The sequence below is a fragment of the Chionomys nivalis genome, chromosome X (assembly GCF_950005125.1).
Source record: "Chionomys nivalis chromosome X, mChiNiv1.1, whole genome shotgun sequence".
NCBI lineage: Eukaryota > Metazoa > Chordata > Mammalia > Rodentia > Cricetidae > Chionomys > Chionomys nivalis.
The window spans coordinates 14,221,003-14,509,360 of record NC_080112.1 but is presented as its reverse complement, the minus strand read 5'-3'; the positions used below and the strand labels follow the sequence as shown (position 1 = coordinate 14,509,360).

General features: G+C 38.3%; 1 protein-coding gene across 5 annotated transcripts; it reads right to left on the bottom strand.

The window, feature by feature from the left end:
- Nucleotides 1–57,608: 57,608 nt before the first annotated feature.
- On the bottom strand, nt 57,609–270,591 carry Atp11c (ATPase phospholipid transporting 11C). Of its 5 annotated transcripts, none has more exons than XM_057759651.1 (30): nt 270,423–270,591; nt 184,191–184,310; nt 174,902–174,991; nt 172,096–172,176; nt 169,793–169,900; nt 162,240–162,368; nt 158,836–158,939; nt 156,435–156,485; nt 155,107–155,171; nt 154,720–154,801; nt 153,478–153,628; nt 152,626–152,823; nt 127,311–127,472; nt 124,799–124,950; nt 124,003–124,074; nt 122,463–122,536; nt 120,878–120,981; nt 120,026–120,207; nt 109,653–109,916; nt 106,177–106,351; nt 101,522–101,624; nt 100,259–100,404; nt 84,918–84,977; nt 82,040–82,167; nt 79,674–79,809; nt 77,574–77,639; nt 74,316–74,419; nt 70,939–71,092; nt 63,293–63,397; nt 57,609–60,139 (listed from the first exon to the last, which is right to left on the bottom strand). In XM_057759651.1, exons 1-29 carry the CDS (start codon nt 270,447–270,449, stop codon nt 63,296–63,298), a joined length of 3,390 nt encoding a protein of 1,129 aa, XP_057615634.1. In that variant the 5' UTR covers nt 270,450–270,591; the 3' UTR covers nt 57,609–60,139; nt 63,293–63,295. The 5 variants fall into 5 exon arrangements, with proteins under 5 accessions (XP_057615634.1, XP_057615637.1, XP_057615636.1 ...); XM_057759653.1 differs by lacking the exon at nt 63,293–63,397 and adding an exon at nt 64,071–64,161 and having other exon boundaries at nt 60,107–60,139; XM_057759652.1 differs by lacking the exon at nt 57,609–60,139 and adding an exon at nt 64,071–64,161 and having other exon boundaries at nt 63,314–63,397.
- Nucleotides 270,592–288,358: the final 17,767 nt, after the last annotated feature.

Genomic DNA, 288,358 nt, shown 5'->3' with positions numbered 1-288,358 from the left:
AAGGAAGGAAGGAAGGAAGGAAGGAAGGAAGATTGGCTTGGAAGGAAGGAAGGAAGATTGGCCTGGCTTGACTACAGGGGCTTATGGGCTGGAGAAATGGCTCAGCAGTTAAAAGTGTCTCTCTCTCTTTCTCTCTCTCTCTCCCTCTCCCTCTGTGCCAGTTACTCTTTTTCCACTTGACACAAACAAGAGATACCTGGAAAGAGGGACTCTTAGTTAAGAAACTGCCTCCATGAGATTGGCCTATGGGCACATCTGTGGTGCATTTTTTGATTAATGATTGATTGATGTGGGAGGTTCCAGCCCTAATGTGGGCAGTGCCACCCTAGCCAGGTGGTTCAGGTTGTTAAAGAAAGCAATATGAGCAAGTTTTGGAGAGCAAGCTAGTAAACAGTTTCCCCTATGGTTACTGGCTCTTCTCCTGCTTGAATGACTGCCATGACTTCTCTTAATGATGAACCTGAGATTAAGTCTTGTAAGCCAAATAAATTTCATGTACCAGTCAGGGTTCTCTATAGGAAAAGAACTGAACCAAGAATAGTCATCATATCTCCCCAGTTGCTTTTAGTCATGGTGTTTATCACAGCAATAGAAAGCAAATTAGGAGCCAGGCAGCGGTGGTGCACACCTTTAATCCCAGCACTTGGGAGGCAGAGGCAGGCAGATCTCTGTGAGTTCGAGGCCAGCCTGGTCTACAAGAGCTAGTGCCAGGACAGGCTCCAAAGCCACAGAGAAACCTTGTCTCGAATAACGACAAAAAAAGGAAAGCAAACTAGGACATCCCCTATCTTTCCTCCCCTAACCTCTCTTCCCTTCTCTCTTTCTCAACAAGCTTGAGGGGGTGGGGCACTCGTACGATTTAAGCAAACATCACTTATCAATGGAAATGATACATGGGTCCTCTAAGGATCAATTATCACTAATTTACTAATCTACTAAATTTTAATCTATTAAACTTATTACCATTGAGCAACTTCATGTACTATATGATAGTACATCTGTAATTAAAAAAGGATTTTTAGATTCTAAATTGGAGGGTGTTAATCATGTTTGTCCATTGGAAGCATTTCCTTCAAAACAAAGTGTAAGCAAAAGCATTTCTTTAAACACTCACAAAAATGCTGAGCATGCAGGAAAAGTGAGATGGGTGTGGATGGGGGCAACAAGCACCAAGGATGGTTCCATGCAGAACATAATTTAAGCAACACAGAGGACTGGAAGTGTGGCTCAATGATAGAACACTTGAGTAAAGCAAAAGTACCTGAGGCGTGAGAATTCTGCCACTGACTGGGAAACATTGACAATCATAATAGCAAATCTAACACACAGCTAAATTTACTATGATAGAGTAGTAGTTTCCTATATCCAGCCAGAAACTACTAAACTGCTAAATCCAATGTGTGTGTGTGTGTCTCCCAGGGCACTCCAGGATTGCACACAGTAACAGAGTTACTTTGTCTTCCCCTGTTTTATGTTTTGAAGCCTAAATTGCATTACTCTTACATTTGTAAGGACTGAATACAGTCTCGGCCTCTGTATCACCCTATGCCTTATGTTTTAGGTTTGGGCACCATTACTAAGAAAAAAGAATTAGGGTCTAGAAAGATTATGGTTCAGTAGTTAGGAGCACTGGCAGCTCTTCCAGAGGACCCCGGGCTACTACTCAGAACCCATGTGGCAGCTCAAAACTATCTGTAGGTCCAGTTCCAGGAGATCTGATGCCTTCTTCTGCAGGCACCTCATGTATGTGGTACACAGACATCCATATAGAGAAAACACCCAAACACACAAAAATAGTAAGTAGAAAATGACAAAGGGATGAGTGTGCTGGCATGAACCTTTAATCCCAGAAACTGAGAAGCAGAGGCAGATTATTCTCTATGAGCTTAAGGCCAGCCTCATTTACAGAGCGAGTTCCAGGCCAGCCAACACTACATAATGAGACTCCGCCTCTAGGAAGGTAGGTAGCTAACTAGCTAGCTAGATCTTGATCACACCCTTCTAAGACACATGCATTCTCCCATTATGGGTATCTAAAGAATTAGTCTAAAAGTTAAAAGTACAGGAGTGGTAAGATTGATCTTAATGACATATTTAAAACTGTTGAAAAGTCCTTAATTAATCTGAGTGTCCACTTGTTTAGTAACTAGATGCCCAACATATGATTATTAAAATACTTTCAATTACGTATGTACATTTGTATATGTGTATATATGGACATGGATAACAAGTTATTTATATAAGTCTCAAATGAATGCTGTTGACCAGTTCATACATTTATCTGCCCTTAAATAAATGATAGCTTGCTTACCAGACAGGAAGGCAATGTCTTGCATTAAGAAATGATTGATGTCCTTTAACTGGAGGAGGAGCCCAGTTTCTATGACAAACAAGAGATCAAACAACACCACTGTTAAAATGTAGCTAGAAGCATACAGATATCCTCATTGTGCCCAAAAGAACACTGAAGCCCTTAGAGATGTATACAGATGGATCAGCTGTTGTCTCCTCTTTCCTCGCTCTCAGCTACAGGGAAAGAGAGCCATGTTCTTTATGCCATCACAAAGTATATAGAACCAATGGCCCACTTTTCAGGATCTAAGCCTGGAACAAAAACTACTCTCACTCATCAGCAAACTAAGAACAAGGTAAAAAACAGCCCGGCTTCTTTAAAGAGGAGCCATGCACACACTGCAGCAGACTGCCTTCCATATGGTGAGGTTTCATTCCATAGAACTTTGTAATTACAACACATACTTGGGGTTCTTATAAAAATCATGTGGAAGGTGGCTTGAGAGATGACTCAGTGGTTAAGAGCACTGGCTGCTCTTCCAGAGGCCCTGAGTTCAATTCCCAGCAACCACATGGTGGCTCATAACCACCTGTAATGAGATCTGGCACCCTCCTCTGGCTTGCAGGCATACATGGAGGCAGAATGTTGTGTACATAATAAAAAAAATCTTCAAAAAATAAAAATCATTTGGATCCTTAAAATATCCCAAGATAAGTATTATTAACCCTAATTTAGGAAGATTAATAGTACAGTGTTCCTGAATGAGAAAGACCTGGATTCAAACCCCATTTACTGCACGTAGTAGCTATACAAAACTTAGACAGGCAGGTCATTGAGTCTCAGTTTCCTCTACTGTAACCTGGGCATCATAATACCTACCTAACAAGGGGTAGTGAACTGTAACTTGAAACAGCTCACATAACAGTAGGCTCCTAATTAACAGTGGCATTTTTTCATTCCATTTTCCCCTGCATTATTTCATATAGTCATTTTAGTTGCCCTACATCTTAAATGCTAGCTCACAATGTCCAAATCTACCAAACACTACAGGGATCAAAACTAAAAGTCCATTATCTGCCTACAGTCCATGAACAAGGATAACTTTTTAAAAGAAAATAGGTCATTGAACTAGGGTATTTTGGACTGCTGATTTAATGCCTGTGGTTTCACATCTCTTACTGAAGCCATATTTTCCACTTGCTTTCTGATATAAAGGACCTTCAAAGTGCTCACACATGGTGGTGTCAGGCTGTTCATACAGCCTTCCTAGTTTTCCTGAAATCATTGCATACAGAGGTACTTTATCAAGAACAAGACTCCTCAAAAGAATTGACAAAGCTGCAGAACATCCTATCTTACAGAATGACCTACACAATTGGAAACACAGAGCAATTAATTGGTATATTTATTTTCATAAAATACAACTCATTAAAAACATATGATTGAGGGTCCACAAAATGGCCACGCAGGTAGCCTGACAACCTGAGTTTGGTCCCTGGGACCCATACGGTAGCAGGAGAGAAGCTGCTCCTATAAGCTGCAAGTTGTCTTCTGACCTCTACATACACATGCACTGTGCAAAGTAAATACATAAATATGTGTTAACCTTTCTTTAAAAATGTGATTTGTCAGAACATAAAATTTAATTCTTAAAATTGTCTTGTAATTAATATATTATGTATATACATATAGATTTATACAGCTTTAGATTCCTGGTATATCCCAAGCCAAAGCATACACATTAGCATATGAAATAATTCTTTCAACACTGTGGTGGCCCCAATAAAATAATGTTTATAACAGTCACACACTGACATCTTTAGACATGGAGATGTGGTAGAAGAACTATATCTTCTGGAATAGACTAGATTTTCCTCTGTCCTCACATGCTTCCGAAGTAGTAATGGTGTGAATAAAAGAACACTAGAAGTGTGGTGGCACATGGTAATAATCCCTGCACTGGGAGGTATAGGCAGGTGACTAGTCTCTGAGTTCAAAGCCAACCTGGTCTTCACAGTGAGTTCTAGGCCAGTCAATGCTACATAAGGAGACTGACCTCCTCTCACAACAAACAAACAGCATTAGAACATAGAAGCATCCCTACAAAAGAAACCCAGATTTCTCTTCCTATTTGAATAGCAAGAATATCTATTAAAATAAATTGATGAATTTCATATCAGATGGCAAACTGGAAATAATACATATGCATATGCTGCCTGATTATTCCTGTACCATTCAGAATCTTGAAGAACTATAAAATTTATTACTCCACAGTTTAGATATACACATTAAAAATTGGTCTTGGGGGCTGGAGAGATGGCTCAGAGGTTAAGAGCATTGCCTGCTCTTCCAAAGGTCCTGAGTTCAATTCCCAGCAACCATATGGTGGCTCACAACCATCTGTAATGGGGTCTGGTGCCCTCTTGTGACCTGCAGGCATACACACAGACAAAACATTGTATACATAATAAATAAATAAATAAATAAATAAATAAATAAATATTTAAAAAAAATAAATAAATAAAAATAAAAATTGGTCTTGGCCATAAAACAAAAGGCTACAGGCTAATAACAGGAAGACCATGGTTTCATTTTATCTCTGCCACTGAGATGCTCTGTAGCCTTGAGCAAGTGACTCATGTATCCTTCCCTTCATGTCCTCCATTTTAGGGCCATATAGCAGATACTTCCCAATGTACCCCATATTCTAGGAGAGCCAACACTGTCGAAAATCACATACACAATGAAAATACACTCTTATTTTTGACACCTAAAATGCCATCCTATAAAATAGCATTTTCATACTAATGAAAAGGGATGGGTTGAGGTTTAAAAGAGATGCTACCACTTTAAAAAATAGTCTAGATTAGCAATCGACTAAAGGGAGAAGAACTAACAATGGAAAAGTAAGAGAAGACAGATGGCTGACCCTGAGAATCCACAGTGGACAAGGTAAGACTGTTGCTAAAAACAAGGAAGTGGAGAACACTAGATTCTTTAGATTCTAAAATTTAAGATTCTAAAATCTAAAAGAGAAAGTCATGATGCTGAGGTGCACCCTGTTTGGACCTGAGGCTCTTATGTTTCTTTGCAGATTTCCTTCCATGATACAAAAGTGAAAAAGAGTATGATTCATAATGCCTCTCTCGCAGACCCCTTAAACTCTTTCATTTCAAAGCATAGGAAATATTGGAGACATGGTTCAGTTGATAGCATGCTTGCGTACGCATGAAGCCCTGAGACCCATGCCCAGCAACACATACACCAGGCGTCTTGACACACATTTGTAATCCCGTTCAGCACTCACTCAGGAGGAAGGAGTATAGGAAAATGCATGCCATCTTTGAGTCCATCATGTTTGAGGCCACTCTCGGCTTGTTTCAAAAAAAAAAAAAAATTTTTTTTTTTTTTAAATTCTTGATCACAGTGCTGGACGAAATTCACATTACAACATCTTCCATGCTGAGTAAAATCACCTTTGACATGAAGCTGGTCAAGTGCTTCATTACAGACAAACAAAAACCATGCAGTCTTCTTACATGAACCATATGGTAAAACCTAAAAGGGCTGCTCGTGCTCTAGCAGATGACTCAAATTTGTTCCCTGCTCCCAACTGCCTGCAACTCCAGCTCCAAGGGATCCAAAGTCTCTGAATCCATGTGGGTACTGCACTCGTCCGCACATACTCACACAATGATACATATAATTACACATACAAATAATTAAAAATAATAACTCTCTCTAAAAAACCTTGTTTGTGTGTAAACAATCAGGCACAAACTGAAAATCAAAGTTGAGGAAATCTCTTGCAGTTCAGTAACATATAAGAAGTGTCAAGCTCAGCCGGGCGATGGTGGCGCATGCCTTTAATCCCAGCACTCGGGAGGCAGAGGCAGGTGGATCTCTGTGAGTTCGAGACCAGCCTGGTCTACAGAGCTAGTTCCAGGACAGGCTCCAAAGCCACAGAGAAACCCTATCTCAAAAACAAAAAAAAAAAAGTGTCAAGCTCTTAGGCTTTTTTTTTAATGTACATAAGTAATTTTTGCCTGCGTGTTTGTACATGCACGTAGTGCCTGAAGATGCTGAAGAGGACATCAGATCCCCTATAGCTAGAGTTCTAGATGGTTATGAACCACCATATGCATACTAGGAACTGAACCCAGTCCTCTGCAAGAGCAGCATTAACCACTGAGCCATACCTCCAACCCCTGCTATCTTGATCATAAAGTTGTACACAACCACTAATTTTTTGTCTCAAATGAGAGAATGAGGTTAGAATTCAAAGATTCAAAGATTTTTTTTAAGTGCTATGAAGTACAGAAATGAATCTATTTGGAATGACATGCAAGAGGAGGGGACATCCATCTAGTCAGATACTCTTGTTTTCGTTGTGTAACTTGCAGAAATTCAGAGCACCTACCAGCTTTTTACATGGTAGGTGTTGAAAGCCCATAAAGATGTCTTTTATATTCATTTTAATCTAGGACAGTGTCTTCTGTAGCCCAGGCTGACCTTGAATGTCTTATCTTCCTGCTTCTACCTCCCAAATGTTAGAAGGACAGGTTTGTGCCACCATATTGGGCTTTCTTTATTCTTTTCATTGTTATTGTTTGGGACAAGGTTTCTCTGTATATCCCTGGCTGTCCTGGAGCACACTCTGTAGACTATGTTAGCATTGACCTGAGAGATCTGCCTGCCTCTGCCTCCTGAGAGCTGGCTGTGCCACCACACCTGACTACTATGGGCCAAATGCCATCCAAAAGCATTTTGGATAAATGTTCTAGGAAAAAGTAAAGAATCGAATAAATTTATGAAACTTTGCCTTTTTGCCTGTAGATTTCTTTGACAAACTTTGAAGATTAAACACATTGCTATATTTCATAACAAACACACATAACTCCTTGGTTACAAGCCATATGTGCAATCTTCTCCATAGTTATCTGATCAAGAATTCCTTTGATTGTTTGGTTGGTGGTTGGGTTTTCCTCTCCAAAGAAAAAATATTGTGCAGAGGTACTTAGTTCAAAATGTCAAAGCAATCTACAGGTAAAAAGGCAAGGTAGAAGATCATTCCCATATTCTCCTTATTTGCAGTTTTCAAAGACCAAGCAGCTCTATGGTGAGTTGCTACAGAGGAGACTCAATGCTCTTGTGGGTCTTATTTCAATGATAGGAGTACAGATTACCATTCCAGAAATTTCAGTTCTACTGAGCTGAGGTTCCATAAAGAAAATCATCATTGAAATAAATAATTGGTATGTACAAGCTTTCTCATTTTATAGGACACATTTTTATTTTAGATCACAAAATGTAATAGCAATAATTTCCAGCCCAGGGGCTTTTATTTTATGCTGATACTCTTTTGTATCCATTTGTGATCTGTCTAGGATTCCCGTTCATATATGATAGACGAAAACTGGTTCTGAACCCTCTGCACATACATGCCACTGAGCCCACACTAAAGGGTAATGACAAAGGAACTTCTGGAAAGAGCACATGCTCCCATTCTCATGCTCTCCTAACAATAAACAGGAGAAAAAGCAAAACACATGTGAAAACAGAAAAAACCCTAGCAGCCCACCCGACCACCAAGAGGCCAGAACTAGGAAACAAATGGAACGAATGGGTTACTGATAACTATCATCTTGAAACTCTTACCATTAGCTAAGCACTGCTCAAGACATTTAAATGCAAGTTTCTGGTCTTCAAAACAAACCTCCAAAGTAGATATTAAAGGCCTCATTTTTAAAATATTTTATTAACTTATTCCTTTTTATGTGTAAGGGTATTTTCCTGTATATATGTCTATATGCCTCAAGTGTGCCTGGTACACATGAAGTACAGAAGAGGGCATCAGATCACCAGGGACTAGAAATACAGATGTTTGTGAGCTGCCATGTGAGGGCTGGGAATTGAACCAGGGCCTCTGTCAGAGTAGTCAGTGCTCTTAACTGCTGAGCCATCTCTCCAGAACCCAAAGTCTTATTTTAAGATAAAGAAACAGGCTCAAGGAAACAAGCAGGCATGTGAGTATTCATTTAAGAATCTCCTATTAAATAACCACCTGGTACCAATCACTGCCTCAACCTGAAGCAGAATCTTGCATAGATTCAAATAAGGTTTCAGAGCATCACTTATCTGGTCTGCAAGATTCTGTACACCTGTACTAAGAAAAACTCACCCAAATAGCTCTCATGCAATTATCAACTGCATAAACTTGATGCTCCACTTCTTCCCAAAGCACAGCAAGAATATTCACAATCTTTTGAAAGAAAATTCATTATGTTTACAGTCTGAAATTCTTTTATTTAACATTTATTTTATATGTATCTGTGTGCCTAAGTGTACGTATATGCACCACATGCTTGCAGGAGCCCACAGAGGCCAGAAGTGGTGTCGTGGTTCCTAGGCCTGGAGTTAAAAATGGTTTTGAGGCCTGTGGTGTGGGTGCTGGAACCAAACCCAGACCATCAGCAAGAGCAGCCAGGGCTCTTAACCACTGAGCCATCTGTCTAGCCCCTACAGACTGAAGCTAACAGCAATGCTTTTTAGCCATCATCTTTTTGACAGTTCCCTATGGCTGTGACAAAAATTACACTTTCTTTGTGAGTCCGAGGTCCTGCTACAAGATGGATGGGATTCTGTGAGTGTAATTTTCCTTTTCAGTCTAAACAACAGATATGCCATACCATCTGTAAATAGAAATGACTTAGCACATGCAAATGATTGATGTGCTCCCTTGAAAATGTTATGATTCAAAAGATCGAACAAATAAGAGGGTAATTCTGAAACCATCAAAAACAGATCGCTATTAGACTAGCAAAACAATATAGTATGTTGTTCTTCAATAAAGGTACAGTATGAAAAACTCATATAACTATCAAGATTCATGCTAAATCCCTCTTTTGCTAACATGTATTGGAGCCTCTTTGCCAATCCACTGCAACTCAGCAAACATCTAGTGAATTCCTATTTGGATTCTCTCTGCATGCAAACACATATCTCCTTACTTTACAACTAAAAAAAAAAAAAACAGTAACAGAAAAGCTGTATGTTATTATAATCACAGCAAAGGAAGGCTAAGGCCAGAGGATCCCAAGTTCCAGGTCAGCCTTAGCTACACTGAGAGACCTGGCCTTTGAAAATAAAATAGGCCTTGAATGGTGGTCATACCTTTAGCTCCGGCACTCAAGAGACAGTGACAGGCCTGTGTCTATATGAATTAAAGGCCATACTGGTCTACATATTGCATTTCAAGCCAGTCAGAACTAAATAAGGAAACTCTTTAAAAAAGTAAGAAAGAAAAAGGAGAGGGGGAGGGAAGAAGGAAGATTATGCTTAATGAAAGAGGCAAGACTTACAAAAGCCATATAGTCTAAGTTTCCATTGATAAGATATCTTCAAGCTAGCTATATTTAGTGGCAAAAAGTAGATCAGAGGTTGATTAGGAATTGATGGAATTGGAGGGCTGATAACTAAAGAGTAATTGATGCTTTCTAGAAGTGATAAAATAATTGTAAAATTGATTACAGTGATAGGTTACAGAATTTGATCAACATGGGAAATGCACTAACTTTAAGTGGGTAAGTTGTATAGTAAATTACATCTCAGTAAATCTATTATGAAAAATACAAAGAAAAGTTAGTACTTGTAAGAATATAATTCTTTTTAACAATGGATGCATTTTGTGCACCACTCCTTTCAAAGAAACTGTCATAAAAATAGATTTTAATTGAGGAAATGGCATCAAAAACACAAGAAGAAATTAGAGTTCATGGATGATTAAATTAAGAAATAAAAAGCTGGACAATGGACACACCTTTAATCCCAGCACTCAGGAGGCAGAGGAGGGCCAGGCAGATCTCTGAATTCATGGCTAAACTGCTCTACAGAGAAAGATCTAGGAAAGCCAGGGCTATAGAAAGAAACCCTGTCTCAAAAACAAAAAGCAAAAACAAACAAACAAAAAATGTAAACATATGAATGGGGGGGAGTAGGGAGGTGGGAGTGAATCTGGGAGGACTTAAGAAAGGAGTTGGGGACAAATATGGTCAAAATGCCCTGAAAGAAATTTTCAAAAAGCTAATAAAAATATTTAGTTTTAAAAAGCAACCTTTGGTGGCACACGCCTTTAATCCCAGCACTCTCAGGAGGCAGAGACAGGTGGATCTCTGAGTTGGAGGCCAGCCTGGTCTACAAAGCATGTTCCAGGGCAGCCAGAGGTATACAGAGAAACCCGTCTTGAAAAACCAAAAAAAGCTACAAAGAAACTCTGTCTCGAAAAATCCAAAAAAAAAAAAAAAAAAAAAAAAAGAAAACAAAAACAACCTTTGGAAATATATGTAAAGGAAAGGTAATATATGTAAATATGTTTTGAAAATATCTGAAACACATGCAAATATATTTTTAATAATGTCATAGGAGCAGCATTACCACAGAATTATGTATGTGTCTTGTACTCTTGGGTGAAACACATGACATTAAATTCGGAGGGTTTGCTTGTTTGTTCTTGCATATTCTAGAGAAGCATGGTCCCACTGAGCTGTATGTCTAGACAAAATTTGGAATTTTTCAAACAAAGAAGTATTTCTCACATAAGCCATACCACATATTACTTATGAATATACACTCTAGGATTGCCTGGGTTCCAATTCCAGCTCTTTCTTGCTAGTGAGGTGACCTTCCGCAAGGTGCTTAATCTCACTCTGGAAAATGAAGTTCAGGGGTAGAGAATTTATTTGCCTTGCAAGCCTGAGCTCCTGGGTTCCACCCTCATTAGTCCTACTAAGAATTTTGAAAAGGGGTTGGGTGGGCTCTGAGACTGTGAGGTGTGAAAACCATGAAAGAGCTCACCTCATTGGTCATGGGAAGAACAAATCTGCCTGCTGCAAAACGCAAGGTGGGGGAAAAAATCAAATCCTTTCTAATGCACACCTGAGTTGGTAGGGAACACTAAGAAAATCCTTGGAGGCTAAAACTGCAGTGGGCAAGTACACAGTGGGATCAGCCAATCAAGCACAGCCCTTGCCAATCTGTCAATTCCCAGGCCACTAGGAGCTTGTGAGGCTACTTGTGTTTACAGTGCTGTAGCACAAACCCAGGTGAAGCTCTGTACCACTGAGCTACACCTGCATTCCAAAAGCGTGGCTTTAATGGACACACACACCCAAGGATTTAAATCATTTAGCTTTGGGATCTAGAGCAGAGAAAATACAGGGTACCACCTGTATAACCTATGGGAAAATATTTTTTTTTCTTATAGAACGTAAAGCACACACCATATAAAAGAAATTTCTTTCACCAAAAGACCTGACTTAAAAAGGCAATGGTAGAGCACAGGATCCTGGGTTCGATCCCCAGCATCAACATAAAGAAAGGCAATGAGGCAAATCACAAAGTGAATGAAGATTGAAAACGAACAGAAAATTATATGTAAAGGAGTATAAATCACTAAGAAAAAAGACAAACCCGATAAACAGGAAAAAACAGCAATCAGCAGCCATTAAACAAGAGATGGAATAATCAAATAAATACTTGAAAAGACGCTGCACTGTATCTGTAAAGTCCAATAACCATTTTATCATAACTTTTCTCAAGACAGGCCCCATGCCCAGCAACACAATGGTGTTTTTTTTTTTTGTTTTGTTTTGGTTTTTGGTTTTTGTTGTCTCATTTTGCTTGGTTTGGGGACTTTTTTGTATTAATGGTTTTTTATTCTTTATTTTTTTTATTTTTTTTAAATTTATTTCTGTTTTTGGGTTTTGTGGAGGGTTTTTGTATATGTTCCTTATGTTTATGTTTTTCTTTGTTTTTAGGGCATGGAAAAAGAATATCAAGTTGGGTAGGGAGGATTGGACGAGAGTAAATTACGTACATGATGAAAATATATTCTAAGAAAACAATTTTTTTCAAAAATAAACTTTAATTAAAAATCAAGACAGTATCTCATGTAGTTCAGGTTTGCTTGAACTTACTCTGTATCTGAGGGTGGACTTGAACAACTGACCATGCTGCTTCCATTTTCAGTCCAGTTTATGTGGTGCTGAGGAGTGAACAGAGGACTTTGTACTAGCACTCTACCAACTGAGCCATGGGATGATTTAAACTGCTTTAAAATTTCATTTTACTCAAGTGTGTGTGTGTGTATTATGTATGTGGGTGTGTGTATTGTGTATGTGTGTCTGTGTGTCTGTGTGTATGAATGTGTATTTCATGTGTGGGGCTGCCCCTGGAAGCCAGAAGAGACCATAAGATGCCCTGGAGGTGTAGTTGGAGGTGGTTATAAGCTGCAGATGTGGGTGGGGGAAATTGAACTCAGGTTCTCTAGAAGAACAACAAGCCCTCTCAACCACTGAGCCATCTCCCTAGCCCTAGACACTACATATATTTTTATATCTGGCATTAGCAAGTGTCTGTATATGCTATATGATCATCACAGGTATTTCAGAGTTGGGTTTGGTTCTTACCACAGAATTTCTTTGCATTTTTCACAAAGCATGAATTTTGAAAAACAAAATTATCTCAGCAATTATAAAGTCGAGCTTAACAGTGATCAAAATTAAGAATTGATAAAAGCTCACATAATATAAACATCATAAACAGGGAGGAAATCATTCATGTGACAACTAAAAGATCAAAGAAATTCTGACGCGACCTTCAAGTGAAGCATCCCCTAATTCAGTATAGTTGTATGTTCCTTTAATTTCAGCAGCACTTGAGAGGAGGCAGGCTGAAGCAGAAGGATTGTCACAAGTCTGAGGTCAGTCTGGGCTACAGTGAGTTCGAGGCCAGCCTGAGATACAGCATATCAAAGTGTTGCTTGAGTACCTGCTATGTAAGCACCATCACTGTACCAGCCCTTATGGGTTCTGTGTAAGCCTTGGGAAGGAGGGCTACAAGGCCTTCAGATGTTCAGCCTGCATTTATGCTTTGAAGGAGAGAATCAAGAGAACCAATGGAATTCTAGAGGAAGTTGAACAATGGAAGGAACGAGTGAGAGGATGGCAGTGTTCCATCTTTCAACACCATTTTGTTGTTACTTGATGTGTCTATCAGATACTCTGATAATTCATGGGTTCAAAGCTGAAAACCAGCTCCCCTTAATGTCAGGCTACAGAAGCCAGTTAGGCATCAACCCAAATCGGGGGCACTCTTTCTCTAGAAGCAGGACGCAGTTCTGGCCCAGAGTGGTGAATATTACAATTATACCGGTTGGTGGGTGCGGTGAGCACGGAGTAAAAGGGTGTCCAGAACTGCACTGATGAGACGCGCCTGCGCAGAAGAGATGAGAAGCAAACAGGTTTTCCAGCCTAGTGCTTGAGGACCACCTCCCAGAGAGAGCCTTCCAGCAGCTCAGGATTTAAAGGATTTGAAGGTGGTCCAAACAGCTTTCCCTCTGTCCTGGGTTAGAAACATTTGCATGCTCTGCAAGTGAAAAGTGGTCTTTGCACGCACTGATATTCACATGTATATGCGTGTGCATATAGTGCAATGACATGCAAATATGAAGCATTGTGATTCAAATAAAAGGCCTTTAAAACCTAGGAAAGGATAAAACCTGCCTGCACCGCCTCCAAATCTTTTATACTCCTTCAGTTCTAAAGCCCTTTGGCGACTTGACCAAATCTTGAAAATTTATAGATAAAAATCTTTGATAAATGCAAAATCGATGTTAAAGAAGCATTTTTCAGAAATGTGTTTGCATTGTCTTCCAAATGATTGTCAGGAGAAAGTGTTTTATTGAAAAGAATTCGCTTCCTTGGATAATTCTGAAAGCTCTCCTTAAAAACAAACAAGTTAGACAAGGTGGCTCCACCTGCAGCGCTCTGGAAGGCTGAGGTGGGAGGATTTCTCTACGATCAAGGCTAGTCCGCACTAGAAAGTGATTTCCAAGGCAGCCTGGGCTGAAGTAAGACCCTGCGGGGAGGGGGGGGCAAAGCCAAACCAAAGAAAAGAAAGAAAGAAAGAAAGAAAGAAAGAAAGAAAGAAAGAAAGAAAGAAAGAAAGAAAGACAGAAAGACAGAAAGACGACAGAAAGAAAGACAGAAAGAAAGACAGAAAGAAAGACAGAAAGACAGAAAGAAAGACAGAAAGAAAGAAAACTATATTGAGCACACAATTTTATTTTACCTATTTATTTTTGTTTGTTTGTTTGTTTTTAAGACAGGGTCTCTCTACATAGCCCTGGCTGTCATAGAACTCACTATTGTTGACCAGGCTGGTCTCCAACTCAGAGATCCACACACTTTTGCCTCTTTAGCATGAGCCACCACACCTGGCCAGCATGCAATTCTAAATATGAGACTATTCTTAGCAACATAAATTGAGAATGAAAAGAAAAGCCTTTTGGAATCAGCAAGATGATCCAGCAGGTCAACACTGACCTGCAAGCTGGAAAACCTGACCTGAGTTTCTTCCCTGGAAAACAACAGAAAGGAAAAAGGAGAAATCTAAGAATGCCATAAAGCTGTCCTCTGATCTCCATCAGTATGTGCCCTATATCCACACATAACACACAAGAATAGTGTCTTAAAGAGAAAATTTTCTTTATTTTTAATTACTTTATGCATATGAATATTTTGCCTGCATGTATGTCTGTGAACCATGTGCATGCTATGCTTAAGGTCTCTGGAAACCAGAAGAGGTTATTAGATCCCCTAGAAATGAAGTTATTAGATCCCCTAGAAATGAAGTTATAACCCTCTGTGAGCAGTCACATGGGTGCTGGGAATTAAACCTGGTTCCTCTGGAAGAGCAAGTGTTGTTAACCACTGACTAGTTGCTCAAGCACAGGAATCCTTCTCTCTCTCTTTCTCTCTCTCTCTCTCTCTCTCTCTCTCTCTCTCTCTCTCTCTCTCTTTCTCTCTCTCTCTGTTTTTTGAGACAGGGTTTCTCTGTGTTGCTCTGACTGTCCCAGAACTAGTTCTGTAGACCAGGCTGGCCTCAAACTCACAGGGATTTGCCCGTCTCTGCCTCCCAAGTACTGGAATTAAAGGCGTGTGCCACCACTACCTGGCTATGGAATTCCTTTCCTTATCTATCTGAATCATCATGTTCAAGCAGGGGTAGACTGACAGTGTAAACGAGTCTACCCCTGCTTGAACATGATCTTAAAGATGCAATAATAATCACAAACATGATGGTCACAGCCATGAAATAAATGTCCTAAGTGTATTAAGAATTTGCATTCACCTTTTTTAAACTTTTTATTATAACATCTGACCTTTTGAGGGCAGCTATTTAAAGCACAGGCTATAAAAGTATACAAGATGGCCCACTAAAGTCAAAACCCACAATATCCATGCAGATATATAATCAAATGCCAGCTCTCTTACTCCGTGGCTATTCATCACTTCTGGGTTTAGGAAATCTAATTTTGAAATGCACAGCCTCTGCAATAGTAAATCCAATTAAAATGGTTTACTTTGGTTTATAATGCATGCAGGATAACACACAATATCTGTTAGTGGTCCTTCCAAGGTTACAACAAAGGAAGCAGAACTGACCCTCTTTTGTAAACTAACAGTGCAAAATGATAGATCAAATGATGGGACACGCAAATGCAAATTCAAGAACGTTCCAGCATATATGCATACTCCTTCTAAGTGCCATCAAGAAAACTAAGAATACCTCACCACACTGGTTCATTTTTAATGGAGGAAAAATTTTTAAATAACTCTAAGATTTTCCTTGTCAACACACTGGATACTCAATAGTTAAGGTGTCAGCTAATTAACCAACAGGCACAAGACTGCAAATACTCTAAGGAGCAGAGAACTTGCAGTTCCCCTGAATGTTAGCACAGGACTTGATGCTGACCTGGCAGAAATATATTTTGAAGTGACAGGCAGCTCAACGTCTAGCAGAATCTCCAACCACAAAGATATTCAAAATTTGTATTCCAGTAGCACGTGAACGTATTCTTTCACCCAGAAACTTTATAAAAAGTCAGCAACAACTTATTAAAAAATAAACTCGGAGCCAGGAAGAGGCACAAAGCTGGGGTCCTAGAATTCAGGGAGGCTGTTAAGAACATCATGAGTTTGAGGGCAGCTACTTCTTAAGCCCCTTCCTCAAAACTGAGGAATATAATCTATGAAGCCCATGTTACAAACAGCATAACTTAGTGGTAGACCACAAGTTTGGCATGCCCTAGGCTCTGATCCACTCCACAGCATGTAATAAATAAAAGATATTGATGTTCATAAAGAAAATCACAGAAAAATATTCATTGCTTGGACCACAAAACAAGCTTCAGGTCAGCCTAGGCTATAGTGTGAGACTTTATCCCAAATAAGTAAGCAAACGAATTCACTAAATTGACCTATAGATTCTAAGCAATTACTAACATATCCTAACTAGATTTTTTTATATACAAATTGATAAGCTAATGATAAAAAATAAAGTTCTAAAGATTGGCAAAGGACCTAGAAGAGCCAAAATAATCTTTTTATTGCTTTTATTTTTATTTGAGTAGAGTTAGAGAGATGGGTCAGCAGTTAAGAGTACTTCCTGTACATGGGCCAGACCTGGTGGCACCTTCAATCCTAGCAGAGGCAGAGGCAGGCAAATCTCAGTGAGCTCCAGAGCAGCCTGATGGAGACTAGCTGAATCCATGGGCTCTTGGTTCAAGAGTTCAGAGAGACCCTGTCTCAAAAATCAAGGTGGAGAACTACTGAGAAAGATAGCCAGAGTCAACATCTGGCCTCCATCTGCATACACATTTGCACCCATACAAACACACAAAGCTCATATGTATTAATAAAGGAAGACTTCCCAGACTAATTATTTATTTATAGTTTTCAGATAGTTCTATGGATTTGGGTTACAATGTTCCTTAGCTTACAGCACATCAAAATGAACAGTGGAGGATGGAGCCAGGAGCCAGAGCCAGTAGAAAGAACTGACAGTAGCAAGCAATGACAGGTAACAGAGAAGGGATATATGGAAAGATTAGACAAAGCAGACATTATAAATTAAAAGGCAGAAAGATCTGTAGCCATTTGCCATAGAGACAAAGAGCCTCCACTGGAACCTCTGAGCACTGTATACATCATATTAAAGTAACTGATGCTGTCCTAAGGACAGTCTTGAGTCATCAGAAAAGGATGCAATTATTTTCAGGTTCAGGAGTCTGGAAGGTAAGCAATCTTTTTGAAAACCTTTCCATCCGAAATGGTTAGAATGCTGAGAAGAAAAATAAACCAGTCACTAAAAGTGCTGGTGCTCAATTTCCCAGAGAATGCTTGGGTTCCCAGGGAAGTTTGCCATGGAAAATAGTCAATATAATATGGTCTAGGGCTGGGGAAGTAGTTCCATTGGTAAAGTGTTTGCCTAACATGCATGAAACCCTGGGTTAGATCCACAGAAAAAACATTTTTAAAAATCTGGAATGGTGGCTTATACATGCAATACCAGTACTGGGGAGGTAGAGGTAGGAGGATCATGAATTCAGGATCATCCTCAAGTATACAGAGCTTTCACATGAGACCTTGTTTCAAAAGGAAAGTTTAGACTCATGAAAGATCCATTATCTTTGGAATACATTTTACAACACTGTGCAATGTTCAGCAAATAAGTGTTGCCATCGATACTCTATTTGAGCTAAAACTTGATGCCAAGTTGCATTTGAAACCAAATTTATACATGAATAGGTTTTTATAGTACCTTAACTTCTCAATTGGGTGAGGTTCTCTTAGATGAATAAAGTTTACATTCTTCATGGAGTGTAGAATATTTTTCCCTACTTATCATTAGGTAAAATAGCATTCAAGAAGGGAAAACTGTAAAAGCAAGGTCAACAGAAAATAATATAGCAAACACGTGGCTGTTTATTATTCAGGCTGTGCTATCAAGAGAGCCCAAAGGGAAATAGACTTAAGAACTTCAGCTAAGAGGAAAGAAGAAACAAGGTTTACTTCTCACTACTTCTTCCCAGCTCTGACCTTCTTGGTCAGCTAAACCTGAATGTTCCACAAAAATCACATACTCAATACTGAATCCTAGGGTTGGGAATGCTATCTCAATGGTGGAGCATGTGTTTAGCATGTGTGAGACTGTTGGCTCCACTCTGAACACTAAAATAAAATAAAATAAACTGAACCCAAATTTATTCTTCCTCTTCCATTCCCAGTGTTTTGTTTATTTAGTTGGTTTTTGTTTGAGACAGGACCTCACTATGTAGCCCCACCTGGCAAGAGAGAGCACCTGCTTCTCCTTTCCCAGTACTGGGATTAAAGGTATGCACCACCACACCTGGCTTCCATTCCCAGACTTCTTTTCCCTTGGCTTCTCAAGACAGGGTTTTTCTGTGTAAACATGGCTGTCCTGGAACTCTGTAGACCAGACTGGCCTCAGAGGTTTACCTGCCTCTGATTCCCTAGCGCTGGGATTAAAGGCGGGTGCCACCATGTCTACCTACTCTAATTATTTTTAAAATCATATCCAATTCTGTAAACTATGTTCTTCCTTTCTGCTTTGTCTTTGCCCATATTATTTCCTATGTCTGGAATACCTTCTCTGCCTCTACCACATCCATTCCAATCCTTTGTTCACCTGGAAAATTTTTAATTCCTCATGCTTTGTGCACCCCTAGCCACGTGAGACCTTCCGTCTCCAGAAGCAAAAGTCTAGCAGTCATTTCTGGGCTGCCTCAGAAGAAAACCTGTGTACATGCATGTAACTATATAGTAAGTCATCTTTCAAAGGGTTCTTTGTGTCAATAGAAAGCTTCTTAAGCACATTTGTAGATATTTTACTATTCTAAGTATATGAAATACAGCTGGCTTTGGTGGCATATGCCTTTAATCCCAACAGAGGCAGGAGGATCTCTGTGAGTTCCAGGCCAGTCTGGTCTACAAAGCGAGTTCCAGGATAGGCTCCAAAGCTACACAGATAAATCCTGTCTCGGAAAGAAAAAAAAAACAGTTTTAAATAAAAAGTATATGAAACCTTTTTTTGCATTTGAAGTTATAAACTAGGCACAGTGGCACACGCTTCTAATCCCAACACTTGGGGAGTGAAATCAGTGGGGTCCAGAAGCTGAGAACAAGCAAGACTGTCAAAAAGCCAAAAGTGGCTGTTGAGATGGCTCAGCAAGTAAGAACGCATGCTGGCAAGCCTAGCTATCTGAGCAGACACATGGTGGAAGGAAAGATTCTTTCAAGCTGTCCTTTGACATCTACATATGTGCTAGGGCACATGCTTCCACACACATACACACAGAAAAGACAAAATAAGTAAGAGTAATTTTGAAAAGTTCGAAATAAAGTTACAGAAGAAGCCGTACACGGCGTTATAAGCCTGTAGCCCCATTTACTCCAGGGGTTGAGGCAGGAGACCATTTAAGCCAGGCATTCAAAAACACCCCGGGGAATTAAAAAATGCCCATCTGAAAAACACTAACAAATATATATCCTATAGTGTGTGCCCCAGCCACAGGAATACTTATCCTCACAGGCAGATTAACTGCTGCAAATACTGAAAGACAAATGTGAGTCCCTCCATCCCTTACTGCACCCCTGCTCCCATCCCCACTAAAGCACAGCACAGTGACCAGTATCATTTAAATGGTAGGATGTGACTGGGGAATGGCAGCATGATAGAAACTTCCAAGGATCAAGAAAATGACCCTAGAATGAAGAGAAACACTTAGCAATGGAAATATCCACTTGAATAACATTCTTGTGATTCAGCTAGAATTGCAGCTTTGAGGTAAAGCATTTCCCTAGCATCCATCCACAGGTCTTGGGGTTCAACCCCAGAACCTCTTTCTGTCACATGCAAAAGCCGTGTGTGTGTGTGTGTGTGTGTGTGTGTGAGAGAGAGAGAGAGAGAGAGAGAGAGAGAGAGACTGAGACAGAGAGAGAAAGAAAGAGAGAGGGAGGGAGAGAGAGAGGGAGGGAGAGAGAGAGAGAGAGAGGTATGTGCACGCCTGTGGGTAGTGATACACATGGGGGTGTACTAATGCCAGTACAAGATTATTTTGAAGCCATCCTGAGCTACATAGTGAGACTCTGTTTCATTTTAAAGTGATTTTTCCTATGAAGTTGGTTTTTAGCTTTCTCTGAACACTGCACGTGCACAAAAAGTTTCCACTGGTTTCTTTTGTAGCCTCCCAAATCCATTTAAACTGCCCTTAAGCCCTGAAGGAGTTTGTACCCCATCGCCACACTTCCCTTAATGATTTATTATTACATACAGAAAATAACATTGACCACTTCCAAACAAAATACTCAAGACCAAAAGGTTCTTTGTTACAAAGAAGCTTTAGACAGAGCCCTGAGTTTCCTGAGGTTTAACCGAAGACGTTGGTGTGACCAATTCGCGGACAGCTTCGAACAAGAAGTGGAATGTGGAACACAGGCTGTGGCTACCTGACTTGAGGAAAGAAAAAAAAACTACACCAAGTCAAGTTTTTAATTCCCAACTTTCCATTACAAGAAACATCATAGGGTAAGCACCACCGAGGCACAGAAGACATGGCCAGCAGCTGCGGCACCTGGCAGATATTCCTGGACTCCCAATGGTCCTATCGGAACTTTAAGTCTTGGAGCCTCCGCATGCTCCATAACACATCAAGCCCACAGCCAAGCAACTCTTACTTGTTCAACATGTGTACATCAAACTCTGCTTTGCAGCACTCTCAAGCCTTTACCAAAATAGAGTGGCAGCAATAAGGGATTTGTTAGCTTTGGTTTTGTCCCTCCAAGGCAAGTAAGAAAGAGCTTCTGCCTTTGTGGTAGGAGCCCCAGAGAGGCAGGAAGCTCGTGGGACCAAGCTGGAAAGATGTGGTGGTCCTGGCGGATAAGCTCAAATCCTTGGCAGCAGTTTGCCTGCAAACTCCTCCTCCAACTTCAGGCCCGCGGCTTTCAGAATCCGAGCGCCTTTTTGACTTGGCTCTAGCACGTGTTAATGAAACAAACAACAACCACCCACATGCGTAAATAAACCTAGCTTTTTTAACTACAGGGAGAGTTACAAGGAAGTGCATCCTCAGGAAGGCTTGGCTCTGGGGTGCGGGAATGCAGAGTGGGACGAGCCCTTGTGTTCCCAACTCCACCAGGAGGCATCTAGATGGGTGGAAAGTGGGTAGGAGACATGGGATGGTCTTACCTTGCCTGGCGGGCTTCTGGAGGTCCACCCCTGGGGCTTGAGCGGAGTTGAAAGCCACACACACCCTCAGCGAGGCAGCTGGCCTGAGGAACTGAGGACCACAGTAGGGGTGGCTGCAAGCTAGGAGGACCACAGCAGTGGGCAGTGGGAGGGGGGTTATAGAGTGAAGCGGGGGAGGGAAAGAGGGGAAAGAAGAGAGAGAGAGAGAGAGAGAGAGAGAGAGAGAGAGAGAGAGAGAGAGAGAGAGAGAGAGAGAGAGAGAGAGAGAGAGAGAGAGAGCAGGAGAGCGTAGGGAAGACAAAGTGCACCCGCCCTCCCCAACAGGCTGGGGAGGGAGCCGAGAAGAAGGGAGAGCTCGGCGTTCTCGGCCGCCTCTGGGTGGGAGTGCATCGGGAAATAAAACTCACCTGCAAGAAAGACTGCCTGCAACAAGCAGAGGTAGTTCTTCCCGTACTTCTCTGCAATCCTAACACGATGCAGGGCCATGGCCATGTCCACCTGCACGGGGACTGCCTGCGTGAACCGCAGGGAACTGCAGCCGCCCGGGTTCAGCCGGAGATTCCTCGTACTGAGCTCAGGAGCGACAGCTCCATGCAATTGCCTGAACCCTAGCCTACGCGAGGCCCGAGCGGGAACAAGAGGGGGCCCTGCTGGAGGGAGCCCTGCTTCCGCCATCCTCCAGCCGGACTCGCCGGTCTGGGACCCCAACCTCTACTCGCAGCTGCCGGACTCTGGCCGGCGAGTAGCCCGCCTGTGTGCCGCCCGCCGGAAGGGTCCCAGCCTGAGCAGATCTGAGGCTCAGAAGACTGGAGCCCCCTAGCTGGGACCAACTAGCCCCAGGACAGAGAGCGCTCAGCGTCCGGAGCCCAGAAACTCGCTGAGCCTTCGGAACTTTGGCAGCAGAGTGCTTCTGGCCTCAGCCACTGAGGGTTGAGAACAACTCCGCTCCCCGTGGGTGTGCACCCACATCCCCGCCTAGTTTCCAGCGGGATGAATAGGGGCGGGACGTCAGGAACCAGAGGGGACAGCCCCCATAGAGACGCCCACGGAGGAATTGGGAAGGCTGGCGCACGTGGTGGGAGGGGATGGCCTGACCTTGCACTCTGGGCAGTGGGAGCTGGAACTGGAGGTTCCTTGTGTCCTGCTTCCCGGGGCGGGGCGGGGGTGGAGTAAGGATGCACAGTGTGGGCACCTGCAGATAACACCGTTGTGCTTTACTGGTGCCAAGAGAGCAGCTATGAATAGTAGGAAAAGGGTGGGTGCTGAAGCCAAAATGTGCCTTCTCCCTCCTTGCCCCTTGGCCTGCAAGGACTCAAAGCACACTCCACCCTTGCTTCTCTGGGGCTAGGGTCCTGGGATGCCCTGTATAATACACGGGGTTGCCATCTTTTACGGGTTTGGAATCATGGCTTGCTTTTAAAAAGACAAGAGAAAATAAATGGGCCAGTAAGATGGCTCTGAGGGCGAAGGCATTTGCTAGGCAAAGCTAGTGATCTGGGCTAATGGAACCCATGTAAGTTAAGGCAAAAGAAGAGAACTGACTCCACAAAGCGTCCTCTGACCGCCACATGCCCCGTGGCACATACATTATGCACTAAGAGAAGTAACAGAGGTAGGAGCTAGAGATATGGGTCATTGGTAGAGGACATCCCTAATATGTACAAGACGCTAGGTTGCATCTCTCAGATGAACTCTGGAGGACCAAGGTTATCCCCAGCTCCGTAGCCCATTTCAGGCCATCCTAGGCTACAAGAGATCATGTCTCAAAAAACCACACACACACAAAAAAAAAAACCCACATACTAAATTCCAAAAACAACACAAAAATTAAAGGGGGGTGGGCATCAAAAGAAGTCAACCTCTTGAAAAACCAAGTGAGAAAGCATAGGAGGTCCCAGGCCTTTCCTCCTCCTGAGCTTATTAGAAAGAGTGAGGAGGATCAGGATGCTCATCAAAAAGCTATTGCAGCTGGGCGGTAGCGGCATACACCTTTAATCCCAGCACTCAACACTCTGGAGGGAGACAGAGGCAGGCGGATCTCTGTGAGTTTAAGGCCAGCCTGGTCTACAAGAGCTAGTTCCAGGACAGGCTCCAAAACTAAAGAGAAACCCTGTCTTGAAAAACCAAATCAAAAACCAAAAAGCTATTGCACCATGATTTTGAAGGCCAGCAGGAAGGAGTGTATGGGAGGGCTTGGTGGGAGCAAAGAGAAGAGAAAAATGTTGTAATTAAATTATAATCTCGAAAATAAAAAGCAATAAGAGCTATAGCAACTGAGGAGAGGCCAGGGGTGTCAAGGTAGAAACTATGGAATTGTGATCCAGTGTCCAAGCCCTAGGATTTACCCCAATTTTGCTCTAATACTAGAAGCCTTTACAGAAATTGCAAGCACCACTCTTTTCTGTAGACACTATCCTTTTCAAAATTTTCCGACAAGAGAGTACTGTTATAGAGGCCAACCAGTGTAAGTGGGCTTGTTTGTTGTTTTGTTTGTTTGTTTGTTTGTTTGAGAGGTTTTATTTTGGCTTTTCAAGATGGTTTCTCTGTAGCTTTGGAACTGTCCTGGAACTAGCTCTTGTAGAGCAGGCTCACCTCGAACTCACGGAGATTCGCCTGCCTCTGCCTCCAGAGTCCCGGGATTAAAGGCATGCACCACCACTGCTCAGCGCAATATTTTTTAGACACTTTATATATGAGGTACCTGAGGAGAACCAATGCAGGCAAGTATAAAATTTGGATCATAATCCCTGCCTCTTTCATGTTAGCCTAGGACTAGTCATGGAGAGTTTGAGTTTAACTGGTGAAGTTGGAGTATGCATCATTCATTCTAAATATCACTTCTTTTAGGTAGGATAGAAGAAATTAGAATAAAGGAATATTATTGCATTGTAGTAAGTTAGATACAGGTTTTGAGAAAACAGAACTCTAGCAACATGCTGAACTTAAAGGTAGGCGATAAAATGAAAAGCCATCCTTACTACTTGGACTTTGGAGAGGTTCTACAGAACTCAGGAAGTCTCACAACAAATGAGAGTGTTACCAAATGAGAACTCATTTTAGAACAGGGATAAGGGAAACTTAAAAATTTGTGTAATTAAAATTGATTAACCTAAAGCCACATCAAATTCTTGGGCTGGTTTTTCTGCTAAAGATGTAGGGGACATCATTCACTTTTGTTTGTTTAGTATCTGTGTACTGCAATATTCGTATAGGGAACCCATTTGTACCACTTTAGGTCCTTGTGATGCAGCCAAGACTGTTAGCAAATCCTAGATTCAAGACTGTGGCCAAGTCTTAGTAGAACATTGTAGTCTGTCTCCTTGGTCATTGAATAGTTTTACGCCAAAGAACTTTTACACCCAGAACTTTCTGGAACTAATAGTAGAACTTTTTCTTCAATGGATGGTTATAAAGTAAGCCTGAGGCTGCAAAGATATCGTACCTAAGAATTAAATCTAAAGATGAAAGCTGAGCTGAGATGGAGAAAGAAATTGATTCCTAATGAAATTATTTAAACGTTTAGAGTCAGCCATGTCTGAAGAAATTATTCACCTTTCCTAGAGTTTTCAGTTATATTGATTGCTGCATTTTTTTTTGTGTTTGAACCCATTTGCATTTGGAATTCTATCATTAGCGACCAAAAGATGTTCAACTAGTACATTATGACTAACACAACATTATAACTTCATTTAATTCTACACTAGAAAAACCTTGGTAAGGGACAGTTGTTAACTGAAGGGAAGTCACCTTGACACAATGTGCTAAGCTTGCCCAAAGAAGTGAAAGAACCAAGCGATCAAATAGACATAATGTTTCTTCTTTCTCAGGAAGAACCTCAGAAAACATATTCTCACTTGTTCTCATTTTCTTTCAGTTCCATCTTTTGTAACTTTAAAAGCCAAAATTTTGCTTTTTGTAGAAAGTACTGCTTCATGGGTGAGTTTTTTTCCTGAGGTTCATTAAAAGAAATGGGTTCTTCAAACTTTGCTTTTCTGATGATCACTGGCTTCAAGGACATTTCCAGTTACACTATACTTGTAGGAAACAAGTCTCTTCCACAAATGTCAGCAGTTTTTTCATGAAATGCTTTGAGTATGATGAGGATATATTTGAAGTGGGAATTTTACTGCTTGAGGAAAAGTCAACTCTAGAGTAGCATTTGAAATCATAGCTCCTTAAGTTTTAGCTACAATTAGTGATGAGGTATTTAGGTGTAAACAGTGAAGTGAAAGTACAGGGTTGATTGCTGAATTTCTGTGCTGCCCAACTAATTATTTACTAAAGTGAATTAGTACTGGCATTTGTTAAATAGCATCATCTGAGAAAACCAGTGTCACCACACTGGCTATGTAAGTTGGGTGACAATCAAAAACTATACACTTCATAAATCTAAAGAAAGTGCTATCGTTGTACATACTACACATATGGTTGAGTATGGTGATTCATGCTTTTAATTCTAGCACTGGGAAAACAGAGGCAGGCTGATGTCTGTGAGTGCAAGGACATGTTGGCCGACATAGGGAGTTTTAGGCCAGGCAGGGGTACATACAGAGAGTATGTTTATGTGTGTGTGTGTGTGTGTGGTGGGGTGTATTCTAGCATACATGTAGTCAGGCAGCTCATAAATATCATGAATCAAGGGATCCAATATTTCTGACCTGCATGGGTACCTACATGTACCATGTCCATACACACACACACACACACACACACACACGGATATGACACTTAAGCTGGTTCCATTCCTTTATAATTGCGAGGTGAAAATAGCAGTAATAATTATGGCTATGTAAGCATCTCTCTTAGTAGAATAGAGTCCTTTGAATGCATATCCAGAAATAGTGTAATATAATCTCTCTCTCTCTCTCTCTCTCTCTCTCTCTCTCTCTCTCTCTCTCCCCGTCTCTCTCTCTCCTCTCTCTCTCCAGAGTCTTACACTATAGTTCAAGATGTTCTGAAACACATTATGCAGACCAGGCTATCCTCAAACTTCCTGTTATTTTTCTACCTCGTTTGTCTGAATGCTGGGATGACAAGGGTAAGCCACCCTACCAAGCTCAGATTCCTTTACTTAGGAGCCTACTCCTCTTCTGCTATGATAACTTTTTCAACCCAGAACCTTGTTTTTCATTCATCCTATCTATCTAAAGACGATCCAGCCTGGACAGACAGCTTCACCCAAGCCTCCTACTGCCGGGGCTGTGCACTCTCTTATCTGGAAAATGATAACAGTATCTTAGTTTTAATAGAACACTGATTTGGCACAACTTGAAATAACCTTGTAGCTGAATGAGAATCTTGCCACAGCTACCAGAATTGAGAACAAGCCTGGAGCCAGAAGCCTTGTGTGCTCACCTCATGTCTGCAGCACTGGGTTTGATGTCTGCCTCAATTGCACATTCTTCCCAGTTCCTTGTGGATCTCCAGAGTGCAAAGAAAGACATGCTTTCCCTCTTTCCCCCAGTGTTTAACTCAAGTCTTTTTCTGTAGAAAACTTAGCCTAGGTGCTATGAATAGCAAAAGTAACACATATCATTTCCATTGTCTTCTTTTGAAAGGTATAAACCTAGGGCTGGAAAGATAGCTCAGCACGCACTGCTCTTGCAGAGAACTGGGGTTTGGTTCTCATCATCCAAGCTGAATAGCTCGAAACCACCTGTAACTCCAGCCTTCATGTGGCCTGCACTTAGTTGCACCCGTAGATGGACACACATACATCTGATTTTTAAAGGACATACATTTATAAACTTACACGAGTAAGTTTTGGAAAGTCACAAGTGAATAAAGCCCACCTTGGGAGGCTCCAGCTTAGGTAGAAAGGGTGAAAGCCTCAAAAAAAGGCACATGGAGCAAAGGGAGCAGGTGTGAGCCTATGCAACCCTAGACATGCAGAAGACTGGGCGATGCTGTGTACTGTCGAAGGGCTAGAAGGAGGCATGTGCCTAAAGACAGCGACATTCAGTGACTAGCACAGAGGAAGCCTTTGGCCTCGCCGGTCACACTTCTTACAGATGAACAACAAGCACGTTTCCCTAGCAAGAGAGCAGAGACCAGCAGGGATTGGGGGTGGGGTGACTGAAGAGCTCCCAGGGGAGATTTCTCTTCCCATCATGGATTTCCCCTCATCAGCTTTTTAACACTAAAGCAAAGGCTGGCAGTCAAGAAGTCCCTTCTGTGAATTTTCCAATCAGCAGTTCTGGGCCTCGATTTTAAATATGAACAGACTGGCAAATCACCGAAGGATAGAGGCAAGTCACTCTGGGGTTACTTTTCAGTTTCTCTGGCCTCCCCCCAGCTAGGCCATAGTTATTCAAACACTTAATCTTACTGCTGCCTTGAGCTGTGGTTAACATCTGCAAATCAGTTGACTTTAAGCAAAGGAGATAATCCTCCCAAGCCTGGGTGGCCACATTCAATCAGCTGTAAGGTCTTAATGGCAAAACTGAAGGTTCCCCGAGGAAGAAGTTCTGAGGCAAGTCTCTAAGAACCTTTCTGCCTGAGAGTTTGCCGCCCATCCGCCAGCTCTCTAACTGAGGCAAATCCTTGAGATAATTCCTTTCTCCCCCACTCCTGCCTGCTCTGGTTTGGAGAGTACCAAACTATCTCAAATACTTTGTCTCTCTCTCTCTCTCTCTCTCTCTCTCTCTCTCTCTCTCTCTCTCTCCCTTTCTCTCATCAATAAATAATAGGGGTGTGGGGGGGGGAGTGTGCGTGCATGCACGCACGTGTGTGTGTTTAAACAGGCACAACACAGATTCACACAATTAAGATTCTTGTTTGCTAGAACTACGCCTGACACAAGGCACCAAAGGCAGAGCTGATCCCTTTCCTACCTTGCTACACATCTCTCCCGCACAGTCTTTGTGCATTTTTCTCCAGCCACATTTGTGGCCTTAGTAGGCCTGCAGCCTAATCCACTTGCTCTCTTCTCAGAAGCACAGCCCTTGCTGTTCTCAGCGCTCTGATCGCATTTGCCCACTCTTTTGTGGTCAGCTTCCTCTTGAAATGCTACTTCCTCAGCTACCTTCCTTGGTCACCCTATTGAAAATGTACTACTACCTACTCTCACACGCTCCACCCCATTCCAATGAATTGTATTCACGCCAATCAAGGATGACCTCCTTATACTTGATTATTTGTTGGTGCATTTACTAGTTTATTATCTGAGAGTTTTTCTTTTTCTTTTTTTTTTTTTGAGTCTTTTGAGATTGTTTTGGTTTGGTTTTTTTGAGACAGGGTTTCAGTGTGTAGACCAGGCTGGCCTCAAACTCAGATCTGCCTGTCTCTGCCTCCTGAATTATGAGCCTTGTTCACTGTTAGATTATCATCTAAAGCAGTGTCTTGTCCTTTAAGAGTTGATATATAGGTGGATAAATAAGTGGAGTGGGGGAGACTTGGAAGAAACAAACATAATTCAGGAACAGGAGGGTTTGGAAAACAAAACAAGACAAAAATCTAATGGCTATATACTAAAATAATCAAGTCATTATCATAATCTATATATAATAATGGACTGTGATAACCAAAAATCAATTGCAAAACAAAAAAGAAAGATCCTATACCTGGGGACATGATTGTTAACATTAAAAAAAATCCCACGGTGTTGAGAGTGTAGCTGAGTTGGAAGAGTGTTTGCCTAGTATGCAGGGAACCCTGTCTTTAATACCCATCCTTGAATAAAACTGGGTGTGGCTCATGCCTGTAATCCCAGGAGGAGAATCAGTTCAAAGTCATCCTCAGCAACCAAGAGAGTGTGAGGCCAGCCTGGCTTAAGTAAGAGGTTAAGAGCATTGCCTGCTCTTCCAAAGGTCCTGAGTTCAACTCCCAGCAACCATATGGTGGCTCACAACCATTTGTAATGGTGTCTGGTGCCCTCTTCGGGCCTGCAGGCATACATGGAAGGAATGCTGTATACATAATAAATAACTAAATATTTTTTTTAAAAATGCTGGGTTTTAGAAACTAATGGTAGGGTGGGATTGAGCTGAGTGAGCAGAGTGCTCCATCAGTATGCAGGAGCCTGTAATTCTTAATTGTGGTTACATTAGGTGGTTACACTCCTGTAATCTGAGTGCTTGAGGAACAGAGGCAGAAGGATAGGGTTCAAGGTCATCATTGGCTATATAGTGAGTTCAAAGCAAACTTGGGCTAGCTACATGTCTGCCTCAAAAATAAATATTAATTTATAAATGGCCTAATGAAAAAGTGAAGTTGCCAGGCATAGTTGATACATACCTTTACTCTCAGCACTAGAGAGGCAGAGGCAGGTAGATGTCTGTGAGTTCGAGGTCAACCAGGACTACATATTAAGACCCTGTCTCAAACAAACATCTCTCCCACTGCAAAGAAAAAGAAAGTATAGTCAAAATCATGGGGAAACCAAGGCTATACAGTAAGTCCCTATCTCAAATAAATAAATAAATAAATAGGAAGACAAAAACTGGGGAAAGTTTTTTCATCTTAGGATTATTTATTTTCTTTTTTTTTTAATTGGGGGGGTGACTTTTCAAGACAGGGTTGCTCTGTGTATCCCTGGCTGTGCTTTGTCCTTTAAGAATGAGTGGCCTCAATCTCACAGAGATCTGCCTGCCTCTGTCTTCTATGTACTGGGATTATAGGCATTCACCTCACACCAAGCTCACAGAATTTCTTCTGGGTCTGCTTAGAATTCTATACTGAGCTAACCTGTTAAGCAAAAATAATGACAGTCAAAAGATATTTTTAAAAAACAAAACAGAGGGGCTGGAGAGATGGCTCAGAGGTTTAAGAGCATTGCCTGCTCTTCCAAAGGTCCTGAGTTCAATTCCCAGCAACCACATGGTGGCTCATAACCATCTGTAAAGGGGTCTGGTGCCCTCTTCTGGCCAGCAGGCATACACACAGACAGAATATTGTATACATAATAAATAAATATTTAAAAAACAACAACAGAGAAATCGTTTTTGTGGGAGAATGCCCTGGTTTGCTTTTTTGCTGCTGTGATACCCCATGACAGAAAGGAAAGCAACGTGGGCAGGAAGGGGTTATCTGGCCTCCGTTTCTGTTCTCAGTCAGTCTACCAGCCAGGGGAGCGAGCTCAGAACCTCACAATGGGAACCTGGAGGCATGAACTGAAGCAGAGACCACGGAGGAAACCTGATTAATGATTCATTCTCCATTTGCTTTCTTATACAATCCAGGACCACCTGCCTGGAGTGGCACTGCCCACCGTGGCCTAGGGTCTCCCACATCAATCATCTGTCAAGGAAGCGTTCTGTAGAAGTGCCAACAAGCCAAACTAATGGAGGCATTTTCTCATTTCTCTCATATACAAGATCAGCGCCAAAAATCCTAAGCTGCACAGAGATGTGAACACTCAGAAAGCTTGGTCTGAAGTTACTAAAGAAAGTCATCTCCTTCAAAGGAAGCATTAAGTTAACAAGAGCTACAGATTCTAGGGGAAGAACAATGGGAACACAGACAAAGGCAATTCTAGAAAGGGATGTTCCTGGAGAAAAGCCAGTTCAGGTCTAAGTAAGACAGAAAGCTGACTTTGAGAGGGCCTGCTCTAGTTCCTTTCTATAGCTTTCTAAACAATGGGCCTTTCAGTCCTTATCTTCCCTCTTCTAGAATGTTGCAGATCAGAGAAGGAAACAGTGGAAGTTCGTACCTTCCTCATTTTTAGAAACTTCTAGGCTTCTTATAAAACTTTCCCATTCTTTCTCTGAGAAGTTTTCTGCCTCTTCAAACCCATACTTTGGAAGATTTGTCTCCAAAGATACCCTGTCCAAATCTATGAGGGATGAGCTGGGTGTGAAAGCTCTAGGTCTACTTGAGAGGCTGAGGTAGAAGAGTGATGCGTGTTTGAGTCTAGTCTGAAGTAAAACAGAATGAAAACAAAAGTGAGAAGCTTGTCCTCAAGATAACCTACTTTTGTTTGCTCCTTGGGCCTGCTTCCCAGTCACCTTCTGAGGACGAAAGATAATAGAATGCTTCCCCCCCAAAAAAAATTTAGCATAAGTACTAGAAAAGTTTTTCCTTCACTAAGGATATATATATATATATATATATATATATATATATATATATATACTCTAGCATCTAAAGGTACAATTAGTCCTATGCAAATTCAGATAACATAGAGCACTTTCTCATGCCATGATCGTGACAAAGCTCAGAGACAGACATTTGGACTCCATGGGGTCCTCAGAAAGGTGAAGGCATCCATATGTATGTGTATCTGTGTGTATGTGTGTGTGTGTGTGTGTGTGTGTGTGTGTGAGAGAGAGAGAGAGAGAGAGAGAGAGAGAGAGAGATGTGTGATGTGCATGCGGATGTCTGCATGCTATAGCACGCTTGTGGGGATCAGGGGACAACTTTCAGGACTATATTCTTTCCTTCCATTATGTGGATCCCGGGATCAACTCAGGTCAAGAGCAACAAGTGCCTCTTTACTGACTTGAGTCATCTCACCAGCCTGGAAAAGGAGGAGTCAATCGTGGAGATGGAACTGAGCAAGTATGGAGGATGCTGTTTTAAATAGGAGTATCCTGATACAGGAATATTCTAGTCATGCCTCCATGCTTTCCTTCCATTCATCTGTGATAAAGACACTCTTACCACAAATGCCTGTCCTTGAAACAGTTGTGGCTCATTTTGTGACCTCAGCCAAAAGAAGTCACCGGCCACCACATCCTGTCCCAATCAGCTTCACTAGAGACACATTCTTGCTCTTACCTCCCAATATCAGACAGAAAGTTTCCAAACCACACAGAGAAACCTTGAACTGCACTACACTCAGAAACAAATTGGACAGAATCATACACTGTATCACAGTAGAGGAAGCAGACCTGAAATTGTTTTTTATTTACAAGGCCAAATGGGGAAGAAACCAACTAGCTCTGAAAGTATCTATGCACTGAATACAAAAAGGAGTTTGAGAGTTTAAAAGAAAACCCCCAGGCCGGGCAAGCTATGAATCTCAGCAACTGTCTGGAAGCTAGAAAAGAGAAAGAGAAAAAGTCATGTCTGCCTGGCCACCAGGCACTTGCCAGATAAGGAACCCCTGGGGAAGGGAGAGAAGGGGAGGGGAGGGGAGTGTTAGAGAAAGTGAAAAAGCCCAAAGTACCAGAGAAAGTACGCTTATGTACTGGCCAGGAAGAAAGGAGAGAAGAAAAGGGGAATGTTACACTTTTCAGGGAAGGTGCAGTAATGGTTAAGACTCAGAAAGGTAGGGTGACCCAAACAGAATCTCAGCTGGAAAACTGCCAGATACGTTTCATAGCGTTTAAAAAGATTATAGCTAGGAGTGGTGGCTATCTTTAATCTCAGGATTTCAGAGGCAGAAGCAGGTGGATTTCTCTGAGTTTGAGGTCAACCTAGTGTGATCGTTCCTTGCCAGACAAGGCTACAGAGACCCTATTTCAAAAGGATATGTGTGTGTGTATATAACATATAATATATAATGTATATATACATATTAAATATGACTTTTTTTTTTCCAAGACAGGGTTTCTCTGTGGTTTGGGAGCCTGTCCTGGAACTAGCTCTTATAGACCAGGCTGGTCTCGAACTCACAGAGATCCGCCTGCCTCTGCCTCCCGAGTGCTGGGATTAAAGGCATGCGCCACCATCGCCCGGCTAAATATGACCATTTTATATATGCATACCTAGCAGAATGGCTAATTCAAGCTACTACCTATAAACATAGACACTTATATACATATATATGTTTGTGTGTATTTTAACAATGTGAGGGACTCATGGTTGCAAGGCACTATATCCCACTCCACTTTTTTTCTTTACTTTTTTTTGAGTTTTAGGAAGGGTCTATCTATTTAGTCCTGGATGGACTGGAACATGCTTCTGTCTCCAGAGTGCTGGGATTAAAGGCATGCCTTTGCTCTTGTTGTTGTTGTTTGTTTGTTTTTGTTTTTGGTGATCTCTTGTGTACCAGGCTTTCCTAGAACTTCCTAGGTAGCTAGAGATGGCCTTGATCTTTCTGACTCTACTTCCTGTGTGCTACAATCGCTAGCTTGAACCACCGCGTTTGGTTTATACTGTGCTAAGGACTGAACCCAGGACTGCATGTACACTAGGCAAGCACTCTACCACCTGAGCTTACAATGACATCCCCAGCTTACAGTTAATCTATTCTTTACCTTTTTCTTACCTTAAGTTTTGCACTATGGGAATATGTCAAATCTACTCCCAGCAATTTCACCTGTACAACATATTGTTATCAACTGTGATCAAAACCATGTGCACCAGAGTTCTTGAACTTGTTCCTCCCCACTTACTGGAAGTTTCTACCACTGACCAACATTTTCTCACCTCTCTTCCACTTCCAGACCACGAGAACCATGATTCTCCTCCTCACTCTAAAATTTTTCTTTCTTTCTTTATTTATTTTTGAGACAATATCTTACTATGTAGACCAGGCTGGCTCCAAACTTCCAGACATCACCTGCTGCCTTCAGAGTGCTGGGTTTAAAGTTGTTTGCCTCATCCTCAGCTCACAGAACTTCTTTCACTACCACATCTAAGCTAGCACCCACTCTCACTCTTTGAAGGCTTGTATTGACTGCAGGGACACTAAAGTGTTCCAAAATTATATAAAATGATAGCATCCTTAATGGTAAATGGACAAAGAGAAAAACAGTTGAAAAAAATGACAAAACAGACATTAGCATAGGACAATGGACAAAATAAATTATTTGTTCATTATTTTTTATGAATTTTTAGACATAAAGAAAAAGAAAAGCAAATACTGCTGCTATGGTTTGAATATTAAATGGCCCTCCTAGGAGCCTTTGTTGCTAAAGGAGGGGTAGACAATGGTAGTACTATTTATGAGAGGTTCTGAACTTTTCTGGAATTAGGGGTTGGGGCTTAGCTAGAGTAAACAAGTCACTGAGAATGGTTTCTTGGGGGCAGTTATCTTTTCTTTAACAAGTTATTTGTTTTATTTCTCGTGTGTGTTTTGTCTGCATAGATGTACAAGTGCTATGTACATTCCTGGTGATTGTGGAAATCAGAAGAATGTGCTGGATCCCCAGGAGCTGAACCATCTATCCAATCCCAGGGGAAGCTATATTGTCCCTGCTCACTACCTGTGTTTTCTATCTTTTAAACTGTTCTCAAAAATATTTTGATCAGAGTAATACAAAAGTTATTAATACAACTAACACGAATAATACATCACATTTCCTATAATGCTTTGTCTGTAATAGCTAGTTAGATAAGTTCAGTTTTGTTGGCTATTTATCTTGTCATCTATTATTTATTGCCTTTTATTCCCCACAATCCTTTACAAATCAAATATGGCAGTCAATGGGTAGAATAATTTAGCAGTTCAAGGCTCTTGCTGTGCAGGACTGGCAACCTGAGTTCAATCCCTGGAAGGAAATTCCTGTTAGAAGACAAGCTGGTCCTCTAACCTGCATATATGTACAGTGGCACACGCATGCCCCCTTCTACCATATACACACAATAATAATAATAATAATAATAATAATAATGACAATTTTTAGGCTTTTATTAAGCAAAGATGATAGTTGGACTTGGCCTTTGGCTAATAGTCTTGCTGACCTCATCTTTTTGGGAACAGTTAGTGCTGCCATTTGTTGTGGTACAGGTTAATAATGTTTTCTGAGGGGCTAGTTGTCCATTGCTATCATTTTTTAATGTTAGTTGTTTTACATGCATGAATGCTTTGCTAGCATGTATATATGTATACAACATGTATACTTGGTGCCCACAGAAGCTAGGAAAGAACATTAGATCCCCTGGAGCTAGAATTACAGAAAGCAGATGATGATCCATCATTTAGATACTGGGAACTAAGTTAGGGTTCTCTGCAAATGTAGAAAATGCTTTTAACCATTGAACCATCTCACTAGCCCTACATATCAGATTAAAAAATATTTATTTATTATCTATTTATTCCTTCCTTCCTTCTTTCGTTCCTTCCTTCCTTCCTTTCTTTAGTGTGTGTGTGTGTGTGTATCTGTCTGTGTGTATGTGCGCGCACTCTGTGGATGTCAGAAGACCACCTGTGAACTTTATTCTTTTACCTGCTAACCCATCTCAATGGCCCTTGGAGGTTTTGTGTTTGTTTTGTTTGTTTGTTTGTTTTACACGAGGTCTCAGATATCCTAGACTGGGCCTTGAACTCACTCAGTAGCTGAAGATGACTGAATTTCTGATATTTTTGCATCCACCTCCTGGGTTATGAGATTATAGGTATGTATCACCAAACATGGTGAATACAGTGTTGGAGATTGAAACCAGGACTTTGTGTTATTATAAACTATTATTATATAATATCATTATAAGCTATTATACATTCCCAGCTTTTATATATGAGAATTTTTATGACCTGTATACATTATTCCAGGAATTCTTTGATTTTGAACCAAGAAAACTGTGGCAAGAATACAAATATTTATTTTTTTTTGGTTTTTTGATACAGGGTTTCTCTGTGGTTTTGGAGCCTGTCCTGGAACTAGCTCTTGTAGACCAGGCTGGTCTCGAACTGACAGAGATCCGCCTGCCTCTGCCTCCCGAGTGCTGGGATTAAAGGCGTGCGCCACCACTGCCCAGCTGAATACAAATATTTCTGATATTTTTCATAACAGCAAGCTGATATAGAGATGAATGTTTTGCATTGGTATGGGATCTTGGCATATTGATACAAATTTAAGGTCAATTTTGTTATATTTCTGCTCTTGATTAAGGTATTGTGTAGAAGGAGTTGCGGGCTGCATTCCTGCCACCCAGCTCCCGGCCGCCTGGCTAGCTTATGCCCCAAAATAACAACACACAAACTGTATTCATATAAACACTGATTGGCCCATTACTATTAATGTGTGAAGCACCAGAAGGTGGTGACTTACCAGGGAGATTCTAGCCTACGTCCATCTTGGGTCGGAGCTTCATCACATCTGCTCTGGAGAGGAGCAACATGGCATCTCCCTAACTTCCCTTCTTCCCAGCATTCTGTTCTGTTTACTCCACCCACCTATGTTCTAACCTATCAGGCCAAGCAGTTTCTTTATTAATTAACCAATGAAAGCAACAGATTGATATGACACTCCCACATCAGTATTGTGTTTGTGCAGTTCATTTCAAAATGTAATGTATAATTAAGACATATAGGTTAATAGTTATCCATAATAGTTAAGCTTGTAGTCATGTTAGTTTTCTAGATATATAGAGATAAATTGCAGTTAAATAGGTATTCTTCAAATCTTTCAGAGACCTTCCAATATGGCATTTTAAATGTTTTAAGAGCTTAAGACATTTCATGGCAATGAGACACGTCTGCTCCTGGTAGCACCAATCTATTTCAAGAGGAAGATGGGCATCGAAGAGGCTCCTTATGGAGTTTATTAGCCATTTGGACAAGAAACTGCTCTTGCCTGGACTGCTTGGTAAATTGGACATGCAGGACCCACAGATAAATGACTGCTGAACTTGCCTAAAAGTAAGATGATCCTTCGGGGTTCCTGCTTCAGGAAAGAATCTGCCAAACATTCTGCAGGACACAGAAGAAAGTGATTGACAAACTGCCAATATGGGCGGAACTGTCTTTAAAATTTCCTGCTTCATAGAAAAGTCTTCCGGATACGATGGGCCAGTAGGCTGAAGATGGGTGCCTGCAATGTTGCAGAAGAACTTTGGATGACTGTCCAGGCAGCAAGATGTCTCTGTCAATTCTAGAGTTTTGGAAGTTGCTTACAATGTACTTCCTGTTTACTTAGGTAATATTATATCCTTCTGGAGTGTTCGATGGAGCTGAAGAATAGATAGATAGTTATAGTTTTCTTTAGTTATGATAAAGATAAAATAGATGTAAATATTGTAACTGTAATTCTTACTTGATAACTGTTTTGTTATATGTAATTTCGCTATGTTAAACTTAAAGCCTTCCTTTTTTGTTTAAACAGAAAAAGGGGAAATGATAGAGGAAGGTCATTGGTTAAATAATAAAGAAACTGCTTGGCCCTCATAGGTTAGAACATAGGTGGGTGGAGTAAACAGAACAGAATGCTGGGAGGAAGAGGAAGTGAGCTCAGATGCCATTTCCTCTCCTCTTTGGGGCGATGCCATGCCGCTGTGCTCCAGAGCAGATGCGATGAAGCTCCCACCCAGGATGGACTTAGGCTAGAATCTTCCCGGTAAGCGCACCTTGGGGTGCTACACACCTTATTAGAAATGGGCTAGTCCAGGTGTGAGAGTTAGCCGAGAAGAGGCTAGATATAATGGGCCAGGCAGTGTTTAAAAGAATACAGTTTGTGTGTTGTTATTTTGGGGCATAAGCTAGCCAGGCAACCAGGAGCTGGGGCGGCAGGAACACAGCCTGCAGCTCCCTCATCAATAGCCTAGATATTCAACAACTGTTGAGTGAATAATGAAGATGTAGTACATATACACAATAGAACATTATCCAGCTAAAGAAAAATAATGAGATTTGCAGAAAAAATGGATAGAGTTAGAAAAAATCATATTAAGGTAACCCATATACAAGAGGACCAATGCCATCTTTTCTCTCATATGAAGGATTTTTCAAATCTTTAGTATTGTGTGTGTACGTGCAATGGAGTACCTGTGCAAGCTAGTAAATAAGTTGGGGGAATGTCACCTTAAGTAAGTGGATATTATATAAAATAGGCTAAAAAAGGAAAGAGTCAGAATAATGTGAGTGGTAATGTTTAGACAGAAAAAGAATCGTGCATTTGGAGTGTAAAGAAACCAATTGGTAAAGATTTAAAAATATTTGACAAGCATTTGAATAAGGTGAGGAATAAAACTTAACTGTTAGACTTGGCAAGATGAATATTTGGTCTCCTTAGCAAGAATTGTTTAAGTAAAAATATGGAAAAAATACTGAATTAATGGACTAAAAAGACAGAGATTGTAAATATAGAAAGCAAATTTAAAAGATTTTCCTCTAAACAAGAATAAAGTTTAAAAGGGGTAATATAGTAAAAAATGTAATGAAAGAGTTAGAGTTGAATGCAAGGGGATGATAGGACTGACAATGAATAGAGGGCTGTAAAAGAGTTCCTTTTTTATTTTTCGAAACAGGGTTTCTCTATAACTTTGGAGCCTGTCCTGGAACTAACTCTTGTAAACCAGGCTGGCCTTGAACTCACAGAAATCCACTTGCCTCTGCCTCCCAAGTGCATGGATTAAAGGCATTGCCACCTCCACCCTGCTTGGCAAAGGGTTCTTTGTGCCAGTGTTAGTATATAGTTAAATTTTCAGGGCACTAGAGGGAGTAAGTACAGGAGAAAGTGGTAGATAAACTTGGAATTTTGGTAAGAACAAAAATTCAGATCAAGACCATGTTTCAGGAACAAATATAGGCACACATCACTGACAAAATATCTGAGTTGAAGAAATCAGAAATAATATTTTTGTAGGAATTACCTAAGATATGTATACTGAAGTGATGAATGATTAGTCTGTGACTGGGTTTATGGTGGAAATTTCAAGGTATAATGAATGAACATTTATATGTGTTTTGCAATGTTTTCTAAAAGTTCTTTGTGTCTCATGATGTTTTGACATTGCAGTACCTCAGAATCAAGGAAAAAATATATATACATAGACAACACTAAGCAGATTCAACAGGTCGTAGTTATATATTTACTCATATTTATATGTATTCATACATGCATATATGGAAGAAAAAGAGGCTATTAATTTGGGGTGAAAGGCATGTGGGAGCAAGTGGAGAGAGAAGACAGAGTGGAGAAAATGTTGTAAATAAACATATATGTAATTAAAAATAAATGTATTAAGAAAAGAATAGAAATTATCATCCATGGCTAAGTATGGAAGAACAAACCTTTAATTCCATCATTTGAAAAGCAAGGGCAAGGGGCTGGAGGGATGGCTCAGTGGTTAAGAGCATTGCCTGTTCTTCCAAAGGTCCTGAGTTCAATTCCCAGCAACCACATGGTGGCTCACAACCATCTGTAAAGAGGTCTGGCACCCTCTTCTGGCCGTCAGGCATACAGACAGAATATTGTATACATAATAAATAAATATTGTTTTTTTTTAAAAAAAAAAGAAAGCAGGGGCAAGTGGATCTTAATCTGAGACCAGCCTGACCTATATAGTGAGTTCTATGTCATCTAAGAGCTTCATAGTGAGACTCTATCTCAAAAAAATAAAAGGTTTTACTAGAATACAACATCTACTAAATTCCTTTATATGTATTGGCTTTGCTATATTGACAGAGGTCCTATGGCCATGAACATTAAGTATCTGGCCCTATGGAGGCAAAGATTAGCAGTTTCTGGTCCAGACCTATGTCTGTTACACTTTACCGGAAGAGAATTTTCTTTAATAATATGTATCTACCCCTCCCAGAGACTCATTCAGTTAGTCTGCTGTGCATGCTAGTTCTCAAAATGATTCAAAATTGCTCTAGGTGATTCTCACACAGAGCTCTCAAGCACCAAATGTGCTAGTACTTTGGTATGAGTCAGGGGTGTTCAGCTTTCCTTTCAAGTGTAAATATTCCAAGGTATATTTGATAGGATATATATATATATATATAATATATCTTAGAAAATATATTCTTAGGTATATAATACACATAGAATGTATATACAGAATATATATAAACCTTAGAATGTATTATATATATTTTATAGATTCATTATCTGGAGATCAGTTCAGTCAGTTGTGGGCCTGACAGTGTGTTTCTTTGATAACCAGTGAGAAGAGAAGAGAATTTGGCAAGGTAATTGTGGAAATGTGATCAAAGTACATTTTACACACACACACACGTATATATAGAGAGATATATAATTTTACATGGATATTATTGTAAAAGAGTAAATGAGTTAATGAGTCTCTGACCATTGGTTCATTCAACAAGCATAATACCTCCTTTTAAGTATATAACAGTTAATGGGACAAGAGGGAGTATATTATGTTAAAAAATAATTTCATGAAAGAACCACTATGCATCAATTAAAATAGAAAATAATAGTAATAGGGGTAAATGAATGATTGGGGGATGGTGTGATGAAGGAAGGTCATTGGTTAAATAATAAAGAAACTGCTTGGCCCTCATAGGTTAGAACATAGGTGGGTGGAGTAAACAGAACAGAATGCTGGGAGGAAGAGGAAGTGAGCTTAGACGGCATGCCTGTTCCAGTCCAGGGCAGATGTGATGAAGCTCCGACCCAGGATGGACATAGGCTAGAATCTTCCCGGTAAGTGCACCTTGGGGTGCTACACACATTAATAGAAATGGGCTAGTCCAGGTGCGAGAGTTAGCCGAGAAGAGGCTAGATATAATGGGCCAAGCAGTGTTTAAAAGAATACAGTTTGTGTGTTGTTATTTCGGGGCATAAGCTAGCCAGGCGACCAGGAGCTGGGGTGGCAGGAACACAGTCCGCAGCTCCCTACTACATATTTTAACCTTAAAGACTATAATAACAATAAATAAAAACAGTTCTGAATCTTTCTACAAAGCACAATTGTACAGTTATTATATATGCTCAGAGTGAAAAAGTAGCTCCCGTGTTACAGTTTAACTATGAAACGTTTCTCACAAGTCCAAGCTCTAAATGTCTGTTCCACAGCTAATGCTAGTAGTTTGGGAAGTTGCTGAAATTTTGGGAGGCGGGGTATAGCTGAAGGAAGTAGGCCACTGGAAGCATAACCATAAAAGTCATGCCTGGTTCTAGTGCTATCCCTTATCTCTGCTGTCTGTCTACCATGACATGAAGTGCTTCTACAACAGGCCCAGAAATACAGAGCCAAGTGACCTGGGAGCCAAAATACGAACCTAAAATACATCTTTCCTCTCTTAAATTATTTCTCTCAGGCATTTTGTCACAGGAACTATGAAACTAATTACTACACTCCTCATATACATATATATATATATATATATACACACACATATAAATCTGGATGTATAAATGTATGTATTATATATAATATGTATATATAAATGTATATATACCACAACTCAAAGAACTTGTGGATATGATCTAATTTGGTAAAAGGGTCTTTTTAGGTACAATTTATGACCAAGATGAGATCATCCTGTATTATCCCAGTGGTTCCTAAATTAAATAAAAGTCATCCTCGTGAGAGATGCACAGAGAATAAGAAGAGAAGAGCATGTGAAAATGGAGGCAGACATTGAAGTTATGCTACCACCAGTCTGAAATGGCTCAACCTACTGGGAACTGAAAGAGCATGGAAGGATTCTCACAGGCTCATCATAGAAAACATGGCACCGCCAACACCTTGATTTGAAGTTCTGCTTCCGAGAATTGAGAGAGAATGTTTTTGTTGAGTTAAGCCTTGAAGTCTGAAGTAGTTTGTCACATGAGCCAAGGGAAAGTAATACAAGAACTCGTGGCTTGGCAATAATGTATGTGGAAATTATCTGGGCAGGCAGTATGCTGTAAGTGATAAAGAAAATAAAGGGCAGGACATAAGAGATAGCTTAGTAATTAAGAATGGTTATTGCTGGCTCAGTGGTGGTGGCATATGCCTCTAAGCTCAGTATTTGGGAGGTGGATCGAGGCCAGTATGGTTTACAAGAGCTAGTTCCAGGATAGCAAAGGCTGTTACACAGAGAAATCCTGTCTCGAAAAACAAAACAAAACAAAACAAAAAGAATGGTTGTCACTCTGGCAGAGTACCACTTTCAATTTCCAGTACCCACACTGAAAGGCTTAAAACTGTCTGTAGTCGGTAACTCCAGCTCCAGGGGGATCAAACACCTGCTTCTGGCCACTGTGGGCACACAATTGCATGTACACATACCCAAGCACAAGCACTTACATGGACACAAATTAAGAAATATAAAGGGTTTTTTTTGTTGTTGTTGTTGTTGTTTTGAGAAATGATTTCTCTGTAATTTTGGAGCCTGTCCTGCAACTAGCTCTTGTAGACCAGGCTGGCCTCAAACTCACAGAGTTAGCCTCTGCCTCCCGAGTGCTGGGATCAAAAACATGTGCCACCACTGCCTGGCATCAAGGCATTTTTTAAAGTAACACAGAAAAGCAGTTTTCAGTTGCAGCAATGGAGACAGATAAGAGAGGAAGGTAATTGTTCTACTACATAACTCCAATATTATGCTCTATTCTTATAATTTATTTATTTATTTATTTATTTATTTATTTATTTATTTATTTATTTTGTGTGTGTGTCCCAAGGATGGAACCCAGGTTTTTAGGCTAGTCACTAGGTGCCTTTACTGGATGAGACATCTTAGTGGCTCTCTTAGCACCAGGTTTTATGAATATTTATTAGTTACTTTTCTTGTTGCTGGGACAAAATATCCAGCAAAAGCAAGAAGGAAGAGCTTATTTTGTCTTCTAGTTCAAAGGTATAGTCAAACATGGCAGGGCAAGGCAGCTGCTCACACTGCAACAATAAGAAGCAGAGAGGCATGCACAGTGGTGCTCAGCTGAGTTAGCTTTCTCCTTCTATTGCAGTAGAGGACCTCGGCCCATAGGATGTTGATGCCCATATTTAGAGCAGATCTCTACACCTCAATTATCCTCATCTAGAAAATCCCTCATAGACATGACCAGAGGCTTGCTTCCTCATGATTCTAGATTATGTCAGTTTGATAATCAATATTAACCATCACAGAATGACACTGATGAAGGGTAGCTTAGCCAGAAACAGGTGATCAAGATGGAACTGGCTCTAAAAAGCTTGTGCAAAACTCAAGTTGGTAGCATTTGAAATTGGAACCCTGCAAAAGGAATGTGATATTATGGTTTGACTATAAAATATTGCCCACATGTTTGTTGCCAGCCAATGGGATTTGGGGATGTGACTGGATCCTGTGGGACTTGTAAGGAGGCCGCTTGTTCATTTACTGGCTACCAAGACTCCTGAAACAATCACACAGAAGCTATATTATTTAAATCACTGCTTGGACCATTAGTTCTAGCTTCTTATTTGCTAACTCTTACATCTTAATTTAACCCATCTCCATTAATCTGTGCATCACCACGAGGCCGTGGCCTACCAGCAAAGTTTTAGCATGTCTGTCTTTAGCAGCGGTTATATGGTTTCTCTCTGACTCTGCCTTCCTTCTCCCAGCATTCAGTTTAGTTTTCCCTGGCTTGCTCTATACTATCCCCTCAGGCCAAGCCAGTTCATTAACCAATCATATTCACAGAATACAGAGGGGAATCCCACATCAGGGACCTGATATTATAAACAGAGTAATCCATTGATGAACTCATAATTTGATGACCTTATTGGGAGATGATGGAAAGATTATGATGTAGGGCCTGATTGCAGGTGGATTTTTCTGCCCCACCTATCAGCTCCCAAATATCCATACAGAGACTTATTTGTTATAAAAGCTTGGCCATATCTTAGGCTTGTTACTAACTAGCTCTGACAAATTAACTCACTTCTTTTTTTAAATTTATTATGTAGAATGCATTCCTTCCATGTGTGCCCGCACACCACAATAGGACACTGGATCTCATTATAGATGACTGTGAGCCACCATGTGGTTGCTGGGAATTGGACTCAGTACCTCTGGAGGACCAGTCAGTGCTCTTAACCACTGAGCCATCTCTCCAGCCCATAAATCACTTCTTTTAATCTGTGTTCTTTTACGTGGCTATCTTTACTTTGTAATGCACATGCTTTTTCCTTTGAGTCTTACTGGCAACTCCTCACGACTCCATCCTTTTCCTTCCCGGTGTTCCATCTGCCTGGCTGATCCACTTATAACTCCTGCCTAGCTAATGGCTGTTAAACCAATAAGAAGGCACCTTGGAAAAGACACATCTTCACAGTGTACAAAAATATTATTCCACAACACCTGATAGCATGGAGTAGGTCCCTGGATGCATGGTTTTGAAGGACTTATTTTGTCCCCTGTCTCTTTGTCTGTGACTCTCTGATTTTGTATGCTATGAAGTCAGCAACTTTGCTCCATCATATGCTCATTATGGCCCAGAAACAATGGAACCAGCCAACCATGACTGGAAACCTCTAAACCGATGAGCCAAAAGAAATCCTTCTTTCTTGAAACCATTTTTTCAGGTATTCATTACAGCAGTGGACAGTCTAATATACCTTGAATACATGAATGTGCCTTGTCAGTGAGAAAAAGTCATCTTGCTTCAGATTATTATAGGAGACAAAATTGAATCCAAGAGATAGATAATTAAAGAGGATATCTTACAATTGCATTTGTGTGAAAGCTTGATAGTGCCATGCAGGTGCATGTGTGTATACAAGCATTTGGAGACAAGAGGACTATCTTTTTAAAAAATATTTATTTATTTATTTATTTATATTATGTATACAATATTCTGTTTGTGTGTATGCCTGCAGGCCAGAAGAGGGCACCAGATCCCATTACAGATGGTTGTGAGCCACCATGTGGTTGCTGGGAATTGAACTCAGGACCTTTGGAAGAGCAGGCAATGCTCTTAACCTCTGAGCCATCTCTTCAGCCCCCACAAGAGGATTATCTTGAGTGTCATCCTTAGATACAACAGTTCATTGCATGCAGGGTCTCCCACAAAGTAGGCTAGGCTGGCTACTAACACCAGGGATCTGTCTCCATCTTCCCAGAGCAAGTATTATAAACCTTCAGTACCATGCCTGGACTTTTATATGTGGGTTCTGAGACTGAAAGTCAGACCCTTCCGAGCTGTGGCTGGGGACCATGTCTGAGTCTGTGGCCCTATTGCAGCCAGGATCTGTGTTGATATCATGGCTCCTGTTATCATCGAAAGCCATGTGAGTGCCTGGGGTCTGGGCTGCTACCAGGGGCCATGTTGGAGTCTAGCAACCATGCTGCTGCTTGGCCTATGCCAATCTGAAAGGCTCAAACTGCTACTGCTGGCCATGTCTGAGTCTATGGTCCTGCTGAAGCTGGTTTTTGTGTTGATGTCTGTTGTCTGTATTACCACAGGGTCCCATGTGAACCATGTGTTGAACCATGAGGGCTTTGCCAAACTGGCCCTGCTCCCCCTGGCCCAGGGCTTTGAATTGGCACTCCCCAACATCTACCCCATCTATGGTCCGCTGGAGCACGTGAAGGGACTGGTCCTGTAAAAATAGAGATACAGGATCTCTGGGGCAACAGTATGATATTTGGGAGGAGTTTCTGTGAGGGTCCAGTATTGATGGGGTATCAGAAGCCAGAGGCCTTGACCAACAATACATTATACAATGAACATCTGCAAGCGAAGCTGTTTGGGAAAAAAGAGTATACTGTATGATATTATTTTCATTAGTTTTTTATTTACTTATTTATTCATTAAAAATTTCCACCTCCTCCCATTTCCTTCCCACTCCATCCACTCCCCCTTCCTCTCCTGTTCTAAAAGAAGTCAGGGTGCCCTGGCCTGTGGGAAGTCCAAGGCCCTCCCCCTTCCATCCAGGTCTAGGAAGGTATGCATCCAAACAGACTAGGCTCCCAAAAAGCCAGTACATGCAGTAGAATCAAAATCCAGTGCCTTTATCATTGGCTTCTGTCAGCCCTCCTGGGCAAAAGTTGGGAACATGGGGGTGGGGTGCTTGGGGGGAAGGGGAGATAGGGAGAGAGAAGGGAAAGGGGGAGGATTGGGGAGAACTTGGGGGAATGGGATGGTTGAGATAAAGGAAGGGTGGATATGGGAGCAGGGAAGAAGATATCTTAATTAAGGGAGCCATTTTAGGGTTGACAAGAGACTTGGCTCTAGAGGGGTTCCCAGGTATCCAAAGAGATGTCTCCAGCTAGGTTCTTGGGCAGCGGAGGAGAGGGGGCCTGAACTGGCCTTATCCCATAGCCACACTGATGAATATCTTGCATATCACCATAGAACCTTAATCCGGCGATGGATGGATGGATGGAGATAGAGACAGAGACCCACATTGGAGCACTGGACTGAGCTCCCATGGTCCAGATGAAGAGCAGAAGGAGGGAGAACATGAGCAAGGAAGTCAGGACAGCGAGTGGTGCGTCCACCCACTGAGATGGTGGGAGCTCACCAAGGCCAGCTGGACTGGGACTGAATGAGCATGTTATCAGACCGGACTCTCTGAATGTGGCTGACATTAGTTTGTTTTTAATTAATATTCTTATTTGTTTTAAATTTATTTTTTATTTAAGTTTTCTTTAGGGGGTGTTCTATAAGGGTGAAGGGTGGGTATGGAGGGACTGGGAAATGAGTGGGGTTGGGGTGCATAATGTGAAATCCCCAAAGAATCAATAAAAATTATGTTTAAAAAAAGAAAAAGAAATTCAAGCTCTCATGCCTGAGTTCTTCATTGTAGAAACTCAAGCATTAGAAATAAGACAGGAAATGTGTTTGCTCTCTAAGTTCAGTAATAGCATCTGACCCTTTACAGTTAGATGGTTATTACCTGGACATATCTTTGTAGTTTTTTTTTATTCCATCCATCCATCCATCCATCCATCCATCCATCCATCCATCCACATGTCTATTGATTTATCTATTGATCTATCTACTTATTGATCTATCTGTCTGTCTGTCTATTTGTGTGCACATGCTTTGGTGCTTAGTGATTAGAGGACAACTTAGAGAAGATTCTCTCTTGCCACTATATGGACCCCAGGGACTGAACTATGGTTGTCTGGCTTTGTAACAGTGCCTTTAACCCACTGATTCATTTTGCCAGTCAAGGACATAACATTTCTTTCCACCTGATTTTGGTTCTCATTTTTCTTTTGTGTAAAATTAAGGAGTTGAATTGGATGCTTTCAGAAGGCATACTTTAAATTTTTTTCGCCCTTGGTTGCTTACCATTCTATTGTTTAATTATAGAAATAGGAAGACGACTTACAATTTCTGAATATCTGGTATATGCTGAAGTTTGCGTCTCTTATGTTTTTAGTTTGTTTGCCTGTCTGCTTTTCCTTTTCTTTTTGAGACAATTTCTTGATCCCTAAGCAACCGAGGGTGACTCTCACCTCCACTACCCAAGTGTTGGGATTATAGGTGTTTACACCCAGTTTATGTGATAATGGGTCTCAAACACAGGATCTTGTGCATGCTAAGCAAGCACAGTACCAATTGAGCATCATCTTTAGTCAGTTTGGTTTTTCATAAGGGGTCTTATTATACTGCACCACCTGGCTTAGAACTTGCTACACATCCTAGTTTGAGGCAGACTCACAATTTTCCTGCCTTTGTTTATCAAATCCTGGGATTATGGGCTTGTGCCACCATGCCCAGTTTTATTAGGTGATTTGTATATACGTGTCTATGTTTGGGGGTTATGCATGCTGCAGCATGTGAATGATCAGAGACCAACTTCAGGTGTAGGTCCTCACCTTGCACGTGTTTGGGACAGGATCTCCTTCCTTGTTCACTGTTGTACATGCCATGCTTACTGCCTGAGAGATTCCAGTGATTCTCCTGTTTCAGGTCCCTGTGTCTTCGTAGGGATTCATTGAGATTATGGATGTATACACTACTGTGTCTAGCTTTTTATGTGGGTTCTGGGGATCCAAAATCAGGTTGTCAGACTTGCGGGACAATCACTTTACCCACTGAGCCATCACCCCAGTCCTTGTATTTTAATAAGTATGATCTCATATAAGCATCTTCACATTGCTGAATAGGTTTGCTACCTCTCATTTTACAGATTAGGACACTAAAGTCCATAGAGATTGCAATTTACCAATCAATATTTTACAACCTGTACTTGGCTAAATCTGAACTCTTCTCTGCTTCTGGAACTCTGCATTAATACAACGTATCATCTGCCATATACCAAGTAAATTTTTGTCATATTTGAATGTTGTAAACTGTAAATATTAATGTGAAAGTTCTTAGAAATTTTATACCAGCAGGGCATGGTAATGCACACCTTTAATCCCAACAGTTGGGAGTCAGAGGCAGGTGGATCTGTGAGTTTGAGGCCTGCCTGGTCTACAAAGTGACTTCTAGTACAGCCAGGGTTCTAGTACAGCCAGGGCTACATAGAGAGACCACGTCCCCTGGCCCCCATACCATCAAGAAAAAAAAACCTGTATATCAGCAGGACATGGTGGCACACACCTTTAATCCTAGCACTCTGTGGGCAGAGACAGGCAGATCTTTGTGGGTTTGAGGGCAGCCTGTTTTATATAGGAGAGTTTCAGGACAGCTAGGGCTACATAGAGAGATTCTGTCTCAACAAAATGAAACAAACAAAATTAACTCAAATGAACCCATGCAAACAAAGTCTTCAGGATGTCTTTATTCAGAACCTTTCTCTTAGTACTTCATGTGCAGTGTGGAACATGTAACTTGAGAAGGAAAAGTCTGGGGACTAGAAACCAGCATGCTGGTAGCCAGAGACAGTAGCCTAGGGTGGGCAGGTTGTACTACTGTAAAGTATGTAGGTGCAGACAGACAGAAGGGCAAGTGTACAAAGAAGTTTGCACTAATGGGAAAATAGATAGGAAGGCAAGTTACCATGTGAGGCTCAACTCAAGAAGCAGTGAAAGAGGTGAAGCACAGTTGTAGTGAGGAGCTGCGGGCTGTGTTCCTGCTGCCCCAGTTCCTGATAGCCTGGCTAGCTTATGCCCCAAAATAATGACACACAAACTGTATTCTTTTAAACACTGCTTGGCCCATTAGCTCTAGCACTTACTGGCTAATTCTCATATCCTGATCAACCCATCTCTAATAATCTGTGTAGCACTAGTCTTACCGGGAAAGATTCAGCATGTCTGACCTGGTGGCTGGCTGCATCGCATCTGCTCTGGAGAGGAGTGGCATCGCGTCTGCCCCAGAGAGGAGAGGAAATGGCATCTAAGCTCACTTCCTCTTCCTCCCAGCATTCTGTTCTGTTTACTCCACCCACCTATGTTCTAACCTATGAGGGCCAAGCAGTTTCTTTATTATTTAACCAATGACCTTCCTCCATCATTTCCCCTTTTTCTGTTTAAAAAAAGGCTTTAACTTTAACATAGCAAAATTACATATAACAAAACAGTTATCAAGTAAAAATTACAATATTTACATCTATTTTATCTTTATCATAACTAAGAAAAGCTATAACTATTCTTCAGCTCCATTAAAGACTCCAGAACGATATAATATTACCTAAGTAAATGAGAAGTAAGCAACTTACAAAACTCTAGAAATCACAGAGACATCTCGCTGCCTGGACAGTCACCCAAAGTTCTCTGTACCGTTGGGGCATCCATCTTCGGCCTACAGGTCCATAGTATCCAGAGACATTTCCATGAAGCAGGAAATTTCAAAGGCATTTCAGTCACTATCTGCTGTATCCTGCAGAATGTCTCTCAGACTCTTTCATGAATCAGGAACCCCAAAAGATCATCTCACCTTTAGGCAAGTTCAGTAGTCCTCTCTCTGCGGGTTCTCTGTGTCCAGTTTATGCAATAGTCCAGGCAAGAGCAGTTTCTTGCCCAAATGGCTATCAAACTCCATAAGGATCCTCTTCGATGCCCATCTTCTTCTTGAAGTAGATTGGTGCTGCCAGGAGCAGATGTGTCTCATTGTCATGAAAAACCCTAAGTTATTAAAACATTTAAAATGCCATATTCTATAATCTTTAAAAGATATGAAGAATGCCTATCTAAAATATATCTATGCACATCTAGAAAATCTTAACATGACTACAAACTTAACTATTATGATTATCTATTAAACCTATATACATTACATTTTTAAATGAACTACACAATCACAATACCTTAATCAAGATCAGAAATACACACACACACACACACACACATATATACATATAACAACTTGCCTGAATAAGCATTTCCATTTCAATTGCGGTCCACTCTCAAGTACCGCAGAGCTCAGCTGGAGCCAGTCCAAGGGGGTTGCTCTGCTTGTCGTGGCCCAAGATTTTAGCATCTCTTTAACAAAAGAGGTGTGTATCCCAAAAGTCATGACAGCCTGTTTAATTTCTTTGAGATTATTCATACGGACAGGCTCCTATGTATCTTCCTTGATGACCCTAGGATTTCTGGAACCAATTACCTTCTCTGTTGTTATTACTGGAAATGCAGGTATAGCTGTAGGTAGAGCTTTGTGGAAATTGTCCCGGAAAGATTGACCCACAGATGTAGTTAAAATTTGCCTTTCTACCCTTTGCTCTTCTTCATCAGAATTTAGAAATTCCTCAGTCTTTTCAATTCTATTCACCATTGCCTTCTGCAATGTCTGAATCTCCTGTCCAGAATTATGTTCCAAAGCCTTCATTGAGGATTCTAAAGTATGAAGTTTGTCCATTAGAGATAACATCTCATCTTTGGACATAATTATTTATGGCATAAACCGTGCCTTCTTGTATTGACAATCTTTCCGCCAATCTGTCATAAGCTTTAGACAAAATCCGATTGTCACATTCAGCAGTTTTGATTCTCTCAGTTAATGTTTCAGTTCCTACAGAAAGGGACTGAAGCTTACGATCCAAATTAGCTGTTCCCTCTTCCATAGTAATGAACTTCTCCTTAACATCAGCCTGTACCTTTTTAAAATTTTGCTCGGTTGATCAAGTCATATTAAACAAAGATCTGTTCTCTTCCTGGAGAACTTCAAACTGATTCTTGAGAAGATTGTTGTCATTCTCAATTGTTTTTAAGTGTTCAATCTCTGCCTTAAGAATCCTGGATTCGTCTCGTAAAGACTTTATCATATTTCTGTTATCAAACCATTTAGTGCCAATGAAAACTACGAATCCCAGAAGGATCCATAGATGTGGGGTGATAGACACCTCTTGTAAAATCTCCCACATGGTACAATTAAAAAAACTGTTAAATTCTTGAATGGTAATGTGTTCAGACATTTTGTTTATAAAAGAATTATTTTTTTACCTGCAATGACTGGTTCCTGCCAGTGGTGGTCTCTGTGGTTTTGGAGCCTGTCCTGGAACTAGCTCTTGTAGACCAGGCTGGTCTTGAACTCACAGAGATCCGCCTGTCTCTGCCTCCCGAGTGCTGGGATTAAAGGCGTGCGCCACCACAACCGGCGAGCAGGCAGGGCAGAATCGGCCTGTTTGGCCGAGTGTATCTTGGACTGGGCACTAGGGCCCGAGTCACGAACTAAAAAACGGCACCCGGGAGCATGCTGTGTTAGCTAGTGGGCTACGTGCTTGAGTGGGGGCGGGGAATAGCCCGACGTTGGATGCCAAAATGTAACGGCGTAAACGAATGCAGACAGATTGTAAAAATATATACAGCTTTAATGGGGAAATAGACTTTTGAACCACTGTTCTGCAGAGACCAGGAAAGCTGAAGCAACCACTACAATCACGCTTGCCAGATGTATAGGTAAACATTAGCCTGAGGTGAACACGCCCCCTAAGGGGCGGGACTTATCCCTACACACAGTGCCTTGTGGCAAGGAGTTCCAGATGTCAGCTGAGGGCACTTTACAGTTTCCAGTCAAAATGATGGTTTTGAGTGCAAGTTAAAGCTGTGCTGAAGAGACCTTCCTGGGATCCCAAAACTTGGAACCAGTGGGAAGAGTCAGATACGTAAGAGGAGGAAAACCAAGGAAAAATGCTAGTTCATTTTTTAAAAAGCACATCTGATAAAGCTTGTCACTGGGTCAGATAGAACTCTGTTCACTAGTTGAAAAAGATGTTGACTCATCGGGGACTTCAGGACTGGGATGGAATAGTAGTGGCTTTGGTGAGTTATATGGTGGAATGTGATTTTTGTTTTTTTTTAAATATTTATTATGTATACAATGTTACTGTCTGTGTATATACCTGAAGGTTAGAAGAGGGCACCAAACCTCATTACAGATGGTTGTGAGGCACCATGTGGTTGCTGGGAATTGAACTCAGGACCTTTGGAAGAGCAGATAATCCTCTTAACCACTGAGCCATCTCTCCAGCCCGGAATGTGATTTTTGTGAGGAGACTTTGGTGGATCTGAACAACCTATATAAAGATGTGAATAAAATTAATGTGATAAAGCACCAGGGAGATGAAGAGAAAAAAACAACAAACAATGTGGAATTGGAGTTTTAGAAGAATTTAAAGCCTGGCCAACAAGTTTACCAAAGGGTTAAAAGCATGGAAGACAGGAAGGTACAGATAGTCCCCGATGTACCCCTGATGTGGAGAAAGATGTTCTAGGGTGGGAACCACTTTAGCTGCTCCTCTGAAAGGATGGCTAAAGCTGTCTGGAGTGAGGGCCGTACACAGCAAGCAGAGGCCTTATGGTAAATTATAAATTCGTTGGTCCCTCTACCAATATACAAAATATTTGGGCTTTGGTAGATACTGAAGTTGAGTGCACCTTAATTCATGACAACACCTAAAACCACCAGGGGCAATGCACAGCGGTTGATGATTATGAGGATAAAAGTATACAAACTAAAAGAACCAGGCTTATCCTAGGGGCGGGCAATACATAAACTGTGCACATTTCTCTCCTGGAAAAAAAAGCTTGAAAAACAAGCATGCTTAGGATGAAAAATGTTTGCCTAGCTGGGGTACTCACAGAAACTTAATGTGGCTAGGGAGTGACAACTGAAGCGGCTTAGCCACAATTCAAGGTTCTATCACATCCTGGCTCAAGAAAGTGGGGGGAGAGGCGGGCACAGGAAGCTTGGCAAGTGCCTACCACACCACAGCTAGGGTCAAGCTAACAAGTGAGCACAACCATTCCCTCATGGCACTGGGATAAACCAAACATCTCGAGCCAGGCCCAAAACCATAGTGGGTGGAAAAATGTAAGGTCCCATGAAAGTTCCTCAGGATGGCAAAGTCAAACAGACAGAAGTGATGTGTTTATTACTAATCTCTTTGCTGCTGGATCCCAAGACTAATTTACATTCCCTGGAATGGCCAACAATGAATCTTAAAATTACTTCCCCAAGGATACCTTCATACTTCCACTATTTGTCAAAAGGATGGTGGCCTAGCACCTTGCTTTGTTATCCTGTCCCATCCTTTCTAATAGGGTTTTATTACACAGATAACATTATGCTAACTTCTGAGTATTTTTACAGATTTAGAAAAACATTGAAAAGACACACTGGTGTATCTAAAAGAATAAGATTTCAACCCATACAAGGTCCAAGGAGCCAGGTAAAACTGCAAAATTCCTGGCGGCATCCTGGTCCAATAATATTGGTATGATGAGAAAATCCTACAACAGTCAGTGCTTGTAAATGTATAAAAGTTACAGATTTGTAAAATAAATGAAAAAAATAAAAAAGAGCTAGATATTCTTGGGGCTTCTTAGACACTGGCAGAGTTTCACAAACCACCTTGCCCAATTATTTACCCATCCTCTATATAACTATTTGATAAAGATGGGTGGCATGCAGAATTGGAACAGGAAGGCTAAAGAGGTTGTTGAGCAAGCTAAGATCTTTGTAGGACAGGCTAAACAGCTGTGTGTCCAATTATCCCAGTGCTCTTTTGTGTTAGAAGTCACCACAAGCTCAGACGGCTACAGCTGAGGGCTAAGGCAAAAACAAGCTGAACAAATGATTATAATATGGTTTTGGAAAGGGGTAGATGCTCCGTACACAGTGCTGTAACAGTTGATGGCTGCAAAGAAACCATTACAACAGGCAGAATTTATCACCAGTCACACTTTGGTAGCCACAAAAATACCTTATACAATTAAGAAAGGATTGAGCCACCTTCCAGTCAAGTCTCTTTCTAGAGTGGCATAAAATTAAACTCTACAAAGGTGGTATGCATATTTACAGGAATATGATGTAGTGTTTGCAAGCCATGTTATCAGTGTTATACAGGCTTCCTTGGGTTAGCGTCCTTCCAAGTCTCTGAGACCCCCTCTAATAACTGAACCAACAGAAAACCCAAATTAAGTGTTAAAAGGGACACCATCCATCCCTATGTATGCCTGGTATTCCCGGTATAAAGAATGGGAGCAAGAAACAGGAATGGGTAGTTGTACTAAACAAATAAACATAGAAACCATGTGACTGAAAGAAAAGAAAGAAAATGTAGCCAATGGGCCTAGTGAAGAGCAATGTGGATAGTAGTCCCTCATGAGACTGATTGCCTAAGACAAGATACTGTCAAGTGGGCTACACTCACGAGGCTTCATTTTATGGGTTTCCCAATGAGAAAAGGAAAACTGGAAGGTGTTGGGTCAGCCATGGTAGGAGAAACAGATGTGAAGACAAATACATAATAGGAATCATAACCCCTGATAGTTTTCCATGTAGCAGCCTGCAGCCCATTGAGTCCTCCTGGAAATCAGGAAGCAGATGTCTTTACAAAAGTATGGGTCATCTATCCTCAGTTACTACTAGAGACTGATCATTGGGTTCATGTAAAGTCTGCAGTCAACACCATTTGGCAAATGGCTAAAGTCACTGACATTCCTGCAAAATGTTCAGAATATCCTACATGCTGTCCAGTCATATGAGTTCTGGTCTAGACTGTGGCCTTGACAGATGAATTTTATGACAGGACATATAGTTAAGTCCATGTAAAGGAAAGGCCAACAGAATACATAGGGTCTACACCTGTCAGGGCAGGGTGCAAGCATGCCCTCACTACAAGGTATACAGATCAGAAGAGACATGAGTTATACTTGAGTTCTGTGCTGAGGGACCAAAGAAAAGATAATGATTTTTACTTTGGCTTTGACTTGTAAGAATCTGGAGTTTAATAGTCTCTACACAGAGAAATTGTGAAGATAAAATGAATTAGGTAAATATACATGTACTCTTCTGTCTTCCACTTGTTTTTTCCATTGACATTTTATAATTCATTATTTTTATTTAACCTATGTTTAAATAATCCCAGATTTGTTGAAAAATAGTGCAAAGGAGTTCTACATATCATTTGCCTAGATTCCTCAAAATGAAAGTTTATATGATCAATCTAACTTCAAATACCAGAAAATTAACATTGATGTGGGGCTGGGGATGTAGCTCAGTGGTAGAATAATTGCCAAGCACACAAAGCCCTGAGTTGTAGCTCCAGTACCACCTAAAACTAGGCATGGTGGTGCAAGCCTGTAATGTCAATACTAGGGAGTTGAATGCAGAAAGAGTAAGAAGTTCAAGGTCATAGCCAACAAGACAGCTCAGCAGTTAAAGGCGCTTGCAAACAAGTCTGACAATTTGAGTTCAATTCCAAGAACTCACAAGAGGGAACTGACTCCCATAAGCTTTCTTCTCACTTCCACACATGCATCATGTTATGCATATTCACATGATTATATGCAAAAATTTAAAAAGGTTCAAGGTCAGCCTGTGCTACATGATACCACCTATATATTTTATTCTATTAAAAAGTATATATGTAATATATATATATAATATATAGTCCAAGATTATATGCTGCATGATGGCTGGTCTCCTTTATCTGAGAGTTTCTCAGTCTTGGTCTTTCATGATCTTTATAATGTTGAACATGCCCATTATTATACACAAACCCTCTAGTTTGGGTTTGTCTGATGTTTTCTCGTGATTAATTTTGGGTGGCCTGTTAATTAATGTCATCACTGGACGGCATAATGGAGATAATATAGTGTCCCAGTTATACAGACATTTGCCAAAAACCTGGATCTAAATTTTGACTCTAATAGACAATGTGACCTTGGTTTTTGTTTCCTCATTGGGCATATGGGAAATATCAGTGTGTATCTCCTCAGCCTGTTGGGATTAGTAAACATGTAAAAACATATACTGTGGTTAGAACATTGTTACCTAAAATGAGGAGCTAGACATTTGGTGATTTTACTAATAGAAAGCACGTTCTTGGCAGTTCACATACACAAAAACCTAAAGGAGCAGCAGGTGATTTAGCAACGTATATCCTTTTTCCCTACCCAAAGGACAAGGGCCAAAGACTTATTGTCAGCAGGACTTCTGGCCTACAAAGAGGTACACTGTTCATTTTAGCTACCAACCTGCTTCTTTCTAAAACCCCTGAGATCAGGTCTTGCTTAACCCATAGAGGAACATTTCTTTAGAACCAAGGATGAATGAACTAGGCACTGAGCTCTGGTTTCTTGCTCATTCAATGAATGAGAAAATGTGAATGAAAAAATATCAAACTAATGCCATCTTTTTTTTTTCTGATAACTATTCCCAGAACTCAAGCCTTCAGACTTCATTAGCATGCATCCAGCATTTTACCCATAGATGCATTCACTGAATAACCATAGTGATAACCTCAGCCCCCAACCTTTGCACGTGTTTCTTGCTGAAGAGGTCAAATCACTCAGACCTCACAACAGCCACTGTATTCGTGAATCGAACGAAGGCAAAGCAGGGAGACAGAGAGTGACCCATTGGAGGGGGGAAGGGAAGGAATCCTGAAAAGACTGATTTCAGTAAGTTAGAAAGCATGTATTACACATATGTGAAATGTTGGTAAATGACAAGTGTTCATTAACTAGTGTCAGAGCAATAAGCAAGTCTTTAATATAAAAATAACTATGCTTCCACCTGAGTAGCAAATGACATTTTACAAAACAAGTCTGATCCCTTAACTCATTTGAGTTCTATCACATGGAGTAATAGTATTTGAAATTTTAACTCAGATTTTGTCTCTGAATACAGCATACTTCTTACAATAATAAAAGCAAGAACTATAGACTAACTGAAGTACTAACTGAATTGAAAGGTTACCAAAATGAAGTGACTGAAGTGTAAAATGCAACACAATCAGATTTAGGTGGAGCAACTGATTTGACAGCTAAGCACTTTTCCAGAAAAGAGTCTTCTTTCTCAAGGCCTGAGTGTAGCCTGAAGCATGAAGGGAGATGTGAATACGCACATCTTTGAACTAACTTTCAAGCTACAGTAAAACTTCATCTCTGGTCACTTAATTATCAAATAGTTTCAATGGGTCGAAAATGCAGATCACACAGAATGTACATTATACTCCCTCCAGTGTGTGGGCAGCAGTAAAAGTCTACCATGAACATTTAATATGAATTTATTGAGCTGGTTGGGTTTTATACTTTTTTGTGTGCTAAGGATCAAACCCAAGACCTTGTGCATGCCTAATACACACTGTTTCATAGCTATATCCTGGCTGGGTCTTTATTTGTACAATTATAAAACATGATTTTTTGTTACAAATTTTCACAAGTTTTTTACCCACCTCAAATTAAGTACTGCCATAAAAACATCAGTTGAATTCATGGAGATGTAGCAACTATATATGCAAATAGAAAATTAGAAACTTACTTTCTATTACTAAATTGCACCCATAAAACTTTAATATCAATTGATACTTTAAAAAAGAGGCTCAACTATTAATCATATCATACCAAAGTTTATTGATTACATGAGACGAAAATTTCTGTAATGAAAAAGGCAAGTTGCATTCATAAAAGATGGCATTCACGTTCATTTTAGAAAGCAACAAAGTAGATGTAAAAAATTGAAAAATGTAATATTGCAGTTCCATTTTACAAGCTGAAAAATGATTTTATCAACATCTGCATAAAATCTGCACATTTATATACTGCATATTATTAAAAAATTCCATCACTAAATTATGACTTTTGCAAATTTAGGCTTACATTTATACTGTTGCTGGTGTATATGTAGTAGATATGGAATGAATATTTTCTGTTTAATAGGCAACACCCTCAAACAAAAGACAACAGTTTGGAAAATTACATGGACATTTTGATCATTCAAAAATCATTCTATTTATGGTAATATGGTCCTACTGGTTTTCTTTCTTTCTTTTTTTAAAAACTGATTTCTTGCCCTCTTCTGATATAGGAGTGGTTAGACTGCAGTGCTAGGAATACTGGATGGCTCATTTCAAGTCACTTCATCTGCTAATCCCATGTTAGCCATGTTTTAGATCTTTAGTAAAAATCTTTCAAAAAGCAAACCCAGGTTCCTCTGATTTGAGCTGCAGTGTACAATGTAATTTGTCTGAGACATGACTCTAAATACCCCTCACTTGCTTATCCAGATTTCCCTCCACTGCAACATGTCACATATATTCAGTTTTATTATCTACTATCCTGGATATCCAGATATATATTAACTCCTCAGTCGTTCTTCATTAACTAGGCCTCTCTATTTGGCTCTTACAGCTATTCACAGTCCTTATAGTTCTGATGTAAAATAATAATACAGCAGCAACAACAATGACGACAACAATAACAAAGTAGCAAAGCTTTCCTGGGTTAGATGTTTTAGCTCTTTGGAATAGGCAAAGAATAGAAAGACTTTGCTTTCAGCAGACCACCTCAAATACAGGCTACAAGAGCACACAGCACATTTAAGCTGTGAATGACACCTAACAAAACACTCAAAAATAATACTGATAGATGAAAACAAATTAAGTAATTATGGAATGGTTTCTGATAATTGAAATTATGACTTTTTTAGAATTCAAGAAAAATTACATCTAAATATCAACACAATATAGATGGAAGAATCAAATGTGCCGTATGGACTATATAAATATACTGGAATAGAAAGAATGCAATACTTTGCTAAATCAAGGTACAATATAAACATCAAACAGTACAAGAATGTCAGAAGACAAAAGAAGTTGGAAACTGATAGAAAAATATTTTTTTAAATATTATTTTAGTCTCGCTTTCAAATGTAGTCTTTCTATCAAATAAAGACTTCATGTTTTAAGTGAACTATTAGGGGTTAAAACCTCTTTGTTGTCCAGAAGTTTGAGAATCTTACCAAGCCCATCTCACAGTTCAGAATTAGACCACTCGCCTGTCCCAGTTAGCTATAGGAGACAACATTCATGTCCAAAGAGCCATGCCTCTACAAGCTACTGAATAGTTTTGGAATGAATCTCTCCCCTACCAAATTGGTAACTTAAAAAAAGTGCTGTATATATGCACAAATACAACCTCTTTCAAATAAAAACCGTTAGTAGTTTAAAATAAGCTATGCTTCACCTCTTTGCCACACAGAATTATAAAATGCCGATGTTAAGAATGGCATTTATTTTTATATATTTAACCCTTCTTACCTCATTACCCAGCAAAATTGACACTGGAAATACCTTTTATTGCTTAACTTTTGAGGGGCTATTACCCAAGTGACCAAAGTATTTTATTTTCAAGTTTAGTCATCTTAAATACATAAGTGGTGTGTAATTCAGAAGAAAACACACCAAATAACCTTTTCCAACCCCTTTTCTACAATAATACCTGGAATTAACAGTATCGCACAATATTTTCAAGGTATTTTTTGGAAAGGATATTAGACCAAGACAATTAGCCTATGATTGAATAGAAGATGAATTATTTTGTCTGATGCAGTAATATCATTTAGTCCTTCTGTATTTTCAAGTATTCCTTTTGTATGTGGAAAAAAATAAGATAAGCATTCAGCAGGAACAAGAAATGTGATACCAACAGCCTATGTCTTTTGCCAGGCAAAAAAGTAACACTGTATTAGCAAAATCTGTTCATTCCCATTGCATGACTTCTACTTTATACTACTATGTTTAAATCCATTCACAAAGTCAATGGGTTAAAAGAGCACCCATTTCATAGTTACATTATTCTATCTAAATCCAGAATTCTAAGTATGCTTACTTTAAACTTTCATATAATTCTTAACTTTGGCCATAATGGCTACTTACAATAACTGTAAATGGTTAGGAGAGTTATTTGGTATTTTAATGGACATTTATTCTGAACCCTACACATGAGAGTGGTTTTTGTTGCATATTGAGTATCCTGAGTTAATATCTTTTGTAGTTGTTCCTTCATGCTTTCTTTCTTTAGCTGCAACCACAGTCAATATGCTTGTAGGACAACAACATGGGCAGTTCAAGATTCGGATTCTGAAAAGGTTAAAATATAGAGTTACAAAATTTATTTTGGTAACAATATATAACCATTTGTATAACATTTAAAAATGCACCAAGTAGTAAATTTTGTTATGATAGTAAAGCAACTGTTTTACCAGAAGTGCCAAGTTTTATTCACATGCAGGAGGGGAAAAAAAGAGTGACACCACAACCAGATTTCTAAACTTTTCCTCATCTGTCAGCTGAATAGTTCAGGCTTGCTCTTTGCTTTTGGATTGCTCCAGGGTTCTCCTAGTAGGTTTTCACACTGGGACTGCCTATTAAGCCGGGAGCTGTTGGAATACAGGAACATGATGGTTTTATTTCTAGCATCTAGTAAAATGCTTAGCACATAGCAGATGCTCAGAAATTGCAAAGAATAAATTGCTTATTTTTTTTTGATGTGTGAATTACCTTTGGGTATGTATGTATATATGTATGCATGTGAGTATATATGCATGTGTGTGCAAAGGCATGTAGAGGGCAAAGATTAACCTCTGGTGTCATGCTTAGGTGCCATTCACCTTTTTTTTTTTTTTTTTTTTTTACTATTTTGAGACAGGAATTCATTATATAGCCCCGACTAGCCTTGAGCTCACAGAGATTCACCTACTTTTGCCTCCCAAGTGCTGAGATTAAATATATGCAGCATTACACTCGGCCCTCACCTTGTTTTTCTTGATAGGGTCTTTCAATGGGACCTGGGACTTGCCCATAGATTTTGCTGACTAGCCAGGAAGCCCCACAAATTTTCTTGCTTTGTCTTCCAAGGAATCCTCTCCTCTCTCTCTTCCCAGCATTAGGATTACAAGTGTACGAGCATACCTGGGTTTTTATGTGGCTGCTGGGACTTGAATTCAGGTCCCTAGGCCTGTACAGCCAGCACTTTATTGCCCCAGCCCCTAGATTTGTGAAGTTTGAGATGTTTAGTTTTGGAAAATTTCTGTGAAAATACTCCTTTACTTAAAAAAAAAAAAACACCATCCATAATATCAAAGTCAATTTTTCTTTTTGGTAGATGATTTACTATGATTCAAACCTTTTAATATTCATCATATGTTTAAAAAACCAGAGAAACTTCTTTACTAAATCTGCATATTCTTCTTTCTCCTTTAAACATCATTGCATGCTGTGATTGGGATGGGGTATAATAGACGACCTGACCACTGAATATAAACACTGAAGTTATGTATCAAGAAGAGGGGGAATACCTTTTGATTCTCCATGCTAAACTCAAGCTTTAAAGTTTTTTTTAAAATGTATTTATTTAGCATGTATATGTGTGTACACATGCCATAGTGCATGTGTGAGGGTCAGAGATCAGCCTTTAGCAGTCGTTCTCTCCTTCCATCATATGGGGTTAACTCAGGTGGTCAGCCTTGGCAGCAAGCACCTTTATCTGATGAACCATCTTGATGGTCTAAAACTCAACACTTTTGAAATACAGTAATGGAAGAAGATCTTAAAGAGAGTACTATTTTGTTCCCAACCTAAGACGCGCTTCTTATGGACTATAAATTGACTATAATACCTTCGGTTTCTATTCATGTTCCCCAGTCTTCAGGTCATAGTGACTTTAACCAAAATAAGGTTGCCACTCACCCTGAGAATATGTGAAAGAAATCAGGTTGTCCCATTATCTACCAAGGAATAAACTCAGTGGCTGAATTGCCAAATATTTTCCTTGGAGAAGAAATAATGCTACACAGAAATCAATTCCTGGAAGAAATGACTACATTAAAAATGAAACAGTTTTTTTTAAACCTCCTAAGTTCTAGATATGGTAGGAGTTGAGGCCCTGGAGAGGCCAAAAGCAGTCGCAGTGTCTGCTACTCAGCAGAGCCCCCCAACCACAGACCAAGCTAAAGAAAGCAATCCAGGGGGATACAAAATTAAATGCAAATAATATAGCTGAGATGCATCTCATGGTTTACTTAGGACAAAGCAATCTGGAACAAAATGGTCAAAGCCTTTGAAGGCTACTAAGAAGTAAACTCATTACAGAGGAGAAACACATGCAGGTAAGTCATTAAAAATATATAACACGCTGAGTGTAGCACAAGAAGTCTGCTTCCAAAATAGCACTGCAGACACAGAATGTGGTGAACGATGGGAGGTAAAAGAACCAACAGATTTAATCTACTAAAATAGGCTAAGGTGGAATAACAGATTCAAAGTAAATTGTTCCACAATTTTATTCATATATCACAATTTTTATGTGCACATAAAGATCATCTGCGCTATAAACTGTATTGACTTGCTTGTAAGTAGACAAGTTTATGAGTAAATTACTTAGGAATTCATCTAAATTATCTTCAGTGAATAAAATACCTTCCAGAACCTGGAGTGTCAGAGTCTTCTGAAGTAGAAAATATAGATTGCACATGAAAGAAATCATTCTGAGTTCTAAGGTCCCTCTCATGGTATATTAATTCTTCTAAAATATTTTTGAGGTAAATAAAAACAATGCTATCAAATAAATGTGGTTTGGAAACATGAACTAGGAAACAGTTTGTCATTAAGCATGCATCCCCCTGAATGGCTAGGAAAGATTTTACCTCTGAGAGTTGAAACATTTAGCTTGAATAAAACTTGACATTAAAAATGTTATAATTAGAGGACTAGATCATTAACATATATTTGGGGATTAGACATTTACAAGGACATTAAAAGTGTATACCTACAAACACACAGACACAGCACATGAAGGTACAAACACATTTGATTATCTTCACATAGTTCCCAGAAAAACATGCAATGCTAAACTGACTTGGTACTATACAGATGCAATTTTGGAATATCTATTTTGAATTTTCAAAATTAACCTTATAAGTCAAAATTATAATATTTCTAGATAAGTATCAAGTATTTTCACATGATGGCAATGCCATGACAATTTGTTCTTCACAAATTAAATATATTGTATTAACATTCAGCTCTGAAAATGTCAAAAAATTTATTAGTTTTAGCAAATTTAAAGTATAAATTTCCCCATATTCCAAGCAATGCATCTTTATATTTTTGCAAAGAATAGTATAAAGTTCACCACACCAACAGCAGAGAAAATTTAAAGAGTGATATTTTCATTTTTTTATAATGCTGTTAATCTGTTTTTTAAAGCCAGCCCACTTGTTTAACACTAGGTACCTGTTACAATATATTAGACTCGTCTGAGAATGTTCGTAAAAGAAGAGGTCTGACAGAAGGTCTGGCGGATAATGAGTCAGATGCCCTTCTACAGCTCAGATTGCTCTGTAATAGTGAGGCAAAGATACTTAAAGCATTTGAAGATAGGTTAACCTACCTGGTGACAAAAATGTAGGAGAAAAAAAGAAATCATTTCCTACAGACTACTTTCCTGGCCCCATAGTACAAATTACTAATTTTACTATACAGCAAACGCATAACATTCAATTGAATACATTTAAAGGACCAAGAAAGTCTCCAATTCAAACTGGTTTTTGTGGTAGAAGTAAATATACATTAGCAGTATGTGGCAAACTTGGGTTTCTGGGATGGCAGTGGTAGGTTATATGGTAAGATGAGTCAATATGGCTTGATTAGTGAACCTTACCATCCTTTTGGTGAACACCTCTGAAAGTTGTGCTGGTGCTGAGTGTGTCAAAAAAAGAAAAATCTGTGCAAAATACTCTTGTACTGATGAACGGGCTAGTTCTAACATCATGGTTACTATACTGCATATCCCATATTACAAAGTTATAGTTTAAGTTTTTGAAAATTACTCTCTCTCCAGTTAAGACAATTTAGAAGGTGACTAAATGGTTAAAAGAAAAATGGTAAAATGTTTTAAGTATCAATAGAAAATGTAAAAATGAATCATGAGAAGTAACTGTCTATGAAGAATCAGAAATGGTGTCAGGCAATGAGGATGCAAGCAAGTTGGTACATTAAGAAAGGAAATCACCTTATTCACTCCAAGAGAAACTGTGATTGCTGGAAGTTTGAGAAAGCATGAAGATAGTAGATGTTCCTGAGGAAGGGAGACGTTTCGTTACCTTGTTCACAATTGCACAAAAGGTGGAAAATTGCAGTAGAAAAGAGAGAAATGCAGAAACCATAAAAAATAGAAGAAAAGAAGAAAGAAAAAAAAGAAAAAGTAAATATTCTCTTAGATGTAAAACATTTAAAAAGAAACCTTGAGAACTAGAAGTAGAAATGACATGTTAGTTTTGAAGACGTTACTTACTAAAGTAAAAGTAGAGTTAGTTAAAAATAATCTATTATATGTTCCAGCTGTTATTTTCCTGTATATCAACTTAAAATTATTATTGTTATTACTATTATTATTATTATTTGGTTTTTCAAGAGAGGGTTTCTCTGTGTAGCTTTGGTGCCTTCCTGGAACTAGCTCTTGTAGACCAGGCTGGCCTCGAACTCACTGAGATCCACCTGCCTTTGCCTCCCAATTTCTGGGATTAAAGGCGTGCGCCACCACCGTCTGGCTCGAACTTAAAATTGTTTTAATGGGGATGTACTATTTTAAATAAAATAATTCTAATATGCCTCTCATTAAAAAATGTTAATCTCTAATCACTAATTCACTACCTTATGTTTGTTCAAAATCCATTGGTCAGAGAGTTAAAATCAAGTTCCATCACAAATCACTAATGTACCTGAAGTAACTATCTTTCCTACTCAATTTTACAGACATTATAAAAGGACCAACTGCTTCTTGGGCAGCTACATGTTAAAAATCTAATCAAAACCAATATAATGAGAAAACATTTGGTGGTACAACCATCCTACCATTTGCCCCTGGATTAGCGGTTAATTTTTTTTATACTGGCAGAATTCAGTTTCATTATTTTTCTTGCATAAAAGACCTCTTTACAAAGGTAGGCTAAATTTTTCCTATGTAAAGCACATATTTTTCAAACTAAAAATATTCAAGGCTATATTAGATAATTAGAAAATCTGAGAGATTCTTTTTTCATGTCTATAATCATGACATAATTTGCAGAGTTGGCTTTGGCACTGCCCATGCAAGAAAGAAGATGAGAGGTCAACTATGGATGGAGATGAACTCAAAATCTCCGCTAATCAAGATTATCCATTAGCCAAGTGTGGTGGTACACACTGTAGTCCAGGTACTCAGGAGGCTGAGGCAGGAGGATCACTACGTATATGACTCTGTCTCAAAAACCCCCAAACAACTAAACACCCACCCAAACAATAAGAAGACTACTCTTAACTTTTTATTCATTAAATAGACTTAGGAAAAGAAAATAGCTCACATGATGTACATATCCAAGAGTTCAATAACAAACCTTTAAATACAAATACTTGCATTTATTTGTGTTTTAATATAACTATACTTCTTCCCATTTATATTTTACTTTAAATGCAGAAGTTGGGGACATACTGGCAATATGAAAATTACCAATTGATAAAACTAGAGAAATATTTCAGATTCTGAAAGAAAAATTTCCCTCTTCTGTTTTGTGGGCAAAACCCTTGCAACAAGATTAACATGATACCATGTCCCCATTCCTAAGTTTAATGTACAAGCCTATCTATTTAGAGACTGCAACTATAAGCACATTTTGTTGTGTTCAAAACTTGTATCCAACCACCAGATAAAAGTAATACAGGAAGCAAAAATTTTAAGGGCCAATAGATTAAGTGTTTAGAGACTTTATAAAGAAAGAAAAGAAAATATGAGCATACAGAAAGCAGTAGAAAGCATGACATGAAAGAAAGAACTCAAAACAATAAAAAACAGAACTAGCAACTGGTAGTGGTAGATAGGGCAGGTGATGATGAGCTAAACCAGTGTAAAATATCCACACTCTTTTGCAGTTACCTACAGAGCTTTGAGAGCAGCTTAAGTAGCAGTATGCCAAAGAGGCCAAGGATAAAGGCACATCCCAAGAACCATGACAGTAGAAGTTTTCCTTACAATATGATTACAATTTCATTTTATTTTCATTAATACATTTTTTTCAGCAGTACTGTCCTCTTGAAAACATGATTGTATATGACACTGTAAGTATTGCAACATGACATCATTTTTAGCATTTATTATTAAAATGATATTATATTTTTCAAAATGCATTCTCTGGGAACTTTAGTCACATAGCTGACATATTTTCTTTCCCTGCGTTGTCCTCTTAAACAGCTTCATATCTATATTGGAATATTCCTTCATCTTTTGTGTAAACATCACTCACACTAGGCATAAGGATGTTACTGGGTCATTTCCTAGTAATTAGACAACTCTTCTCATGTCTAGCAGGCAGTGAAACCTCCTTTTAGATTGAGGTAGATTATAAGGAAATAGATACATATAAGGAGGTAGATACATAAGGAAAGTTGGAAATCTCCATGCAGGAAATATAAAATAGAGTAGTATTTACTACTTGTCTAGAGGGTACAGAGGTACCAGGGGTATATCAATGATTTACACATAGGCTATTGTGTTTATATGAGATACAGCTTTCTGAAATACCTCAAACTCATTTTTAGTTGTTATCTTGCTCTTTCACTGTTCAACATTCAATGGTAGCTCCACCAAACACCGCCAATGGTATGGTTTGCAGCTTTGTCATTTCATAAATTGGAAAAGCTTTGCTGTTTTTTTTGTTTTGTTTTGTTTTGTTGTTGTTTTTTTTGAGACAGGGTTTCTCTGTGTAGTCTTGGCTGTCCTGGAACTCACTCTGTAGACCAGGTTGACCTCAAACTCACAGAGATCTGCTGCCTTTTCCTCCCAAGTGCTAGAATTTAAGGTATGTGCCACCACTGCCTGGTGTAAATTTTACCATCTTTAAAGATGAGGCTTTAAGCACAAAAAAAAAAAACCCACCCCTTGTTACATGAACGAACTGCAACCCAACTATAACTCAAGTGACTTGAGTCAGCTTATTTTCAAAGATATATTTTTAAAAATTCAAGTTAGAAAATTGTCATTTATAATCATTTATAGTTTACTGAGACTTTTTCATTGATGTTTCTCTTTCTTTAATATTTGATTTATTCATGTATATGAGTTCTCTGTCTTCACGTACAGCAGAAGAGGGCATCAGATTCCATTATAGATGATTGTAGGCCACCATGTGGGTGCTGGGAATTGAACTCAGGACCTCTGGAAGCCAAGTGTTTTTAACTGTTGAGCCATCTCTCCAGCCCCCCCCCCCCTTTTTTTTTGAGACAGGGTTTCTCTGTGTAGCCTTGGCTGTTCTGGAACTTAACTCTGTAGATCAGGCTGGCCTTGAACTCACAGAGACCTGCTGCCTTTGCCACTTGAGTGCTGGGATTAAAGGTGTACACCACCACCACCTGGCAAATACTATGCTTTTCTTCCTAATTTTCTCTTGAGATTCATAAATATTCCAAAGGGCTATTTTTATCCTCAGCCTATTGCAAGTGTATTTATTCTTTGGCAATTTTATATACGAGTATAAGCTATTTCGATCACATTCATCTCCCCTTCCAATTCTTCCCACTGTGCATTCTTTATTTATATTGTTTTTGAGATTTATTTTATGTGTAAGAGTATTTCCCTGCATTTTTGTCTGTAAACCATGACCATGCATAACAGCTGTGTAGGTCATAAGGCATCAGATCCCCTAGAACTGTAGTTACAGACGGTTGTGTACTACTAGGAGAACCTGGGTCCTCTGCAAGAACATGTGTTCTTAACTGCTGAGCCATCTTTCCATCACCGTGAGCATTATTTATAATGTAAACATCATAACAGATTTCAGCAGTGCTGGGGGCTGCCATTATTAGCTTTTTTTACTGGAGATTTTTAGGAGGAAATGATTCTAATCTTGTTATGCTACCAAAAACCATATAATTGATTTTATCATTGTTTTATATTTGTTCAGAAGGGTTCAGAATGGACATACTTTATAATGTAACTAGAAGGAAAGTTCCAATGAGCTGGGGCCATGTTTGACTCATCCCTGAATTATGACCACCATAGTAGTTAATGAACGCATCATGAATCCTCAGACAATATAAACTGAATTGAGAGGAATCCAAAATAAAGACGTTTTTATAATTATTAAATATATAAGCTTCCTTTTTAAATATCATAGAGGCATGCTCACTACCTAATGTGAAGTCTCCTTTTATAAACAGCTGCAGACAATTCTGGAGTATGCAGAGAATGTGTAGTATGAATACTGAAGTTAGGGGCCCCTTCTACTCTAGATAGGGACACACATTTCAATTTCACCCCAGTACATAATCTGCTAGGCTCTGAGCATGACCCATTGTAAAGTAATCTGCTTCACTTTAAAGTAAGCCTACCTTATTGTTTAACAAGGAATGCTGAGCAAAACAGGAAATCATTCATGCTGTCACAGTATTAGACATTAAACATAAAGACTAATATATTTATGGAAAATAAGATACTCATCTGCTTTGTTTAAAAGTTGGCTTCTGCTTGTTTATCAATGGCCTAATGAACTCTGATGTGACCTATGGTTGTCATGATTCTGTTGGCCTATATGCATTCATATATATTGTACTCCCCCCTCTCACACACACACACACACACACACACACACACACACACACACACACACACACATAGTGTAGTTTAGTGTTCATAACTGTTCTGACACATTTGTAACTCTAAAAATCCTATAGAGTCTGAAAAACAATTTAGCCTTTCAGACACTGGTTATGTAGAGAGATGTTCATCAGCAGGTGGTTCAACAAATGTTTACTGGTTCAAAAAGGGATAGGAATAAATGAATGAATGACTAAATGAATGAAAATGATTATGGAAAATTTCCTGTTTGTTCTAGCATATTTTCACGCCAAACTATAGCACAGACATTAGAATTCCTTCTGTCACGGATATAAACCACAAAAAAATTTCATGCTGACCCACTGGCAACATTCTATGCTTTCAGTTGAAATTTGGAATCTCTTGTCTACATGGAATAAAAATGCTCTGAGACGATGTATCTATTGCTTCCCAGCAACATCCTTCCACTTAATGGTCTATACAAACATCACTGGGCATTCCAGCTGGAGTCTCATTTTTAGAGAGGGCCTAAGAGATATTGGGATGATACATTTGAAGATTTTGAATTCTGGGCATTTTTTACCGTTAAGAGCATGAAGCTTAAATGTGAGCCATTTTGCAACATGAGCTTCATTATCCCAAAAAGAAACATTAGAAGCAGCCCAAAATGTACTCTTCAGATTAAAAAAAAAAAATTAGAAGAGTTATGCAAGAGAACCTCCTTTGTAAATTTTGTATTGAGAAAGGATCTTTCCTTCCCTTCCTCCCTCCCACAGGGTCTCAGGGTTTAGCCAAGGATGACTTTGAGCTGTGATCCTTTTGCATGTTACAGGTATAGGCCACTATATTGATTTTAGGTAATGCTGAGGATGGGACCCAGGGCTTCGTGTATACTAGGAACATATTCTACCAACTGACATATATTTGCAGTCCCTGAGCCATTTTTCTTCTTTCTCTTTTCCTTTGTCTTACTTGATCATTTTTATTTGGCTACATGAAAATTGCCATTTGAGCCAGTCTGGAAGAAAACGGTTCCATCAATACTACTTTCCATCCTAAAACTAAAAACCATGCTCAATGGAGCTAGTCAAAGGCCACTGGAAGAATTAAAAGAGTAAATAAATACAGTTTATCTATACTAAATTATGATCATCCTACCCCATAAGCCACATAAAAATAGGAAGCTCAGAGCAATTCTGGCCACCTAGCTATATACTGCTCCCCCCCGCCCCCAGTACTGAGGATTAAACCTAGAGTCGCATGAATGTTTTTAAAGCTGTATTCCTAGGCCCTCTTTAAAATACTTTTGAAGACTTAATAATTTCATATCTTCATGTCTACATAATGTCAAAAAACTTGGTTTTGTAATTCAATATGCAGGAAAACCCCTATGATATACCAGCTTTGTAGTTCAATTGGTTGATAATTTGATTAACTACATCAGGTGGTCATGACCAGATTATTTCCCAAAAATACTGCCTTAGTGGTGTTATAAGAGCTAGTTGATAATCAATATGAAGAAGACAGGACTTTATTTTAACAAAGTGAGCAAGTGTTGGCAGGAATAGGATATACTTAATTAATCTGCTGGTAAAAATTTGCCAGTGGTTTTTCAGGCAATTCTAACCCTTTCACTTAAAAGTTTTTAAAGAAATGTCCAAAAGGTATCAGGCAATGTGCCAGAGGGAAATAACTTCTCTTCGCAGAAATATAATTTAGTAGTTAACAATACAAACACACTTAGAAACTATCATAAATTTTCACAAGTGTGTCCTGAAGAGTAAGGAATTCTCTTTTGGTTGAAATATACTGCTAGGAGACAGGGCTAGAAGCAACACAGAGATTAAGCAGCACTATAATCAAAGGAAGGGGACAGGTTTGAAAGGCAAATTAGGATTATCAACTGAAAAAAAATCGGCAAGCAATCCACAGGGAAATTTCTAAGGTCAAAGCTGAAATGTTGGTGTGGAAATTCCTGATATGAAAATTAATTCTGAGATAAATACAAAATAAAGTCTTTTTCCCTTTAAAAATTCCATATGGAGCATATGAGATACTCCATATGGATTACTAAGGATCACATAGAACACTATTAAGGAATCTACTTACCACCTGCATTGGATAACGAAGTTTTTACTATACTTTTTATGCAGAAGAGGAAATTAAGTGATGAACCTGCAAGGAGGGGTTTAACATGCTGTAACTAATGCAATTCTCTAAATAAGGTTTTCAGTTCACGGTGACAGTGAAGCCGCTTCCAAATATTAGACTAGAACATAAATGTAGTTCTTACCCTGGCACTTCTTCTTCGTACATTCTTTACTACTATTAGGAGAATCTCAGGGAAAAGGCTGATAAATATTAGGAGAATTATGGCCAACCATGTGGATACAGAAGACAGCATTTGAGCAAACACAAAATACATTCTCTGTTGTTTCAGAAAAGGCCTGGGATAGAAAGAAAACACAGAAAACCAAATTAGTTCCTCTCTTTTGCATTTAAAAGGAATCTTCCTCACACACATTAAAAAAAATATTTTCTCTAGAATATCCTCAAAACAGTATACAAATTTCATTTACCAAACGTTTAGAAAGAAAAGGGATGTGAATCAAAGAGAAAAAAAAAACATAAAATTCATCTGACTTGGAAACAATCATGCAATCAACCATAAAGCTGCTAAATGGTGAATATTTATATGTATTGCAAAATGCCAGAGCTTAAAGATATTTAAGAGAAATGAAGTTAATTTCCAACCTAATAAGCATTTATTTCTTCAGCTGTCTTATTAAAATGAGGATTTTTTTGCTCATTCATAAATCTAACTTTTTAAAATGAATTATCCCCTTAAAAACTTCTGCAAATATATGAAAAAGAACTGTACAGTCCACAGTCACTCATAACTGAGATGAATCTAGTCTTCTTGTCTGCAAACATATACTGAATAACACTTTGTGCCCAGGAGATAGACAGACGGCAGACTATAACTGTTAATAAGATAGTAAACCTTAGAATCCCAAATCCATGAGATTCCTTCATCTGAAATTGGATTTTATTTTAAATCCTTCATTGAACTGTTCTATTTGTTTTTTACTTCTTTCAGTATTTTTTTAAAATATTTATTTATTTATTATGTATACAATATTCTGTCTGTGTGTATGCCTGAAGGCCAGAAGAGGGCGCCAGACCTCTTTACAGATGGTTGTGAGCCACCATGTGGTTGCTGGGAATTGAACTCAGGACCTTTGGAAGAGCAGGCAATGCTCTTAACCACTGAGCCATCTCTCCAGCCCCCTTCTTTCAGTATTTTTAAGACAGGGTTTTTCTGTGTAGCCTTAGTAGTCCTGGAACTCATTCTGTAGATCAGGCTAGCCTTAAACTCACAGAGATCTGCTTGCCTCTGCCTCATAAGTGTTGAGATTAAAGGCATGTGCCACCACCTCCCGGCCTCCACTGAACTGTTAAATAGAGTTAAGAAACACATCCTAGCTCCCTTATCCTCTAAATTGTATAACACATAATCTTTCTATCTAAAGTATTACTTTAAATTGAGGTGAAGACAATAGCTGCTTAAGGTCAGGATGCATACCAGATCATCATAAATGATTTGGAACTCAAGAACTCCAGGTTAATAACTATTTCCTTCTTTTATTAGATCATTGATCATGCATCACACTTCATGAATTAGTTTTTTTCAGACCTCCACACACATTGTACTTACATGCACAAACCCATTCACACACATATACTGCATAATACTTTTTTTTAATCTTAAAAAGGAGGGTTGGGTTTCAATGTCTCTGTGTTTTACATGTCAGAGCAATTAGTTGTAATTCAGATAAAGTTTTATATAATTTCCAGTCCCATTTTGTTGGTTGTTTTATAATTTAAGTTCATGTGTAGCTGAGCAATTCTGCTTAAGCACAGAACTACAAGAAACAAAATAAAGCAAATATCTGATCTTCCTTTATCTATATGATGTATGTGCAAGAGCCCTAGTGGGTACCTGAAGCTAATGATTAGTACCCTCCCCTGACAGTTTCCAACAATAATAACACAATAATGAAAAAATAAGCATAATAAAGTCACCAGCATCATTATACTTATACTTTGTTGACCCAAAATAAGGGCCAGTTGAATACAAGCTTTGTGCTACCATGACTGCTTACCTCAAAGTGAGATCGTTACTAAGCAATTTACAGATAGGTGGTATATATGGTTTGAGTACAAGGGACAAAGGATGATTCATGCCTCTGGCAGGACAGAGCTGGGTGGGGTGCAATTTTATCACAATACCAAAAACTACATTTAAAACTTATGAATTGCCTATTTCTAGAGTTTTCATACGATTTTTAGTAGTCTATGGTTCTTTGAGAACAAGTAAAACCCTCAAGCGAAACCATAAGCAAGGGAAGACTACTGTACTTTATTTTCAGTAGGTATCACTGTATAAGTATGACAAAGTCTTTTCATTTAAATAATTGAAAAAAAAGTCTGTATAAAGGGTTGAAATTGTTTAGGTCATAGAAATATTTTATTATTATGGAAATTTGTCTAACTTTTAGAAGTTGATTTCAGTGTCAAAGAATTATTCTGGGTAGACAACTACATATTGCATTTAGTAAATTTTGGTTTAGTTGCATAATACTAAAGAAACAAGTATTTTTTTCAGTTTTGCTTCTTAATCATTAACTATAGAGGTGCCAAATATATGCTATAATTACACACTTTGTAAGTGATTCAGTGTGTGTGTTTTATTTTGAGACAATTTCTTACTATGTAGCCCTTAGTGGTCTGGAACTCACTACATAGATCAGGCTACATATCTCTACTTTCCCAATTCTGACATTAAAGGTATGGTCCGCTACACCTGATCATGTTTTTTAAAAGGATTTTATCTTAAATAGATTTTCAAAAGAGAAAATATTTCCCTTTTGGGGGATGTAAAAGATGATACATGGTCTCTTGTATCTCAGGATGGCATCAAACTCACTATATGTAGCTCAGGGTGACCTTGAACTTCTGGTGATTCTGCCTCTCCTAAAAATACTGAAGGAAAATGCTATCATTTAAATAATAGGGTCCAAATCAGTGGTTCTCAACCTTCCTAATGCTGTGATCTTTTAATACAGTTCCTCATGTTGTGGTGACCCCAAGCATAAAATTACTTTGTTGCTACTTCATAACTGTAATTTTGCTACTGTTATGGATTGTAAATATCTGTTATATGACCCCTCAAAGTGGTCATGACCCACAGATTGAGAACACTGGTCTAAATGGACAATAATCTAAGTTTTAGCCAATGTTATTAGGTTGAAATTTCATAGGAAGCGCATTTCTAGTGGAAATCATATTCGTAGTCAGGCTATTAATTATTTTATTTCACAGAGAGCTGTTAATATATTTATAAATTTAAATATTTGTGCAAAGCTATACAAATATTGAATGAATATTTGAATTCAATATTTGAATTAAATAAATGGACTAATAATATACTTAGAAATTTTACTTCAAAGTAGCAGCATTACAAGGTATAAGTAACCTCTAGTCCATTAACATCAAAGATTAGCCATCTTACATATCACATAATCAAAACTTTAAAAGTATGTTTTACATATAAAGTATACATACATATTGTTATTTAATATTGCCAACATATGTACAGCTGCTTACCAAATAATTCCTCCCCAGAAGAATGAGAAAAAAACATAAAAGGCTAAAGAACCCCAAATCACAAAGTGATTTATCCATGTCCAGAATCGGGTATCCAAGGCGAGCTGAAAAGATACAACATAAGTATTTTTTGACAGGCACAAAATATACTAGGTAATACATTATGATATCTGATAATTTATACAGATGCAATAGCTATGAGAGGATTTCACCTTAGCCATGGCTTTAGAAGAGGATATAACTAAAGGAGCAGAAGCTAGGCATTTCAAAGTACTAAAATAAGAATGCTGAGTACTGCTGTGAGCTCTCTAAATTTTACAGTACAGGCATGGAAGTGTAGTTAAATCAAGTAATTTGTAGGTAGAGGGCTATAGATGTCTCACTATTGAGTGACAGGTGACAAATGAAGCAATAGTAATAACTAAGAGGCCAAAATCCCAAGTCTTCAGGTAATAGTGACCAGGGATATAATGGCAAATGAGATCTAGTTGGTTGAGGCAGGTATGCCAAAAACCAGGAGAGGAAGAGTAGCTAAAAAGAGCAGACCAGAAGTTATAAAAGAATGAATAGGTAAGAGTCACTATATGTAGAGGCAACTACTTCTATGCATCATACACTATGAGCAATGAACTGTGGGTACAGATTTCCAACTACAAAACCATTATCTACTCCATTAAATTAATAAAAACTGTTGCCTTACATTTTAAAAATTGCATGTTTCTATAAAGATTGATAATGACTTTATTTTTAGATTGCGGCACCTTTGGTTTTCAAATGTGATCTAGAAATAGTATCATCTCATGCACTTGCTTAAAATTTCTAGCTCACACAGGGTAACAACCAGAGCACTTAATTTTATTTGCAGAGACACCATGGTCCTTAGCTCTGCTACAATTTCTCATTCATAAAAGGATATTGAGGGCTGGAAAGATGGCTCAGTAGTTAAGAGCACTGACTGCTCTTCCAAAGGACCTGGGTTCAATTCCCAGCACCCACATGGCAGCTCACAACTGTCTGAAGATCCAGTTGCAGGGGGGGATCTGACACCTTCACACCAATGCACATTAAATAAACCATAAAAAATGTTTTTTTAAAAAAGGATATTGATAACATTGTGATGCAGACAAATCCTGAGTTCCCACTCTGGCCTGCTAGGGGAAAATAATACAATAGTACTCCTTGAAAAGAGGACGGAGTGGATACCATGAGCCACATGTGCTGCAATGAGGCTGAGTTTAAGTGTAAAGCAAAGGACTAGGACAATAAGCTGGGAAAAGCAGGACACTTCCATTGAAAAATCATGATTTTATGAAACATAATAATAGTTAATAGTCGGCACTGATACATTCTAGACACTTCCATTCAAATATTTTGTTTTCATTCGTGACCTATGACAAAACCCCCTAAGATGGGGAAAGTGCTACTTTTAGCTTTATTTTATACAAGTTGAAATACAGAGAAGTGAGGTTACTTGTCTAAGGACACATAGTTATGAAATGGCTAGCCTGAGATGAATTGTAGAATTTATTTAAAATCCTTCAAAAAATGCTTGGCAAGATGGTTTGGTAGGTAAAATGATTGCTTGGCAAGCCTGAAAAGTTAATCCCCATTACCAAATGGTGGAAGGACACATTGTCCTCTGACCTCCACAGGCATGCCTTGGAATAGAAATACGCATACACAGAGTAAAGTTCTAGGATATTACTGAATTAGCAGATGAACAATGAAAATATTAGAACAAAAATATAGAGAAAACAGAAGTCCTATGACAACGATATTTCTGAATTCTGATTCAACCTAAGACTCCATGTGAAATATTACTAGAAGGATCAGATGAATTATGCTTTCAACTATGAAAATCCGAATTCATGAGTTTCAAGGACAGCATTTACAGCATTTAACAAAGCTTTAGAGCATTATTACATGGCTACATATGAATGACAATGATTTTGCCAAGATTCCATTTCTTCTGTTGCACTGACTTTTGTTTGTTTTTGAGACAGGATCTTGCACTCAGGCCAGGCTGGCCTGGAACTCTTGGTGATCCTCTCGCCTCAGTCTCCCAAATTCAGGAACTATAGATACAGACAATCAGGCCTATTCCTGTCACATATCTTTATATACTTCATTAACAAACATATGGGTAAATGCATTACCACCATGCTCTTTTGCATACATATCTTGTATACAGACACTTATTTAAGTGTCTTAAGGACTAAAATTCTTTTAGAGCCAACTAGGGATTCTTAAATAGATGCTAATTTATTAAAGATTCAAGTTTTTTTTTTAAATTAGAAATGATTTAAGGGCTGAAGAGTATTGACTGTTCTTCTAGAAGACCCAGGTTCAATTCCTAGCTCCCACATGGCAGCTCACAGCTGTCTCTAACTCCAGTCTGAAGGAGAGCATTGCCTTCTTCTGGCCTCATTGGACATTTATGCATATAATGTTCAGGCACACATGCAGGCAAAAGATTCATACACATAAAAATAAATAAAAGTTTTAAAATACTTATATTTTTATTTATATGTATGTGCAAATGTATGCAGAGACCAAAGAGGGTGTTGGATCCCCTGCAGCTGATAATATAGGCAGTTGTGAACATGGCTGCTAGGAACAGAACTCCAATCCTCTGCAAAACTAAGCAAGTCCTCTACTGAGCAATCTCTTCAGCCCTATGATACAAGTTATCAACATATACATATATATATATATATATATACACATATATTTACAAACTTTCAGCCTCTTTATATATAATTTAGTAAAATGCCTTAAAAACAACAGTTAATTTTTCCTTTGCAAGTGGGTATCAATTGCAGACAGCTTCTTGGTTAGGGGTGGGAATCCATGCCTACTTTCCCCTTCTGGCTTCTAAGTGTTTCTGAGTTTTTGTTTGGTTTGCCTGTTTGTTTTCTAAAGAGAGAGCTAAGTGGGTAGGTAGGATCTGAGAGGAATTGGAGAAGGGAAAAAGCATGATCAGAATATACTGAATGAAACATTTTTCAAAAAAATAAAACAATCCAGTGATTAAAGAGAAATAGGTCTCCATTAAGTATGGTGTCTGAATTTCTTTATTTTCAAAATAAAAAACATAGAACATGTAGTAGAAAAAATGAGAAATATATACAAATACTAAAACCCCTAGCATCACATACATTTTAGTAAGCATTCAGACAAGGACTTGGATAACATATAGTAACACAAATATTAAGAGACAAAGATTATACAAAATATATTTGAATAAATAAATCTGACCTTCAGAGTTACAGTGAATACTAAGACTGTAAAAACAATGGTCCCAAATGTCCAGTTTCCATATATCTGAAAAACATTTAAAAATTATATGTACCATAAATATACAAGCCTGCTGAAGAAAAAAAAATTCAGGTTTAATCCTGCATGTAACTGCCAAAGATCTTTTTGTAAATTATTTGGGAAAATGGCTTGGTTGTTAAGATTAAGTCACAATGCTAGACTTTCATGGATAGATATACCACATCTCTGGTTGGCTGAGTTCATTACCATGCAGCATCAAACAGGGAGTTCACTGGTTTGATAAAGGAAGAGGGAAACATACTATTCCACTAGAAGCACCACTTATTAAAGTAAGTCATCTGGATGACTCATGTCACTAATGAATTTGGTATGTTTTCGTCCTAGAATATAAGGAAAGTTCTTACATAAACACAAATGGACCCACATATTAAAAAGCGAGTCTAATTATTACTACATCTGTTAGCATGTGCACACCAAAGAGAAGCAGTACCACTTATAAATCCAAACGATGGCAATGAATGGCACATATGCTTACCAAATGCTGTCAATATCTGAATGCATAATGTTGAAACAGAAAATGAGATGTAAAACATTTTTAAAAAATAAAAACAAAACAAGGTTACTAGAAGAAAAAAGGATTCAACTAAATCAGACATGGGTTTAGCTGCTGATAAAAAAATTTTATTTATGTAATTTTAGAAAACACTTAAAAAGGATGGTGGCATATACAAGAAAAACTTAATTTGGACTTCATGAACTCAAAATACATAATGAATCAGAAAAAGGCTGGGCCACTGATTCTTATATACCACCTAGAATATTGGCTAAGACCATGAATGTCAACATAAAGCAAATCTGAAGCATTTTTTAAAAGCAATAGGCAGTTATATACAATTTTTTGTGTCAAAAAATAAAAAGGAAAACCCACAGAACTACTCATGGCTGAAGGATCTGAGAAGTCATAAAATTGAACTTCTATTTACTCGAAGATGAAAGTTGACTTGGAAAGCTAATGTGATTTTCCCAAGGATACCCAACATTTATCAGGACCTTCTGTGGCAAGTGCTAGATATATGTATTCTAAGGTCAATTAATAGTTTTCTAATAGTTACATTAAAATTAATAATTAGAAAGGATTCATACTAAACTAACTTGTTAGTCCAAATTAGGAAGGCCTGATTATAGTATCTAATTTCAAAGTACTATTCAAATTCATTGAGCTTACACTTTTGTAAGAGATGTTAGTTGTATAGGGTTCAGACATAGTATATGTAATAAATTATTTTTGAAACTTAGCTTTTTGCTTCATATTTATGATAAGAATGACCATAAAAGAAAAGTACCAAACATGGCAAAGGAGAACACAGTGAAAACAACATGCAAGGCAGAAGTTTCAGTTTCCCAGTGTGTGGCTGCAGGAAGATGGCCTCTTCCCTTGTATTTCTCTCCTAGAGTATGAGTAGGTCAAAATCATCCTAGAGCAGCTGCTCACTGATATTGTCACTTTCTCAGAAGGGGCTAGCAGAGCCAACACAGCATTTTAAAAAAGAATACTGCACTCCCACTTTGAAAAGAAAGAAAAGATTCCCTATTTACATACTTGTCTAACACTACAAATACACAGTAGCCACCGCTTCAACTACTAACTATAAATTAGAAATGTAGGTAGCATGGGAAAAAGCTTTTGTTTTTCCTATCACAACACATAGGTATAAAGTCTAAAGTCCCAAGAACTGTCTCATATCCTAAAAACTATAAACAAATTCAGATTCTAGACGGTTTGCTTAAGCTCTCTTCCTAAATTTGGTTTTTCGAGACAGGGTTTCTCTGTGTAGCTTTGGAGCCTGTCCTGGAACTCACTCTATAGACCATGTTGGAACTCACAGAGATCCTTCTGCCTCTGCCTCCCGAGTGCTAGAATTAAAGGCATGCACCATCCATCACCCAGCCAAAAGTGATTTCTGACTCCAGTACTTTCTTTATGTTAAAGACCTAGTGCTAAGAAAAATAATGTGCAAAATGATTACCACAAGCGTGTGTGAAAATGCAGTATCTATGGGAAAAATACATGGTTTTTACCTTTCCATTGTCTTCTAAGGATGTAGTCTGAAAAAGGAAGTAAGTTCCAAAGAAGAATACCGTCCCTTCAAAGGCAGCCAGAAATGTCCAATATAAGAAGGGCCCCAACTGTAACATAGCATTGCCAGTAATTTTCCTATGAAGAAATGGAGAGAAAAATTAATGAATCTTTATAGGCTGTTGAGTTAAAGATACAAGGAAACACCAAAGATGGGCATTAATCTGAGCTTGTTATAATGAAGGAGCTACCCTGATGGACAGAAAGATTTTTTCTTTTTCTTTTTTTGGTTTTTCGAGACAGGGTTTCTCTGTGGTTTTGGAGCCTGTCCTGGAACTAGCTCTTGTAGACCAGGCTGGTCTCAAACTCACAGAGATCCGCCTGCCTCTGCCTCCCGAGTGCTGGGATTAAAGGCGTGCGCCACCACCGCCCGGCAGAAAAATTTTTTTCAAATAAAGAGATAGACTGACCAAAGTTAGGATATTCATGTAATTACTACCTGACCAAGACACTGAAGTAAAATGTAAAATATTTCTAAAATTTTGGCCAAGCAAAACAACATAAAAAATAATTATATACCATTTAATTTGACACTTATTTATAAAATAGTAGGAACTGAGTTAAGATTGATTATGCATCTATTCATTTATCCTTCCATCTATCCATTCATCCATCCACCTACCTATAACATTATACATGTATATATACATTAAGTTAGTATGCATACACACACACACACACACACACACACACACACACTCACGCATGTGTATGTATGCATATACACAGACAGGTAGAGAGAGGGAGAGAGGGAAAAAGCAAAGGGAGTACAAAAACTAGGTATCATTATTCTCATTTACAAATAAATCTCAGAGAGGAATATATAATATAATGGTTCTCAAACTCCATACTTAATTAAGTGGGGAATCTTTCAAAGCTAGTAATGATGTCCTAATAAATGGCAGGTAGACTGATTAAAATTAAAATTTTGAAAATAACACAATCTTTTCAGTCAACACCAGAATGTGAAGAATGTCAAATAAAGCTACTACATCTAATGAAGCAGATGTGCACAAAGAAAATGGGTTTGTGTATGTACCTTTTTTACTTCTATTTGAAATTTCTTATACCATGTATCTAAGGGTGTTTAATTACTCAAATAGCACACCTATTGATAACTCTACAGAGTGTCATTGGGCTACATTATCACAGTTATAACATAAATGCAATGGTTTTTTACTTACTTGGGATAGAGAATGAAAATATGACAAATTACACAAATTTTATCTTATAGGACCTTTAGGTGCAAAAATGAAGTTCTGGGGATGCTATCTGTAAAAGGAAAAGTAGGAGAAGAAAGACATGGCTGTTTCTCAGAAACAGGCAAAGAATCTCTCTGAAGACTCTTGGAGTGAGTGTCTAGCAAATGCTAGCTAATGTGGCTTTTCTAGTCAGTGACTTAGACTGGGGTAAAGGCTACAAAAGCAGAAAGTGATTCCTGTCCTTGTAAAAATTCTGTGGGAAAAGAATGGCAGGAGTATCATGGTATACTGAATTTCTAGACAAACTTTTTAGTCACACTATGATAAAGAAACTGTTAGAAACTCACACAGGTCACCCAATATGAAGGAAAGCATAAATAAAAACAGGAATATGGGATCTGGAGAAAGGCTGAACAGTTAACACAGCTTGAATACCTCTATATGTCATGCAGCAGATGTTACCAGACCTGTTCTTTTTGTTGTTTAAAGCTCAAGCAATCAGCTATACCTGCCTACTCTCTTAACAAAAGAATTACTTCAGGTTTCAAATTTCTATTAAGAATATTAAAATAATCAAATAGTTCAAGTCAATAGTTCTCAAAATGTGAGTCAATAAGTTCTAAAGGTATAATACATAATGTCACTGCTAAAATTCAGTAGGAAAATGTTGAGGTACATGTACATAGACTAGGACTTCATGTTTATAAAAATGTTGTCAGGGTAACAATAATCTATTGTCCAGGAACAAGCTATGATCAAATTTGTTAGGAAGATAAGTCACACTTTAGACTGGGCCACAGTTATGATATAGCCTTTTTTGCATCTCTATGAAAGACTGTACAATAACTTATGTCCTATAAATATCCATTTAAGTATAGAACTGCTATCTAGGAAAATAGACCACTTTTCTGTTGAATGATATATTTTAGCTGAAAATTCACAACAGAACCACTTAATGAATCAAGTGATCAATTCTGTGTCCTTCCTACCTATAGAGTAAATGAAACCCACTACTTAAAGCCCAGCGTGGTAACTAATACCAATAATACCAGAATTGATGCAAGAGGATTTCACAAATTCTACCATGAGCTACATTTTCAACTTACATATACAATCGAGGGTCTGAGGTCAGAGTATCAATGTTGATGTGCTGTTCCAGTAGACTGTAGGCCAGGATGGGCAGGGATGTGAAACAGATATTGTACATTGTAAGATACGCAGCATCATAGAGTGGCTGAAAAGACAAACAGGAACACAATGTTCTGCAGTCATTCATCTATGATATAATTATGTACTTGTAAAAACCTGTAGCTATTTTTTTTAAAAAAATGCTTTTTGTGGGAGCAAAGGAAACTTTGTAAGTAAGGACACTCTACCTGGTAGAGATAAAAATATTGAAAAAATTTCTGTGTCCTTATTAACAAACCTTACCCTTTAACAGGATCTTTAGAATATTTGCAGGCCATGTCTTATTCTTAGTACACAAAAACTATTAAATTTATGTAAGATTATTCAGTTGCTAAGATATTTAGTAGCTATTTTAGAAAAGACAAAATAAGCTGGGCAGTGGTGGTGCACGCCTTTAATCACAGCACTCAGGAGGCAGAGGCAGGTGGATCTCTGTGAGTTCAAGGCCAGCCTGGTCTAAAGAACTAGTTTCAGGACAGGCTCCAAATCTACAGAGAAACCCTGTCTTGAAAAACAAAACAAAACAAAACAAAACAAAACAACAAAAAACCCAAATAAATAAATCCAAGCCAGGAGTTCTTACAGAAATTAAACCATAGGGAGTAGCCAACCTATGCTGCAGATATTTTCTGGTTAATACTTTGTTATTTTTGATTAATATTTTATAAGTCCAAATCCTACAATAAAACTCAAGTCCTATAATAATGTTGCCCTCTTCCTGAAAGTTCCTCTGGTGTGTGTTCTTACTCCTTAAGGACTAATAAACTGAATTTGATCAGCTGTAAGTATGAACTTAGTAATCTTTTCCTAGAGTGCTTTGACAGTACTGAGCTTTCCATAGAGGATGGAATTCTGAAGGCATTCAATAAATACTGGACAAGTGAACACAGAAGTCACACCACATTTGTAAAGGATCGATCAGAAATTAGAAAGTTTTTCAAAATATATTTCTAAAGATTTTTAAATTATGTGTATAGATAAGTTCATGTGACTGCGTGTATCCAAGGAGTCCAGAAGATGGTGTAAGATCCCCATGGAGCTAAAGATGATTGTGAGCTATCCAACCTGTGCCATGTATCGAACATCTATCTAACACTGTGCCATCTCTCTAGCCTATAAAACTTCCATTGAACATTTTTAAGTATTTTATGACCTTTATTCAGGTGAAAGTATTTATCAAGTTCAGTGTGTCTAGACATTGCTAGAAGTCATCATATAACCATTTTGTTGTTGTGATTAAAAGAATCCTAACATACACACGTAAATGTTCTTTGATTAATAAAATTCATTTAAATGTGATACTAATCAATACAACTACATATTTTCAACCAGTGAAGTAAACATACAATTACAATGAAAAATGATTTGAAAAGGCTGGAAACAACTTGAACAGAACTTTTTTGAGTTCATTCACTAAACCATTAATAGAGAATATAGTAAATGCAAAGCACCGGGGAGAGACATGATTCATCCTTACATTCATCAAGGAGTTCAAATTAAAGACAGGGACTAGAGTGAGGGTATACAGGGAGCTGGAAGACCCAGAAGGGGATCATCTTTTTTGGCTTCAGCAGAGAAAAAACATGTGATATAGTATATTCAACATTCTCAATGAAGTTAAAAGGATGGTTCTGCATAAAAATGGAGACAATTTTGATATAGTTCCTATGAACAAAGATTTAAGGCCAGTAAAAAATATTTTACTGAAATAAAAGCATAAAAATATGCTATATGTCTTCTTATTTTCAAATGTACTAGTGTACTAGTCCATGACATACAATACGGAATTTGCCCTGGAAACTACCCATTTTCACTAATGAGTAAATTAAAAAGAGCAACTCCCAGGCTGACTTTTGGGTAATTTAGTGTTGAAAACAAAGAAACATCAATCTACTTTTGCTTCAGGATGGAACTTTAAGGTTACATGAGAGTTAATTGTAATTTTTTGGATGCATAATTAGAGGAGACAGAATGTCCCACAAAAAGGTTTACTTGATAATACTGTCATCTTGCTAAACCTGTAACAAATGTATCTTTTTTCATGGAAAAAAAGACAAGTAATATCCTAGTTTTACTAAAACAAAAGAAGTTTTTGTTTTAAATAGTGATTCCATTTCTACATTTTCATAGCCCAGTCTCTGAATTCCAAAGAGTATCTAATGAGACTATGGATTGAAAAAGACAGCCTATATGTACATCAAAAACACAATATAAAGTGTGTTGCTGCCAGCACTAATACAAGTCCAAAGTAAATAGTAACGATTTGTGCTTCATGCCATCTCCTCAGAGACCATTTCTTTACCTGTAACATTTTTAAGATGTCGGCTTATTTCTTCCCTAGGGTACTCAGGTCTCTGTCTCAATGTTGATTTATTAGAGAGATTGTTCAGATAGTTCTTTCAAAATAGTAGCCTCTCATCTTGTCACAGTACATCCTTTTATTATTCAATTATTTATTTTTACTACATTTTATATTTTTTCTTCAGAGCACTGATACCATATCCTACATCAAGTATTTTTCTGCCTCTTCCCTATCACCATCTTGCAAGACTTAAAATGATAAGACATTTGTTTGAAACATTACAATATCCTCAGAAAAACATTGCTTCCTGGCATTTAGAATCAAGAGAAATAAAAATACTTTTAAGATATGGAAATTCAGTCACAGATACCTGTGACAATGTGGTTATCCAGCTTGTCAAAATCATTAAACTGATTCTAGACTAACCAATTTTTTGAGTCAGTCATCATTATAGTTCTTGTATCTGCTACACTTCTACTAAGAAGGGCACATACCTGTTGTGAGAATCCACAGAAGAATTGGTACAAAAACTGTGGCAAAATGAAGCAAAGGTTCTAGAAAATATTAAGACCAAGATTAGTATTTTCACTTAATCACTTTAAAAAACCCACACAGGGCATTGTATAAAGTCATTCCTAAATCCTTCATCCCTAAATGCAACAACTGTCTGTTGCAAAGATATAAATAAGTTAGTTTTAAATGATTAATTGAAATCAAATGCTTAATTCATACTGAGTAACTTTTCCCCTACCTAAACAAAAGAGAATCTCACTTATGAGAAGAACCTCTTGCTATTTCCAAATTTCTTTTTTTTCCTTTCTGAAGAGAAAGATCTCACACTACAGTCTAAGGTAGTCTGGAACTTGATATATACTCCTATTTCTTTTTTTCCCCTTTTTGAAGAGAAAGATCTCACACTACAGTCCAAGGTAGTCTAGAACTTGATATATACTCCTATCACATCTCAAACTCATAGTTTTCCTCCTGCTTCAGCCTCCTGTCCTGGGATTACAAACATGAGTTACCATGTTGGCTTTCTATATTCTTGTTAAAGGAAAGAAATATGTTTATCTGATATGAATACCTAATGTATTGTCCCTTAAATTCCAACTGGATTTATACAATCACTATAGACTTACATAATATCCAAAATGTGTATTTTAATTTAAATATTTTATTTTCAACTGTGTCTCTGTGTGTGTGCATGTGAAGGCCAGAAGAGGGTGCTGGAATCTAACTCCAGTCACCTGCAACAGCAAGCACTGTTAGACCTAAGTTTCTGACCTTAAACATATATTTTAAAGTTGACTAATAGGAATACATACTCAGAATATTATTATAGTTTATGTTGACACCAACAGTAATTAACTGATACTTCTCTTTATTAATGCTTCATTAAACAACATGGTCAAGCATCTGCTAAAAGCAAAGAGGGTCATTATCAAATTGAAGAGCTAGGTGTGGTGGCATAGGCCTTTGATCTCAGCACTCGGGAAAGCAGATTTTTGTGAACCAGCCTGGTCTACGTTGTTAGTTCTGGGCTAGCCAGGACTATACAGCAAAACCCTGTCTCGCTCTCTCACACAAAGGAACAAGCTTCTCTTCCAAAAGTTATCCTCTGACCTCCACATATGCACTATAGCACATACATGCACCCCTCCCCCCATTAAATTAACAAAATAAAAGAAATAGAGCGGCTGGTGGGATGGCCTCAGCAAGCAATGGTACTTGCAAGCTTGATAACGAGTTTAATCCTCAGAATTCACATAAAGGTAGGATAGAACTGACGACATAAAATTGTTTTCTGGCCTCCACATATGGGCTGTGGCATGCACAGGTACCTTTCTCATGTGGAAACCCACAGATGTGAACCTGTTCCACCTTGAGTGGAGGACAGAGAGTTTCAGCTTATTTTTGCTCTCTCAAAGTTGTTGACAACAGGTGTGGCTGCAAAGGAGCAATTCTGACCTAGGGTGTGGTTAATTCATATTTTGACTATAGAAGTGGATTCACTCCACCGGAACCAAACGTCAAAGAATTCAAGTCATTTTCTAATGTTAATGAAGTCTGTTGCATCCCTCCTCCCCTTCTGAAGTATATAGGCATGTGAAAAATAAATGAGGTGGATTCAGTATTCACTGAAAGTCCCTCCTGATGCTGTTCTGTGCTTATTTCTCTTATATCTCTGTTCCTTTTGCTTAATAATTCTTATCCTCAAGCTCTTACCCTGGAACATAAGAGTTTTGTTAAAGCTGGTCTTCGACATTCTTTTAACAATAAGAAAATAGATTAAAGGAAAAAAAACAGGCTGGTGAAGTGGTTCTGCAGTTGAAGGCACTTGCCTCCAAGCCTGAGGACCTGATTTCTAATTCCTTGGAGTCACATGGTAGAAGAAAAGAATTAACTACTGCAAGCTGTCTTCTGATATCTACACATGTGCCCTGGCACATATGCATCCCCACACATATTATACTAAATAAATACATGTACATTAAAAAATAAAGCCTCTTTCTCTAAAGGGACTTACCTTTTTATCTTGAGAAATACTAAAATCAAACATAAAAATGGCAAGTGGAGAATTCACAAGGCCATTACAAGCCACTGAGTGTGACTATAAAATACTGAAATCAATGCCTTTAGGCAAATGTACCAGAACTATGATTTTTTAAATGACTGTCATTCTCCAAAGTAGGCTAAGCTACTTGAGTGCTCCGGTCAGTTTCTTGTTAAAAAAGTCTTAGACTTTTCTTAAGGAAGCACTTTCAAACGCCCTATTTTTACTATGTCGAGAAATCAGTGTCCTTCCTATTGCCACACATTTTCACTTAATTCACAAGAATTTGCTCTGGGAGATTCAGAGCTATTTTAAAAAGCCAAGGGCATCCTCAACATGCATAACTATCTACTATGCTTAAAATATTTAGATAAGTATACTATAGGCTCTGGAGGACACTGTTAAAGAAGTGTGGTCTAGTATACTTTGAACAACATAAAAATAAAGTGTCAGAGCATAACAGTAAAATGTAGCAAAAAATGTCAGTCCTCACATCATTCTAGAAGACCAGCATTCAAGAATTTATTGCATTTATCAGTTCTGACAAAACACAGAAATAGCACAACTTTCTTTTAGAGTTATGCTCTATAGGGAAATTTTCTGAGGTTAGAGAAAGCAGAGTTCAGTGGACTACTCTAAGACTAGAGAGTTGAGAGAGGATGTCTGCCTCCTTCATTAAAATGTAAATTCCATAATAAAAGGAACATTATGTGTTTAGCTAGCCATGGTGAATCCTTGGTTTCTTGGCAAACAGTCACACAATGAAAATTTACTTTTTGATTAACTGAATGAAGAATTCAGAACTTGAGCTGGGTATGGTGGTGCATGCCTTAATTCTAGGACTCAGTAGGCAGAGGCAGGTGGACGTCTGAGTTTGAGGCCAGCCTGGTTTACATAGGGAGTTGAAGGACAGACAGGGCTATATAGAGAGACCCCTTTTCACTCCCCTCCCTGACAAAAATTCAGAACTTGAATGTGGCACAAGGCTTTAATCCCAGTATTGTGGGAAGCAGAGGAAGGTGGATCTGAGTTCAAGGCCAGCCCAGTCCAGGAGAGTTATACAGAGAAATACTGTTTTGAAAAACCAAAAGAAGAAAAAGGAAAAAATATTCATAACTTAAATTAGGTCTTAAGGAAGGATGGAATAATAAGAACAAGGCAAAGTCATATTCATTTTAAACATGTGGTAAAGCCAGGCACAATGGTGCACAGCTGTAATCTCACAGTACTCAGGAAGCTGAGGCAGAAGGCAAATTCAAGGCCAGTCTGATCTACAAAGTGAGCTCCTGTTTCAAACACACATATACATTTAAAACAGTAAAACAACCAAAAAACCAAACCAAACCAAAACAAAAAACAAAACAAAACAAAAAAACCCTACCACACCCAAATCCATATACGGTAAAACAACATCAGACTGAGGGATTACCTTTAAAGAAAGATAAATGATCAAATAACAGTGCTGTAAAATATTTAGGTGCTACTTTTAGTTATGCTGTAGAATGTTTAATGATGTAAAGATGTGTTGCTTTTGTTTATGCTGTATTTGTTTAAATCTATGAAGCTGTGATTCTTTGTCTAAAACACCTGACGGTCTAATAAACAGTTGAACAGCCAATAGCAAGGCAGGAGCAAGGATAGGCGGGGCTAGCAGGCAGAGAGAATAAATAAAAGGAGAAATCTGAAGGAAGAAGGAGCAATAAAAGTGTAAGTCCCTGTGCCTGTCAAGCCTTGATCCCTCCCCAGAGGAGGGTCGAGACAGTCCCCCAAAATCTTGGCCACCCCCCCCAGTCTATTTAAACTGTCCCCCGCCATGGTTGTGTTTGCAGCTTCCTGGTTCCCCTTTGGGGCCACCTGAGAGCACAGGAATCCCATTAAACCTGGGTAATTTTTAATTTGGTTTATTGTGATTTGGCTTGAAATGGATTTTTGCATCGGTAGAGAGCTCACATTAGGAAAATTCCTAACATCTTGGAGGTCCCACTGGGTAGGGTGACCTTTCCACATGACTTTAGGCCACGCATCAAAAGCCCCCAGTCCACAATCTGAGCTCTCCACACCACGCTAATAGAGGCTCCTGGGCTACAAGTGGCTGTGTCTAGGCGAGTCCCTTTTTCTTGTCTATGCTATAGGGTTTTGGGGGGACCCATTTGTACTTACTTTTGTTGATTATCAGACTCCTGTGGAAGCCGTGTGCCCCCATCAAGAGTCTGATCTTAGCTCAGTGGCTAGACCGGCAAGACCGGGTCTAGCCGAGATGGACTTTGTTTGCTTTAGGGACACCTAGCATCCAATTTCCATGACCCCATTAGGCCTAAGAGCTATTTTAATGGGTGCGCTGTAATAGACTTAGGCCTCGCGGTTAGGCATAGACTTTAAAATGGGGACTTGCAGTTCAAAGCCAGATCCACTGTCACCCCTGGGATGCCTCTTACAAAATCTTTATAAATTGGGGCTGTTCGATATAATCTGTCCCAAACAGCTAATTTCCCTATGCATTAAGATTTAGCCTCAATACGATCTTGACAATGGGATGCATTGGCCACCAGAAGGAAGCCTTGAGCTTACTGTCCTTCGGGACCTAGAAAATTTTTGTAGCTGTAAGGACAAATGGGCAGAGCTTACATATGTCCATGATTTTTGGCCTCTGCGCTCTCGCCCTTCCCTTAGTAGCCAGTGTCTCACGGCACCGGTCTTGGTAGCTAAAGCCGCCAATGCCTCAAAATTCCTGGTCATCTGGGAATTGGGACCCCGACAATTCCAGCTGGATCACTGGCCCCTCCCCCACTCCCTCATGCCCACACTACCCAACCCCCTCCAGTGGAGCAACATTCTCCACATTCCTCTCCTTCCCACCCAATCCAGAAGTTCAAGGTCAACTTCCACCTAACCCACCTTCTCCTCCCCTCCTCCCTCATCTTCCCACCCTTGGACCCCCTCTGTGCAGTGCACTGGGATAGTCCCTCCCAATCCTCCCCAGTCTCCTCCAGTACAAGATCCCACCATAGCTCCGCCCTTTTCTGCCCTCTCTGGGAGGTGGCTGGAGTCAAAGGAATCATGAGTGTTCCTGTTCCCTCTTCTCTTCCAGATCTCTCTCAGATAGAAAAGTGGCTAGGTTCATTTTTTTTTTTTTTTACAAATCCTTCTGCTTAAAGTTTAAAAAGGTTGAGGAAAGTCCCCAAACCCCTATACAAAAATTGGTAAAAATAGCCTTTAAAGTTTTTAATGCCTGAGAAGAAACAGCTGAGTCTTCCCAACAGACAAGGCTACAACAGGCTGCTAATCTACAGACCCAGGCCTTAACAGCTGTGCTAAGGTCTCAGGAAGGGGGACAAGGGAAGCCAACCACAAGGCTCTACCCTGATGGAGCCCAGCCTAAGTTAACCTCACAGGCAAGCTGTTTCAAGTGTGGGCTAAATGGTCACGCGGCACGATATTGCACTATGCCTCCTTCGAGGTTATGCCCTATCTGCCAGCACCCTGGACACTGGAAATCACAATGCCCCCATGCGGGTTGTCCTCTATGCCACATCATGGAGGCCCAGCCTCACCAACATCAGCAAGTGAAACTGTGCCAGCCCTCGAACTTCTCAGCCTTGCAGAGGATTGACACTGCCCAGACTTGGTATATCCCGTAACCCTATCCGAGCCTAGGGTAAAGCTACAGGTAGTAGGTACGACCATTACTTTTATTTTGGACACAGGAGCTACCTATTCTGTTCTAACATCTCACTCAGGCCTTACGTTCCCCTACCAATTTCAGTTACAGGGGTAGATGGGACTTGTTCCTCCCCCACTAAAAACTTTGCCATTGTCCTGCATCCTTTGGACATCCTGCAGGACAACTTTTCTCTCATTCTTTCTTAGTGATACCTGCTTGCCCAGCACCTTTACTGGGTTAAGAAATCCTTAGCCACTTCCCCAAAGCTTTGTTCTGCTTCTTGGAGCCCCCTTTTAACCCCACCCGTCTCCGAGATTCTATTTTACAGGTTCCCTCCTCCTGCCAGATGAGTGCCCAGGCCAACCCACAAGGGGCTCTCCACATATGTCAGTCTGTATACCAGCTTCGTGGAAACCAACTGGGCAAAGACTGGCAGATTGATTTCACTCATATGCCTACTCATAAAAAAATCTGTTATCTCTTAATACTTGTGGACACTTTTACAGGATGGATAGAAGCGGTTTCAGCCTCCAGGGAAACAACAGATGTGGTGGCTCAGGTATTCCCGGACCACATTATTCCTCGGTTTGGTGTCCCACAGACCATTCAGACAGACAATGGGCCAGCCTTCACTTCCAGGGTCATGGAGCTCGTGTCAGAAGCTCTCAACATCTCCTGGAAATTCCACACCACCCACCCACCATCCACAATCCTCGGGAAAGGTGGAGAGGGCCAATGGACTCATCAAACAACAGCTAATCAAGTTCTCCATTGAACTCAGGTTATCTTGGCCCTCCCTTCTCCCCACTGCTCTTAACTCACCTCAGGGCCGCCCCATGTTCCCCTACAGGCCTGAGCCCTTTTGAGCTGCTTTACAGCCGGCCCCCTTCTCCTTAACCATCACCTCCCAGTCCAAACTCCTCCACTGGCGGGGTACCTACCCTACCTCTCCCTTTTAAGCTCCCTTTTCCATCCACACGCTGACAGTTGTATCCCTATCCCCACACCAGTGGACCCTAATGCCCCTAAACCTGCCATGCTCTCCCCAGGGGGCAGAGTACTCCTCAAACAGCTAACTCCTAGGTCTCTTGAACCTCAATAGACAGGACCTCACACAGTAATCCCCTCAGCTGCTAAGATCCTGGGACGCCCACGCTGGTACCATTTCTCCAGGATCAAGCAGGCACCTACTCAGGACACTTGGTCTCTCCAGCAGACAGGACTTTCTACCCTCCGATTTTCCAAGATGCCACAATGAAGGGCCTACCTGCTCCTCCTTGTTATTCTTTCGGTCCCTGCCCTAGCCACGCCCACTCCTTTTTTTTTTTTTAACCTCTGACTCTGCCGCCATCCCCTCTCTCCTTCTGTTCTCTCCTGGTGTACACATGGGGCTTTGCCTTTCTCCTTCTCTCTCTCTCTCTCTCTCTCTCTCAATAAATACTTATGGCTATTTTCTGTGTCTATGTGTCTGTTACTCACCACCACCGCCCGCGCGCGCGCGTGCCCTCCCGCTGGTGGGAAACAGTAGCCGCTTGTTGCATGGCGGGCTCCGCCAGCCGGCCCGGGGATCTTGCAGGGACCAACAACCGTCTCTGCCGGGCTAGCAGCTGCACCGCAAACATCTTAGAAACATTTTAGGAATAAAACTCCTCATCCTGGCACACTCATCTTTGGTGTTAACAATATTTTTTCCTAGACACCTGCCTTCTCACCTCCCCCAAGGCACAGATGCCTGGCGTCTCTGAGATGACAGTACATAGGATGCCTTTCCAGTCACACCTCTCGCTGAGCATGGACCCACCAACACCCAGCTCTCCCCTTCCCCACGTAGTCCCATGCCCACAGGAAGTAGCCAGACTTGAGTCAACGCTCCTTTTTCCTAAGAGAGCCTAAATATTAGTCAAAATATCACCTCAGCTTCCTGTTACCCCTTATACAAACAGTCTGGAATGTAAGTCCCAAGTCCTGATCTCTGGCCTCCATCTTTGGAGGCCAGGTTCTTGTGCCCACCAAGCTTTGACCCCTCCCTGGAGGAGGGTCAAGACAGCCTGCCAAAATCTTGACCATTCCCCCAGTCTATTTAAACTGCTTCCCTGGAAAGTTCCAGCATGCCCCCCCCCCCCCGCCCACATATTCACATTTGTGGCTTCCTGGTTCCCTCTCTGGGGCTACCTGAGAACATAGGAATCCCATTAAACCTGGATATTTTTTAATTTGGCTTGTTTGGGGTTTTTGCATCGGCAGAGAGCTTGGGTTAGGAAAATTCCTAACAAAAAGGAGGGAAGGGGACACTAGGAACTAGCCACACAGCCAGCCACAGATCAAGTAAGAGTGAAAATAAAATATACATAAGTAAGAAGACAAAAGCCCAGAGGCAAAGGGTAGATAGGATAATTAAAGAAAAGCTGTCCAGAAACAAGTCAAGATAAGGCCAGGTGATTGTAAGTAATAATAAGACTCCACATGTTATTTATTTGGGAACTGGGTGATGAGCTCCTCCAAAAAGCCAAACAGCACTACATTTTGGTATTCCAATATAGGGCTGGAGTAAAAGAAAATGGACAACATAACAGAGTAAAATTTCTTTGCAAAGTAGTACATTTCAAAGTAACCTGGTTCTATTATGTGAGGAAGACTGAATAAAGAAACAAACATAGATTTGTAGCTAAATTACTCCATTAATGGGGAAACAATTTGAAAATGAAATGGTAAGAAAATGGGGCTGGGAATGGAAAGGCTAAAACGATGGCTCTGCAGTTGAATCAGTTGATTCAGCCAGAGATGATGGAATTTTGTTCCCATTGTCCACATGGATATCTTACAATGTTCTTAATTCTTGCTCAGAGTCATCTGATACCATGGGCACCTTCAATCATGTGCACATACTCACACACATATTAAAAATAAATCTAAAAAAAAGAGGGAATGCCTTTTTAAAAGATAAGTCAAAGGCTGTTAAAAAATTAGAAATCCTTTTTGGACAAAGGACAGCTGTATATAATGAATAGTGTTGAGTCAGTAATGTAGATGATAAGGAACACAGAAGGCATCACCTACATAAATAATCTCTGATACACTTTGTTGTGAATAGGGAGATAGATTTTGAACACTGATCAACATTTGGTAAGTTCAGGCTTGTTTTGTTCTTTTAACAGAGAATTCATTCTGGTGGTAGATGCTTGAATTGCAGGGCAAAATCCAACGGGACAAACCAAGCTTTTTGGGAAGAGTCAGATTAGCAAACAAATACATGATAAATCTTCATGGAAACCTTCTATTAGGGGAAGGTCAAAAAATAATCAGTGATGCCAAGCCCAACAGATCCTGACTCTTATGTAGGTTCCTGGATTTAATCTACTGTGGGAATATACTTCTCAGCTGTAGAACCATGACAGCATTTCCTTGAGATCTATTTTTTTATATATTTAAAATTGAGATACTGCAACTTGTCTCATAGGAGGCTTTTGAGGATTAATTAATAAATTAAGTGCTTCTGTCAAACAATAAACTATTTTACACACATTGGGTTCAATTAATAAAGTCATAATTATACCTTTTCTTTTCAATGTTTGGCCAACAATTAGTTAATACAGACTGACAAGGCAGGGCTGTTTTTGTTTTTATAGCAAATCTGGCAACCTAGCATCAGTGTTTTACACACACCCACATACACACATATATGTATAAATATGAAAAGACTATCCATATTCTTATATATAAGCTATACAGCTTCCTTTCTATATACACACATGTGTTATTTCTAAACATTCTCCTTTATTTTATTTTTATTCTTTTATTTTTGGAGACAAGGTATCCTCATGTAACTCAGGATGGCCTCAGACAAGAGATTCACTTATCTCTCTGCTTCCTGAGTGCTGGGATTAAAGGTGCACACCTGCACCAGATTAATTTTTAATTTTTTTATTTAACAAATACATATATGGGAGCCTTGGCATCTGGTACTATATATACCACGAAAAATCATTGATGATGACTCATTTGATTGGCCATAGATGACAAAATGAATGAAGTGAGACAGTAGACGGTAGACAAGATGGTGGATATCATGTAGGTTTGGGTTGATGGATTATCTAGGGAATAATCTGGGGAAAGCTATCAAAAGATATGGGTGATGGACACAAAATATCTAGTTTAGTTAAAAGTAAAACAGAAAACCTTGGAAATAAGATCAGAACAAACCAAATAGAGTCTGACCTGAAAGGACAGAATAGTCTGGGAAACTTCCTTCCTTTCTGTTAGTGATCACTGAAACATGACAGAGAGCCTCAAAAATTGGCTCTCAGCAAAAGACATTTATAATAGAAAAGAAAGTTGGAAGAAAGGAGACAAAAGTTATGCATGGGGATTTCAAAGAAAAGGTTTTTTTTTTTTTTTTTTTTTTTTAAATACCCTTTTCTTTGGCAATTAACTGGAACAGTTGTAAAACACCACTTTATTTATTTATTTATCTATTTATTTATTTATTTATTTATTTATTTATTTTGGCTTAGGCTTTAAGCCGGTTTTATTGATATTGTGGATTTGTTTTTGTTATTTATTTATTTATTAAAGATTTCTGCCTCCTCCCTGCCACCGCCTCCCATTTCCCTCCCCCCTCCCTCAATGAAGTCCCCCTCCCTCGTCAGGCCAAAGATCAATCAGCGTAAAACACCATTTTAAAAGACTCCTGCTGAGTTGATGGCTTGGCAGGCTCAAAACAATACCTGCTTTGCACCCTCTGGAAACTAAGAGTAAGTATTACAAATATATGCTGAACCTAGCCAGCAGAATACCTCTCTACACTATGGTGAAGAAACATTGCTTCAAAACCTCATAGTACCCAGCTAGATGAAAACCTGGTCAGAGACAGTGGTGAAGACAGACAAAGGTTCCAAAGCAGAATGCTCAACAGAAACAGTTAAAATGAAATAAGTAAACAGAGGATATGAAAATACAATCCAGCAAAGAGTTAGAAATGCTAAGTAAAAGAACAAATTGAATACTGAAAACAAAACATTCAATAAGTCAAATTAAAAGCTTCTTAAAAAGTCTTACCAATAGAATGGATCAAAGGGAGGACAGAATATCAAGGCTTAAAGACAAGGTAGAGGAACTGAAACACAGAACAACGAGAAAGATAAATAAATATGAAGACAGAGTAATGGCTCAGTGAGTAAGGGCATCTGCTGTTAAGCCTGGCAACCTTAGTTAGATACTCAGGACACAGATGGTAAAGGGAAAGAAGTGACTTCAAAATGTTGCAGTACTTGTGTGTGTGAGTGTGTACACATACACACAACTGCAAGAAAGAACATAACGTCACCTATAAAGTCAGGTTCATTTGAATAATACAAGGTCTCTAAACAAAAATTTTAAAGACCAGGAGATCTTCTAGAATGATTCGTTTCAAGTCTTTAAAGACAACAATCAATGAAATTGTTTCCAACAAAACTAACATAACTGAAGGAGAAAGAAAAGTTAATTGTGATAAAAACAGGATCAAAGAATTCATAACCACTAAACAACCTACACAGAAAATACTGGAAGGAATCGTTTGGATTGAAGAGAAAGATAAACATGACCAAAAGTCTATAGAAAAGAAACAGTTAAGCAAATAAGGAATAGTAATAAGAGGAATGAACATACTTCAATACTAATAATACTTATGTCTCAATTCCTCAACAAACAGACACAGATTAGAAGACTGATTTAAAAATGGGATCTGGGGCTGGAGAAATGGCTCAGAGGTTAAGAGCATTGCCTGCTCTTCCAAAGGTCCTGAGTTCAATTCCCAGCAACCACATGGTGGCTCACAACCATCTGTAATGAGGTCTGATGCCCTCTTCTGGCCTGCAGGCATACACACAAACAGAATATTGTATACATAATAAATAAATAAATATTAAAAAAATAAAATAAATAAAAATGGGATCTGTCCATTTTTTTTTGCCTCTAAGGAATATATCTCAGCATCCAAGATAGATACAATCTTAGGTGTAAGGATAGAAAAAGGTATTCTAAAAAATATACTTAGGGAGAAAAAGCAACAATACCAGAACAACAATAAAAGGTGCCTTTAATACTCTACTTACAAACAAATAATTATTCTTATTTAAAAAGGTATGCGTTAAGAGGTGAGGAATGTCTGGGTTAAATGACATCACAGATCAAATGAGTTTAACAGTTTTCTATAGAAATTCTATGTGAACACAGCAGAATGTAGTATTCGCAGCAGTCCACAGACCTTTCTCTAAAATAGAACATACAGCAACAATAGGATGCAAAGTCAGTCCCCCCCTACGAAACAAGGTTTCAGCCCTGGCTGTCCTGGAACTAACTGTGTAGACCCCGCTGGCCTCAAACTCAAGAGATCGGCTTGCCTCTGCCTCCTGAGTGCTTGGATTAAAAGCGTGCACCACCACCACCATCACCCAACTCAAAGTGAATCTTAATACATGGAGAAAAATTAATTTCTTGTACTTTAACTGACAAAAATAGACTACAACTAGATACCAATATCAAGAAAAGCTATAGAACATATACAAAATCACAGACATTAAAAAACACTGAGCCAGGTATGGTGGCACATACCTTTAACACTAGTACCTGCGAGACAAAGAGGTAGAAGAAGGCTCGATCTCTATGAGTCTCAAGCCAGACAGAGGTACATAGTGAGTTCCAGACCAGCTAGAACTAGACAGTGTGATTCTGTCTCAAAAACAAACAAAAAGAAAAATACTCTATGGAATGATGAATGGATCACTGAAAATCAAGGAGGGAATTAAAAAAAATCAGAGATCTGAATGAAAATGAAAATACAACATACCAAAACCTATAGGTTAAGTAGTCCTAAGAGTGAAATTTATATCTATAAGTATCTGCATTTAAAACATCAGATGGGGCTGGGGATTTAACTCATTTGGTAGAGTACATGTTCAGCATGTGTAAAGCCCTATGTTCAAACACAAACACCTCATAAACTCAGCATGAAGACGTACACCTGTAATCACAGTACCTAGGAATTAGAGACCCAAGGATCACAAATTCAAGGTCATCCTCAGCTACATATTTCAAGCCCAGCCTGAGATACATGAGACCTTGCTAAAGAGGGAAAATCAGAGCTCTCAAATAAATAACAATGTACCTTAGGGTTTTGGAAAACCAAGTCTAATCTGAATTCCAAAGACATACACAAAAATAATTTAAAGTCAGAAACTTCTGAAATGGTCAGGTGTAGTAGCACACTTTATACTTTTAATTCCAGCACTTGGGAGACAGAGGCAGGTAGATTTCTGTGAGTCTGAGACCAGCCTGGTCTGCATAGGGAGTTTTCAGGTTAACTAGGGTCATATAGTGAGAAACTGTCTCAAAAAATAAAAACAGTGCTCACTTCAGCAGTACGTTCGTTAATACTGAAAAAATCCAGGAAATTATACAGGCCCCGCACAAGGATGACATGCAAATTGCAGACAGGTGAGGCCCCTGTGAAGTCAGTGTGGAGAAATTCCAAAACACTAAAAATAAAACTACCATATGACCCAGCTATAGTACTCCTCGGCATATGTCCAAAGAATGAGAAAACCTATTCCACAGATACTTAGCCATATTTATTGCTGCTCTATTCACAATAGCTAGGAAACAGAAATAACCTAACCTAAATGTCCATCAACCAGTGAATGGATAATGAAAATGTGAGTATATATACACTATGGAATACTATTCAGATGTAAAGAAAAATAAAACCATCAATTTTGCAGGTAAATGGATAGGACTAAATCCAGAGAGACAATTATCCCATATTCTTTCTCATGGGAGGCTCTTAGTTCCAAATCTTCACACATGAGTACATATCCTGGAGTAACTGTAGAAACACAAACGTAAAGAGGAACCATTGCTAGTGTTGGTGAGTTTGGGGAGTCATAGAGAAGGGAATACAAGTACAAGTGATCTGATTGGGTAAATGAGAAAAAATGGGGGCTCTAATCTGGAGGGAGGGGAGATAAATACAGGAGAAAGAGGAAGAAAGGTGAAGTTATAGCAAGGAAGTTTGAAAAAGTCATAAGAAATCATACTGTTAACTATATACTTAAAAACGTATAAAATATGTAAGTCTGTGTATAAATATGCATATACAGTTTAAATGAAATTTTCTAATCTGTGCTGACAATGCTCCTTCCAAGAGCCAAAGACCACCGAGCAAAAAACCTCAACAAAAGGCATGAAAAGCCCTCTTTTGAGTTGTTGGTGAGCTACTGTCCAAAAACATACAGTCTATTGCTATTTGGTTGTCTCCAAAAGGTGGAAGGATTAAGTCCTTATTGCTGAAGATACCTTACACTTCATTCAGACAAAGGGCCTGGAAGCTGGAAGCCCCTGAGTTGGAACTGACCTGAATGTCTCTTCCCTGAGGAATAGCATTCAGAAGGCACCATGCAAGCTTCCAAAGGAGGGAGGCAGCCTACAGTCTTACTGATCAATGATTTCTATGAACTATATCAAGAACCAGAATTGCTTAATAACCCTAAGGGTGCAGTGGTGGCCCACATACTTTGGTAGTAACCAACAGCTCTCTAATTGGCCTTAAGATACACTCAACAAGAAGGAAATGATGCCTGGTACTAGAAACCTAGCTAACTATTCAGGGCTAGTAAAGTCATGGGTCTTGGAGGAGAACCTACAGTCACCACTTTACTAAATCAGCATTCTAACTACATTCTAAACATTTGCTCTTGCTCTTATATCCACAGATGCAGTATAGTCCTCACCGCTCATCAAACAAACTTATTTTAGAAATCGGTAGATAACATTGCAGAAAACTACAAACAATCTAATCCACAGTTGTGAAGCTGAGTTTCGGATAGATACATTTACAAAACAACACCCACACCTAAGACCTAGGAAACACTAAGGAAGAGTGGGGGAAGATTGTAAGAGCCAGAGGATCAGGGAATTCAATGTGAGATTGCGTCTCCTAGTAATATCAGAAGCTAACCCAGAGAATCTCACCAACATGATCACCTAAACACCAGATGAACAAGGACAACAGCAATATACAAGCCAAAGTAGATGGAGAAAAGATCACGAAGTGTCAACCCTACACAAGGAATGCCAAGAGTGGAAGAAATAGTCTTTCCCAAGGAAGAGCACACCAATTGGTTATCTAATACCAAATGATCATCTCTGATCATCCACACACACACATACACAAAACCAACTTTATCCAGACTGAGCAGGTTATATTCAGGAGCAGTAAAACCTTGGTTTTGATTCACAGAAATTAAATTGCAAAGCTCAGCACCATAGTACACATCTGTAATTTCACCACCTTGGAGGTTGGGACAGGAGAAGTGTGTGTTAGCCCTAGTTACATAAGAAGTTTGATTCTTTTACTCCCAGCACTCAGGAGGTAGAGGCAGGTGGATCTCTGTGAGTTTGAGGCCAGTTTGATCTACAGAGCTAGTTCAGGACATCCAGTGCTATACAGAAAAATCCTGTCTTCAAAAACCAAAAGAAACAAACAAAAACAAATTGATTTAAATCTAGGCCATGTAGCAAGATCCTGTTTCAAAAACAATCCTCTGCAAAACAGCTAAATTATAAACATCTTATCGATCACATACCTTATAGAAGAAATATTGAACAAGATGTGCTATTCTCACATAATATAGATGTCCATGAGCCAATAGCAGTTTCTTTAAATGTTTAAATTTTGGAACAGAATAATCACTATTCCTGGCTGCTTGACGACCTTCTTTTCCTTTAATACCTGAAGAGAGAATATTTTGTATGGTGATAACTTTATAGAATGAGCAAATGCCTGGTCTGTGTTTATATTTTTAAGCTATTTAAATGCTACAAATCAAGTGTATACCTTAGATTTACTTCTTTTAAAATAAAAAGTGGCTTTAACAATAATACTGAGACTCACCAAATAAAAGTATGTTTAATTGATTATTAGCTATTTGTTAGTATAATATAAAACAATTAACTAGTCATTATTTCAATCGTTACAAAGCAAAAATTATCTAGTGGGGAAAAATCCACCTTAAAATTATTTAAGACATTCCGTATGTGCTTAAGTGTGCATAACACTAAACTAGATGTTATATTAAGGCAAGTCAGAGGTCTGGGTTTTGTGGTCAAAGAAATCAATGAGAAGACAGTGAAACCCTTTCACTATATGAAACTGAATAGCTACTCATGGATTTTATGAGTTATAGGCCATTTCCACATTGGGTGTGCGAAAACTTTGTGTAGGTTCCAGAAAAACTGTTGGTATAAGTCAACATAAGACTTCAACACCATAGCCCATGGTACCCATAAATACCACTGTAGACAATGAGCCAGCCAGTGATAATTTCTTAACTTCTAACAGTTAACAATCTCGAAAAACAGAGGGAACAGTAATAGAGTAGGAAGCCTGGCTAAAGGTGTAAGAAATTAATAAAATTTCATGCATGCTGCCAAAATAGGAACTACTCAATTAATTGTGACACAAGGTTTAAAAAATCCATTTTGAAGTCAGGTGGGTGTGGTTCACATCTTTAATCCCAGCACTCAAAAGGCAGAAGCAAGTGGATCTCTGAGTTCCAGGCAAGCATGGTCTACAGACTGAGTTGAGGACAGTCAGGGATACACAGAGAAACCCTGCCTTGGGAAAAAAAAAATCCACTTTAATTGGCAAATATCAATACCCTCTCACCACTATGGGGAGGACCTTGGAATGGTCACTATTATAAGAAATCTTTTATTATATTAACAATTATTCACAAGTTCAAAATCCAGATGAGTAACTAAAACAATCTAGAGGAAGACTGATTTAACCTAAAAAGCAAAACTGCCAATGATACCTTATAGAGGCCATCACATTAAATGTTTCTTACCTATTCCCACATGAGATTCCAAAATCATACTGACATCATTGGCACCATCACCTATTGACAGTGTTATAGGGCGGCCTTTCAAGTTCTTCACCATTCTGACAATCTAAGCATAAAATACAAGAGACAGAAAAATCAAAAGCAGAATGTGTAGTAACTCACTGGGGTTTACTGTCATTTATAGGTGTAAATGGAGGATTTCCAAAGAGAAAGTTAGTTTGCATACATATGTGTGAGAGTCTTAAGTTATCAGGTGCGAAGTAACAGTCATTTAAAATGAAACACTAGCACCCCATTTGTTTCTAGGTCAGTACATGCATAAATAAATGTTCAAAACCTTTCTTGTCATGCTTACTAAAGATTGGAACATTTCCTTCGTTTGCCATCTTTTCACGTGTTCTTTTTAGATTATATTTTTGAATATGAGAGTGGAGACCATAAATTGGATTTGAGGTAACACGTACAAAGCTACCAGAACAAGAATGGAATAATCAGAATAGTGTTTTGGTTATCTCTTAACCCTTTCTTTCTGAGGACATTCCTATCTCCCTTTAGAATACCCCAATGGTAATTATGGAACATATATGCTAATCTTATGCACCTATTATGCTGCCAATTACATTTTACTAACTCTCCTCACCACACAATATGGTTTGTTTTCTCTTACAGGTAGCTACATTTCAAAGGAGGTATCTTAAAAGAGGTGAGATTTGCAGAAAAATGCTACAAATTCAGTCACTTTCTAAATAGTATCTCATCTAGATGTGAAAACATTGAGTGTGATTCAATGCTGTGTTCAGGGCAAATACTTAATAAAAAATGTTTACCTATGGTGTTGTTCAATGATTTCTGCTTTAGGGGTCTCCAAAACCTCATGGAAAGTTTCTTGGGGAAACTATTTGGGTCAAAGCCATTTTTCCACTGTTTCAGATAGTCACTGTTTGCCATCTACTCTCAAGACCCCTTGAAATTTAGTAGCCTTAACATGATATGTAAGTTTCAGCTGCTAAATAATGCTTTCCAAAAAGTTTGTCCCCCGTAGAGAGTCACGTGGAGTCACACCTGATGGCTATGTGTAGAGAGCTGCGTGGAGCCCCACCTGATGGTGCTGGCTTCCGCCCTCCATTATCCGGAAAGCGAGTGCTCTCTGTGATAATCAACTCCTAATATCAACTAGGCCTGACTTATGCTATTATCATGCAATGATCGTCAGTTGCTTGCATATGCGTGGACCTACGGGCAGTGCCCACCTGGCAATCTGGGGTTGGTGGCCCAGGCCTACTTAAGGGCTGGGAGAGGTTTGCCCAGAGAGAGAGAGAGAGGGAGAGAGGTAGAGAGAGGAGAGAGAGAGGGAGAGAGAGGAGAGAGAGAGGGAGAGAGAGAGAACGCATTGTCAAAAGGTCCTGAATAAATTGCAGCAGGAAGAGCTCCGGTGTTGCGTCCTTCTTGCTGGCTGAGGGGGACCGCGACAGTCCCCTGATTTATCTAGTTGGTTAGCATAAATAAAATTCATTTTCAATATAATGAAATGATTGTAAATAATTTATGCAAGTAAGGGACAACATAACATTTCTTTAAATAAGATGCAATAAGTTTTTAGCTGCGTTAAATCATTTAAAAAAATCCTACATGTCCAATTTCATTCAACATAAAAATGAAGTGAAATGTTAGCATTTGCATGACCACTCCAATTAATTTGGTTCTTATTAAGAACTTCACAAAAGATTGTCAGAAATGCTCTCTTATTCCTGTAAGTGAAAGAACTAAGGACAAAGCTAAAGAATCCAAACTCAAATTCAGTTTCAATGGGCTATAATAATGGTTAACTAATTTGCACTTGGTATACTATGTGCAGCAATAATTTGTACTTCAAGGATTAAAAATTGCAGCCTGGAAGGCAATATAATTATCAAGGTGACAACCTTTTCAAGAAAAATATAGGTTAGGTTGAAAGATTATAATTTGTACTTGTAGAAAATAAAAGGATTTGTGATTACTGACTGTAGAGTCACAAATGAATTGGTAAGGTAAATATATAGTTTTTTTCTAATCTTTTCAAGTTACCCATGTTTTTTCTCCAAACTGTAGGTAGGTTTCAAGAAAAAGTTAATTTAACTAAAAATAGCTTTTTCATTAAGTATAAATATATGCAAACTACTATTCAAAACAATATACTAATAACAAAAGAGGTGTGGTCACTAGAAAGCATGCAAATAAAATAGAAATGAATTATAAATTCAAGTATACAAGATAAACAGATAAATAATAAGATAAAATATGGTATCTGTATAGAAGTACATGCTGTTATCCAGTATGATCCCTGATATCCATATGGAGGAGGGTAGGAAAAGACTTCTGCAAATGGTTTTCTTATCTTTACATGTGTACCAAGGTACACATACCACCCAACAAACAAACAAGTGTGAAAATTTTCCATATAAGAAAGCTTATGATATCAAAAAAGAAGAAAGTATTTGTCAATTAGGCATTATTTTATGAAAGAAATCATGATTAAAATAATGAAATACTAGAAGAATTTGTATGTGTAAGGAAATAATAAGGTATTCTCAGAGAAAATGAATGATATCCAAAAAGCACACAGGGAATTATTAATAGTAACCACTCATAAAATAGGTCTGGTGTGACTAGATCAATGAATTTTCATGTATGGATCATGGAACCAGATCAACATTGAAGAATATTGTACAAGTAGCAGTAAGTACAGAAGGCACTGGTAGAAAACAAAATGAAGAGGAAATAAAAAGAAGCTAGGAGGTTACAAATAAAGTTTAACGAGATACTCAATGTCTGGCTCTGGAAAGAAGTGAGAAGAAAGAAAAAACAAGTAGAAAAAAGTAATAAAATGTACTAGAAAACATACTTTGATAGCTAAAGCCACATACAAGAATAAAGCATGAGGGCCATCAATAAATAAAGGTTTTGAGTTTAGAAAGTTGAAACTATAGTAAGCTTGGTTATAGAAATAATAGGAGATGTTAAGGAAAATGATGGTTAAGCTGTAGAGAAGGCATAGTTGGGACAATAAGGACAACCCAAAAAAATGGGTCTATAATAGAATCCAAAGATTTGGACAGAAGATAATGACTCAAACATTATGTATATGAACATAAGAAACTAAGACATAATAGTCTAGAAAAAGTAATTATAGTGACAAATATAAACTACATTGAGACCTGAACCACAAGATACACCATCTTCTGGGTAAGGCAGAAACATGAGCAACATCAAAAGGTTTCATGAAAATGGAAGCGATGACAAAAATAGGCAGAATAAACAAACAGACTATAATATGATATACAGGGGACAATGTAAAATGGCCCTAGTAACAGGAATAAACTGTTCAAGAAAAAACTAAGATCTATCTTAAGATACGAGAATTTAACGTGGTAGTAGGCAATCCAAATGGAAATGTCTAGCAGACAGCTAGAAACCGGAGATATAATCTTAAGGAAAAGTCAAGACTAGAGCTGTATCAATGGAAGGAAGAGTTAATCCAGAGAGAGATAGTACATAAAATGAAAATCAAAGAAAAGAAAATCATAGAAAAGAAAATCATAGAAAAGAAAAACTATTAAGGAAGTTCAGGGTAATGGGCCAGAGAGATGACCTAGTAGTAAAGAGCACTGGCTGTTCTTTCAGAGGACTCAGGCTCAATTCTCAGTACAAACGTGGCAGCTCATGAATGTCTGTAACTCCAGTTTCAGGGGTTCTGATGCTCTCATCTAGCCTCCGCAGACACCAGGAACCCAAATGGTGCAGAGATACATGTAGGCAAAATACTCACGCACATTAAAATAAAAATCTAAAAATACAGGATGAAACAAAATGAAAAGAAACTACACTGCCAAAGAGGAAGAATATATCAGCATTTTGGGCAAGCACAGAAATCAAGAAAGATTTTGAGGAGAATGTAAATGATAGTGTCAACCTAGTAATGATGGAGGAAGGTCATTGGCTAATAAAGAAACTGCCTTGGCCCATTTGATTGGCCAGCCTTTAGGTGGGTGGAGTAAACAAAACAGAATTCTGGGAGAAAGAAGCCGAGTGAGTGAGTCGCCATGATTCTCCCACTCCAGACAGACGCAGGTTAAGATCTTTCCTGGTAAGCCAGCTCGTGGTACTACACAGAATATTAGAAATGGGTTAGATCAATATGTAAGAGCTAGCCAATAAGAGGCCGGAACTAATGGGCCAGGCAGTGATTAAAAGAATACAGTTTCCGTGTAATTATTTCGGGGCATAAGCTAGCCATGTGGGCGGCCGGGTGCCGGGGACGCAGCCCTGCCGCTCCTATTACAACATAGTAAAGAAACCAGGAAAAAAATATTGCTTAAAAAATTGGGCCAGGTTTATTTGTGCCCAAGCTAGCAGAATAGTAAGAGAAGAAAGATCAGGATACATAGGGTTAATAATGCCATGAGGAGGAAGGAACACCAGGCAGAGGCAGTAGGAACTAAGTACTCATTAGAGAAGTCTAGCAGGTAAAGAACTGGTCAGCAAGCTAGAGGGTACAAGGTACAGTACAGGTTTAAAATAATTTAGAAGAGACTTCAGGTTTGCTCACAAAGAATGAAAAGACAGGGAAATGAGATGTGTAAAGAGGATCCAGAATGGAAAATTAACTATTATCTATTTACCTGGGCTTTTTGTAATGGTGCCATCCGGCAGCAGAGCACTGCAGTACATTTCATACAGATTTGCAGGAAAATACTTTTATAGTTGTTTGAACTAGAGTCTTGACTAGAATTTAGTATTAGTGACAATGTGGAGCCATCAATGATTAATCCATATTCCTGATGTTCTGTCCATGCTCTGAAAAAGATTTAAAAATGTGTTTGAATCTATTATACAGTTAGAATTAACACCTTGACTTTTATTTTGTTTGAGACAGGTCTCGTACAGATCAAGCTGATCTTCAACTCTCTGTAACTAAGAAGGTCCTTTTAACTCCTTGACCTGCTTGTCTTCTCTTCTTAAGTCCTGGGACTACAGGCATGCACCACCAGACTGTGCTTGAGTTTGAGTTTCTTAATCACAGAGGTGAATATCCCAGATGAGACAAGTCACCAGTTCTAGTTCCTTCATCTATTCATCTCAAAGAATGAACTGCCCCCAATGATAGCAATAGTGACTTTTAGTTAGAAAAAGCTGTTTAGTTAGGGAGAAAATGAAGATACTAGATTACCAAAAGAAAAAATATCAGCATTTGGTGAACATCACAGAAACAGAGTTGGTTTTTGTTTTTTAAAGTTTTATTTTGTGTGTGCATGCATATTCACATGCATGGCACATGTGTGAAGGTCAGAGGGCAACTTTCTAGAATTTGTCCTTTCTTTTTACTGTTGGTTCTGGAGATTGAACTCAGGTTAGAAGGGTTCTATAGCAAGGGCTTTTAAGCTGATGAGCTGTTTCACTGGCCTAAGAAGGAGAGTTTTAGGGAGGATTAATTGATAATGTCAACTTCAGTAGTAAAATGAGGAAGAGAACAAAAAGAACAAAGTGGATTATGCGAAGTTTGCCTATTAAGAAGCCTATACAACAGAAATAACAGGGCACAAGGGGTTAACAGTGCCATGGGGGCAAGAACTGTTTCTAAGTTCTAAAAAGTATAAAAATGAAGGTGGTTGTGCAGTATGACTCTATAAAAAATTTAAAATAAGTCTTTTGAACTACATACGAATTAGTCAAACTACTGTGAAATGATGTAAAATTTGATATGAAGATAAATAATCAGTTAACCTGAAACTTTAGGGAAACAAAAGATAAAATGACTTAGGGGCAAACTAGTATCTTTGCCTGAATGACAAGAGTATCGATAGAACAGGGTTTTTCAAATAGGACAAAATAAAAGAACATTATATATCCGGGTGGTGGTGGGACATGCCTTTAATCCCAGCACTCAGGAGACAGAGGGAGGGTGGATCTCTGTTGAATTTGAGGCCAGGTTGGCCTATAAAATGAGTTTCAGGACAGCAACAGCTACACAGAGAAATCCTGTGTAGAAATCTTGAAAAACCAAGGGAAAAAAAGCCAACAACACACACACACACACACACACACACACACACACACGCATCACTTAAATAAATAACATTCTATATGACCTAATGGTTCTTAACCCTAGTTTACCTATATTTAAAAATAAACTGTCCATGCCTGGCTCCATTTGTAGACTAAGTAAAAAAGAAAATACTGGGCACAAATTGGTACCACACAATTATATTTTAAAGATTTTTTTAGGTAGTTTTAACATCTAACTATGACTAAAAGGCATTTAAGTGCCAAGAAAACAAATGCAAAGAGAGATAGAGGTAGAAGGATCAAAAGTTCAAGGCCAACCAGGGCTACATGAGCCCTTGTCTCAAAAAATCAGTTCCAAAAATATAGCCACAGAGTAGTCTCTAAAACAAAACAAAACAAAAGTAAAACAAACAAACAAACAAACCCCCCCAAAACAACAACAACAACAAAAAAACCCAACCAAGCAAGCAATCAACTAACCAAACAACAAAGTCATGAATATGGGAAAGGGATTTGTGGGTTGGAAGGAGGTGGTAACAGAGGTAGGGGATTTGTGTGGATCACAATTTGAATTCACATTGTGGTAGTTTGAGTAAGAGTGTCTTCCATAGAGCTCTGACATTTGAACACTTGAATTCCAGTTGGTGGCACTGTTGGGGGAGGCCTAGGAGGTGTGGCCTTGCTAGAGTAAGGACATCTTTGGTTTCAAAGCCTCATGCCATTTCCAGTTAGGTTTCTCTGCTTTGTGCTTGCAATAAAAAAATATAAGCTTTTAGCTTTTTGTTTGTGCTTCCATGCCTCTGATCTGGCACCATAGATTCTTATTCCTCTGGAAACATAAGTCCAAATAAACACTTAACTTCTATAAGTTGCCTTGGTAGTGGTGTTTTACTACAACAATAGAAAAGTGACTAATACACACACAACACAAGCATGAAATATCTCTCTCTCACACACCCACACTTAGAATAGACCAAATTCAATCAATTTTTTTATTACAGACTGATGTTACTATATGCCAGACACTAAATGTTTAGAAATTGAGCTACTTTAGAAGAAGCTTTTAAAGAAAATGAAAACTACTGTTATACTCCAGAAATCACATTACTGATTATATATATAAGAGCAAAATGAAGGTCAGAGACATATGCACTCTAGTGTTCATTTCAGCACTATTCACAAGCGCGCAGAGACGGAAACAACCTATCTATCAACTAAGAACAGGTGAAAAAAATATGGGACATACATACATAGAATACCATACCACTACAAAAAATAAAATTCTGTCATTTGCAGCTACATAGATGACATGAACTCATTATATCATGTGTAATATAATAAGCAAATAAAATAATCCAGGTACAAAAAGACAAATCATATGTGATCTTATTCATATGAATCTCAAAGCATTGATTTCATGGAACTTGAGAATACAAGGGTGGTTATCAAAAGCCAGGAGAGTATGTGTATATAAGGATGAGGAAAAGTTGATCAAAAATAGTAAGTAATACTTAGACAGGAGGAAGAAATTTTGGTATATTACCTATAGAGTGGGGTGACTATAGGTAACACTAATTTACATAAATTTCAAAATGTTAGAAGGGATGATTTTGAAAGTTTTTGCTATAAAGAAATGTGCTTTGGGAAAAGGTGTGTTTAACTATAATTTAAACATATAGTCTGTGCATGCATCAAATATTTCATTAACTTAGTATGTACAATTTTATGCTTTTAGTACATGTGAAGATAAATTCATTTAAAAAAGGACAGAGAGCTGGGGATAACTCAGTGGTAGAGTGTTTGCCTAGAATGTGTAAGGCCCTAGGTTCAATTTACAGCATTGCCAAAAAACCAAAAATGAGCTTTAACACAAAATGTTGAGAAATCTAATTTTCTTTTACATTAAGAGAGATATATAGTGACAAATGATCTCAAATGGACCATTAACCAAGTCCTCTGGGGAATGTTTTAACTTACAAGAATAAAACATCAACAGAGAATGATAAATTATGGCAAGTAGCGCATTCTGCAAAAGCATTTGTTATTTACATTTGTATAAATGTATAAGTAAGAAATAGATGCACTTTCTTACTTTTTAAGGCTTCTAGTGCTTTTAGGAAATTCATGCAGTAACTTCTTACGATATTCTATTAACAATTCATGTAATCGATCTTCTTTCCTTTCACTTTCTTCAATGGTTTTTGTGGTCAGTTCCAGGAGCTCAGTATTGGTTTGGAAAAGGCGGCAGGCATAGCACGTGGATTTGGCTGTTTCCATCTTGTCTCCAGTAAGCACCCAGACTTTCAAGCCAGCTGCATGCAGAGCTTCAATGGTCTCTGCAGCCTGATCTTGCAGCCTACAAACACAAAGAAACCTTGTTAACTTCTAAATTTCATGACAGAAGTCTGTTGAAGCAAGCATTCTTACAGCTTACTAGCAATGCAAGTCTAGAATCCTGACTCCTTATCACCGTTGTTTTTGTCTCTGGTAGAGCTTCTCTTACTAAATTAAATTCCAAACAATGAAGTTCAGAAAATTTTATATTTCTTGAGGTAATTGGTACCCAGTGGCATAATAAAAATTGAAAATATAAAGCCAGGAGGGAGAGGCAGAGGCAGGTGGAGTTTTTTTTGAGGCCAGCATGGTCTACAAGAGCTAGTTCCAGAACAGGTTCCAAAGCTGCAGAGAAACCACCTCAAAAAAACAAAACAAAACAAATAAACAAAAGAATTGAAACTATAAGCAAAAATATCTACTCACCAAATGTCTTTATTTATTGTCACTTTAAGTGTATTTTCTATGACATCTCACCATGTAATTCCTTTTTTCTCTTTTGAAACACGATCTCACTATGTAGCTCTGGCTGTTCTGGAACTCACTATGTAGACCAGGCTGGCTTTGAATTTATAGAGATCCCTGCCTCTGCCTTCTAAGATCTGGGATTAAATGCATGAGCCTTCATGTCGAACCACACAAATTCTTAACATGTTCCAAAATGCAACGAGCTAAAACATTCTAATTAGATATGGGGACTATTCATAAATTGTTATCTTTGGGGAGCTTTTAAGATTAGGAAATCTGCTAAGTATGGTAGCTTGCCTTTAATCCCAGCATATGGGAGGCAAATGAAGGTAGATTTTTGTGAGTTTGAAGCTAACATGGTCTCTACACTGTGTTCTAGGCAAGCCAGAGCTACACATTTGATATCCTGTATCATAGAAAATAAATAATAAAGAGGAAACCCAGTAATTTTTAATGATGATTTAAGAATAATTTCCTAGAATAAAAATAAATAAAGAAAAAAAAAAAGAATAATTTCTTAGACCTGGATGGAGAGGGGAGGACCTTGGACTGCCCACAGGGCAGGGAACCCTGACCACTCTTTGGACTGGTCTCAGAGGGAGGGGGAGGGGAATGGGGAGGGGAAGTGGGGGGAGGGGGAGGGAAAAGGGAGGCAGGGAGGAGGCGGAAATTTTTAATTAAAAAAAATTTAATAAAAAAAAAAGAAAAATGAAGAATAATTTTAAAAGGTAAAGGATAGAAGAATGACACATTCTTTAGGTTCTAAACTTTCAGTCACTAGAATAATCAATGAAATTTTACAAAAGAAATTTTGTTAACAGGAGGAAGGGAAAGGGGAATTTTAAGAAGTAGGAAAGAACAATAAAAGCTGGGAATATTATTAAAATATGTGCATGTATGGGAATGCCACAATGAAACTTTTTAACTTTTTGTAATATATGTTATTAAAATTTTCAGGAGAGGACTGGAGAGATTTTTAGGGGTTTAAAGCATGTATTACTCTTCCAGAGGGCCTTATTTCAATTGCTAGCATGTGTCAGGTGGCTCCCAGCAGCCTGTGGTTCCTGCTATAAGAGATCAGATGTATGTCCTGCAGGGGTATTCCTACATATGGAATTCTCACCACCCTTATCCATTACTCTCTCTCTCTCTCTCTCTCTCTCTCTCTCTCTAACAATTCAAAATAAAAATCAGATGAATCTTCAAAAAAATTTCAGGACAGAAATTGAAGATGGAAAGGTTTAAGGGAAGATAAGAATGAATAAAAATGAGGAGCTATCAAGAGTCTAATCTACCCAGAACCCTTTGAATTACAGTATCAACCTGCCAGTAAGATATATCCATGATACAATATACTGTGAATGTGATTGACAGGCAGAAGCAACTGGTTTCTAGAAGTTATATCTGAGGGAGCTGGAGACATGGCTGTGGTTTAAAAGCACTGGCTACTCTTACTGAGGAGATTCCCAGTACCCACATGACACCTTTCAACTGTTGGTAACTCCAGTTTCTAGGGATCTGACAACCTCTTCTGACCTCTAAGGGCACTGCATGCATGTAGCGCAACAGGCATACATGCAGGCCAAACACTCATACACAAAAAATAAACAAATCTTTAAAGGATTGTATTTGAGGGTCATTCTATGGAAGGAAACTCATGTCAAAAGTCTGTAGCTGGGGAGGTCCTAGGCCCTAAAAGGTAATCTACTGGGATTTTTTGTTTTCATTAAATGGAAATGGTATCAAATTGTCTTTTAAATATTTTTATTTACCTAGGCGGCGGAAGCACCGGCGCGCAGGCAGGCCCAGGTGGCAGAGGCACCGACAGGCAGGCCTAGGCGGCAGAAGCACCGGCGCACAGACAGTTCCGGCCGGCGGAGGCACCGGCAGGCAGTCCCGGGCGGCGGAGGCACTGGATACAGGATAGTGCGGGCAAGAAACAGTGAAGCCTGCACTGAGAACAGATTGCCCCGCTACAATTAAATCAAACCCAATAGATAGCATCGGTAAGAGGAGATGGGCAGACGCCAAGGCAAGAATTCACCCAACAATCTGAAAAACAACATGAAAACACCAGAACCCAATGATCTTACAACACAAGGACTTGAACACCCTATCACAGGAGAAGAGGAAAAAACTGACTTTTTGAAAGCAATAGAGTCCCTTAAACAACATGTAAAAAATGCCCTCATAGAAATGGATGAGAAGTATAACAAAAAGTTTGAAGAAATGAGTAAATACGTAAATGATACCCTGGGAAGCCAAGAAAAAACGATCAAACAGGTAATGGAAACAGTCCAAGAATTGAAAACTGAAATGGAAACAAGGAAGAAAACACAAACTGAGGACCAGCTGGATATGGCAAATATAGGTCAACGAGCAGAGACTACAGAAACAAGCATAATCAATAGAATACAAGAGATAGAAGAAAGAATCTCAGATTCTGAAGACAACATAGAGAAAATAAACGGACTGATCAAAGAAAACACCAAAACCAACAAATTCTCATCACAAAACATTCAGGAAATATGGGACACAATAAAAAGACCAAACCTAAGAATAATAGGGATAGAAGAAGGAGAAGAGGCACAGCTCAAAGGTCCAGAAAACATTTTTAACAAAATTATGGAAGAAAACTTCCCCAACATAAAGAAAGATATTCCTTTGAATATTCAAGAAGCATACAGAACACCAAACAGACTGGATCAAAAAAAAACGTCCCCTCGCCATATAATAATCAAAACACAAAATATACAGATTAAAGAAAGAATATTAAGAGCTGCAAAGGAAAAAGGCCAAGTAACTTATAAAGGTAAACCGATCAGACTTACACCTGACTTCTCTATGGAAACCATGAAAGCCAGAAGGTCCTGGATAGAGGTACTGCAGAAACTAAGAGACCATGGATGCAAACCCAAACTACTATACCCAGCCAAGCTATCGTTCACTATCAATGGAGAAAACAAGACATTCCAGGATAAGAACAAATTTAAACAATACGTTGCCACAAATCCAGCCCTACAGAAAGTAATAGAAGGAAAATCACAACCCAAGGAATCCAACATTGCCAACACTGCCTACAATAACCCAGGCATCTAGCGACCCTTCAACAGCACAACTCAAAGAAGGGAGACACACAAACTCTTCTACCAAAAGCAGTAAGAATAACCGGAGTTAACAACTACTGGTCATTAATATCACTTAATATTAATGGTCTCAATTCACCAATAAAAAGGCACAGGCTAAGAGATTGGATACGAAAACAGGATCCAACAGTCTGCTGTTTGCAAGAAACTCATCTCAATCACAAAGACAGGCATCTACTCAGAGTAAAGGGTTGGGAAAAGGTTTTTCAAGCAAATGGTCCTAAGAAAAAAGCAGGTGTGGCCATACTAATTTCTAACAAAACTGACTTCAAACTAAAATCAATCAGAAGAGATCGACAGGGACACTTTATACTCATAACAGGAACGATTCAGCAGGATGAAGTCTCAATCCTGAATATCTATGCCCCTAATATAAAAGCACCCACTTATGTAAAAGAAATATTGCTAAAACTCAAGGCAGACATCAAATCACACACACTAGTAGTAGGAGACTTCAACACACCTCTCTCACCAATGGACAGGTCAATCAGACAGAAAACTAATAGAGAATTAAGAGAATTGTTGGAGGTAATGAATCAAATGGACTTAACAGACATCTATAGAACACTCCACCCAAATAGGAAAGAATACACCTTCTTCTCTGCAGCTCATGGAACCTTCTCGAAAATTGACCACATACTTGGAAACAAAGGAAATCTCCACAGATACAAAAAAATATCAGTGTCCACCTGTGTCTTATCAGATCACCACGGATTAAAGTTAGAAGCCACCAACAAAGCTACCCCCAGAAAACTGACAAACTCATGGAAACTGAACAGTCAACTACTGAACCACACCTGGGTCAAGGAAGAAATTAAGAAAGAAATTAAAGTCTTCCTTGAATTTAATGAAAACAAAGAGACAACATACTCAAACCTATGGGACACGATGAAAGCAGTGCTAAGAGGAAAGTTCATAGCACTAAGTGCCCACTTAAAGAAAACGGAGAAAGCATACATTGGGGACTTAACAGCACACCTGAAAGCTCTAGAAAAAAAAGAAGCAGACGCGCCCAGGAGGAGTAGAAGACTGGAAATAATCAAACTGAGGGCAGAAATCAACAAAATAGAAACACAGAAAACAGTCCAAAGAATCAATGAAACAAAAAGTTGGTTCTTGGAGAAAATCAACAAGATTGACAAACCCCTATCCAAACTAATTAAACGACAGAGAGAGAACACGCAAATAAATAAGATCAGAAATGAAAAGGGGGACATAACCACAGACACAGAGGAAATTCAGAGAATCATTAGATCTTACTACAAAAGCCTGTATGCCACAAAACTGGAAAATGCAAAAGAAATGGACACTTTTTTAGATAAGTACCATATACCAAACCTAAACCAAGACCAGGTGAACGATCTAAATAGACCTGTTAGTCGCGAAGAATTAGAAACAGTTATCAAAAATCTCCCTTCCAAAAAAAGCCCAGGGCCAGATGGTTTCAATGCAGAATTCTACCAGAACTTCCAAGAAGAGCTAATACCTATACTTCTTAATGTATTTCACAATATAGAAACAGAAGAGTCATTGCCAAATTCCTTTTATGAAGCTACAGTTACCCTGATACCAAAACCACACAAAGACCCAACCAAGAAAGAGAATTACAGGCCTATCTCACTCATGAACATCGACGCAAAAATTCTCAATAAAATACTGGCAAACCAAATCCAAGAACACATTAGAAAAGTTATCCATTATGATCAAGTAGGCTTCCTTCCAGAGATGCAGGGCTGGTTCAACATACGCAAATCTATCAATGTAATCAACCATATAAATAAACTGAAAGAAAAAAACCATATGATCATTTCATTAGATGCTGAAAAAGCATTCGACAAAATTCAACACTCCTTTATGATAAAGGTCTTGGAGAGATTAGGGATACAAGGGGCATACCTAAATATAATAAAAGCTATTTACAGCAAGCCGACAGCTAACATTAAATTAAATGGAGAAAAACTCAAAGCCATCCCACTAAAATCAGGAACACGACAAGGATGTTCACTCTCTCCATACCTCTTCAATATAGTGCTTGAAGTTCTAGCAATAGCAATAAGACAACATAAGGGGATCAAGGGGATCCATATTGGAAAGGAAGAAGTTAAGCTTTCATTATTTGCAGATGATATGATAGTATACATAACCGACCCCAAAAACTCTACCAAAGAACTCCTACAGCTGATAAACACCTTTGGTAATGTGGCAGGATACAAAATCAACTCCAAAAAATCAGTTGCCTTCCTATACACTAAGGATAAGGAAGCAGAGAGGGAAATCAGAGAAGCATCACCTTTCACGATAGCCACAAATAGCATAAAATACCTTGGGGTAACTCTGACCAAGGAAGTGAAAGATCTATTTGGCAAGAACTTTAAGTCTTTGAAGAAAGAAATTGAAGAGGATACCAGAAAATGGAAGGACCTCCCTTGCTCTTGGATTGGGAGGATCAACATAGTAAAAATGGCAATTCTACCAAAAGCAATCTATAGATTCAACGCAATCCCCATCAAAATCCCATCAAAATTCTTCACAGATCTGGAGAAGACAATAATCAACGTTATATGGAAAAACAAAAAACCCAGGATAGCCAAAACAATCTTATACAATAAAGGATTGTCTGGAGGCATTACCATCCCTGACTTCAAACTCTATTACAGAGCTACAGTACTGAAAACGGCTTGGTACTGGCATAAAAACAGAGAAGTCGACCAATGGAATAGAATAGAAGACCCTGACTTTAGCCCACAAACCTATGAACACCTGATTTTCGATAAAGGAGCTAAAAATATACAATGGAAAAAAGAGAGCATCTTCAACAAATTGTGCTGGCAAAACTGGAAGTCAATCTGTAGAAGAATGAAAATAGATCCATATATATCACCATGCACAAAACTCAAGTCCAAATGGATTAAAGACCTCAATATCAGTCCAAACACACTGAATCTGATAGAAGAGAAAGTGGGAAGTACTCTACAACACATGGGCACAGGAGAACACTTCCTACGTACAACCCCAGCAGCACAAACACTAAGGACATCATTGAATAAATGGGACCTCCTGAGACTGAGAAGCTTCTGTAAAGCAAAGGACACTGTCACTAAGACAGAAAGGCAACCCACTGACTGGGAGAAGATCTTCACCAACCCTGCAACTGACAAAGGTCTGATATCCAAAATATACAAAGAACTCAAGAAATTAGACCGTAAAAGGTTAATCAATCCAATTATAAAATGGGGCACTGAGCTGAACAGAGACTTTTCAACAGAAGAAGTTCAAATGGCCAAAAGTCACTTAAGATCATGCTCAACTTCCTTAGCAATCAGGGAAATGCAAATCAAGACAACATTAAGATACCATCTTACACCAGTCAGAATGGCTAAAATCAAAAACACCAATGATAGCCTCTGCTGGAGAGGTTGTGGAGAAAGGGGCACTCTCATCCATTGTTGGTGGGAATGCAAACTTGTGCAACCACTTTGGAAAGCAGTGTGGCGGTTTCTCAGGAAAGTCGGGTTCAACCTACCTCTTGACCCAGCAATACCACTATTGGGAATATACCCAAGAGATGCCCAAACATACAACAAAAGTATATGCTCAACTATGTTCATAGCAGCATTGTTTGTAATTGCCAGAACCTGGAAACAACCTAGATGTCCTTCAATGGAAGAATGGATGAAGAAAGTATGGAATATATACATATTAGAGTACTACTCAGCAGTAAAAAACAATGACTTCTTGAATTTTGCATACAAATGGACGGAAATTGAAAACACTATCCTGAGTGAGGTAAGCCAGACCCAAAAAGAGGAACATGGGATGTACTCACTCATATTTGGTTTCTAGCCATAAATAAAGGACATTGAGACTATAATTCGTGACTCTAGAGAAGCTAAATAAGAAGGTGAACCCAAAGAAAAACATATAAGCATCCCCCTGAATATTAACCTTCATCAGGCGATGAAAGAAGACAGAGACAGAGACCAACATTGGAGCACTGGACTGAAGTCTCACGATCCAAAGGAGGAGCAGAAGGAGAGTGAGCACGAGCAAGGAACTCAGGACGGCGAGGGGTGCACCCACACACTGAGGCAATGGGGATGATCTATCGGGAACTCACCAAGGCCAGCTGGCCGGGGACTGAAAAAGCATGGGACAAAACCGGTCTCGCTGAACATAATGGACAATGAGGACTACTGAGAACTGAAGAACAATGGCAATGGGTTCTTGATCCTATTGCATGTAATGGCTTTGTGGGAGCCCAGGTAGTTTGGATGCTCACCTTAATAGACCTGGATGGAGGTGGGTGGTCCTTGGACCTCCCACAGGGCAGAGAAACCTGCTTACTCTTTGGGCTGAGGAGGAAGGAAGACTTGATTGGGGGAGGGGGAGGGAATGGGAGGTGGTGGCGGGGAAGAGGCAGAAATCTTTAATAATTAAATTAATTAATTAATAAAAAAAAAAACAAAACAGGGGTTACAAGAAGTGGGCTCTGCCTTATTTATTACTATATTCCATGAAGAATTTGTCAGGCATTCGTAAATATGCATCTAAATAAAAGAACTAATGAATAAAAGTTTAAAAAAAAATATTTTTATTTATACTCATAGATTAGTGCTGCTTTCAATATTGGTTAGAGAAGATTCTCTTTGTAGTGGGTGATAGTTAATGAAATGACTGGTCAAAGTATGAAAATAAATGACAGTTTACAGATCAGACTTCAATAAGAATTTTATATTACCCCTCTGTGGTTTAGGGAACATCTTGAAGGGGGGGGGGAGAATATAAGGGCTGGAAGAAAGGAAGAGTACTTTGAACTGCTATCTTTTGGACTTGGCATGGCCACTGCACTCAGAAATTCATAGCAGATGGGTTTACCTACACAAGATGGGACCTATCAACAATTCTCTCATAAGTGGGCAAGGAGCTCATAGTTACTCTCTGAGGAACTACTGGCAATTAATGGTTGCTGAGGTAGGATATTCATTTTCTTTAATGGCACAGTCACCATTAAGTTTTCCATGCTCAGGTAAATGATGATACCATTCATGCTCATGCAAGCAATGCTAACTGAAATCAGTGGTTTGCAAAAAACAAAATCAATCAATCAATCAATCAATCAAACAAACCAGAAAGACAAACAAGGAAGCAGACATGAAAACAGAAGGGTCAATGGGAGCAGAACTAGGATGACAGAGGTTAATGGGGATGAAATAACTATATTATATATTATATTATGCATGTATGAAAGTATCAAAGAATAAAAAAATACTAACATAAAAATAATAAAAACTTTAATACTTTCACCTGGTTGAATATATCGGTAAATTTTTTCCATACTTAAAAATTTAATTAATGTATTATATGTGCATGACTGTTTTTTTTTCTGCATATATATTTGTATGATATGTGCATGCCTGGTGTCCAAGGATGGTAGAAGGCATTAAGTTACTCAGGACTGGAGTTACAGATGATTACTGATACCATATGGGTGCTGGGAATTGATCTCACATTCTCTGGAAAAGAAACCAGTATGCCAAACCATGGAGTCATCTCTCTAGTCCTTTCTTTGAAAACTTGTAAAATACTCAAAAGTTAAAAAAATATTTCAAGCACATCACTAAGTCCTAAAATAATGTCTGACAGATCTCATCTTATATATCTGTCTTATTTTTAATCATATTTTAAAGTACTCAAATATATATTCTGGCTTATTGAAGCAGCTTAAATTCTTGTGCTGTTTACCAGAAATTTCCTTTCTGCTCATTTACCAAAATCTTACCAATTCTTCTAAGAAATAGCTCAAATAATGGTTCTACAACCCTACTTTATGTACTGTAAGGTTGTTTTTATAAAAGTTACATAAACAATTAGATGATTTAGTAAATATTAAAAAAATATATTGATAAAGGATTCATTCTTTCTTGGATACATGCATTTAATTTGAAACTATTTCTAGAATTCAAAATCTGCTGTATTTTCTATACATGGTAAAATAATCTTAGATGGCAATGCTAAATGAGATATTTCAAAATATGTAAATAAATTACTAATCTGAGTCATACTACCCTAAGTGATTGGTGATTAAAATAATAGAGTAGATCTTTATTCAGTAGATATGCTAATATGGCCTAGGGAAAGGTCTGGAAGAGATAAAGAACTACAAATAATTAAGGAATACTGGCTGGTGGAGGATAAACAGTCTCCCTCAGGTAAATGCACACCAATTGGTTATCCAATACCAGATGGTCAGCTCTGAAAACAAACATACAAGCAACATTTACATATTACTTAAAATATATTACTTACATATTATATAGCAACATGAGTAACCATTTATATAGTTAGAAATATATACACAAACAGCCAAATAAAGAAAAAGAGGCCATGAATGTGAAAGAGAACAAAGTAGAGCTGGATATGGGAGTTTTTAGAGGAAGGAAAGGGAAGAGGAGAAATGATGTAATTATATTATAACCTCAAACACTAAAAATAAAAATTAGCAACAGTATCTAGTTACTTGTCTTCCACAGCAGTGGCTCCAATTAAATTCATATTTGTCTCAATCTCATCAAAAATCTTTTCCAGTTTTTCTTCTCTATCCTGTAGGGCCATTTTTGCCTCTATTAGTTGTGTATTAATTCTTTCAAAATCATCTGGAGCAATTTCTTTGAAGGCTACACAAAGAGTCCGATACCCATCCTAGAAGCAAAGCAGAAGGTCTACAGTTACCTCTGTAATAGCTGAATTAATGTCATACTATTTTAAAGATTATGTGTTGAGCATGTGTCAGTGTATGTGTATAGTTATGTGCACATGAGTGCAGGTGACTGTGGAGGCCAGAGGCATAAGATCCCCTGGAGCTGGAGGTGCAGTTAGTTATGAGCTACCCATTGGGAGTACTAGGAACCAAACTTGTTGGCTCATCTGTAAGACCAGTGCATGCTCTTTAACTTCTGAGCAATCTCCCTAGCCCCAATCATATTCTTGAAATGAATTTGCTTTACTCATCTGTACAGGAGAAATTCTTAACACATTTAATTTTTTAAAATAAACAGAATGCAGCCAAAGAGTTAACATTCAGTCAAGTTCTAAGAAACTAACAGCTCTTTAAAAAAAAAAAAACTCCTTGAAACATCTTCAACAAGATCCTTGAAACATCTTCACTTAGTACTAAGCTCTGACCACAGTACTAGTATAGAATAATAGTTTATGCCAAAATAAAGAATATAGGAATATAACCAAATTTCCAAGCACAAGAAATAGACCATAAAATAAACTAAATTAACTTTAACATCTATTTAAAAACCATAAACATAGTTATATGCAGTATTTCTCCATTTACTTATTGAAGGGAAGGGCACAGGCTTACCATTGCATTACGTTCCACATGGGCTTTGGTTAACTCAATTTCATGGTTATGCACCCTGGGAAAAACTGATGAATCTGCTCCTTTACAAAAAAGTAATATATCTCCTACAATAAAGAACCAAAGCACTCAACTTAGAATATGAAGACTGGTATTAGGATTTTAAGAAGAGTTAACTTTAAGATGGCCTCTCTCATCCAGCTGCTATATATTTTGAGCCTGTCTTGCAATGTTAAATCAAATGGAATGAAATATCTAGAACTTTAGTTTATCAAAAGAATAATCATCATCTTTCCAGAACATTATAGACGCCATAAATAAGCCAGATACTACTACATGCAGCCCTGCTATATTTCCTCGCAATAAATCATGAACTAGTAGGCTGTGTCAAGGAACTCCAGGTGACATTACTTTGAAAATGTAACTGGACATGAAGTAGAGCCAAGAACCATATTCAAGCTCCAACAGCTTGAATTAATTTTGAATAAACTAGAAGAATACTTGCTTGATGGCCTGTACTGGGAACTTGAAAATATTTTTGTAGAATGCTGATATCATAAATACAGTTTTAGATCATGTACTATTGAGTATTAAAAGACACTTTATCCTTATGAGGTAAATAGCTGAGCAAATTAAAAAATGTAGCTTTGGGACCAGTGACCTTTGCATATCATTTTTGCAGGCATTTTACCATTTGCAGAAGAATATAGGTATAGATGTGCACACATAAAAGCAGTAAGGATTTAAATGCTAAATGTTTCATTTCTAATCAAACATCTGAAGTATATTTAAGTCATAAACAAACTTCATAAAATATATTACAATCAATCCCATGACTTTGCAGTCATCTCAGAAGGCAGAGTAAAAGTGACCCACCTTTCTCCATTTCTCCTCATTAAGGAATTTGTAAACTAATTAATACTAAAATAAATTAAGGAGATTTTGAAAATTAGGCCCAAAACCACATGTGCACACATGTACATACATCTGAGAACTTGCAAATAAAGGCGTGCTCTCCCATGAGCCTTTCAGAATCTGAACAGAAGGCAAACTACCATAGTGCCTTCCAAAGATACTGAGGAGCTTAGAGATGATGGTACCCATTTCTCTGAAAAGGCAAGTTTTATTCTTTCACAGTTTGTAGCGTTGGAATGAAACAAAATGCCCTTTCCTAGAAACTTGGGTTAATCATACATGTGTACTTGCTTCCAATGAGTGTAAAGCAGTGGGAGAATAATAGTGGTCAGAGAAGGATCGAAAACCAGTCACTCTCTGAACTCTAGACTTCTATAATTGGTAGTTCCAGACCATTTAACTCTTCGTATAATTTAATCTAATTAATAGTTCATCCATACATAGACAAATCTAAGTCATCTCATACTGTTATTACACTCTTTAAACCCTTCTCTGGCTTCTTACTGTTTTGGGATAAAATGTGACATTTCTGAAACACTAAATTGCTGTTTCAGTAAAATCTGTAAGATTACTTAAACCTAAACTACATAAAATGTTTCTTTCCTCAAAAAAGTTGACAAAAAAACCTTACAAATAGAAAAAGATAAATAAGTCAGATTTTAAAGATGCATACCTCCTTGGGTCTTCACAATTACACTCATACGTCGGCGGATAGAATCAAAATTTAAGGTGTGGAGAAGTTTATACCTTTAGGAAAGGAAAGACAAAAAAGTGAAATACCTAAACTACACTGAATAAGAAAAAGCACATTACTGAAACATCTTAATGAACACAAAGCTTTGCTCTTTGGATGGGAAGAGCTAGTTTTTTATACAACTGGTACTTTTATTTTTCTTTGAAATTTCTCTGCATGTAGAGCATGCTGATAATAGCAGTAAACGCTATTTTTATTTTCTCACTGTATAACTTACAAAGAGAGTGACTGTATAAGAATGGAAAACAAAGAACTGGCTCACCAAGTCATCTCTGGAGGGGGTATAGAATGGTTGTAATTTTGGTGTGCCTACCATGCGGTCAGACAATGTGCTAAGTTCCGAGAAATTGAGATGAATCTGCCAAAGACTCTTCTCTCCAAGAACTTACCACAGTATAAAGGAGACAAAGGATAATGAACATAACTATATTCCATGTCCACGCAATACTACAATCAAAAATACTTAAAATGGAGAGACCTAAGCACAGAAAAATGGCGAATTGAAAGAATGTCTCCTGGTAAGGGTATGCCCTGGATTCTAAATGAATGACACGATGAGGAAACAGGGCTGACTTTTCATAGGGGAGAAAGCACATGAAAGCATGTATGGCAGCACATGGTTCACACAGAGTTTAAAGTTCCAATGTCTGAAAAACTCAGTTCTATGCAAGAGATACAAAGAAAGCAAGGGTTGAGAACTGGGAATTTAGTGCTGTTTCAGAAATGTGGCATTTTATCCTAAAACAGTAAGAAGCCAGAGAAGAGCTTAACGAGTCCAATAACATTATGAGATGGATTAGATTTGTCTATGTATGGATAAACTATTACTTAGATGAAATCATACAGAATAGTTAAGAAAAGTAGGGACTTGTGAATGAATATTTTTATCTATATTTGGCAAATAATTCAGCAAGACTCATTCTGGCTACTGGACATGTAAACCAAACTGGAGTTTCTACTTTAAATCCTCATTTTTGACGCTCTATGAAAAATAGCTTTTCCTACTCCAACTATATTTATATGAAACCCTGAAATGGGAGAACACAGTTCAATATTTATAGGTACATTAAGTTTTCTTTCCTATCTGAATCTATTTACTTTTATTTTTTGAGTTCATAGTATAATTACCTGATTTATTTATAGTATAATTACATTACCCCCGTTTTTCTCCCTCCAAGCCCTCCCATAAACTACTTCTTACTCTCTTTCAAATCTTTTTTTAAAATTTTAATTCATTTTACATACAACCACAATTCCCCTTCCCATCCCTCCTCCTGCCCTCAATCCCCACCTGTCCACTACTCCAAAAGGATAAGGCCTCCCATGGGGGAGTCTACAAAGTCTGGTATATTCAGTTGAGGCAAGACCAAGCCCTTCCTCCCTGCATCAGGCTGAGCAAAGCATTAATGTTCACAATTGGATTAAAAAATGACAAACATCAAAATACAGAACTACTTACTCTTCTATTTCTTTTCTTTGGTTCTCTACTCGTATATGTCCATTCCAATTTCCCAAAAATGTGAACCCAAACCTATCAAAAACAATAAAGACTTGTATATCTTCAAGAAACAGTTATTTTCCTCTTTCGCTGTTATTACCTATCCTTTTAAATTCCTTTCTTCTTTTATACAATCTCAATCTCCAATTGCATTTCCTATTTCATTTGCCAACAAAGAGCAAGCCAATGACTGGCTACTATTGTATTCAATTTGTAACTCCAATTTTGCAGCAAACATAGTATGTGGTCTTTTAGGTACTTAGTCATCTTGAATCTCATGTGTAAACTAGATTGTCAGTTACCAAATGACATCAAAATTGCTGGCAGCATTCAGAAATTACATGTGTTGTACAAAAGCTGCCACTGATTTACAAAATAGTATGACAATTTGGACTAATGTCAGAATACATGAATAATGCCAGGCGGTGGTGGCGCACGCCTTTAATCCCAGCACTCGGGAGGCAGAGGCAGGTGGATCTCTGTGAGTTCGAGGCCAGCCTGGTCTACAGAGCTAGTTCCAGGACAGGCTCCAAAACCACAGAGAAACCCTGTCTCGAAAAACCAAAAAAAAAAAAAAAAAAAAAAAAAAAAAAAAACCATGAATAAGGCAAGCTAAACAAATGCATCACTATTTTCTTTTTGAAGTTACATAATAGGAAAGGCACAAGATAGAGTTACTGACGCAAATGAAAAAGTAAACAAACAAATTTCTGACCTCCTGTGGTTTCATTTTCTCAGAAGTAAAAGAAATGCTTACTTTTTTGCTCCTTTCACCAAAGCTATTTCATCTGGTGAGGAGGAGATATAGGTGAATTCAGCTGCTTCTGTAGGTCCATCAACAGCATCATTTGTTTTAATTTCTACAGTGTGACATAAACACAGGGCACGCAGAAAGAGCTCCTCCCGGTTCTGTAAAACAGAAACAAAAAATGACTATTATTTTTTTTTGGTATGATTCTTTTTTAATTCATTAAAAACCTACTTTTTTTCTTTTACAAATACAAAATTATGTAAACCTACATCATATATCTTATCATTTTCAGTTTTTCATTTGCTAGTAGGTCATTTTATTTCATTTTTAGCAACTTCATAGTACTTAAATGACTTCTTTACTTGTCCACTGTTAAAGCTAGAGTTTTCTCTCATCTTTTCTGTTAGAAATAGAAGAGTGATGATAATCCTTGTATTTCTATCCATCCACATAACTAACTAAACTATACGTGAGTCGGATATGAATAAAATTCACAACAAAGCACATTTGTAATAGATTTGCCATGTGTATGTTTTTGGTAAAGAAGGCATTATTTAAGTATTATTTTAAAACTTCAGTAAAGTTTTGAGATACAAGATATGAAAAAAAAACTTAGACATCATGGTTAGATATTGATTTTTTTCCTACTTAATTTTTGTGATTCTGATTGCTTACATTTCTACTCATACTGGACATTTGTTTTTCTTCTCTTAAATCCTAGCCATCTTTAGTATGACTTTTCTTGCAGGCAAACCTTTTCTTCTGATAACTTCTGGTCTAAATGAGGTCAGAGCAAGTTTTTATAGTAGTGTTTTGCTTTGCTCTCATGGCAAGTACATAGTAAGTACTTGCTGAATACATTAATTGCATCTTCTATTTAAAGGTTCTGGAGGGCATGGTCATGTATTCTTTACTCCTAATGATATCTAAAGTTTCTAGTTATCTTTGGATCTCTGATAAAATTTGTATGCTTTCTTTTTTGTTTTGTTTAGGTTATAGGGAAAATTTAAACTTTTAATTGGGCTTGAAAAAAAAATAATGTCCTTAGCATACACTCTAGGAGCTCTTAGATTTTGGATTTCATGGAATATCATTAAAAAGTTTAAAAATGGACAAAGAAGTGCCAATTTTTGTTTTAAGTACTTATATAATCACAGCCAGCAGTATCACATATCATTGTTATAAGGAAACACTTAAACTTAAAAAAAATAAGTTGGAAAATAAAGTTACTAAATTAAAAAGTTTTGAAAATTAAATAAATTTAGCTTTTTGGCAAAACTGAAAAAAAAAAAAAAAGATATGAAATCTTCACTTTTTTTCTTATAGAGGAGCCCAGTGATATCATCCCTGATGAGACCAAGACACAGAAGGATGAAGAACACCGGGCAGTATCTGCAGATAATGTGGTATGTAGTTTGAAATTCTTTCCTCATTACAGGATAGACTTTAAGAAATATTGTCTTTCTTTCTTTTCTGTGATTTTGAATGCAATTACCAGAGTCCAATTTAACCAGGGAAAAGAAAAGTTTCCAAATACAGTATAGATAGGTACAGTCTAAACAGACAAACCCTTGGATGCAAGCACTTGTACTAACAAAGGCTTCCTCCACAGTCGCCACCTAAACTCCATTTCAATTCTGCCATCTGTCAAATGAAATGAATCTGCTTCCTTATCGGTGTGTTTAAGAAAAATAACTTGTTATATGTAAAATATGTCATATTTGAACTAAATTTTAGATTTTCATACTTGGAAATCTCCTAAAGTTAAAAAATGAGAAAGTGTTTAAATTTTACTTATTGAACACTGAAAGATATTCTAAATTCATAGGGAAAAAAGCTCTGCTTTAGTTTACAGAGGAAACAAAACTTTATTCTGACAATACAGATGGTGTCATCAAATGACTATTATTTTTATCCCTAGTAACCAGAGAACAAAGAAAAGATATTAATGTGACAGAATTTTATAATCTCTAAGAAACTAGCTAATGAAAATTTATAAATTCCCAATACTCAAATGCATACCTAGCAACTAACAGAATTACGGGTTCATAGTCAGCATCCCTGGAACATGTATTAACTCATCCAGGTTAGAGTAGTACCACCTATACCTAAGGCTATAACTTCATGGCCTAAGAGGTAGTTAGGTATCCAAGTCACAATCTAGCAATTGTTCATGTGTCAGGAGACTTTGATCTGTTTAACATGAGAATCTAGAACTTCAAATCTATATTTGAAAAGATGACTTCTTAGAGGAGCTGATTTTTTTTTAAATGTGAATCCACATACAGCCAAGTTAATGTTTTGTTCAAATGCCATTTCCTAAAATTCTCTTGTAACTTCTAGTTGTTTATAAATGCTAAAGGTGTTAATAAAAGAAGGTGTATTCAAAAGTACAAATGATTATTCAAAGGTCTGTATCATGTGCCCATTGGAAAATTCTGTATTTCTACTATGTAATAATAATGAATGCTTATAAATATTGATTTCTCAGGGAAAATATTAATTGGGAAAATGTCACCTTATCTGCTTTATCAAAAAAGGCTGAGGGCCCATCAGTTTGAGACAATCCATCAACTTCCTGAGTTGTGCTTTTATATTTGTGTCCATCAATGCAGCATTCAATGAATTCCATGCTATTTTCAGTGAGTGTTCCAGTCTTATCTGTAAATACATAATCCACCTAAAACAAGGATATAAACATATAAATTTTCATTAATATAGTTAAGTTTTAGACAGCTATAAGAAGGCAGTCCTATTTCCATAGCCATAGAAATCACCTATTCTAAGACTTGTCAAATGTTGGATTATAAATGCAGAATTATCAAATGAATGAGAATGTTGTGAGCATTTTCAAAGATACTGAAACTTACTTAAATGCAGAAGACTAATAGGACAGAAAACCATGACTCTTATTAAACTAAGCACCTTTAATTTAATCCTTTAATGTTTTTTATAAGGTAAAGTAAAAAGTCAATTTTCTAATGAAGAAACCAACATAGTACACTTCCCACTGTCATGTACATAATCCAATGGGAAAAAAATGTAATAGAAATGTACTTGGCATACAATAAAAGAAAAACTGATCATTTTTCCCCTTGAAAAGCACAATTACAATTTTATTCTATTTTATAAATTCATTGGGTGTATGTGTCCATGCCATCACACATAACATGCAAGCCAACGCACAGACAGAGGTTGGAGAAGACAGTTGTCTCTTCCATCATGTAGGATCCAGAGATCTATCTTAGGTCATCAGGCTTTTTGATAAGCACCTTTATCTGGGGAACTATCTTGTCAGGAGAACTCGCAATAAAAATACTGCATTGGTGGCAGTATGTGTGGGTGTGGGAGATGTCGCTCCCCCTTACCCCTCACCTGCCTGGGACAAATGACAGACAAAAGAGCTGACCCTCCTCCTAACCAATTGCAGCACTCAGGCAACCGAGCCATGCTCCTTGTCTGGGCAGCACAGTAGAGCTCACCCTGCTGGCAGAAGCAAGGGTGAGCTGGCCCTGAGGGTAGGAGAGTGGGATAGCTGGCCACAGGCCCCTCATCTGCCATGTGGTGGTGAGGGCAAGGGGAATATGCTCTCCCCACTTTTCCCTGAAACCTGTGGTGGGCAAGGGAGCTGACCCTTTTCCTTATCAGCTACAGCACTTGGGAAAGTGGGCCCTGCACCTTGCTTGGGCAGCACAGTAGAGCTGACCCTATTGACTAGGTGCAGGCCCCTCCGAGAACATGAGCATGGGAGATCTGTCCTTGCCCCTGATCTGACATATGGTGGTGTGGGTGGGGGAGAGAAGCTCTCTCCCTGACACCCCTCACTGCCTATGGAAGGTGGGAGAGCTGTCCCCTGCACACGCCTGGGCAACACAGTAGAGCTGGTCCTGAAGGTGTAGGTGCAGGAGAGCCAACTCTTAGAGTGTGAAAGCAGAATCGGCCCCACCTCTTGCAAGGGGAAAAGGAGCTGGGCAGTGCTGGAGAGCTCGCCCTGGAGGTGAAGACAGGGGAGAGCTGGTGGGCTGACCAACCCTGCAACTACCCAGGCCCAGAACCAGGGCTATGTGTTAGCCCACCCCAACACCCACCCCATCTGTGATCTGCTGGAGCACAGGAAGGCCAGTCCTGCAGACCCAAAGCTGCAGGATCTCCACGACACAGGGCAACAGCAGAATAACCAAGAGGAGTCCCAGTGAGGGCCCAGCATCGACAGTGTAGTAGAAACCAGAGGCCTTGGACCAGATCAATGGCACTGTGCAATGAACACTGGTAAGTAAAGATATATGGATAAAAGGGTCTACTGCGTGACTCACTGTGTCACACTACAGTTTCCAAGATGAGATTTGTCCTTTTTTCTTTTCTTTTTCTCTTGATTTTTATTTTATTTTGAGGGGGAGGCTGCAAGGGCAGAGAGTTGATACAAAGGGATGGGAAATGAATAGGATCGAGATGTGTGATGCAAAGGACACAAAGAATAAGTAAAAAGAAAGTTTAATAAAAAATACTGCATTGACGTAAAAAGCATTACTGTAGAACATATACAGAAGAGAAACGTTGACAGTTATCTACTTAGAAGATATAACAGGTAAAGGGTGATGAAAACTTCTTTCCATGTCTATTTTTGTAGATATTTCTAAAAATGTTTCCAAATTTAAAAAAAGCAATAGGTTAAAATATAATATGTATTGTACTTTTACAAATAATGGGAAATATGCTAATGAAATAAAATTTCCATTATATTAAATCAGTTTGAGCACTTACATTCTATCTCAGTTTTTATCTATTATTCTATTTATAACATCTGGCTTTTAGAAACCCACAATTTTATCCTCCTTTTCAGTAATGTACGCTTAAATAGTTAAAATTATGGGCTGACAAGAACAAGTGTAAGCACAAGATTAAGGTTTTTACAATGTACGGAAAAGAGATGAACTCCAGCAGTTGCTTTCTAATTATTTTTCAAAGCTTTTCGTGTTAGTAGCACTGACACAAATAAAGCATTCTAGTCTTCCTTTTCCCCTATTAGCCAGCCAAGTTTGAATTTTCTTTTTAAATTCATCTTAGTAGCATTATTTGTGCATCATTGAGGTTTTTCTAAATAAAGTGAAATTCTTTGAGGCTTTCTATTCTTGGTCAAAATATTCACTTTCATATTTCCACAAATCCCGGGTTGTTTCACATCATGCATTTAGGTTAGTATTAGCTCATTCAAAGAGTCTTTTGTGTGTGTGAGTATGTGGACGCCAGAGGAGAACTTTGGGTGTTGTTCCCTAGGAATTGTTCATCTCTCTTTTGAGTTAGGGTCTCTTTCTGACCTAGAACTCAAGGAAGCAAGGCTAGCCCATTAGTGAGCCTCTTCAGTGTTTGTGTTAAAGTGCAACCACTATACTAGGCCTTTTCTCAGTGGTTCCCTAGGAGAGATCTTATATCCTTGTGCTTCTGAAGGAAGCACTTTACTGACTGAGCTATCTTTCTAGCGTCCTTTTAGAATCTTAAGGCATTAGTGTTAAAAGTGGTAACTTCAATATAAAATGGACAATTCTTTAGCCTCTGTGGGACAGTATAGACAGTAAAGGTCTGTAAACACCAAATCTCAAAAGTATAGGGCAAAAAACTATAAACTAAAACATGCATCTTATTTTCAAATTTAAATTCCTAGGCAATGTTGATTTTGTTGGCTCTAAAATCAGAAAACTTACAAAACCATTCTCATATTCCATGTACTCAGGAAAAGTAAACAGGGGGCTAGTTGTGATTTATATTTAAAAGTATTTTCATATTTAAAGGCTCGGGGGAAAAAAAGAGAAATTGCTGCTTGGCTCTCCCTCACAGATTCTTCTTCTTTAATGATAGCTTTGAGATGGATGAAAAGACTCCTCCATATCAGAAAAGCCAAGTTCATCATTTTGTGGCTAGAGAGTCTGCATTAGTTAAATATTGTAAAATATACATTTGATCCCTTTACTTTCTGAAATAGCTTCAAACACACATGGCATCTCCAGACTGGTAAGAATGTTATTTTGAGATGGGAGATCAATGAGTGTGTGTTCATATTCAGCATGGTGTGACAAAAGGTGTATCCCAACTTGATAGTCTTTGTTTTGCTGGCGGATGTAGCAAGAAAGGTGGAGGAAGATAGCGGAATCTGTAATATGTGCTAACACAGTATGTTTCTATACCCTCTTTCTCCTTCTACCGACTACCTCAATTTTCTTTCTTTTCTGATGTAATGGTTACAGAACTAGGGTGAAACTACTGAGTGCTGGGCCTGGTGGTACAGGCCTGTGATCTCTGCTGCCAAGGAGGCCAAGGTGGGGGTATTGCTGAGGTCAAGACATGTCTGAGCTGCAGAGTGAGTTCAAAGTCATCCTGGATATTTCACTGAGATCCTATCTCAAAAAAGAAAAATGCTAGAGCTATAGCTTAGTGCTAAGAGGCTTGGCTAGCATGTGTGAAGTCCTTGGTTCAATCTCTAATACTGAAAAAAACAATCATATATACAAACATACATACAAAGAAGCAATATTATTCTGAAGCAAGTAATTTCAAGTTTTTCATTTGTTCTGTAGGGAATAGGACTCAAGATTCTATAAGTGCTAAGCAAACACTCCACACTGAAGTACACTCCCAGATCCTGTTTGAAAACTCCCTTTAAAACTCCTAAGGGGCTTATATCAGTGGTTTGTACATTTGCCATACTTGGAAGTAACATTACAGATAGCTGATCACACCTTCACGTAACTTTACCATATCTAAATGTTAGTAGATAGAGGGAAGGGTTCCTCTAGAGTAGTAGCCTAGAGTCTAGAAAAACAGAGCAGACAAACTTAATCACCTTTCCCAAAGTAAGAAAATTTAGATATGAAGAAAAGCAGAAACCACAGTTGTGGATCACAAATGAATAAATGGAATTATGCAGTGAGTATAATCTAATAATACTAAATACCTTAAAATGGGCTCAGACAAAGAGATGACAGTATTTCCTACTTCAATCAAATCAAAGCCTCCTAATAATTTTTTTTAACTGGACAAGTTTTGGATGAAATCTATATTCTCAATATTCTCACCCTTGGAGACATTCTGGATAATGAACTAGGGTAAGTATTAATAACTGAGTAGGATTCTAAGTAATGTCTCATTACTACTTGAGGCTGTATGTCCTCTTGATGTAAAGGGATGGGTGTCTGAAAATGGGAAAAGATTGCTACATTATAAAATACTTAATATTAATAATCCCAGTCTCGTGAATAAAACTCTAAAAAACCTCTGGTAATCGCCAAAAATAGGTATCTTTTATATACGAATGAGATGACTGGTGGCCCTATATACTTAGATATCATACTGAATAAAGGCAAGTCACTGGAAAAATTAAAGCATTAATTTGATGGCTGGAACTTTCACCTCCATCTTACAACCCCGGAGGGGGAGCATAAAAGAGCTGAAGGTTAAGTTATCAACAATGGTTAATGATTTAATCAGTTATATTATGTTTTGTTACTTCTATTGAACCCTCAAAACAAATCAAGACCACCTTTCAGAGAGCTGATCATGTGAAGATTTCCTTAAAGCTGGCACACTCAAGATGGCATGAGAGGTCTGCACTCCTTCCCATGTACCTTGCCTGTTGTCATCTAGCTACCCATTAGTATCCCTTTTCATAACCATTTAAATAAAATAAGCAATATTATGATTCGCTGAGATTTTTTTGGGCCACGTTGTCAAATTAATGAAAGTCAATCAAAAGTCTATGTAAATTTTGATTTGCAACTGGATGGTCAGAATCACAAAGAAAAACCTGCACTTGTGACTGGCAATTGAATGACGACAGTATTGTGGGATTTAGCCTTCAATTTGTATCTTCAGGTGAATAGTATCAGAATTGGAGCTCACTAGAGAATTTGGCTTGATATATGTGTGCAAATCCTCTCTACTTCCATATTATGATGGTGTTGTGTTGAATTACTCTGAGAATAGTGAAAGAAAAAAATTATTTTTTCTGATCTTTTAGTGAAACTGGCTGCTAAACAGAGGTTAAACAGAACTCTTGAGTTAGACTGAAAACACAAAGTTATCTATTTTGTAAGTAAAAATTGATTAAACAAAACAAATAACAAATGGTTTAACCTAAAGGCACACTTCAGAGTCCTGGCTTTATCACTCACAAATCTTGAGAAAAATCTCTTCATTTTTCTTTAAAGTAAAATACTTGATGTGTCAGACTATAATGACTACACATAAAGCTTAACAAAAAGTACACCCTACATTCTAAATGTTGATAAATACTGTGGTTCACTTAACCAAAATTAGTCTTAAGATTCTTTCTAGTTCTCCTTACCATCTAATATTTCTGATTAATTATAACCATACTAATATAATTAGGTCTAATATGTTTGCCCAAATAGTTGATAATTTGAGTATTTTTAACTTCATAATAGCACCTTCAGTACATAGAACAAATCCCAGGTACATCTTAGGACGTCAAAATAACAACTTTATTGAATTAGTAGAATCAGAATTTATACTTAAGAATGATAATGTTGCCTGGGGGTGGTGACACATGCCCTTAAACCTAGTCCTTGGGAGGCAGAAGCAGGTAGATCTCTGTGAGCGCGAAGCCAACCTGGTACAGAACACGTTCCAGGACAGCAAGGTCTTCACAGAGAAAGCCTACATAGAAAAACAAAACAAAACAAACAAAAAAGAATAATGTCATATTAAATATAGCTGCAAAAAATGAGGAATATAAAGAAGGCTAGACCCATGAGTTTTTCAAGAGTCATTAAAATCATTCAGTTTTGATAGAGGAGGGTCATCTGTCTATCTATTGCTTTCATTGGTAAATTAATAAAGAAACTGCTTGGCCTGATAGGTCAGAACATAGGTGGGTGGAGTAGACAGAACAGAAGCTGGGAGAAAGAAAGCATAGTAGGTCAGCTGCCATGGAGCCAGCTGCCAGGTCAGACATGGTGAATCTTTCCTGGTAAGCCACCACCTTGTGGTGCTACACAGATTATTAGAAATGGGTTAGTCAAGATGTGAGAGTTAGTCAGTAAGAGGTTAGAGATAATGGGCCGGGCAGTGTTTAAAAGAATACAGTTTCCATGTAATTATTTCGGGGCAAAAGCTAGCCATGCAGGAGCCAGGTGGGACGAAAGGCAGGCCTGCTCGCCTCATCACTACACAGTTTTATCAAAGATTGGTACTTTATCAAATGTATCTTAAACATTCTAATTAAATTAAGCAATCTGGAGAGTCAGTGATCTCCACCGGAGCAGGTACAGGGAGATAACCACCTAGCGAGTGAGCCAGAGCCAGAGCCAGAGACCACTGAGGGTCCGGACATGAATCTGGGACCTTCAAGGGAGTAGACCCAAGCCAGGACCCCTGTGGGTCTGGGTGTGAGTCTAGGACCTCCCAGGAACTAGGCCTGAGCCAGGACTTCTGCCAGTCTGGGCATGAATCTGGGATGTCCGAGGGAGTAGGAAGGAACCAGAGATCTCTGTGGGGACAGGCATGAGTCTGGGACCTCAGAGGGAGTAAGTCTAAACCAGGACCTCTGTTAGTCCGGGCATTGTTCTGGGACATCAAAGGGAATAGGCACAAACACGAAAACTCAGCAGGTCTGAGCATGAGTCTGGGACTTCTGAGGAAGTAAGCTTGAGTCAGGTCCTCTGTGGTTCTGGGAGCACCCGAGCTTGGGAACTCCAAGGCAGTAGACTGGAGCCAGAAACCTTTGCAGGACCAACTTCAAGCAAGGGACTTCTGCAGAGGGGATCCAGACCAGGATTTATAGAAACAGGTCAAAGCGGGTAACCTAGAACAAAGTAGGCCTGAGACAGCAAACTCCAAGGGAGCAGAGCAAAGCACAGGAGCGCTGAGCTATCTCCAGGAACATGGAGTAACCAACGGGGTAACTAGAACTGTAGCACTGACTATACCATGAGGAACAACCATATGAGCTTTGGATTCTTTGGAACCTAGAAGATTATTCAACAGAATCTCAGACAGCCTCAACCACAAATATTAGAACAAAAGATGAGTAGAAAAGGTAAGAACACATGCAACAACACAAAGAGCAACATGACATCAGTAAAATCTAATGACCCTACAATAGTAAGACTTGAACAACCAAATATAGATGAAACAAAAGAAAATGACCTAAAAAAATAACTTCAAGAGAATATTTGAAACTCTTAAAGAGGAAATGAGAAATTCCCTTAAAGAAATGAAGGAAAAGACAGATAAACAATTGGAAGACATCAGAAACTCCCTCAAAGAAAACAAAGAAAAAGAAATGAAACATATGAAAAAACAATTCAAGACTTGAAAAGTGAAAAGGAGACAACAAAGAAAACACAAGGCGAGGGAATTATAGAAACAGAAATGAGAAAACGATCAGGAACCACAAACACAAACATGATTAGCAGAATACAAAAATGAAAGAGAGAATCTCAAGCGTTGAAGATACAATAGAGGAAATAGACTCATCAGTTAAAGAAAACATTAAATCTAACAAAAGCTTAACCCCAAATATCTAGGAAATATGGGACACCATGAAACGGCCAAATCTAAGAAAATAGGTATAGAAGAAGGAGAAGTTCAACTCAAAAGTACAGAAAATATATTTAACAAAATCATAGAAGAAAACTTTCCCAACCTAAAGAGAGATATGCCGATGAAGATGCAAGAACTTACAGAATACCAAATAGACTGGATCCAAAAAAAAAAAAAAGGTCCTCGTGCCACATAATAATCAAAACACTAAACATACAGAGTAAAGAAAGAATATTAAGAGCTGCAAAAGAAAAATACCAAGTAACATATAAAGGTAGACCTATCAGAAATACACCTGACTTCTCACTGGAGATAATGAAAGTCAGAAACTCATGGTCAGGCATTATGCAGACATTAAGAGACCATGGATACCAGCCCAGACTACTATACACAGCAAAACTTTCAATCACCATAGAAGGACAAAACAAGATATTCCGTGACAAAATTAGATTTCATCAATACCTAGTCACAAACCCAGCCCTACATAAAATACTAGAAGGAAAACTCCAACCCAAGGAAGATTGCTACACCAACTAAAACAGAGACTACTGATGGTTACATAGTAGGAAATCCCAAAGAAGGGAAAAACACGCAAATTAACATCACCAACAATGAAAACTAAATTAATAGGAGATAGCAATCACTGGTCATTAATATCCCTTAATGTAAATGGACTCAACTCACCTATAAAAAGGCACAGGCTAACAGATTAGATACGAAAACAGAATCCATCCTTCTGCATACAAGAAACACATCTCAACTTCAAAGACATACATCATCTCAGAGTAAAGGATTGGAAAAAAATATACCAATCAAATGGACCTAAGAAACAAGCAGGTGTAGCTATCCTAATATGTAACAAAATAGACAAGCTAAAACCAGTCAAAAGAGACAAAGAAGGTCATTTCATATTAGTCCCAGGAAAAATACATCAAGAGTAAATCTCAATATTGAACATGTACGCCCAAAATACAAGGGTACCCTCATATGTAAAAGAAACACTTCTAAAACTTAAATCATACATTAAATCCCACACATTAATAGTGGAAGACTTCAATGCTCTACTGGACAGGTCAGTCAGACAAAAATTTAACAGAAAAATAACAGAACTAATAGATGTTATGACTCAAATGGATTTCTATACAATATTCCATCCAAACAGAAAAGGATATATCTTCTTCTCAGCACCTCATGGAACCTTCTCAAAAATTGACCACATACTCGGTAACAAAACAAACCTCAACAAATACAAAAAAAATTAGAATAACCCAATGTATCTTATCAGATCACCACAGTTTAAAACTACAAGTCAACAGCAATACTAATTCCAGAAAGTCTACAAACACTTGAAAGTTAAACAGTGCTCACCTGAATCATCAATGGGTCAAGGAAGAAATAAAGGGAGACATTAAAGACTTCCTAAAATTCAATGAAACACACAACATACCCAAATTTATGGGACACAATGAAAGCAGTATTAAGAGGAAAGCTCATAGCACTAAATGCCTGCATAAAGAAGCTGGAAAAATCCCACACTAGTGAATTAACAGAACATTTGAAAACTTTAGAACAAAAATAAGCAAACTCACCTAAGAAAACTAGGCGGGAGGAAATAATCAAATTGACAGCTGAAATCAACAAAATAGAAACAAAAAAAAAAAATACAAAGAATCAATGAGACAAAGAGTTGGTTCTTCCAGAAAATCAACAAAACAGACAAATCTTTATCCAAACTAACCAAAAGGCAGAGAGAGAATATCCAAATTAACAAAATCAGAAATAAAAACAGGGACATAACAACATTCTTGGAGGAAATTCAGAGAATCATCAGGTCATATTTCAAAAACCTGTACTCCACAAAATTGGAAAACATAAAGGAAATGGACAACTTTCTGGATAAATATCACTTACCAAAATTAAATCAAGACCAGATAAGCAATTTAAACAGACCTATAACTGTTGAAGAAATAGAAAGTGTCATCAAAAGTCTCCCAACCAAAAAAAAAAAAAAGGCTCAGGAACATATTTTTTTCTCAGCTCAGAATTCTACAAGAAAGCCCGGCGGTGGTGGCACAAGCCTTTAATCCCAGCACTCGGGAGGCAGAGGCAGGCGGATCTCTGTAAATTCGAGGCCAGCCTGGTCTACAAGAGCTAGTTCCAGGACAGGAACCAAAAAGCTACGGAGAAACCCTGTCTCGAAAGATGCAAAAAAAAAAAAAAAAAAAAGAATTCTAAAAGAATTTCAAAGAAGCCAGAGCAGTGAGTGCCTGACTAGAGGGCAGGCCTCAAGGTCCCCGGCAGGGAACGCGGGGCCCCTGCTGCTGGGGCTGCAGTGTCTGCTGTGCTCTCCAGGACCAGCTCTGCCTGCCCCCTACTTCCCTTGGCCCCTGGCTCATTGGGGCTACCAGGAGTCCCTGTGTAGGTGCTGAGGAGTTCCATCTGGACAGGTGAGTGTGCTATCCTGGGGCGGACTGTCCTGGTAGAGAGCACAAACGCCCCTCCCCCAGCTCCTGCTGCAGGGCTTTCTTTCCTACACACGTGCCCCCACCCCCACCACCAAGCCTGCCTTGTCTGCAAGGTCCTTTGCTGTGGAACAGCTTCCTGCCCTTTCACTAAGGCTACCAACCCAGAGCAGTGAGTGCCTGACTAGAGGGCAGGCCTCAAGGTCCCCGCCAGGGAATGCGGGGCCCCTGCTGCTGGGGCTGCAGTGTCTGCTGTGCTCTCCTGGACCCGCTCTGCCTGTGCCCTACTTCCCTTGGTCCCTGGCTCATTGGGGCTACCAGAAGTCCCTGTGTAGGTGCTGAGAAGTTCCATCTGGACGGGTGAGTGTGTGCTATCCTGGGGAGGACTGTCCCGGTAGAGAGCACAAACCCCCCTACACTAAGGCTACCCAACCAGAGCAGTGAGTGCCTGCCTAGCGGGCAGGCCTCAGCAACCCCCGAAAGGAAGCGCAGGCACCTCCAGCTTGTACTGCAGTGTCGCCTGTGTTCTACTCGACCCCGCCCTACACCTTGCATTCGGCCTTCTTTCCACGGGTCATTGGAATACCAGGAATCCCTGTTTTGGTGTTGAGTTCACCTGGAAGGGAACGGTTCCTGCCCCTACACTGAGGAGATACACCCAGAGAGTTAGTCACAGCAAAAACTGGTCCAAGACACCAGGCCTCTCCTGGCTCCATTTGAAAGAAGAGATGGGCAGGCACCAATGCAAGAATTCCCCCAACAACTTGAAAGACAACGTGACATCACCAGAATCCAGGAATCCCGAAATAAGAAGTGTACACCCTAATCCAAAAGAATTAGAAGAATTCGACTCAAAAGTGAATTATATGAAAATAATAGAGGACCTTAAACAGGAGGTGAAAAACTGCCGTAATCAATTAGAGATTACAAACAAAAAGGTAGAGGAAATGAATGAATCTCTCAAAGATACCCAAGAAAACCAAGAGAAACAAGAAAAAGTAATCAAACAGGTAAGGGAAACGGTTCAAGACTTGAAGAATGAAGTGGAAGTAATAAAGAAAACACAAACTGAGGGAAGGATGGAGATGGAAAATTTGGATAAACGAACAGGAACTACAGAGACAAGTACCACCAACAGATTACAAGAGATAGAAGAAAGAATCTCAGACACTGAAGATACCATAGAGAAAATAAACACGCTGATCAAAGAAAACAGCAAGGCCAACAAATTCTCATCACAAAACATTCAGGAAATATGGGACACAATAAAAAGACCAAACCTAAGAATAATAGGGATAGAAGAAGGAGAAGAAGTACAGCTCAATGGTCCAGAAAATATATTTAATAAAATTATAGAAGAAAACTTTCCCAACCTTAAGAAAGATATTCCTTTGAAGGTCCAAGAAGCATACAGAACACCGAATCGACTGAATCAAAAAAAAAAAAAAATCTCCTCGTCATATAATAATTAAAACACAAAACATACAGAATAAAGAAAGAATATTAAGAGCTGCAAAGGAAAAAGGTCAAGTTACCTATAAAGGTAAACCTATCAGACTTACACCTGATTTCTCTATGGAAACCATGAAAGCCAGAAGGTCCTGGATAGATGTACTGCAGAAACTAAGAGACCATGGATGCAAGCCCAGACTACTATACCCAGCCAAGCTTTCGTTCACTATAAATGGAGAAGACAAAATTTTCCAGGATAAAAACAAATTTAAACAATACGTAGCCACAATTCCAGCCTTACAGAAAGTAATAGAAGGAAAATCACAAACCAAGGAGTCCAACAATGCCCACAATAACTCAGACATCTAATGACCCTTCACCAGCACAACTTGAAAAAGGGAAACACACAAACTCTACTACAGAAAGAAAGAAAGAAAGAAAGAAAGAAAGAAAGAAAGAAAGAAAGAAAGAAAGAAAGGAAAAATGACCGGAGTTAACAACCACTGGTCATTAATATCACTTAATATCAATGGACTCAACTCACCTATAAAGAGGCACAGGCTAAGAGATTGGATATGAAAACAGGATCCAATATTCTGCTGCTTACAAGAAACACACCTCAACCACAAAGACAGACATCTACTCAGAGTAAAGGGCTGGGAAAAGGTTTATCAAGCAAACGGACCTAAGAAACAAGCAGGTGTGGCCATACTAATTTCTAAGAAAGTTGACTTCAAACTAAAATCAATCAAAAGAGATGGACATTTTTTACTCATAAAAGGAACAATTCACCAGGATGAAGTCTCAATCCTGAATATATATGCCCCTAATATAAAAGCACCCACTTATGTAAAAGAAACGTTACTAAAACTCAAGGCAGTCATCAAACCACACACACTAATAGTAGGAGATTTCAACACTCCTCTCTCAACAATGGACAGGTCAATCAGACAGAAACCTAACAGAGAAATAAGAGGATTAAGGGAGGTAATGAATCAAATGGACTTAACAGACATCTATAGAACATTCCACTCAAATAAGAAAGAATATACCTTCTTCTCTGCAGCTCATGGAACCTTCTCGAAAATAGACCACATACTCGGTAACAAAGCAAACTTACACAGTTACAAAAAAATATCGGTAACCACCTGTGTCTTATCAGATCACCATGGATTAAAGTTAGAATTCAACAACAATGCTATCCCCAGAAAGCCTACGAACTCATGGAAACTGGACAGTCAACTACTGAACCACACCTGGATCAAGGAAGAAATAAAGAAAGAAATTAAAGTCTTTCTTGAATTCAATGAAAATGAAGACTCAACATACTCAAACCTATGGGACACTATGAAAGCAGTGCTAAGAGGAAAATTCATAGCATTAAGTGCCCACTTAAAGAAAACGGAGAAAGCACACATTGGAGACTTAATAGCCCACCTGAAAGCTTTAGAAAAAAAAGAAGCAGACTCACCTAGGAGAAGTAGAAGACTGGAAATAATCAAATTGAGCGCTGAAAGCAACAAAATAGAAACACAGAAAACAATCCAAAGAATCAATGAAACAAAAAGCTGGTTCTTGGAGAAAATCAATAAGATTGATAAACCCCTATCCAAACTAATCAAATGGTGGAGAGAGAATACGCAAATTAACAAAATCAGAAACGAAAAGGGAGACATAACCACAGACACAGAGGAAATTCAGAGAATCATTAGATCTTACTACAAAAACCTGTATGCCACAAAATTGGAAAATGTAAAAGAAATGGACACTTTTTTAGATAAGTACCATATACCAAAGTTAAACCAGGACCAGGTGAACAATCTAAATAGACCTGTTAGTCGCGAAGAATTAGAAGTTGTTATAAAAAACCTCCCCATCAAAAAAAGCCCAGGTCCAGACGGCTCCAATGCAGAATTCTACCAGAACTTCCAAGAAGACCTAATACCTATACTCCTTAATGTATTTCACAATATTGAAACAGAGAAGTCATTGCCAAATTCCTTTTATGAAGCTGCAGTTACTCTGATACCAAAACCACACAAAGACACAACCAAGAAAGAGAACTACAGGCCAATCTCACTCATGAACATCGACGCAAAAATACTCAATAAAATACTGGCAAACCGAATCCAAGAACACATTAGAAAAATTATCCATTATGATCAAGTAGGCTTCATCCCAGAGATGCAGGGCTGGTTCAACATACGAAAATCTATCAATGTAATCCATCATATAAATAAACTGAAAGAAAAAAACCATATGATCATTTCATTAGATGCTGAAAAAGCATTTGACAAAATTCAACATCCCTTTATGATAAAGGTCTTAGAGAGATTAGGGATACAAGGGTTGTACCTAAGTATAATAAAAGCTATTTATAGCAAGCCGTCAGCTAACATCAAATTAAATGGAGAGAAACTCAAAGCTATTCCACTAAAATCAGGAACACGACAAGGTTGTCCACTCTCTCCATACCTCTTTAATATAGTGCTTGAAATTCTAGCAATACCAATAAGACAACATAAGGGGATCAAAGGGATTCAAATTGGAAAGGAAGAAGTTAAACTTTCATTACTTGCAGACGATATGATAGTGTACATAAGCGACCCCAAAAACTCCAGCAAAGAACTCCTTCAGCTGATAAACACCTTTAGTAGCGTTGCAGGATACAAGATCAATTCCAAAAAATCAGTTGCCCTCCTATACACAAAGGATAAGGAAGCAGAGATGGAAATCAGAGAAGCATCACCCTTCACGATAGCCACAAATAGCATAAAATATCTTGGGGTAACTCTAACCAAGGAACTGAAGGATCTATTTGACAAGAACTTTAAGTCTATGAAGAAAGAAATTGAGGAGGATACCAGAAAATGGAAGGATCTCCCTTGCTCTTGGATTGGGAGGATCAACATAGTAAAAATGGCAATTCTACCAAGGGCAATTTATAGATTCAATGCAATCCCCATTAAAATCCCATCAAAATTCTTCACAGATCTTGAGAGGACAATAATCAACTTTATATGGAGAAACAAAAAACCCAGGATAGCCAAAACAATCTTATATAATAAAGGATCATCTGGAGGCATTACCATCCCTGACCTCAAACTCTATTACAGAGCCTCAGTATTGAAAACAGCTTGGTACTGGCATAAAAACAGAGAAGTCGATCAATGGAACCGAGTAGAAGACCCTGATTTTAACCCACAAACATATGAACACCTAATTTTTGATAAAGGAGCTAAAAGTATTCAATGGAAAAAACAGAGCATCTTCAACAAATAGTGCTGGCAGAACTGGTTGTCAACATGTAGAAGAATGAAAATAGATCCATATCTATCACCATGCACAAAACTCAAGTCCAAATGGATTAAAGAACTCAATATTAGTCTGAACACACTGAACCTGATAGAAGAAAAAGTGGGAAGTACTCTACAACATATGGGTACAGGAGATCACTTCCTACGTTTATCCCCAGCAGCACAGACATTAAGGACAACATTGAATAAATGGGACCTCCTGAAAATGAGTAGCTTCTGTAAAGCAAAGGACACTGTCACTAAGACAAAAAGGCAACCCACTGACTGGGAGAAGATCTTCACCAACCCTCAACAGACAAAGGTCTGATCTCCAAAATATATAAAGAACTCAAGAAACTAGACTTTAAAATGCTAATGAACCCAATAAAAAATGGGGCACTGAACTGAACAGAGAATTCTCAACAGAAGAAATTCAAATGGCCAAAAGACACTTAAGGTCATGCTCAACCTCCTTAGCGATAAGGGAAATGCAAATTAAAACAACTTTGAGATACCATCTTATACCTGTCAGAATGGCTAAAATCAAAAACACCAATGATAGCCTTTGCTGGAGAGGTTGTGGAGAAAGGGGCACACTCATTCATTGCTGGTGGGAATGCAAACTTGTGCAACCACTTTGGAAATCAGTGTGGCGATTTCTCAGGAAATTTGGGATCAACCTACCCCAAGATCCAGTAATACCACTATTGGGAATATACCCAAGAGATGCCCCATCAAATGACAAAAGTATCTGTTCAACTATGTTCATAGCAGCATTGTTTGTAATAGCCAAAACCTGGAAACAACCTAGATGCCCTTCAATGGAGGAATGGATGAAGAAAGTGTGGATTATATACATATTAGAGTACTACTCAGAGGTAAAAAACAATGACTTCTCGAATTTTGCGTGCAAATGGATGGAAATAGAAAACACTATCCTGAGTGAGGTATCCCAGACCCAAAAAGAGGAACATGGGATGTACTCACTCATAATCAGTTTCTAGCCATAAATAAAGGACATTGAGCATATAATTTGTGATCCTAGAGAAGCTAAATAAGAAAGTGAACCCAAAGAAAATCGTATAGTCATCCGCCTGGAGAGGGGAAGTAGACAAGATTGCAGGGCAAAAACTGGGAACTTGCGGGTGAGGTGGCATGGGGCAAAGGGGAAATGGGATGAGAAACATGAGAAGGGGAGGATGGGAGGAGCTCGGGGGATTGGGATGGTTGGGATATAGGAAGGGTGGATACGGGAGCAGCGAAGTATATATCCTAACTAAGGGAGCCATCTTAGGGTTGGCAAGAGACTTAACTCTAGAGGGGTTCGCAGGTGTCCAGGGAAATATCCCCAGCTGGTACCTTGGGCAACTGAGGAGAGGGAACCTGAAATGACCCTAGCTTATACTGATGAATATCTTACATATCACCTTAGAACCTTCATCTGGCGAGGGATCGAGGTAGAGACAGAGACTCAATTTGGAGCAATGGTCTGAGCTCTTAAGGTCCAAATGAGGAGCAGAAGGAGGGAGAACATGAGCAAGGAAATCAGGACCACGAGGGATGCACCCACCCACTGTGACAGTGGAACTGATTTATTGGGAGCCCACCAAGGCCAGCTGGTCTGGGACTGAATAAGCAGGGGTTGAAACTGGACTCTCTGAGCATGGCGGACAATGAAGGCTGATGAGAAGCCAAGGACAATGGCACTAGGTTTCGATCCTAATACATGAACTGGCTTTGTGAGAGCTTAGCCTGTTTAGATGCTCACCTTCCTGGACGTAGATAGAAGACCTTCGTCTTCCCGCAGGGCAGAGAATTTGGACTGCTCTTCAGTATCGAGAGGGAGGGGGAATGGTGTGGGGGGAGGAGAAGAGGAGTGGGGATAGGGGGAGGGGACAATATTTGGGAGGAGGGGAGGGAAATGGGAAACGGGGAGCAGGTGGAAATTTTAATTAAAAAAAAATAAAATAAAAAGAAAAAAAAGATTTATGGTGTATGTGCAATGTGATTATGGGTTTTTAGGACCAATGCAGATATGTGGAGACCAGAAGACCACTTTGCAGTTTCTACTTTTTGTCCTCTTAATATGATGATAAAGGTCAGTTTTTCATCCTTGCACACCACAGACCTTTCCCATGGAGCCATTTCACTGGTCCTCAAATAAGATTATGAGGAATATTATAATAGTAAACTATTGTCCTCTTTTCAGATTGTAAAAAAGGACAGATGAACACTGTATAATTTGAATAAAAAAATCCTCTTTGTATAGGAAAATATTTATATGATCAAAGATCTTTTTAACTTGTTTATTCTGGGGACTAAACATTTGTTTATAACACTTTCTCAAAAACCACAATTGAATTCCAAATAATTGTCTCATTCATTAAAATTGGTTGCTGATAAAAAAAAGGATTTCAAAGAAGAACTAATACCAATACTCCTCAAATTATTCCACACAATAAAAACAGAAGGAACAATGTCAAACTCTTTTCATGAGGCTACAATCATCTTGATACTCAAACCACAGAAAGGCATTACTAGGAAGAAAAATTACAGACCAATCTCACTCATGAACATTGATGCAAAAATATTCAATAAAATACTGGCAAATTGAATCCAATAACACATCAGAACCATCATCCACCATGATCAAGTCAGCTTCAACCCAAAGATGCAGAGATGCTTCAACATACGAGGTCTGTCAACGTAATCCACTATATAAACAAACTGACAAAAACCACACGATCATCTCATTGATGCCAAAAAGCTTTCAACAAAATTCAACATCCCTTCATGATAAAGGTCTTGGAGAGAGCAGGGATACAAGGAACATACCTAAACATAATAAAGGCAATATACAGCAAGCCAACAGCCAATATCAAACTAAAGAGAAACTCCCATCAATCCCACTGAAATCAGGAACAAGACAAGGTTGTCCTTTCCCCATATCTATTCAATATAGTTCTTGAGTTCTTAGCTAGAGCAATAAGACAACAAAAAGAGATCAAGGGGCTACAAATTGGAAAAGAAGAAGTCAACCTCTCACTGTTTGCTGATGATATGATAGTTTACATAAGAACCCCCAAAAAATTCTACCAAGGAACTTCTACAACTCATAAACACTTTCAGTAATGTAGCAGGATACAAGATTTACTAAAAAAATCAGTAGCCCTCATGTACACACATGATAAAAAGGATGAAAAAGAAATCAGAGAAACATCACCCTTCACAATAGCCACAAATAGCATAAAATATCTTGAAATAACTCTAACCAAACAAGTGGCAGATTTGTATGACAAGAACTTTAAATCTTCGAAGAAAGAAATTGAAAAGATACCAGAAAGTGGAAAGATCTCCCATGCTCTTGGGTAGGCAGAATTAACATAGTAAAAATGGCAATCTTATCAAAAGCAATCTACAGATTCAACGCAATGCCCATCAAAATCCCAGCAAAATTCTTCACAGACCTGGAAAGAACCGTACTCAACTTCATATGGAAAAGCAAAAAACCCAGGATAGACAAAACAATCCTGTACAATAAAAGAACTTCTGGAGGTATCACAACCCCTGACTTCAAACTCTACTACAGAGCTACAGTACTGAAAACAGCCTGGTACTGGCATAAGAACAGACAAGAGGACCAATCGAACCGAATAGAAGACCCGGATATCAATCCACACATCTTTGAACATCTGATTTTTAACAAAGAAGCAAAAAATATCAAATGGAAAAAATGAAAGCATATTTAACAAATGGTGCTGGCATAACTGGAAATCAACATGCAGAAGAATGAAAATAGACCGTTATCTATCACCATGTACAAAACTCATGTCCAAATGAATCAAAGACCTTAAAATAAAGCCAGCCACACTGAACCTCATAGAAGAGAAAGTGGCAAGTACACCTGAACACACTGGCACAGGAGATCACTTTCTTCTATCTATCTATCTATCTATCTATCTATCTATCTATCTATCTATCTATCTATCTATCTATCTATCTATCTATTATACAATATTCTGTTTGTGTGTATGCCTGCAGGCCAGAACAGGGCACCAGACCCCATTACAGATGGTTGTGAGCCACCATGTGGTTGTTGGGAATTGAACTCAGGACCTTTGGAAAAGCAGGCAATGCTCTTAACCTCTGAGCCATCTCTCCAGCCCAGGAGACCACTTTCTAAATATAACCCCAGCAGCACAGACACTGAGAGAAACAATTAATGAGACCTCCTGAAACTGAAAATCTTCTGTAAAGCAAAGGACACGGTCAACAAGACAAAACGACAGAATGGGAAAAGATCTTTACTAACCCCACATCAGATAGAGGTCTGATGTCCAAAATATACAAAGAACTCAAGAAATTGGTCATCAAAAGAACAAATAATCCAATAAAAAAAATGGAGTATAGACCTAAACAGAGAACTCTCAATAGAGGAATCTAAAATAGCTGAAAGACACTTAAAGAAATGTTTAACACCCTTAATCATCAGAGAAATGTGAATCAAAACAACTCTTAGATTCCATCTTATACCTGTAAGAATGGCCAAGATAAAAAACACTGATGACCACTTATGCTGGAGAGGTTGTGGGGAAAAGGGAACACTTCTGCATTGCTGGTGGGAATGCAAGCCAGTACAACCCCTTTGGATGTCAGTGTGGCAATTTCTTAGAAAATTAGAAAACAACCTTCCTCAAGACCCAATAATACCACTTTTGAGTATATATCCAAAGGATGCTCAATCATACCAGAAGGGCTTGTGTTCAACTATGTTCATAGCAGCTTTGTTTGTCATAGCCATAACCTGGAAACAACCTGAATGCCCCTCGATCGAAGAATGGATAAGGAAAATGTGGTACATTTACACAATGGAGTACTACACAGCAGAAAAAAATGATGACATTTTGAATTTTGCAGGAAAATGAATGGAGCTAGAAAACATTATTTTGAGTGAGGTAACCCAGACACAGAAAGACAATTATCACATGTACTCACTCATAGGTGGTTTTTAAACATAAACCAAAGAAAACCAACCTACAAACCACAATCCCAGAGAACTCAGATAACAATGAGGACAGTAAGAGAGACTTACATAGATCTAATCTACATGGGAAGTAGAAAAAGACAAGATCTCCTGAGTAAACTGGGAGTATGGGGGACCTTGGGGGAGTGTTGAAGGGTGGAAGGGAGAGGCATCGAGGGAGCAGAGAAAAATGTAGAGCTCAATAAAAAAAAATTCAGCAATCTGTGTTTTGTTTCTTATACCAAGCACTGTCCCAATATAAACTTTTCTATACTTTATTAATTTAAAATTTTTAAAATGCTAATGAGCAAAAGAAAACCCACTACTGTTGAGAGACACTGGATTGGAGAAAAAAACTGCTATATTAAATCAGCCTTCATATTTTAAGGATGTTTTAACTTCAGAATGGGAGTCAGGAAATGTATTTGGTTAAGGGAAAAGTTATGACTTTGTTTCTATAGGAAACAAAAAGCTATGGATTCCTTCAAAATTAATAAAGATCATATTTGACTAGGGAGACAGCCTGAAAATCTTGGCTGCAGACATGAAGAAAAAAACAAGAAAGACTACAGGATAGGTAACATATATGCTGATTCCTCTATATGAGAACACTGTAAGGCTGGATGAGACATGATAAATCTTGTTGGCTACAGAGTCCTCATGACTCATTGCTATATGCCATCCTTTCATATGGCATGGACGGAGATTTATATTAGTTTCATTATACACTCCAAATGAACTTATAATGTTGACAGATGATTTTTACCTGCTCAAACATAGAGAGCATCTTTAGTTGATTTGTGGACACTGCACACTCCATACTTGTGTTAATGCAGGTATGTACATTCCCTTTAAAAGCGTCTGTGTTTTTAGAAAAAAGGACCAGATACCAATATAGACAAGTAGCCCAGATGATTCAGCCTCTCAGAGTGCCTTTGTTGCAGTTTCCTCAAAAATCTGCATTCAGAACAACTTCAAAACTTCTAAGTGAGATGGTCCAGTCTCATAGACTACTCTAGTCATGACTTCAGTTAAGCACTGCACGTTACCATCACACAGAGACTGGACAACCAATGATACAGCTACCTCTCCCAGGAATTGGCCATTATCCCAATTTTCTCAGGATTCCCTAAAGATGCTGTTGCCCCCCCCCCGCCCTCCGACAACAGGAAGTAATCTTAAGAACATGATGCCCATATTCACAAGAGGTGGGGTGGGTAGGTTTTGGTTGTTTAGTGAGCTATGGATTTTTATTGTTGTTTAAGGGGGCTGGTTACAAGTTGTTATTGGTAATGGTCAAGGAAAAAAACTTAACAAAGAAGGTGATTAAGGGATTTTTCCCTTTCTTTTTCTTTCCTTGATCCTTTCTTTCTCTTCTATCTAATGGGGAAAAAAGGGAGGTATAGGAATGATAGGATAAAAGGATAGAATATTGACTATACTAAAAAGCAACTAGTAGTTTAATATTTTACATTGGTATAGACTTTTGTATATTGATAGAAACTATTGATAGGTTATTTTGTTAGAACATATATATGTTTCTATTCTTTTTTAAAGATATTTTTTATGGTTTATTTAACTTTATTTTATGTGTATTGGTGTGAAAGTGTCAGATCTCCTGCAACTGGATCTTCAGACAGTTGTGAGCTGCCATGTGGGTGCTGGGAATTGAACCCGAGTCCTCTGGAAGAGCAGTCAGTACTCTTAACCACTGAGCCATCTCTCCAGCCCTCTATGTTTCTATTCTTGTTTAAGGTATTGTACCTATGTAGCTCATTTAAAAATGAAATGTGAAGTTCTAGTCCTTGAAAGCTATTATTACAAATTGTTTAGGATAATTAAAAATGCAGATTAGTATTTAGTCATCTATAAGAATCAAATTTGTAGTCATATTATGTATGTTTTCAAGGTTAAACAGATCTATTTTACATAGATACATGGTCTTCAAACACTTCAGAGATCTATACAACATAATATTTAAAATGTTTTAATAATATAAGGCTTCTCATAATAGTAAGTTATGTCTGCTTCTGGTTGCACCAATGAATTCAGAGAACATGATGAGAATTGAAGAATCTCTATATGGAGATTACTTTCAATGTGGCAAAGCTAGCCTCTGGGTAAAAAAACTGCCCTTTCCTCAAATGCTGACAGTATGCTGTCCAATTTGAACAAGCAGAATATAAAAAAAGACGATTGTCGAACTTTGCCAAGACAAGGTAGAAAACTCCTTCAGAATTTCTGCTTCACAAAAAAGTCTGTCAGATATTCTAGGCCTGTAGGCAGAAGATGTATGCTCCAATGTTTCAGAGGAACCTTGGGTACAGTCTGTCAGTTTTCTCTGTCATTTTTATAGTTTTAGAAGCTGCTTGCTCTTGTACATCTCCATCCCATTCATTGCCCCATCCCTTCATATCTACCTTCTGTCCTTGCTACCTCACCCCAAAATAAAATAAAATTTAAGAGAAAAAAAGAGAGAAGGAAAAGAAATCACTCTTGTCATGGAAGCTGTAGTGTGACACAGTGAGTCATGCAATAAACCCTTTTATCCATATATCTTTACTTGCAGGTGTTCACTGCAAAGTTTGTTGATCTGGATCGAGGCCTCGGTGTCTGCCACATTATTGATGCTGGGCCCTTACTGGAATTCCTCTTGGTTATCCTGTTGTTGCCTTGTGCTGTGGAAATCCTGCAGCTCTGGGTCTGAAGGACTGGTCTCTTTATGTGGCCCACCAGATGGGGAGGATGTTAGGGTGGGCCAACACATAACCCTGGTTCTGGGCTTGGGTAGTTGCATGGTCAGTCAGCCCACCAACTCTCCCTTGTTCTCACCACCAGGGTGAGCTCTCCTGTACTGGCTGGTGCATTCACCCCTTACAGTGATGAGCAAGATGGAGGGTCAGTTTGCCCGTTTTCATGTTCTCAGGTTGGATTTCCCACAACTACACCTTCAGGTTCAACTTTAATGTGCTGCCCAGGTGTGGTATAGGGGCCACTCTTCTGAGTGCTGCAGCTGATGAAGTGATGTGGGATTACCTTCTGTACACACACATACACACACACACACACTGAGAAATAAGGCAGAGTCAGAGAGATCCCATGTAGTTGCGGAAGGAGAACAACGACAGAACTTTAATCAGTTGGTAAGCCACAGCATTGTGGCGATATACAGATCAATAAAAATGGGTCAATTTAAGATATAAGAGCTAACTAATAATATGCCTGAGCTGTTGGTTAAACGGTGTTGTAAAAATATAGTTATTTGGGTCCGGGCAGCAGGGAAGCAAAAGCATAGTTTCTGTCAACAACGAGAGACAGGGCTACCTCTCCTGCTCTTATGGCCCCGGGGCCAGCTCTCCTACCTGCCTTACGTATTAATGGGGAAAGGCATTTCTCTTCCATCCATGCCACCAAATGTCAGATGGGTAATAAGTATACCTCTCCCTTGCTCACACCTCCACCAATGGGATGTCACTATTGTACTGCCCATGCAAGGTACAGGATCTGCTCTCCCAAGGGTTGCAGCTATTTTACCATTTTCTTTGCTACCAAATTAAAAAAAGTCACAAAAGAGATGTAAAGCTTATAAAGGTTATTTATCTAAAAAGATGTTTTAAGGTCTAAAAGGATATTTTTAGATTGATAATACAAGTTTTAATAGAAAGTGGTTTAGGCATAAAACTTTGGACTCATCAAAACAGGATAGATAATACAGTACTTTCTCCGAATTTGCCAAATACAGATGGACTAGACATTGTGAATGTAATTCTTACCTGATAATTGTTCTTACTGTATATAGTTTTTGTGTTAGAATTAAAATCTTTCCTTTTTATTTAGACAAAAAGGGAAAAACCATGTGGGATAATTTTTTTTCTGCACTGTGAAGAGTATCTCTGCCAAGGCACCTTCTGATTGGTTTAGTAAAGAGCTGAATGCCAACAGCTAAATAGGATAGGATAAGCAGGACTTCCAGAGGGAGAGGAACTTGGGAGAAAAAAATCTGAGGGGGGATTCACCAACCAGACATAGAAAAAGTGGGACATACTATACTGAGGAGAAGTAACAAACCACGTGGCAGAGCATAGATTAATATAAACAAGTTAAGTTTTAAGAGCTTGTTGGGAACAAGCCTAAGCTAAGGCCAAGCTTTCACAATTTCTAAAAAGTCTCTGTGCCATTGTTTTGGAACTGGTGGTACAAAAGAAAGTCCAACTATACCTGCCAAAGAATGCTGCTAATGGAGTCTAATTAGCCCAAGAGAAAGAAGTGTGTTACGGTCAACAAAGTTAAAAGAAGTTGTAGATCTGAAGAAGGCTTTGACATCAGACATGGAAATGCAAAAGTTGGAATTTGCCCAGCTGATTTTTTGGTCCCACTTTGGTCCAACGTTTCCTCCCTTTTGGAATAGTAAGGTATATCCTGTGTCACTGTATACTGAAAGTATGTTTTTCATTTTTATTTTACAGGGGATTACAGTTAAGAGATCACCTCAGAAGAGACTTTGAACTTTGGATTTTAAATATTGTTGAGACTGACAGACTATTGAGACTTCTGAAGTTATACTAAATAAATGCCTTTTGCATTATTATATGGCTACAAACCTATAGGGGTCAGGGAGTAGAAAGTAGTGGTTTGAATAAAACTGGCCCCCATAGGTCCATAGGTAATAGCACTATTTTAGGAGGTGAGACCTTGTTGGAATTGGTGTTGCCTTGTTGGAGGAAGTATATCACTATGGGGATTCTATTTAAAGTCTCATATGCTCAAGCTAGGCCTTGTGCAGCCTTCACTTCTGCTGCTTGATGATCAAGATGCAGAACTCTCAGCTCCTTCTCCAGTACCAAGTCCATGCTTCCCGCCAAGAAGATAATGGACTAAATCTCTGAAACTCTAAGATAGTCCCAATTAAATGTTTTCCTGTGGAAGAACTGCAGTAGTTATAGTGTCTCTTTATAGCAATAGTAATCCTAAGTCATTTACATATATTGGTATCCAGACTAGAAAAGATTTTTACTGTATTAGTTTAAGTAAAAACTGTGTTCTCACCTGACCAAGTTCTTCATTAAGGTCTGATGTGTTAACTAAGGCTCCTTCATTAATTTCTTCATCAAAAAAGTCTTTATCCCATGAAATAAAAAATGAGCCTAAAAATTTCTGCATTTCTACTGTGACATACATGGAGACAGGAATAATAAAGTTGAAGAGAACCATGAATGATAAAAAGTCGGTGAACATTTTCAAAACCTAAAATAAGAGATGGTGCATGTTAATGTGATTCATGGCCTCTTCAGATGAATACAACACAAATTTGTTTTCTTTCCATTCCAATTCTTAGCACAATATTAACATAAAAACATTTCTTAATGACACTATATCATTATAGTCAAAATTATTAGTATTAAGAACATTTTAAACTGGGTGGTGGTGGAACACAACTTTAATCTCAGCACTCAGAAGGCAGAGGTGGACAGATCTCTGTGAGTTTGAAGATAGCCTGGTTCACAAAGCAAGTTCTAGGACAGCCAGGACTATTACACAGAGAAACCATGTCTAAAAAAAGCAAACAACAACAACAACAAAGAACATTTTAGAACACTCCGAATTTTATCTACATTTTTCGATGTATATACTTTCCAATTTAATACTTATTCATCTCCTTAAGTCCTATGTTCCTCCCATCCATAGATAGGAATACTCGAAGTTTATATGTAGATATTACACATGTTCGTATTGAATTAAAATGCTAGAAAGCTCATTATTTTTTCCAGTCTCTTAAAAAGTTAGAAACAAGCATAGACATATATAAAGGAACAAAATTAAATCTGAATCAAAAGGTAACATTTTTCTGAGCAGTATTTCAGTAAAGGATAGCCTAGTCCCTCATAGCAAGTTAATTACCTTAAAAGTTTCCCGTTCCTTTTGAGTCTTTTGATTATACCAAGGTTCATCATTGTAGGGAGTACTTTGCCACACATACTTTAGAGTTGTGCATACTGCAGCTTTGGTCAGTAAGATGAATAAATAAACAATCAAGAAGGCATTAATAGATCTGAAAAGTAAGATATTATGTCTCATTACTTAAGACATAAGCAAAATAAAAATTTAAATTATTTTATTTTGATTTAGTTTATTATTAACTAAAGATTCTCCTGTGTACATTATAATAATCATATCCCAAATTTTACATAAGAATCTTAATTATCACAGCCAAAGAATAACTGTTAAATGGCAAAATGGAAAATCTAGCCCTGAACTGTTTATTGATCACTAATTGTGCCCACGGAACAATGTCTGGCTTTTCAAGCACACATTTTAAAATAAGTGGAAACATCCATATCCATATGTATTAATACCTACTTAACTTCTATGGAAAGTGTAGTTGGTATCTTCTCCCCAAAAGACTAAATATTTCAAACTAAAGGTAGAATAGTAAATGTGAACCTTAAGCTCAGCATATATTCTCTTAGCATTATTTCAAAATAAAGTTCTGGATAAGGCACGATGAGTCATATACACGCCTATAAAGAAAGACGTGTGTCTGTCCTTGTAGTACCTAAAATCCCAGTAGTTGGGAGGAGGAAGCAAGAGGATTACAAAATCAAGATCATCCTCAGCTCATGTAGCTAATTTAAAACCATCTTGGGCTGCATGAGACTGTAATACGCACACACATAAATAACCACATAAAATTTAAATTAAAAAGCCCTGATAGTGGCACCTGTCTTAATGATCTACCAGATACTACTCCAATGTCTACTAGAACAATATTGTAGAATCAACTTGCACATACCAACAAAAGGACCCCAAATTCAGTAACAAAAGGAAATGAATTTACAGTTAAGGTAAATGGTGCCATTTAAACCTATGCAAGCTTAGTTAATTCATTTACTATCTTAGAGACTGTTTCTTCACTTGTATTGTTGAAAGAGTCTAACATAAATTATTTCATAGGATTATTTAGAGGACTGAATCAAATGAAGACATAAATCAGTGAGGACTGTTTCAGGAACAAAAACAAGTGCTTAAAATGGTAGCTGCTATTATTGTGGATGATGACTTTCTGTATTGTCATTTGGAATTACTGAAGAAATAACTATTTCAATCAAGAATGCCTAAACAAAATTTGTGGTACATACTAACTTTTCAACAGCAGAACGTTTCTGAGATTTCCCTTGGTAGTTCAAAGCCATTTTGGTTTCCATCCCAGTGTAAACAGCAACTCCTAAAGAATAACAGAATATAAAATAACCTGGTTGTTTGGTTCTGTGAATTTTTCACAGTTTATAAGGGTAAGAATTCTAAGTATTTCATATTTATTGGCTGATCTATCACTTATATTAAATTATAAGTATTTAATTTAAATTATATAAAGTATCATACTCATTAATTTATCTTGTAAATTATCAACACATAAATATACACTGAAAATAAAAGGCAGGTATCTGCCATGTTCACTTTTAAACATGCACTATTTATTCACAAGCTTTATGAAACACATTTTAACAACATATTTTCAAAGTTGTTCACCATATATCTTCTTGGTATTTTTAAGTGTAGCTCCTTTCAGCAAAAGATTTTCAGGTCCCAAAGATCTAAGTGAAAAACAAGCACAGTTTATTGAAACAATGTACAATGTCATCATTACTGGGTACAGATGCCCTGACACACATCTATTCTCCAAGGGGTTTAGAATGTATCTATTTCTACCATAAGCTTATTCCCTAGGATGAACAGAATGATCCCTCCATCTGAAGTGACTTAAGGGTACAGCCAGATGGGAGCATAGTACAGTGGTAGCCAGCAACACACAGAGGTAAAGAAAGATCAAAAGATTATGACTTATAGAGAGTAAGACAAGAGCTATAAGAAGTAAGAAAAAGAGGGTCACAGATAAAAGACTGGGAAGGCAAATGCCAAGCTGCAAAAATACAATGGCATCTTTGTAGAGAATGAACCTGACTTCTGGGAGATCAAGGCAAAGTGGAAAAACTGAGACAATTAACTATGTAATAAGAGAGGAAAGAATGCATCCTGTTTGTTTGAATGCCTTATAAATGATTAACTTTACATTTTATTTAGGTCCAAGTAATTCTAGCATTTTCCTCACTGCCTAGACCCTCAATTACTCTCCCATAAACCACTATTTTCCAGCTTTATGTTCAAGCTTGTCAGCCATCATACAACCAAGGAAAATATATGTGATTATCTAGAACAGGTTTGGAAAAGCAGTCAACAGGTACAGAATGCTGCTATTTTATGTATTTTATTTTTTCTTTTATCTTTTTCAAGACAGGATTTCTCTGTGTATCTCTGGCTGTTCCGGAACTCTCTCTGTAGACCAGGCTGGCCTTGAACTCACAGGGATCTGCCTGCCTCTGCCTCCCTTAGTGCTGGGAGTAAAGGTGTGTGCCATCGCCGCCGAGCTTCTTTTTTTTTTTTTTTAGCTAAAACTTTTCTGTATATAATTATTATGCTTGTGTTGGTGCACATGCACAGAGTACATATGTGTGGTCAGAGGATAACTTTATGGAGTCATTTCTCTCCTTCCATCTTTAAAGTAGTTTCTAGGGATTGGTCTCAGGTAGCTAGGCTTTCATGGCAAGTGTCTCTACTGGTTGAACATTTGGCTGGTCTCGTGGAGCTCTGTTCTTTTAGAAAGTCTATATATTATTTCAATAATAATCTTCTACCCAACACAAAGACACCTGATCACCATAGCCCAACTAATCACAAGGTTACTTAGCCCTCTTCTTTTCACTTTATTTAAGGAAAGGCATTTGGCTATTTTATTGGGTTTAAAAGAAAAATATTCCTCCTCCCAAAAGGATAGTTTTTAAAAGGAATAACCAACTAACCTGGCAACAGACTCAATACTATTACTAAAGATACTGATTCGCCCAACAAACCTGTTAAAAACAAAAACAAAACATAATAGCAAGTGTGAAAATCTAAATACCATCAATTAGAAATTCATCAGATTATAAATAATAAAAATATAAGACTGAATGAATTTAAAATTCTATTAAGCATCTGGAAAAAAGTTACATTGAACTTATAAATTACATAACATTTAAATCGAATCTTTAAAATAATAAGTATAAACAAATATTTTAAATTAATGGAATTCTACTTGGTATTATACATATACACAACACATCATATGACACCTTTCTATAAACACTGTGGCTTTTATTTTAGATTCATGTGATTAGTAATGGTTTCTGATACTATATACAATTTTTGAAATGATTAGTTCAAAGGTTTTTATACATGAGCTGCTTATGAATTACAGGGGGTGAAAAGAATCTTACTTAAACCTCAGAATTCTGGGTCCCATCCTTAAACTTCTTTGTCATACTCTCAGATGACACTGGTATTAGTCACAGGTCCAATATTTGACAACTACACACAAGGAATACTTGATTATGTAAACTTGAAAATGTTTGTATTTGGCAATTGACCTGATCCAAGCACTTAACCTATAATTCTGCAAAAAAAGGGATAAAACGGCCTAACCCCTCCTTAATGAGACTTTTATACTTACTCTGTAATTTTCAGTATGTTTTCTTCATAGAAAAGTAATATACAGTTCAAATACTTTTAAAACATTTTGATTTTCAAATATTTTTATTCATTCTTTGAGAATTTCATACAATGTATTTTATTTTGATAATATTCAGCCTTGTAACTTCTTACAGATTCATATCCACATCCCTACCAATCAAAATTTATGCTGTATTTTAAAAACATGTTTATTTTTCATTGTATGAACACTGTATCTCTGTGTTTGTTCGGGTGCCCAAAGAAGTCAGAGGTATCAGATCCCCCAGAGCTATAGGTGGTTATGACAAGTCTCATGTGTGTGTTATGCATTCTGTTAATCACTGAGTAATCTCTGTAGTGCCTCAGTTTAAATGCTTTTATATACAAAATAGGAAGATCTATCCATTCATTCTATGTTAATTGTGAAAGTACTGTACTAGAAAAATGCTGAAACATAATAAACTAAAAGGGCAGATTCTTTGCCCTAAGAAAGATAATTGAATTTCATAAATATAGTATGTATGATTTCTATCAGACTGGTAGAAATACTTGGTATTCTAAAGTCATACTGAAGGGATTCAGCTTAGGTAAATTAGAATAACCTTGTCTATCCTAAATTATCCTTCATATTTAAGGCAACTTTAAAATCTGGGAATTTCCCTTATAAATATGAATATGTATATATGTGTGTGAAACATATACATATATTATCAGGTAGAATAGGTCACTCCTTTTTCTGGAACTTCATGGACTTTGTGTACATCTTTATTACTGTACTATAAGCTTAACTTTATTGATTGATATCCTTTATTCATTAGTTACTTGAAGGTGGAGAAAGCTTTTTTTTGTTTTTGCTTGTGGCTCTAGTTCTTAGTATCAAAACATAGAAAAGAGAAAGAGAAAACAAGGAATAAACTGTGGGGGAGGGGATCAACATTCTCATAGTAGGATATATTTCTTTACTATTCCTAACCCTAACTAGAGTAAACCAAATCCATTCATTTGGTCCTCTATTTGACCAACAACATGACTTAACATGATGGCTTGCCCATACAGTGGATGTTATCTGCAACGGTGGTATAGAATGGAATGAATTAAAAACTATTACCAAACCCTCAGCAGTACCACACCCTAATTAAACTAACCAGTCCTAGACACTAATGCCAATTTTTGACAACCTCCAATGAATGTTAATCAAGAAAACCTGCATCCATGAGCCAGAAGAAAACATACCAGTTTACAGATCCATGAATTTAATAGCCTGTGAACATCAAACAGCCTATTTGCAATCTTTAGTTCATTATCATCATCAACAAGAAAGGATAGTGTGCCTACTAACTGCAGTCTCAGATATCCTCTTTCTTGTTTCACGCTGGATAAGATGCAAAAGATTTATTTTTGTTTTAATTAACTCCTGGAACTCCCATTAGTCTAATAGATGAGGCTTCTTAAAAAAACAAACCTGATAGCCATGTTTACAAGTAACAAAAAGAAAAGGAAAAGAAAGTAGGATGGCTGGGCCCATAATGAATTACATTAGGCTGGTAGTGAGCAATGCTCATTTGATTAATTTCCTTTCCAAGAGGAAGAACAGCTCATAAAAATATACACAAGAGTAGACTGGTAAATAAGTAATGGGTATTTCTTTGCTTTACTGGTGACAAAAAAGAAGCAGAGTCAAAGAACAGCAATAAAGTAAAGCAAGATGCTTACTTGTAGAGGTCAGGTTGAGGCTGTTCACATTCAATTGCTGCTCGGAGGTTATCAATGGATTCGGCTGTACACAGTTCTATGGTATCTCGTACTGCATAATGTGTCTATATGAAAGCACAAGATAATCAAATATAAAGTATTTTTGTAACTTTATAGCCAACTTATTTCAGAAACAGCACATTTTAGAGTAAGAGGGTTAAGCAGAATATTACAAATGTTGATGGACATTCTATACCAAATCAATTACAGGACACTACTCTTAAAATACATTACAAATACACAGGTAACCTGCTCCAAAAGGAATTTAAAGGTAAAAGACAAACAAAAACTTTCCTTGACACTGGAGAGTATTACATTTGTAGTATGCATATAATTAACTGAAATCCCCAAGAAGGTATTAATATATTTTTTCTCTTATATATAAAACCAATATTTGAGCCGGGCGGTGGTGGCGCGCGCCTTTAATCCCAGCACTCGGGAGGCAGAGGCAGGCGGATCTCTGGGAGTTCGAGGCCAGCCTGGTCTACAAGAGCTAGTTCCGGGACGGGCACCAAAGCTACAGAGAAACCCTGTCTCGAAAAACCAAAAAAAAAAAAAAGAAAAACAAGATTTGAAAAAAATTAATGGTTCCATTACATAAACAGTTTATAAAGATTTTGAAACTGTTCAATATGGGTATATTTTATATAGTAACAGAAAGCTAATGTCTTATATTCAATGATTAAGATATTCTACATATATGTACTATACTCTTTTTTTTTTAAAGATTTATTTATTTATTATATACACAACATTCCTTCCATGTATGCTTGCATGCCAGAAGAGGGCACCAGATCTCACCATAGATGGCCACAAGCCACCATGTGGTTGCTGGGAATTGAACTCAGGACCTCTGGAAGAGCAGTCAGTGCTCTTAACCTCTGAGCCATCTCCCTAGCCCCTGTACTATACTCTTAATTCATCCAAAATGCAAGACAAGATCCAATGAACCTATTTATAAACTGTCAACAAGGGCTAATGCAGATTCAAGTATTATAGCACTTATGCACAAGGGAAAGCTGTTAACATAGTCTTTAGGGATATTAGAGAACTTCTTGCTTTACATTTAAAACTACTGCCTGACTTTAAAATTTTTGATTTATTGACACTTAATGAATAAAAGAAAACCGAAAACTTTCTTCCTCTAAACAATATTCTCAATGTTAGAGAATCTTTACACAGATTTCTCTATCTTAATAATCCCTAAAATATAACTCAGTTTTTGAACAGCTAAGACACCAGTAATTTAGTATCATTTGCTTGAACACAAAATCAGTAAATAGTAACAAGTAAAGCTTTTATTTCACATTTTGAGTTCTACTCCTTAATTCCACAGGGAAAAAGCAAATAAGAGACCTCCCCAAACATATACCAAGAGGTGAGCTCATTAGTATTACTACTTTTTTTCTTTTAAATAGGATCTCTCCATACAGAATCCCCTATGTAGATCAGGCTGGCCTCAAACTCACAGAGATTTATCTTTTTCTGCCTCTCAAGTACTGAGATTAAAGGCTACGCCAAACCAGAATTACTCCTTTGCAACGAGCTGTTGAGGGCCATGACATAAATACAGCAGATGGCAATTGATAATTCAGATATCAACCCACCAGATGAATTATTCTCTGATGGAGAGAACCCTGTTCAAGCAAGACTTATGGGACCACTGACTCTGGAAACTGGCTGTTTCTGTCTGTAAATTCACATGTGCAAAAACAGCTGGGGAATCTCCCCATTACTGTGCATTTTCATGTAATTTGTTCATGTGACCTCATGATTACATCTCAATCTTATGGGCACATCTATCTGTGGATGATCAGGAAGATGACTTTCCATTAAGCTGTGTAATTCTGTTGAACATAAATATACTAAGATATGCTTCATTACTAGATCTATTGTTCCACGAGGACTGTTAAGACACTTAGAAGTTTCTTTACCCAGACTAACATAAGAAAACAACAGTTTCTCCACAGTCTAAGACAAGCTACATATATTTAGCTGGTTTAAAACCTCTTGCTAAGTCTGGTTGATAAAAACCTACTCCCTGCACAAATCCTTCAGCAGCTTCTCTCACCAGGCACTATGTCCCCAGTCTCAGGTCACAGCATGTACACCAGGAACCTTGAAGCCGGAGTTGTTATGGTTACTCACTAACTTCAATGTAGTTTGTATAACATTTTGTTTTGAAAAAAGTTTGTTGTTGAATGTGTACATATAAGGCAGGTAAACAAAAAAGCTACAGAGAATTGGACCAAGAGAATTAGAACTAGAGAATTGGAACTGGAGAGAACAAGAGCTGGAAATAAAAAGAGCATAACCCTCAGATTGTGTATGAGTCTTTTTTTTTTCTTCAGATAGGAAATTTTCCTAAGTCCCTGCTGTTCTGAAGGCATTCTTTTCTGCAACTCTAGGTGCAATTCTGGGAGCTAGACTCCAAGGCTGCCATAGTCCTTGAAGGCAGCACAGAAAGGATAAGTCTTTATGCCCCATGGAACAGTGGATGGCAAAGGCCAAAAACTGGCTTTGCCAGAAAGTACCAGCAAAGTAAATTATCTCCCATTCTGATTGAATTGACTATAACGTACTTAAAATTTCTACTGGTTAACAATAAAATACAACATTTATTAAACTATATCCTAAGGTATATAATCAAATTACTCCATATTAGACTAGTTATATCACATGAATTGATTTATTTAATTTTATGTGTATGGATGTTTTGGCTACACGTACATCTGTGTACCACTTATGTGCCTAGTGTCCAAGCAGGTCAGGGATTGGATCCCATGCAGCTGTAATCACAGCTGGTTGTGAGCTAGGAATTGAACCTAGGTCCACTAGAAGAGCAGTTTGTGCTCTTAACTATAGCACTATTTCTCCAGACCCAGAATAAACCTTTTAAACAAAAATATGCAACTCTTAAAAAATTAAAAATAGATGAATTATAAAGTTACAAAATACTTGAAATTATTTTTGTAGTTATGTAGTTTAGCTCACAAGTATTCTCACTTATGGGTAGTAAAATAGCTCAGTAGTAGTTCTAGTGTGCATGTGTGAGCCAAGAATTCAGTCCTAAGTACATCAAAAACACAAACAAAAAGCATAAATAAAATGTTAATTGAATTACATCAATAATTTTGATGGCTTTTGGTTAGGGCATGATCCCCCACCCTATCCCCCACAATGCAATTCTCCAAGGTGGGTGTTTACTTAGAAGCTCAAATATAATTACATAACTGCTGTCTTCAAATATAAAACTTACATGAATAGCAAAAGTGAGGTAAGGGATTTAGGAGTGTTAGGACACAGAACTATCTCATTAATCATTCTGAGAATAAAATGCTCCGGTCAGGTTTAATCTCCATTACCTTACAATTAGATTCACCATCAAGACTAGCTGTAGTGACATAACAAGTTCCATCAGTTGTGCAGGACGACAGAAGAATAAGATCACAGGGAAAGGTTTCATCTGCCTGTACTTCTACTACATCACCAACCTAAAACAGTGAATAAATACTTTAAATTCTTAACAAAACATTCAGTATACCTCACAATAAAGCTAAAACTATTAAAAGAGATATCTACAGATGAGATTTTGAGATTATCAGCATTCTACATCACATGCAAAGAAATTAAAGACTATTATTGAATATTCAAAATCCTCTTTAAGGAAATAAAGACTTAGAATGCTTTCAGAATATCTTAGCATTGTTGTATTATAAGTAATTCTGACATTCATGTGTTCTGTGTTCTCTGATATTCCTGAAACTGATATGTAATAAGATAATTTCTATAACCATTCAAGAGCAAAGAAAGAAAATCTAGAGGTTTCAAGTTAGGTACTTCATGACCAGAGGCATCTACATTTTCCCTTTGAACCAGCATATTTTGTCTGCAGTCATGATTGTTGGATTCCTTCTTTAGTGTTCAGAAACTTGAGAAGAGGATCAGTTTTCCTCATAATTGGCGGAGGGGAGTCTTAGATTAGCTTTCTAAGAATTTTTTTCCATCAGAAGAACCAGTTAATTATAGCAATAACAATCTCTTATCAGCAAGTATCCTGTACCCAAGAAGAAGAAAAACTTGAGAGATGGAATCTTGAACAATTCAATGATGCAGAGAATAAAACATAAAAAGTGAAGACTTGTAAACCTGAGTTCATGTCCCAACTTTGTTACTAAATAATACCACTTTGATAAATGGCTTAAGTGATTCCAATAACTGCAGAAGACTGGTGTTTGAAATGATGAAACAAACAAAACATTAAATAATGTACGCATATTAACTATTTGATAGGTGTCAATACTGCTTATTAATTCAATGTGGCTACTTTATTCACAAATTGAGAATGCCAACATATATTTCTTTAGAAGGATATAAGAAAACCTTCAGATAACACTATCCAACAATTTTCATGGCCCACTACTGAGAAAATGACCCTGTTAAAAAAAAAAAAGTAAAAACAAAACTTAAAAAAAAACCTCAAAATCCACAAGACTATTACCACCAATCATAAATACACTACGAACAATCTACAAAACAAAAATTTTAAGTTCATCACAGGGCTAAATATACAGGAGAGGTAAAAAGAGGCAACTGATGATGACAGAAGCAAGTCACAGTTAAGAGAAGTCAAAGCCCATCATGTTGACCTGGGTACACTGACTGAGAATGCTCAACTAATACAGGAAATTCTTCTATTTTAGAGATTAAGATGAGGATTTTAGGTCTATTTGAATTGAAAAATATATTTTCTTAATTAATATAAATTAGTATCCAAGAGCACCAGAATTGGCAATTATAATCAAATTAATTTTTAAATATTATTTTTAGATGTTTTGTTCCGCAGTTACATAAACGCTCAGGTTATAATATAACAATTCCCATACTTAAATATACAGAAAAAAATACCATAATGGGCCAGGCCCTACAGGCCAAAGAATTTAGGCTTCACCCTGAAGCTAAAGGAGAAGACAACTTTAGGGAAAGAGAATGATTCTATCGCCTCATAGTTCTGTTTCTATTTACTATTTAAAAACATTTAAATAAATGTGGATCAGTGTTTTGCCTACATATGCCTGGTGAATGCAGAGACGAGAAGACCTTCAAAGTAGAGTTAAATATAATTGTGAGAAGCTATGTGGTGCTAGGTACTAATTCTAGATCCTCTGCAGGAGCAGCAATTGTTCTTAACCTCTGAGCCATCTCTCCAGTCCCTATATCATTTTTACAGGGAGCTGGTAACATGGGTTAGCAGGTAAAGACACTTACTACCAAGTGTGATGACCTCAATTGAATCCCCAGAACCCACATGGTAGGAGAGAACTGATTCCTACAATTTTTCCTTTGATCTCCTACATGAACACTGCAACATGCATAGATACCACATACACAGAAATAACATACATAAAATAATTAATAATAATAAAACAGATTTCCTGTCCTGTCTCCCTTCCAAAGGTCTTATCCTTTGCCTTGCATATTAAGTCCTCTGATAATATATATAATCCTATACAATAGATAGTTTATTTGTTTTGCCTGCACCGAAGGCTATGTGAAGCATGTGTGCAGTGCCCACAAACCAAAGTACTGCATTAGATCCCTTGAGATTGGAGTTAGAGATGGTTATGAGCCACCAGGTGAATGCTGGGGATCATACCAGGATCCTCTGGAAGAACCATCTCTCCAGCCCCAGATGATCTGTTTTATAATATTAAGGGAATGCATGAGGAAAAATGAATATTCCTTTACACTGTGTGAGTATTTGTCAATATGACTGGTTTAATGAAGAAGCTAAATGGCCAGTAGTTAGGCAGAAGTTTCAGGGCAGAGAGAATGCTGGGGAGGAGAAGGGCAGAGTCTGAGAAGTCATGAAGAGATGCAGAAACAGCAGATGAACTTGTACTGAGAAAATGTACTGAGCTACATGGCAGAGCGTAGATAAGAAATATGGGTTAATTTAAGTTATAAGAGCTAGTTAATAACAAAATGAGCTAACATATGAGCATTTAAAATTAATAAGTCCCTGTATGGATATTTGGGAACGGGCTGGTGGAACAGAAAAGTCTCCCATTCCCTCCAACTTCCTTCCCTCTGAGACCCCCAAATCTGTTTCTGCGCACAAAGGGGCAGGCCTCCCATGGGTATCAACAAAGCACGGCATATCAAGTTGATGTAAGAACAAGCTCTTCTCCTTGTATTAAGGCTTAGTAAGATAACCCAGTAAGAGGAAAAGATTCCCCAAAGCCAGCCAAAGTGTTAGGGATAAGCTACAGTCCCACTGCTAGGAGTCCCACAAGTAGATGAAACTATACAACTGTCACACATACGTAGAGGGTCTAGGTTGTTTCCACGCAGACTCTAAAGCTGTCAGTCCAGTGTCTATGAGCTCCTATGAACTCAGGTTAGTTGTCTCCCCTGGTTCCCTTGTAATGACATTGACCCCACGCTCACATCTGGTTTGTACAATCCTTCCTCCCTCTCTTCATCAAGATTCTCAGAGCTCAGCCCAGAGCTTGGTTGTGGATCTCTGCTTCTGTTACCAAAACTCTCTGATGGCAATTAGTGTAGCGTTAGGCACTTCAGGATCAGGAAACCCTCTCTTATAGGAAGCAAGAAGCTCATTTACAACTAAGACAAAGGCAGGAAAGAGGCAGAAGAAAGAAAATGGAAGCAAGCTACTGCATGAGATGAAATAGGAAGCCCATTTATACCAAAGGATCTGACTACGATGAGAGACGGAACTGTAAGACTAGAAAACTACCATATATATATATGGTGCAGAGTGCTTGGCCAATATTGAGATTAATACTGGAGAGCCAATAAATTACTCTGTTCCTATGTGGAGCTTCATATTGAGTAAGAAATAAGAAAGAGTAGTATACTGCTTTGAGAGAAAAGCAAGAGAATAGAAAGAGGCATATACTGCTAGTCAGGCCATCTAGAATAAGGTATAAGGTAAAAGAAAATGATGGAAAAGTAACAGGAAAAACACTCTAGCACCCCAGGTCCAAAACTCAGGATAACTGCAATCAATCTTTCAAAAGAATGTAAAGCACAGTAGTGTAGAGAGCCGTGTGGAGTCACACCTGATGGCTATGTGTAGAGAGCTGTGTGGAGCCGCACCTGATGGTGCTGGCTCCCGCCCTCCGTTATCCCGAAAGCGAGTGCCCTCTGTGATAATCAACTCCTAATATCAACTAGGCCTGACTTATGCTATTACCATACAATGATTGTCAGCTGCTTGAGTATGCGTGGACCTATGGGCAGTGCCCACCTGGCAATCCGGGGTTGGCGGGCCAGGCCTACTAAAGGGCTGGGAGAGGTTTGCCCAGGGAGAGAGAGAGGTTTGCCCAGAGAAGGAGAGAGAAGAGAGGAGAGAGAGAGAGGAAGAAGAGAGAGAAAGGAAAGAGAAAGAAGTTGTGAATAAAGGTCCTGAATAAACTGCAGCAGGAAGAGCTCCGGTGTTGCGTCCTTCTTGCTGGCCGAGGGGGACCACGACACAGTAGTATATTAAAATAACAATAATTACAATAAAAGAAACAATGGCAACCCAACTCCTGACAAGACTGACTCAAATACCAAACACTAAAGATCTGATGGAAGCAGAGACAGGCCCATTTCAAAAAACATACACTATTAATATCCATATGAAAATATTACATCTTATGAAGTGAAAACTTATATCCACATGAAAACCTATATTTGAATGTTTGTAGAAACTTTATTCACATTTGATAAAATTCAGAGGCAATAAAATATCTACCTTCTCCAGAAGTAAACTGGTAAATACAGAAAAATTAATATTACTCATCACTACAAAGAAATGAGCTATTAAGCCATGATAAAACATGGAGGAAACGCTCACCAAGGCCAGCTGGACTGCGACTGAAAAAGCATGGGATAAAACCGGACTCTCTGAACATGGCGGACAATGAGAGCTGACGAGAGGCCAAGGACAATGGCACGGGGTTTTGATCCTACTTCATGTTCTGGCTTTGTGGGAGCCTAGACAGTTTGGATGTTCACCTTCCTAGACCTGGATGGAGGGGGGAGGACCTTGGACTTTCCACAGGGCAGGGAACCCTGACTGCTCTTGGGGCTGGAGAGGGAGGGGGAGGGGAGTCGGGGGAGGGGGAGAGGGGCAGGAGGAGGGGGAGGGAAATGGGAGGCGGGGAGGAGGCGGAAAATTTTTTTTCAATAAAAAAAATAAGTAATAAAAAAAACATGGAGGAAACTTAAATGTATACTAAGTTAAAGAAGTTAATCTTTTTTAAAAATGGTCATATATGGTATGGTTTCTACAATATAATACTCTGAAAAATGCAAAAACATGTAGTAGTAATAGGACCAGTGACTGCAGAAATTAAGGGAGAATGAAGAATAATGAGGCAGAACATAGATTTTTAGAGACAGGGAAATTATCCTATATGATGTTACAATGTTAAATACATGCCATACATTTATCAAACCTCCTAGAATAGAAAGTACTAAGCATGAACACTACTGTAACTAAATTTTGGATTTTAAGGTCAATTTTGTTACATGTATATGTATTTGTGCTCTTGATTAAGGTACTGTGATTGTATAGTTCATTTAAAAATGTAATATATATATAGGTTGTTAATGGATAATCATCAATAATAGTCAAGCTTGTAGTCATGCTAGTTAGATTTTCAAGATGTGCATAGATATATTTTAGATAGGCATTCCTCATATCTTTCAAAGACTGCAGAATATGGCATTTAAATGTTTTAATAACTTAGGGTTTTTCATGACAATGAGACACATCTGCTCCTGGCAGAACCAATCTACTTCAAGAGGAAGATGGGCATCGAAAAGGCTCCTTATGGAGTTTGATAGCCATTTGGGCAAGAAACTGCTCTTGCCTGGACTATTGCATGAACTGGACACAAAGAACCCGCAGAGAGAGAGGACTGCTGAACTTGCCTAAATGTGAGATGGTCCTTCGAGGTTCCTGATTCATGAAAGAGTCAGCGAGACATTCTGCAGGACACAGCAGAAAGTAACTAAACTGTCTTTGAAATTTTCCTGCTTCATGGAAATGTCTGCTGGATACTATGGGCCTGTAGGCCAAAGATAGATGCCCCAACGGTACAGAGGAACTTTGGGTGACTGTCCAGGCAGCGAGGTGTCTCTGTCATTTCTAGAGTTTTGGATTTCTTGTTTGCTTAGGTAATATTATATCCTTCTGGAGTCTTTGATGGAGTTGAAGAATGGATACATAGTTGTAGTTTTCCTTAGTTATGATAAAAGATAAAATAGATATAAATATTGTAACTAATCTTGCTTGATAACTGTTTTGCTATATGTAATTTTACTATGTTGAAACGAAAGCCTTCTTTTTTGTTTAAACAGAAAAAGGGGAAATGATGTGGGAGTGATTTCTTTCTAATCTGTTGCTTTCATTGGTTAATTAATAAAGAAACTGCCTAGGCCCATTTGATAGGCCAACTCTTAGGTGGGTGGAGTAAACAGAACAGAATGCTGGGAGAAAGAAGCCGAGTCAGTGAGTCGCCATGATTCTCTCACTGCAGATAGACGCAGGTTAAGATCTTTCCTGGTAAGCCAGCTCGTGGTGCTACACAGAATATTAGAAATGGGTTAGATCAAAATGTAAGAGCTAGCCAATAAGAGGCTGGAACTAATGGGCCAGGCAGTGTTTAAAAGAATACAGTTTCCGTGTAATTATTTCGGGTAAAGCTAGCTGGGTGGCGGGATGCAGCCCCTATCACAACAACGTGGTGAGGGAGGTTTACTGATGCTTACAATAGAAAAGGGTAGTGTGTGGCAGAACCAGGCTATATAGCTATACTTTGTTAGGTTTTGCTGTGAATACAAACCTGTTCTAAACAGAAAGTTTACTATTTAAAAAAAATCTACTGGCAATCAAAAAAGTTTGATATGATAAAATCTAAATGTCATCTGGCAGGGATCTGATTTGGTAGAAGCAGCAAACAATGACTAAATACCACCTTGCTCTGGAAACAGTACACTCTCTGTGTAAAAACAGTTATGGAGTTCATTAAAATTGTCATAAGACTAGCAGACTCAACCGAGGCATATACTCAAAAGAACTGAAAACTGATACTCAAACAAAAACTTGTCCTTGAATGTTCATAGCAGAAGAAACATCAGCTAGTGAATAAAGAAAATGTGGTATACACATAGAATATCCTATCATCAAAAGAAATGAATTATAGATAAATGCTACAACACAAATGGATTTTAAAATATTCTGAAAGATGGAAAACACAAAGTTCATGTAATGGATTATGGATTATTTCATTCATGTAAAATATTAAAACCGCAAACTGACTGAGAAAGGTTAGTGTTGACAGGGCGTAGGTAGAAGAAATAATGTGTAATGAGTATGGAATTTCCTTTTCTGGTGATGTAAATGTAAATAAATAATATCGATTACTTTAGTTTCTTTTCTTTTTTCCCTTTTTTTAATTTTTTTTTTGAGACATCGTTTCTCTGTGTAGACCTGGCTGTCCAGGAACTTGTTCTGTAGAGCAGATTGGCTTTGAACTCAAAGGTCTGCCTGCCTCTTGACTCCTGAGTGCTGGGATTAAAGGCATGCACCTCTACTGCCCTGATCTGTATACTTCCAAGTGTGCATTTTTATCACACAAGACTGATTCCAATTATTCTGAGTGGGATCAGGGTAAATTCAGAGGGTAAAAGTGTTTGTTGTGTAAGCCTGATGCCCTGATTCTGAGCCACAAATTAATATCAGAAGGGGGGAACCGACTCCAGAAACTTATCCTCTGAACTCCACACATATTCCATGGCATATATGTATGTATACACATAAACATGCAAGCACATGTGCGTGTACGTACACATATGCGCCACTAAGAGTAGCTTTAAAAGGAGTGACGTAGTAAAACAGTACCTTGATTTTTTCACTTTCTTTTCTCACTCGTTTTGCATTTTCAATAATGTAAACAGTGCTTTTGTTAACTTCATTATCAGCTCTGTGTCTAAGCCAATCTTCATATCCCTATAAAGATAATAAAAATTATATTTATAACTTTATAATGTTAATTTCAACACAGAACGCCACAGACACAATGATGAACATATTATTAGAAAATTTGAAGCATACTTTAAACACACTTCTTAGGCATATATCTTTATTGTAGTATAAGGTTCCTTAATAAGATATATGTTAAAGGCAAAACAGGTATTAGAGTGTTAACATTCTTCATTGTGAAAATCTATTATTTATTTCCGCGGTGCTCTAATGAATACCTATGTTTTCTTCAATATATGCCTGAAGAATTAAGGAACATTATAATTCTACTTTGCCAGGAAGACTTGTTTGTTCATTTTATTTTGTGTGTTGGTATTTTTTCGTATATACTTATGCACCATGAGGCAAGAACAGGATGTCAAATCCCCTAAAATTGGAGTTATAGATGGTCGTGTGTCACTATGTGGGTTCTGGGAATAGAACCTGAGTCCTCTGTAAGAGAAGCCAGGGCTCTTAAGTACTGAGTCGTCTCTCTAGCATATCTTTCTACTTTTAATTTGAAAAGATAATTTTTCTGACATTTTATTTTATGATAAATCTAATCACTTAGAAATGTAATTCTTCTCATGCAGAAAGTGGGAAAATTTGAAATTTGTTTTGTCAGAGAATTTACGTATCGTGGAGATAATAATTAAAATTCTCCACTGACTTAATGATTAAAGAAAATAGAAACTGGTGCTTGCTTTTAGAATTAAAAAAATAATCAGAGCTTTAATGGTTCACTTTCCTCTGGGCTTTTCTTGTGGAACAGATTTAAACTAAAAGAGCTAAGGAAGCAGGATGCTCATTTGAACATGACCACCTTCTTTTATATTCAATGCTTTCTTCCCCTCATTGTAATATCTGTGCCTTTTCAACTACATCTGAAAAATAGTCTCTTGATAGCTTTTTCTCCCCTCTCCATTTTTTCCTCTTCATTCCTATTCTATCCCTCCTTATGAAAACACTAGGCTATCATTTCATAGGGTACATTCTCTGATACTAATAAAGAAAGGAAGGATATAACATGAACTAGTAGTGGGAGTAGAATGAATCAGTAAAGCCCTCTGAAAACCATAAATGCTATTCTTAGAACTAAAAATTTATGACAGTAAGAAAAATAATAATCTAGATAGCCCAAGGGAAAGAACATTCCAAGTCTTTATTTAGCAATGAAATACATGAAAAAACAATTTGTAAAATCCCTAGTAGGAGGCAAGACAGACGATCAGATAACCCCAATAGGAAAGGTAACCTTGTTCCTTCAATCTATCAGTTACCTTAAGGTACTTTCAAAAAGCACATAAAACCGGACTCTCTGAACATGGCAGACAATGAGAGCTGACGAGAGGCCAAGGACAATGGCATGGGGTTTTGATCCTACTTCATGTTCTGGCTTTGTGGGAGCCTAGACAGTTTGGATGTTCACCTTCCTAGACCTGGATGGAGGGGGGAGGACCTTGGACTTTCCACAGGGCAGAGAACCCTGACTACTCCTGGGACTGGAGAGGGAGGAGAAGAGGAGTGGGGGGAGGGGGAGAGGGGCAGGAGGAGGGGGAGAGAAATGGGAGGCGGGGAGGAGGCGGAAAATTTTTTTTCAATAAAAAAAAATGCAGCTGGAAATTTAAAAAAAAAGCACATTGATAGGCACTATCTAAAAATATGTTTGCAAATAAGCATAGTCTGTGGTCTGTTCCTATACAGTTAACCCACTCCTCACTTAAAGTTTGTTGTTTAAATTTTCAATTTCATTTGGACAGTTTTAAAGGTACTAACACATAAAATGTTCAAAATACTTCAAAGACAATCACATCATAATCTGTGGCAGTTTGCCAGTTTTGACAAGAAAGATAGAAGTCTCCCCTACCCATCACCCTCCTCAATAGTATTACTGATAATAAAGAAATTCAAGTATTTGTATTCTTAAGTTCTAGGCTATAAACAACAACAACAACTAAAATTCATTGGAATGGGAAATTCCAAGACATATCACATCAGAATAATGAACAGTAAAAATCCACTCTCCATTTCCCTACTGAGTTGAACTTTCTTCTTGTTCATTATGCTTATACCACATACACATAGATATTGAGAAAGAAAAGAGTAAATAAATTAGAGAATTTACAAGAAAATTTACACCAGCTTGCATTAAAGAACAGGCATAGTTTAAGTAAGAAACTTACCTGCTTGATTGCTGTAACAGTTATAACAAAGAAAAGTGGAAGTCCACTGGTAACTGGGCTGGTTGGTGTGTCTACTGTGACCTAGGTAAAGAAATTAAATTGAAAATAAAATTAGTTATTAACTCATATGTAGCATTTACATGTTTCAAATATTTCAAACAAAACATATTCTATTAGTGAGATGAATACTAATTTTAATTACAACCAAACAATATATACAAGTCAATTTAAGAAAATTCAGAACTAGTTTTCATACAAGGTTAGATGATCTCTTTTATTGAAATATGCATATTGGTTTATCAGCTAATGGCTGAAAGCATTCTGCCAGCGCCCTGTACTGCTACCATTCAGCTGCTAGAAATCTTGCTTTAAAAAGATAGAAAAGTGTGTGCCTTCACAGAGCTGAAAGCTTACAAGGAAAGTAAGACATTAAAACCAATGTATAGATGCTGAGATCTATAAGGATAGCTAGGAGTTAACTATCTCAAAGAAAGTTTTCAGGTACAATGAACAATATATACAGGGTCTTCTAAAAGGAAAAGTGACACATGTACAAGTAAACAAAACAAAAATAAAAAAAAATGACCCCCAAAATGTCACACTGAAGAGTCCAGGGAAAGCTGTTGACTTGTGACTATTCATTCCACAGTAGGGGATCTTTGAAGATTTTACATAGGAAAAGGTAACACAAAAATTTATTCTCAATGCTTTGTGAAAGAAAGACTAGAAGAGAGTAAGAGTGGAGGACAGGAGACTACTTGGGAGGCTACTGCTGTAATCCAAGTGAAAGGTGATGTCTTGGATCAGGGTAGAAGTAAGAGATGTGAAAAGAAGCACTGAAGATACTCAGGAACAAAAAATGGCAGGACTGCTAAGTAATGAGCTATAACTATTGATTGTAGATATCTTGCAAGTGTTGGATTAACACGCCTGGGTGAATGCTGCTGTTATTCACAAAAACATGGAAGTAGAACTAGATTATTGGGGGGTGGGTTCGTAGTTACAACCTGTCTTCAAATCTCACTATCATCCCCTGACAAAAAGAAATGTAAGATGTTAAGACTTTTAGACCTTTAAACATGTGAGACTTTACACAATCTCTTTTCTATTTGTGGGATGCTGGTTGTAGCATTCTCTGCCATGGAAACCTTCAAAGATCAGTTCAGATATCACGTACTTTTGAAGCCTTTTCAATCTCTTGAGTTAAGTGAATATACAACTCTTCAAGACTTTAATATAAATTCCTTAAGGGTAGAAAAAAATCAGTATTTTGTTCATCATATTTTGTTTGGGACTACTGTACAACAAACTGTAGGTAGTCAGCATATAGTTGCTTAATTTCATTAAATGCACTCTTTAATAAACTGAATGATTCTTGCCAATAGAATCCATGGTGTACTTTATGCTTCTAAGACATCTGACCATGGATATCAGTGCCTTTCTAAAAATTTCATCATTCACTATGGCAGTTTACTCTTTTCTATATTCTGTCCCAAACTGGTTTTAAACAGGAGGCCTAAACTAAATTATAATACCATTAGGCAAAGCCTCAGTGTATACAAACAAACGCATTCAACATTAACTCACTGGCATTTTTCTGCTTCATTTAAAAAGATGAGGAGAGTGTTATCATTAAAGTAGTAAGTGAAGGAAAAACTCTAATAAACTATATACTTAAAGATGTAAGACATGATTTAAAATGATTAGAATTTAAAATACTGAACGGTAAAAGAAACACTGAAAAGCAGATAGATTTACTACTTTCAAACTTCAAGGAAGTAAGTGAGTAAGGCACATAGAAAGGTGTAATAAGGAAGAAAAGTAGTGTGTTCAAATAGACTAAAACTAGTGTTTAATCTGGAGCTACAGATGGTTCTGAGTCATCACATGGGTACCGGGATTGAACCTGGGTCCTCTGCAAGAGTAGCCAGTGTTCTTCATTGTTGAACTATTTCTCCACCCTCAATAACTTTTTTTGATACACCTATTCTGTTTCACCTTAAAATTATTCACTATGACGAGCTAAAGGCTAACTCATATCTCTAAAACAAAATAATAACAAAGTTTCCTAGAACCAATGGGGGAAAGCCTAGGCATGGTGGCACATACCTATAATCCCAATATTTGGGAAGCTGAGATAGGACTGTATACTGGCTGATTTTATGTCAACTTGACACAAGTTAGAGTCATCAGAGAGGAGAGAGCCCCAATTGAGAAAATGCCTCCATAAGATCCAGCTATAAGGCATTTTCTTAATCAGTGATCAATATGGTAAGGGCCCAGACCATTGTGGGTGGTGCCATCCCTAGACTTGTGGTTCTGAGTTCTATAAGAAAGCAGGCTGAGTAAAACAGGGGACACAAGTCACTAATCAACCCTCATCCACGGCCTCTGCATCAGTTCCTGCCTCCAAGCTCCTGTCCTGCTTGAGTTTCCATAGTGACATTCTTCAGTAATGAACAGTGATATGGAAGTTTAAGATGAATAAACCATTTCCTCTCCTACCATAAAAAGCCTGGTGTTAAAAAGTAAAACTGTTAGTTTAAACTATTTAAAATTTTGATATATAAAAAATCATTAAGATGTTATACAATATACATTTAAGATAAAGATACGAAATCTATGAAATATTAAATCTCATTTCTAAGACAGCTTTAGAAACCTATACCATCACATAATTCTTCAAGTGCAATTATATTTCTACTTAAAAATAATAATCAAATATTTTTAAGTCACAGGACAACTTAAGATTACAAATTGTTTGGAGCAACCAAATTTATCCATGTTGTTTTCAAGGAGTTCTTACCTGTACAAGGAAAATGATGAGAAAATAAAAATTTGCAATTCTTCTAAACTGTTCAAACAAATTCTTTGGGAGGAAATTCCAAAGTGTATACTATAAAATAAGTTGAACAAGAAGTATTATTAGAAAAGAAACTTGAAAAATCTTATTATAATATAAAGTAGTATTTAGTATATCTAACAATTGAAAACACAAACTCTTATGTTACACCAGAATATATTTAGAGGTATAGAATACTTTTTTTTCCAGAAATGAAGTTTCACTGAAAATTTCATTGGCCAACTAAGTGCTACATTTTTAATTTCTCCAACCCAACATAAAATGGACTCTTTGCTATATGCTCTCCTATCATATTAGATGTATTCATTTGTCTTCTCTCTCTCGAGATTCTCTGAACTTTGAGAGCACCTAAGCCTTGTTTAAAGGAGATGTTAGGGGCCTACAAGGTGGCTCAGGCAGTAAAAGGACTTGCCATGTAAGCCTGACAACTGGAATATGATGCCTGGGACCCACATAAAGATTTGGAAGGAGAGAGATCCTACCACAAAATTATTATCTGACCTCCACACGCACACCATAGCTCATTCACCCCCCACCCACAAAATAAATACATAAAACTGTTTAAAATAAATTGAACCCGGGTCCTCTGCAAGAGTAGCCAGTGCTCTTAACTGCTAAATTATCTCTCCAGCCTCAATAATTTTTTCTTGACACACCTATTCTGCTTTCCCTTAAAATTATTATTCACTATTGAACTGCTGATGAAATTTTGGATGAGCTAAAGGCTAACTCATATCTCTAAAACAAATTAATAACAAAGTTTCCTAGAATCAATGGGAAAAAGCCTAAACATTGTGGCACATACCTATAATCCCAACATTTGGGAAGTTGAGGTAGAAAGTATTCATTATTATAAAAAACATTAAATACTAGTTTTTCTGAAAACACTGTAAAAAATTTGTTTACCATCAAAGAGTTCCAGTAAATTTATCTTCTCTCATGGTGTAAAACCTTTTTGCAAATGTTTTAATCTCCTAACCTGACAGGGTAAAACTTTTATTAGCTGAGTTGCAACTTATTTAATTAAACTTCATTTAAATGAGCCATTTACAAAAGATTATGAGGTCAAACCCCAACCAATGGGAAAAACACAGTCACCACTTGTATTAAAATAAAAACCAAGTGAATTTGCTGTCCTGGTGTGCCTGTGCCTGCCCTTCCATTTTTTTTTTAATGAGTAGCTCATTTTTCTGATCAAAAGTAAAGTTTTACTTTGTCAAGACACTAATTGGAGTAATGATTTCTTCTTTAAAGCTCTGAACTTATTTTTAACAATTACTATAAGTTGTAAATGTATCTGTGTTTTCAATAAGGTTCTTCTCTGAATAGGCAATCATTTCTATAGAAGTAAGCTGTTCAGTTGTCTTCCCTAATATTCATTCTAACAATTCCTGGGAGAGATAAAAGTTATTTGAATGAGTGAATGAGTATATTAGTTCTTTTGGCTAGGTCTAATTACTGGATTTAGATCATTGTCAGAGATAAAATTTTGTCTCTACTAGTACCGCCTATCTTCATGACAGCTGATAATGTGTTCATAAATGAAAAGGTACACACACAATCTGAGTGCATACACAACATGCAATTTATTAATGCCTTAAGCTTAATGACTGGATCATTTAAAAATCAACAGATGTAATACATATCATAATATAGAAGACTTAAAGCCAGAATTAAAAAAAAAACCTTTGAAGGTAAAAGGCTAAATTTACACTTGGAAAGACTCTATTTTGATAAATTGCATATCATGATATCCATTGATAAAGGACTGGAAAGCTAAAGTCTCAGAACATGACAGAGTATATGGAAATTTACTGCTAATAGTTTTAAAGTTTTTAAAATTTATTTTAAACAATTTTATGTATTTATTTTGTGGGTGGGGGTGAATGAGCTATGGTGTGCGTGTGGAGGTCAGATGATAATTTTGTGGCAGGATCTCTCTCCTTCCAAATCTTTATGTGGGTCCCAGGCATCATATTCCAGTTGTCAGGCTTACATGGCAAGTCCTTTTACTGCCTGAGCCATCTTGTTGGCCTCTAACATCTCCTTTAAACAAGGCTTGGGTGCTCTCAAAGTTCAGAAAATCTCAAGAGAAAGAAGATAAATGGAGGTAAGCAGTTATAGTAGAACTGGGCTGGCCAGACAGTGTTGGCGCATGCCTTTGATCCCAGCACTAGGGAGGCAGACGCAGTGGGATCTCTGTGAGTTTGAGGACATCCTGGTCTACAGAGTGAGTTTCAGGACAGGCACCAAAGCTACACAGAGAAACCCTGTCTCGGAAAAAAAAAAAAAATGTCAACTTGACACAAGCTTGAGTCACCTGACAAGAGGGAACTGCAAGTGAGAAAATGCCCCCATAAGAATGACCTTTAAGCAAGCCTATGGGTAGTGCCCTCCCAGAGCAGCTAGTACCAGGGTGTATAAGAAAGCAAACTGAACAAGCCAGGAAGAACAAGCCAGTAAGCAGCAATCCTTCAAGGTCTTCAATTTGTACCTCCAGGTTCATGCCTTGAGTTTCTGTCCTGACTTCCCTTCATGATAGTAAACTATAAGGTGAAGTAAATCCTACTCCACCCCCCACCCCAGCAAAGTTGCAACAGTCATGGTGTTTTATCACAGTAATAGAAACTAAGATAACAATCAACAGTCAACAGGGAGAATAAATCTGAGGTCAAAAGAGTACCTTACAGAGGACCAGGGAAGTGGTACACGGCTTAGTGGTTAAGAGCACCTGTTCTTACATATGAACAGGGTTCATTTCCAGGCACCCATATAATGGCTCATAACCATCTTATATTCCCCTCTGACCATCAAAAGGCACCAAACATGCATGTAGTACACACACACGCGCACACACACACACACTCAATCACATGCATACACACAGGCAAAACATTCATAAAATAAATCTTTTTAAAAAAGTAAATGAAGAAATGCCAGGGACACCTTTAAGCCTAGCACTGACGGACAGATACAGCCAGATCACTTTGGGTTTTCAGGTCTGCCTGCGCTACATAATGAGACTCTGCCACAAACCAATCAACCAACCATAAAATTAAGTGCTATCTCTGAAACACTTTACCTTAGCTAATGGGAGCTCACCAACTTCAGCTGGACAGGTAAGGAACAAGCATAGGACTAAATTAGATCCTCTGAATGTGGGTGACACTTGTATGGCTGAGGCAGACTGAGGGGCCATTGGTAGTGGCACCAGGATTTGTCCCTACTGCATGTACTGGCTTTTTGGGAACCCATTCCCTTTGGATGGATACCTTGCTCGGCCTAGATATAGTAGGTAGGGTCTTGGACTTTCCCTAAAGCAATGTGTCTTACCCTCTTTGAGGAGTGGATGGGGGAGGGTGCGGTGGGGGGGTGAGGTAGAGGGGATGGAAGGTAAGAAGGGAGAACTGGGATTGGTATGTAAAATGAATAGTTTGCTTTCTTTTTTAAAAAAATAATAAAATGTGAAAAAATTAAGTGCTGTCTGAAATGTCTATTATTTGAGAGAAAGAATTCATATTTTTCATGATATTCTCAAATTTGCTTATGATAAAAAAATAAGCATTTAAAACCACTGATAGAGTTGCTTTGAAACCATTATAATCCAAAACCGGCATTTAACTGCCATATTGATTTCAAATAAATAAATAAATAAATAAATAAATAAATAAAAGCTGAACTCTAATAAACTGCTAATAGGTGAAATGGGACACTAACCTTCTGTTCTCAAACTAAACATAAAAAAAATAAACAGATAAGCATTAAGACCACTTAAATGTCCTTATTGGGGAAATATTAACATATCAAAGGGAACCTTTTTTTGATCTAGTCCTGTTAGGCTACTGCTGTTGTTTTGCAATGCTAAGGATTCAAATCAGGGCTTTACATAGCTACACCACTGAAGTACATGTATTCCTTGCCCCACTACTGTTGTTTTACTTAGCCAGACTAACTTTTTCCTTAAGAACTTTGGCTGGTCCTTTCATTGGAAACTATTGCTCTTCTCTCCTTCATCAAGGCATGAACTAAGACCTCAGGGTGTTGTAACTTATCTTACTGCTCTAGGCATGGTGCCTGGCAAGAAACACATGATGTTTGTTTCAGGCAGGGTCTCATACTACATACAGCCCATGGTAACCTCAAAGTCAGGGCAATCCTCCTGCTTTGGCCTATCAAGTCCTAGGACTACACTTGTCAAGCCACCACTGAGACTTTTAAATCAAGAAATCATGAGTAAAATTTGTGCACTGACCATTTAAATCACTAATTTAATTAAAAGGCAAATTAGGATACAATTATTTATTCTATACATTAAAACCAATACTTTAGCACAGATTAAGAGAATTCTTTTAAAAGAGCTTTCTAATTAGAATAAAAGTAGAACTGTAGATATATACATGAAGTTATTAAAATTTAATTGTTTATCTTAAAACTGGACTCTCAGACTTGGTCTGTGGTTACAAACCAAAAACAATGCCAATCACAGGAAGAAAATGCAAATATCAGTTATTTTAAATACAGTGATGAAGCCAGGCGGTGGTGGCGCACGCCTTTAATCCCAGCACTCGGGAGGCAGAGGCAGGCGGATCTCTGTGAGTTCGAGACCAGCCTGGTCTACAAGATCTAGTTCCAGGACAGGCTCCAAAACCACAGAGAAACCCTGTCTCGAAAAACCAAAAATAAATAAATAAATAAATAAATAAATAAATAAATAAATAAAGTGATGAAAACAGATTTTCTATCCTAAGTTCTTGCCTAGAAGATTGAGTGAATGAATCCTTACACTAACTTTAGAAATAGTTTACTTATATCTTATGTATATAGGTATTTTTTGCCTGTATATATGTGTATGTACCGTGTGTGTGTGTGTCTGTGCGTGTGGTGCCTATCGAGGCCAGAAGAGACATTTGAGACCCCTGGGACTGGAGTTACAGAAAGTTGGGAGCCTCCATGTTGGTGTTAAGAAGAGCAAGTGCTCTTAACTGTTGAGCTGTCTCTCCAATCCCCCACTATAATATTTTAGCAAGGAACGATAAAGTTAAAAGTCAGACTAAATATTTAAGAACATGTTCAACTGTTTCTACACAGAAATACCAGCACTGCAAATTTTGTTTTGCTTTGGCTGTCCTGAAACTCGTTCTGTAGGCTAGGCAGGCCTCGAACTCACAGAGATCTCCCTGCCTCTGCCTCCTGAGTGCTGGAATTAAAAGCATGCACCACCACAAGTGGGCTAAAATACCTGACAGGTATACCCAGCCACTTAGGTTTTAGCTTGTTTTTAAATTTTTTTTACATTTATTTAGGTATTATTTTATGTATATGGGTGTTTTGTCTGCGTATTAGAACCCATGGGACTACAGTCAAATGTAACTACAGTGAGAGATAGCTGTGAGCTGCTATTTGGGTGGTGGGGGAATTGAACTCAGGATCTCTTGAAGAAGAGTCAGTGTTCTTAACTGTTGAGCCATCTCCTTAGACCTGCAAGTAGTTTCTATAGAATATTTTTCAGTTATTTTGTAGTTGGTATATACATATGGGTTCTAAAACTGATACTATATGATAAAGTTGTGTTACTGTCTCAAGTATCTACTATCTAAAAGAATTTAAAACCAAATTTTTCCATCAAATAAATCTCCAAATGTTGAAATGAAAATGAACTAATAGAATAAAGGCTTTGAGCTTTACTTGATTGGGTCTGGAGTATGGGGTATGTATAGCTCAGTGACAAAGTGATTATCCAACATGCATGTAGTTTTATGCTTGATTCCAAGCACCAGAGATGAGAGGAGAAAAAGCTGTTTTTACATGAAGTTCACCAAGCTTTTTACTTAGCACTAAGAATTCTAAAAATAAAGCTCTAAGTAATGTGTTCTAATGTTTCTATATAGGAACAGCAAAGTGGAAACCAAGTTAGATGGGGCAGCACATGTCTGTAATCTTAACACTCAGGAAGGTAAGGTAGGAGGATTGCCAGGAGTTCAAGGACAGCCTGGACTACAAACAAAAGCCAATTTTGGCAAAATAACAAAACCTTGTCAAAAGCAAACAAACAACCAAAAGGAACAGGGACATGGGTAAAATGAAATAGTAACTATTTAAAAATTAACCGATAAAGTTATCAGCAAGCTGAACTACACAAAGAACATAACCTTCTCTAACTACTAGATACACATAGAATAAAAAAGCAAGACTAATTTTATAGTAAGTTCTATATTGGTAACTTCACTTTGCTACATTACTATACTCAAGTTATTATCAATTTTCCTTTATGTTGGCATTAAATATAATTTTGAGCTTTGCAATCTACCTTCATTTTTACTAACAATGCCACACAGAAATTTTACTAATCACACTGTTCTATCCACTGTAAATTCTGAACCTCTCAAAAGCAATAAAGTTGCTGACTAAAACTGAATCAGAAATTAGTAAAATTTAAATGTTATTTTTAGTGTGTCAGACACAAGTGAAAGAAAGAAGTCCTCTCAGTTTTAATAAACTGCACTATTGATGACTGGTTTATTTGTTGTATGTATATACAAGAGAACACATATGTGTACCACAGTGTGCATGTGGAGGTCGGGGGACAACTGATGGGAGTCAGTGTAGGTCCCAAAGACTGAATCCCAGGTCATCAGGTTTGGTAGTAGATGCCTTACAGGTACACTGAGCCATTTTACAGGTCTCAATTCAATTTTTTTCTTCTTTTTTTCTCAATTCAGTTTTTTAAATAAGGGAAAAACAATAGCGTAAATTTAGACCTAAAACTCTGATTTGAGTCAAGTTTAACTTTCTAAATCAACTATGCATAACTCACTGATTATTTCACTGATGGCACTCTAAAGCTCAGAAATTGTAAAAAACAAACCAAACAACAACCAAAAAATCAAAACCGAAGTTAAAAAAAAAAAGCCCTAAAGAACAATAACAGTGCAATTAATGTCCTTTTTTGTTAAGGAAGGGAATTTCCAATTTTGCATCAGCTACAAAATTCTGGTGATAACCAAAACTCTCCACAGAGTACTTTAAATTAGTAACACCTCAAGGGACATTTCTTTTCTAAGGAAATATTTATGTTCCCAGAAAAAAAATAGACACTAATTTTATAAGTAAATAAAATTTAAAGGTCAAAGTGTTTTCTTCAGTGCTCCCTGTATTAACATTTATTTCCTGATACATTGGCTCTACAGGGGGTTATTTGTAATGAAAAAAAGCACCAAAAACTAGTGTTATTTTTATGACAAAGTAGAGAAAGGAAAGTAACACTTGCTACAGAGTTGGAAGACAGCTAGCATAGTCTATAAACTGTATTTATTCAATTCAAAGAGTATGGTACAAATATATGGAACCAAAAGGTAATGTGAGGAAGATAAATTCCAATTATAAAATTGTTAAGTTTCTCCAGAGTAGATACAAAGGCCCTCTACTAAAAAGGATTCTCTCTATACATTCAAATCACAAGAGTCCAAAAACATCAACAGTAATGTACTGGAATAATCCCATGAACACAAATAATATAAGAAGACATAACACTTACTAGGTGTTAACAAACCCAAACATAGTGGTAAATGTTTTCTGTGTATCATTTCTTTTCATCCTCACTACAATCTCATAAAACGAATAATTCAATAGACCTATTTTATGGATAAGAGAATTAAGGTCCAAGTTAAACAATTTTAACTTCCTATCCAAGTCTAAGAGGGAAATATTTTTTGAGAGAATTATTTTCTCTGCGCCTTATTTTTTCCTACCCTAAATTGGAGATTAAAAATCTACACTTTAGCCAGGTGTATTGATACACTCCTTTAATCCCAGCACTTGGGAAGCAGAGGCAGGCAGATCTCAGTGAGTGTGAGGCCAGTCTAGGTCTATAGGCATACATAATGAGTTCCAGGATAGCAAGGGCTACACAGTAAGACCCTGTCACAGACACAAGTAGCCCCTGACTGAGAATAAAATTTCTGTGACAGGACTTAAGAGTAAAAGAAAATCAACATTTTATCTGATATATCACAGTGTTCTACATGGCTACATACATATCTGTTCAGTGAGCTACTCAGTTTTCACATTTATGTTTTACAAATTAATCTTTTCTTTTTCTGTAGAGATCAGGTCTCATACAATACAATCCTGGCTGTCCTGGAATTCACAGACATCTGTCTGCTTCTGCATATATTTTACATATTAATCTTTTAACAAAAACAATTTTCATTATGCCATTACCTAATGGAGAAACCAAAGGAATATTTGAATACCAAAATGTGGTGTATTATTAAAGGAAGGGTATGATTTTGGGTTTCAGGTCCTAATTGACTTCAAGTGTACACTGAAATAAATTTCACTAATGTTTTAGCTCTCCCTTTCCAAGCTTCATTTGGAAGAACATTATCAAAATATGTTCCATGCTACAAGAGATGATAGTAAACCAGTCATCTACTACCTAACATCTTGTCTGGTCTGCCAGCAATAAAGACCAGTAAATTAATATTAGCAGAGCAATGACTACTGGGTTCTAAGAGCTTTAAGAAGTGTTTTTACATATGAAGTATTAGCCATTTCAAAAATTGTATTTTAATTTGACAAAGATGATATAGCTAGTGAATATTTTATCAAGATTTAAATGCAGGTGTTCAAACATGTAGGCCACTGCTCTTAGCTTATACCACACTGAAATAAGATCATTAGCCCAAAAGTGATGGCTATTGTGATTATATTTTACAGGTCATAGGTCAAGCAGTATACAAGCCTTTTTAGGAGCTAGAAATACAAGTCAGAAGTTAGGAAAGAGAAGATATACAAATGAAAGTCTCTAAGCACCATCCTAAAGAACGGAAATCATGCACAGACTAATCCTTTCAAAGCTTTACATAAGTGAAGCCCCCACAAATCTGCAAAATGTCGGTTGGCAAATGTTCGACCACTAAAAAATATCCCTTCTAAGCACAATAATAATTACTTGTAGCACATTTTAAGGCCTAACATAATATGCACAATCAACAGGAACTGTGAATCATAAAGGAGGGCAAGTGAAAGTTATAACCAGACAAAATGATAGGCTTTTTAAAAACTAAACTATTTTTTGAGGAATAATTACTACAATTGGTATTATGATTTGTAGAAGTATATGACTATGTATATAAGCAAACGTAAAAGAACCAGCTTCCTTAGAAGCATAAATAAAAATATGCAACTTTATATGAGCATCTGGAGAGTTTAAAAAAGAAACACAACTTACCTTAGAGGAGACTATTCTATTATCACAAAATCTTTGTGCACTGTAAGCTTCTGTTCCTGAAATGGGATGATTGCCAACAAATACTGTGCGTGTACCAACTCGTTTCTCTTCTCCAGCGCACTAACCAAGAGAAAGAAGGAGAAGGTCAGCTTTTCAACATATTTCTCTGTTTTCACCATGCTTAGAACTCTGGAGAATCAGAGTAGCAGGGAAAGGTGAAAACCTTGTCAAGAAATTAAAATCCACAAATCTCTTATAATGTGGGATTCCCCTCTGTACGCTGTGAATATTATTGGTTAATAAAGGAACTGCTTTGGGCCTAGAGCAGAGCTATAGGGGAACAGAGCTGGTGGGAAAAACTAAACTAAATGCTGGGACAAAGGAGGCAGAGTCAGGGAAAAGCCATAGAGCCGCTGTCAGAGACAGACATGCTAAGATTTTAGCTGGTCCATAGCCACGTGGTGATACACAGATTAATAGGAATGGTTAAATTAATATGTAAGACATAGACAATAAGAAGTTAGAGCTAATGGGCCAAACAATGATTTAATTAATACAGTTTCTGGTGCCAACGTGGTCAACTAAATTCACTTAAAAACCTGGGCTTTGTTTGCTGGCAGCATGCTGTGGCTCCCTTAAGAGTGATTTTTCTGATTGCTCCACAAAAAGGTTTACAGATATCTTAAACCCATTTGAATAGTTGAGTAAGTAATTGCAATTCTTTGGTTCTCCTAAAATACATGGTAAATTTAATCAATCTACTGTCAATTTATGCTAGTGAAATTTCGGAGGGCATACTAAAGAAACACTATATTTTTAGTGCCAGCCATATTATTTCACCCACAGTACAAATGAAGCTCAACTATTATGTTTATAACAACATGCTAACTTAGAAAAAATTAGAATGGGAATATTTTATTTATTATACAACTTCTGAGGACCTTCTTGTCAACAAACATATCAGAAATCCTATTAATAGAAAAATCACCTTTCTACAAAACAAAAACAAAAACCCATATGAATCTTTGCCTTTATAAGAAAACTTCCTTGTGACCTCTCAGATTTTATTACCCTAAAGTCTCGCTTAAGACAATATATTTCTAGTGCTTTTTAAAATATCTTTTAAGGAACATGGGATGTACTCACTCATATTTGGTTTCTAGCCATAAATAAAGGACATTGAGCCTATAATTCGTGATCCTAGAGAAGCTAAATAAGAAGGTGAACCCAAAGAAAAACATATAGGCATCCTCCTGGATATTAAACTTCATCAGGCGATGAAAGGAGACAGAGACAGAGACCCACATTGGAGCACCGGACTGAAATCTCAAGGTCCAAATCAGGAGCAGAAGGAGTGAGAGCACGAGTAAGAAACTCAGGACCGCGAGGGGTGCACCCACACACTGAGACAATGGGGATGTTCTATCGGGAACTCACCAAGGCCAGCTGGCCTGGGTCTGAAAAAGCATGGAATAAAACCAGTCTCGCTGAACATAATGGACAATGAGGACTACTGAGAGCTCAAGAACAATGGCAATGGGTTTTGATCCTACTGCACGTACTGGCTTTGTGGGAGCCTAGGCAGTTTGGATGCTCACCTTACTAGACCGGGATGGAGGTGGGTGGTCCTTGGACTTCCCACAGGGCAGGGAACCCTGATTGCTCTTTGGGCTGATGAGGGAGGGGGACTTAATTGGGGGAGGGGGAGGGAAATGGGAGGTGTTGGCGGGGAGGAGGCAGAAATCTTTAATAAATAAATAAATTAATTAAAAAAATATCTTTTAAAAATAGACTCACTGTATTGAAAAGACTCAGAGTAATGCTCTAGTATATGTAAAACTTCCTGGGACTTCACAGTTCTCTATTTTAAAAAAGTAAAATGTTTATTTTATATGTATGGATATTTTGTCTGCATGTATGTCTGTTGCACTGTGCCCAAGGAGGTCAGAATAGGATACTTGATACTTTGTAACTGGAACTATGGATGGTTGTGAACTGTCATTTGGATGCTGGGAACCAAACTTGGGTCTTCTGGAAGAACAGCAGTGCTCTCTACCAATTTACCATCTCTTCAATCTTCTATTCTCTTTGTTTGAAATAGAATACATTTTTTATATATACAAAATAGTCTTTGATAGTATTATATTTGAAACAGTTTCTAACTATACTGGTAAAAAACTATTATCTTAGATCCTTATTCTTATTTTTAATAATAATTTCTCAATTACAATATTTTAAAATACTAACAACAAAGAGTTTTTGTTCAGTTATTCAAATGTCAAAGATATCAATCTTTAAAATAATGTTAAAAGACTACTTAGAAATTTTGAAGTTTTCCAAATATTTACTGTATTTGTATATATTACTGCCTGCATTTGTGTCTTCTGAAGATATTATTTGTAAAATTTACCTTAATAATAATCACCCTGAGTATAAAGCATCCCTGTTTTGCTATTTTCAACTTAAGCTTATAAAACAAATAAGGCACTGCTTCAAATTTGTACAAAGTCAACCAAAAATAACTGGAAAATACTAACAGAGAAACTCTGATGTGTTTATCTCAGTAGTAGAGTGCTTGCCTATTACATATAAGTCCCTGGGTTTATACCACCATAAAAATAAACACATTTTTAAAAAGTAAGTAGAGGTTAGCTGTGGGGAGCAGAGGAAGTCACGATTGAATGTGTGTTATTTACATGAAAATGCATGTCAATAACCCCAATGCCTCAGACCAATGACATTGGCAAAGCTTTCCCTGACTCAGGCTCAGGGAAATTACAAAGGCTTCCCCGGTTCATGTGTGGATACTGATAGTATGTACAGAAAACGTCTACTGCAGCTTCCTCCTCCCGGATGTTTGCAGCCTGAGACCACTTCCCTATGGTGACCTGCTCTCTACTAGATAAGCTAAACCCGCTTCCTCATTCAGTTGTATACAACAAACCCACCTCCTCAATTTTGATTTATCAAATAAATATGGTGGGTTTCCTGTTGTCTGTTGTTGGTGTGTCTCCACCAGATTCCAGTCTACCCAATCCCAGATTTTTTTGTTTGTGTGTCTGTTGTTTCTAAATTTCCTGCCCTGTTGCCCCAGATTGTGCACATGGTATACTGATATACATGCAGACAGTATACCCATACAAAGGAAGTAAAAATTAAAGCAGAAAGAGGGATGAGGACTAGGAAAAGGAAGAATAGAGGGTCAGTAGAACAGTATGCTTCTTGTACTGCCAATATGGCTTCTCCCCTCTACAGTGGCTACTAATTAGCTTAAGATGAAAATGAACTAGTACTTTCCCAATTTTAAATTGTCTTCAACTTCTTTGGTCCTCCGAAGTAAAAAATATAATTTTTATGCACATCATTTTAGGAATCCTCTACAACTGAATGATACTAACAATTTTACTAAGAGGTTTACCCACACATTTATCTCTCAGATCTCTTTGAAATAATGCTTAAGTGATATCTATCTCCATAAATTCAAGAAAATGGATTGAAATTATGTGCAAGTAGGTGTATATTAATGTCTAGCTCCTAAAAGTGGTTGTTATATGGCAATAAGAAGCTGTATAATATCCACTTTCCAAATTTATCAAAATAGGTCTTTTATTTATTTATTTATTATGTATGCAATGTTCTGTCTGTGTGTATGCCTGCAGGCCAGAAGAGGGCACCAGACCTCATTACAGATGGTTGTGAGCCACCATGTGGTTGCTGGGAATTGAACTCAGAACCTTTGGAAGAGCAGTCAGTGCTCTTTACCGCTGAGCCATCTCTCCAGCCCCCAAAATAGGTCTTTTTCTCTAGGGAAGGTTTGGATTTGAAGCTTCCTGAGGACTGGATATGGGGTGATATGAAGCAGACGTCTTTTCTGTGCCTGTTTACCCTAATTCTAATGAAACTGTAATCTCTCTTTGCATTTCCTGCAACTGTGCAATGTAGTTTAGCTCACATACAATGACAACTCTGAATTTGTATAAATTTACTGTACATTTCCACTTGTTAAAACTTTAGTGTTGCTTACCATGATTTTGTGGCTCAGCCGTTAAAAGCTAGGCTCACAACCAAAAATATAAAATAGATACTTTTGCCAGAACAAAGAAATCCAAAAAGGAAGCACTGAAAAACAATCAACTTTGGAAGGCAGACAATGTAGTCTTGGTCTAGGAGTATGTAATTCCTGTCACCAATACAGTCTTTACTTTCATTAGAAGTTCATTCTGTGTTGGACTAAGTCCCATCCAAATGTCTTTAGAAATATTATTGTTTAAAGCTGAAATAGACTAGCACCAACTCTATCTTAATGACATATCATTAATACATATTTACATATTTGATAATTACATATTTTTTATTGGTCAGACTTGTCTCTGAGTTCCTATAAGTAAAAGTGAACAAAATTACTAATTAAAACTTGAAAAGAGCTGGAGAGATGGTTCAGCAGTTAAAAGCAGAGGCTGCTCTTCCAGAGCATCTAACGTTCGATTCCAGTACCCATAGAGCAGCTTCCAGGAAATCTGATGTCCTCTTTTGACTTCCCCAGGCACAAGGCATGTACTAGATGCACAGACATACATACAGGCAAGCAAAACACCCATACATATAGAATAAATATATATAAATTAGGCTAAAAAATTTGAAGACACAGAAATGATTTAAACTATTCACACTCCAACCCAAAGCTATTTTCTTCTTTAAAGCATTAGTACTTTTTTTAACTGCACAGTAAGTCTGAAAATGGACAAATTACCTCGAAGTTGAAAAAAAAAAAAAAACATTTGCTCAAAAGTTAAAACGCCTATTTAAAAGCCTCCCAAAGTCAGATTACTATCCCAAGATTTGAGGGGAGCAGTACAGGGAGAAGAACAGTAGGCTGCCAGGGAATGACTGCAGTGTATTAGGCTTTTTGGTTGAAATTATTATAATGTATTCAGTGGTCAATTAATTAAGGTTTCCATGCTTGCTCCATTGCAACAAACAAAGGTGAATAATCATGACATTAACTTACAGTCACAATGTAAAAATGAATCTTAAAAATGTACATTTCATATTTTGCTTTTATTGCAACTTCTAAAGTGATCAAGCTGTTTTATCCTCCTTTACCAGAGGAAGCAAAGCAAACTTTTAGATAGAACATTTTGTTTGGCTTTGACTTTAGAGCTTAATTATGTGGTCTTGTTTATTGAAATTTGTAAATATCTTATCAAAAACACAAGCACATGAAATTGTTATGCATATACAAACTTGGGTATTATCAACTGGCAGCATATGTAACTTTAAAAAATTGCTATAAAGAATATATTTTAGCTCTACACAAACACATCAAAATCTGCAAGCACAACACCTAAAAAAAATAAATAAAAGAGCGGGAGGGTATATATAAGAACAACACCTTGTTGGAAGTTTTCGTTGGACATTCATGATATAAATGTGTTCTATTGAACAATTAAAGTTCACCAGGAACAACCAATCCTAAGCATTCCCACACCATAAACACCATGCTCTCAACCCAACCCACAACTACAGAAATGTAAATGAAATTCAGCTTTCCTAAAAGATACTTAAGGGAGTATACAGATCAAAATGCTGTAAGCATTTGTGGTTCACAATTTTAACAGGAATTTTAGAAATGATTCAGAGGTTGTTTTAAAAAAAATGTAGCCTGCATCTCCCAAACTTCCTAATGGTACACAGCAACCTACCTTTATAGTATCTTTCATATCTTGTCTATAGCCTGACAAAACTCATACATAAACAAGTCTATACAAAGTGACAAAATATCTTTTGTTCTTGCTACCGTATCTGTACACCACTTTTCATTCCAAACACTTAACAAACCTTAAAACTCTAAATACGAAGGTAGTTAAGTTCTAAAATTAGAGAAAGAGAAGCTGGCAACGTAACTAAGCACTGATGAATACCCTCAGAAAATGGATAAATACGCATACAAAGAGAAAGCAAGAAGGCTTCTGGACTAAGCAACCCTGGGTAACTAGAAAACAGAATAAAATACAGATTACAAACCTCAGAGGCAGAAGTAAAAGATGGGGCCATCTGCATACTGACTGGAAATTTTCTAACAGAAAAGCAGCCAAATCACAGAGAAAAGGCTGCAAGTCATTAAGAAGTTGTACCAATCTTTGTGATCCTTGCAAAGTTTCCTGGAACTAAGGATGAAAGCCAACTTCGGTTTGAGGAATTTATGTACTTCTGTGGGAGGTACCAAAGGAAGCATTAGAGGACCTAAAAGAGTTAGCTGGAAGCAGCACTGTGCTGGCCAGCCCTCTGTTATTTTACCACTTCACAGCTGCCTGCTACTTTTCTCTAAAGATCCTAATTTGCCTTGGCAGTATCACTTCAAGCATCTTTTTTTTTTCTTTTTCAAATATCAATATCCTGGCACGGCACTATATTCTTTTCTCATCTTCTTCCCCTAATCCCTTTCTACAATAAACAAACCATGGTGACAATTACGCGCACATACACACATTTGATTTTTTTGAAACTGAGTCTGTATGTAGCATTGGCTGATATAGAACCAGGGTGGCCTAAAACTCACAAAGAGATATACCTGATTCCGCCTACTACCCAGCTTAACTAAAATTTTAGTTTTAGATCTGTGAATAGTTTGAGGAACAGTCTAGGTATTTGTTAGGAATCACTGGGGTTTTCCTCAAGGAAACGGCTGTATTTCTAAATTCTGAAGCTTCAAAAATTTGTACAAAACACATGTAAGGTCTAAGAAAATGGTTTCTGTGGAAAGTTTATTTGGAACTGGTAAATTCTCATTATTTAAAGATCTCATTATATCTCAACAGCAAATGGCAATATCTAGCAAAAACAACCATCAATATTATTACCTAGAAGAGATAAATTCTCATTCAAGAACTACTGTTTAGCTCAGAAAAGGAAAAAAGTATTAAAAGGAAAAAAAGTTGTTAGGGCACAGACAGAGAGGAAAGAGATATACGATAATGTGAACAGGCTTTATTATTTCAAAAGTGGTATGAAATTTCCTAAAAAGGTCTACTAGTTTACATATATACTGGAGTATTTCCAGTAAGCCCAATGGATATATTTTTCAACTCTAGCTGATAAATAAACAGAAAGCAAAAGCTAAGAAAAAAGTCCAATTTGTAAATGTAATTAATAAAATAATACATTCCAGCTATTATCAGCTTATTTTTTAACATTCCCCCAAAGTTAGATGTAATGCGCCTGACTGGGGAAGTAGCTCAGTGGTAGAGTATTTTCCTAGCACATATAAGGAAGGCCTTTGGTTCAATCTCCACTACTACAAATTCATTTTCAAAAGAAAGGAAGGAGAAAAAAAAAACAGATTTTCATCGTGGCACATGGCTTAAAGAGACACACCTCTGGATTCTGACTCACAAAAGATAGCTAGTGATAGCCAATTTCTTTGATCAGTTCTTATTAAAGAAAAGTCTGTTCTTGAAAAGAACAATCTTTCTTGCAATTGAAGGATTTGGGAACAAAATATGGAGTGAACAAAACCAAAGAAAATATACTCTTAGAAAACATTTACAACTGTGTGTGTGTTTTCAGAATGAAACCTGAGAAAAATAGTTTTTTGTTACTTGACTTAATAACCTTATCTCTAAAAAGGTAATACAAACTAAAAACTACCTATAGTAGGATTAACTCAATAAACAGAGATCACCTTTTATGATGCTGAATTACTACTGTGAACAAAGGATAAGGTTTTGCAGATGTTAAGTAACTATAGAAATATACAACTTGAAACACTGGGCCACCACAAATTTAAATTGTGCTAGATGGTAAATGAGGGCCCACTCATGGAGCTCTTGTAGACTGTTGTCCAAAACACACACCGTAAGTCCTTTAGAACTGTCACTCTGATATCTTGGCAGCAAAATAGTAATTACTTTCTCCCTTTGTCTTAGAGTACATAATCACTTGAGTACTGTTCCAGAATTAATGCCATTGTCTCTATATTTCCTTACCTTCTCCAAAGCGTAGGTTTTGAAGTTGCTGTGAACAAAAGACTAAATGGTCACACCACTCCTTCTATTTTGAGACAGAGGCTTACTATGTATGCAGTCCTAGATAATCTGAACTCACTATGTAGACCAACTAGGCTAACCTCTAATTTACAGAGTACTACCTGTCTCTGCCCTCTAAGTGTTGCTGAGACTAAAGGTATGCACCACCAAACCTGACATAATTATTCTTTTCCAAAAAATGATTTAATTTTATTTTGTGTTTGAGTATTTGCTTGCAGGTATACATATGTACCACACACATGCGCCTGGTGATTACAGAGGCCAGAAAAGGGCAAAGAATCACCAGCACCAGACGTATGGAAGCTGTGAGCCACCTTTGTAGGTGTTGGGAAACAAACCTGGTCCTCTGCTAGAACAGAAAATATTCTTAGCTGCTGGGCCATCTCTCCAATTCAAGAGACTATTTTTTTTCTAAAAATCTAAAAACTTTCACTTTTGTGTGTATTGGTGTTCTACCTGTATGTATAGCCACACACAATGTACATGTCCTGCAGTGTAAGCCAGAAGCTGCCAGATCCCCTGGGACTAGAGTTACAGATGATTGTGATCTTCCATGTGGGTGTTGGGAATTGAACACATGTCCTCTGGAAGAGCAGCCAATGCTCTTAACTTATAAGCTATTTCTCCAGCCCCAAGACTAATTATCCTTCAAGACGCTTAGATTTTACAGAAATCAGCAAGAGTTTTGAAGTAAAAAAAGATAATTTGTAGTATGCTGAGGCATAGAAAGAGCAGACCAAATAAATAATTTGTAAATTTAAAAATATCTGCTTGCTTTGTTAGACCTCACTGTCTTTAAGGACTGTCAATTAGGAACCCACAATAAATATAAACTGTCAAGAATAACAATGCGGGGCTGGAGAGATGGCTCAGCGGTTAAGAGTATTGCCTGCTCTTCCAAAGGTCCTGAGTTCAATTCCTAGCAACCACATGGTGGCTCACAACCATCTGTAATGAGGTCTGATGCCCTCTTCTGGCCTGCAGGCATACACGCAGACAGAATATTGTATACATAATTAATAAATAAATAAATATAAAAAAGAATAACAATGCAATATTAAATTTTTCCCAAAATTCATTACATGGAACAAGTTAACAATAATGTTCCTTATAGAAGGACCAAACCCAGTCCATAACCCCCTCTCCTAGTTTCACAATGAATACTTACATAGTGAAAGTTTTTAAAAGTTTACAAGGAAGCACTTTAATTTTTTTATTTAATTTAAATTAGCCTTTCCCACAATTATTTAAATACAGGACTTTCTCCCTAAAAAGATGCCATGGCATCACATTTAATATATTGTTTGGGAAGTGCCATTCCAGTTTTTACTGCATCAAACCTTTAGGCTATAAACATGGTAGATTCTATTGGCTGGAAAAACACACAGCATTCACAATTGGTCATACTGGCAGAGCTTTCAAAGATATGAGGTGAGATAATTGGTAAAATTATGATGGCTCTATCTTTATATAGCAAAAGTAGATAAGTAAAATTACGTATTTGGCTATAAGCCCAAGTAGAAGTTTTTGCTTCTAAAGTTCAATTATGAGAGGAAAGGCACCAGAAGATCTTGGTCTTAATTACCTTCTGATACTAATTGGTCTGTGTGTGTCTTGGGAAAGCCGTGGCACTGGAGTTTTTGTCTGTAACTTGCATATGGCTTGACTAGATGATCTTATTAAAAATAACATTTGTACATACATCTAGCACTGAAATATTACAATACAGCTTGAGATGTACAATTTGGCAACCCAGTTCAGCCAAGACTTCTAAAATAAAATAAATCAAGAGCAAAAATAACTGTTTGAAAATAAAGACTAATTTTCAAAACCACATGTAAAGGGTAATGTACTGGAATGAAAGTTATTTGTAAGCTTCTAAGCAAAAAGGATACATGAAACACTTTGAAAAGCATACAGACCAAAAAATAAAAAATAAAAAACTCATGTACTAACATCTTCTCAAAATGTGTTTGAGTACAAAATGACTACATTAAGGTCCTGAAGGATATTTATCTTGTACTCTAAAAGGTACATTGGTTCTTTAAGTCTTTAAAGACATAAATTTAAGTCACTTACAGTCAAATTTTACTTAATGTTAATCATTACATGTGAAAAAAGAATTCCTTCTCAAATGTGCCTATTAGAGGAGAAAAATGGTTTAACCCTCTTAAAATACAACATTCATGTCCTCACACCCAAAGGTACAAGCAACTATAAGTTAAAACAGGCTAATTAAAATAAGGGCAATTTAAAAACTAATAAACAACTTGGAATTATGAAGTTTAATTGCACACAGGATTGTTACAAAAAATAAAAATACATATAAAGACACACCTACTTGAAAATTTTTTTAACCAGAAGATATAGTAAAAAATGTATGCCTTCCCCACAAAATACTAATCATACTAAAAGTCAAACTGGCCCCAAGTCACTTCCCACAAAGCAAAACTTTTAACAAGTATGAAAAATAGTATTTTATGGTTCTACTTAAACATATGATGGAAAATAGCAGTGGGTTGCTTCTAAAGCACATGAAGGAGTATCTAGAACAATTATAAGAATCTAAAGCCAAAATTAAAAATACCTGTCAAGCTTTGAACATGAAAAATGCTTTCAGCTAAATCATAATACAGCATAGTAGCTGTAGGTTTCTTCATTAAGTGACAATCTAATGTTAAAATATTAAGTAGGGCCAGGCAGCCCACACCTTTAAACCCAGCACTCAGGGAGGCAGAGGTAGGCAGATTTCTTTGTGAGTTCAAGGCCAGCTTGGCCTACAGAATAAGTTCCAGGATAGCCAGAGCTACACAGATAAACTGTCCCCCCCCTCCACAAAAAAACCTAACTAACTAAATAAATAAATAAAAAGATTGAGTAGGAAAACCCAGCAAGGCTTGGTAACTTGTCAGTAGTAGCAGAAGAAAAATGTACAGCTTGATACTTATGCTGGAAGCAACTAGAGTTTTTTTTTTTTTCTTCAAAGACTTCCATTTGGGCAAATTAGATCCTCAGTCATGCTGTGGAAAAGAATTTCAGTATGAATCCATAGGAAGCAGAGTTGGAATTTATTTAAAGAACAAAGAAAGGTAATCAGGGAACGAATAAGGCACACCTAAAGTGTGTGACTTCTCAAAATGACTCACGGGCCAGTGAGATGTCTCAGTCGGTAAAAGTGCTACACACCAAGTCTAATAAACTGAGTTCAATCCCTGAGACCCAACATGATGGATTTTCAATCTTCCATTAGTGCGTTGTGGCATATGAGCACGTGTTTGCACAGGCATGCACAAACAAACACATACACAAATAGATAGATGGATAGATAGATGGACGGATGAATAAATAATAAATAAATACATGTAACTTTTTGTAAAAAGAAGAGTTGTGCCTACATATCTTAGTAGTGACCAAATATAAGAGTTTTGAAGCTTTTGGAACTTCATTGTTCAGCATATTTCTAAAGAACCTTCCCTTCCCTCTACATCTATCATTCTTCAGGATAACAGATTATAGGCTGGCTCCTGAGGAGTCTTGTATGAGTTTATAATCTGATAAAATAAACCCAGGGGACATTAAGGGGCTCACAAGTGAAGTACAGACATATCATTTACTGCAAATGTTTTCTGGGTGAGTTTACTAGAAAATTGCAGGTTTAAAGGTGGAAAGGTTTTAAGCAAAATTTAAATATATGTGTGATGGCTACTTTTGGGTGTAAAATTGACTACATCTGGAATAAATTACAATCCAGAAATGAAGGGCACACCTGTGTGATATTTCTTGCTTGGTTTGAAGTGAGTGGATCCACTTCTAATCCAGATGTTGAGGAGGAAAGACACACCTTTAATCTGGGCCACACTTTCTGTTGGAAACCTATATAAGAATATGGAATATGGAGTTTTGCTCTTTGACTGCTTGTCCTCACCTTGCTGGGAAGTTCATTCCTTCACTGGCATTAAAGCCTACGTTTTTGGGAATTCTAACATCCACCAAAACGCAGATGAGACATCCAAACTGAGCAACTACTGGATTCTTGGACTTTTCATTCATAGCCAGCCATTGTTGGATTAGTTAGACCACAGCCTGTAACTAGTCTAATAAATCATTCAGATAGATAGATAGATAGATAGATAGATAGATAGATAGATAGATAGATATTCAATCTATAAATTCTGCTACTCTAGAGAACCCTAATAAAACATTGAAATTCTTTTAAAAAACATTGTATGTGTATGTATGAATACCAGGATGTATGTGTATGCCAAACACATGCCCAATGCATACAGAGGCCAGGAGAGGGGGCTGGATTCCCTGGAACTGGAGTTACAGGAAATTGTGAGTGACATGATATGGATGCTGAAACCAAATTTGAGTTGTCTAGAAGAGTGGCAAGTGTTCTGAACTGCAGAGCCATCTCTCCAGATTGTATGCTGAATTTTTTCCCACCGAGTTTTTTGTTTTAATTTAAAGTTTACTTTAGAGACTAGACATGGTGGCTCAAACTTATAATCCCAGTCCTTGGGAGGCTGGGTTGGAAAGATTGCATGTCTGTGGCTAGCCTAGGCTACATAGTAAGTTATAAATCAGCTTGAGCTACAGCATGAGTTCCTGTCTTCATTTTTTCTGTCATTTTATTGAAAATAGATTTTTTTCATACAATATATTCTAATTAGTTTCTCCTTCCCTGATTTCCTCCGTTTTTCCGGACCTCCCCCTCCCATCTGGATATACCCCTTTCTGTTTCCTTGGTGAACAAACAGGTATCTAAGGGATAATAATATAATAAGATAAAACAAAAATAAACCAACCAGAATAGATCAAAACAAACAGAAGGAAAAAGCACCAGAAACACATCACATACAGATGAAAAGACCACACATTTGCACACACAGGACTCCCATAAAAACACAAAAAAAAAGAAGCAGTAACAAAGGACTGGTATAAAAACAAAACAAAAAAACTCTGACACAACATTATGAGACAATGAGACAAAGAACCTCCAAAGATGCAGGGCATACAGTCTATGTTTAAGAGTAGTTTGTTTCCTCAGTGAGACTCCCTTGGAGGAACTTAAATATTCATTTGCAAGTGGTTATCAATTGGGGATCCTCTGGGTTAGGGATGGTGGCTTGTGTCCCCTTTCAGCTCTAAGACCCACTATGCTAGAATTCTTCAGTCTCAGACAGCAAGAGTCTTCAACTGACTCCAGAGTGAACGGCTCTTTTCAATTGCCAAATCTTCCTAATTTTCTCTTTCTCTCCTACCTCAGGTTTAGATTCTGCCTTGCTTCTCTGTGCAGTATTTCTTCCTGTATGACATGGTAGGATCACTTCTGAAATTGGGATCTTATGAGCTACTGTCAAACAAGATAGTTAAGAGAATTTCTTTAGTGCAAGCTCCAAAACATAAAGATGAGAGAAGATTAATTTTTATGACTTACTTTGGAGAGAAAAAGTCAGGAAACATGGAAGAAAAACAACAAAAGATATATATTCTAACCTCATACTACTAAAAACAATAAAGTGTTTACCTTTATTGTTAATTTTGAGCTGGTGGGATGGCTTATCATATAAAGGCATCGCTGGCAAAGTCTGACAATCTAAGTTCAATTCCCTGCCCAACAATTGTACTCTGATCTCCACACACATTGTGGATTACACAAACAAAATGTAACACAAATGGTTAATTTTATATTGTGTGAATTTTACCTTAATTTTAAAAAAGTAACTCTTTTCTCTACTATCTGAGGACTGAATTCAGGGCCTTATACACAGTAGGCACAGATCTTGTTACCAGACTATATATATCCCTAGCTAACAAGATAAATTTACTAATGTTGTTAATAAACTTATTAACCTGAATTAATTGATTTTCTACTATATACTAGGCACCGGAAACAGAGTGATGGATTTTACATGGTATCTGTCTTCAAGCAGCTTATTGTTGTCGGGGAGATTGCTCACATTCAAACACTCACAAAAATCAGGTAAATGTCAATAGTGAAAACTGACACAGCCAGTATCAGGTAATAGTCACACAATACAAACCTGAACGCACCAGTCCTCCAGTCTTCCTAATAATGGTCTCATGTCAATCTTAATACATTTAGTCTATACCGCAAGGTCTTACACATAGTCAAGTTCTCTCCTTGTCTAATTCCATATCTTGCCTAACTATCTTACCTTCTTTTATTGCTGTTATTACTCATTAGTCTTCCTTTCATTTCAAGTGAACCTTAGGCTTCTTCCTGCCCCCAAAATTCTTTCTGCTCCACTACTTCTCTCAGCACAGAATACTCCTATCACTTCTTTACCTACTTATAATCATTCTTCATGTCTCATCAGCCATCATTTTCTTTTCTTATTTTTTTGTTAGAATCTTATGTACCCAGTATGGCCCTGAAGTTGCTAAGAAGCAGAGAATGACACTGAGTTCCTCTTGATACTCCTACTTCTGAAGTGGTGGGATTACAGGTATGTGCCACCGTATTCAGATCACCATTACTTTCTCTAAGGACGAATCAAATCAACTGACTAATAACCTGTTCTATAATATTTGTGTGTTGGGGGTTGAGACAGGGTCTCTCTACACAGCATTGGCTGTCCTAGAACTTATTATGAGACCAGCTAGTCTTGAACTCAAAGATCTGCCTGCCTCTGCCTCAAGACCTCCAGAGTGCTAGGATTAAAGGTGTGTACTACCACACCTAGCTCTGTTCTATAAACTCTTCCCTACAGAGAATATACAACAAACAAAGTACAAAGACTCAGCAAATTTCTCAAAAAAGCTGTTAATTGCCAGTTTCCACTAAAGTTTCCTCAAACATACTAGTTAAAACTTAACCCAAAGAAATCCTGCATGAATACCCTGACTTTGTTAAAAAAAAAATGCTTAAATAAACTTTAAAGAACCAGAAATATGGCTCTGGGGTTAAGAGAACATACTGGTCTTCCAGTACCCAAGTTCAGTTCCCAGCACCTCCATCAGAGAGGTCACAACTATCTGTAAATCTAGGTCCAGCAGAACCCAACGCCCCTAAGCCTCTGTGGGCACATACAAACATGCTCACATACTCACATGTATACTAATTAAAATTAAAAGGAAATTCTTTTGATCATTTTCAGAAAAAAAAAAAAAAACCAAAGCAGTGGTTGTGACAAGAGCAACATTGTATAGTGACTTTTTAGTGCTTCAAACATATTCCCAGACTGTTGGTTACTGTTAATTGATTCACATAGATTTTAAACAGTTTTATCAAAAGCAATGTTCAGATTAGTCATATCCAGCTGATTAAACACTTGATTAAAACTGGTAGCTGAGGCTGTTTCTACTTAGAAAGTCAGGAATTAGGCTAGAAATAATCCTTAATATAATGCTGTTTTTATGACAAAAATCAGATTAGGTTTATATTACTTTGACTTACAGAAAATGAAAAACAAGACTAGTATGTTTGTTTTTAGTGTTTTATTTTATCCTAAGTACAGAATGCTTATATTTGTTCCTGATGTATGCCAAGCACTACTAAAATCCAAGTATTATTTCTATTTGCTCATAGCAATTATTTGCTTCTATGATACTACACAGTGAATTGGAAAGAAAGGCAGTAGATTGAAATGATTATTACAGTGAGCCAGGAAAGAGAGCAATTTGATCACATAAAATTTCCAATAAGCCAAAGAGGCTACCATGACCACAAAACTGATCATTTTTCTGTGGCAGAGTACATATTTGTTTATATCCGACCCCTGCCACTTTCTCCCATTCTTTTTCTTAAACTCCTTCTCAGATTTATTCATTTTATTATATGTGTGTTTGCCTGCATGTATATGTGTGTACCATGTATGTGTTTGGCGACTTGAAGAAGTCAGAAAACGGCATGAGATCCCCTGGAACTGGAGTTATGGATTGTTGTAAGTTACAGATCAATGTGAACCCCCTTGTGGGTGCTAGGAATTGAACCAGGTCCTCTGCAAGAACAAGTGCTTTTAAAGAGCCAGTCTCTTCTACTCTTCTGTTGTGCTCTTTGGCCTCTGTTCAGGTTTGTCAGTAAAGGTCTGATACATGTTTTTACCTGAACAGACACTGTGTACATGTGAGTATACCTGTGAGATGGACACTGAATTCCCTTGTAAGAACTGCAGCTATGTGAAGGGAAAGCATAAAGAATGTCAAGAACAAAGAGCAGCACATTGCAATATGTAAGCTGTCCCTGAAAAAAAAATTACTTTTCGAAACAGAAAAGAACCCTCCAAATAATAATGTTAGAATTCAGACTCGGCCATGGTACCCTACTCCTTCCATCATCACCTCAGGAGGCGGAGGCAGGAAATAACTATAAGTTCAAGTTCAACCTGGACTGGGGAGAAGACTCAGTTCAGTATAGAGTTTACCTCACAAGCATGAGGCTCTATCTGAGTTTGATTCCCAGAAACCACATAAAAGTGCCATGTATTGTACTACTTGCTAGTCATTTCAGTGCTTAAAAGATCCCTGGGCACACTGGCCAGTCAGCCTTGCCTAACTAGTACGCTGATGAGAGACCCCGTATCAGAGTTGATAGCATTCATAAGCATGGCACCCAAGGTTTTTCACATACACACACAAATAACTAGGGATAGATGCACATGCGCGTATACACACACACACACAAAGAGAAAGAGAGAGAGAGAGAGAGAGAGAGAGAGAGAGAGAGAGAGAGAGAGAGAGAGAGAGAGAGAGAGAATAAACACGAAGGATGAGGAAAATATTAAAATTCAACAAGGAAAGGATATTCATCTGTAAGAAAATCTTTTCATTGGTAATCTTAAAATGAATTAGTGATTTTCCCCTTTACAATCTTTTGATATCCCTAAGATCTTATGTAGAAAACTGCTCAGAGACCTAACTGGTATATGTTAATCACAAAATGACTATCATTAGGGTTTTTTGGGGGGGAGGAATACCATGTTTTAAGTAGAAGAGGTTATAGTGACGTGTATAAAAAGTCAATCTTTCATCCCATGGGAGGAGCTCGGAGGATTGGGATGGTTGGGATATAGGAAGAATGGATACGGGAGCAGCGAAGTATATATCCTATCTAAGGGAGCCATCTTAGGGTTGGCAAGAGACTTGACTCTTGAGGGGTTCGCAGGTGTCCAGGAATATGTCCCCAGCTGGTACCTTGGGCAACTAAGGAGAGGGAACCTGAAATGACCCTATCCTATACTGATGAATATCTTGCATATCACCTTAGAACCTTCATCTGGCGATGGATCGAGGTAGAGACAGAGTCTCAATTTGGAACAACGGTCTGAGCTCTTAAGGTCCAAATGAGGAGCAGAAGGAGGGAGAACATGAGCAAAAAATCAGGACCACGAGGGATGCACCCACCCACTGTGACAGTGGAACTGATTTATTGGGAGCCCACCAAGGCCAGCTGGTCTGGGACTGAATAAGCATGGGTTGATTCCGGACTCTCTGAGCATGGCGGTCAATGAAGACTGATGAGAAGCCAAGGACAATGGCACTAGGTTTCGATCCTAATACATGAACTGGCTTTGTGGGAGCTTAGCCTGTTTGGACGCTCACCTTTCTGGACGTAGATAGAAGGACCTTCGTCTTCCCGCAGGGCAGGGAATTTGGACTGCTCTTCAGTATCGAGAGGGAGGGGGAATGGAGTGGGGGGAGGAGAAGAGGAGTGGGGATAGGGGGAGGTGGACGTAGATAGAAGGACCTTCGTCTTCCCGCAGGGCAGGGAATTTGGACTGCTCTTCAGTATCGAGAGGGAGGGGGAATGGAGTGGGGGGAGGAGAAGAGGAGTGGGGATAGGGGGAGGGAAGTGGGGGGAGGGCAATATTTGGGAGGAGGGGAGGGAAATGGGAAATGGGGAGGAGGTGGAAATTTTAATTAAAAAAGAATAAAAATAAATAAATAAGTAAAAAAAAAAAAGTCAATCTTCTTACACACACTCATTAATGAAGGCACACACTTTCTTGTTCTATAGATGACAAACAGATCCTAGAAAGATTTGTTTTGTTGGGTTTGTCTGTTTGTTTGTTTTATTTTTCGAGACAAAGTTTCCCTGTATAGCCCTGGCTATCCTGGAACTCACAGAGATCCACCTGCCTCTTCCTCAGAGTGTTGAGATTAAAGGTATGCACCACCACCACCAGGCAACCTCTAAAAAGGTTTTTAAAGGATTTTTTTTTTTTGAGAGAGAGGGCTTCTCTGTGTTAACAGTTTTGGTTGTCTTGTAATTCATTTTGTGGACCAGGCTGGTCTTGAACTCATAAAGATCTGCCTGCTTCTACCTCAAAATAGTGGGATTAAAGGCATGTGTCACCGCGCCTTGCCTGATGTTTTTAATAAATTGGTGACTTTCTTAGTAAACTCTTAGCTAACCATATAATTGCTACTAAGAAAATACTAGGATATAACTCAAGCACAACACATCCCCATGGTTATTTAGGCTCTCACCTTGCTTTGGTCCTTTATACAGTACAGGAGCAGGATTTGAATTTCATGACCTTTACATGCACTCTGAAGTCGCCTGCAACTCCTGGGGATAGTTGCTATCCAGGAATTCTTATCCTTTTGTTTTAGTCATTCACCTCTAGTCATGCTGCAAGGTTATCAGTGGGCAGATAAGAGTAAACCTGAGGCAAAGCTTGATCGCATCACTCTTTCTGCTTATACTCTTAACTCTCATTGAGCCATTTTAGTTAGGGCTATACCAGTTCCTGCCATGCACAAGTTTTTAACACTATGGGTTTGATCAAATATTCAAGCAGGACAAACATATAAACATATTTGCAGGCCGGGCGGTGGTAGCGCACGCCTTTAATCCCAGCACTCGGGAGGCAGAGGCAGGTGAATCTCTGTGAGTTCAAGACCAGCCTGGTCTACAAGAGCTAGTTCCAGGACAGGAACCAAAAGCTACAGAGAAACCCTGTCTCGAAAATCCAAAAAAAAAAAAAAAAAAAAATATTTGCAGCACACTGCTAAATAAACACAGAAGAATAAAGGAAGAAGGATCACTGAAGGAAAAAAACTGAGTAGGGGGAGGTTTAGTTTAAAATTTCTAGGAAAATAATGAATGTGTATCCAAGTCGTATGTAATTATGGCATTTTATCTAGAATTTTATGAAATGAATTCTAAAATATGTTGTAGATTTCACATATGTTACACTACAAAGCTAGACTTATATGTTATGACAAAAGAATTTTATCTTTGGCCACATACTGAGCTTGGTTCCAGGACTAGTGTAAATATACCTTACTTCTGTCAGCCATTCTAACTATTCTCTCCATGGGAATTCCCTATTAAAAGGGCCCTAATCTCACCAAACTGGTCTTCTGTTTTATTTTCTCTAAAAGTATCACAGATTATATTCAACTGCTGTTTGTTTGGACTGGAATTACCTGGATAAATCTCTATAAAAGTAAACTTAAGGCCATTTAATGCCAAATCTAACAATCCAATTAAAAGCTCTAGTAATAAATGGAAAGTATAAATATGCAAACTTGGGGAAACCTTTGCACAGCATAGCTTCCCCCAAGGTAATCACAATCAGTAATTCTTGGAGATCCGTTGTCTTATTCTCTCAGCATACAACTGTAATCCGAGGTGCCTAAATATGTGTTATAAGGAGGTAAAAACTCTGGATTTATTAATGGAAGGACAGAGGGATGGCAGCATTATAGTCAAATATGGCTCACTTGTTTAACTAAACAAGGCTAGCTCCCAAATCACAGTATCCCATTGGAGCCAATCTGTGAAGACTCGAGGTCCATTATAGAGAGAAAAATATATTTTGGTAAAGGCTGTGCATGCATGTGGAGGCCAGAAGTTGATAATTTTTGATACAGTTTCTCACTGAACCTGGAACTCACCAATTGTCTAGACTTAGTGAAGAAGTCCCAGAGTTTTTCCCATCTTCCCAGTGCTAGGATTACAAAAGAATGTCATTGCACCTGACAAGGGTGCTAGATCCAACTTCAAGTCCTCAAGCTTACATGACAATCACTTTACCAACTGAACCATCTCTCCCAAGCCCTGTCTCATCTTTTAATGGGTATATCCCTAAATGTTCAAAGGTCAGGTACTCTGATTTTTGTGATAATTACCTTCTTTCAGAGGGCATGAAATTATCCTAATTTCAGAGTAGGTGGCATCTAAGTTCTGGTAAAGTAAAGGAGCATACAAGCTAAGTACATGGGTAAATGAGCCAGATGCCTGGGTTCAAATACTGAGTTTGCCGCTTACTAGCTATGTAAACTACATAAAGTTCATTGACTCAGCATCATGTTTCAGCTTCCTCACCATTTAAGTGGAAATGGTGGGGCTAGAGAGATGGCTCAGGGGTTAAGAGCACTTGCTGCTCTTGCAGAAGATGTGGGTTTGGTTCCCAGCATACACATGGCAGCTCATAACTATCTGTCATTTCAGTTTCAGGATAGGCAATGTCATTTTCTCACTTTCACAAGCACTGTATACACGTGCAACTTATATACATGCAGACAAATATTCAAAAACATAAAATTTAAATTTAAATGGAAATGGTGATGACTTATGAGTACAAAACACTGTCTTCATATAGTAAAGACTAAGAAAAAGAGTATTATCACACAGAACAATGGAAACCGACTTTGTTTATCAATTGCTCACAATACAGATTTTAAAATTGAACACACTACCAGTTGCTCACAAAACATATTTTAAAACTTAATACCCACGTAAAATATACTCTTAATACAAATAAGTTAAAACATCTTCTGTAGGACTACTATGCTTCAAACTCAGGGAGTCCAAATTAAACCAATATAGATAGCTTTCTAACAAAAGAGATAAAGTTCTTATGAAATGGAAGAGAAAAATACTAAGGTTATAAGATCAAAAGGACCACAAACATTTCATTATTCTATACTAATCAGATAACAATTTATTAATTTTATGTACATATGTATGTATGTATGTGCACGCAAACAATGTAATATATGCACACATCTGTGGAAACCAAAGGTCAGTCTCAGATGTCTTTCCTAAGGAACCATTTGCCTTGCTTTTTAAAACAGGATCTCTTACTGGGAACTGGGGCTTGCTGTCAGGCTTGCTAATCAGACAAGGCTGGCTTGTCAATAAGGTCCAGGGATTCTTACTTGTCTCTGAGCCCCCCTGTAAAGCTGGAATTTCAAGCACATGTCATCAAACCCAGGTTTTATATGGGCAGAGATGCAACTTAGGTTCTTCCTCATGCTTGTTAGACAAGCACTTTACTTACTGAGCTATCTCTTCAATGCTTTTAATTAGCATATAAATAAAAGAAAAATGATATATTGTGACTTTACTCATAGTCATGAAACACTCAAAATATTTTCAAAAGAAGGAAGACAAACTTCTCACGGCTCCTCAAAGGTTATAATAAATAATTTAGCTCAGGGTTGTATGCAGTAGCAAACTGGAGGGTCTTGGTAGGCATCAGACTAGAAACAAAAACAAGCAGCAAGTATAATCAAATGAATACACTCTAGACTACCACATCACTCTGCAATGCTTGCCATTCAGGGGAGGCTGGGTGCTGGGCATAAAAGGGAAGTATCTACCCAGGCAGGCAATAGGAAGAAACCTCCCATCCTGTCCTGGTAACACCCTAACTAACAGGAAGAAGGCAGTTAGAGTAGTAGCTCTGCAGAGGGCCACAGATTTAGAAGTGGAAATAACTGACCTCAGACAATCATTTTCCGCTATGATCCTTTCCAAATCAAGTCAAATAATCTGTGCATATAGACATGTATTGTGAAATCCTACAAACCAAAGGCCTATTCCTTTTTACTGAAACCAAAATTTCAAGAACAAGAAATATGTAAGGCAAAATGATAAGCATCATTCTCTTGCTAAATTAGGAAGAAGCTTACTTCATTAGAAAAACAACTTTGAATCTCAGTTCTCCTTTGCACCTCAGTTTCTTATCTATAAAATGCAGGAGCCAAATGAGAAGGTCCCCATGGGCATCAATAATTCAGATCTACAAAAATTAACATGTTAGGGTCCTAGAAAAGGAATATTTAACATGTTTGAATGAACATAAGCAGTTACATACTTAAAGGAATATCAAATGTTTAAGATAAAAGATTGAGATTATGACCAATGTTAGGTCCTGGTAGACACACTTATCTACGTTCCCTTAGTTTCTTTAATATCCTTAAACATCCCCATCCATTGTGCTCTCACTATTGATAAGTCTCGGTCCCAAGAGAGCCTAAATGTCTCTTTTGGGGGCCCAAACCAAGTTTTGGTCAGCTCAAAACCAAGCCTCACCTGGTATTTCAGAATCAAGGCACTTCTGTAAGGAGCAATGTCTCTTGTCTTTGATTTGATACACAGAGCAACAAAACTAAATAAAAAAAACTCCTCCAGAACTTGTTTATAAGAAATTTAGAGGGGCTAGAGAGATGGCTCAGAGGTTAAGAGCACCGACTGCTCTTCCAGAGGTCCTGAGTTCAATTCCCAGCAACCATATGGTGGCTCACAGCCATCTCTACTGAGATCTGGTGCCCTCTTCTGGCATGCAAGCATACATAGAAGGAATGTTGTGCACATAATAAATAAATAAATAAATAAATAAATAAATAAATAAATCTTTTTAAAAAAAGAAACTTAGAGAAATTATCATAAGCGTTCCAGCTTTTCCATTAATGTACTTATCAACAGTAAAAAATTAAAGCAATTTAGTTTTTAGGATATTTCAGAGAAAAATATGAGTATATCAAAGTAAGAATGGAGCAGTGGGAAGAATCTGAGCCTAGTTCACATATTTAGGCAAGCAGAAAACAAATGAATAATGTGCCCCATTCATGTGTTGAATCACTACATCCTAAATGTTAAAAACAATTGCTGCAATCATTTTTAAAACATGTGTATGCTTGCTAAATACTGTCTCCATCTCTGTGATATCTGAATAGATTTTCTTTGGGAATAATTAACTATATGAAACTACTACAGCAAAAGGAAAACAGTAGACTATTATAAAAATTGCAAGACTGTTGTGTGTATCTCTTTCTCATATTACACAACATTATGAGTTAATTGGTTTTACTGTGATTTCTAAAATAAAGTTTGTATGACAAATTTACACTCATGTCTAGGATCAAGCATGACATTTTGCTTGATTTTAAGAAATACAACCAGCCAGGCAGTGGTGGTGCTTGCTTTTAATCCCAGACCTCAGAAGCAGAGGCAGGCAAATCTCTAAGTTTGAGTCCAGCCTGGTCAACAGAATGAGTTCCAGGACAGCCAGGACTACACAGAGGGGAAAAAAGAAAGAAGAAATGAGAGGGAAGAAGGGAGAGAGTGAAGGAAGGAGGATAGGAAAGAAGAAAAGTAAATATTTCTTCTTGTTCGAACCAAAGTAACCTTTGATTTTCATCCATGATGTTATATAACAAAACGAACTAATTATTTCCTAAGGAGTTTCAATTTTACCAATGTCCAGTTTTTTTGTTAGCTGTCACACATTTTCATTCTTAAATAATTCCCCCACGAGTAAATTCCTAAGCAACTAAACTACACATCTTTGTGGTGTCAGTGGCTATAAATCTTAGTAAGGATTACCTCTGGACTTGGATTCATATACTGGAGTCTGATAATCAGAATTAAGTAATGAAAAACAGCTTTGGAAATGTTTAAATAAGAACAGTTGATCAACTAAGTGTCCATAGCACAGGCATATAATCTACTCTTCCACTGTGTAACTCTCGGACCTACACTATTTGTTACTGTTCTTCCCCCCCTTTCTTTATAAATAAGTAGATAAATAAACAACCATCCAATTGCTATACTAAAAGCAGAAACTGAGCCCTAACAGTGAACAAAAAATACTACACAGAAATGTCTTATTTACTCCTGGGAAGACACATTTTAATTTTTAAAGTAACCCAAAAAAGTGTTATCACAACTAAGGTTTCTGGCTACATTTCTAAAACAGCATGTACACTGTTGTAGTTGTATTTTGTACAAAACAGACACAGATTAGAATAAATGCTAAAAGATGTAGATTAGGAAGTTTATAACTTTAGACCCTTTCTGCAGAGAGAAAAGACTGAGGGAAATTACAGGGTATTTGGGGGACGCCTAATCTGCTCATATGTCATAGCATTTGGAGGGAAGAAATGGGACAGGGACAAGGAGAGAGGAAAGGACTGGCAGGGAGGAAGTGAAATGGAAGAACAAATAAGAATGAATGAGAATAAAGAAAAAGAAGCACTGAATCCTAAAAGCCAATTAAAACTACCGATGACAGTGATTCTGCTGCCTATATTCGTATTATCTCTCTGTATTTCTTCCTAGCATCTTCCTCCCTCCCTCCCTCCTTCCTTCCTTCCGGGGGAGATGGAGACTGTATAGCTTAGGCAGGCCTGGAATATACCATGTTGATGAAACTGGCCTCAAACTCATGGCAATCCTTAGGTTTCAGCCTCCCAGGTGTGGGAATTACAGGCATGGGTCATCATGTTTCCTTTTTCCCTTGCCACGATTATACTATGCTCCGCAGAAATTGCAGCCCTGTTAACCACTTTCTCTTCACACTTAAACTGGAAATTCTTCCCTATAATTACCCATATATTCTGCAACATGCCTCTAACTTCTACCAACCAGAGTTTCCATTAGCCTCTGCATTGCTTATATAGTCTAATTTAACCTCATCACTTCATACCTTTGGGCTCATATAATGTGAAGACAGACACTAGTTTTTACTTCTCATATGGCCATCTATTCACCCCAAGAATATCTGACCTCATTCACTTAGGTCATCAGCAACTTTTCCACTTCATCTCCTTCCAGCATCTGATGAAATTATCAGGTTAATCTGCACAGTCAGTTCACTCCACAGTTCTTTGACTTCTTTATCTCTAGTGACCTTTAATACCCATCTCATCATCTCTATCAAAAACAGATCTTTGGTCACTTATTGACAATGAATGAAGACTTTGAAACTTGGCTTTCAATCTTGTTCTCCACACTAAATCTTGCTACACTACTTGGAAAGTTCATCACCCACATAAGACACCCCCCCCCCAACATACACACTTTGATCCAAAAACATACAAGAGTTCAGAACTTCTTTTCTAAAATCTCAATTTCCACCTAAGTATATATTTCAAAACTTTATAACTCTGCTCAAATTGTCTTTTATACTTCTCCCCACATGAGCCCTTGCTTCTGCATCCCTCAATCAAAGACATCTAGTGCCAAGAAGCCCTTGCCATTTCCCTGCACATAAATGCCAGCTCTTGCAGTTTGAGAAAATGACATCTCTTCTGTTCAGGACTAATTAAGTCTTCACCTACATTTCTTTTTCCTTTTTAAGACAGGTCTCTCTTATGTAGCCCTGGCTGTCCAGGAACTCACACTATGCAGACTAGGCTGGTTTGTAACTCACAGAGATCCACTTACTTCTGCTTTTCAAGTGCTTAGATTAAAGGTGCGCCATCACCGTGCCTCGCTACCTCCCTTTTCTGATCTCCCCCTTCCCATCTTTGTGCACCAATGTTACCATACTTCCTCTGCATTATCAGGTCCCGTCATTTCTACTTTATCCCCATTGTTCCTTACCTTAAATATGTTTAAACATTTCTTTAAAAAATTCATTGACAAAATATCTGCCTTCTAGTCCCTTCTTCCTTGTACCAGGACCAGTATGAAGGGACAACCTTAAGGATGGAGATTATTTTGTTTTGTTCATTGGTATACCACAATTACCTAGAGCAGTGCCTGACATGCTGTAGGAACACAACGACTAAAGAAATGACAATCCTCCTCCTCAAAAAAAAAGAAAAAAAAAAGATGCTTTCAGAATTTCATCATGCTTTTTTAAAACCATCTTTCTCTGTAGGCTGGTTAGTATTTGGCCCTATATTCTCACAATACAAACTTGTCAAACCCAATGGAAATTTACAGTTTAAAATTTTCTTCTAATTTTGTTTTTCTGTTTTACAGAACTCTACAAACAAATCTATAGCTTTATGCATGCTAGATAAATATTCTATACTGTTCCAACCCTAGCTATAGTTTCCAGTCTTTAACTTCACTCTAGTACTACTATTAGCATCCATATAGTCTGTTTTGCCCTTTGTATCTATAATACCACATCCTTCTGAGCAATCATCTTCATTTTTCCTTTCTGGATCTCCTCCTGCCTGCATACTATTTCACTCACTTCTCTATCTTTCACTAATCTACATATTCTTTCTGAGCAACCAAATCCTTCCATGTAGCTTTTGTTACCCATCCATTCACTAACCACACTGCACTTGAGTACATCCATCTTCTAAGCTCTGTGTACGATTAAAATATGCCAAATATTATTGATATCTGGAGTTTATGCTCAAAAGCACATTTCAAAGTTCTTAGCATATATTTCATTTAATTCTCAAAACCAGCTGATAGAGAAGATTTTTAACAGTATTATCCTCACTATACATTTGAAGAAGCCAGGGTACAGCAAGGAAAGCAAGTTGCCAAAGGATACACAGTCAACTAAAAAATTGTAGAGCCATTACATAATGATTTAAGTACACCTTCAAGCTGTTTTACTAATATGTCAGTAATACACTCATAGGATCTGTTCATTTATCACAAAATATTTTTAATATGTTCACAGCATTATGCAACTATTATCACAATGCTATTTTAGAAGGTTTTCATTACTCTCAAGAAATGCAGCACCTTTTTGCAATCACTTATATATTTAAAATTTTTAAACTTTGATTTCAGAAATTGAAATATTAATTTATTGTAGCATTACTCATAATAGCTAAGATACTGAGTCAGCCCAGATAATCCTTAACAGATGAACGTATGTGTAGCATGTACACACACACATTAAACTGCTATCAGCCAAAAAATAAAATCCTATTTTTTATTGAATTGAAAGACAAAATGATAACTGAAATAAGCTAGACACAGACAAGTACATTTTCACTTACATATGCAATCTTTTAATTAGCTAACTTGAAAGTAAAATGTCGATTAGTAGAAATGGAGAAAGTGGTAGGGTGAAAAAAGGGAAGCTGAATGTGATTATTGACATGCATGATTATAAATATATATCACATATATAATATTATTGGTTAGATGCAATTAGCGATATATATGGAAATATCCCACTGATCTCTATCAGTATGTACAATTAGTGAATGTCAATAATTAAATCAACTAATGTTCTGTTTTGTACAGTTGCACACAATAGTTTAATAAGGAAAAATATTATGTACTTAAAAGAGTATTCTACAGGATTAGATTTATCTATATGCTGTGCCAAATCTGAATAAGATCTAAATATATTCCTACAACCAGATAAATATTATAGTCATAATATGTTACTCATCAAAATGTGGACACAATCAACCCCCATGGTAACAACAGTAATCAAGAGAATACCTTAAAAACTGAATACAAAATGACTTTTCCTTACAAGCACAATTTTCTTTAAATCACCTGAAACAGGAGTTATGGAATGTTGTGAGTCACTACTTTCTACAATGTATTAAGTGTTTAGTTTCATAAAGAAATCAAATGTTTGAATCCAGAATAATATAAACAGCAACTATCAGTAGCAAAAATAAAAGGTGTTTAGAAAAGGGAAATAGAGAAGGTTTTATAAAACAGAAGAGTTCATTAGATTTTTAGTGACTATAATTAGAGAAAGTATCTATTTTCACACCATCCCTAGAGGGATAAGACAAGAATAAAACTACACCACTGATTCCAGCTGTCTTTGCCCAGTGATTTCAAATCATTAATGAGTTATTTCAAATCTAATTTAACTTAGAAAGGAAGAAATAAGAGGAAAACAGATGTGCACATAGGTTTTAAGAGGTAAAAGAATAACAAATTAAAACAGAATAATTATTGAAGTAAAGCATCTATCTCATTGCACAAAGAATTTTTTTTTTCAAATGTCTTGTTTCCAGTTCTTTCCTCTCATATACCCTAGACTCATTTTTTAAAAATTAATTCATTTAAGGTGTTTTGTCTGCAACACATGGGTGCCTGGTGCTCAGGAACTGGAATTTATAGAGGGTTGTGAGCTGATATATAGGTGCTGAGAATATAACTCGGATCCACTGGAAGAGAGCAGCCAGTATTGTTAACTGCTAAGTCATCTTCTAGGCCCCCAATTTGGGTTCTTAATGCCCCTCAACAGGAGAGAATTCATACCTAGTACTGTAGAGGCCAGTGTACTTATGGATCCAACAGTAGAATCTTCTACCATTTTCTAAACTAATATATCTAACTAGATTCTAAATATTTATTCTTAGACTGACAGATAAATAAAGCTTTTAACATTATCAATGAGCTTCTTCTTGCATTAGATGGGAGACTATTACAAAAATTCACAACTGGTCAAAATGTACAAAGTAAATGGCTGTGGTGTATCTAATTCTACTGATACATTACCAATGCAGCACTTACACTTAAGGCTAAGGGAAAATTGTGGAAGAGACAGAAATTTTTTAAAAGCTGGAAGACCAGAATTATCTTCTATGAGGCAGTGTCTTCTATAAAAAAGTATACTTCTGAATTACAATATAGTTGCCTGAATAATAACAGCATAATGACAACAATATTTGACTTGCCGATACAGACGGTAAATTCCACGTGCTTCCCAGGTGACCAATGACTGCTGAGAGGAGAATCACTCTTCTTCAGGGATGAGTTTCCATATATGTTATCTATTCTGAAGCTGTCATCCTTGAGCAAAGCTAAAATAGACTCAGCAGGATTCATTCAATCATTCCACATATATTTAAAATTAGTACTAAGATGCTAGCTTCAGAAGACAAAGAAGGGCTAGAGAAATGGGTCAGAGGTTAAGAGCATTGGCTACTCTTCCAGAGGTCCTGAATTCAATTCTCAAAAACCACATGGTGGCTCACAAGCATCTATAATGAGATCTGCTGCCCTCCTCTGCCGTGCAGGAGAACACTGTATACATAAAGCAAACAAAAACAACCAAACCAAAAAGACAACACAAAGAAGACTGTAATTCTGGACAAGCTCTCAAAGAATATTTAGTTTAGTGAGCTAGTAAGTGGACACTGATACTGTCTGTATGCTGGAAAGTGAAAAGATTGATGACGATGATGATAATAATAACAATTGTTAAAATCTATGTAAAACTTACATGGCATCATTTAAAGATTTTTTGTGTGTATTTACTCATTTAATCATTCTAACAACCCTATTAATTAGTCTTCTCATTTTATATATGAAGAACTTGAAGCACAAAGGAGTTGTGTGGCTTAATTGAAGTGGCTAGAAAGACACAGACACTTTACAGGACTGATTCAAGTCTGTGTAAAAGGGGCACCTATCATTCATAAGGTCCAATCCCACTACGGTGGAACATTTAATAATGACAGGGTCAAATCTCTAGTTGCTGATAGAGTGTTTTCTATTTGCAGCATGTTTATGTCCTGTACCAATATACAGCAGTGGTAGGTAGTTGATAGTGAAGATTTGGGCTTCTAGTCAACTGTCTATTCTTTTCTTCAAAAATATGCCCAACATCTGGCAGAGTCACCAAATGCCAAGATAAACGGACCTCTATTAATTCATACATCACAAACTGAATTGTCAAAATTTGTCAAATTCTATTATAAAATTAGAGTTCTCCTACACTGAATACTAAATATATATGAGCAATTAGCTAAGACTTTGAAATCTCCTTGCTCTGTGGAAATTTCCATTCTGATAGTAGTTGTTATATGAGATTTGATCATTATTACACTTTTCTTGGCAATAATAAAATTCCATTTCCATCAACTGTGCTTCCCCTCAAGAGAAGTGTTCACCCTCCCCAGAAATATTCACTGTTTTCAACAACGAATCATTTTCAACTACCAGGAAGATATTTTTTCTCTCACTGCTTTAAATCATAACATACTTTCCCTAAAAATGACAGTTTTGGGAAAATATATACTTATTTAATAAGGAGGAAGAGGGAGAAAGAGACAAGGGAAAGAAAAATTAAATAATTTATTCCTTTCCATGCAAGACTGCTCAGTTCACTCTGCGTCGATTACTATCACCCTACATTTGTCTATGCCCTAAAAATGCATTCCTTCACTATTTCCCAAGCAGCTATGAGATATTTGATCCTATAACAACAGGTAGTAAAGACACAAACTGTGGAATCAATGACGCACATATTAAGGGTGATCACTGTAGCAGTATGACTATAAACACTGAAACTTTCTTTCAAGGAAACATCTCCCAAAAGAAACGCTTAAAGTGGCTCTTTTAATGACATGTAAAGAAAAGAATAAACGGCATTTATGGAAGTCAAGTGGGGGCAGATTAAATCCTTCCAACTACATGGTGCATAACTGATGGAGGACTCTGGTCTCCGATGCCCTACCCAAAAAAATCATGCTACCATTTGTGATGAAGTCACACCTAAGTAGGGAAAGAATATGATTTTTAAAAGAACTGTAGTATTATAGAGAATGGACTGGATGAGTTAGAAAATATAAATCTCTCTATTTACTTGCATTTTGCCTTCTAGTTTGTAATGTCCTTGAGAATGATTTGCATTTTTTCTTAATTAAAAAAAACTATTCCTTTCTATTGTTTAGAAATGTATTGAACACAAATTAGTCTCTGTGAGGTCTAGCTAAATCTGTAAGGCTGGGCCTCAAACTTACTTCTTAGTATTTTAGTTAAAATTACTCCAAAGTTTAGTTACCAGTATTTGCAAACTCTTGCTGGGACACTGGAACCATTGTTCAGTCAATTGAGAAGGGGTATTTACATGTTTGACGGGTTAGAAGAAGTTATTCACAATACTTCATCTCTCTTACTAACTCATTATTTTGTGAATTCCTTGAAAGATGAACAGATAATTACTTATATTTATCATAATTGTGAGGATAAAGGTAGACAATAGACATCTGTTTTTGAATATCTACAACATCAATGAGATTAAGAGAGTCAGAACATTTTCAAGGCTCAAAGAACTTTCTAATGAACCAGAACAAAACTTCAACCAGGCCCTAGGTAACAACTAAATAGTCAATGATAATCGGTGGAAGAAAAAAATATATCTTTAGAAGCTACTTTTCTCTTAATTAAAGTGGAATCAAATATCTGGGAAGAAGAGTCAGGAGTATTGAAAGTTCAAGGCCAATCTTGGCTACAGGTCAGGTTGAAACACATGAAAACGTATTTCAAAACAAAAACAAGAAACAGAAGCAAGACCTATTCTCAATGGATATAAAATGGAAATAATTAAATGGAAAGAGGTGAACCATGTACCTTCAATTCGGTAAAAATAAATTTTAGGTCTTGGATTAAAGTTCAATTGGTAGAATATTTATTGAACCTGCATAAAGCCCTGAATTTGAAATCTAGTATTCCTTGAACAAAGCAAGATGGCATACACTTGTAATTCAAATATTTCATAGGTAGAAGCAAGAGAATCAGAAGTTCAGGGCCATCCACAGCTACATAATGAGTTTGAGGCCAGTCTGAGATAATGCGAAATCATGCTCCAAAATAAATAAATAAATAAATAAATAAATAAATAAATAAATAAATAAATAAATAAAACAGTGTAAAATGAACTTTTTATGAAATAAATTTACCACTTAGGAATAAAGGGAATCAAAAGCATCAAAAGGTAAATACTACCCTAAAACAAAAACAAAAATCTGCATTCTGAACAAATGTGATATTCAAAACGATAATTGTATTCACTATGACAATAGCTTGCTTGAACCACAGTTTGAGCTACAAGCTTAACGTATTTACTAAGGTGCTATGGTAATAGAAGGACTGCACTCAAAACAGACTACTAATGCTAAACTGATCTTCAGCAACATCAAGGGATAGTGTAACATTACTTTTTAAAAAATCTCCAAATACTATAGATTTTCCATATTTTCAAGTATCAAGCAGCATACATTTGATTGGAAAACTACTACTATGAAATCAAATAATGACGGTGGTAATCAACTTCCAGAAGGCCATAGATTGGTGTAGGCTTGGAGACAACTGTTCCCTAATGTCCTGGTCCTCTTGGTTTTACAAACTTTCTTGAGCTCATTTTTTCTTTTGATTCCTACCTCCTGTGAACTGACTGAGGAAACACAAAGTTCTTGGGCTCTACTTGTGATAACCAAAATAACTTTACTGGAAAAGTGATCATTACCTCCAGCCAACCTAAGTGGTTTGTGTTCATTAAAAGCAGAGAGTCTCACAAGTCATAAACAATCAGACCTACATGACTCAGGAAATAAATGTCATCTCCAGACTTCTGGGTTGAAATAACCATTTCCAAACCGTAGAAAAACCCAAAGCATTCAACTGTACTTTAAAAAAGTTTCCAAACTGGGCTAAACATGGCTTTATCATGTCTTTAATCCTAGCATTCAGCATACAGAGTCAGGCATATTTCTGTGAGTTCAAGTTCAAGGCCAGCTTGTTCTGCATAGTAGTGAGATCCAGGACAGTCATGGCTACAAAGAGAAACCCAGTCTCAAAAAACAAACAACCTTCCAAATTGATCATTATATAAAACTGACGTTATTTTGAGAGCGATAAAGGAAACCATGTTCAACTTGCTCAAGGCTATTTTGGCAAAATAAATAACAGCAAAATCATTCTAAAAGTTTCATTTGGCAATCTTTAAAACTTAATTACTTTCAGTTGTGAAATACATTTCATTAAAGGAGAAAACAATGTGATTACTGAATATCACTATATTGAACACATTCTACGTGTGAAATTATTTACATCTATTATCTATATTCCTCATAAAAACTCCATGTTGCTGGAAGTAGTGTAAAACTGTCACAAGTTCCAGGCCAACCTGGGCTCCATAGTTAGTTCCAGTCCAGTCTGGCCAGTGATAAAAGACTCCATTTTTTTGTTCTACTACTTCTTGTTGTTTTGTTTTTTCGAGACAAGATTTCTCTGTGTAGCCCTGGCTGTCCTGGAACTTACTCTATAGACCAGACTGACCTCTAACTCAGAGATCTGCATGCCTCTGTCTTCTGAGTACTGGGATTAAAGGCATGTGCCAGCACTGCCCAGCAAAAACTCTGTTCTTATAAAAGAAAAAAAGAAGTTACTAGTCTATAACACATTATTTAAACCTGGAACAGAGAGATGAGTGTGTCATAAATTTTTAAGTAAATGGCAGTGCTGAGAACTCAGTTAACATATACCCAAAATCCAAATTTATAGATCATAATGAAAAGTGTTTGCTCTCCCTTCCTCCTCTCAGAATGTGCAGGGTGATTTTAAAAGTAATGTGGGGAATACGTATATAAGAAAGCCCAAACAATAGTCTGTGTGGTACTAACCAAAAACCTCACCATTAAGAATATTCCCAGTCCAACTTAAACAATTACAAAAAAGAAAAGTTGAGCTACTCCTATCAATTGACTAAAAATACTTTATAACATTCCAAGTACTCTGGTATTAATAAGACAACAAATACAGCTCAATAAAAAGACGAGTGTCTGGAAACTGATACATACACAGACAATTTCTTCTTCACAAAAATGCCAAGTTAATTCAAGAGACAAAAAGTAATTTTCCCCAACAAACAATGATTGAACAACTGAACAAAACAAAACCCAATTTTTTAAAAAAGGAACAAAACCTTAACCCATGCATAAAAATCAACTTCAAGTGGACAATACACTGAAATATGAACACAAGAGCTATAAAATTTATGCAAAGAATCTAAATATTTATATAAGAACTTGGGTTGGGGAAAAATTCTTAGTACAGAAATGTCATAAACATTAAAAAAATTGAAAAAATAGAAAGCAATCCAAAACATAAAACTTCTACTTTTTGAAAAATTGTTTTTTAAAAATAAAAAGGCAAGAGCTAGCAAGATGGTTCGTTCAGTGGGTAGGGTAATGGCAGCATGACTACCTGAATTTCATCCCTGGAACCTACATTTGTATGCATAAACATAAAGTAAATAAATAAATATAACAAATAAAGTAAAATAATATGAAACAAGCCACAAACTGGGAAAATTAGAAAAAACACAAATGCATATATGAAAGACAGGTATATCTAGAAACCTAAAACTGCATTATTAAAAACATCCACAAGGTTAAAAAAATGCTAGCAAACACTAGCTCAAAATGACCCAGGCAGTAAAGGTGGTGCCTGCCATCAAGACTGACTGCCCTAGTTCCATCCCTAGGACCCACATACAGGAAGAAGAGAACCAAGTCCCATATGTGTTTCTCTGATTTATACATGTGTGCACATGCAAACATACAATGAATAAAGTAAAATTAATAAAATATTAGTTATTATGAAAAATGTAGAATAAAATGAAAATGAGAAATCACTTTCCACCTATAAAATTTTCTTTCTCAGCAGGGCTGGAGAGATGGCTCAGTGGTTCAATGCACTGGTTGCTCTTCTGGAAGACTTGAGTTTAGTTCCTAGCACCTACCATACATAACATAGTCATCTAAAACTTCAGTTCCAAGGGATCCAATGGCCTTTGTGCAGGCATCACCAGGCAAGCTGATGGTTACATGCATACAGGCAGACAAAACACCCATACACATAAAATAAAAATAAAAAAAATACAAATACTAATACATTCTTAAAACACAGACAATAAAAGGACATGGAACAATTAGAACCTTATATATCGCTATTAAGTACTAAAAAGGTTATGGATATTGAGAACAGTTTGGTAAATTTCTATAAACTTAAACCCATACATAACAAAAAAAAAAACCCTCAGCCATAGAAAACATATTTCTGTGTTTTCACCCAAGAAAAGGTAAATGCCTAAAAAAGCTAAGCACAGATATTTAAGCAACTTTATGCATAACCACTAATACATAAAAACATTCCAAATGTACACCACATGGGCAAAATCTACTAGCTAATGAAAGAAAACTGGAAAAATGGGACAAACATGATTCTCAGAAGCATTGTACTAGACTCAAAAGGTTGTACTTTGATTCCATTAATATGAAACTCCAGAAATGTAAATTAATGACACAAATAAAATTAGTGACTGTCCATTCAGTATAAATATTATCAAGAAAACAAAGAACAAATACATGCAATTAAGGAAAGGGTATAGGGAATAGGAGAATTTTTTATGCTTTGAATGTAGAAATGACACTCAATTTGTGCACTGTTTGCAAAAGACTTAAAATCAGATTAAAAAACTAGTAGGGCTTGGCAAAATAGGAAGGGAACTAACTACAAAGGAGCACAAGGTGACATAAATTTTTATTATTTTATTTCAGCTGTTAACAAATTAATATAATTTATAATTTTCCCAAACTCATACAATTGCATATACCTAAAAACACTTCACCACATGTAAACTATATTTATTAATAATCCTGAAAAAAATGAGCATGACCTAAGAGATATCTGCAACCAATCAGAACTAAAAATGTTGATGTCTGATCATGAATTTGAGCCAAGAATAAGATATGGACAGCAGACAGATCTCTGATTACTAATTATCTGATATGATTATGCAAAATGGATCTCTGGTAAAAAGTCAATACATACATAATTTAAAACTCAAACACCCTCATTTAGTATGTAATCAAAACAGGCCAACTGAAGATAACAAATAACCACTGTCTTTAGCAATTGCTTGAGCTTATACATAACTCATTCAAAAGCCATGCCAAAGACACAGGAATCTATTCAAGCACTAATTCACCTTACTTTACAAGTGTTCTGATTTAGAAGGGCAAGGGAAGAATACTTTGTTCTGTGTAACTTCTTTCTCTTGACTGAAGTGCTGAAGAGCCCGAGCAAACACTCACTCACCTTGTCAATAGATACTATAAGATGGGAAAATGTGAGCGGTTGTCCAAAATCCCTGATCGGCATTTTTGACTATCAAGGCATTCAGTGACAGTTACAGGCAGGTGTAACATGGGTAAGCCAGTGTGTATGATCTTGGGTTTGCAGAGTTCTGTGACAAACTAGTAAGAGTCTTTTAACTTGCACTCTCAGAGGAAAATCTAAACTGAAAAATACACTACTGAGTCTTATATTCATTTATTCATCCAGTAACTCTTTACTGACGACTCACTATGAGCCAGGCTCTATGTTAAGGTGAAAACATACTGATAACCAGGTTTAGAGTCGTCTGCAATTGTCTGGCAGGTAATGGTGGGAGATGAACGATGGGAGTATCAGGCAGCAGGCCAGAGTACCTAATAGAACAAGAATCTACAGTTGTGATTTAACTCCTCATTGCATATCACTTTCCATCAGGTTTTCAGTGTCCAAGAGTTCATGAGACAGAGAAGTGTGGCATTCACTCTAGGCAGTACTAGAAATGTAGGCAGCATAGTATAGCGAAAAAAGCTGCACAAAGTTTGGATTACAGGTAAGACTTTAGATGGATGGAGCACATCAGGTGCTTAGAGGTAAACTCAAGAGTATTGCCTAGGAAGAAATCCCAAATAGGCAAAATGTACATAATTAGAAAAAGATGAGGCAGCAAGAATTAGAGGCACAGATAGGTGAGCAGCATGCATGAAGATACCGAGCAAAGAGAATGCAGACAGAACTTAAACGAAAAGTTGTGACAGTCAATTAGTTAGTGAGTATCAACAGTAAGGAAACTGAACAGTGGAAAATCCAATTCTAGGCATGATCTAGGTAGAACTCAAATTCTGAGAGAACTAGCGGAAAGAAAGCATATTTTCACCCTTGAAAGAACAGATACAATAACTTTATACAGATCAAGATTTTACAAGGCTGGATCAAACTAAGGCCTGGTTATTGGCACAAAAAATACAACGTTAGTCATAACAATAAGGAAATAGTCAAAAGCAGTCCTAGCAAAACACACGAAGTCAGAATGGAACTAGCAAAGATACTGAACTGCTAAGCTAGCAGCCTCAGGCTTCCAAAACAATTTTCAACTTTGGATGGGACAGAGCCCAAAGCCTTGTTCAAAGCTGACCTGCCTCAGCTCCGTCCACAGGAAAGCTGTGTAAAGACATTATGAAGCAAGCCCACGCAGAGTCACTAAGACATAATGGAAGAGAGAATGCAGCCAGGTGTGGTGGTTCACACTTGTAATTAATTGTAGTACTCTATGAGGTTGAGGTCAGAGGCTCAACATAAATTAATTTCAGGTCAGCAGGGGCAACACAGTGAAACTCTACCTGAAAACAACAAAACAAACTAAAACTCAAAAAAAAAAGCATAGAGAAAAAGGGGGATATCATATGGGAAGAATAGAAGAAAAAGAATTAGGCCCAGGGATCTCTCTACAAGTTTTCTATCTACCACTACTTCACTAATTTAGAATATTTATCATTAAACATTCTACAGTCCACAGGTATTACCCCCAAATTAATTCCTCTTTGTATTTATAGCTCATATTAAAATACTATGCCTCCAACTATATGCAAACTGTCTTGTGGAAAAGTCAGATACCTTAAACAATTTTGCTTTATGTATCTCATTATGAATATAACATGAAATCACGATAACAGTCCACTCTGCTACTTTTAGTTCTCATTGTGAACCACAGACCTACACATTTTTAAAGGAGCTAAACAATGCTGAGTTCTATGCGTATTCTTTCTGTGCATAGTAAAATATAAAAGATCATTGAAGAGATAAACTACCAAAATATTACACAACAAACTAGCAACAGACCCAGCCAAGAAACCCAGATGGCCTCTGTTCTTTCCATGTTTGCAGTGCTGCTACATCTGGTAGAGATGCCTATCATTAGGAAACAAAATTCAGTTAAACACATTAATTTGTAATTCTTAACTCTTCCCACTGAGCTTATGCATAGTTCAATGGAAAATATTATTTTTCCATCATCACAGTCTTTCATTCTTGACAGAATGGAAACCCAACGGAAGTTACACAATTAAGATTATCCAACTCCAAAGCAAGAGAAGGCATCAAGAAACATCATCTAATTATGAGATTTTGTTGCTGAATAAAATTAATCAAATTCATCCTTCAGGCTCATCTGTGGTGTGACATACTCATTCCTCGATGTTAAAAATTCCCTAAGAAATTTCAACACAAGATGTGCTTGTGAGGCTTACTCCCAGCATTCTTCTGATCTGTTACTATGATTAGCATTTGAGGGTATGTAATAAGCAGGAGGTTGCTCAACTTCTTATTGTTTATACAGTCTTTTGTACTTATATTAAAGATATGAAGACACAAATGCTCTTATTTAGGGAAGTAATTTATATTTAAAAGTAACTGAAAATCTAATAACTAATAATCCATGAAGAATTGAATTGGTGAAATATGCAAATATATTTCAATTACTTATTGGTATTTTCTTAAAAAAAGAATTTTCTTGAAAAGTTCAGTATATTCATAAGAGCTAAACAAGTATGTATTGTACATCATATGATGGAGGAGTTACTTTTATTTAATAAAGAAACTGCCTTGGCCCATTTATAGGCCAGCCCTTAGGTGGGTGGAGTAAACAGACAGAATGCTGGGAGAAAGAAGCCGAGTCAGGGAGTTGCCATGATTTTCCCACTCCAGACAGATGCAGGTTAAGATCTTTCCTGGTAAGCCAGCTCATGGTGCTACACAGAATATTAGAAATGGGTTAGATCAATATGTAAGAGCTAGCCAATAAGAGGCTGGAACTAAAGGGCTAGGCAGTGTTTAAAAGAATACAGTTTCCGTGTAATTATTTTGGGGCATAAGCTAGCCATGCGGGCGGCTGGGTGCCGGGGACGCAGCCCTGCCGCTCATATTACAACAGAGTGGCGCCCAGCGTGATAATGAACTCCACATAAAACCTGAGAGGGCTTAAAAAGGAGAAAAAAAAAATTAAAACAGCTTTTTGCTGTTTCTGGGTTGCGTGCGACAAAAAAATTGTCCTGACTCAACAACAGGAAAAAACTGGCTGTTTTAAAATGCTGGCTTTCTGGGCTGTGCCGCCATCACGATCTCTGTCTGGCTCCTGCTAGAGACAGAGCTTTTAAATGGAGAATTTGGACTAAATTGCTATAGCTTGCTTGATGGCAATGTGGATTGCTGTGTGCCTAAAACTATATGTGGCTCAGGGGCACCAAATGGCTCTGAGGCAGGAGCAGCTCAGCTCCACTCAACTGGGCTGGTCTCAGGCAGGAACTACCGTAATTACCATAATAACAGTGCAGTTAAGGTTTAGACTGGACAGGACACAGACAGTACCATAATACCTCTAAATGGTACAACTTAGGTTTTTAAAAAGTGCTTAACATTTTAAAAAATGCTCCTAGATAGTAAAAAAAATACAGATTCACAATAAAACTGATTCAGACACTGTTAGATAAATATACGTAGGCTTAAAAATATATATATATATAAAATAAAGTTAATGTCTTAAAAAAATAGTCTTTAAAGAGACAGAGTACAGATAGTTATAGATTAAAAAAATAAAAAAATAAGCCACGTAAAAATAAAAAATTCACAAAAAGTCTAAATTCTTTGTATTATTATGTTTTCTTTAAAATTTTTGACTATAAAGGAGCTAAGTACAAAGAAAACATTTCATTATATGGGCTGCCAAGCTAAACCAAAATGGATATAAGGATATTATGATTTCAAAATATGGGTCTAAGGATATGATACTTTGGAAAGGGTCTTCTTTTGTTTTCACAGAGGATGAGACTCTGTGGATTGCATCTATCCCGATATGGTATGATAGACCACGCCCTCCTAAAAGGTTGCTGTAGCCCAAATATTGTTTATAAATGTTCTTTTACATTTAAAGGGGGATATGATATAGATATGAATAATTTGCATTGGTATAGATTTTAAGGTCAATTTTGTTATATGTATATGTATTTCTGAGCTTGATTAAGGTATTGTGATTGTGTAGTTCATTTAAAAATGTAATGTATAATTAGGAAATATAGGTTGCTAATGGATAATCATAAATAATAGTCAAGCTTGTAGTCATGTTAGTTAGATTTTCTAGATATATAGAGATATATTTCAATTAGGCATTCTTCATATCTTTCAAAGACTACAGAATATGGCATTTAAATGTTTTAATAACTTAGGGTTTTTCATGACAATGAGACACGTCTGCTCCTGGCAGCACCAATCTACTTCAAGAGGAAGATGGGCATTGAAGAGGCTCCTTATGGAGTTTGATAGCCATTTGGGCATGAAACTGCTCATGCCTGGACTGTTGCATAAACTGGACACAAAGAACTCGCAGAAAAAGGACTGCTGAACTTGCCTAAAGGTGAGATGGTCTTTCGGGGTTCCTGACTCATGAAACAGTCTGCGAGACATTCTGCAGGACACAGCAAAAAGTCTTTGAAATTTCCTGCTTCATGGAAATGTCTGCTGGATACTATGGGCCTGAAGGCCGAAGATGGATGCCCCAACGGTACAGAGGAACTTTGAGTGACTGTCCAGGCAGCAAAATGTCTCTGTCATTTCTAGAGTTTTGGATTTCTTGTTTACTTAGGTAATATTATATCCTTCTGGAGTCTTTGATGGAGTTAAAGAATGGATAGATAGTTATAGTTTTCCTTAGTTATGATAAGAGAGAAAATAGATATAAATATTGTAACTGTAATTCTTGCTTGATAACCATTTTGTTATATGTAATTTTACTATGTTAAAGTTAAAGCCTTTCTTTTTTGTTTAAACAAAAAAGGGGGAAATGATGGAGGAGTTACTTTCATTTAATAAAGAAACTGCCTAGGCCCATTTATAGGCCAACCCTTAGGTGGGTGGAGTAAACAGAACAGAATGCTGGGAGAAAGAAGCCGAGTCAGGGAGTGGCCATGATTCTCCCACTCCAGACTGATGCAGGTTAAGATCTTTCCTGGTAAGCCAGCTCATGGTGCTACACAGAATATTAGAAATGGGTTAGATCAATATGTAAGAGCTAGCCAATAAGAGGCTGGAACTAAAGGGCTAGGAAGTGTTCAAAATAATACAGTTTCCGTGTAATTATTTCGGGGCATAAGCTAGCCATGCGGGCGGCTGGGTGCCGGGGACACAGCCCTGCCGCTCATATTATAACAATCATACCAGATACTTGATAACTTTTGTTTCCTAAAATGTATAGATTATTATTAAATATGACTTATTACCCTAACTAATAGCCACAGACCTTGAAGAAAAAAATAAAATTTACCTAAGAAGTCCACATTTTCTTTATCTTGCAATAAATTCTGTTGAATAAGAAAATGAGTCCTCTTTCTCTCCACAATCAGAGATAAAATCATCACAAATTTGTATTCTAAGAAATCGGTAAATCTTCAAGGGAGTAATGCAACAGACACTATTTCATACAGGCAATGAAGGTAAAGTTTATTATTGACAAGTCACACTGATACTATGCCCCATGGATATGATGTGATGAGCATGGCCCTCTGTCTTTCTGGTTTTCCTTTCAGAAAAATACTACTTGATTACCTGCACAAAATAAGGTCCTGTCAACATTCCATCTTGCATGATGGAACAGTTTGAAAGGCTCCACCCCCAACACACTCTATCCCAGAGGATTTATTAACAGTTAACAGTTGGTAGGGGGCAGCTTAGAAGGTTCTCACCTCCCTGAGGAACTATTGGTAGTTTACTGTTGCTGGGGAAAAGAAGATTTTGGTTTTGGGTTTTGTTTGTTTTTTTGTTTGTTTTGTTTTGTTTTGTTTTTGGTTGGTATAACCAGTGGTAAAGTGACCACACTCCTGTGAATAACCCCTCATCCATACTCATGTAAGCAACTAACTAAACTCTTTGGGTCACTTAATCAAGTGCAATGGTATTGTTTAAAAAAACCCTTCCAATATCTAATCGTTAAAAAATAGACAAATTCTAATTATAGGATATTCTACAAAACATCTTACCAGGAATCCTAAAAACTATCAGTATCGTTTAAGTCAAGAAAAACTATTATAATCAAGAGGAGTCATGGGGATGGTGAGGTTGCTCAGTGGTTAAGAGCCCTGGCTACTCTTCTAGAATATGTAGGTTCAATTCCCAGCACCCATAACCATCTATAACTCCAGTCTCTACAAATGTGACTCACTCTACTGGCTTCTGTGGGCACCAGGCACCCATGTGGTGCACAGGCAAATTGCAGGCAAAACACCAATACACATAAGATAAATAAATTTTAAAAAATAATGTATGAAAAAAGAGAATCCATTGCTAGGTGGTGGTACAAGACTTTAATCCCAGCACTAGAGAGGTAGGGGCAGGTGGATATCTGAGTTCGAGGACAGCCTGGTCTACAGAGCAAGTTCTAGGATGGCCATGGCTACACAGAGAAAAACTGTCTTGAAAAACTAATCAAAACAAAAAAATCCATGATGGTTAAGTATGATGTTTATCATAAATAGGATTATTAACAGAAAAGGAATATTAAGGACCAAAAAATTCTGAATAAATTATGAAGTTTAGTTAAATAAGTTTTAGGTAGGCATGCTAGTGCATGACAGTAATCCCAGAACATCTGTGATAGAGGAGGGAAGATTGCTAGAAGTCCATGGACTAACAGGCCTAATCAGTGAGTTCCTCCCTAGTCAGAGCTACATAATAAGACCTTGATTTTTTAAAAAAAAAAATTTAAAGGAAAAAGAGATTGCTCAGTGGATGGAACGCCAGGCAGAAGTGAGTTCAGATCTCCCAGATCCTACAAAAATGCTATGTGATCATGGCAGCTCACCTGTAATACCAGAGCTCAGAAGGTGGGAAAAAAGGATCCTCAAGCAAGCAGGCTAGTCATACTAGTCACAACATGGAGCTCTAGGTTCAATTGAAAGACCCTATCTTAGCAACTGAGTAAACTGTTGACATCAACCTCAGACCTTCACACATATGTTGTACACATGTGCATGTTCACAAGTGTGCGTGCATGCATACACGCACACAAGCATGTACACCATACACACATAAAAACTTGTTAAAAAGCAAAAAAGAATATTGGCTTGTTAATTGCAAATCATATATTAATATAGTAAGATATTAATAACAAGGGAAACTAGGTGTGGTATATGTATTGGAAACTAACACCTTTGCAAATTAACGATTATATAAAGTAAGTATACCCATAAAAGTTAAAATAAAATTTTATATATTTGCTTTTTTAATGACAGATATACTAGCTTCCATTGTTTGAAATACATCTAAACACAGTGAGGTTTATTACTCCCTATTTAATGAATTAAACAGGAATCTAAAATTACTAATAAAAAAACTAAAGGTTACCTTCAATGTTAGCTTTTCCTTCCACAACAGTCTTTCTGAGAAGCACTTTAAGTGAACATTAGGAATCAAAGCATGAATTATGAATAGGAAGGAAGGAAGGATGAGCTGACAGAGACAATGTTCCTATGACACATCTGACCCTGGTCAACAATCCTTAAGCAAATATGAATACCACCCACCCTCATTCTTTGTTCCCTGTAAATCTGATAGTTACTAGGAATGAACCTTCTTTATGGCACATGCCATAAATTGCTTTGTTTATAACAGCCTCAAGTTTATGTGAAGAACTTTATTTTTCAAATCCTGTTAGTCTGGTTAATATATCTAATGCTAGCCTGGTAGTGGTGGCGTACTCCTTTAATCTCAGGCCTCGGGAGGGAGAGACAGGTTTGAGGCCAGGCTGGTCTACAAAGAGAGTTCCAGGACAGGCAGGACTACACAGAGAAACCCTGTCTCAAAAAAATGAAATTCTGAAAAACGTACATTTTCAGGTTGGAAGTATCTCCTTCTTCCACCAAAGGCATTAATTAGCAAAATGAGCAAACCTTTTGTGCTGTATCTATTTCAACAAAAGCACAGTAGAAAGGCACAAACATTACAATCATTTTGATGAGTTCTTCTCAATCAAAAAGACTCAATGTTATCTACACAAATTGTTTCACAGAAACATATTACCAGTCAGCTAAATTCCAATAACAAACAGAAAGGCTTGGAAAGTGATGGGGACAACTGCCAGTTGACAAGTACAAATGCAAAACTACATAAAGTTCCCACATAAGAGCCCCAGAATAGTCACTAAAATATCAATTTCCTTTTCAAACCCATTCATCAACAGAATATGTTCATAATTAGAAAAAACTTGGTTATTATGTGTATAGGTGTTTTGCCTGCATGTATATGTGCTTGGTGTCTACAGGAGCCTGGAACTGGGTTACAGATGGTTCTGAGTCACCATGTGGGCACTGGATATTGAACCTGGATTCTCTAGAACAATAGCTCTTAACTGCTGAGCCATCTCTCCAGCCTCTATACTTTATAATTTAAATAAGTATTTTAAATATACTAAGTACACATAACCATTTCCTAATTAAAGGAGATAGTAAAAAGCAATGTATAAATTTTCAGCAAAACAGATATTGCTTGGAACCTCTTTATATGACAGGTTCTTAGGATATGCTTAGTGACTTGATTCTACAGAACATGGTATGGAAATAGAAAAAAAGAATGTATTTTCAGTAGATAAATCTCACAAATACTATTCTAGATAAGTGACTTAAAGGCAACATTGTGGTTTACTTATGTTAACTTGACATGAAATAGAGGCAGTAATGAAGTTCAATTGAGGAACTGTCTCCCCCAGATTGGCCTGTAGGCATGTCTTTGGGACATCTTCTTGATTGCTGATTGAGGTGGGAGGGCCCAGCCCACTGAGGGCTGTGCTAACCTTGGGCAAGCTATAGTTGTTTAAGAAACCAAGAGGAACAAACCAGGAACATTCTTCCCTAGTCTCTGCTTAGTTTCTTGCCTTCCAGCTTCTGCTAAGTTCCTACTATGGTTTCATCTCAATGTTGGACTGTGATGTGGAAGTGTGAACCAAATAAACTTTCCAACCCCAAACTGGTTTGTTCAGTGTTTTATCATGGCACCAGAAAAGAAACTGGGACAAACAACAACAGTGATAAGTCATGCTGGTGATGTGTACCCTTGATATGATGTTATACAAATGGCACTTTACTTCCTTCCCAAGCTCAATAAGCCATATTTAATCATGATTTAAAAAAAAAATCAGCCTGGGTGGTGGTGACACATTCCTTTAATTCTAGTGCTTGGGAGACAAAGACAGGTGCAGGCAGACCTCTATGAGTTTGTGGCCAGTCTGGTCTACAGAGCTAGTTCCAGGACAGCCAAGACTGTTACAAAGAGAAATCCTGTCTCATAAAAAAACAGATTATGATAAAGAAACATTATTCAAAATGTCAAGGTACTTCTGATGGAGGAGGGTCATCTGTCTATGTGTTACTTTCATTGGTTAATAAAGAAACTGCCTTGGCCCTTTGATAGGACAGAAAATTAGGTAGGCGAAGTAGACAGAACAGAATGCTGGGAAGAAGGCAATGAGGCAGACCCTATAGCTCTCCTCTCCAAGATGGACACAGGTTAAGATCCTTCCCGGCACCTCGTGGTGCTACACAGATTATTAGAAATGGGTTAATCAAGATGTGAGAATTAGCCAGTAAGAGGCTAGAGCTAATGGGCCAAGCAGTGTTTAAAAGAATACAGTTTCCGTGTAATTATTTTGGGTAAAGCTAGCTGGTGGCCGGGAGCTGGGAGGCGGGAAGTGGCCCACAGCTCCTACTACATACTTCGTAGAACTGTCAACTTCATCACAATGAAGAACTGCCAATAACAACATAAGACTAAAGAGACATGATGACTAAATTATTCTGGGATGTAAAGACAAAAACAATAACATTAAAGGAAAACTGAGGAAATACACATCAATACGGTCTTTAGAGAAATCCATCAAGTTTGGTTCATTTAACAAAATGTGTAAACTGGTTGTAGGGCATTTGGAAATTCTCTGAACTATTGCTAACTTTTCATCTCTTCAACTCCAGAATGTACTTTATAGCTATAATTTTGGGGTGGCTCATCAAGTAAAAGCACTTATTCTTGCAGAGGACCTAACTTCAATTCCCAGCATCAACATGGAAGTAACTCCAGTTCTAGGGGATCTGAAATCCAAGAGCACCAAGCATGTACATGGTACAGACAAACATTCAAGCAAAACACTTATACACTTAAAATAAATTAAATAAGCAAATACTCAAAATCTTTTCTTAGTTATCTTTTCCCAAACATTCTAATCAGAATGATGATCAGTGAGGACTAGAAGCCTGAAAGAAAAAAAAACCCTATAATTAATATTCTGTGGGTCATCTAGCAGCATTCAGGTAGAATGGCTTTGTCAAAATTGTGCCCTTGAAAGCCGGGCGGTGGTGGCGCACGCCTTTAATCCCAGCACTCGGGAGGCAGAGGCAGGCGGATCTCTGTGAGTTCGAGACCAGCCTGGTCTACAAGAGCTAGTTCCAGGACAGGCTCCAAAACCACAGAGAAACCCTGTCTCGAAAAACCCCCCCAAAAAAAAAAAAATTGTGCCCTTGACTCTATAGAGAAACTTCTAGGAATTCACAAGGATGACCCCAGCTAGGACCCTAAGCAATAAGAGAGGGAACCCAATATTAACTTGCCTTGTAGTCAGACTGATGATGAATATCTTAAATATCACCACAGAACCTTCATCCAGCAACTGATGGAAACAGAGGCAGAGACTCACACTGGAGCACTGGACTGAGCTCCCAAGGTCCAGTTGAAGAGTGGGAGGAGTGAGAATATGAGCAAAGAGGTCAAGACCATAATGGGTTCACCCACTGAAACAGTCTACCTGAGCTAATGGGAGCTCCAGCCGGAGTTGGAAAGACTGATCCCTCTGAGTGTGTGTGACAGTTGCATGGCTGGGGCAGACTGAAGGGCCACTGGTAGTGGTACCAGGACTTATCCCTACTGCATGTACTGGCTTTTTGGGAACCTATTCTCTTTGAATGGATACCTTGCTCAGCCTGGATATAGTGGGGACGGCCTTGGACCTTCCACAGGGCAGTGTGCCTTGCCCTGAGGATTGGATGGGGGTGGAGTGGGAGGGTATGTGGAGGGAGTGCGGGGAGGGGAGGGAGTGGGAACTTGGATTGGTATGTATAGTGAAAAAGGATAGCTTGTTTTCTTTTAAAAAATTATATATATATATATACATATATATATACACATACACACACATACATACACACTATTGTTAGAGGATTAACAATGACAAACTCACTCCAACAAAGTCATGTCTCCCAATAGTACCACTCCCTATGAGATTATGGGAGCCAATTACATTCAAATTACTGCATTCTACTTCCTGACCCCCATAAGCTTGAAACAATATCACAATGCAGAATGCATTAGTGTTATGGTTTTGGTCCCTGGTCCCTTTAAGAGACAAGCCACACCCACTCCCTCCCCCATCCGCTGAGGCAGGCTGATCTTCAGCTTCCAGCCAAACTCCTCTCTTTTCCATCTTCCTCTCGGAGAGGCAGCTTCGCTTCCGCCCCTTTCCCACTTCTCCACTTCCCCCCTTTTCTGTCTCTTTTTCCTCTCCCCACCTCTCTCTGTCCCCCCTTCTCCCCTCACAACCACCTGAATAAATATTCAACTTCATTCTGCAAGTCGTGTCTATCCATGTCTCTGTCTTCTGCCCGCCCGCCATGTGTCTCCCTGCCTGGGACCAGCCACTGCTCGGGGACTGGCAGTCATCTCTGCCTGAAACTGGCTGCTCCCAAGGCCCACTGTCTGTTGCCACATGGCCCACTACCACCATTTGGGACCTACAGCATTTCTGCTGCCTACTGCCGCCAGGGATCTTGCAGCATTTTTAAAAACCTTATAAAATTTAGTCCAACTTCAAAAGACCCTATAGTCTATCACAGTCACAACAATGTTTAAAAGTCTAAAGTTCAAAGTCTGTTCAGAGATTCATGCAATCTTTTAACTATAATCCCCTACAAAATAAAAGTCAAAAAGCAGATCACATACTTCCAATATATAATGGCACAGGATATACATTACTATTCTAAAACATAGGGAAGGGAGCAGTGTGAGGAAATATTGGACCAAAGCAAGACTTAAAACCAGCTGGAAAACTCCAAACCGCATCTCCATGTCTGATGTCATAATGCTCTTCAGATCTCCAACTCCTTTCAACTTTGTTGACTAGAACACTTTCTCTTGATCTGGTTCCACTCCCTGTTAGCAGCTCCCTTCAGCAAGTATCCCCACGAATCTGGCATCTCTAACATCTTGGGATCTACAAGGCAATCCAGGCTTCAAATTCACAGCTTCATGCAATGGCCTCTCTATTAGGCCTCCATTCACGGACACCCCTGATACATGCCTGGCCTCAGCAGCTTCCTTTAGATGGGAAGGCAAATTCCATAACCCATTTCTTCTATCCTTAACTCTAAAGCCAGAAACATGTGGCCCAATCTACCAAGTTTTGCTGCTTGCTGACCCCTTGTTCAATTACATCTTCACCAGCTTTCTGTTTTTCACTGCCTAAGCTTGGCTGTCCTGAAACTTGCTTTATAGACCAGGCCACCCTCAAACTCTGAGATCTGTTAGCCTCTGTCTTCCCAGTGCCAGGATTAAAGGCTTGCACAATCACAACCAGTTCTAAGCTTTTCTTTACTTCCTTTTTACAAGTTGGAAATTTAGCTGGGTGGGATCTTACCCTTAGGTCACCACTCCCATTTATTCCATTTATCTCCTTGAACATAGGACTTAGTTCCATTCCACTTCCTGGCACTCTTTTCTTCCTCAAAATTTACATTTTGTAATCTATCATGCTCAGCTTGCTCCTTTTCATTATAAATTTTAAGCATGAACACTAGTAATCACAAAACACAGTTTAAATTAGGCTGTTTTGATATTTCTTCTGCCAATTGAATTAATCCAAACTCTTCACTTTAGCTTCAGGCAGATTCTTTGAACTTTCTTCACCAAAATATCACAAAAATGATCTCTAGTCAACATACTAAAGTTCTTCTCCTCTGAAACCTCTTGAGCAAGCCCCCACAGTTCAAATAACTCTTAATACTGCTGTCTTCCATGCTCCTACTCGTATGGCCCATTAATCAGTGATTAAAGCATTCCACTGCTTTTATACCCCAAAGTACCAAAGTCTATATTCTTCCAAACAAAAACATGGTCTAGTCTATCACAGCAATACCACATTCCCTAATACCAATTTCTGTCTTAGAGTTATTGCTGTGAAGAGACACCAAGACTATGGCAACTCTTATAAGGAAAACATTTAATTGAGGTGGCTTGCTTACAGATTCAGAGGTTCAGTCCATTATCATCATGGCAGGGAGCATGGTGACAGGAAGGCATATGTGGTACTGAAGGAATAGCTGAGCATACTACATCTTACAGGTAACAAGAAGTCAACTGAGACACTGGGTAGCAACCTAAGTATAGTAAACCTCAAAACCTGCCCCCACAGTAACATATTTCTTCCAGTAAGGCCATACCCACTCCAACAAAGCCACAACTCCTAGTAGTACCTCTCCCTATGAGATTTGGGGGTCAGTTACATTCAGACTACCATAGTATACATTATATCTTGCAGTTTTGTGTTTTTATGGGATTACCAAGTGTGTGAACAAGTGGGTCTCTATGTCAATATCTGTTTCTTCTGCCATTTCTTGAGTTCTTTTTCTTCTGTTTCTTTTGTCCTATTCTGATATTTTAAGTTAATATATTTCATTATTACCAATTTGTTTTCTAATGAGGGACAGAAATGGGGTGGATGTGGATGGGAGGGGAGATGGAGAGAAACAGGGAGTAGAGGGAGGGGAAACCATAATCAGGGTATATTATATGAGGGGGGGTATTTTCAATAAAAGTGGAGGAAATGTCTATTGTCCCACACTGAAGAAAGTGGATCCTTTGTTAATGGGACTAGAGGCCAGAGAGTTCAGCATCTCCCTCTTTTTGTTGTCTTGTGAACACAGCATTTGCTCTTATTAGATACCAGACCCACCAAATTGATCTTGAACTTTCCAAACTCTAAAAAAGAAAGAAGTAAACTATTGTCATTTGAGTCACCTAATCTGACATTTTATAACTTGGAAAGTTTGTTGGAAAACATATTTGCCAGGCCTAATTCCCAGTTTCTGATACAGTAAGTCTAAATCAAATGCCTGAGATCAAACTTCCAATGCCTCTAGATGATGATACACCTTTTGGCTTTTGTAAACATTCCAACATTTTTAAACAAATATGATCAAATGTAAAGACTTAAAAAGGAGTGTAGTGAATAAATAAAAGTATGTATCCTTTTAAATTTTGCTGTAGGGTGGGAGACAGTTAACAACTGGTTCTATGTTATTCATTATTAATTATAACTGCCAGAACAACTACATGAGAGAATTACAAGGTACTTTAAGAGCCTGTGAGACTAGGTAGTCTGACCTCATACATGGTCAAAGATGACTTCCTTAAGGAAGTATTGACCGAGTTTAGTTCTGAAAGAACAGAAATAGGGTCTGGAGGCAAGTATTCCATACAGTATCAGTTGCAGGTACAATGAAAATGGAATGCAATAAGGAAGTACAGCCCAAGGGAATGATGGCATGAATACAGTACAGAAAAGGTAGATGTCACACAGGTAGGCAGGGCCTGACAGGCACATTGTAAGCCTAAAGGAAATCTAAAGGTGGAGAGATTGGACGCTTTTATTAAAAAAAAAAAAAAAAAAAAAAAAAAAAGAATCCCACACTAGCTCAGAACTAAGAAATAGACCAACGTTTATTAAAAGATAAAACTTACAATGTCAGGATTCTCTGCTTGAACGATGGATGTAGATCAGATCTAAAGCAAACTGAACAGCAAATGGGGCCCAAGAGGAAGCAAAGAGGAAAAGGGGCCAGAGGCGCTTCCGCATCCAGGTAAATAGTCTATGAGGCCATGCCCCAGTAGGCGGGTAGTTGCTAGCTATACACCTTCCCACAGCACAAATCACTAAATATTCTTCTAAATATTCTTAGAATTAACTTAATGTGTGTTTTAAGATGCATCAACCTAGTTGCTTTGCAAAGACAGATTGTAGGCAGAATTAAGTGATGGACAGGATAAGACAGAATGAGAAAAGCTTCCAGAATAACTTCCATGCTGCTATAAAATGCTGAGAATTGATCATTAGCCTATTCCAGACTGACTTGACCTTTTCTCTATGAAACAAACAGCATGAGGCCAAAAAATGGATTTTATTTGTGCTTAGGAAAAGACTAGGTTTATAAAAATCTTAAAACAGTAGGATGCCGGATCAAATGCCCCTTCTTTCTAAGAATGGAAAATCTTTTTGACAAAATTATATTTAAGCTCAAAGTTAACCTATTGTCTCTTCACAGCCATGGAAGCAAAATCTGACAGTAATTCATCTCATTCCACTGTCTCTGAAGCACCTTATTTTTAGATTTTAAATGGCATTTATTACTTTCTCTCAGGTATTTTCATTATACAACTATATCTCTTCTCTCTAAACTCTTAAGTTCTGTAATGAAATGTTATGGCTCAACAAAAATAAGAAAACCTAAAGCTGTGTACTTCAACAGAGATGTGTTGGAGCTAGAAATCGCATTTAAAAGAACAGGCAGAAAATTATATCTCATTAAGCAAATGCTTTGTCCTTCAAAAAAGTAGTACAGAAGGAATAAAGTGCTTGTTATTCAGATTTAAAGGTGCATTCAAACATAATTAAAGAAAACTGTAGGGACTGAAGAGATGGCTCAGAGGTTAAGTGTATACACTGTTCTTGCAGAGGACCTGAGCTCAGTGGGGTCAGATGCCCTCTTCTGAACTCTTGAAGCACCTGCACTCACATATGCACATTGCCAAGACATACATATATATATATACACACACACACATATACACACATGATTAAAAACAAAAATAAAGGCTGGAGGGATGGCTCAGTGGTTAAGAACATTGCCTGCTCTTCCAAAGGTCCTGAGTTCAATTCCTGGCCACCACATGGTAGCTCACAACCATCTGTAATGAGGTCTGGTGCCCTCTTCTGGCCTGCAGACATACACAGAGACAGAATATTGTATACATAATAAATAAATATTAAAAAAATAAATCTTAACAAATGCTTGAAAAATACTGTCTTCTATAACTGGAAGATCAGAAAAAGTTGGAGAAAAAGGGCAAGGATGCAAATATTTTCATTGCTTTATTGTCACCAAATCCTTAAAAGTACACTGGCAATGACAGATTAACATCAACCAGAATTCTGTAGCAGATTCTCATCATAAATAATTTCTACACTTAAAAGAAAACCTACACTTCAACAGTCTGAACTGTGTGCTAGGCCAAGATCTTAGTTATTCCCTTTCAGGGGGCTAATCTTATCATCCATTAAAGCACCATGGGGAAAAAAGAAACTCAGTCCAAAACCTTATATAAATAACCTCAGCTTTGATCCTTACATTATAACTCACTAATATAGCATTCATTATTTAAAGCTCTTTTGTACTGCTTACTGCGAGTGAACCTGTGGCATAGTCATACCTTTGTACTAACTAAACACTTTCTCATGATATCTAAGATTCTGGACTGTTAAAACTAATCCTGCTTTATGGTATAACAAACCAGAACAGCTGCTTGCTCACAAGATTACAATTTTGTCAAATGACACTTTTTTTTAAGATAGGGTCTCACTATGGCTCAGCAGGCCAGAAACACATTACAAAACCCAAGCTGGCTTAAAACTCAGAGTTTCTCCTGCTTTGGCCTACCAATGGCTAGGATTAAAGGGAGATGCTACCATACCAGCTTAAATGATACGTTCTCAAGAGGTCTTCTTTTGCCAGTCTAGGATTAACTCCACTCAGGTAACTCTTTCTTTACTCTCTGTTTTAGTTTTCCTTTATCATTCATCACTAATAACTTCACATGGTATTATATATCACTGTCATATCATATGACGTTATAGTTCCTGCTGTCTAGAACATGAAAACCAAATGCTGAAGAAAGCAGAAATAACCTACTTAGTCTAGAACCTGAGATGACCTCATGCCAACTTGTCCTACACTCTTATATAACAGAGAAATGAACACTTTTTTTTCAGGCCACTAGTCTAGAATTCTTTGCCACATCAGTTTAACCTTTTTAAAACTGTTATTTTCGGGAGATCTGATCTCGGCACCAGGAGAGACAGCAGGGCGGTGAGTTTGTGACCAGTGGCGGCGGAAGCAGCCCTGGACAGGGAACTCTGAAGTTCCTCATCCCCTCCCTATACTCCCCGGGCTCCCTGCAGGGGCTCTACCCCCCCATACTGCCTCTCTCTTCTTGTCCCACCCAGCTTGCATCCAGAACCCTTCTTCCTTCTGTCCCCTTTCCTCTTTGGGCACATAACACCATCCAGCTCAGTCTGTCTGGCGCTGGGGGCAAACCCTCAGGGCAAGTAGGCAGGCGAGACCTCCTTTGTCTCACTGGCCCGCCTGCACCAACCAAGGTAGGCGCTTTGTTTACGAACTACCCAACCTGCACGGAGATCTGATCTCGGCACCAGGAGAGACAGCAGGGCGGTGAGTTTGTGACCAGTGGCGGCGGAAGCAGCCCTGGACAGGGAACACTGAAGTTCCTCATCCCCCACCCTATACGCCCTGGGCTCCCTGCAGGGGCTCTACACCCTGCATACTGCCTCTCTCTTCTTGTCCCACCCAGCTTGCATCCAGAACCCTTCTTCCTTCTGTCCCCTTTCCTCTTTGGGCACATAACACCATCCAGCTCAGTCTGTCTGGCGCTGGGGGCAAATCCTCAGGGCAAGTAGGCAGGCGAGACCTCCTTTGTCTCACTGGCCCGCCTGCACCAACCAAGGTAGGCGCTTTGTTTACGAACTACCCAACCTGCACGGAGATCTGATCTCGGCACCAGGAGAGACAGCAGGGCGGTGAGTTTGTGACCGGTGGCGGCAGAAGCAGCCCTGGACAGGGAACTCTGAAGTCCCTCATCCCCCTCCCTATACTCCCCGGGCTCCCTGCAGGGGCTCTACCCCCCCATACTGCCTCTCTCTTCTTGTCCCACCCAGCTTGCATCCAGAACCCTTCTTCCTTCTGTCCCCTTTCCTCTTTGGGCACATAACACCATCCAGCTCAGTCTGTCTGGCGCTGGGGGCAAATCCTCAGGGCAAGTAGGCAGGCGAGACCTCCTTTGTCTCACTGGCCTGCCTGCAACAAGCAAGGAGAGACATCACTATAACACCAGGAGACTAGCACTGCAGAGAGCCATCACTGGGAAGGTACATCAGTAGGCAAGGAGACCTGATCCGGTAAAAGAAGATCCAGAGGGGAGCATTCGGAGAAAGAGATGGGCAGGCGCCAATGCAAGAATTCACCTAACAATCTGAAAAACTATATGAAACCACCAGAACCCAGCGACCTCCCAACAGGTGGACATGAACACCTTAATTATGAAGAAGTAGATAAAATTGACTTTATGAAAGTGATTGACGCCCTTAAACAACATGTAAAAAATGCCCTTATAGAAATGGATGAGAAGTATAACAGAAAGTTTGAAGAATTGAGTAAATCAGTGAATGATACCCTAGGAAACCAAGGAAAAACAATCAAACAGATAATGGAAACAGTTCAAGACTTAAAAACTGAAATGGAGGCAAAGAAGAAAACACAAACAGAAGGTCAGCTGGACAGGGAAAATCTAGGTAAACGAATAGAGACTACAGAAGCAAGCATAACCAACAGAATACAAGAGATAGAAGAAAGAATCTCAGATTCTGAAGATACCATAGAGAAAATAAACACGCTGATCAAAGAAAACAGCAAGGCCAACAAATTCTCATCACAAAACATTCAGGAAATATGGGACACAATAAAAAGACCAAACCTAAGAATAATAGGAATAGAAGAAGGAGAAGAAGCGCAACTCAACGGTCCAGAAAATATATTTAATAAAATTATAGAAGAAAACTTTCCCAACCTAAAGAAAGATATACCTATGAAGATTCAAGAAGCATACAGAACACCGAATAGGCTGGATCAAAAAAAAACATCCTCTCGCCATATAATAATCAAAACACAAAGCATACAGAATAAAGAAAGAATACTAAGAGCAGCAAAGGAAAAAGGCCAAGTTACTTATAAAGGTAAACCTATCAGACTTACACCTGACTTCTCTATGGAAACCATGAAAGCCAGAAGGTCCTGGATAGATGTACTGCAGAAACTAAGAGACCATGGATGCAAGCCCAGACTACTATACCCAGCCAAGCTTTCGTTCACTATAAATGGAGAAAACAAAATTTTCCAGGATAAAAACAAATTTAAACAATACGTAGCCACAAATCCAGCCTTACAGAAAGTAATAGAAGGAAAATCACTAACCAAGGAGTCCAACAATGACCACAATATCTCAGACAACTAGAGACCCTTCACCAGCGCAACACAAAGAAGGGGAACACACAAAATTTCCAACTTAAAAAATGACCGGAGTTAACAACCACTGGTCATTAATATCACTTAATGTCAATGGACTCAACTCTCCTATAAAAAGGCACAGACTAAGAGATTGGATACGAAAACAGGATCCAACATTCTGCTGTTTACAAGAAACACACCTCAACCACAAAGACAGGCACCTACTCAGAATAAAGGGTTGGGATAAGGCTTATCAAGTAAATGGACCTAAGAAACAAGCAGGGGTGGCCATACTAATTTCTAACAAAGTTGACTTCAAACTTAAATCAATCAGGAGAGATGGAGAGGGACATTTTCTACTCATAACAGGAACAATTCATCAGGATGAAGTCTCAATCCTGAATATCTATGCCCCTAATATAAAAGCACCCACGTACGTAAAAGAAACATTGTTAAAACTCAAGGCAGCCATCAAACCGCACACATTAATAGTAGGAGACTTTAATACTCCTCTCTCACCAATGGACAGGTCAAGTAGACAGAAACCTAACAGAGAAATAAGAGAATTAATGGAGGTAATGAATCAAATGGACTTAACAGACATCTATAGAATATTCCACCCAAATAGGAAAGAATATACCTTCTTCTCTGCAGCTCATGGAACCTTCTCAAAAATCGACCACATACTCGGTAACAAAGCAAACATCCACAGTTACAAAAAAATATTAATAACCACCTGTATCTTATCAGATCACCATGGATTAAAGCTAGAATTCTGCAACAATGCTACCCCCAGAAAGCCTACAAACTCATGGAAACTGAATAGTCAACTACTGAACCATTCCTGGATTAAGGAAGAAATAAAGAAAGAAATTAAACTCTTCCTTGAAGACAATGAAAATAAAGAAACAACATACTCAAACCTATGGGACACTATGAAAGCAGTTCTGAGAGGAAAGTTCATAGCACTAACTGCCCACTTAAAGAAAACAGAGAAAGCACACATTGGAGACTTAACAGCCCACCTGAAAGCTCTAGAAAAAAAAGAAGCAGACTCACCTAGAAGGGGTAGAAGACTGGAAATAATCAAACTGAGGGCTGAAATCAACAAAATAGAGACACAGAAAACAATTGAAAGAATCAATGAATCAAAAAGCTGGTTCCTGGAGAAAATCAACAAGATTGATAAACCCCTATCCAAACTAATCAAACGGCAGAGAGAGAATTTGCAAATTAATAAGATCAGAAATGAAAAGGGAGACATAACCACAGACACAGAGGAAATTCAGAGAATCATTAGATCTTACTACAAAGGCCTGTATGCCACAAAACTGGAAAATGTAAAAGAAATGGACGCTTTTTTAGATAAATACCATTTACCAAAGTTAAACCAGGACCAGGTGAACAACCTAAATAGACCGGTTAGTCGTGAAGAATTAGAAGCTGTTATCAAAAACCTCCCTTCCAAAAAAAGTCCAGGACCAGATGGTTTCAATGCAGAATTCTACCAGAACTTCCAAGAAGACCTAATACCTATTCTCCTTAATGTATTTCACAATATAGAAACAGAAGAGTCATTGCCAAATTCCTTTTATGAAGCTACAGTAACTCTGATACCAAAACCACACAAAGACACAACCAAGAAAGAGAATTACAGGCCAATCTCACTCATGAACATCGACGCAAAAATCCTCAACAAAATTCTGGCAAACCGAATCCAAGAACACATTAGAAAAATTATCCATTATGATCAAGTAGGCTTCATACCAGAGATGCAGGGCTGGTTTAACATACGCAAATCTATCAATGTAATCCATCATATAAATAAACTGAAAGAAAAAAACCATATGATCGTTTCATTAGATGCTGAAAAAGCATTTGACAAAATTCAACATCCCTTTATGATAAAAGTCTTGGAGAGATTAGGGATACAAGGGTCATACCTAAATATAATTAAAGCTATATACAGCAAGCCGACAGCTAATATCAAATTAAATGGAGAGAAACTTAAAGCCATCCCACTAAAATCAGGAACACGCCAAGGCTGTCCACTCTCTCCATACCTCTTCAATATAGTTCTCGAAGTTTTAGCAATAGCAATAAGACAACATAAGGGGATAAAGGGGATTCAAATTGGAAAGGAAGAAGTTAAACTTGCATTATTTGCAGATGATATGATAGTGTACATGAGCGACCCCAAAAACTCCTCCAAAGAACTCCTACAGCTGATAAACGCCTTTAGTAATGTGGCAGGATACAAGATCAACTCCAAAAAATCAGTCGCCCTCTTATACACAAAGGATCTGGAAGCAGAGAGAGAAATAAGAGAATCATCACCTTTCACGATAGCCACAAACAGCATAAAATATCTTGGGGTAACTCTAACCAAGGAAGTGAAAGATCTATTTGACAAAAACTTTAAGGCATTGAAGAAAGAAATTGAAGAGGATACCAGAAAATGGAAGGATCTCCCTTGCTCTTGGATTGGGAGAATCAACATAGTAAAAATGGCAATTCTACCAAGGGCAATTTATAGATTCAATGCAATCCCCATTAAAATCCCATCAAAATTCTTCACAGATCTTGAAAGGACAATAATCAACTTTATATGGAGAAACAAAAAACCCAGGATAGCCAAAACAATCTTATACAATAAAGGAACTTCTGGAGGCATTACCATCCCTGACTTCAAACTCTATTACAGAGCTACAGTAATGAAAACAGCGTGGTACTGGCATAAAAACAGAGAAGTCGACCAATGGAATCGTATAGAAGACCCGGATTTTAACCCACAAACCTATGAACAACTGATTTTTGATAAAGGAGCTAAAAGTATACAATGGAAGAAAGAAAGCATCTTCAACAAATGGTGCTGGCACAATTGGATGTCAACCTGTAGAAGAATGAAAATAGACCCATATCTATCACCATGCACAAAACTCAAGTCCAAATGGATCAAAGACCTCAATATCAATCTGAACACACTGAACCTGATAGAAGAGAAAATGGGAAGTACCCTACAACATATGGGCACTGGAGATCGCTTCCTATGTATAACCCCAGCAGCACAGACATTAAGGACAACATTGAATAAATGGGACCTCCTGAAACTGAGAAGCTTCTGTAAAGCAAAGGACACTGTCATTAAGACAAAAAGACAGCCTACTGACTGGGAGAAGATCTTCACCAACCCCGCAACAGACAAAGGTCTGATCTCCAAAATATATAAAGAACTCAAGAAACTAGACTTTAAAAGGATAATTAACCCAATTAAAAAATGGGGCACTGAACTGAACAGAGAATTCTCAACAGAAGAAGTTAAAATGGCCAAAAGATACTTAAGGTCATGCTCAACCTCCTTAGCGATCAGAGAAATGCAAATCAAAACAACTTTGAGATATCATCTTACACCTGTCAGAATGGCTAAAATCAAAAACACCAAGGATAGCCTTTGCTGGAGAGGTTGTGGAGAAAGGGGTACCCTCATCCATTGCTGGTGGGACTGCAAACTTGTGCAACCATTTTGGAAATCAGTGTGGCGGTTTCTCAGAAAAATTGGGATCAACCTACCCCTGGACCCAGCAATACCACTCTTGGGAATATACCCAAGAGATGCCCTATCATATGACAAAAGCATTTGTCCAACTATGTTCATAGCAGCATTATTTGTAATAGCCAGAACCTGGAAACAACCTAGATGCCCTTCAATGGAAGAATGGATGAAGAAAGTGTGGAATATATACACATTAGAGTACTACTCTGCGGTAAAAAACAATGACTTCTCGAATTTTGCATGCAAATGGATGGAAATAGAAAATACGATCCTTAGTGAGGTAACCCAGACCCAAAAAGAAGAACATGGGATGTACTCACTCATAATTGGTTTCTAGCCATGGATAGGGGCCACTGAGTCTATAATTTGTGATCCTAAAGAAGCTAAACAAGAGGGTAAACCCAAGGGAAAACATATAGATATCCTCCCAGCTATGGGAAATAGTCATGACTGATGGGCAAAAAATTGGAATCTTGGGGGTGGGGTGGGATGGGGATGAGGGGTGATGGGGAGAGAAAAGTGTGAAGGAGAGGATGAGGGGAACTGGGGGAATCGGGGTGAATGGGGATAAAGAAAGGTTGGATAGGGGAGCAGGGAAACTCATACCTTAGGTAAGGGAGCCACCTAAGGGGTGACAAGAGACATGAACTTGGAATGGCTACCAGATGCCCAGGGCAATGTCCCCAGTTAGTTCATTGGGGCACCTGAGGATAGGGAACCTGAAATGAACCTATCCTATAATCTTACTGATGAATATCTTGCATATCGCCATAGAACCTTCATCTAGCGATGGATGGAGATAGAGCCAGAGACCCACACTGGAGCACCGGACTGAGCTCCCAAGGTTATAATGAGGAGCAGAAGGAGAGAGAACATGAACAAGGAAGTCAGGACCATGAGGGGTGCACCCAACCACTGAGACAGTGGGGCCGATCTATTGGGAGCTCACCAAGGTCAGCTGGACTGCTACTGAAAAAAACATGGGATAAAACCGGACTCTCGGAATGTGGCGGACAATGAGAGCTGACGAGAGGCCAAGGAGAATGGCACAGGAACTTTCATCTGGCGATGGATCGAGAGAGAGACAGAGACCCAATTTGGATCAACCGTCTGAGCTCTTAAGGTCCAAATGAAGAGCAGAAGGAGGGAGAACATGAGCAAGGAAATCAGGACCACGAGGCGTGCACCCACCCACAGTGACAGTGGAACTGATCTATTGGGAGCTCTCCAAGGCCAGCTGGACTGGGACTGAATAAGCATGGGTTGAAACTGGACTCTCTGAACATGGCGGACAATGAAGGCTGATGAGAAGCCAAGGACAATGGCACTAGGTTTCGATCCTAATACATGAACTGGCTTTGTGGGAGCTTAGCCTGTTTTGATGCTCACCTTCCTGGGCCTGGATGGAAGTGGGAGGACCTTGGTCTTCCTGTAGGGCAGGGAATTTGGACTGCTCTTCAGTAGCGAGAGGGAGGGGGAATGGACTGGGGGGAGGAGAAGAGGAGTGGGGATAGGGGAGGGGAGAGGGGGGAGGGGGCAATGTGTGGGAGGAGGGGAGGGAAATGGGAAACGGGGAGCAGTTGGAAATTTTAATTAAAAAAGAATAAAAAAAATATATAATAAAAAAAAATAAATAAATAAATAAATTTTAAAAAAAGAAAATAGTTTCATAAAAAAAAAAAACTGTTATTTTCTCTCTCACACATTAGAAGTTAAATGAGGGTAGATGTCTACCTGTCTTATTTGCTCACCAATGCATTTCTAGCAAGTAGAAGACAATATATGGCATATGATAGGGAACTCCACAAATGTGTGACTGATTAAACATACACCTTTTTTTATCATAATTACACCAAGAAATCACATTCATTACATCAAGAAGTTGAGTTCAAAAAAATCCAAATTATACAGGTGAGGTGGCACACACCTGTAATCCCAGCATGTGGGAGACTAAGATAGAGTGTAAGTTGGAGGCCAACTTGAGCTACATAGTGAGACCCTGTCAAAAACAAACAGATCCTGACTGCTCCCAAGATAATGCTACAAAAATTGGTTTATCTCATTCACTGCCCTAATTCAATATCATCTCTTTAGAACTTTCCTAGACATCCTATCACAAACAAATCCTAGAGCTAGGCATGGTGGTATATACCTTTAATCCCAGCAATTGGAGGGAAAAGGCAGATTTGAGTTGAGGGCAGCCTGGTCTACATCCTGAGTTCCAGGACAGCCAGGGCTATGTAGAGATCTTGTTATCAAAAAGCAAAACAAAGCAAAACAAAACAAAACAACAAGAAAAAAAAAACAAGAAACTCAGATCCTACGAGCTTAGGAGATGGCACAACAAGCAAAGAACTTGCCATTTAAGTTTGAGGATCTGAGATCAGCTGGATACAACATGAAAGCTGTGTGGACATAGGAATCCAAGGATGGTAGAGACAGATACAGGGAATCCCTGAAGCAAGCTGGTTAGCTAAACTAACTGAACAGGCAAGCTATGGAGTCAAGTGAGAGACTGCAGTGGTGTGGGACAATGGTCTGTATTCTGTCAATTATATTTTAAATAAATGCTGATTGGCCAGTAGCCAGGCAGGAAGTATACGCGGGACAACCAGACAGGAAGTAGAGGTGGGTCAATGAGAACAGGAGAATTCTGGGAAGAAGGAAGCCCATTCCTCTGCAGTCCTGACTCAGCCACAGAGCAAGATGTGACTGCCTCACTGAAAAAAGTAACAAGCCACGTGGCTAACATAGATAAGAATAATTGGCTAATATAAGAGCTAATACAAAGCCTGAGCTAATGGACCAATCAGTTTATAACTTATATAGACCTCTCTGTGATTTCTTTGGGACTTAACGATTGCGGAAACCAGGCAGGACAGAAAACCTCAGACTACACTGCATCGATATACAAAAGTAGAAGAATAATCAAGGAACACATCTGATGTCAAACTCAGGCCTGTCAACATGCATGTGTGCATGCGTGTGTGCATGCTCATGTGCATGCACATGTGAGCATATGTAGAATTATTTCCTCATTTCCACCACTATTTTTAGGTGCACAGGATTTTCATGATTGTTTCTGTTTGTTGTTTTCTGCCTCATAGGTGCTAGGATTAAAGTCATACCCCACCGTGCCCAGCTTTTTCATGATTCTTATTGATATGATTGGCAGCATTCACTAAGGTCAAACACAGGATCATACGGGCATGTATAATATACTTAGGCAACTGATCTCCATCAACCTCAAACACAGGACTAATGTTCCTGTGTTTTTTTTAAATAATAAGGTTTTATCTTATCACCTTACTTGTAGATTATATAATTTGATGTGATCTTCTAGAACTGGGCATCAGCCAAATTGAACATCCTGGAACACATTGACACAGACTTAAATGGATTTTTTTCTCTCATTATGTAGCTTTGGCTGGCCTGAAGATTGTTATGCAGACAAGGCTTGCCTATGACTCATAGCTATCTGCCTGCTTCTGTGAGTACTAGGATTAAAGACATATGCTACCACACCTGATAATTGATAGAATTTTTAGATTATGCTGTTTCCTTCTGTATCTTGTCTTTAGTAGTGGATACAACAATGTAAATGTGGGATAAAACTGCCCATTACATGTACAAGCACACACACAAATGAAACAGAAATCTGAGCATGACTGAGAAATAATATCAATGTCAGAATCTTGGCTATGATATTATACTAGTTTTGCAAACTAATACTGAGAAAAACCACACAAAAGGTGCATAGCATCTGTATACTTATTCTTATAATTTCATGTGTATAGTTATTTTGATATAAATTTATATTTAAATACTGTTTCAAATAAGAAATTTTATAATGTTCCAGAATTCAGTTGCTTATTTTCCCGAAGAGGAAAAGAATGGAAATCAATGAAAGAAAGAAAAGCAGTATTACACTGGAATCTTCATAGAGGAAAGAATACAGAAATATGAAAACAAACTACCAAATCAAAAAAAAAAAAACTTTGCATAGGTGGTGAGATGGCTTAGTGGATAAAGTCACTTGCCATCACGACTTACCGAGTTTCATCCCGAACGCACATAGGGCAAGGAGAGTGAACCAAATTTAGCAAGTTGTCCTCTGGTATTAATAGGTGTAAAGTGTTAGGTGCACATACAAACAATGAAATAAAATTTAAAACACTTAAATCTCTGTAAAAATATTCTAAATTTACTTCACAATATGCAAGAGTAATGAGTTATTAGGAAACAAGCTTAACCTGTGCATTTTAAAGACCTGAAAATAAGATTTCTGTTTGTATTCATTTGGGTGTATGCTTATACACATAATGGGCAGTTTATCCCACATGTGGGTTGTTGTATCCACTACAGACAAGATAATGAAATGTAAAATAACTTGCCAAACTTCAAAATTTGTATGAAAGAGAAATGGGGACTGGAGATATGTTTCAGCAGTAAAGTACTTGACATGCAAACATGAGGACCTGAATTCAGATTCTTAGCATAAAAGTAAGAAGATAGGTGCAGCAGCCCATTAATGTAACCACAGCACTAGAAGGGCTGAGTCCCTGGAACTTACTGGAAAGCCAATCTAGCCAAAATGGTGAGTTCCAAGTTCAGTGAGAGACCCTGTCTCAGAAAATAAGGTAGAGAGTAGTGACATCAACTTCTAGCCTCCACACCCATACACACACAAGTACACTAACTTTCTAACTTTGGTACAGGGAGAAACTGCTTGAACAAAATACATATAGCACTAACCATAAAGAAAACCCAGAGCTAGAGAGAGATGGCTCATCAGTTAATAGCACGTTCTCTTCTTGTAGAGGACAGGAGTGTGTCTACAACAGGTAGCCGACAATCACCTATAATTCTAACTCCAGGTGATCCAAAGACCTTCTTCTGGTCTCTGACGGCAACCACAAACATGGACATGAATACACACAGACAGACAGACAGACAGACACACACACACACACACACACACACACAGACGGAGAGAGAGATGCTGTAGGTCCCCTTTTCAGCAGCTGTGGTTGGTAGTAAAGACCTTTCAGAGATAACAGCCACTCTAGACCTCTATTCCCCATCCAACAGTCCTGTCTTCAGTTGCAGCCTTGCTGAGGCCAAAGAACCTTCTAGCCATACCAAGGGGAAAACAATGACATCCTGCTAAAGGCTGTGAGGATAGTCTATATAAAAATATAGGAATGGGATGTAAACATCCAAAGAGTGATTGACTTCATCAAAAAAGTTTCTTAAACTTGTGGACAGTTGTTTAATTATGTGAAACAATCCTTTCCCCTTCCCCAGACCAGGAGGTTGGAATCCTCATGAGAGTTTTGACAGTGGTGGCAAACTGGCCCAACATCACTGCAAATCTTAGCCATGGGAATAAACCAGAGATAATTTGCTATTTTCAGAGAAAAAAAAACTCTCAGGAAAGATTTGATACTGGTACAAGAGACTTAATGGATATCAACTACTCAGCATGTATCTACTGTAACATATTAATGCAGAAGAAAATATCTATATGGTGTAGTCACGAAAATGAGATTTATGTTAAGATACAATATAACCTAAAAGTAATACAACCTATGCTATTGTTCTTAACCATTATACTTGTTTCAGATCTTCCTACAGGGTTAGAAAAGAGATCAAAACTATAAATTTCTCCATTACCAGTTCTCAAAAAAGCAACAAATAAATAAATGTTTTTCTTTTAATAAGAAAAGAGACCCCAAATTTTTACATTAAAATTAGAAACTAAGGTTGGGGAGATGGCTCAGTGGGTAAAAGCATTTACTTGGTCAGTAAGCAAAAGGAACTAAACTGAAATCCCAGCATCTACACAAAAAAGCTAAGTGAGACCATACACACCTATAACTGAAACACAGTTAGGGGAGGAGACAGGAGGATTGCTAGGGCCTTCTGGCAGTCAGTCTAGCTTCAGGTTCAGGGAGAACAGATACACAGCAGGATCAGGAGTTTAATGTAAGCCTGAGCTACATGATAGCATCTAAAAACATAAAATAAAATAAATGTAAGGCAAATGTGGTTATTATACATATCTATAATCCCAGCATTCTAGGAATGGAGATCATCTGTCTCTACACATGTGCAGAGGTGGTCACACACACACACACACACACACACACACACACACACACGAGAAACTCATAGTAGTACATATCTGCAATCAGTACTAGAGAGTCTGAGGCAGGAAGATCATTCATGATTTGATATAAACTTGGGTAACATAAGCAAGATCCTTTAGCCAGTCCCCCCCTCAAAAACAGAGACAAAAAAAGAATAAAAATTTTACAAAAGATTATGTGTGGGGGGGCAAGCTGACTCAGCAAAAAGTGTTTACCATCAAACCTCAGAATCTGAGTCGAGTCGGAGCCTCAGAACTCACGTGGTGAAATAACTGATTCCCAGAAGTTGTCCTCTGACCTCCACACCTGTGCTGTGGCAATCCTTCACCCATATTCACTCACGAAAAAGTAAACACACGTAAAAAAAAAAGAAACTTGCTATGATAGTTAGTTTTCACTGTCAACTTGACGAAACTACAATTCTAAATGTGCTTAGGAGGGTGTTTTCAGAAGTGTTTAACTAAGAAGGAAAGACCCACCCTGAAAATAGACAGCAGTCCATGAACTTTCCCCATCTCACTGAAGAAAAGGAGAAATCATTTCTCTTCCTGATTGCTGACTGCGAATGCAATCTGTCGCTAATATTTCCCTTGTCACAGCATATTTCTCCTTAAGATGCTTTTGCCAGGTACCAAAACATGTAACTAATACATTGTTTTGAAAAAACTTTAAGCTATGGTACGTGTAACTCACTGGTGGAATGTGCTTGCCTCAGCATCAGCAAAAGGAAAAAAGGAAGGAGGAGGAGAGGGAAAAAACAGAAAAGCCACAAACTTAAATGAGATATTGGTAATACATAAAAACAAAAAGGGCCAGGGGGTACTGGTGTACACCTGTAATCCCAACACTCGGGATTATGAGTTTGAGGCCAGGCTGGTCTACGGAGTAAGTTCCAAGAAAACCAAGGATACGCAGAGAAAGTCTGTCTCCAAAAAAAAAATAGAAAGAAAAGAAAAAAAAAACTACCAGGAATACAGTAATACAATCTCTTATAAATCATTACCAGAAAAGAAATGCATGGAACAATGAAAATGAGCCATATGGGTGCATGCCTTTAATTCCAAACAATCAAGAGGTAGAGAGGCAAGAGAATCATAAGTCCAAGGGCAACCTTGGCTATATAGCAAGTTCAAGACCAGCATAGACTATATGTCTGAAAAAAATAGAGGGTAGAGATACAGTTAAGATATTTAATGGTGCTTACTGTTCTTGCTTAGAACCTGGATTTGATTCCAAACACCCCCAAACACCTCACATTGGTGAGCAACTCACAATCCCTATAACTATAATTCCAGAAAATCTGGCACCCTCTTCTTAAACTGTGAGCATCAGTACACTATGATGCACATAAAACTCAATCTATCATATATGCACACATACAAATACATTTTTTTAAAAAGTGAAGAAACACAAAAGCATTATCACAGACTGAAAACCCACATGGCCCACAAATATAAACAGAGATGATGGATTCAAACAGTAATCAGAGAAGCATTAGTTAAGATGAGAAATAAAATTCCCCCCCCCCCACCCACCCTCTGTTGAGACAGGATCTCACTATATATCTCTGGCTCTCCTGAAACTCACATGTAGACCAGGTTACCATCAAATTCCAAGTGATCTACCCACCTCTGCTTCTCAGTGATAAGAGGCAGAGGGAAGTAAAATTTCATAAAACAGATCTGCCAAAGGAAAAATATCAAATAAATGTTGAAAAAATATAAAACAGCTAGACATGGAGGTACATACCTTCCTTTAATCCCAGTGCTCAGGAGACAGAGGCAGGTGGACCTCTGTGAGTAAGAGGCCAAATTGGTCTACATAGTGGATTCCATCTAGGACAGCCAGGGCTATGTAGACAGATCCTGTCTTAATCCACCCCCCAAATATGTAATAATGGAAACTCAACCTACTATGATAACATGTTGATGTAACTATTGAACAATTTAAGAAGTTCAAGATATTTCGTTACTGGCATGTATGAAATTTTCTACATGTAAGCCTGAGTGTGTATGTATATAAGCATAAATCCTATAGATAGATATGCATGCACACATGTAAAAACATACTGTTTATATGAACAACAAAAACCCTGGAGAACACTGGTCCATCAAAATAGTCTGGAGAGTTGGCTCAGCTGGTAGAATACTTGGCACACAAGTACAAGGACCTAAATTTGATCCCTAACACAATATAAAAAGCCATGGTGTACCTATAACCCCAGTGTTAAAAAAAGCATAGACAAAAGAATCATTGAGGCTTGCTGGCCAGCTAATTAAGTCAAATCAACTAGTTCCAAGTTCAGTGAAACCCTGTTTTAAAAATAATATAGAAGACAGTTGAAGAAGATCACCCAGCACTAACTTCTGGCCTAGACATGCATGTGCACACACAATGCACATGTACCCATACACACAAAAAGTGAATAGATATTAAAAACAACAATCAAAATCAGGAAGAGAGACAAATTCAAGTATATTCCTATGATGGCTAATCTTGACTATCTACTTAATGGGGTTTAGAATCACTATGAAAACAAATCTTTGGGTATGTCTATGAAAGATTTTTCTAGATTAGGTTGGGGTAGGAAGACCCATCCTGACTACAGGTTATCCCATTCTATAGACTGGGGTCCCAAACAGTATACAAAAGAGAAGGCAAAATATTCATAAGCTTTGTGATTTCTAACTGTGGATATGTGGTCAGCCTCTTCCTGCTCCTTCAGTCATGGCTCCCCTGCCAAGATATACCATCTTCTAGAACTGGAAGCCAAAATCAACCCTTAAGCTGCTATTGTCGGGTATTCTTTTTTTGCAGCAGCAGCAGCAGCAGCAGTAAGATAACTAGTTCACTTCCTAAAGTGATTACTCAGCATAAGTAAGCTATATACATATTTTAAACAAACAGAAACCCACAGAACTTTATAGAGGCTTGAAATATAGTGCAAGAGTTAAAAGAATCTGTTACTCAATTATGAGGACCAGAGTTCAGATTACAACACCCACCCACATTAAGGAGCTCAAACACACCTGTATCACCAGCTCCAAAATGTTCCAATGCCCTCCTTCTGGCCTCCGTAGACACAAGTGCACACACACATAAATAAAACATTGTAAAAATATAATACTGAATTAAAAAGTTATTAGGCATTTTGATAAAGCTCTAAATAATACACTGTATTATGTAGGTTTGCACATAAATATTTTAAGCACTTTTTAAGATAGTGTCTCAGTATGTAGCCCCAAATGACCTCAAAAGGCTAACATTCAAAATTCTCCTACTTCATCGTGAGTGCTGGGATTATGAGTGTACATTATCACACCTGGCTTAAAATAAATAGTTGTCTGTAAATAATGTATTAATTATAAAAGCTGAAAGTTTCACAGGGAGTGGTGGTGTACATGTTTAATCCCAGCACTAAGGAGGCCAAGAGGCAAGCAATCTCTAAGGTTGAGGCCAGCTTGATCTACAGAGCAAGTTCCAGGAAAGCCAGGGCTACACACAGAGAAATACTGTCTCCAAAAACAAAACAAAGCAAAAATAAAAGCTGAAAGGTTCACAACAGTAGGGAGATAAATGAAATGGGTCAGTAGCATTATAGGTAAATAACACTGTAATTTCTCAAGTTAGGCAGGTGACATTTAAATGTTTATTATGCACTGTATTTTTATCTGTTATATATGTACCAAATATTAAAAACTTGATTAAAAAAAAACTTAAATTTAAATATATGGGGCTGAAGAAATATTTCAGAAGAAGACCTGGGTTCAATTCCCAACATCCATATGGTAGCTCTAAAAAACCTGTAACTCCAGTACCAGAGGATCCAACATCCTATTCTGGCATCTGTGGGTACTGCATATACATGGTATACAGGCATACATGCAGGCAAAACACTCATACACATAAATTAAAAATAAAGGTTAAAAAAATATATAAGTGATTTTACACTGATAGTTTGTGCACCATTAAAAAAAAAAGTCCCCGGTGGTGCACGTCTTTAATCCCAGAACTTGGGAGACAGAGGCAGGTGGATCTCTGTGAGTTCCAAGCCAACCTGGTCTACAAAGTGAGTTCCAGGACAGCTAAGGCTGTTACACAGAGAAACCTTATGTTGTAAATAAAAAAATTCCTGTCTCTTACCTGAAAAAAACTTGCATAATGCTAACTATATACATTAGAAACTAAACACTTGTTAATGCAATGAAAATTTCATAATTACTTCAAATTATTAATTCCAAACATGAATTTTAAAAATCAATCATGTCTTCTGATTTGATTATATTTGATTTTATTTTGATTACATTGCTTCATTAGTATCTTTGAAAAGTAATACATCTAAATTTATACAAGAATATTTAATTACACTCCTTTACAGCTATTCTCTTATTTTTCATCAAGGTCAAAAATCTAACCTAATTTCACAAATAAAAATGACTTTTTAAAAATAGTTATTTACTTTTATGTGCATTGGTGTTCTGCCTGTATGTTTGTGCCTATGTGAGGGTGTCAGATTTCCCTGGAGCTAAAGTTACAGACAGTTGTGAGCGGTCATGTGGGTTCTGGGTGCTCTTCACTCCAGCCCCAATAACTTTTTAAACAAAATTATTCTAGAATCTATTTTATGAAGTGAGTCCTTTGCTTACAGTTGTCATCTTTTGGATCAATTAGACTATAACAATCAAGGAATCCAATAATTTTGGTTCTCAAGTACATACATACGTCAACCATTCATTTCCTTCCTGCTACCTATTTATGGTGACTATTTCCTAGCAGCTCCTATAATACAAGGACCGCCTCTCTCTAACCACCATTTTGTAGCTACCTATCCATGAACAGAAAAATGAGTATCTCTTTGGAAATAATTTCAGGTAGTCACTGGTAAAAGCAGTAGTCTTTTTCTCTAGAAAGTCTGCCCAGAATATTCTAACACCAAAACAGTCCTTTCCATTAGTATTGTTTGCCAAGCAAGTACTATGATTGGTATGAGTTTAATACTAGAACAGAGACTAACAAACACATGGGCTTACATTTGATTTCCAATCATTCAGGTCAGTGGAAAGCTGAAAAAGTATAATTTGATTATCAAAAGCTCAGGAACAGCATTTTCTAAAAATTGTTAATGTTCCCATCAACACTGGGAACTGTGTGTTGCCATCTTACCAACTGTAACCTTAGGACTTGTCAGAGAATGTAATTCTGGGAACAAATTTTCTATAATCCATTTTCCCATATATGTATATATCTATTGTCTTTTTATTTCTCTGGAGAATTGTTGAAGGAGCTGCGGGCTGTGTTCCTGCCGCCCCAGCTCCTGGTCGCCTGGCTAGCTTATGCCCCGAAATAACAACACATAAACTGTATTCTTTTAAACACTGTTTGGCCCATTAACTCTAGCCCTTATTGGCTAATTTTTATATCCCGATCAACCCATCTCTAATAATTTGTGTAGCACTAGTCTTACAGGGAAAGATTTAGCATGTCTGACCTGGCGGCTTGCTTTATGGTGTCTGCCTCTGAGAGGAGCTGCCCTGCATCTGCCAGGGAGAGGGGAGCATGGCATCTGAGGTCACTCCCTCTTCCTCCCAGCATTCTGTTCTGTTTACTCCACCCACCTATATTCTAACCTATAAGAGCCAAGCAGTTTCTTTATTTTTTAACTAATGACCTTCCTCCATCAGAGAATCCTAATACATTATGCAAATGTATATAGGGAACTAAATGCTTCTAGAGCACATAAAGCAGGTCCTGGTACTACTCTAGTTCTTGCTGCTGTAATAGTCATAAGAAGGTAATAAAAACCACCTGCAACTGAAACCACCCTATAAACCTTCAACTTACTGATAAAATCATGAACCAGCAAATGAAGGTTGTCTAAAATAATTAGTTCTAAGCACTGACATTCTAACAGAAGACAACTTTCCAATTGATGGTAAAATGAGGGCTGAGGAACACCTGTTTGAGGATTTGGGGCATAACTCAGTAGTATAGGAATGACAAAACACATGATGAGGGTCTGAGTTCAACACCCAGCACCAAAAGCAAAAACATCTCATTAAATTTTGACATATGAACTATGAACTAAGATTATTTCCATCTTTATGTAACAAGGGCTAAAATAAGGCAATATTATCATTACTGAAAATCTAACCCTCATTAAAATTAGAATACATTTACAAAATAGCAAAATATGAGCACTTCAATAAGGTGTTTGCAATTTTAAACAATCTGAAAAATATTTACATAAAAATTAAATGTATGCCTGTAATTCCAGCACTTCAAGGTTGAAATATGAAGAGTTCAAGGTCATCCCCAACTATCCAGTGATTATGAGGCCAGTTTGAGCTACATGATACCCTGTCTTAAAAAATAAAAGCAAGAAAATTATCAACTCGACCTGCAAACTGAAAAAAGTTCTATTGATTCTATTTTCTTACTAAAGTAAATACCTTTAACATATTAGTGACAAACTGCTTGAGAAAGTAAATGTCCTAAGTGCTTAAACTAGGGCTTCTTAAACTCTTTCCATTTTTGACCACTTTTGCTTGAAAAACTTTTGCCTCACCATAGATACATAGATATATGAAAAAATATATAAATCAAGTACTTGCTAATAAAAAATTAAAAAGAGAAAATGGTGACCTAACAGGTTTCACTTTGTAGATCTATTATATCAGTCAATGTTCTACTTAAGGTTTGTTTTGGTAAACTTTATGTTCTGTTTTTAAATGCTATTAAATATAAGCATCGTTTAAGTTGGTTGTGGTGGCATGAGCACTCGGGAGGCAGAAGCAACAAGATCAGAAATTCAAGGCCAGCCTGAGCTACAAAAGAAACCATCTCAAAACATAAAATAAAATAAATGTAAAACAATTGTGCTGAAACACACCTATAATTCCAGCATTCTAGGAGCAGAGGAAAGGCGATCACCCCTATAGTGGTATATTGTTTGTGTTTTAATAAATAAAGCTTGCCTGAAGATTAGAGGACAAAACAGCCATACTAGTCAGCCATACAACCCAAGGAGTGGTGGCACACACTTTAATTCCAGAAGTCTGGAGACAGAGGCAGATGGACCTCTGTGTGTTCAAGGCCACCCTGGGCTACACAAGACTGAATCAGTCTAAAAGAGAAACAGAGCTCACATAAAGGTGATCCCAGCACTAGGGATCACAAACCTTTAATCCCAGCACTAAGGAGATGGAGACAGGAGTGATACAGAAAGGCAGAGAGAGGAATATAAAAGGAAAGAGGCAGGAACTCAGTGGAGTGTGGAGCCTGAAGTTGGAGGAGAGCTTTGCATGATCACCCCTTTTACTGAATCTTGGTAGAGGTAAGATCTCTCTAGTGGCTTGACTGCTTTGCTTTTCTGATCTTCAGCTTGAACCCCAATATCTGTCTCTGGGTTTTTATTATTCATGCTACACACCACAGCTCTAGGTCAGCTTTTTCTACATAGTGAGTTCCAGGTCAGTTACAGACGGACTGACACCATGTCTGTCACACACACACACACACACACACACACACACACAAACACAGTTATTTGAAAATAACTGAGAGAGGTAATTTGGCAATTTCTAAAAAAAAAAAAAATAAAACACAGAGTTATTGCATGGCCTAGAAATCCTATCTCTATACACTCATGAGAATTAAAAACATGTCAACACAAATACAAAGACTTTCAGAAGCATTTTTTTATAATAGAAAAAGTAAAAGTAAGTTAAATATCCATTACCTGAGTAATTGATACATAAAATTTTATTCTGCCTTTAAAGAATAAAGTACTGATATATGATACACTATGTAATAAAGCATTAAAAATATACTGTAGAAAAAAAAATATACTGTAGAAAACAGCAGAGCAAATATTGGGGTCTCACTATAGAGGCTGGGCTTGTTCAAACTTGCTAATCTAACCTCCTGCCTTAGCCTCCTGAGTGCTAGGATTACAAGCATGGTACAAAACTCATACTATTTCAGTTATGTGAAATGTCTGAATTTGGCAAATTTGGTACAGAAAGGTAGATTGGAGATTATCGGAGGTGGGTGTGGGAAGAGAATTGGGAGTAACAGCTGATAACCAGGGGGTTCAGTTTTAAAATGGTGTAAATGTACTGGAAGTAGATGGTGGTACAAGACTGTGACAATACTATAAACTACTTAAATGTATACTCCCACAATGTTGAAATTTTATATGAATTATAACTATCTCAATTTTACAAGGAAATGACAAATATTGAAAAACAATAAGAGCAACAGCAGCAAATCCAGAAAACAGAGGAAAGTCACTGAAGGCTTTGAGATATTCATTTGTAAAGTATTCCTCTGGTGCTGTACAGAGGATAACTGAAGAGTACAGAAATGGATAAGATCGGCTATTGCAATGGTTCAGATAAATGAGAGCCCTAACTCAGACTTGGATGGTGCTGATCATGCAAAAGAAATGGGCAGGTATGAACAGCATCTTCAGATATAGAAATTACTAGATTTGCTGACAGAGGATTAAAAGGAGGAGATAGTTGCAGAAATAACTCAGTCAGTAAAGCACTTATAATCCAAGCACTATACTTTCAATTTGATTCCCAGTACCCGTGTGTAAAGCCAGATGTAGTAGCACATTTTTGTATGAGAGAGCTGGGGTGGATCTCTGTAGCTCATTAGCCAGCCACCATAAGAACATGTGCTCAACTATGTTCATAGCAGCATTATTCATGATAGCCAGAACCTGGAAACAACCTATATGCCCCTCGACTGAAGAATGGATAAGGAAAAATATGGTGCGTTTACACAATAGAGTATACACAGCAGAAAAAAATGACATCTTGAAATTTGTGGGCAAATGGATGGATCTAGAAAATATATTTAGTGAGGTAACCCAGACCCAGAAAGAAAAATATCATATGTACTCACTCATAAATGGCTTTCAGACATAAAGCAAAAAAAAAAAAAAAAAAAAGTAACCAGCCTACAATTCATAATCCCAGAGAACCTAGAAAACAAAGAGGACCCTAGGAAAGACATACATGGATCTAAACTAGATGAAAGTGGAAAAAGACAAGATCTCCTGAGTAAATTGGGAGCATGGGGACCATGGTAGAGGTTTGAAGGGGAGGGGATAGAAAGGGAGGGGACCGGAGAAAAATACATAGCTCAATAAAAACAATAAAAAAGACGGCTACTCTATTTATTGCTAGTACCACTAGATCAGAAATAGTGCTATTTATTAAATCACAGAAAACTAAAAGGGCAACAAATGTGAAAAAGGCAAATATGAACTGGACTATAATGCCAGTGGCACCAGCTCGGTGTAGTGATACACTAGTCATAAAAAAATAAATCACAATTCATGCTCTACTCTTAGAATGGTATAGTCCTGAATATCTATTCTATAGCCATGTTATGAAGCGTTAGAGAATGTGCTCTTAGCCAGGTGGTGGTGGTGCATGTTTTTAATTCCAACACTCAGGAGACAGAAGCAGGCAGATCTCTGAGAATTCGAGACCAACCTGTCTACAGAGCGAGTTTCAGGACAGTCAGAGCTACACAGAGAAACCCTGTCTTGATAAACAAAAAAAAAAAAAATGCTCTTAAACAAAGGTCTGACTCCCAGTTTTTAAAATAAATGACCACTAGGGCTAAAGAGATGATAGCTTGTTCTTTCAGAGGACCTGGGTTCGATTTCCAGTACCCACATGGTGGCCCATAACCATCTATAACACACTGAACCCAACATCCTCTTTTGTCTTCCAAGGGCACCAGGCATGCATGCACGTGTACATACAGGCAAAACACCCATGCACATAAAATAAAAATAAATAAATCTTTAAAAAATTAAAATAAACAAGATTATAAATCACTACCCTGGAGCTACGAAGTTTCTGAAGGTATCTTTGAAGGTATCTATCCACTATTCAAGCCACACAACTGAAGTACCCAATCACATAATTTTGTATGAAGTAATAATTTATTTTATATCAATTGTTAATTTAATTTCTGTTCTCATTTTACTGTTCGAAATCAGAAGGGTAGAACATTGGAATCATGATTTCAGAAGTAAGTTTATGGAAAAAGTTGTACAGCTGCTGCAGAGACCTAAAGCTGTCTGATAGCCAGTTTTAGCATCACCTTTATAAACTCTTTAAATTTTAGCATAGAAAACAAAGCACCAGCCGGGCGGTGGTGGCGCACGCCTTTAATCCCAGCACTTGGGAGGCAGAGGCAGGCGGATCTCTGTGAGTTCGAGGCCAGCCTGGTCTACAAGAGCTAGTTCCAGGATAGGAACCAAAAGAGCTACGGAGAAACCCTGTCTCGAAAATCAAAAAAAAAAAAAAAAGAAAAAAAAAAAAGAAAAAGAAAAGAAAACAAAGCACTGAAAGGCAAGGCTGTACTCTTCTCGTGATGTGTGGGCTAAACACTGGTGTTCCTTCCCTCCCAAATTTATATGTTGAAGTCCTAACTCTCATTGTGATATTATAGCGAGACTTTGAAGAGATTAATTAGGTAATGTAGATAGAACTATGAGAAATGACTAGTACTCTTCATCTAAAACAAAAGCCAGTACCTCCTTCCAAATGTCTACTTCATATGCTATTCAAGAGGGCAAAGGCAGGAATGATGGTGAGACAGGGGAATCAGGAGTTTGAGACCAGCCTGGGATACATTGAGGCTTGCTGGTGAGCTAATTAAGTCAAATCAATTAATCAATCAGATACCAATGACTTATTGGCTTCACATGAAGACTGACCTTATATGTATATCTTCCGTCTCAAGAAGAGAGCTTGTATCTTATAACCCTTTATAGTCCTTAATAAGACACTGAGCATTCCAATAAAAGCTTATGACTCATATAACATTTTCAGAAAAGAAGCCTAAGCTAGGCATAGTGGAAAATACCTATAGTCCCAGTTACTTGAGAGGGTAGAGACCTACCCTTCTTCATGTGCATGCATGTGTCCATAAATGTGTGCATGCGTGTGTGAGTGTGTGCCTGTGCATGTGGATAAATGTCAGATGTCAGCCCTCACCTTACATTTTAGGGTTTCTATTGCTGTGAAGAGACACCATGACATGGCAACTTTTATAAAGGAAAACATTTAATTGGAGCCGGCTTACTTACAGTTCAGAGGTTCAGTACACTCCCATCATGGCAGGGAGTATGGTAGCATGTGGGTAGACATGGTGCTGGCTACAACTTGATCAGAAGGCAACAGGAAGCGGACTGTCACACTGGGTCGTATCTTGAGCACATATGAGCCCTCAAAACCCGTACCCACAGTGACACGCTTCCTTCAACAAGACCACACACACAACAAGACCACTCCAACAAGGCCATACCTCTTAACAGTACCACTCCCTTTGTGGGCCATTTTCTTTCAAACCAGCACATTTCACTCTCTGGCCCCCAAAGGCTTATAGCTATATCATAATGCAAAAATGCATGTAGTCCAACTTCAAAGATCCCCATAGTTTTTTACAGTCTCAACAATGTTTAAAAGTCCAAAGTTCACAGTCTCTTCTGAGACTCAAGCAATCTGTTAACTTTATTCCCCTATAAAATAAAAATTAAAAAAAACAGATTACATACTTCTAACATATAATGGCACAGGATATACATTACTATTCCAAAATATAGGGAAGGGAGCACAGTGAGGAAATATTGGACCAAAGCAAGACTTAAAACCAGCTGGAAAACTCCAAACCGCATCTCCATGTCTGATGTCATAATGCTCTTCAGATCTCCAACTCCTTTCAACTTTGTTGACTAGAACACTTTCTCTTGATCTGGTTCCACTCCCTGTTAGCAGCTCCCTTCAGCAAGTATCCCCACAAATCTGGCATCTCTAACATCTTGGGATCTACAAGGCAATCCAGGCTTCAAATTCACAGCTTCATGCATTCTCTATTAGGCCTCCATTCACGGACACCCCTGATACATGCCTGGCCTCAGCAGCTTCCTTTAGATGGGAAGGCAAATTCCATAACCCATTTCTTCTATCCTTAACTCTAAAGCCAGAAACATGTGGCCCAATCTACCAAGTTTTGCTGCTTGCTGACCCCTTGTTCAATTACATCTTCACCAGCTTTCTGTTTTTCACTGCCTAAGCTTGGCTGTCCTGAAACTTGCTTTATAGACCAGGCCACCCTCAAACTGAGATCTGTTAGCCTCTGTCTTTCCCAGTGCCAGGATTAAAGGCTTGCACAATCACAACCAGTTCTAAGCTTTTCTTTACTTCCTTTTCACAAGCTGGAAACTTGCCACCACTATTCCCTTTATTCCATTTCTTAATCTGCCTCCTTGAATACAGAATTTAGCACTCTATTCCACTTCTGAGTGTCCCTTTTCTCAATGTGTATATTTTGTGTATTATTTGCTCAGTTTGCTCTTTTTCATTATAAACCTTCATCAGAGTGAACACTAATAACCACGTACCAGACTCTACTAAGTTTTTTTTGAGATTTTCCTTGTCAAGGAAATTAACCAAAACTTCCCTTTATCCTCAGGCAAACTTTTCAGACTACAGCAAAAGCAGCCACATTCTATACCAAAATATCACATACTAAAAGTCTTCTCCTCTGAAACCTCTTGAGCCAGTGTCTTAACAGTTCAAATCATTATCAGCATCATTGTCTTCCGTCTTCCATGTTTCTACTAGTATGGCCCATTAAACAGTGCTTAAAGCATTCCAATAATTTCATAACCAAAGTACCAAAAGCCAAATTCCTCCAAAAATGTAAAAAAAAAAAAAAAACCCATAGACAGGCCTTTCACAGCAATACCCCAGTCCCTAATACCAACTTCTGTCTTAGTTAGGGTTTCTGTCACTGTGAAGAGACACCATAGCTATGGCAACTCTTATAAAGGAAAACATTTCATTGTGACCAGCTTACAGTTTCAGAGGTTCAGTCAATTATCATTATGGTGGGGAGCATGGTGGCATGCAGGCAAACATGGTGCTGGATACAACTTGATCAGAAGGCAACATAAAGTGGACTTTCACACTGGGCAGTATCTTGAACATATAGGAGACCCCAAAGACCACGTCCACAGTGGAACACTTCCTCCATCAGGACCACACCTACTCCAACAAGGCCATATCTCCTAATAGTGCTACACCCTTTGGGGGCTATTTTCTTTCAAACTACCACGCTTTCTTTAATACAGAGACTACTTCTGCTTTGGTAAGTGGGCTTCTGAAGATTCTCCTGTCTCAGCCTCCAGTCTCCCAGTAGGGTTGGCACTGGGATTTTTGACACTTGAACCACTGCATCTGGTTTTCATGTGGGTTCTGGGAACCTGAATTCGGGTCATCAATCAAATTTTACACAGTAAGCCATCTTCCCAGCTTATGTTTTCTTTAAAATAAAATGAAAAGGGAAAGGAACTGAAATAAATTAAGTTGTGTACTATACTATGGACTCCTTAATCCACATTGCCACAAAATAGATTGTGAAGCTTAAAGGACATCCCCACTGCTCTCACAGCAGGTATAGCTTACATAATATTCCCTACCCAGCTGTTATTTGTGACAGTTCCCTATTGGCTTCTGCTCCCTGGTGATCTACTATACTACTGCTGAATTGTTACTTTTCCTTTACAACAGTAAATAGTCTGAAACTTGAGACCAACCAGAAATATATTTCTGGAGATTTCCCTGATTATTCAACTCAAAATTCATCCTGAAATAAAATAATACTTATAAGTATTGCCTTAAATTAGCCCAATAATTCAATAATTTCTCTCCCCCCTCCCCATATGTGTGTGTGTCTGTGTACATATATATATGGGAGATATTACAATAAAAATACTCATCAGTGTGCTTACTATATGGAATTATATTACCTAAAAGGATCTTTATATTTACTGCCTATGAACTACGGCATGTGTAGAATGAGATGTGAGAAAGAGGCAAACGAATGTTGGGAACATGAACAAATATATGAACCAAGGAGAGATCTGGGCAGTTATGAAAACCCAAATAGAAATCCACGAACTTGGTGATGCTCCAGAGAGGAAACCAGCAAGTGTTGACGCTAAACTGGCAGAAACATCAATACTTCCTGGCTCCCCCACTGGGTGCATCAATTTGCTAGCGGCAGGTTGCTCTTCTGCAGCAAATGACAAAGAGGGAATACTGTCAACAATATGAAAAGAAATGACTCATTATTGGGAAGCATAGTTGAGGTAGCACTGAAAAGGTATGATTTCTATTAGTATCAGATACAGACTCAACCCCAATGCTAATCAGCTTACTGATCTTGGAAGTAATTTTCTTTCAATATCAATATTTCATAGCAGCCTTCAAACAGGGTTGAGATTTCTTTCACAACACAACTGCGAATCCTTCATGATCTGCAATTCCTCTGCCCTGTGCTCCTATTTTTGGATATGTGAGACAGGGTCTCTTGTTGCTCAGACTATCCTAGAATGCAACGTATAGCTGAAGTTGGGCTTTGAGCTCATCATCCTTCCATCACTGAGTTTGCAGGAATGCACCACCATGCCTGGCTTGTTCTGCCTTTGTACTATCTTATAGTCTTAGTACTAAATATTAAGTAAGGGTTACTCTGAATTCAGATAAACTACTCTTACCACAGTGTAAATCAAATGGGCACAGTGACACATACCTACAACCCCATCACTTGGGAAGCTAAAGCAGGAGGATTCAGTGTTCAAGGTCAACTTGGGCTAAATAATGACGCCAGGTCACTCTGAGCTATAGAGACAACTCTATCTCAAAAACAAACAAAAAGTAATACAAAGCTCTTCTAGAGTTAATTCTGCATCTTTGGCTTTCAAACTAGATTTGATTTGTTAGTGGCAATAGAAAATGTGTTATCAACTATATTTAACAAAGCATACAAATGTACTTTTAATTTTAAAAGCTGAAGATAATATATTAATTACAGTTTTATGAAATGTCAAGAAAAGGGTATGATTTAAAGGTTGTCTTTCTGATGAATAGAGAAAAATAGTTTCAGTAAAGGGCAAACCTCTTCTGGCCACTTAGTGGGACGTATAATTGTTATTTTTCTCATTCAAAATAATAACATAGAACACTATCCAGTGAAAAGAATATTATTTTCCTCTGCTATATGATTTTTAGCTTAAAAAAACACAGAGGCTTCTTAGTAGCTGTTTTTTCAAATGATTAATTAATGATTCATTTTGTGTTGTTAATTCAGTTCAAAACAGCTCACAAGTACGTACTAAATATCGATGGCTTACCTGTACTAGTATAAAATCATTGTCCAATGCACTGTTTTGAATTTTCTAAGAATATATCAATGAAGAGGACTGGACTAAGAACGTACTGTAATATTAATACTTCAGGATAATAAGGACTAGAGAGCTCTAAGAAACAAGTGATACCTGCTTGAACCAAGTAGTCTTCTTCAACCCTTTCACATTCTTTTTTTTTAAAGATTTATTTATTTATTATGTATACAACATTCTGTCTCCATGTATGCCCACACGCCAGAGGAGGGCGCTAGATCTCATTACAGGTGGTTGTGCATGTGGTTGCTGGGAATTGAACTCAGGACCTATGGAAGAGCAGCCAGTGAGTGCTCATAACCACTGAGCCATCTCTCCAGCCCAACCCTTTCACATTCTATTAAATATTTTGGGCATGAAATCAATGGTAGTCTGTACATTACAAACACAGTCAACTTCCTAAACCAGATATTGTCAATTCAACACCATTTTTTAAAAATGCATCTTTTATAATCAAGAAACCAACCAATACGGCGATCCATCCATACACTGCAGTAATTGAGGGGCTGCCTGCCAACGTGGATGGGCATCCTGTGCCCATATCTGCAGTGCTGAACACTCATTCATCATTGATCTGCAGTAGTATGAACATATGCTGCAGCTGTACTAGTATATTTGCCTTATGATCATTGCTGATCTTTACTTATACCAGGTCAGAAAACAAACTTTGAGTGAATATAAATAACTAGCGAAGCACACCTAATTTGCCTGGAATGTCAGAACATTCTTCCATCCAACCAGAAAAAGCATACAATCTCAGGGATTTCAGATATCTCAGAGGTTAAGCAATGCAGATATACAGGAAACTCAACAACACCATGAAAAAGAAGAGGGCATGTTTTTATTTTCCATCCTATGTGTCTGCCCTCTTTGAAAGAACTGATCAACCATGGCTGATAAGCAACCAGTTGTGACTTTGTCCAGTGAGAAGTAGCTGCTTAGTATTTGTTGAGTGAAACAATGCTCCCTATACCATAAAATGACTAAATCACCTACAAAGGAATATATTATAGTCAGTATAGCTTCAGCAATCGATATATATACTGTAATTCCTAGAACACAACTAATTGGTGTATGGTTTACCCATGTCCATGAACTAGAACTCCTCATTATTTTTTTAAAATATGTATTTATGTATACAATGTCCTGCCTACATGCCAGAAGAGGGCACCAGATCTGATTATATCCATGTGGTTGCTGGGAACTGAACTCAGGGCCTCCGGAAGAGCAGACAGTGCTCTTAACTGCTGAGCCATCTCTCCAGCCCAAACTCCTTATTCTTAAATCATTTAGAATAAAAGCAGGGTTCACTATAAACCACTGATCATACGTAAAGATTATTGTCTATGTGAAACATTTAAAAGCTATATTCTCAACAGTTATTCATTAAACATCTTCTAAGTACCAAGTAGTGTTAAAAGCCACCCCCAATTGCTTTCGGTTTAGAACACCCTCCTTTCTCATACTGCAGTTTCTCCTCCAACTATCTAGGAAAAGTTAATTTATTATATACAATATATTCCCTAGGGATTAGGGCTTCTTTCCCACTTAAGAAAAGCAAGTCTAGAAAGCCATACAAATTAAAAGGCAATTATAAAGAATGCAATAAGGTAAAAAGGTTGCTTCTAGGTAGGGGCAAGTTCAACCATCAAAACTATCTGGTAAATGTTAAAATGTATAGATGTATATTACCAGTTATATAAATGCAAAAATATTGCAATACATATATGCAAATATATTTCAAAACACAACAAAATAAAATAAGTGGTGACATTCAACAATATCAGGACAAGTTTATTAGAGAAATGAAATAGAAAAAAAAACTTATAATTACCCTTATTATTTCATAAGGAAGCCAAAAACTTTCTTGCTTCTGGAACAAAAAGCAGTTACTTGAATTATTTTGCTAACTACCTTTATACATTTTGTTTTATTAAAGTGGCCTTACTCTGGACTCAAGGTAATATACCAGCTACCTAATTCATTAATTTTTATTTTGCATTTGTAGCCTTATTTAAAATTTTCATTCTTCTTGATGCAGACTAATTTTACCCAGTCTCTCTGATAAGATATTTTCTTTATAAAATACAGTTTAAATACTTTTAGAATCAGTGATACAAGTTTACTCTAGTTTTCCACAGTACTAATAAACTTTTCTTATCAATGATCTGTACTGTCCAATATCCCTTCAACAAATTAAACTGCCAGTACCCACTCAATAAAATCACCTAATTTACTTTATCAAGATATTTTATTTGAATTAGCAAGAATTAATTTAATAAGTTAAAATAGAAAACTTTGTGACAGATTATCAATAAGCCACTAAGCCTATGGCTTATGAAACTTTAGACAAAAGTAAAAAATTCCTGGGCTGGAGAGATGGCTCAGAGGTTAAGAGCATTGCCTGCTCTTCCAAAGGTCCTGAGTTCAATTCCCAGAAACCACATGGTGGCTCACAACCATCTGTAATGATGTCTGGTGCCCTCTTCTGGCCTGCAGGCATACACAGACAGAATATTGTATACTTAATTAATAAATAAATATTTTTTAAAAAATTCCTATAACAACTACAAATTTTATTAAAAGATGGGATAACATCGAAGTCTACGACCTAACTTACATCCTAAATTTTAACTAGTCCAGACTTCCAATTAAATATGTCTTTGAAGCAAATTAATTGAACAGGCAAAGCTATTATTACATATTTGTTGTTTTTATAAAGATGTTGACTAGGAACAAACACGTAGTGCTCTTAAGACACCCCACAGGTCTAACTCCCAAAATGCTGTACACTATTATCCACTAATCTTCCACCACAAACTGTCAAAACCTGGGCACAATGGTGCAAGTCTGTAATGTCAGCACTAAGAAGGCTAAAGGAGTGATGGACAGAGTTCAAAGTCAGCCTAGACTATGGAGTAACACTATTTGCAAAAAGAAATAAGAAGCTAGATGCTGTGGCAATTGCTTTTCATCCCAACACTCCATAGGCAGAGGCTGGTGGATCTTGTGAATTCAAGGCTACAGAGTGAGTTCCAGGACAGCCGGAGCGAAATAAGAGACCCTGTCTCAAATCAACAAAGAAGCAAGCAAAAACCCACAAAAGGCTGCCTAAAGGAAACTGATGCTGGCAGCTGTAGAAACCACCTGCAATCCTAAGACTTGGGAGGTGGAAGCAAGGATGAGGAATTCAAGGTCATTGAGTTTAAGGCCATCTGTACTACATGAAACTCTGTCTCAGAATTTTTTTCAAAAGTTGTAATTTATCAGGAAGGACAATTATTAGTGGCAAAGATATCATGCCATGTCCCTGTCTTTTAAAAGTACAATTAATCACTATTTCTCTTAGCTCAAGAATAAGGAGCTGGGGAAGAAAATGACATTTTAAAAATGACTCAACAAACACAACTGAGCTATATGAAGATGAAGTGATTCCTAAGTGAGTCTTACCTTCCATCATAGGTTTAAGATACAAAAAAAGTTCTATTTTAGCATATAGTCCTCTAACGTTCAATGACCAACAATACTATACTTTACATAACATTCGAAGTTAACTTCAGAAGAATGACTGCCAAAAAAGCATAATTGGTTTTTAAAGAATCCATAGCCCTATCTCTAAAATCTTAAAAACAATTGTAAGGATAACACAATACTTGGACTACATCTACTGGGCTGTATAAGTTCCAATTCAATCTTTAATTTACTGATCTGGTGATTTAAATGTATATATTAGTAAAAGAATGTGCTCCATGTAGATGACAATAGAGCATGCTTTAATATCTAAGGAATTTAAAAATTTGTCCACTCCACACCCCAAATTTAAAGCCACTTTTAGCAGTGAAAATTTGATGGTATATTCAGTGCAATGATTTGCAGTTTAATTCCTTGCTCTAGGCCTAGGGCTCAGACAGAACTCCTAAGAACCTTCCAGCTTATGACACTGGAACAAATTCCTAGGACTTATCATAGTCAGGACTGTGCAGTAAAATGTGGGCAGCTGGACATCTTAGTTGAAACAATGAGGTCAAAGCTCCCTTTCATATTAGTAAAAGTGAGTCTATGCAGAAATCTTGGGAAGAATGCAAGGTACCAGCAGGCTGGCACTCAACAACTGCTGCAAATTCTACTGCATGCCCTAGCTTTGTGGGCCAGCAATGCTTAATTTTTACAGCTACAATGCAGATCACTCGCAGTAAAAGCAAACGGCTTTTGGATCAGCACTGGTTGTGTAATTTCAAATGCCCAAAGCCTTAAAAAATGGGGCTGGGGATGTCAGCATCTTAATTTTGAGCTAATGAATTTAACATGACTCAGAGACCAGTTATTTTGCAACATATGAGTGCCATGTGAAAAAATTACCCTTTTTCCTACGCATTACAATTAGCTTTCTTCTCACCTTTCTCTTTTTATCACCCCAAAACAACACTTCAGAATCACAAGAACCTATGTGAAACAGAACTAGGAGGTACAATGCTCTTTTACAGTCTCAGGCTAAATGTGAGAACAAATTTTAGTCACTTGCTTCAGCAAAGCATCCAGCACAATGCATTTCCCAGGGCTCTTGAGATCCTTGGTTCGCACAACCTCTGCTGCTCAGTGCCACAGGTACTAATCCTTCGTTTGCGTGTTTCTGAGCGAAAGAAACATTTAGCAAAACCTTAACTGAGTATTACTGCGCCGATGGTGGTATCCTAAAAAGGGACGTATAAGTGTGATTATTAAGCAGGGGACATTTGCGAAAGTTCCAAATGAAGGAAAGAAAATTAAGGGCAAGTTCATCTGACCTACGAAAAACATACCAGCAATGACTTCATTCGAAATGACTTCACAAAAGGTACCAAACTGTCAAGTTCTTAAGTCTATCCTAAGAGTGCACGGGACACACTCAGCATTTTCCCCCTAACTACAGAAACATAAAATAAAATTTGAGGCTGACCTCTTTCTTTCCTATCCCTGGCAGGAATAAAATCCTATTCCCGTCACCTCCTCTGGAAATTAGGGAAGTTGCTACAAACAGCAGCATGTAAGTAAACTGCTCCACTTTACTCCGTCCTTAAGGAACCCTGGGAACACTCAGGTTGATCCAAAAAGTCAGTAGCAGCCAGAAATCGCTTTCCCTCCCCCTCCCCCCGACCCTGTGCCAAACTCCTCAAAGGAGGACAATTCCCTTTCTTTTCTGGGGGTGGGGTGGCTAGAGAGGAGGGCAAGGTGGCCAGAGGAGCCGAGCTGCACGTTAGACCCCAAGTCCGGAGCAGCCAGCCAGTCCTCCGCGAGCCTCAGGCTCCAGGCTCCGCAGCGCTGGCGCAGCCTCCCCGCCGTCGCCCGGTCCCAGCCCACCCCGCCGGCGGCCACGGCTCTATCTAGCCCTCAAGGTGAGCCTGGAGGCTGAGTCCTCAAAGTTTGCCTGGCTTCTGGGCAGCAGCCGCCCGCCCGACCGGAGCTGGGGCGAGGCTGGGTCCTGCTGTAGCCCCGGGCTCTCACGGCCCCCCTAGCTCTTCTTTTGGGCCACGGTGACAGATCTAGGTTTTACCTCCATGTGCTCATGGCAGAGGAAACAAAAGAAAGCTTCCTCCCAGATAATCAAACGCCATCTTCCACTAATTGGGAAACTGAGGGAGCCCCGGGGAGCCCCCACCCCACCCCGAGGTCCCCGCGTCTGCCACTCCAAGGCAATCCCTGGTCCAGAGGCAGAGTTCCTCTGAGCCCGAGGAAGCCCGGGCTGAAAGGTCCAGGAGGCTGGGGTGGGACACCAGAGAGCCCCACCTGCCTCCCTACCCAGGCCACCCGAAGCAGCATGCTTCCGTTAAAATGGAAGGGGGAGGGAGGGTGGCGCGTCCCACTGGTCCCCCTCTCACATCGACTCCGGAGGAGCGGAGGGGCCAGAGAGCCGGCTTCCCCACCGGTACCGCCAGGAGCCTCCGCAAGTGGACTCACCAGGCGATTCAAGGTCCGGCGGAACATCGCGTCCAGGGCTGCGGGCTGCCAAGCCGGGCTCCGTCCACGGGGGGCTGTCTGCGAAGGCGCCGTCCACAAAACACACTGCGGCGTGGGCCCGCGGCGCCGAGCGGCCAGATAGCTCGGCTGCCCCGCCGCCAGCCCGCCGCCTGCCCTCCTCGCCTCTACGCGCCCCCGCCCCCGCCCGCGCGCTCGCCGCCCCGCCCTCCCGGGGGCCCGCCCCCAACCAACCCCGGCCCGCCCGGCCCGGGGGCGGCGACCCCGTCGCTCCCCTTATCTGGCCCCAGCACCGCCAGGCGCTCCCTCGGCAGCCCGCCTTGAAGCGAGCCCAGAGCGCGCGCGGGGACGGATGAGGGCCGAGCGCGAGGCTCGCCCTGCACGAGGAGTGTGTGTGTGTGTGGGGGGGGGGTGCTCCGGGCACCCCCGTCAGCGCCGGGTTGCCTTCCACCCGTCCTGCTGCGGAGCCCCCCGCCCGACTCCCCGCTAGCTCCAGCGGGGGGCGTCCCCGCGCCTCGCTCGCCTGACACGACTCCCGGGTGTCTGAGGAGCCCCGGTCTCCCTCACCCCGGCCCTAACTCGTCCGCTTCTCCGCTTCCCTCGCAGCCTTCCGTCGGCCCCGCGCTTTCGCCCGGCACTTCGGGCTGAGGGGGAACCTCACTGCGGCCCACTTGGAGGCCGCCAGGCGCCCCGCTTCCTCACCGGGAGGGGCAGCTCTCTAAGGAAACACTCGGGACTAACGGGCGGCTGAGGAGACCCTAGCGCGGGCGGGGCGCGGCGCGGGCAGCGGGAGTAGTTACAAAAGCCGCCCCCTCCTAGGCTACAAACGGGAGAGTCTTGCCTCTCGGTTCCCGCCGCCGCCGCCGCCCTCCCTTTCTCGTATTTTGGGGCTTTCTGGTCTTTGCCTGGGTTGTGGTTTTCTTCCGTCCAGCTACCCCACCTTAGCCCTCTTACTTCCACTTTCTCTGGGAGGTTGTAAAGTAGGGCTTTGTGTCGCTGCCGCTGCGCAGCGGGGCGGGATTTCCCTGCCGCCCTCGCCTCGATCACCCGCCCTTTTCGGTGTTCCCAGTGCATTCTGGGAGTTGTAGTCCAATGGTTCTCTGCCCGTTACTGCGAGCTGGGAGCTCCCCCACACGCCCGACTAGGGTTTGCTCACGGAGTTGCAGAAGGAAGCTGCCGAGACCATAGGGCTGAATCAAGGTTCTTCTCCTTACCAGCTAGCTGCGTGTGGAAATCAGAAACACTGGGTACATCCTTAGCTGTGGGAACTGTGATGAGGAGGATAAATTCAGCTCTGAATGCTGAAAACCTTACCCAGAACTCGACCTTTCCTCAGCGTTAATCCTGCACACCCTCAACTTGCTGTCTTAAAATTGCAGTGTACAAAAGTTTAAAACTTAAAAAGTGAAAGCTTGGTCAAGAATTCTGTTGAGCCTGAATAGCTCTCCCCGCTCCCACCCATTTTTCCACCGCCCTCTGAGGCGGGGCGCTAGGCTGTTCTTAGCTGAGAACTTTCGAATTCTTCTATAAATTCTTTAAACAAGTGGGTAAAGGGAGTTCTGTAGAGACAGGCAAGTTCTCCCTCCAGCCTAGAAGGACTGGGTGTGAAGTCTTGAAAGGCTTTTACTGTGAGGCTAGGGTACTTCCCATTTTACACTCCCCGCCCCCGAAGGTTAGATTTCAACAAACATTTACTTAGTGCTGTCTTTCTAGAAGCTGAATACAGTGATGTATTAAAAGACCTCCCCAGAAGGCTGGCTGCAGTGAAGTTACAAGGTACAAACGCGTGAAAATTGCCCGTTTTGTGATGGTTTCTAATGTCAAATGAAACAGGAGAGGATAATGCCTTTAAAAAGGATCCGGGAAGCTTTCCTGAAAACCATGAAATTTTCACTGGGCCAAGCCTATAAAACAGAGCTGCTGGAGATTAACCCAGGCCTTGGAATGTGGGAAGACTTTGGAGGAGCCCAGGGAACAAAGTCCTGGGAAGAGAGGGAGAGGTCAGTTGGAAAGTACAGGGCAACCTAAGAAAAAGAACACAGCCACTCTGTCAAGGCAGGAATGGGGACACATGTGGACGGAACATTACAAATAAAAGCTAAAGCCCCAAAGCATCCTTAGAAACAAACTATGAACTTTGACCTTGTTTCAGTGATCAAGGAGAAGACCCCACACAATAAAGTGCAAATTCAGATTTAAATTCGTTCCTAAATGGTCCTACCTGCCTAGAGGTAAAGTCAACCATTTCTACCTTTCCTACTATGGCTCCTCTATTTCCCCACGCTTAAGGAGATGTCTAATAATCTTTAAGAAATCTTAAATGTACCAATTAGATATTAAGATCTGAGATCGTGCTCTCTACTACTCCAAAGAATTGGTTTTAAATAGAGTTGTTTTTCCTGACTTTACTTTTATTGAACACAGAAACTTTTAATTTCACTTACTAATCATTTGTTGGGTAGCTACTATGGGAATAACTTCTATTCTGAATACTTGAGGGGGGTGGTGAATGTTGAAGGAAGTTATTGCTACTCATTCTGAAATGTGCTTGGACAGAAATGAAGATATTCTGTAGAAACGTGTGTCTCTATGTCTGATTTATCACATGTTTGAAACAATAGATGCCAAGGAAATGAGAATTTACCCAGGGTTCTTACACCTAGTGAAGAAAAAGTCCCCTGGCAGAAAGTGAACTTGTTCAGAGAAGAGATTTTCCACAGTTCTAAAAATTGATATACCTTCCAATTTGAGACTGAAATCCAGAGAGTGATTGGATGGGTCAGTGGTAGGTGGGACCACACTTGACTGAGACTGCTTTGACATGCATGTTCTTCGCGGAAAGGTATCGGAGGCAGCTGCCACTGGATTTCTTTGTCCTTTATCAGTGTGACCACATTGAATAAATCTCCTTTTTCTGCTTTTCACTTTTAATATGACTCATCTAATTGACTCATTGAGGATGGGTGGCCAGATCTGCTTTGAATCACAGGTTGTTATAGTGGTATATTATTTCTGTTTTAATAAATAAAACTTGCCTGGAGATTAGAAGGCAAAACAGCCATGCTAGTCAGCCATACAGGCCAGGGAGTGAGTGGTGGCATGCAACTTTATCCCAGCACTTGGGAGGCAGAGACGGATGGATCTCTGTGAGTTCAAGATCGATCCAGAAACAGATCCAGGTGGTGGTGGTTCATATCTTTAATCCCAGTGTCTGGGAGTCACACACTAGGGAGGTGGAGACAGGAGTGATATGGCTGGGTAGAGAGAGGAATATAAAGAGGAAGAGACAGGAACTCTATGGAGTGTGGAGTCTGAGGATTCGTGGAGACAGTAACTCGCCCTTTCAGTTTGAAGATTTAGTAGAGGTAAAAGGTCTCTCTAGTGACTTGGCTGCTTTGCTCCTCTGATCTTCATGTTGAGCCCGAATATATGTCTCTGGGTTCTTATTATTCATGCTACAGGTTGTGACTCCCAAGTCTGACAACAATCCAGGCACGAGTATAGAATCTTTATCAATGAAATACAAACTTTTTTTTTGACAAAATAAGTAGTCGAAAACTAATTCAGTTTGATATGGAAGTTCTTACTAGTAAATATTTTGTCTACATCTAGTTTTGTTAAGCAGATGGAAGAAAAATGTACTCTTTTTATAGATGTGTACAGATAAACTTTAAAAAATGGACACTCAAAATTGTTAGTGTTTTCTACCACTTTTTTTTAATATATTACCGAGCTTTAAAAACAATGACTTTAAGATTCCTCAGGACGCAGTAAGAATTGTTGCTCACATGTCATTTGTTATTAGAATTCCACTAAATGAAGCACGATTAATAAAAACTCAGAGAGAGAAATTGGGGTTCAACCCGAAGATTCAAAAAGCAAAGCAGCCAGCCACTGGCTCTTACTTTAACCTCAGTCTGAAATAGCGATCCTGCTTCCAGGAATCTCAGAATGAGACAGTGTCTGAGAGCTGTTTTCTGGTTTGTTTTTTTTTTTTTAGATTCATTTATTTATTTTATGTATATGGCAGCTCTATCAACTTTATGCCAGAAGAGGACATCAGATCCCATGGTAGATATAGTGAGCCACCATGTGGTTGCTGGGAATTGAACTCAGAAACTCTGGAAGAACAGTCAGTGCTCTTAACCATTGAACCATCTCTCCAGCCCTCCTTCTGTTTTATAATCCTCTCTAGGGCTGAGATTAAAGGCATAAGCCACTGGGATGAAAGTCATGCACCTTCCAGTTTTTATAGCAAAGTAGTGTGGCTACTGGGATTAAAGGTGTGTGTTATTGCAGCCTGGTCTGTAAGGCTGAGCAGTGTGACTGTTTTACTTTCTGAACTTCAGGCAAGTTTTATTTATTAAAATATAAATGAAATAGCACTACACTATCTCCTTATTGTCCTAATTTATTTCAGCACAAAACCTATCCTCATGAGTCCTGACTAATTTACTTCAATATAAAAATGAAAGTTCATACCAACCAAACTGTACTTACCAAAATATGAGATTTATATAAAAGCAATTTTTTTTGTATCTCAAGCTCAACCTGAAATTATAGTTGCTCTCACATACACCCCATGGAGTAACTCCTTTGTCATTTTTTAAGACAAAAAGAAATTAATTTTGTTCTTTTCAGTGCCTCTTCACAGTTTCCAAAGAAAACCTAGGTGTTGTGGATGATTATGAAAAGCAAACCGGCAGCTAACATTTCTATTCAGCCAACTCCATAAACAGAGCTGCAGAAACTTCCTTCCTCCTGCTGACACTGTCACAGCCGATAATGACACATAATGCCAACTTTTCCAGAGTGTCATCTGACTGCAGCAGAAGCCACAGTTTCCAGGGAATTCAGGATGGAGTCTGGGCTCTCCTCAACTTGACTAGGGATAGAACTTGAAGCCAAGGGATGGAAAAAGAGTGATCCTTTTGCCCGTTTCTATGCAAAGCACTTGGGAGTCCTTCTCGGTTTTTACTCCCATGCCATTTATATCTTCCCACCTCCTACTTTGAAAGATTACCAGAAGGAATGCAGAACAAACCCTAGGGGACAGCAGTCCCACCATCTTGTGAAGGAGCACAAGCCTGGAATACAGTAAATCAGCAGGAAGTGATGTGTGAGGTAGAATTACATCTTCCACTTAGTCCTAAAAGTTTTTAAAGGAAAAAAAATGAAACTATGACTTGTGACTCTAAATTGTCTATTATCAACAAGATGAAGAAATCCTTCTGGATATGCTGAGTTTTTAGACATGTCTCCTACAATTATTTTTGCATATACAAAATGTCCTTCTCCTTTGCAAGGGTAGCCTTGATGTTTAAGACCAATTTTGTCCATATTATCCTTCCTGTTGATCCTTTCCAAATTGCTGTTCATGCAACAGCCACAAAATCTTCAAAAAATAGATAAAATTACTCCCCTCATGGGAGCATAGTGGTTCCTGCCTGTAATCCTAGTTCTTGGGAGGATGAGACAGAAGGATTGCCTCAGGTTCAAGGCCAGCCTGGACTATAGAGACCCTATCTCAAAATACTAGAAAAATGCCTGTCTTTCTTATTGCTTTTCAGGGGGCTTCCCTGTTGTGGAATAGTATGTCAATTATGTAAAGGTGTGTTACATTTCTTGTTGCATATTTTAACAATGTAAAGATGAGTTACATTTGTTTTACCTTGCCTCCCTAAGGCACATGACTGGCCTAATAAAAAACTAAACGGCCAATAGCTAGGCAGTAGAGGGATAGGTGGGGTTGGCAGGCAGAGAGAATAGGTAGGAGAAGAGAAGAGAGAAGAGAACAAGATGCCCAGGGCCAGTCAACCAAGCAGCTGCCAGCCAGCCAGACACAACAAACAGTGAAAATAGGGAATACAGAAGGAAAGAAAGGTGAAAAGCCCCAAGGCAAAGTGTAGATGAGGAGAAACAGGTTAAAATAAGTTATAAGAGGTAGTGAAACAAGCATAAGCTAAGGCCAAACATTCATAACTGATATTAAGTCTCCGTGTCATGATTTGGGAGTTGATTGGTGGCCCAAAACAAAGCCTACTACACTTCCCTTTGCTTTTAGCAAAAGCCAAAATCCTCCCAAATATCACCTACAAGAACTTGAATTCTCTAACCCCTGCCCTCCTCTCTAGGCTCAGGTAGGCAATTATCCCTCTGACTTACATAACTGGACTCAGCTCATTATTTGAGTTTCCAGAGCTCCTTCCTTCCTTATAGCATTTGCACAGGCAACCACCTCTGCTGAAATGCTTTTACTTCTGTTAGCTATTCATACTTCAGATCTTAGTTTAAATGTCACTTCTTCAGATGAGATCAGTACTCCCTATTATTGTGCTCCAAATAGCCTATATTAATTGTGTCTTATGGTACTGACATATGAGGTTCATAATCATAGAGAATGGCACAAGTCCAAGGAGATTGAGGATGATCTAATATGGTTTTGTTTTCAAAAAGGAGAAACATATGTATTCTAGTAATCACTCATGATATGAAAAGCAAGCAAAGTTCTAGAATTGCCCATTAGAAAGATGGGGTCAAGAAGCAAGAAAGCATTCCAACCCAGTGAAAGAGTAAAGATTCGGGAGAAAAAATACTTCACTAGGTAATATAAATAGAACAATGGAGGAACAATGACTGTACACTAAAGAGTGGTAATAAATGGTGTGTGTGTCTGTGTGTGTCTGTGTGTCTGTGTGTCTGTCTATCTATCTGTCTGTGTGTGTTTTGCTGGTGATCAAATCCAGGACATCATGTAGGCTACACAGTGCTATGCCACTAAATTATCCCTCTAACCCAGTTATATCCTAAGGAAACAAAATTTGAACCTCCTCTTTTAGGAAGATACTGGAATGTACATTCCATTAAATAAGAATATAAAGCAAGAAAGAAGACATAGGGCATAGAAAATAGGTATAAGCATAAACGAAAAAGAGAATTCTCTAAATAATAATGAATGGAAACTCAAGTCAAGCAGTTATGTGGCACGCCTGATGAAACTAAAGAAAGTAAACGAAGATCCAGGAGGGATGCTTAAAGGAAAAACAAACCTGATTACCTTATGTGTTTGACTCTATAGAGAACAGTATTAAAAATGAAGGATTTACAGCCCTATGGGAAAATTAGTAAGAAATAAGTGATAGATACCCCGGAAGTAAAGCAAGCAAACTTTTTAAAAAAAGAACTATTTTTTAAGTCTAAAGAAAAGAAAAGAAAGTTACTCAAGAAAAAGCAAATGAGTCATAATAAAATTTGATGTGGCTCCACAGTGATAGAAATTTACATAACCAAAACTAAATACGACATCAAGAGTGAGGATGGATGGAGCAGTGTTAACGTGCTTGCCTGTGAGGTTACTGGCATAGAATGATGGCAGCACGATTTGGAGAGAACTGTATTGTGTGAAACCCAAGTCTTTGTCTACATGCTAGAAGAGGTAAGTCATACTACCTAATAATTGAGTATTCAAGAAACATTGATGGTTTTTGTTTAGATATAAGGTATCTCCCCAAAGATGTATGTGTCAATGGGTTAATCTGCTGATGAACTCCTATGTTGATGGCGTTGTTAGGAGGTAGTGAGTGGTAGCGCCTGCTTGGAGGAAGTTAGTCTCTAGGGAATGTTAGTTACTGGGGATAGGAGTTCCTTTGAAGAGTATGATTTCCCTGCTCTTCCTCTTCCATACAGCATGAAGTAAACTACTGTATCCTCAACACCACATCCCCCCTCAATGGTCCTCTGGCCATAATGTTTTCAGGCCCATAACCAGGGCAGAACCCTTTGAAACCATGAGTCAAAATGAACCTTTCCTTCTTATCAATGCTTTCTTTTTTTTGTTGTTCATAGCAACGTAAAGCTAGGGCATCAGTACACGGACTTTCTGTGGAAATATATAACTAAAGCAGCTAAAATTACTTTATCACTCTAGACATACAGATTAGAAGTTAGTACAAGTGGAGCAAGAGTCTGATCTTTTATTTGTAAGTTTTTGAATTTAGTTCAGCTTTTGGATATAAATATCTATCACTTTCAAATATAAAACTTAATTTTAAAAAGAATATGTAGCATTTTGAGTGGACAGAAAGAAAGAGCTGGGTGGTGGGGGAGCATGCCTTTCCCAGTACTCAGGAGGCAGAGGCAGGGAGATCTCTTTGAGTTCGAGGCCAGCCTGGTCTACAGAGCTAGTTTCCAGGACAGCCAAGGCTACACAAAGAAACCCTATCTCAAAAGCCAAAAGAAAAAGAAGAAAATAGAGAACATTTCAAGAAAAGACAATATTTAGTAAGTAAATCTCCCCTTTGGGGAATGTGAGCCTACACTAGGGAGTAATACAACCACTTTAAATAGCTGTCATTTCTTGAACATTTGTTATATGCCATGCTGTTGCATGCATTATATACTATGTACTTAATAATCTGATAAAGGTAAGTACAACTATTTTGTAGATGAATAAACTGATGGGTTATGAACCTTAAAAAGTTAGTACAAAAGTTAGTTACAAAGTCATAGTTAGAAAATAGCGAAGAGTCAAAGGAGTTAAATTGATTCCAAATCCATGATACTAACATTTTGGAGGCATAATTTATGAGTTTTGAAAACTAATATAATATACATATCAAATAAAAAGAGTGAATTCAAAATAATTCTAGGAAATTAAAGCTTCCTTAGTGGAAGAATATTGTTCATTTGTTACGTATTTCAGCAAATAGTTATTGAATATTGATTATACCAAAGTCATGTGATGGAAATAGCTATGAATGTGAGAGATATGATCCCCGGTTTTGCAGAGCTTACATCTTCCAAGCATAGGAAATTCATTCAAAGGAAACACCAGTGAGGAAAGTTATGAATCCATCTTAACTATGCTGAAACAGCAACAAATGTTCAAATAAAAATGCCTACTGTGCATGGAAATATGTGGCATTAGAGCTTGGTATGTGTAGCATGGTGTGAATTATTCCTAGCCACAGAAAATAGGAATTGAGAAAAGTTATTTCATTTGATGCTTCAGAAATCATCCATGACAGAGAAACCCTGTCTCTAAAAACCAAAAAAAAAAAAAAGAAAGAAAGAAAGAAATCATCTATGAGCTTTAATAGTACAGTTTAACTGTGTTTATACTCGAAGTCAGATATCAGGAGTTTATAGGTGGAAACTGTTCATTTGCAAAGTTTAATGCTGAAAGAAGGAAATAAAATGTTTTGCAGTAGTTATGAGATCCATTAGGATTAAGCTATATTCTAAGCTAAAGGAACGTATAAATATTTAAAAGTAGAAAGAGAAGCCAGGCATTCTGGCACACATTTATAATACCAGTACTGGAGAGGATGAGGAAGGAGGCCATCCTGGATACCATGGTGAGTTCACCTCTAGTAAGCAAAGTACCCAATAAAACAAAGAGATAAGAATTCTGTTTTTCTTTTAAAAAAAAAGCTAAATATTTTATAAAGAGAAGCCATTTTAGGACGTGGAGAATACAGGACACAGATTTGAGAAGAAAGGAGTGAGCATTCTCTCTGGAGACAAGAAAGAACACTGTCAAAGAAGAGAAAAGAATGGATCTTATGTTTTCAGGTGAAGAGGATACATGAGAATGAGTGATCTTGAGCTACTGAGAAATGCTTAATTTGCATGAGAACAGGCAATTAGGAAAGATGATGGGACTTCATAAGTTATGGAATAGAACCTGAGGTGCACACCTAAAACTGAACAAACTCTGTGGGTACTCTACAATTCTATTTCTACCACTTTTCATTGTTTTTTTTTTCCATTTTTTTTTATTCTTTTTTAATTAAAATTCCCAACTGCTCCCCGTTTCCCATTTCCCTCCCCTCCTCCCACACATTGCCCCCTCCCCCCACTCCCCTCCCCCATCCCCACTCCTCTTCTCCTCCCCCCAGTCCATTCCCCCTCCCTCTCGATACTGAAGAGCAGACCAAATTCCCTGCCCTACAGGAAGACCAAGGTCCTCCCACTTCCATCCAGGCCCAGGAAGGTGAGCATCCAAACAGGCTAAGCTCCCACAAAGCCAGTTCATGTATTAGGATCGAAACCTAGTGCCATTGTCCTTGGCTTCTCATCAGCCTTCATTGTCCGCCATGTTCAGAGAGTCCAGTTTCAACCCATGCTTATTCAGTCCCAGTCCAGCTGGCCTTGAAGAGCTCCCAATAGATCAGTTCCACTGTCACAGTGGGTGGGTGCACGCCTCGTGGTCCTGATTTCCTTGCTCATGTTCTCCCTCCTTCTGCTCCTCATTTGGACCTTAAGAGCTCAGACCGTTGCTCCAATTTGGGTCTCTGTCTCTCTCTGGATCTATCGCCAGTTGAAAGTTCCTGTGCCATTCTCCTTGGGCTCTCGTCAGCTCTCATTGTCCGCCACATTCCGAGAGTCCGGTTTTATCCCATGTTTTTTCAGTAGCAGTCCAGCTGACCTTGGTGAGCTCCCAATAGATCGGCCCCCCTGTCTCAGTGGTTGGGTGCACCCCTCATGGTCCTGACTTCCTTGTTCATGTAATAGCAAATTGCACATCCAGTGTTCCTGATCAATTAATTCAAATTCTATCTCATCCAAGCCGTCACTAAAGTACTAAGATTCAGGCAGGATGCCATCAAAATCCATTTAAAATGGCTCTCTTCCCAGCAGTGATAGATATGCAAACTCCCCTTAACAATCAAATCCAACCTTAAATTAATTAGTATCTGTTGGTGTCTGCTTTATTTTAAGTTGTATCGTTCTTACTGGCTCAATTTCTAGCATTTGTAATTTCATTTGGCACTCTTCAGCAAGTATCTAGTCTGCCCTACTTGCTAACGTATTTGCCATTTTGAATCTATTTTAGTTTCTTGTCACAGGATATAACTGAATATACCAACATTCACAAAAACTATAAACAAAATAGAACAAAATATGAGCCCTTTGAGGGTATGGGCTGTGAAAGTTATATGTAAATCAGGATCATATATGTCTTACCTATCTTAGTCTTTGTTTTTTTGGGAAGAGCAAGGCACACTGGTAAAACTCAGAAAATGTTGACTAAGGAATTAATAGATATCCGCGTGCTGCTAAGGAAAGACCCTGAACTAAGAGATGTCAATTCTGGATGTGAAGTAGTTGCTTCTTATGCAAACCACTTACACATTCTGGGCCTTATTTGTCCCATGTAAAGATGAAGGCATTGGATGACTTATTAAATTGCTCCTGCTGAAAATAATACAATTTTGGTTGAGACAGGGCCTCAAACATCCTTTTTAGACCAAACCGATTGCTTCTCTGCCTTTTGACTGAAACCAGTGTAACACTAACTGCTCTTTAACTTGTGATATCCCCGATTTGGCCTGCCTAGCACTGGATTACAAGCATATGCTATCACACCAAGCTTGAATTTTTATTATTTTGACATGATATTTTAAAGCAAATATAATTTCTGTTTTCCAGTAGTACTATTTTGATTGTGTTGAGAAGCTTTTACTCGGGCTGGTTAATAACTCAGCAATAGACTGTTTGCTTAGCATGCATGCACAAGGCCCCGACTTCTAACTGCATAATTAAAAAAATATTTAACTATAATTATAGAAACTTGTACTAAATTCCTGGTCAACTCAGTGAGTGAGGAATGAGTAAGCCTGCCCCTCAGGCTATCTTTCCTAGACTTGCTAGAAATCTAGATATGCTATTCAGATATGCATTTCTCTTTTCTTTTGAGGTTATAGAGGCCACAGGTAATGACTGAGGGAAGGACGGCATATGACAAGAATATGGGCCTTTTGCTCATCAAACTAGCATGCCCTCAGATCCCAACAGGACCCTTTCACACATGCGCACAATAGGGACCAAAGGAATCTCTGAGTGAATGAAGTCCTGAGTGAATGTGTGTTTAGACATGAGCAAGGCCTGTTGAGGACTCCAAGATCAATTGGCGAATGGTAAATCGGCAAAGTCATTACCCATACGAGCCAGGCTTGAGAGGGATGACAACTTTCCTCAGGAGTCTGAGCGGTTATGAGGGACTGATCAGTGTATGCAAAGACTAGCAACGGCAGCTTCCTCCTCTGGAATGTTGGTAGCCTGAGACTGCTGTCACCTACAGAGACCTTCTACTGAGACTAGTCAACCACACCCCCTGCATTGTACCTAATAAACACATCGAGGTTCTGGGTTGCTTCCGTATTCTGCATTTGATCTCAGCATCATTGTAAGTATGTCTGTGTGTCTTCATTCCCCTACTGCCCATAGCTAGGGTTCTGGGACCCAAATCACACGGAAAATGGCAGTATACGTCTGATAGAATACTGCTGGCCACACCAGATTTTATATGCAAATAGATGAAATAACATTTATTTTTGTTATGGGCAGGCTATGTCTTATCCTTACCTCATAAGCATTTAGTCTCTAATAGTACCCTTCAGTAAACCAGGAATTTCTTTTTTAAAAGACGGGGGGTGGGGAGAATCCAGGTGAACAGGCAGCTATCTCAGCAGGTGTCTACTAGAAATTTTTTAATTTTACCTGCTTTCATTTAAGCACATCTTGTAGTACTCCATTGTGTAAATGTACCACATTTTCCTTATCCATTCTTTGGTAGAGGGGCATTTAGGTTGTTTCCAGGTTCTGGCTATGACAAACAATGCTGCTATGAAAATAGTTGAGCACATGTCCTTGTGGTAGGATTGAGCATCCTTTGGATATATACCCAAAAGTAGTATTACTGGGTCTTGAGGAAGATTGTTTCCTAATTTTCTGAGAAATCGCCATACTGATATCCAAAGGGGCAGTACCAGAGTATTACTTAGCAGAAAAAAAAAATGACATCTTGAAATTTGCAGGCAAATGAATGGAGCTAGAAAACACACTGAGTGAGGTAACCCAGACCCAGAAAGACAAATATCACATGTACTCACTCATAAGTGGTTTTTAGTCATAAAACAAAGAAAGCCAGCCTACAATTCACAATCCCAGAGAACTTAGACAACAATCAGGACCCTAAGAGAGACATATATGGATCAAATCTATATGCAAAGTAGAAAAAGACAAGCTCTCCTGAGTAAATTGGGAGCATTGGGACCATGGGAGAGGGTTGAAGGGGAGGGGAGAGAAAGGGAGGGGAGCAGAGAGAAAAAATGTAGAGCTCAATAAAATCAATAAATAAAGAAAAAAACCTTACTGGAATATTATGGCTCTTCTATATTCCTCTCCTTATGAACAAGAAAATGAGATCTGATCTCTTCATCCAAGAATTTGAGGATTTTTCTGGGGGGTGGTAGCACATGCCTTTAATCCCAGAGCTCAGGAGGCAGAGGTAGGCAGATCTCAGAGTTCAAGGCCTGTAACATGAGGGCCTGCTTGTTGGGGTTTCCATTTTACCCATTTCCCACAGCTGGCAAGTCCCAAAGAAAATCGCACAGAGGTCTCCATAAGATTATAAACTGATTGATCTATTAGCTCAGACTTCATGTTAGCTCTTATAATGTATATTAACCCATTATTCTTATCTATGTTAACCACATGGCTCAGTACCTTTCTCAGTGAGGCAGATCACATCTTGCTTCTTTGGTGGTCTGGGAAGAACTGCGGAAAGAGCTTCCTTCTTCCCAGAATACTCCTGTTCTTATTCCCCACCTCTACTTCCTGTCTGGTTTTCCCACCTACACTTCCTGCCTGGCTATCGGCTAATCAGCGTTTATTTAAAACATAATTGACAGATATAGAATTGTTCTCCTGCACCAAAGGCCAGCCTGGTCTACAGAGCTACTTCCAAGACAACCAGAGCTGTTACACAGAGAAACCCTGTCTTGAAAGTAAAACAAAATAAAACAACAACAACAAAAGAATCTGAGGATTTTAGAAGTATTTAGTTGTTGATGGAAAACACAGCTCTTACCTCAAAGGGAAAAAAGATTCATTTTGGTGCCAAATATTAGTAACCATGGCCTGAGAACACAGATTCAAGTTACCCCAATTAGCATGTTCCAACATGTTAACAGTTTCATGAAGTATAGTATACTGTCAGCTTGATACAAACCAGATTCATCTAGGAAGTGGTAACTTTAGTTTCTTCTTCCTTGATTGGCGTACTTTTACCTGCCAGTATGTCCTCCTTACTCCATTTTCCCTATACTATGCTACTTCAATCAGTGTTTTATGAAAATCTTTCAGTCTATTCTGACTTAAGCCTAGCAATTCAGTGACAAAAGAAAGCTTAAACCCATCAAATATGTACTTACGCTGTGCTTTTCATTAAAATACAGAGAGGAGCTGTTTTCTTCACTGTGTGTATCCATTATAGATTGCCCGGAATCACCCGGGCAACCAGTTAGAATATTGGATTCAAAGGCACAGTGGTCTTGTCATTCCTCACAAAAAACTAATTAGCTCATCTCTTACAGAAAACTACTAAGACTGTAATTGGTAATGTCTCAATTTTTGCTCAGCTGTAAGTCATAATTAATAATTATGCAATTTCTCTAGTAACTGTCATTCCTTGACTGCTGAGCAATCTCCTCTCATTAATACCTGGTGTACTTTACCATGATGCAAAATTATTTCCAAATGACCCCAGGCATCCACAAGAAGTTTAATCCACTCTAATCACTGTGAATCTCTAGCCTACCTAGGCCATTGCTATATCAACATTGCTAGCCAAATAAAATTTGCTAAAAGGAATGGATCAGTCACAAAAGGATGGAATGGATTCTGTGGACAATTTGTGGATGTATTATTAGGCAGAAGTTTAGTTTTTCTCTTATCTCTTTAAACACTGGATTGTTATGTCTTATATCTCTTTCAGGAGTGCCTACCCTATTTATTTCTTAGTCCATAAACAACTGGGTGCTCTCTAAAGTACAGAATTCTTGATAAAGACTCAGATTTATCCACTCTAGATAGCAATGGTGTTTCTGGATGGCATTTTGTGTTTAATTTTTAATTTTATGTTTATTTTTGTCATTTATTTATTTGTTTGTTTGTTTGGCAGTGTCTCATGTATCCCAGGCTGGCCTCAGATTCACTATATAGTTGAAGATGACTTTAAATTCCTGGTCTTCTGCCTTCACCTCCTGAGGGGTGGGATTGCACACATGTGCTACTGTGTCCGGTTTGTGAGGTGCCTGGGAAATAGCCTAGAGCCTTGTGTATGCTAGCCAAGTCACCCATCAACCTGGCTATGCCCCCAGCCCTGTTCTACTTCTTTAAAAAGTCAAAATTTAAAACTTATATTTATCTGTTATTTCTTTTGTATGTGTGTGTTGCCTGAGTATGCTGCATGTGCATCCCATATATACAGGAGCCCATGGGGTTCAGGAGAGGGTATCAGATCCTCTGGAAATAGAGTTACAAGTTGTTGGGAACCACCATGTGTGTTGTAATATGAGCGGCAGGGCTGCGTCCCCGGCACCCGGCTGCCTGCATGGCTAGCTTATGCCCCAAAATAATTACACGGAAACTGTATTCTTTTGAACACTGCCTAGCCCATTAGTTCCAGCCTCTTATTGGCTAGTTCTTACATATTGATCTAACCCATTTCTAATATTCTGTGTAGCACCATGAGCTGGCTTACCAGGAAAGATCTTAACCTGCGTCTGTCTGGAGTGAGAGCATCATGGTGACTCCCTGACTCGGCTTCTTCCTCCCAGCATTCTGTTCTGTTTACTCCACCCACCTATGTTCTAACCTATCAGGGCCAAGCAGTTTTCTTTATTAGCCAATGACCTTCCTCCATCATTTCCCCTTTTTCTGTTTAAACAAGAAGGAAAGGCTTTCACTTTAACATAGCAAAATTACATAGAACAAAACAGTTATAAAGCAAGAATTACAGTTACAATATTTACATCTACTTTATCTTTTATCATAACAAAGGAAAACTATAACTATAACTAACCATTCTTCAACTCCATCAAAGACTCCAGAAGGATATAATATTACCTAAGTAAACAAGAAGTAAGAAACTTACAAAACTCTAGAAATCACAGAGACATCTCGCTGTCTGGACAGTCACCCAAAGTTCCTCTGTACCGTTGGGGCATCCATCTTCGGCCTTCAGGCCCATAGTATCCAGCAGACATTTCCATGAAGCAGGAAATTTCAAAGGCAGTTCAGTCACTATCTGCTGTGTCCTGCAGAATGTCTCACAGACTCTTTCATGAATCAGGAACCCCAAAAGATCATCTCATCTTTAGGCAAGTTCAGCAGTCCTCTCTCTGTGGGTTCTCTGTGTCCAGTTTATGCAACAGTCCAGGCAAGAGCAGTTTCTTGCGCAAATGGCTATCAAACTCTTTAAGGAGCCTCTTAAATGCCCATCTTCCTCTTGAAGTAGCTGGTGCTGCCAGAATCAGACGTGTCTCATTGTCATGAAAAGCCCTAAATTATTAAAACATTTAAGATGTCATATTCTGTAGTCTTTGAAAGATATGAAGAATGCCTATCCAACTGAAATATATCTCTATATATCTAGAAAAATCTAACATGACTACAAGCTTTACTATTATCGATGATTATCCATTAGCAACCTATATTTCCTAATTATACATTACATTTTTACAATCACAATACCTTAATCAAGATCAGAAATACATATACATATAACAAAATTGACCTTAAAATCCACACCAATCGGGGCCTGGAGAGATGGCTCAGAGGTTAAGAGCACTGCCTGCTCTTCCAAAGGTCCTGAGTTCAATTCCCAGCAACCACATCGTGGCTCACAACCATCTGAAATGAGATCTGATGCCCTCTTCTGGCTGCAGGCACACAGAATATTGTATACATAATAAATAAATAAATAAATATTAAAAAAAAATCCACACCAATGCAAATTATTCATATCTATATCATATCCCCCTTTAAATGTAAAAGAACGTTTATAAACCATATTTGGGAACATGGGCGTAGTTTTTTCTCTCCAAACTGCTTCCTGCGGAATGGGGGCGTCGTTAATTAGGTCTTTCATGGTATAACCTGTGTGCCAGGGTCATCTCAGTTGGCAGTTGAGCAAAGTAATTTTTTGAGGGTGTTCACAGCAACCTTTCAGGAGGGCGTGGTCTATCATACCATATTGAGATAGAAACAATCAACAGGGTCTCATCCTCTGTGAAAACAAAAGAAGACCCTCTCCAAAGCATCATATCCTTAGACCCAAATTCTGAAATCATAATACCCTTATGATATCCATTCTGGTTCCGCTTGGCAGCCCATATAATGAAATGTCTCTCTGTACTTAGCTCCTTCACAGTCAAAAATTTTAAAGAAAACACAATGTACATAATCCAGACTCTCTGTGAATTTTCCATTTTTACGTGGCTTATTTTTCTTTATTTGTTTTACTCTATAACTATCTGTACTCTGTCTCTTTAAAGACTTTACCCTTTTTAAAAAAACCATTAACTTTATTCTCTATATTCTTTTTCTTCTCTCTCTCAAGCCTACATACACTCATCCAACAGTGTCTGAATCTGTACTATTGTGAATCTGTAATTTTTTTACTATCCAGGAGCATTGCTTAAAATGTTAAGCACTTCTCAAAAACTTAAGTTGCACCATGTAGGGGTAATACGGTACCGCCTGTGTCCTGCTCAGTCCAAACCTTTACTGCGCTGTTATTATGGTAATTATGGTAGTTCCTGCCTGAGACCAGCACAGTTCAGTATGGCGGAGCTGAGCTGCTCCTGCCTCAGAGCCATTTGGTGCCCCTGAGCCACACACAGTTCCAGGCACAAAGCAGTCCACATTGCCATCAAGCAAGCCATAGCACTTTACTCCAAATGCTCCATTCAAAGACTCTTTCTCCCGCAGGAGCCAGACAGAGATCACAATGGCGGCACAGTGCAGAAAGCTGGCATTTTAAAACAGCCAGTTTTTTTTTTTTCCTGCTGTTGAATCAGGACAATTTCTTTGCGGCACACAACCCACAAACAGCAAAAAAAAAAAAA

Excerpts from the sequence above, each read along its gene's own strand:
- Atp11c (XM_057759651.1), bottom strand. The coding sequence starts at position 270,449 with ATGTTCCGCCGGACCTTGAATCGCCTG. Across the intron at positions 172,177-174,901 it reads TCATCATTTTCCTTGTACAG|GTCACAGTAGACACACCAAC; the intron begins GTAAGAACTCCT and ends TTCTTTACCTAG. Across the intron at positions 63,398-70,938 it reads TACGAAGAAGAAGTGCCAGG|AGCAATCTGAGCTGTAGAAG; the intron begins GTAAGAACTACA and ends TCACTATTACAG.